This window comes from Epinephelus fuscoguttatus, linkage group LG16, assembly GCF_011397635.1.
Source record: "Epinephelus fuscoguttatus linkage group LG16, E.fuscoguttatus.final_Chr_v1".
Lineage (NCBI taxonomy): Eukaryota > Metazoa > Chordata > Actinopteri > Perciformes > Serranidae > Epinephelus > Epinephelus fuscoguttatus.
This window is the reverse complement of record NC_064767.1, coordinates 21325654-21569446: the sequence shown is the minus strand read 5'-3', so window position 1 is coordinate 21569446 and position 243793 is coordinate 21325654. Positions and strand designations below refer to the sequence as shown.

Below are 243793 nucleotides of genomic sequence, written 5' to 3'. Positions count from 1 at the left end.
ATTGATCATTTGATACTTAAACAGTATTCATACGGCACCTATATCTGCTTTATAATAAAAAAAAGGTATGGAAATATGACTTTTTACAATGTGGGTCCTTTAAAGAAACTAATCAGAATTACAGAACAGTTTATTATCATGTAGGTTTTTACTCAGCTACATTATTGTTATTGAAAAAATATCAGAAGAGGACTCTAATTTGAAAAGACTTGTAATGTTTTGTTTTTGTAATTGTACATCGCTAACAATTTTGTATTTCTTCTAAGTCTGGAGCTCTTGTTCAATTATACAATCTTTGCTTTTAGCTTTTTCTTTTTATGTATGATTGTTGTTATTTAAAAGGGTAGGTAACTTAATAAGCCATTTTTGCCTGCTAACCTCTCCTGCACAGTGTTTTAACTTTTAATCTCTTCATCCTATATTTTGTATGCATGTAGGTGCAACTAAACTAAACTAAGCTAAACTAAACTCACAGGGAGTTTGCCTTGGTGTAATAAACATAAGCCTACAGTATTAATAAAATAAATAATTAAAAAGATAATTAATAAAAATATAGGCAAACAGTCAGGAACACAAATATAGAATAGAAAATTTACAATAAATCTGAGAAAGACAATATAAAAATTCTGTAAAATAAATTTGTACAGTGAAACTGAAAAAGCTTAGCAGTTTTGTGCAGCATGTGCAGGAATACTGAACAGGGGTTGTTCAAACATTCACAGTATATCAAATAACTAAAGTCTGATCAATAAGGAGAAGTTATGAATCAAATTTAATTGCTTTAAACTTTTCTACGACATACATGTATCTAAATATGTTAATTAGTACCAACATCCAGGTCACAAATTATCTGTTCTTAAAGTAATCCCATTGTAAAATATTACATGCCGACTAAACACAGTAACACAAAACATAAATAGCCTACGATGGGTAAAAAACGAACAAACAAAAATCATTACTAAGGCAGAGGAAAAATCAGAATACACTATACATGTAATATTTAGTTTCATCTCATAGTTTTTTCATCCATGGAGCACCTTGTAGCAGACGTACATCACATATAAATATACACAAACACACACCAGCCTGTTTCTCAGAGAACATTTTGATGGCTACAACAAATCTGTGTTGTATCACAATATTCAGCGCCGACTGTATGCTTGGCTTCTGAGGGGAGCAGAGAACCCCATAGTAACATAAATATTTATGTTTTATTAACCTTGCTCGGGTCAAAATGGTCCAAAATGCCAAGAGAGTTCCACGTTGTGGGCCAAAGTCTAATCTAGTCCATCAGTTTTCTGGGGATCCGGCATTCATGGAAGTCTTATTTAAGCTGACTCCTGTATATACAGAGTAAACATCATGAAATCCTCAGTGTATGCTAACAGGGCGAGGGGGCCTTGCATGTCTCAGAATGGATCACTGAGTGTAAACAGTGTAAGGCAGGCCAGGGTAGCAGTTACCTCCACTAAGGAGGCACTGTCACGCAGAAGTGGCCAGACACGGCGCAGTCCCGCCTCAATCACAACACAATTAGATTTTGTCAGAGGAAGTGACGCTCGGCAGTTGTTATCACAAGGTACAGGTTTATGTGAAGCAAAGTTTGTCAAACAAAACCGTTTCTATGGGTCGGCTTGATAAGATCCTGGTCTGGATGTCGGGGAGTTCACGAAGGCCTCGCTGATCGATATCGCTTTGGTCAGTTATTACATACAGGTCTCAGACTCAATTTACTCAACAAACATACTTTTGATTTAAGTTTCAGACTATGAATTATTTAGATTATGTTTTGCCCTACTGTTGAATTTTCATGTGGCTGATCCAAGAACGTTTTAAAGTAACACTGACAACCAATTTCGACCAATCTCCTTGAAGGAGTGCAGCCCAGTTCACGTTCTTTCTGTACATTAGCATGTCTGCTTTAAAAATAAAGCATGTCCGCACATTCATGTAATATTTGTGCATACACGTATGGCCTTCATGATATGATGAATAATATTTTCCTCTTCTCAAGACGTCCGATTAAATGAACCAGGTGTTAACAAGTCTGATTTGATTCTTACGTGTCAACAACGTTGGCGTGTTTGAAGCAAACCACATGCGAGAGGAGCCTGTTCTGAAGTTCATTTCTGAGACCAAACATTTCTGCTACTTACATGAAAGCAAAGAGCCCATTTCCCATGAATGGAACTTAAAACAAAAATGTAATTAAAGGTACATGCTTTGGATCACGGCTCTTGAAGGGCCGGCAGTGTTAATGACTCATTGTTATGAAACGTCAGTACAGTTCAAGCCCCTGTCTCACTTGCTACAGAAGTCAGAGCAGCTCTCACATGCCACGCACGTCTGGGAGAAACTGAACGAGCCCTTTAGTCTAAGGGCACATGAGATCCTTCATGTCCCGTCTATGTGATCCAACCGAGCAGATCCTCGTTGTCTATGCATCAGCAGACACTGAGCCAGGTCTGGCCCAGGTTCAGCCTGTCAGGGCCAAAGCTGAGGTCTGAAGCTTCATGTTTCCCATCAGCTGCTGCCTCATGCAGTGACAAGACAGCACTCTTTCCACTACAAAGACTCGCCCCAGCTGCTTCCACATCTGGGGCCTCGGAGTGTAGCAGTTTGTGAATGTGTGTGTCTGTGTGTGTGTGTGAGTGAGTGAGTGAGTGCGCTAACGATGGTGGCTTTAATACTGCGGTACTTTTGTTTTAGGATGCTGCTGGAATTTGGCAGTTTCTATTTATAGGCTCTTTCTGTAGGAGGGTATATCTGCTTTTCTTTGTGCTCCTGTGAAGACATACATCATATCCTCTTATGTCTTTCTTCTTCTTCTTCTCAAGATGTAACAGGGATCTGCAGACGCACATGGTCTCAAGGAAACCTGCTGGAGTGTAGCTGCATCGCTCAAAGTTAAAGGAATACTTCACCCACAAAAATGTCAGTGTTACCCTGAATTCATTAAGAAAATTTTGCTTTTCTCGCATGTCTTAACGGTGAACGAAGAATCCAAAAACTGAGACTGAATTTAAGTAAAAGGGAGTTGGGTTTAAAAACAACATACATCAAAATATCCAAACATTTATACAACTCATGCAGTACAATTCAAGTCTCATTTATCCAGCCGTACTTCCCAAACACATGCCTCTTCTCTAAAATGTTACCACTTAAAACACTTGTGCATAAACAGTCTCACACACCAACAAGGAGTGCTTGCTTTTGAAATCTGCTGATGGAAAGCACGAGCAGAGTTCAAACGCACTTGCCCATGTGCGCTTATTGTATGCATTTACAGTATTTTAACAGAAAATGCATGTGAATTGAAGAATGTTCACCATTTTTGAAATTATTAATTTATGTTTTTGGATTCTTCGTTCTTCACTGAGACGTGAGAAAAGCAGAGTTTTCCTCACAACTTCAGCATAACACTGGTGAGTAATTGACATACAAATGATCCTTTTTTGCGACTCGGCTGTTAATACAGAAGTAGAACTTCTCTCCAAATACTCTTTTAGTTTACAAGCAACATTTAATTTCGTCTGACCAGTTGACAAACTAAAGTAGGACTGCATTCACATACAGAACAAATACAACTTTGTAGGTATTTATAGGTGTTTATTATCAATGTAAACTTTTTTTTTAAGAAAAAATAATATATAGGCACACTTTACATATTAAAATAATGCTCTCCAAAAGAAATATGAACATCTCTACATTAACTATGAACACATTCAGACGACAAATATTATTTATATTTAACATGTCGGGGCTCCTGCTCCTGCTTATCTTCCACCGTGTGAGTGTAGAAATGTTACCATTGTTCTTATTCACGTCAATACAGAACACATGATGACATTTTTACTCACTCTGTTGTTCAACAATCCAATCTTTAAATAAAATGGTTAAAATATTATAAAACTGAACTAAAATTAATCTCAAACAGGGGTAAACCATCTTAAAAGAAATAAAATACAATAAAAAAAAAACCTGCACCCATGACATTTGCATCTTAAACCAGCCACCCTGTTATTCAGTACAATACAAATTATTTTAAATTTTTCTTTAAAGTCGGGGCATTAGTACCACTAACGTAACTCTTATAAAAGAAATATAAAGACATAGCAAAGTATTTAATTATATAAATTAGGTGTATACTGTATGTAAGTAAACATATCAAGCTTAAATCACTTATTTCCGTCACTCTTCTTTTATGTACAATACATCATCTAATAATATACGACAGTAAATCTGTACAAAATTATGTAAAATATATCATGTATATTTAGTACAAAAAACCCTAGCAGCATAAGAGGATTATAAAATGTAAGATCACACTGAAGATAGTGAGATTAAAAGGATAAAATACACCTGAAAAACTGGTAGTTTATGATTCTGGAAGTGAGAGCAAAATGTAGATTTTGTGTTGATGCAGGCTGCATGTGACGACAGATGTTACAGATGGGTTCACATTGTTCTCCAGGTGCACATCGCTGCAACACAGCTCTAGAGACGCATCCTGGATATCGTACTCTCTGCAAAAACAGCCGTAAGAAATAACAGATTTCCCCTTTAAGCCACTCGATATGGCAAGAGAATAAATGATTAGTTTCAGAGGCAAAACAGACTGGACAGACACATCAGTAGCTTTATCAATAAAACACACACACATACACACGCACACACACAAAGCACGACCTTACGCACGCCACAGCCTTTTCTCTTTGTGGAAAGGATCAAGTCAAACTGAAGTTGACTTGTGTAGGCTTCAGAAATGTTGCCTGTTCAGAGTTTTCTCTCAGTCGGTCAGTGAAAGAGAAGAGAAAAGAAAACTCTTGACAGACACGGAGATAACAAAACTCCAAGAGAAGAAAATACAGCTTAATCAAGTCAGAGAATGTGGACTGATATCGCATAGCTTCATACAAAGCCACAAAACAGTCATACAGGTCCTGTAGCATATGAGGAGTTGTTGGTGAGAAGTGAAAGTGTTCAGTGCAGCCCTTTAAGGTTTCTGGGCAAATATTTCTTTGTTGGACCAGAGAAGACAACAAGAGAAGAGAGAGTTTCTTTCTAGCTTAATTATTACCACTGAAATAATGCTTGAAGTGGCTGTTGTTAAACCAGAGGACTGGTCTGTCTTCAAGCTGAATGTCCACTCTACTGAAGAGACAAAAATGTGAAAGTGGTATTCTGACATCCCTGTGTTCGTAAAAAATGTAAAAGCCACATCGTTGTTAAAGCTTTGAGTCGAGCTGTCAGAGGGTCTGTGGTTTGGTGGACATCTGAGCATCACTCCTGCGGCACAGGGGCGACGGATCAGTGTTATCTTCGGCAGGCGTATGCGTTAATGTTTTTGATGACATAAAAGCCTATGGTCATGGGAGGCATGGCTATTGTCCGTCCAGCCCTCAGTGTCTTAGGCTTAAACTCCGGGAATGTCTCATTGTCCACCATGAGCAGCTTCTCCCCGTTCAGCTGGACGAATCTGCAAAGAGAAGAGGACAGGAGGTAAGGAGGTGTTAATTCTTTACCTGCCTCCTGACACATAAAACTGGTAGGTGTAGAAAAATGAGAAATAAAGACAAGGCAGCTCATGAAGTTTTTAACTCACCAACAAAAGACGGCAAAATACACCCTCAGTCTGAGAGGGTTTGATTCTGTCACTTGTACACTTGGGGGTGCTGTTGTTACAACAATTGCAATATTACAGCTGCATAAGTGAAACCTGCACAGTTGGGAGTCAGCTGCACTAAGATAGTACATTTCAAAGAGTTAGAGCAAAGACAATATTCATCTTATGCAACAATCACTACTCCTGCTCTTTGCAGTACATGTTACAAAGCTACAAAAACCTTCACAGCACTAACAAGAACATCTGAAAAACAGTTCTAAAAAGTGAGAAATTGTTCAAAATATTTTTTGATATAATCTAGTTTGTCATGTTCCATTCAAGCACTACTGGTTCAGACACATGTTGTTATAGTACTTTAATATGACAACCAGATTTCACAGTCTAAAAAAAGTAAATTGGCTTATTGCAAACAGCTAAAAATGTTTTATTTTCCTTTTTGCTCTCGGGGGAGATGATTTACTTTCTTCAAACAGAGGACAGAACGAGCTGCATCACAGCTGTTTATTGCAGAAGTTATTAACAGCTTCATACATTCACTCTTTTTTTTCTATTAGTTAGAGGGACATCATTCTAAAACAGTTATATTGTACATATTTGTTATAGTACTTTTATAATATATATTTTTCATATTTATATATATTTATGTTGTTGTACTTTTATTTCCTCTTAACATGTTTATTGTAAGCACCAAACGCTTACTTGGAAAAAGACTTTATTCTAATTCTGATAATATTCAGTAATAATTTTTCGATGAGAAAACATTTATAATATCAAAGAATATTAAAGAGTAGTTATCACACGTCACATGTCAGTTGTAATTTAAGGTGCACTCTTTTGCAAATGGATTATGGGGTGAATAAGGGTAATCATCACAAAAATATTGCACAATAATTAATATGATTTAAAAAATACAGAATGAAAATATTATAAAACTTCCTGCATAACAGTCAACATGAGGAGAACCTTCAAATTTTTTATTTTTATTTTAAAAATACCTTGTTCGTCTTTACCCTTAAAATGTTTAAGAGTGTTAAAGGTTTATACACCAACAAAGCTAAGGAGTTGCAGTTTCAGGTTGTATATAGGCTCCAGACTAACAACAAGTTTAATCCTTCGCTTTCAAAACACTGCAATAAGTGTAAAATTTCTGAAGCTTCGTATTTCTGCCCCCCTTATTAATGACTTCTGGATCAAAGTGTGTAAAGAAATCGAAATTATTTTTAAGACAAAAATAACTGTTGAACCTTTGTTTTGCATTCTTGGGACACAGTCAGTAGCTCTGAACCTTAGCCCCTCTTCAATATTTAGTGTAAAGAGGTGTGCTCTTCTTCAGTGGATTTCAGATATTGTTCGTACAGTTTCATATTGGATCCGGAGCACCATGGAACTTACACCTTTAGAAGGACCGGCCATTCAAGTTTATTCACATTTGGGACCCTTTTCTGGACTATACTGTAGAAATGACAGGGCCCGGGCCCTGAGGAGTGGGCTGTATGGACTAGCATGGACTGAGGTCTTGAAACACATCTCCATGTAGGTTTTTGTGTTCAATATGCCACTACCTCTAAAATGTACTCGATTGCCCCTCAGAACTGTAATGCTGTGAACCTTTACTCATTTATTTATTTTCTTTTTTTTTTTCTTTTTGTTTTGTTTTGTTTGTTTTGATTTTTTTCTGTTTGTTTGTTTTTGGTTTGGTCATATAGAACACATTTCCCCCACTTACGAAAAAAAAAAAAATATATATATACATATATTTTTATTTCTATTTTTTTTCCCTGTAACATTTCCTGCACTTTTCCTGCACTTATGGGGGATATATTTTTTTCCACAAATGCAGGAAATGTGTTCTGTGTAAGTTAGGGAATAGGTTGAAAAGGGGAGGCATATGAAGAGACCGAGCCCTTTATTTTGTATTGTTATGATCCTCAACTCAATAAATAAAAAGTGTTAAAGTATGTGTGATATAATAAATCATGTTCTGAAGAGAATAAAGTTTTTATACTGTTTTATCACCTTTAACACAACTTTTCCACCTTGAAGTGCTGCTGTTAGTAGTAACCCTTTTTTATTATATTGTTTTACTGTAAAGTTCTCAAGAATTTAAGGATTAAGGTGAGGACTCTGGATATTTTTATGTGAACCTCAAATTCAATAAAATATCAAATAAAATTATGCTCAATGAGGAGAAGTTATGAATCAAACTGAGTTGCTCAGAGCTCCCTGAACATGCACGGACCTGAATACTTGGCCAACTTAAAAAGTCCCACTACTCAGACACGTTTATAGACATCTGGTGTTGCTAAATTCTTCATAAAAAGTCTCCCTGTGCTCCCTGCGGTAGAGGAAAGCACTTAAGGCCTGAAAAAGGCCCATCGTTAGCTTTCTCTCCTATTAATTGCCTCGCAATCCTGTTCTAACACCTAAAACATCCTCCATCATTACGCTGTTATTGAGGGATCATGCCTGAGCCACCATTAAGGCCGTATGTCGGTATCGTATAACACATGGACACACACACACACACGGTCCTGAATCATTAGACTGTTATTCCAGAATTTAAGGCTTAAGTGTAAGTCAGAATAACAGGCCAGAGGCTTAAAGGAGAGAGGAAGAGACGGAAAGCATAAATTTATATTTTATAGGTCATTTTTAAGCAATATGACTTATATTACCTCGATACATGAAGTGTAATACATCACAGTAAAAAATGTGAACAGAATTGAGAACTAGAATGGCCAAAATATACGATAGGGAATAAAAATTCACTGATAAAACATCTTCTGCAGGCTATAAAAACACACTCAAACAAAAGGCTCAGTCAGTGATTCCTTATAAAACTAGGTTGGCAAGTTTCAGTTTCAGGAAAGCAGTTTATCATGACAATCTGAGTAATGGTGCTTCATTAAAAAATGATAAGGGTTTATTCTTTATTTGCTTTTAATCTTTTTGTATTATTCCTCATGTTGTCCTAAGATATCAACAATCTAAGAAGATTTTGCGTGTCAGCATTCAGCTACAAGTTTTGTGCTGTGTATTCACACAACCTGCCGACTCGGCATGAATTACAGCTCACGTCCAACACCCATTGTTGTCTTAAAATGATTTCACTGCAGCGTGTGAAGCGCTGCTGTTTAACACCCTATTAAGGTTGGAAAAAATAAAATAATTTGAGACCCATAAAGCTGTTTATGAAATTCTTTCTCATCTCAGCGCCTTTCACACCTTTGCAAAAATAATTACTTTTTGAAAACAGCTTCGACCACAGTTTTCATCATTAGAGGAAAAATGCTTTTTAAATCGAAGGGTGAAAGCCAGAGGGGCGTAGGTGACATTTGACTGACTTTACAGGACAGACAAAATAAAAAGTGACCACATTTTGTCCCGAATTTGTTTATTGATTTTATTTTTTTATATTAAATCTCCATAAACATGTGGACGACAATATAATATAAAATGAACAATATTTAGACAATTATTTAAACATATTTTGAAGTAAAAAAAGTGCATCGACGGCCTTTTTGGCCCCAAACAGTTCAATGTGTTCAGTATTAAGTCTTTAAGATTTTGATTGATAACTCTGGATTGGTTTATAATTCACAAGAACCCTTTTGGCAGTAGAGAGATCTACTTATACCCTGGAAATGTCTTGTTTGATCCGCACAAATGAATAAAACTGGACACTGTAAGAAACTCACACTGTTGTTTGGATAGAAAACAATTTTTCAATGCCAGCGTGCATGTGCATATGTGTGTGTATGTGCATGAGAAGGAGAGAAATACTAACTTGGCTCTCAGTCCATCAGTGCCGTAGGGTTGCAGCAGGTACTGATGGACTGTATTGTTCCGTAACGTCCCCGCCAACTTGATTTTCTTCCGCGACCGATGCAGGTTGATGATGTAGATTGTTATGGACCCTCTCACATAGTTATGACTGGTGCCGTGAAGAAGATGACAAACATCGCATTAATTTTTCTTTACTTTGTGAAAAGACAATCAGGGAGAAAAAAGGCTCCTCTCCACATCTGTTAATGGGGATTCATTATATACTACGTTGCCATGCTGAATAAAATTCTCTATAATTAAAGATGACTACAAAGAGAGGAAAGCCTTTGATATTTTATCACATATAGTGAAAGGATCAAACCACAGCCTCTTGATCTAATCTGGATCAAAAGGCTTGCAGAAAAATAATAAAGAAAGATAAAGCATGCTCAAGAATGGAATTCTATTAAGCAGCAAGTTATCATCTATATTTAGTATGAACCATAATAAACCACTTTTCAATTTCAAAGCAGTTATCATCCCTTTAAGGGCTATCTGATGCAAAGATCTGCTTCTTTCGTACAGTGTTCAATATTAAAATGCTGTCACTGCTTAGCCCAGGGTCAGATGAAGGGTGTGAATGCGACGGGCAGCGCTTCTTGAGTTACACAGACAACAGTGTTTGAGTCGCTCTCCTGAGAGCAAAGCACTGGGGACACAACTTGATAGGGATACTGGCCAGAGGTAAATAACTTTGCGAGACAGATAAGACAAACATGATAAAATCTAATAAGGGCCCAGATATGAGGACAAAGACAACACAGCTGTAGTGAATACCACATGTCGGCCTTGGTGTTCAGGGTCAGTGCTGGTAGACATCTCTCCCAGTCGCCACCTCCAAAATCTCATATCTTTAAAACAATCTTGGTTTTTGGTTCAGTGTTTATCTTTGTTCCTTTGGGCTCACGGTGAGACATTTATTTCATCAACCCTGCAAGACTGCCGATATTCAATATATTTACTGGGAGAAATACTGTGTGTATGGGAACGCCGTGAGTCTGGCTCTGGGTTAAACTCTTGGAGCCTCGTCTCTGAGAAACGTGGAGCATGGCTCCGAGTGATAGATCAGATGTTAGATGGAGGTGGAGATAATAACCTCTCAGGCCTTTCAGATGATGAGGTTCTTAGCGATCCAAACCAGGAACATAAACATGTGTTGATGCTGTTTGATGTCAGAGCGTCGCTGGAAAGTGAAAAAAATGCCATGCAAACCGCTAAAAGGGGTAAAAGGGCAGTGAAAGTCAAATGTCTAATCTGCAAAGACTTTTCAAACCACTGACTGCCTGAGCACATTTAGTCTTTGCTGTCTTACACAGTACACTCAAAACACTATGACTACAATGGCTCATCCACTTCAGGGCTGTCTGTGGAAAACCACAAAGTGGCAGAAATAATCGCAACTGAAACTTTGGATTCAGCTTCAGGGCTTCACTGTCTAATCACATGAGTCCATGGCTGATTGGTGCATTGAGTGGAGCTGAGTGGCACTGCATGCCATGGGCATCTCTTTACTCCCAACTTCACCATACATACCATGTGGCTGAGTGAATACACTTGTTGAAAAGTATTTCAAATATTTGCACGCATTGTCATCGGGCCTCGTGTGTGTGTTGGTTATGCAACTCCTGCCCAATTATCGAACCATCTATCTGTGTAGTTTTTCTAAGAGATGCTCCACCTGTAAATGAGCCCCGTCTAGATTAAGGCCGTAAGTCTAGCCTGGTGCTGACAGCCACTGGCCTGGGTTAAATGATAACCTTGAACAGGCCATGGTGGCAGTCTTTATCTCCTCCCGGCACAGACTGCCTTATTGTCCCTCCCCCTCCCCCTCCAATACCCCCCTCCAGCCAATCCGAGATGGGATAAAGGCCCGGCGCACCTTTCAGCGGCTCTTTGACGGCAGAGAGACAGAACCCACACACCTGATAAGTGATACCTGTTAAGTTTTATAGGCTGTGAGCTGTGAATGAGCGGGTGTCTGCGGTCTGCTTATTTATGGGAAGCCAAATGGGCTGGTTGGGGATTTTGTTCTTCCCCACCAGACACTGAGCCTCAGGTGTGTGTGCAGAAGGACACAGGGAGTAGGAAAAGATAAAACCACCGCAGTCTGTTTCCCATCTAAATCTTCAAGGACATTCAAGTATTGCTACACATCACTGAGAGGCCGAGAGGATGTGTGCTTTGTCATCGGTCAGCTTCAAATGAAAAACTAAAAATCAAAGTACTGTACATAATGATGTGCACACTCCCGCTGTGTTAAAGTGCAGGTTACAAACTAATCCAAGGTGGCTCGGCTGTAGCACATACTTGGAGTAGCTGGTACAGTGGGCGTAGATGCGTAGCTTGTCTCGTATGACTCGTCCTGGTTGCGGCTTCCTCTGCAGTCCGGCCACACGCACAGCTAAAACCCTCGGACCAACCAGATGCTTGAAGAGCAGAGAGAACCAGTAATCCTGTAAGAACAACAGCAACACATACGCACACACACAGACACACATTTGGCATTAGTTTGTTGACAGTATGGGTTCATTCTATCTTAATGCTCGACACAGAATTCACCTAATAGTTGTTTTAACATACAATGCAATAGCAGGCAGGTGTGGAATGGAAGTTTTAAAGATCTGATCTGACCGAACATCAAACTCCACCATAGTTAAAGGAACAGTGTGTGGGATATGGTGGCATCTTGCAGCGAGGACTGCAGATTGCAACCAGCTGAAACTTCTCCCGTGTGCCAAGCATGAACTTCAGGTTAGGATTCATTCAGTGTTCATTGTCCAGGAAGTTTTTGAATAATCCACAGAGGCCTCTTCCTCTCCAAAAGAAATGAACCAGTTGATTAAAACTAGTAAAAACACTGAATGAAGCAGTTTCGATTTACAAATCAGTGTTTCTCTGATGCCGTTTGGCTCATCACAGACGAGCCCCTAGCCCAGTAACTGCTAATGTCTGCTAATTACTTAAAATCCAGACACTGGGGGATTTTTTTTTTTTTTTTTTTTACAGAGAGCAGAAGTATCTGGGTCTCTTTTTCTCTAAAACAAAAAGAAAAATACACCGAATAAAGCGGTTTCAGTATCAGTGTTATTCCGATGCTGTTCGTTGTGGAGGGGCTGCTAATCAACACAAAGATGCGAATAGCCATGTGAATGGGCAACTGTAATACATGGCAGTGCAAGATGGTAGACTCTGTGGTAGGGATGGACATTTCACGTGACTTTCATATTTGAGTACTTGCTAACATTATAATAGGGGTGTAAATTGAGCAACAACAGAAAACAAGTGTAATTTAGAATTCATTTATTGGACAACCAGGCCTCAATTAGACTAGTAAACGTAACAAGAAAAATCAGCAAACTTGCTGTTGCTCCTGTTAACGTTACACAGGTTAGACACAGCACTGAAGGACCATCTCTGGAACCGATCTCCTCGAGGTTAGTTCAACTTCTGCCTGGCAAGCAAGAGCTAACACAGCAGCAGCGGTTGACATCCAACACCAAGCTGTTTAAGGGTCCACACAAACTCACACCTACACCATTAAACCCATTAAATAACATTAGGTAACATTAGCCATGTGATGCTAAAAGTTAGCCCCATCAACTATGTGTGTGTGTGTGTAAGATAAGAAAAATAATGATCACATGTGGGTGGGGCCCCGATGAGTACTCTATACTGTATGTTGAATGAATATTGACATCCAAACGAGTACTCGAGTACTCATGCCCATCCCTACTCTTTATTCAGGTGATTGTACACCAAAGAAAACATACGTGTTATATCATATTCCATTTCTGCCAATATATCCCCCTGAATCATACACACTGAACCTTTAAACATGAGGGTAAATCAAACATCAGAATCTTTATTGAAAGAGACCATTTATCACAACAATGTTGGATTCTGGATTCCCATGAAAGAAAATAATCCTAAAATCTCCATTTTGCTTCTTCAGCCATGAAATGCTTTACCAGCTGTGAGACTTAGAAATGTGCCAGCAAAGCAGCTTGTCTGCGACCGGGTGAAAAAAGAGACATATTGCACAAAAATGTCAAGTCCAAATATGTCAGCACTTTGACATTCGACATTTAGTTGGAGCTGATTGCCCCATGTAGCATGTCACATTGTATCCAACAACCGCTGACCCATTTAGAATTGACAGGTCTTAAATATGACATTTTTACAAAATATTATGCTCCATCATGAATTGCTGTTTTGGGTTATCATTGTTGAGTGGTCCACCATACTGTGTCTCACTCTACAGACTACACAGACTCAACACCTCTCCGAGAGACCCAGAACAACATGTGTTCCTCAGGAAGTTCTCATGCAATCCTGCATATGGCAACATTTAAGGGCTTCTTTTTTCCACGGAGGCTTTAACTTAATTTGCTGCCAAGGCATCGAAGAAGCAGAGCACAGTATGGAACTGTATAGTGTTGGCCACAGGCAGAGGGATGGATGGATGAATGTATGGCCAGACCTGTGATCTATGATTATTACATAGTGTATAAAACAAAGAACAGTTATGAGTCTGGAGTTTTATTTGTGCAAGATGGCCGGAGTGATGCTACACTCTTGCTTTGTTTTTAAATTTCAAAACTTGATTAAAAAAAACCCTCAATAAATTCATTCTTTCAACGGGAACTGGTGGGACAGAAAACTAAATTTTTTTTTTTTTTGGCTGGGGGATCACCTGGGGTCCTAAATCCCAGCAGCTCTGACTGTCTGCAAGTTTTCCTGTCTAATTGCCTGTCTGTCTGTCTCCCTATTCTTTCTCTGCATTTATTTTCACCCTGTCTCGTTTGCCCTCAACTCTCCAAACAGACAGATGTCATTTGGTGGAACAACCATCACTTTGAGATCCAATCAAAATACCATATAGACCAACAAACAGAAAGAAAGACAAGCAAGTAAACAAGTAACATGTCAAGGACTCAAGAAAAGTAAAACCATACAGCAATCAAACCTCAGCTGCACAGCTAAGGGAATAAGAGCACAATAACAAGGGGAATAAAAAATACTGTTCAGTGTTCGGCTAAATAGGGCCAATGAGTCAGACTGCCTGGTTGAGACACTTTTAATCCATAAGAATCCAGAGATCAAAGTATGAGGTCATACTGTTACACAGGAAGTTCAAAATTTCAGTGTTTTTAATTTAACTAAATCCATGAAGAAGTCAGAGCAGGCTCTAATTAGGTTTCCCATAAAATAATAAAAAGATAACAGCTGTTAAAAATGAAGACAAAGGCATATCCAGGAAAAGGTAAAAATATGTGTGACATGCAGAGTCATGACGCTTTGCAAGTCAGAGGGTTCAATATGAGCAGAAGGGGCTGTTATGGCCAAGATACACCAAACCGACATCATAGAACGAGTTGCGACGGAAGCTGACTGTTGCATCGCATCATGTTGGCTGTGTCTTAGCCAGAAGCACTGAAACTGCACTGCTCTGCACTGAAAGGCCTGACAGACCGAGCCGAAAGACGGCCGTTGGCCAGTGTTGGGCATCATTAAACCTTTGTCGCCCTAGTCTTTGAGGTATATCCTAAACCATTGACCCTCGTCTGCTTTTTTCCGGCAAATTCAGCATGTTGAATCAGCGTTCCAGATGGCGGAGCCCGTCGGTGAACGAAATCACTCTTAGTGGCAGTTCAGCGAAGTGGACAACAAGAGAAGCGTAAGTGAGAAAAGCAAAAAAACAACTAAAGTCAATAGGCTGTGAGATCTTTGAATATTGAATATTGAAATTATTTTTTTTTAAGCTATTGAGCTCTTTGGTAGAAACGTTTTGTGCTGGTTTGTGTTATTGTTCACTGGCGCAAAGTTAATATGCTTTGTCAGCATTGGATTATATTGTTAATGTGCTAACTGGCTAACTAGCTTTATGATGGTCTTGCGGTTTCCCTTTTCAAATAATGAATACAGACAACCACCCCCTGCTGGTATGAGAAAGTTATTTCCTTTCATGGAGGCACAAAACGTATGTGCTAGTCGGCCGCCAGTTGTAGTCTTTGCAGTGTGTTTATGTGCAATTTTTTGCCAAGACGTACATGACGTAATGCAACGCAACTTGGGCTGCCCCATCTAAGATTTTTCCTTGTCGACCCATAGTCATCATTTAGGGCCATTAGTCGTCTAGTTGCCCACATGTTTACAATATTAATTTAATTATTAAATTATATATTTTGGGTGGGGCAACACAATGGTTTGAGTTGAAGGTGTGAGAAAGAATAGTATCAGTAACATTGTTAACACTGTGCTACATTACAGAGAAATACAAAACCGTACTAATGAACCTTCATTAATATAGGCCTATATTTTATCTACAAGTGCACGTCACACACTGAGTGAGCCGCTTGTTAATGACGCTGTCCGTAAAGCAGTAATGATTATGCTAAGTGGCTAATGGGCATGTAGCTACTTCCATGTTTCAGATGATACGCCATGTTTGTAGTCGACCAATGAAGATGAGTTTACATATCACCTTGGGTTTGTCCTTCACCTTCTCAAAATGATCCCACACTTTGGATTTCCTGCCCGACATGTTATTAACTAGCCTGTGGAATTACCACAGGTGCCAGCCCTGGAAATATACATGACTCCTGTCTGACTGCTGAGCATGGACACTTCCTATGTCTGTCCTTTAGAAATTAAATTACCACATGGTCCAGTCATATAGGTTTTGTTTATTTATTTTGACAGACGCAGCTCCTAATAGAGTTTCATGTTTGTTTGGATTTTTTTTCTGCAACTAAGCAACCAATGAAATCTTGCCAACTAATGACCTTTCTCGTCGACTAACATTTAGTCCACTATTAGAGGGCAGCCCTAGACGCAACAGACAGCTGTTGTTGCCTGTAGTTCTTTGATGTTGTTTTGGTGTCTGGGCCTTAACACACCTACACCACAAAGACAACAGCCAACAGACAACTAGCACATATGTTCTGCGCGCCTTTGTAAGAGGGCTCTCCGTACCAGCAGGCGGCTATAGTCTGTATTCGTCATTCAAAATGGGAAACTGGAAGACCGACAGGACGTACACAAGACGCTATTTAGCCAGTTAGCACATTAACAACACGAAAGAACAAAGGATATTTACCGTGCACTAGCAAACAATAACATAATAATAATTACAAACGAGAGCTCAATGGTTAAAAAAAAAAAAAAAACTTCCCTCATATAACTGCTTTGTTTGGATCTCACTTGCTCTTGACTTCTGCTTCTTTTCTTGTGCACTGAGCTGAACTGCCAATCAGAATGATTTCATTCACCAAAGGGCTCCGTCAACTCTGAAACCAATATGCTGAATTGGCCAAAAAAGTCGTCAAAGGCTGACTACTGCCAAGGGTGCGGGACACAGCTCCAAAACTGGGGTGACAGACGCTCAGTGATGGCCGACCATCAGCTTGGTGTATTAGGGCCCTTTGAGACAGGCTAAACTGTGAGAGCAGCGTAGTGCCTCATCACTCTTCTCTGTGTGTGAGATGTAGGTGGGGGCTAGACAGCTGTATGTATTCGCCTGAAATATTTTCTGTCTTCAGAGCATTTGAAGGACAACCTATTCAGACAGGAACAATATGCCTTTTCCTGCTGCCAGACACTGAATACTGACATCTCTGTTTCTCAAAGAATTCATTTTACTTTGCTTTAGTTTGGGAGTTCACAACCCAGGAGACAACAGAGAGGATGATTGGGACAGGAGAGGAGGTAAGAAAAGGGATAACTCTGGAAAAAAGTGAAGTGGTTGAATCATTCAGTGGGCGGAGGGGTTTTAACTGGATTCTACCAATGGGGGAGTCGTCCTGTAGGGGAAGGGTCCAGGTCATAAATTTCCCATGCATTGGACAGGTTGGCCTGGCAGTGAATTCTCTCAGCAGGTAGGCTGTTGCAGCCTTCAGACATCCAGCCATGTTAAAAGCATTGTTATCCTAGCGGGAGACGGTCATTCCCAGAAAAATAATGGAAACGAAGCGGGAAAGAAAAATGAAGCCATTTCGATTTTTAATATCCTATAGATGAAGTGAGGCAGAAGAAAGTGCATGCCGGCTCGAGGCAACTAATGAGGGATTCAGTGAGAAATTATTGTTAGATAAGTTCATGAGCCCAACCGTTTAGTTCATGAGCCCAGTAACATTAGCTGTTAAAATGGTATTTTGGGACTGCCAATACGCCTTTCTGGCAGCTATTTCTGACCAAAGCAAGAATAAAAGAAGCTTGAATAATAACAAATGTTTGATTTCATCATCCAGTTTTCCTTTATTGCTGAAACAATGATTTACTGTGCACACCCTTAATGTACGCCTCTAGCCCCTGCTCTGCCTCAGCTTAATATAAATCCCTTTTTACGAACTTAATAAATCTTTTTTATGAACTTGGCTCATGATAGAATTTTATCACTTCTTCACACTTCTAATTTTTTCCCCAGCAAAATGAGATCAGTTTAATTCTAAGTCAAGACTTCAAAGTCCCCGTTTTAAGAGTAGTAAATTAGCAAGACAATTAGCAAAAATGCAAACATCTCACATCCAACTTCGAGTACAAGGAAGGAACATAAGTTTGAGTTATGTGTTTTTAAACAGGTAAAGCACTGCACTGTGGCCATTCCTTCCTTATCATTAAAAAAATGTCCAACTGGTCTGGTCTGTCCCCCTCCTGCTGCTGTGTTAAGACAAATGAGTATGTCTATTATGTCTACAAGTATCTCAGTTGGTGAGATGTATGTGTTAAGTCTGTTTATTGGTGGCTTTGTGATGTGATGCAATGCCTTTGTGATTATACTGCTAACCAGTGTCCCCACATGGACAATTAAAGTATTTAACTCTATCATTACGACCTGTTAAGTATGTCTCCTACACATCTGTGTTGTTAAAATTCTTGTCCCTTCATAGGCAGATCATTAGGGATGAAACAGTTTCCGGGGTTACGATAAACCGCGGTTAAATTCCGAACATTGAGTCTTACCAGTGCAAATTTTAACTATCAGTAAAACCATGTGAGGTTACACTGCTTTTAAAAACACAAGGTAAATAATGTCCAGCATCATGGATAGATTACTGAACAGGCCTACCAGTTACAGGCGCAAAATGTCACTCGAAGAGACACGTAAAACCAGGAAGAAGTACCGGTTTTAGGTGTTATTTTAGTTTTTATGGATTATTATTTTTGTTTAGGATAAAACTTGAGATAATTTCAAGTGAGCATCAGTACTTGTTGGACATTTCAGGACACTTTTTTCATCTCTACTGATCATCAACCATCTCAGATGATTAATTCAGCGTTGAGGACTGAACTTGTATTTCTGTCCCTGCATGATTCAGACCAAACCACGGAGGGACTCGGGATTGGGCAGTTCCATTTCACACAGTGTTGCAGGCTATTTTACTAACATGCCTGTGCATCAGCATCTCAGGTTGCAGATCTCTCAGCAGCTGACTGTCCCGCACAGAGAAGCACACAGTTGTGATGGGGGTTGAGCGGAGCAGTGACACTGTCCTGAGCTACTGACAAAGAGCTAAAGTTACATGGCATTTCGCCCCCGCGTCTAAGCACTCATCACCACTAAACGCCTTTCATCTCGCCTAATAGCTCCCACGGGAAAGAGCGAGAGGTGCCATCGAGGCACTGGGTCTGGTACAGGAAAGGTCCAGAGCGAAACAGGACTGCTCAGGTCAGATCCTTGTTATTACAATAAGGAAGGGTGAAAAGAGAAGCATTAGCCATTCTAATATTAGCTGAACTGACACTGAAAGACTCACGGGTAAAGGGTTAAAGTTCTGGTCCACGAGGTGTGTGTACCCGTAGTCAAAGAATGAGTGACGCAAGACAACATCAATCCCCTGCACAGCAGCCATACCCAGCGCGTTCACCCACCTGGAACACATATGAACACACAGAAAGGACACAATTGGAATGATTTTGACTGTGATACACATTGCAAAAAAAAAAAAAAAGGGGGGAATAAATACTTTTTCTTAACAAATATAAAGTCGTCTTGCGCAGCTGGCTTAGTTCATTATCATCAAAAGATCCTATCTACAAAACACACCACAACGGTTTCTCGAGCAGCTACAGTATGGTAACGGTACTTACAGGAAGCCAGCAGCGTATGTGTCAGAGAGATTACTGATGCCTCCTGCCCACGCCGGCCCCAGTCCACCCAACCACACCTTCTTACCAGGAGTGTGTGTGTTCACAACCTGCAACGAGTGATAGACACACAGGTCAGGGTTCTTACATATTACCCATTAAAAATTCTATATTCTTCCACACTTCACAATAGATTTTTCAAACTATATTTGGCATCTGGGTACAAATAGCTACATGTTTGTCATGTAAATAAATGGTTTTTAAAATCCAACTGTTAACATGTATGTGCATTCTGACTTTGTATGTTATTAGGTTGTCACATCATTAGCAGAAGTTTGTGGCCAGCTGCTGTAGCTCATTCAAATGAATTATTCTTATTCAATTATTATTCAGCTGTGCTATATTTTCCTTTCTTGAATGTATATATTAATTAAACATACAAAGCACATAACTGTACATATTATTATGTTAACTCCAATTCTATTGCTGTTTATTCTTCTGATGTATATACTGTAGTTAATTTGTCATACTCACAGCCTCAGCACAGTGACGACATATATTTTACTTTATTTCAATTTTTTAATTTTATATCTTGAGTAACTAGTGTTAAACATGGTAGCATAATTTTATTTTTAATTTTTACTATTTTATCTTGATGCACATTTCATTTCTACTTCATTTTATTTTATTGCTATATATTTACACACTTCATTTCATACTCTTATTCTTACATCTTATAAATCTCTTTTCTTTACATCAGAGCAGCTAAAACAAATAATTATTTCCCCTCAGGGATCACTGAAGTATTTCTGCTTCTGATTCTGATTGACACCAAATCCAGACGAGTTCATCTCTGCCCAAAGAGGAAGTAAAGTTACCAATGCTACCTATACTCATATTATGTTCCCCCTAGCATACTGAATAAATATTAGATTGTTTTTTTCCTCTTCTACACAGAAAAAACTAAAATTTGTTGAAAAAAGTTACTATATTTAATTTAACTGTGCAGCCTCGTTTATTCACTGCATCCATGGTAACAATGAACATGGCCATAATGGTATGGTTTCCTTATGCAGAAAATATAGTCCATTTACTTTTCTGATAACTACATCACTTCAAAACTCAAAACTGTTCAGACAGCGTCATGATGGATACAATGATTTTACCCTGAGTGCTCAATGTTGTGGTTTTACACATGTGGCTCTGTCATCACAAAAACCAGCCAAGGGCTGATGCATGACTTGGCAAACTCAAATAAAGTGCAAATATAACTTAAAATGAGTTATTTCTTCATATCCTCCCTTGAGGCGGTCTGAACGACCCGAGATGTGACCTCTGAAATATACACCAGACATTAAGTAAATTTGTATCTACAGTACAGATCTAAAACTGATTCATGGTATGCATCGGGCAGCTGCTTCAGAAATGATGTTATGATTATATACAGTCTAATTTACATACATTACATACATGATACAAAGATTATTCATGGCAGAGGTTAAATTCGGGACGTTTAGGGAAACGTAAGTACCTTGGTGACTTTATTGATTTGCTCTGTCAGTGTGTCCAGCAGACGAGTTTTTAGGAAGTCCTCCACTTTGTTCACTCTGCCGTCCATGTAATAACTGCAATGGAAATACACAGAAAATGCTGTGAGAGAAATATTCTTTCCCATCTATTGATCTATCCACTGATCCATGCATCCATCCAAGTTAATTCAAATTCAAAACTATATTTTATGATGTTATTATATCCTTCACACTGATGTAGATTCCCCATTACCATTACTACGGCTCCATGTGGACTGCAGGTTTAAAATCCAGACCCCTATGTATGATTTTCATTGGTCTCAGTAATGTAGCACACAATATTTGTTTCACTACAACAGCTACGATGAACAGGAACTGACATATTCAGTAATACGCATGTCTACTAACAATCCAGTTCTATGTGGGATTGCATAAAAGAGGAATTGGAAGCAGTGAGATTTCAAACTGAACAATACGGACAGCAATGTGTGTGTGAGAGATGAAGACACATAGCGGTAATGAGAGATGATGTTAAGAGAGCATGATGAGAAAAGAATTTATTGGTAGTTAGAGCCAAAGTCCTGAGGAACATCACCCTGTGGGCAGAGAGTAAACCTCTCTGAGATCTCCTTCAGAAGGCCAAGAGAGGAAAACAAGAGAGCAGCAACCCCACAGTTCACGAGTTGCATGAGTCTTAAAACTTCAACACCACAAGAGGGCCAGTGTGGGGAAAAAAAAAGAGAGAGCCAGGGGAAGAGGGTCATATTTCAGAGAGATTAAAAAAAAAAAAACCCTCAGAATTTTCAAGATTAAAAGTCATAAATTTTCGTGAAAAAACAAAACAAAAAAAACAACAACAAATGAATATTCTCTGAGATTATGAAGTCGTAAATTTGCGGTGAACAAAAAAGAAATAAGACTGTGGTGTCAACAAGAGCCAAAAGTCTTAATCCAAGCTGTCTTTGATTGCACATGGGAGAAATCTGCCTTCAAGGCTTTCTGCCAAAAATGTCAAGTAAGGTAAAGAGCGTCAAAGTCCATGTAGGGATGAAGCTGTGGTGGATGAAGGGTTAAACAGAGCACTTTCACCCAGGACACTAGGGATCGTGTCACACATGAGTCAGCACTGGCTTATTTTAGACTTAGCTGACTTATTATTTTCAGTTTTTAGGATGTATAAGGCTGCTGAAGGCTCAAGCCTGAGCAGGTTAGCTAAATAGTTCCCCCTTTTTTTTTTTTTCAGCTTTTGTCTTCATAAGACTAGACAGACTTGGGTGTGAAGGGGAGGGGGATGACATTCAGCAAAGGACCACAGGCTGGAATTGCACCAACTGCCTCTGCGGCAAGGACAACATGGCATGGGATGCCTGCTCCAACCACTGAGCCACAGGGCGCCCAAGGCCTGCTCACTTTAACGTCACACTCAATGTTGCTAGGACGCCCAGGAAGGACGTCCAGCTGATGGCCAGGCAACATCCAAAACGTTAGTCTGGACAATCAGCCCAGAAGGTTGATCCAACTTTGTAAAGGGAAACGATTTGGTTCCTTGACAAAAACAAAACAAAACAGAGAGACAAAATAATTCTCCCAATTTTCATTTTGTAAATTTGTGACTTTAATCTCAGACAATTTGAGGGGTTTTTTGCTGCAAATTTATGACTTTATGGTCCAGAGATTTTGTTGTTGTTGTAAATTTACCAGTTTATTTTCAGAGAATATCCAAGTTTCTCCTTAATTTTGACTTAAATCTCAGAAATTCTGATTTTTTTTCCCCTTGCAAATTAATGACTTTATAATCTCAATAATTTGCTTGTAAATTTGTATGTTTTTTCTCGTACTAGTTTAATCTCAGAGAATACCTAAGTATTTTTCTCATAAATGTTCAATTTTAATCTCAAAAACTCTGAGTTTTACCCCCCTGTCCTGGCTCCATATTTATTTAATTTTTACCTTCAATGACCCTAATAAGCCGTCGTGTAAAACTACACATGACAGCCAATTAATCAGTCAGTCAGGGCATTATATATTCTCTTAGGTGAAACTGCTTATGCTAAATTGCCAAGTGATGGTTAATCCAGATCTTACGGGCTCTTACAGAGGGAACATTATCACTCCGCATGCTACTCAGACATTTTTCAACCTCTTGTTCAAAGAAAATGAAAAAGTAATTCCTCACTTGCTTTTGTGGGTAATATTATACAGCACCGTGACAAAATAAAACAACAAGTCACAATGCAGAAACTGTTAATTAGAGATTTATAAAATCTGCGAGTCAATGCACAACAGATCACTTGTCTATTTCCTCTAAAGCAACAAATGTTATTAATCAAATACCAGATCAGATCAGTTCAGTTCAGTCCTGCTTAAAGCTGCAAATGTTTTGTTCCAATTTGGCTCATTATTTTTTTTTTCCAAAACCAGAGAAAATGGGCAATTTACAAATAAGGTAAACGAGTTGCTTAGGTAACATGAGTCAGCAGTGCATTTCTTAATCAAAAGTTCAACAAACTAAACAGGACGATGCCAAGAAAGAATTGACTGTATTGTGAATAACATGGCCAGAAGACATGAGGATGATATGATCATAACAACAGCAGGCCTCTACTGAACCTGTTTTGAAAGGTCTAACGTGTCAACAAGACTGCTGAGAACAGAGCTGAGTTTTATTCATGTGGGGTGAAGCACTGTTGCAATCTGAGCTTAACCTTGTTGAAAATTTCATCACAGTGTTGGAAAACTCCCAAGCTCCCGGCCTCAAACTGTAAACAACGCATGGATTAAGTCATAGCTTTACACAAATTATTTGGTTATCCTGTCATCTTTCCAGAGAGCTCACAATAATTCTTCGGTCCAGATCCCAGGGAATGAAATTCCAGCTCATATATGGACAGAGAATAAAAAACAGAACAAGTTATTAAAGCTAAATCTTGCACTACAAATCAGCACTACAGGAAATTTTGGCTAGGTAGAAAGGAAAGTTTTGCTTTCTTTGCTTAAGTTTGGTGGTTCATTAGAGCAGAAACCACATGAAGAAAGAAGTTTTTATTTCTTTCTTTATTTAACCAGACAATTCATTAGGAACAAATTATTAGTCCCATAACAGCCTTGCAAAAGGCAAGGCCTCTTAAATTAAAGGGAGTAGGGGCTAAAAAGAAAAGTCAGGAGTTTAAAGACAGCAGCAGACATCCAAACATTTCCAAAACACCCGCTACTTAATACAAACACAGCAAACAGTATGTGACAATAAACAGGCAACATAAAGAAAACAGTTTTAGTATTTTGAGCGGGACGGAGTGGATCACAGCGTAGTATTCATACCACTGTCTCAAGTCTAAGAACCAAGAATTTTTCCCTTTGTTCATCCAAAATTTTGGTATCATACTTCGGCTGCCAGACTGACCAGAATTCAATTAAATGCAAAAATGAACAACACTGTGTCCGAATGTTTTCCGTCAAAAGACCCATTTGGTCAGCTTGTTTTACACAGCTCTCGCTGTGCCTGCACCGCATCAAAGACAGCTCACTAACTAAACTATCTAGCACAACAGACATACAGTGCAGACTGCAGAACAAATATGTGATCAGATGGCAGACAGAAGCAGAGATGACAGAGAATCAATACACAAAATGGAAAAGTACATTAACTGAAACTTAAAGACCTATATTTTAAGTTTTATCAGAGTATATCTATGGTTTAAAGTACTAACAAAAGTACTGAAGAATAATGGTTCCTCTCACGTTAATGCTGCTTCAGTTAATGATCACAGAGAACTTATTAGTTGTTTGGTTGTTGCAGTCTCGTGTAGGGATGATAATTGAGAACTGGTTCCAGGTGGGAATTGGTTCCAAATTGTCTGATCCATCTAAATCGAATGCCACATGCGCCACTTTCGCCCCTCTCCAGTGGCTCCCTCTTAGCCTGGAAATCCATGAGTAATGAAAATGGCCCAACTCGAGGGGCGGCAGCAAGCATGCATTTGAAAATATCACTGCACGCAATTGGATAACACTACGACCAATCAGAACAATACACGGGGTGACGTATACGCTTAGCTACCAGCGGAGCTAACTGGTAGATTAGACTCTTGCCGTATCCGGTCGACAAAACAGCAAAAACGTCCTTCTTGCAAAGGAAAGGTTTGAGCGCCGTCCTCTGTTCCTCTTTTAGAGAAAAAGCCAAGTCTAGCTCGTTAATTGTAGCGGCCAAAGCCGTTTCAAACAAATGGTGTTTATCCGTAGCCATCTTGCAATGTTTACTGACTGATTCCGGACTTTGTCGCCACAGCGCTGCGGTTATCTGTTTAGCTCGCCTCTGGCCTGCTTATATCAGATACACCGATGTGATTGGTGCAACTCGGTTTCATGGGCATAGGTAATGAGCATCATTACTGATTGCCAGAGTGACTCGCTGAGCAAATTCAAATTGTGCTCTCGCAAGAACTCTGGATTTCCAGGGTAGCTCCCTCTAGCTTTGTCCAAAAATTGAGTACAGCGTTAATTCAGGCAGGACATGATGTCAAGCTCAGCTCACATCCCAGCTACATCAGCTGATCTCAAACCCCTTGATGAAAGTGAGTCAGCTGATAGATCACATGATTCCTCTCTATGCAACTAATTGGCGTATCCCATTCAGGACACCCTATTTAAACTGCTCTGGCCTGCCTTCTGTTGCTGTTGACTTTGCAAACCACCTCCACCCCAGCTCCCCCTTTTCATGCTACGTCTGACTTACCACTGTCATTTCTAATTGTCACTGATGCTGCTCTGTTCTGTTCCCGGGGGTCTTTGCTGCTGCTCTGTCTGCCTTGGGCTTGAAAATAAGGCTGCAACCAGTCCCATTCCTTGCAACAGAGGCATTCCTCTTCTGTGGGCACTGGGGCACAGCATTCACAGGTAGACCACCAATCTCCAGAGCTACTCAGCCTTGCAGCAGCCATTCGTCCTCTACCTGTTGCGCCTCTCTCTCTCTCTCTCTCTCCTCCTCCGTTCTTCAATTTCACGAAGCTCTTCGTCAGTGTATTCTTCCAGCTGTTGCTTCTTGTTTAGGCACTCTATGAGATCGCTGCTTGTTCTCGCGGTATTTCGGCCGCGCTTTGGAAAGCAGTGCTAGATGATAAACAAACATGGCAGCACACCGGTAAGGTAAGACAACACGTTTACATGTCGTTTTCTATATGTTCTCTGACATTTATCCTAATGATATGAGGCGGTCTTTGTGGGAAAAAAAAGCTTGTTTAGTGGACTAACTTTGCACTTGAAGGGATGCCCGTTCTCTTACGTTTTAACAGGTCTGACGCTACTAATGCACCCCGGCTGTATCTAGGCTAACGGCTAACATGCTAACTATTATTTTTCGTCATGAGTCACTTGAAACAAATTTAGGACGATAGGAGACAGGTTGAAATAAACCGAAATTTCCCTTTAAGAAGTTACATTCTCCAACTGTTAAACTGTATAGCCAATACACCAAATAGGAAACCAAACCTCAACAGCATAAGCTAGTCTTGAGTCTACCTAGCTAGGCTAGCAATGGATTCCAAATCCAAAAAAGGAAATGTATTGGAGGAAAATAGAGTATTTAATGCAATGATTCCTAACTGGTCCAGCCACGGGGTCCAGATTTCTCCCTAGTGACCAGTTCAACGTCCACAGTTTAATACATTAGAGTCATACTTGCATTTGGCGATGTTGTTGAGCTACTTTGCTGTCTATGTGCAGTAGCTGTCCAGTGGTCACTCATTTTACAGCAGGAAACAGCACATCAAAATAAAAACTCTGTGCTGGAAATTTACCTTACTTCAAAATAAAGTGTGTTTTTACAAAACTTGACACTTTCCACATTCCAAATGAACCCATAACCCATTTTTTGACCGCAACCCACCAGTTGGGAACCACTGTAATAGGGTGTGGACAGGTTTGTTTGTTTTTATTGCCAATGCTGCAAAAATAAAGTAATCATAAAGAGCCCACTGCAGAGTAGCCACCTTGTGGTAAAACATATTAAGGAATGCTCATTTAGTCCTATTAATATATTAATAGGTCTAAATGAGCATTCCTTAATATGTTGATAGGCTAATTTACACTTAATGGGCTGTGTTACCTTCATATAAGACTCAAATATATTTTGCGGCTCCAGACAACTTTCTTTTTTTTCTTTTTTTAATTACTTTTAGGTCTCTTTTGATAGTTAAGGTTGCCAGTCCCTGGTCTACACTGATAGAGACTCGCCACAAGAAGGAGTCAAAGAAGAAAGAAAGAAAGAAAGAAAGAAAGAAAGAAAGAAACGGTTTAAAGCGTGGCTTCATCTCCCAAAGAAAGATGGTAACAGTGCTGCTTGTCATGTCTGTAAAAGATCATTTCAAGTATGGCTGGAAGCACCAGCAATACACTGAAACATCTTTCTATGCAACTTTGGCTTTACTTCCAGGAATGCCATGTATTTGACACTCGACACGCAACTGCCACAGCTTCCCAACTGAGCAGCAAGTCTGTTACTAAGGGTAAATATATCCTGTTATAATAACATTAGCGCCATGTGGGCAGGCTTTGCAGATTTTTTCCTTGACTATAAAAACAAAATGAAAACAACAAATATTCTCTCATTTCATCCACAGTGTTCAGACTCAGAGGTAATAAAACTGTTGTGTCGAGGCTGAAAACATGTGTAGGCCTACTTTTTTCCCCCTACATAGAGAATTGTTTACGAATCAATAAGTGAACTGAAAAAGAATCGGACTGGCGAGCACCATAGCATGTCACGGATAGCATTAAGGAAGTGTAGCCAGAGATTTGGGGTGAGCAGAGGGGTCGCACAGTAAGGAGATGATGTGTTCCCTGATGTGGACCAGCAGGTTATCGTCTGATCAGTCATCATTACGTAACAGCTGAAGGATATGTAGCCTCCCTCAGGAATGCCATCGGTGAATTTACAAGCCCTCTGTGATTTTCAAACTAGAAAGGAGAAGATTGCAAATCTCTAACATCTCTTTTTTGTTTCCCCCGTCAGCAGTAAAAACCAGCACACCCTGCTCTCTGGCATGTAGGACCACCAATAAATCAGTATAATGTGTCAAAATACGACAGTGAAGCTGCAAGAGTAAAACTGATGAACATATATGTTTTTGACCAAAGTAAAAACTGCTTTCAGACCACAGTGCTTAGTGCAAGAAGTGCTCTTGGTACAGGAACGGTCATTAAAGCGTAACTTTCATCACTTCATTATTAAAACAAGTTTAGCGGGGGGGTTTTGCTTGCTCGTTTCACACTCAGATGTTCACACCACTAATACCCCACTGCTGGAACAATTAGGGCTCACATTAATGGCTTAGCTTGGGGGCATCTAAACAGCAAATCGTAAAATTTGTCTTGTTCGCTTCTCTTGCTCATATTTTCACAGCGAGATCTGGCAGCCATTTGGTCACACACTTTTGACTGGCTGAATTCTCTCACCATGAAGCAGCCCCTGTTGGGTAAGGCAGAGCGTGTTCACTGTGGTTAAGGTTAGAGGGTGTTATAGTTGGGTGTTTGATTAAATAACCCTAAATTGCATAAAAACATATTTTCTCACTTAGGCCTCCTTCTAATGATATCCAATCATTCAGACAGTACTGGTTTTATTGCCCAGACTCGAGATGCTCATATGTGAGATTTTTGCCAACACCCCAATACAACAGAGGTGAAGGTAAATTTGTTTGTGGTGCTGACAGCCCTGAAATAAGATTAAGCTAGTAGTTCTGTGGGGCTGAACTTTAGTTAGGCACAGTGGTGCTGCTGTGAGTTAAATGCTAACATCTCATTAACAATGCCAACATGCTGATGTTTCTGCAAGCAGCATTTATCATGCCCATCATCTTAGTGAAGCATGCTAGCATGCGAACATTTGCTTATTAGCACTACAGTGCATCTGGGGCTGCTGGAAAAGTCATTAGTTTTACAGATATTTGGTTGTAAACCAAAATGAAAAATAATGAAAAAAATGAAAATCTGACCCACTGATGGCGCTATAAATTACAGCAGAAAAAAATGTAAAAGATAAGCAAAGTTATCATGATTCTTACTGAACATCTGCAGCAATACATCCAATGGCTGTCGAGAGAGCCCAGTCTCATTCCAAAGTAGCTTGGGCAGTGACTTACGGCATCAGAAACTAATGACAAAAGCCGTCCTTCGGTGAAAGACATACAACTTTAAAATGTTGTATTTTGTATAAATCCTAAATATCTCCTGAACCCCAAATCTTCTTTAAAAAATTGTCAAAATTACACCTTTTGTCACAGCCAGAAATTGTAAAAACAGAAATTATCGTTGGTGTTTGTAAATTTTGGACGGTCCTTGAACACATCAACTTTTCACGTTTAATCAGCAAATGGAACGGCCTATGTTTTTAAAATCTAATAATGACTGTCATGCCAAGTTACTGATATTATATGTTAGAGTTTATCTGGGAAAACTATCATTATATGCATATGTTGCTAATACTGTCTACATGCATGCTGTAAAGTGTGTTTATGTGTGATGCATAGACTCAGTAAATTTTGTTGGTTTTTTTGTGGTAAGACCAATGATGAGTGGCACCCATATTCTGCTGAAGCACACGCAGCCTGTGTGAAGATACAATTTTCAAGAAGGATTTGCATTTTGCAGAAGAAATGAGCTGTTTTTGGTGATAACTCTCGCTGCCTCTACCCTATCTGCTCAATGCATTGGCTCCATTTGGTGTGAATTTAAAAACATAAGGTTAATTATGGTGGATGTCCTGGCTACTCTGAATAATTCATTGACCTCAACAGCTTTGACCGAAACTATAAAAACTGTCTGACTGCGTGTTCTGTGGATTATCCAGAGTAACAGGGACACTGTGTCTCGAAACAGATGTAACTGCTGAAGTCTTTTTTCAAACAGAGCCCTTTATCTTAAAACCAAAGCAAAATAAAACCAAACCAGTCTACACATATCAGTGGAGTTAGGAGAGGAAATGTTATTTCATCATTTGGGTGATTTAAGTCTTTAACTTATGTAAAAAAAAAATATATATATATCTGGGTCAGGGTTAAAGTGCTGTGAAAAGACTACAGAAAAAAACTGTGCATACAGACAATCGGCCAAACATTTTTGGAACAAATAGGCAGATTTCTTCTATAAGAAAAAGACAGATGAAAGAAGATACAGAGAGACTACATATACTAATCATGTTTTGTTGGGGAATCCAAAAATGCATCCGACCACGCTCGACTCAAAACAACTTCAGCCAGCTGCAGTGGAGTAAAACCTGTGTCGGAGACGTGTTAATGAGTGGTCTCCACTTTTATACGTTTGGCTTCTTTTGTAGAGGTCAGAGTTGCTGTCACGCAGACTGGTTAGACTGGAATCTGGATCTCTAGTGTAAAACGGGCTAATTGACAGAGGGAATGAGCCAGAGCATATGGTTTGATTTTAACAGTGTGGGTGGTGTTTTCCTAAGCCTTACTGACAGCCCTGCCTCCTTCCGTTTCTTCTAATTTCTCCTAATTAGACCTGACCTTCACCTGGATGACCACTGGCTCAGTCGCACAGGGCTCGTTTGAGGTTACAGTGGGTATGTCTCTGTGTACAAGTCGAACATATGTGTAAAGAAACACAGATTAAACGTGGGGGGAAAAGATCAAACCATTGATATGTCTGTATGCATTCCTACAGGATGTGCAATAGACAAATGGCAGGTGTTACTAATTTAACACACACACACTCTCTCAGGCTCTTTTCCTGTTGTTCCACTTACAGGATAAACACAGCTCTCCACATTATGCATCAGTCTCTCTCAGTAACAGTGTCAATACTGGTTATCACTGGCTACTGCACACCGGAATGTGTCAAATGTGCTGTGCAACAACACAACATGGCCTGTGCTCACAGATTTATGGTTAGTTAAATGAGTGGTGTACAGTTTTAGAGGACAGCAGATTAACTCTGTGGTTTTCTATGGACAAAATAATAAAATAGAAAAAAAGGGTAAAATACCTACTGTTGCCACGTAACTGCATCTACGACAGAGCCAGCATTCTTCATGAACCTGAAAGTCAGAAAAACAGAGATGTCTTGACCTGATAGGCACTTTTTCATCAAACATGAGCATGATTCTTTACAGAAAAGTTATGGGCATTAATATTACAATAACATTTTATCCACCAACTCTACTGCTGAGACCCAGGGACATGGAAATATTGCAAGACCCGTTTAGAAAGGCAGGCAGACAATACAGTTTGTATATCCTTGTTTCACCCCAGATTATGTGGAAAGCAAAAGTGAATTTACAACAATGTCCTTTTTAAAAAAGAGTTGAGGTTCTGACAACAGTTATATAAACGTCCAGAATTGAATTTAAAATCCTACTGTTAACTTATAAAGCTCTAAATGGTCAGGCTCCGTCATATCTTAGAGAGCTCATAGTGCCATATTATCCCACCAGAACTCTGCGCTCTGAGAATGCAGGGTTACTCGTGGTCCCTAAAGTCTCCAAAAGTAGATCAGGAGCCAGAGCCTTTAGCTATCAGGCTCCTCTCCTGTGGAATCATCTTCCTCTTGCAGTCTGGGAGCAGGCACCGTCTCCACAATTAAGAGTAGACTTAAGACTTTCCTCTTAGATAAAGCTTATAGTTAGAGCCGGCTTAGGCTTGCCTTGTACCAGCCCCTAGTTAGGCTTCTATAATACACCGGTCTCTCTCTCTCTCTGTCTCTCTCTCTTTCAACATATTGAGTATGAGTACATGCACACCTCTTATGCTTGTGGGTGTGGTTAGGCAGTAAGAAAATAGTTCCTACATGAAACCGCTCACAACAAGGTCTTTGAATTATCTTGAGTTAACTGGGTCATAATTTCTGGAAGGAGCTACTGCTGTTCAGTTTTCCAAATGTATTTTCGACGCCAAGGCCACACTGCCAACGAAGTGCTGCAAACTCCAGCGCACCGAAATTCTTGCGCGAGCCAGAGCATTTCCAGAAACATCAGACACGCATTTCTCCACGCTGGTCAACAAGCGCTTATGATCCCAACTGCGGTCTCCGTCACATTTGGGGCTGTTTTTCCATCATGGGTAAGTAAATAACCTCATAAAATTACACGCCATGTTTTCCTAACAACTGTACATGTATGTCGAGTTCTTAGTAATGAGTATATGTATATATACACACACACACACACACATATATATATGCATTGCATTTGTCAAACGGGGTGTTTTATTTTGAAATTGTTTTATTCTGAAAATTGACCGGATGCTGTTGACGCTCCTTTGTTTGACTTCCTGCCCGGCTTGACACATTTGCTCGCAGCTCGCACAGAAAATAGTCCAGACGCCGAAATGATCGCTGCAGGGCCGGCCGTGGAGCTGCGTGGATGACACAATCGGTTAACGTGGCCGCCGAAAGGAAACTGGCTTCGCTTCGAGGCTATTCGCAGTGCTTCCGCGGGCGGTGTGGCCCAGGCGTTAGGCATTTTTAACACCACAAGTTGAGTGCCATCTAGTTCCATTATATAGGAAAGAAAGCACATCTCTACGACTGATATCTCCAACACTCTGCAACTCAAACCACAACAATCTAGATTGATATTTAGGAGAAAAACATGTAGTTTTTATTTTGAGGTGAACTGTTCCTTTAATCTACTCCACACTAAGTGTTGTAGATAACATGGTAAAACTGCAAACTACAAAAATTAGAGACAGAAATCAGTTTAACGTCCTGCTAGTTTTGTAAAACAGTAAACAGCAGTTAAAGTGTTTTCACTGCTCCTGCAGCCTCTGCAGATTGCTTTCAGTTAGTTAAATACAAGCTCCTGTACACAATTACCAACTCCGCACATACACAGTCCCTCCCCCTGTCTCCCCTCCACCTCCTGAGCTTGTGCATCTCTGTGTATGTGTGTGTGTGTGTGTGTTTCCTGGTCTACCTGACCCAAATCTCTCCATATTTGGGGCTAACAGCTTGTCAGACATACCCAAATGTGTGTGCCTCTAAACTTTCACCGCTCGGCTTGTTTAGTCTGTCCGGCTCTGATATTTGGACTGTTGAGCAGCTCAGTGTCTAATTCATCTTATTTCCTGAGAGCACTAGAGTGGTTGGGCTGTCAAACACAAGAGCCACCCCCTCGTAACAGTGTCAAACACACAAGAAGCACCCCGTCGTTAAATGTGTCACCCATGACCTGCGGATACTCCGGCTCTCTCCTCTTCATCCTCTCACTCCTCCTCCTCTTCTCACCACTCATCTTCTACATCCTCCCTTTCCCGTGAGTCCACTGCCCATCAATCAGTCTGAACCAAACACTACACACACCTTTTATTTCTGAGTAAATTTGAACTGTGAGTACTCAGTGAGATAAACAGCAGTCCCTAATGGTTTCACTGATGTAAGTAGCTCAAGTGCATAGAGGAGGGAGACCCATATCAAATTATTCTTTCTCCTGTGTCTTCCAACTACCTGTCAAAATGTGTGTGGTTGCAGAGAGGAGCTGGAGACAGATTCAAGCTGAGATATACTGAGACATTAAACTGTTCCTGTGTATTTATATCTGCACATGCACCTGCATAGGCACACACAATTTTAGTGCACAAAGGTTTAACTTAATGAACTCTTCTGGCTCAAAGGAATGCTGTTCCCTGTTTATTTATTCAATGCCGATTTAAGCCAGGGCTATACAATCCACCTCCAACACTTCTAACTATCTTGTAATCTGTGTATCTGGCAACAGACAAGTACAGCTTTGATTAAAGCTTCCTGTCAGCCACACAGAACAGAAAATGTAATGTTGATGGTTACCATCTCTAACTCAATAGTCATGTCAAGTATAGCAGTGTTTGTTTTGTATTTTTCACCCATGGCTATGCTCAAACCTATTAGACCTTATGGACAAAATATTAGCAATATTGTTATGTATGTATGCAAAGCTTTCATTAAATTATTACACACTGAACATCCGCACGAGGCAATCGATCTTTACATTGACTTGTATGGTAATGCCCACTACAGTATGTAGTATTTAACTCAATGTTAAATAACACACTATAATGTAGTTGTAAGCAGATATGACATTTTTGAAATATTTCTTAATGTAAAATATTTTTCAACAACTATAATTGTCCTATTAAAATATATTTCATATTATTAAAACTCTGTTTTACTGTGTTGTCATTCGTTATCTGTTCAGACCCCAGCTTTATCCAGGGGAGTTATTGTTGTTGACAAACACATGAATAAGTGCTTATAAATGCTATATTACATACTAAATGCTGGTTATAAAGCATTTATTACATATTTTATGCTGCTTATAAATGCCAAAGTTGGGAGTTAAAGTTGGTAACTTTCATACAAAGTAGATTTTTGCCATATTTGCTGAAACTGCCACTGTATTCACACAGCAGTAAATGAGACATATAATCTGTGGGGAAAAAAACCTATTCCTCTGCCCACTGTATAACCTTGTAGTGCCTCTAATGGCCTTACTATACACAAACAAAAACAGCCAATCAGAGCCAAGAACTCTCAAAAACAGCTGTCAGTCACTGGTCATGAACTTTGGTCAAACTGTCAAACTAAGCAGCACTGATCAAATATGAATCACTATTATGTTACTGCACTGCTTATTTGTCACCTCACATGTTTTCAGACACATATTTTAGTGTACTGTTTAGCTGTAAAATGAGAAAGTGTGTGACCTAGCTGCCACATTGGAAACAGATGAGCTGAAACAAAATACTGCCCACTGGCCAAACCAAAAACATTCTATTTTTACAGCTAAACAGTACGCTTAAAAATGTTTCTGAAAATATTTGAGGTGAGAAATAGGCAATGAAGTAACACAATCTTGATTTGTATTTGAGCAGCGCTGCCTAGTTTGACAGTCTGACTGCAGTTCGTGAGTAGTGACTGACATGATTGACAGCTGTATTAGAGACACCACAGCTCTGATTGGTTGTTTTGGGCGCACTGCGATCAATTCTAGCGGACGCAAAAGGCAGTGAAAGAAGGAAGGGACATCATATTTTTCACAGATTATCTGTCTCATGTACTTCTTTCAGAATATGGTTATTTTCATAAAAATTACCAGCTGTAGCTTTTTAAGTGTTACCAGATTTTATGATAAAATCATAAATTCTTGATAGCACTGAGGTATTCTCTAATTCAGAAAAAGAAAACCTCTCTCCTAAGGTCACGCTTTATTTGGATTTTCCAACACTGACAGAGTTGTGTATATCCATTTATGTTTGATTTCCAGTCTGTGTTTGTTGTACGGGGCCACTGATGCATCCATTTCCTTTGGTTTGTTTCCATTTCAACAGACAGAAATGCTCAAAAGGGCTTAACTTATTCGAAAGTGATGAATATGTTTTTAAGAGATGATGTCATCTATTTGGTCAACAGAGCTGAGGAGGCATTTTTTGCCTAAAGAGTTTTAACATATGAAGACAGGCAGTAACATCCAAAAGCAGCCTGCATACCTACATTCAGTGTTGGACACTCAATTAACACTTGGCAACTCGCACCAAAACAGTCTACACCAAGAAATAGTTAGTTGGTATTCACATTGACCTGAATAGAGTCTGTTGCCCAGAAGATAATGTTTTAACCTGAAAATGTATGTGTATGCCTTTAAAGAAGGTAAACTGTGATGTATTACTGACTTGTAGGTCACTACTACTGTAGCACAATACAGAGCTGCACATATGTTTTCGTTTGTTAGTTTGATTGGTTGGGTTCGTTTTTTGCAGTAAAGGTATGACTACAAAGTATGACACTACAATCTGAGGAGGGGACAGGCTGCAGTTGAGCGAGGGCTGTTAGATAAGATTCAGACCGAAGCTTGTGGAGCTTCTGGGTAAAACCAGCAGGTGGGACATTGTGCCGTCACGTTATCAATCAGATGACACTTTATTTAGGTTGACACGGTATAACTGGAGCTGAGACGCTAGAACTGCAGAGTGGAAATCCATAAACACTGAACACTTTTGCAGTGTGTGTGTGTATGTGTGCGCGCGTTAAACACAGTAAAGCTCAGTAAAAGTCACAAACCGCTGCAGCATAACTTTCCACCACCTTCCCCCTTTTTTCCCTAACAAGGACAGGAATCCTGCCCAATCAATGTTTTATTGCTGACTCACCCATCCAGCAGCTGGATGGCATTCTTCCGGGGTCGTCCTGCATTGGGGCCGTAGAGGTGAGCTCGGTGGTAGTAGCGCACAGACTGCAGCAGGGTCCTCAGCTTGGTGTAGTCCTGAGCCAACTGGGTGCTGTTGACCGCGCGACCCACCATGCTGCGGTAGGCATTAGGCTCTGGGAAGAGGAGATGCAGTACACTGAGCCAGAGAGATAGAGTTTATACAAGCAACAGTGGGGAGGTGGAGGGGAATATTGTTGTTGTTGTAGTCTGATCTTGCTCTCCTAGAGAGTATCCAACAGCCAGTAGAAAAAGGGATAATTGGGCAATTCGCAGTAATACAGACAGATGGACTCAGTGTCAGGCGAATGGTCCAGGCGCACAGGGTGGCCTTGCAGACTCAGTAAAACAAGGAGAGCGAGGGAGCTACTTTCCCCAAATGGAGGGAAACAAAACTTTTGCAGGGCTGCCGCTCTTTAACTACCCTACTAAAGACCATTTGAATTTTATCGGCAGCAGGTTGTGTAGAGCTCTAAAATAAAACTTTCAGCATGTCTGTTTTGAGTAGCTGTGTCTGGGCTGCATTCCTGAAAACTATAATGAGGATATTACGAGCAAATTTTAAAGGATCACCTTTTCATTTAATTTGCTCTGTGCCTGCAGTGTCTGCGTGATTTGCTTGAAATGATCACTTTTGCTACGGTTCAAGTCCTCAAATGGTTCAATCAATGGAGCTTCCATGGTACTTTTAGGCTTAGGATAAAATTAAAGTTTCCACTGTGAGCTTTATTGCAGATGAAATGAAATGAAAATATGAAGTGATGTGCAGCAGGGAAACACAGGGCTCTGTGTGCAGTGCAGCACCCCAGGAACACAGATGGTTAGGATGACATGAGGACTAGCAGTTCCTCTCATCCCTGAATGAACCCTCGCCTTAACCCTTAATCTGCTGGGCTCTCACTGACAGCTCAGGGCATCAATAACGTCTCTATCAAAGCAGTTGTATTCAGGAAATGTTTAATGAACAAAATGTGCTTTCTCATAGCACAGTTTTAGTGGAGAAAAAACTCCTTATTGGACCAACCCTTCATTAAAAGTTTTCACTTGTCTTTCACTGAAATGATGTTGCTTTTGTTAGAGCTTGTATTCATTCGACGTTTCTGAATCTAAGGGTTTCCAGTAAGCTGCAGGAACAAAGACCACCATGACAGAACTTCATTTTTATTACAGACTGTAGTCTATCATGTAATCTAATACGTGGTGTGTGTTGTACTGACCGTTGCCCAGCTCCCAGGAGATGTTGTACTTCTTTCCAGCACCGTACTTGAGGAGGCTCAGGGTGGAGGAGGTGTTCCAGGAGTTGTCTGGGTTTCTGTGCAGCGAGTTGAGCCCCAGGATCAGGTGCAGACCCGCACAGTCGGCAAAGTTGTACAGTTTGTCTAAAGACCTGGCTGGGAGAAACCCACAAAGCAGTTGTAACTTTGATTCTTTTCATGCACCTGGAATCACATGCCCACATGACGGAGACCATGTGGAACTCATTGATCTGCTGATTTGCATGTTAGCTCTACAACCTACAGTATGAATGCATACATATGTGGCGCTCCCGGTTCCTTATCTACCTATATTTGCAGCTATGTCCGGTTTAACCTACACCTCACAACGCCTGCAGCAAGCTCACTACATCATTAAAGATCCATTACACCCCAGCGACCACTTCCTCAACCTCTTGCTGCCTGGCAGGAGATGCGGGAATATTGCAGCTCAAACTTCAGGGATGAAAAACAGCTTCTTTCCCTGAGCTGTGGTACAATAAACAATACAGCTTTTACCTTTATCCCACTGATTCCCAACTGGTCCAGCCATGGGGTCAAGATTTCTCCTTAGTCATTTGTTCAAGGTCCACACAGTTCAATGTATTCAGCGTCATACTTGTTTGGCCACGTCATAGAGCTAGTTGGCTTTCTCTGTCATATAGCTTTACGTTGGTCGCTCACTCTACAGCAGGGAACGGCACTTCAAAGTAAAGGCTCTGTGCCACAAATTCACAGTACATCCTGGTAGAATTGATCATGTTGCTGTAACTGTTTGTATTTATTAATGTTTTAATTAATATTTATCCACCCCTTTTTTGTTTTAATTGATGACTCTTTGCTTTATATGTCTTCTTTTACTCTTATTTTGCTACAAGCCCTGTGCACTAGAAGAGCTCTGTAATGTCATTATCTTGAAATAATAACAAATAAAGCTCTATCTATCCATCTTGTTGTTGTGTAACTGAAGAGAATATAAACAGATGTGGTAAATGGAGGCTCTCAATTTTAAGTAACAATTAAAACTCATATTTTTACTGTTATTGTGATGTTGTGCACATTAACAGAAATCAAATGTACTGTCATAGGAACAATTTGGCCATCACGCAACTGGTCTGGCTAAAAACAAGGGGGATATTGTGTTATAAAGCACTCTACAGGTTCTCAATGCTGAGAACAAGTAAAAAATGTCGATCACCCAATGAAAGCAAAATGTCATTTGAAAAACATTGGTTTTCTCCTTTTAAACAAACACGCTCCTTCTCATGTGACTCTTCAAAAAAGGGTGGCCTCTTCTCTAGTCTTCAACCTCAGTAAATTGTAACATACACAATTAGCAAAAGGAGATTACGTTTCTCAGCAGTAATGTGTATTGACTTTGTGTTTGTGCATGTGAGTCCAATTTATGCACATGACAACAGAGTTTTTGTCTTTAACAACATCCAGTGAGAATCCAGAAAGACTGATTTTCCCATCATGGACTCCTGTGGTGATGCGCTCCTCAAAGCAGCGAGCACAGGATCGTTCTGTTCCCGTGCAGCTGAATACTCACTCACATTTATGTCTGCTGTCTCCATCAAATCACGGTTCTCACTGGGCAGTAAAGTAGACAGCCTCACCACAGATGCTGGCATATGGTGAGAGTGCCAAAAGTGTTTGTTTACATTTTAACGTGCGACTGCAGGCTGCTCTTGGATACCTCAAGCTCAAGCGTTTTTGAAATTTAATCTGTTTGGAGTCATTCCATTAACGTAAATATTACCCTGACATCCGACCCTTGCTTCCCAGGTTCAACAGGAAACACATGACGACTGTGTACCCGTCTGGTTCTGACTAGAGTTTGCCCTCAACTGTGGGTTTGGTACCAGCCGACCTTGCCAACTGATCGCTCCAGCTCATGTGGAATGAAGACAAAAGCAGTGGGGAGCATGTGAGGTGATTCTTTTGGATACATATCGAGCTGTTATATTCATGTGAAAGGTGTGAGGTTCTCTTATATTATAATATTTAATAAATGAATGTGAGAGATACAAACGTCTGGCTTTAAGTCAGAGTCAAAATACGCTGGAACACTAAACAATGCTTATTAAGTCACGCTCCAGTGCAAATGTGGTTTTTTATTCAGCATTTACTGTAAGCCTTTACTTCCAATAGAGCAGTGGTTATGTATAATCCACAGAGCAAATAGAGAGAAGAGAAAGATCGCTTGTTGCACCTGGCATTCATTGGTTTTTGAGCAGCGGCAGGACAAAGCCTGGAAACAAAAAAAAACCCATACTAGCAGTAACAATGGTTTTATTCCACACAGCACTCTTCGACAGCGTATGTCTCCTGAGTAGACTGTCTGTTCTCCATCTCATTAATAACCACCAATAACGTTATTATCATAATTGCTATTATCATAACTCCTTCCCTCTGTGGTTAAATCAGAGTGGTGTCTGTTTGCAGGAGCAGATTTGAGGGCAACAGGACAGAGAAAGTAACGCCAGATGTGGCTGTCAAGATGAGTGATTCCAGGCCTTTCCTCACCTGAGATCTGAGCAGAAGGCAACCAGCCTCGCTCCGAGACACAGCTAGCAGCCGTGCACACACATCATAAAGGCATCATGAGATGCCCCAAGCTGCTAAAAATATTGTTTCTCCGCTGGCAGGTCTAAGAGCAGCATGTACTATCAAATAAATGTCCACGTGTTTATGTGTCAGTTTGGTTCTTGGGGAATTTTACTATTGATTCCACTTAAGCAGCGGCAGACGTACTCACAGCTGGCTTTCTTCTTTCTGATGATGAAGTCAGAGGTAGTTCTTCTAAGTGGGCAGTGGATAAGAAAGTAAATCATTCCATTTTTTTGGTTTTGCTTCTCTTTGTCATATTATATTAGTAAACTGAATATCTTAGACAAAACAACACATTTGAAGACGTCTCTTTGAGCTCTCTGAGCTGGTACATACTTAAGCTACAGTTAGCCATGAATTGTCTCAGTCAGGGTAAACAGGACAAACCAAACTTTTAATGGTGGTTAATCCTCAGTTGGCCAGGTCCTGTTTCGCCTGCACACACTAACAACAGCTACTCGCCCAAGGAGGAAGTATAACATTACTGGTCGGCATAGCCCGGCTCTCATTTATTGCCTGACAAAAGCGGAGGATCATATGCTTTCATCCAAAGAGAAAAAGATGCCGGGTAGATTCACCCTCCTGGTGTCAGGAAATCTGCAGATCACGAAGGCCAAACATGAAGGGGCTCCTATGCAGACACTAGAAAGCCCTGAAGCTACAAATCTGTGATCTCAGTCAGACGAAAGTAATGACATTACGAAGACATTGTGAATGTGTGTGTGCATGCACATGCACACATACTGCATTTTGTGTGTGTGTGTGTGTGTGTGTGTTGTTGTTGCGATCACATCTGTGTAGTACTCAAGGGAAGAAACGGCAGGATTTAATGAAATATTGTGGTAAATGGTGAATTTAGGGTAAAATAGCAGCACTTATTGTTATTGGACAATTACTCTGCCAAATGGGAACAATACAAATCATCGACTGTTTCACAAACACAGACGTAGACAATCAATCAAGCCAACATGAAAATGCCTTAACTTCTGTTATTAGTATCAAGCCAGAAATAAATGATGCTCATCCAACTGACATTGAATAATTTCCGAGTCAACATCATTATTCAGTTTGCTGTTTCTTTTTAAGAGTGACAGTTTCTAACAGTGTGTTGTAATACTTTTTAAAGTGGGTCTCAAAATTCTCAATTACACACAACACAATGAAAGCCTGTCTAAGAGGTCAGACTTTACTGTACTCACTCAGCTACAAACTTCTCTTTTATCCTACAAACAGTCCAGCCAGAAATAAGCAGAACTAACCCAGAAAACAGTGCGTGCATGCATGTGTGTGTATGTGCCTGTGTGTGTTTGCGTGCCTTTGTGTATTTGTGTGCAGCGGAAAGAGTGGGGTCTGGATATTGTCAAGCTGTCTATCTGATAGAAAAGCCAGTTCTGTGAAGCAGAGAGGCCGGCAGCATCAGTCAGTGTTATGCCTCATTTCTGCAGCTCTGCATATTCCCTCAAATGCTGAGGTACACGTAGGTCTATGTACACTGGCCCACTCACACAAACACTGTTTGCTGGTTTATATACCACCCACATGAACCAGACTCCCATCTGAAGTTTCCAATGAAATAGTACTTTCCTTTGTAGCTGCACCTTTAGGAAGTTACTGTAGGCTGACAAGACAGGTGTATCTTTACATAGTCTCACATGGCCAAACCTACTGTCACAGGGCTGGGTCATTGCAAGAGAAAGATCTGGGAGCATTATCAGTCAGCTAGGGAAAAATGCTCTGGTGTGTTTGTGTTTCTTTAAATCAATCACAGTCATCTTGGACAGTTCTACGCCTGTAATGCATCGACCGTGGCCTTGCAAAACAGTGTTGGGGATTAACTTGTTTTGGTGGAACACATGAGGAGGCGAGCACTGTCATCAAAATAGCTAATTCTCTGAGAATGCCACAAAGAAACTGTAACAGACGTATGTCAATGTGATTCAACTTTTACTGATAAAAAAGAAAAACATAATTTGATAATTGGTGCCTTGTAGGTGAGGCTTGACTATATCTGGCTTTGGAGGAGCTCACTCAACCGGTTCAAACCACAGTCAATTGGGCGTGGTGGCTTAAGTAGAGTAGGCGTACCCATGTATGAGAGCAATGTCTTTGCTGCAGCAGCCACAGGTTTGATTCCAGCCTGAGGCCCTTTGCTGCGTGTCATCCCCCATCTTCGCCTTTCATGCCTACACTGTCCTATCTGGTAAAGGCAGCTTTACCGTGGTCGTTGACAAGTTTTTTTTCCCCAGTCAGGAACACTTTAGTCAAAGAAAACTTTATTTCCATCTGCGGTATTATATTTGGCAGTATGGCTCTGTTTTGGGGCCTCTCTGCCTTTCCTCGGGCCTATGTAGAAAGCCTCTTCCAGAACACACCTCTCTGCCCTTCCACGTGCAAACAAGAAAAAGCCTGAGGCAGAGGGGACAAACCTTCCTGCCCTTCCATGCGCCTACATTAAAAGCCTAAGGCAGAGAGAGCAGCAGCAAAAAAAGAAAAAACATGGGAACATAACAGAGCAGCACCAATGACAAACATAAATGACATTGATAAGTCAGACACAACATGAAAAGGAGGAGCTGGAGTGGAGGCAGGTTGCAAAGGAAGCAGCGGAGGAAGCAACAACCGTAGGCAGACCAGAGCAGTTTAAATAGGGCACCCTGAATGAGATTCGCCAATTCGCTGCATAGAAAGGAATCGTGTGACCTATCAGCTGACTCCCTTAATCAATCAGCTGATGTAGCTGGGGGTGTGAGCTGAGCTTGACATCATGTCCTGCCTGAACTAACACTATGCTCAATTTGTTGAAGATCTTTAAAAAAATTCACCATAAGAACAAAGCAGGCATGTTTTTTTTCCACGCTCCAAGTCTTCGTTAAAACTTACCATTTTCAGAGTGTAGGTTTTTTAGCTCCGATTACTGTTTTCTGTAGCAAAGGGGATTTAAAAAATGGTAACATGCAGATAGCAGAAGGGAGGGAAAATGCCGCCCCAAACAGTGAGCCATTGGCAACCTAATAGCAACAGTCTACATCTGCTGAGTCATACTAATCTTTGCATGACAGTCTCTCCTGGTACTGCTGTAAACTGTGCTCTGTTTTACTTTTAAGCTGCAGTTTATTCATAATACACTGATTATCCTCATTAAAGAAAGATCTGCAAAGTGTTGTTACTCATGAGACAGACCTGCTTTTAGGACCTGGAAAGTGTTCAGATTGCAAAACGGTTTCACTTAACAAAGTTATTAAAAGCAGGTTGAGAGGAGGAAGACACGTTTTAAAATGTTAGTGATGGTAAACCACAAACATAAACCCTGTGCCCTTCACGTTTAATGCTGTGTTATGAATCAACTGCCAACTACATTGGTCCACTAACATTTCCCATGTTGACATTTATTTTCGCAGTGTTGCCAGGAAAAGGGAGGTAGGGCCAAAAATGTAAAAATCTGAAGCAATTTTTTTTTTGTAAGGGATTATTTTTCGCGTCACTGTAAAAAAGGGGTTCTCAAAGTCTTCTACTTGATCTACCGTGGCGTAGATTGCACCTCATTGCTTAAATTGTAAAATATAAGGGTTTTGAATTCAAGATTTTCCATTTCAAATTTTAAATAGAGGAATTTTTTTTAAAGAGGAACACATTTAAATCTACATTTATAAAATACATATTTAATTTTGCTAGTAAGTTCTAAACTCAGGAAAGGGAATAAGTCAGGTTTAGTCATCTTAAACAAGGTTCATCTGAAAGCACAAGTTACATTCATAACTTACGCGGCATCCATTCAAGCCTGCTTTGTAAAATATTCCTCTGTGTACAGAGAGGAAAATGAACGCAGCCTACAGCTGTGCATCTGCATCTCCTACACTTCCTCCCTCAAATACAAATTCAGGTGATTTGTGAAAACAATTCTTGTCATCAACGTTAAAGTCTCAGTTCTGAAATGCTGATTTATTCCTACATTCCCCATCATTTTCGCCTCCCAAGAGAAAATAGGGAGCACAGCAAAAAAGCTTTGTTTTCTGTCTCTGGTTTCATGTAATGCAGAAAAATAATGACTTGCTGCCAGACGCAGCTTAATGCCACAGCAAATGTCAATTTGGATGTTTAGTCCTATCAAAATCAGCCTGGAACCTACAAGTACACACACACAAACACACAAACACACACACACACACACACACACACACTTGAGACTTGAGCTGAGTTCTGGCTTGCTTTAAAAGCCAAATCAAAACCGAATCCTCAAGAGGCATGTGCAGACAGGGGAGAAGGCTGTTTAGAGAAATTAATTCTGAGCCTTTTTTCCTGTTTATGAATACAATATGTTTTTCCATATCTAAAGATGCACATGTTGCTCTCCAAAGCTCTTCAAATGCACTATAAGCATGTCCGCGCTGCTAATGAACATGATCTCAAAACATTCCTCAGAAAAGACTGGTGAGACAATGACTTTGGATTTTTGATAGTAATTTCATTCTTTGTGGATTTCTGCATTGATTGTGAGTCAAAAAGACATGTGCATGAAATTACACCATTACACTGTTCCCATATGTAAGAGCATAGATGCTTGTAATTTTCTCTGTCAGCTGTAGCAACTCACATTACGTCGGCTTGAAGTGGGCAGTGAAACACAAGCATTACATTTGCATTGTGACCTCAGTGGGGAAAGCATGGTGTAAATGGCTACTCTCAGACTGTCCATCTAAGTGCTGGGGGCCATTGTTGATGACAGTATTTCAGGTTTTTCCAGATGGTCTGAGGAGTAATTTCACATTTATTCCTTAACACACACCACGTGCACACATGCAGTCGCGGACAAACAGCATTACCACTCATGAAAAATTTGGGAGTAAACTGCTTAAATATCTGGGAAAACCAAAAGTGTGGCGCAGTTATCATCAGCTCCTCCATCATGGCTTCAGTCTATTTTCACCGCCAGTTCCTTCGATTCGTCTAGCAACTCTCTGCCTTCTGTTTCTCATTGGCCCAGTTACTCCACTAGCCAGATCCTCTGTGGCTGCAGAAAAAGACACTGCGACTGAAGCAAGGTCATCTCAAGACTGACGTTTCCAATTTGCAATTTTTGAAAAAGATCGCCAAAAGTTTAAGAACTGTTATCGACGCAGCTTGATCAGTCATCCGTATCGGTCAAAGCCAGACCAGTATCCTGTTACGGTCGCTGTATCGAAAGCTATTAAATGCGGTGTTTGCTATGTTCGCATGGCGTATCTGCGACTTATCCTGACGTTAACTTGACACTGCATGTTAGGGTTGCACAGAGGGAGAAATGTGGTTCCAATATATTGTGAGCCTGTGCTGCTCCGCCAGCGTGTTGCACAGAACCCAACGCCTCCATGTTTACACACACACATCTCCGCATGGACTCTTCTTTCATACAGGATGGCTCCACTCCAGCGAAACCATTCAGGTCAAACCACTTTTGTATTTTTGAAGAATGCAAGATATGTGGTGGGCACCTGTTTTCAATTCTGTCAGTAGAGGGGGACCGATGTATGTGTGCGCGCACGTGCGTGTGTATGGAAACAAATGTGTGTGTGTGAGAGAGAGATTACCTCAATCTGTGAATTTGCTGTGACTAGACTTGCGTGTGGCCCTCTTCTGTGCACCCAGTGTACGGAGATGCAGAGCAAGTCGACAGAGCTGGTGAGTAAGATGAGTGGTATGTTAACATACACTGGTCTCTATGTAAAGTACATCCACTCTCTGCTGCTCTGTGTGTATGTGCATGAGCACTTCCGCCTAGGCAACAGACGGCCGCAGACAACAAATCAAAGACAGAGAAGTGGACAAAATAACATCAACTGCTTTTCATTGGCTTTGAGCCATGTAACTCAAACCACTTGTTAGGGGAACGGGGTGTGAGGGAAATGCGTATGGGGTGTGAGTGGTTTTCACATCTGTTTGGCAATGGTCACTGTCTATCACTCCCTAATGAGAAAAGTACGCTTTTAGATACTAATGACCTCACTGTGTTTGGCTTGTAAAGCAACAAAGGTGTGTGGAAGTATTTGTTTCCCAGGGGAGAAACATCACCATGTCTGTCTGTTCTCTTTGTTTGTACTGTGCGACTACCTACAAACCACAACCAAACACGTCCAGAGGAGAAGGAATTTCACCGTGAGCAAAAAGCTGTTTATGAATCATCCTGTTATTATAAACTGACAGGTTGTTTAGTAACTCGTGAATCTAACTGAAGGTCCATCTCTGTCTAAAGCAAACAAATCTCTGTCAAAGTGATTCTGAAAGTTACTCATCTTATTACTGAAATGAAATTTGGGGAAAAAGATCTTTTAAGATGCATCAGATGCTTGTTTAGCATCCAAACCTCTGAATGGGTGGACCTGTTTACATGTTTGATTGACAGCTGAGCTGGCAGGGCTGTTTAGACAAAATGTAAACAAGCTTGTGTAACTGTAGCTTAAAAGCCAAGGACAGACAACATTTTGTTAGCAGTGGTGCTGAAGAATAAGGACAACAACATTTAACATCTGAAGCATTCAAATCAACATTCGAATGCTGTGCAGTCCTTTTTTCTTTCATTTTTTGCATGTCTGTTCATTCTGTTTAAATCCAGTACTAATGCACATTTGCAGAAAAAGATCAGGCTACACTAATATTATCAGTATTATACTATTTGTGGAATTAATTTCCAGTGTTGGCTGCGAAGGATTGTTTCCGAATCGTGCCATCCAAACATGCAGTAGGTATCATATTAATTTGCTGTGAGTTGTAAATTCATGACTACTGAGCAGAGTTGAGCAAAAAGACATCCTCACTCCAACCCCGTCACATATCGACGTTTGGTCATCGACTTTCCACGTCAAGGTACGATGTGCAAGGTACCCTGGGTGCGTCGGTGAAGTTCTGCCTGTTACATGCATTGTCTTTTCAAAATATACTTCTGTTTTAACAGGAAATTTACTGTTTTCGTGAGGTCTGTTTCACAATAAACGCACTACGTTGATACAACACCGTGAACTGACATTTTTTTTCCCTTTAAATACAAATGCACAAAGTTGGGTTTAGGAAAGGTTTGGCTTTACAATCTTACAGAAAGCGAAACCCAATCTCCCAGATGAAAGTCGGTGTTTGTTGGACCCATCCACCACCACTCCCACCAACCCTACTCAGCCACCTACTTACACCACTGGGCACCATTAAACTAAAACTACGACCAGCCACGTATCATGCTGACGTGAAAGGACAGCTTTTCCATCCGTGTCTGACACCAGGGGTCACTGAGCAAGCGCCAGATTTTGACAACTTCAGAGTGACCGGGTTGGAAGATAACGTTATCTCAGAGTCTGACTGGGGAAAAGCCTCTCTTCCTCCAGGCAGCTGCCTCCGTCTCACTCAGACTCACCCTGGGTCTGCAGCTGCCTGTACAGAGAGCAGCGTGAAAGCGAGGGCCACTCACTCAGCAGCACTCAACATCTGGTGACCGAAACATTCCCAGAAGTCAGCTGAGACTGAAGGGAAAAAAGACTGTTCAAGTAGAAGATTCTCTGTCAACTGAGGCATCTTGGACTGATAATTCAAACCCATGACCTTCAGACGGCAGCCCCACCAAATTTGCTGAATAAAGATGTAATCATTTCCAAAATTCACAACATGTATCAATCTAACAAAATATTCTGCTTCCATATTTCTTGGTGTTGAGCCATTTAAAAAACATTTTCACTGCAGTCAAAAAACTGTTCACTCTCCCACTTGCTACACACACAACGTGAGGCACACAGCTGTGTTAATAGAGCGGTCTAACAGCACCATGAATTACATTTATAGTTGATTAAAAAAAAAAAAGACTGCCTGATGAATCACTTAAGATTTTGTTAGGAGTTTTATTAGCACCATGATGTCATAAAATATGGTGACAGACAATCAAAGCTTCATTTGAGAAACTCAATAAAAAGCTTCGAATGTTAAAACAATGGCATGCGGTAAAGCCCTAAAAGCTGCACTCATCAATACTCTGCAACATGAACAGAGCCCTCATCAGGACGAAACCACAAATAATGATCACCAACTCTGCAGTTCCTCTCAGTTGTTCAAGCTTTGTGGCAGCTTTTAGCTCATCATCTTTAGTCAAATTCTACGGCGTCATTTTTTAAGCATATTTTTGGTTGAACCTCAACGTAATTATGGAAAGAATTTAGTAATATACAAATGTACTTTCTAGAAGACAGGGTTGAAAGAGAGTCAAGCTCTTCATAAGGAAATATATTGCAGGGCACACAATACAAAACTCCCTGAAGTGCAGCAGATGGAGTTTAAACGATATATCTTTATTAGCTGTGTTTGCAGCATCTCTTTGAACACTTAAAATGTGATTAGTGCTTAAGACATGAATGCTGTTTTGTTTTTAAGGTAAAGCCTTTAAAGATAGGGATGTAAGAGCCACACCTGACATTTTTACTACCAGGGATTAGTAAGACTGTCACCCCCAGAGAGGGCGGCTGTAAAGCCTCCACCTCTTATCCAGTTAGCCATCTCATCACACACCTCTGCTGATGCTGTAATTGAGCTCTGATTGCTCTGTAATTGCAGAGAAACAAGACTCCCCCGGGCAGACCGAGTGAAACAAGAGGGAGCGTAGCCCAAGGCTTTACTGCCCCTGAACCATCAAAGAGTTTGGACATAAAACAATGTCTGCAGCCCTTCCCACGAAACACCTGCTTAGGCTGCAAACACAGTGCAGATCCCTGATTACTCATCTGAAGGAAGGACATTGTTAAGCTCTTAACAAATGCCTCTTTTAACATCTTAAAATTCATCATGTTCAAAAAACGTACGACCAACAAACCAAGCAAACAAAACATTTGTTTATGGGCTATTTAGGACATCTGCTACATTCCCAGCTCAGGATCTTTGATCCCAGGCTGTGTGATGGATGAGGGTTATGAAGACCAGATCCCGAGCAGGGTAGCAAAGCAAACACACGGTATCCCAGACTCCCTTTCAGTGCTAGAATAATCACCATAATCACAGCAATCATCTTCCACTCTTAAACTATATCCACACACATTACTTATGCTTCAAACTGGAGGTTCTGTCTTCAGATAAACCAGCAACGCCAGATTAAACAGTTACAGAGTCACCCGCCTGCATTACGACAGTTCTATATCTAATTACACAGTTATAATATCAGATAAAAGTTACAAAAGGTTTTGAGAATGCTACTATGTAATGTAGTGACCACACCTACTATGTAAGCTATTGGCTATTTTGTAATTTAAATATAATGACTGATAATGAATCCAATTAAATTTAATTGAATGAATGATGGAACGACATTTCACAAGTTTATGCAATAATTTCACAGTTATTCTTTGATAATACCTGTGACCAAACATCTGCCAATGACTTTAAGCCAAGGACATCTTTTCTATACATGGTCCCTTAACATGTGTGCCAGAATTTCATATTCTACTTTCTTAATGTGTGACACAGTTATCAGTGGTGGGAAGGTTACTTCTGAAATGTATTAGCTTCAGATTACTATTATATCTTGTATAAATGTAATAAGTAATGTAATTACTTCAATTATTTTACCAGAATAATGTAACATTTGTCACTGACAGCGCTTACATTAACTAGCCTGCAGATGTTTCTTCAGCTTTGACATCAAGCATTTTAATGCTGACGTTTTCTCCACTAGGAAATAAGCTTTACACTGTACAGTGATGTTCGAGCCTTTTCTGATTTCAGAAGAGAATTTTTTGTTGAATTTTCTGCACTAAAGGCGTTCTTGTACAACGACACGGCCAACCCCCCAAGAGGCTGTACAACCTTTTTTTAAAAAAGAGAACCAAAATCAAAAGTATTGCTCAAAATGTGAGGACATGTTGCCAGCACTATGTAAAACATCCTACCCTCGATGGTACTGCATTTAAATATGTCCCAGCAGCACTATAAAGGTATTTTTGGAAGTATTTACAAATCAGAAGTTGTATCACTAAGTGCCAATTCATTCACGATAAGAACCCAGTATTAGATGTTTTGGCTTACCTGGTATAGCACACAGGGCAGCTATATTCTACAAAATCTTTAATGGGTTACCAAAATATATTTGCAAAAACCTAAGGATCATATGGCAGAATGAATGTGGGTGTGAATTAGACAATGAGGGATGGTTAGAAATACTATGAAATACTGGGAAATATATAAAGGAGGTGAGGAGGAAATTTACTCAGTAAATTAATTTATAGGTTTTAGTTTACTCCTTCTAAGCTGTACAGGATGGGTCTACTGACTGATAATTTTTGTTGGAAATGTCATAAGGACACAGGAACATTTCTAGATGCAATCTGGGAATGTAAACTGGTTAACCTATTTTGTTAAAAAGTTGTGCATCACATAGGGTTGCACACGACGGTACCTAAATCGCCAAGCTATGCCTTCTGGGGGACCAAACAGAATTGCCGAATGTATCAAAATATGACCTTGTTGTGATAAATGTAGGGGTCATCACAGCTGCTCGAGTGGTCCTCAGATTCCCGAAGAGTGCATCACCTCCAGATTTTGAAAAATGGAAGGAATCTATGTTAGAAATTGATACAAACACATTAGGGTCAGCAATGAAGTTGAAAGCTTTAAGAGGTCATGCTTTTTCGTGTGTAATATGTCTGTTGAACTGTAATGATGTGGTGTTTAGTTGTGCTGCTGTGGTTGCTAAATTACTATTGTGGGTATAAGAATGTGTAACTTCAAGGTGCCCATGGGTATGGTGAGTTCCAATAACAGCACTGTTAAAAAATTGTCCCAGCAGTTTTGTTGATCTGCCTACCCTGAAATATGCCGAAAGAAGGTATTCCTTCGCAGCAAATAGATGCAAATAATAAAAGGAATAGTTAAATTCTACATATAACCTTTTTACCAAAAGGTATATATATATATGGATATAGTCTAGTAGGAAGGGGGGGTCCCCATGGTCACGGTGGATTTCTAAATGAAACCTATATTTTTGGAATCGTGAAGGTCTGTAGATAATGAATTTTGATGTTCCCATCGCGAAAAAAGGTAGTCCTCGGAATTCCGTAAATCTTTACAGGAGAATTCATATCAAATGGAGGATAAACCATGAACATAAACTACAGATCACCTGTAAATCATTTTAATAAATTAATCTATCATAATTAAAACAACTGGAGACTGAGAACAAACTGATATATGGGTCTGATCACTTTTTTAATGAATTGACATCATTCCAGACAGGATGTAAGTGTGTCTGTGACTTCCTGTATGGACTGAAGGCTGCTGGAAACTATAGGAAACTGTCCAACTTCACCGCAGCTTTTTGTCACCGCCCCCTGCTGCGGCCGCCTGCTCTCGTCTATTTTTCAGGCGAGGCGCAGTTCATCTCGAACAAGCCTATTGTCTATGGTCTATGGATCAAGGCGAGCGCTTCTTCCAACGTGCTCAAAAACGTAGGTGCTGACTGACCGAAGAGGAGTCCTGTGTATCTGCGCTCGATTGCTCTTCCTTCATCCTTAAACTACCCGGATGTCTGTCACAGTAAATTGAAATTTAATTTTGAGAACTGAATGTGAATTGTGAGAACTGAATGTGAAGATATATAGAAATAAATTCAATTTCAAATTATACTATTCAGATTCAGTTTTTCAATGCAATGATTCAAATTAACAATACAATTTCAAATTATGTGATTCAATTTCAGTTTTTCAATGCAATTATTCAAGTTTAGAAATTCAAATTCAAATATAAATGATTCAAATTCAATTTCTGGTGGCACATATTTCAGCCTATACAATATGGTTAAAGTGGGACAATGGGCAAACTGGGACAGTTAAGCTTAATCATATTTATCTTTACACATGTATACTTATATTACTAAAAATCATCATTGAGCTCATCATAGGTAAGTATGAGATTAAAAAACATTGGTTCTGTGTCAATGACATCACTTCTGGGGGCGTGGCTCACCATATTCAACCCCCTCTGCAGTGAACCAAGATGGTAAGTAAAATGGCATAGCGTTTTGAGGTGAAAGATGTTAGTGTTGTAGAAATAAGAAAACTGGTGGATAGTTTGTAATTGTGATATATTTTGTTAAGGGGTGTAATGGTGATTCATAATTTTCAAAAATCACATCCATGTGAATCTTACTCTTTTTTTTTAAATGCCATTTTGTTGCTGTCCCACTTTAACAATATGCTATTGTTAAAGTGGGACAATGTGTTATTGGCAAACTGGGACAACCATTCAAGTCAATATAAAGGTGGAAATAAGTTTCCTTTTTATTCATCCCTCATAAATTTAGTTATCTAGCTAGCTAGATATATCAACAAACTACTTAAATTGCACAAATTAAGGTAGCTTGTAATGAAAATAATAATCGTGATGCTTATGCTAGCTAGCTCGCAAGCTCTTGCCCTGCCACCCCACACGTTTTGCATACTCCTGTTTAAACTGATCTAAAACAAAAACTATAGTAGCTAGGACATTCATTTTTGTGTGGGTGAAAGCTAAGACTTATGTCTTTTACATTATTATGTTGCACACTTAGAGTACCAGTGATGATATTAATGATGTTGTGTCCCAGTTAACCAATATATGGTGTCCCACTTTACCAAAAGCGCCTGGAAATTTTGGTTGTGGGTCAGTGTGTTTTTGGTGAAGGGTCATCCATCCTGTGTTTAATGTTTCTTTGTTTTTTTTTCTTCTACGTAGTATAGTAGAGATCACAAGCAATTTAGAATGGTATGATATGATGGGCTAAGACACTTGGTTCATAACTAGAAATTATGTTGAAGGTAAATTTTCAGAAAGTGTCCCAATTTACCCATATTCACCCTACTATTTGGACTAAATACATAAAAACTACTTCAGTCATGAAGAGAACACCATAATCAATTTGTAAAATAAAAAATTACATTAAAAAAGTTGGTTCATTTATATATGTATGACGTATGATTCAAGAGTTATGGTTATCCCTCATTTTGACCTGTCTATCACAAATTATACATAGTTCTAACAGTCTCCCAGACTTTATTTTTTAGTTACAGCAACATGTAACCAATCAAATGAAAACTTAGAGTGCTGGGCAGTTTTCTATACCTATTAAAAAGCTGATGTTTCTAACCAAATACCGACAAATTGGGAAGATTTCCTATAGGTCATAGCTTTTTTCATATTTTTTCTGCTAAATTTTGCAAAGAAAAGCCAATTACACATAGACATACATTTTAAATCATTAAAATAACCATTTTAATTGCTTTCTCATGCTTAATTTATGCAAAAAAAGATGGTTTATTTGTCTCTGTACAATATATGGTTCAAAAGTTGTGGATACATTTGATTTTTAATTTTTTCCATATATTCCGATTGACGGAATTCGAAATTCTGCCGGAATTCCGAGGACTACCCTTTTTCGCGATGGGAACATCAAAATTCATTATCTACAGACCTTCACGATTCCAAAAATATAGGTTTCATTTAGAAATCCACTGCGACCATGGGGACCCCCCCTTCCTACTAGACTAATATAACCTTTTTATAATCACCAACATTTTGATTAGTAACTGTAATTTAATGAGATTTTTTTTACACTAACAGATAACAATTGCATTTATTTCGGAATTTAATTACATAACTCCATTACATGTAACTAGTTACTCCCCACCAGCTTGTAGTTCACATATTTCCGAAACATCTGCATGTAATAAATCCTCGTGAAAGGCTTGAACTGTCGATGCAAAGCCTCTAATTTAGCACAGTTTTCGGATGATCAAAGACCAATTTTCAAGGCTGTAAATTAGAGAACTTTCACCTTAATTGATGCTATTACTTCATTATTACAGCAGCAAAATAATGATTTAGTGGTATAGCAATGCAGCTTGTGTAAAAAGAAACTAAAGAATCACTGCATCAATCCTCTCCAAACTGCTGGCCAGTGCAGGTCAAACACTACAGGGGGCACCTGCCTCAGCCAGCCGGACAGTCTCTCCTCTCATAACTCTTCACTTTTAAGTCCCAGTTGAGTTTCTACAGCAACTCGTTATGATAAAACTGGGATTTGTCCCAGCACTGTGATGGATATTCCTGCCAGATGTTTATGGAGAAAGATAATGGGACTTTTTTCCACCATTCACCTTAGCAAATATGTCCCAAATGTCTCAAGACTGTCTTCTCATCAGTCTCAGGCTCCTGCTGAGTTTCCTCGATGCGGTCTGCTGAACACATAAAGCTGCATTATTGGAATCTGAGCCCATTTCCACATTTGAAAACTTTTTTTTTCTTTCTCACATTTGTACTTTCCATCTCCACTAAGACGTGTTGGCAGACGTTTGCACGCAAGTACGATTTTGATTTGTTTTATTATTGTGTTTTAGTCAATTAGTCTGTTTAGATGTTTGATGTTTGGAAAAATGACATTCTGCTTTAATGCTTTAACACTTGCGGTGGTGCTTTCAACTGAAGCAAAAACCATATTGCAGGCTAAAGGGGTTTGGAAGCAATCCCACACTGATTTTTTTTTTCCGTTTTACAAATAAATACCAATTCATTTACACCCACTGTGGGAAACCCAGAAATTACACAGACCTGTCAAATCATTACTGCAATTCATCATTACAGCATTACATCATTCATCTAAATAAACACATTTAGTGTTTATTTGTCTCATTGATTAGTTTGCACAATTTAGAGAGTACTGACAACATGAACACCCAATACAAAAAAGCAAAACAACAAAACAAACCTTCTCAAAATTTCTAAACAATAATATTAATGCAGTGATTTGATATTAGATTACACCATTTTTTCAAGTCTCTGTCATAGATTAGTTTATCATTACAAAATAATCTACTCTGACAATGTCTAACAACAGTGAAGGTCATTAAAATGCAAGAGGCAGAAGTGGCAGAGACAGAGACGGGACTATGCCATTGTTTTGCAAGTCTTTGCACCTCAGTTCCAAGCCAAGACTGACAGGTCCCAAGTCAAGTCCCAAGTCCTGGTTTCGATACCTAAAGAAGTCATAATGCGCTCTTTACTAAATGTGATGCAATTTTAACATCAGATTTACAACCTATTAAATTCACAAACATCTTGCTTTGATTTTAGAAATTTGTATTTATTTGTCAAAACAAGTTTGTTGGAAGTTGTTGTGTCTCTTTTTCCACCCACATGTTTTGCGTTCTGCAATTTGTTTGTGGTTGAGCACTGCATAGGTTTTGTACATGAACAAAAATATCTATGGTGACATTTTTTTTCCAACTGGTGCTCAGAAATGTTACATTATTTCTTCATGGCTCTCTCCTCTGCATTTTGATTGGATGCTGTCTGATTGGTTCAAACAAAGTGTATCTGGAGTACTGAGTGTCAGCTTGCTGGAAATAGCATTTATGATAGTTAATTCAGGAAATGAGGGGAAATGAATTGATTCATGACACACTTTTGGAATATCATACTTTTTAATTTTTGGGCTTGGGAGAAGATATCAAGTTTTTTCAAGTCAAAAAACTCAAGTTCAAGTGAAGTCACGAATCACTGGTGTTAAAGTCCAAATCAACCCAAGTGTGACTCAAGTCCAAGTCATATGAGCCACACAAGTTACAAAAAAAAAAAAAAAGAATGTAATGATGTGGTTCTGTCGTTTGGATCAATCTGCATAGAGGATGGTGAGATAACACATATAGATACTGTATGTATTTTCTTATTTCAAACATCTCCTCAGGATGTTTGTGGTTATATGATACAAAATACCACTTATATATACTAATATATTAACAAAGCCTCTGTTAAAATTTGCTCTGTAGTTTGTAGAAAAATGAGCTGGTGCTGAAAATGGAGCACAACAATTATCCAACTAAAGCAAAATCCACAGACTAGAGGTGTCACATGGACTTTTAGCAAGTTAGTAAAATGAGTAAATAAAAATTATTGCAGGTGACACCAGAAATATGTGCAAGTCAGTTTATACAGAATAAGTTATATTTTAAAGGGTTTGAGGTCAGCACAGAGAAACTGCTTCACATCTGGTAAAAGTAAGATGTTTAGGTTACATCTGGAGGATTTCAAAAATGTTTCATGTTGGAAGGATAAGAACCTCAGCAGAGGTTTTAGAAGATGAAAAGACAAAGTGTCCTGTAATATCTTGAACGCTGTTAAACACAGGAGACGGCTGTATTTTGTTTGCCCACAGAACATTTGATTCGCCTGAATCCAGCATATTTTTTAATCTTTTTTATATTACTGATGCTCTCTGGGTTATGTTATCATTTTTAAATAAATGTGTATGAAGACTCTGAATTAGACAGCACTATAGTAACTTGATACTGAAGTCAACCTTGACAAATATAAGTCTAAAAGAAATAAACTATTTTTGACATTAAACAATGCATTCTGATTCACTCTTACTTTCAAATGTGTAACTTGTAAAATGTAATATAATATATGCAAGAGCATGTTGAAGACTTTTATAAACTTTTGCCCGTGTGTGCCAGCTGCAAACGATCTCTCCTATTTTTAAACTTCTGTTTGAATTATTCCTGAAAGCTGCACAGAAGAAGAAGATTACCGTGAATCTATTGACCACAGGATCACCTGCAGCATCATTTTAGTGTTGAGTTGCTAATGTTGCTGTGAATGTGTTCCCATGTCTTTTCTGGACCTGTGGTGAAGGATTTTGAAGGCAGTGGAGTTCACCAAGGAGAGAACAAGTGATAGTGAGCCAGGCTATTAGCGTAGCGAGTGGGGCATGCTGGCTGCATCAGACCCCGGGTTTCCTACTCTGCCAGGGGAAGGACCAGGCCAGGCAAAGCCAAGCAAAGCCAAACATCTGCTCCTGGTTAGAGGTGTTGGCTCCTGCCATTCAAAGCAGAGGTTCAAAACCTCAGGGAAAGGTTTCACTTGGCCTCCCTTCGCCTGGGCCACTGCAAGCAGTCCTGTATGCTCCCTCAGGGAATGCAGGTCTGAGGAAAATACCAAAAAATTCAATTCTACTTTTCCTTTCCGTGCTTCACTCCTCTGACCGAGGCAAATTTCATTACACACTTATGGACTCATAAAATTCCTTCAATAACACAGCGCTGTGTCCTGCACAACCGAGTTTCGGAGTAAAAGGGCTTGGAGGGCAACCAGAGCCTCAGCGCATGAGACCCAGTCATGACTGTAGTCCAGTTTCTTTCTTCGTCCTTTCTATAGTTCTTTACGACACATAAACAGCCGCATACTACAGTTAGGACATAAAATAAATATATTTTAAATGTGTTGCACTGCTTAAGTGATGAAAGCCCATAAAATACTTTACATATTTTCCCCTGTCATCTTGTGACCATACATCAGCTGGGATCTAATAAAATCTCCAAATAAAAACCCAAGGCACCAATTACTGGATACTTAAGCCAATTAACAAAAACAGAAACAAAGAGAAACTTTGGCAAACGAGAAAGAAAACAATTTGGTCACACATCTAACATTAAGCTTCCATTACCTCTCTAATGAGCCAATAAACTTTTCGGAGGTGACTGATCTTCAGATGTAGCCAAACCGCTATCTGTTGTTGGTCTCAGTAAAAGTAGGTTACCATCCTAACAGCCAAACCCAAACTGGCTTCCATATGTGTCCGGCCAAGTTTCGAGCATACTCTTTAAGATTTACAAACAAACAAACGCCCTGCTCCGACAGAGATGTGGGTTCTGACTTAAAGACCTTTTCAAAGCCCTGTCTGACCAAGAAAACACACAGCCTATCATGCTTCTCTCACTTCACACAAACAAGTGTAAATAAAAAGCCGCACAGTAATCCATTACCACCTAAAACTGTTCAGTAACCAGTATATTTCACAACAAACGGAAAAGTAAAACGTGTTGAGGAGATAATTCTGCCATGACGTTGGTTTCCCTTTAAGATTTTACATTTCAGCTGTTTCTTGGAACTATTATGTATGTTGTTTGGATACGAGGGTTGTTTGTTATTTGGCTGTTTGTTCGACAAAGTCTGCACTGAATCATCGTTTTGGAAGGTAGCTGAGCACCTGGAGTGTTGGAGTTTCTAAAAAACATGATATCAGGTCCTTGCCTGGATTTGTTTACTGATGCATAAGAGATTTGATGTTAGTGGTGAGCAATAAAGACAGGTCATGAGCTGATAAAGCAAACATGTAATCAGAATCAGTATCTCCCCGTTTGCATTATTTCAGACTCTTATGCAGCTTTTCTCACCAGTCAGCTATGTGCGTCCGCTACAGCTGTGCATGATGTTGCATATTCATGTTGCATAACACGAATTTGAAAGAATAAATGTGTTGATCTGTTCAATTTGCAAACTGCCACATGGTAATTTCTCCACTGCATGAATAATGCATGTTGATCATGATCTCTCTGAATGCAGAAGCACTTCATGATGAGCAGCTGCTAAATTTAGAACTCCGGTGCAATTATTTACACCGAACCAATGCGGTTCTTGAACACATGATCACCCAGTGGCAACAAAGAAGCCCTGCAGGTGTGTCAGGAGATGTTGCTTCGCAATTTATTCCCATAGTGAGGCACAAATTTTCGTTATAATGGAGGGAGAACGTGCTTTTCCTTTGTCTGCGCTTAAATGCAGCTTTGGTGAAGAGCAAACTCAGGCATCACTAAGTCTACTTTTTACTATCTGTCATCCATCTATTCTCACCTCATTAAAATTCTGTCTGAATTTACCATCTCATAAATATTATTTAGGAGTGTTTCAAAACCCATAAGGACAAAAACATCTCTTGGTAAGTAATGTGTCTCATGCTCATGAATATCTTTTTTTTTTTCCTTACTTTTGGTTGTATCAACCAGATGTTTTCAGAGCTCTACAGACACCATCCTACATTGGGAAGTACTTTCTTCCCAAATCCCTCTGAGGCACAGACACCCTCTCATTTCCAGACTCTCAAAAACTTTGTTTCACCCACATCGGCTCAACGTAGCAGTGCACGCTTCAGCCAGCCTGTGATCGCCTTAGCCCATGCTCTGAGTGCACATTTAAACTTTGTATGATAACCTGCCTGCACCTTCGTAAGAATGCAGAACAAATATCCTAATTATTTAGGTTTGGTGGAAATGTTAAATTTGGACTGAGAGGCAAAGTGTAGGCCAGTTTTATTTTTGGAGCTTTTTTTTTTTTTTTTTTTTTTAATTTAACTGGGCTGAATAATATACACTACAAGTATGAAGGCATACAGAATATACTGTTTGTGTTTTCCTATAATTTGTATATGTGGCCTCAGATGTGCATTAGAAATTTATAGTCTGCCTTGTAAGCCTGTTTGGGCTATTTGAGAATTCATCAGCAGTTAGGTAAGTCCATACAATAATCTGTAGGGAAGTCTAGTTGCAGATGCAGCCATGCCAGCAGTAGGAGGAGCAAAAATCTAAGTGTATCTTCATAAACAGATGATCAAAAAACTGAAAAATCATCTCTGTTTGAAGTTATATTAAGGTATGAGCGTTCAGTTCTGGGGTTAGGTTACCTTTAGTTTATCCACAAAATGCTGAGACGACCCAGTGCAGGCTGACGAGACAGGCAAATAACACTGTGACGCAGGGCGTAAGGCATCACCTCTGGGTGAAATACCAAGTTTTCAGGGAGTCCCTTCTTGTTTCATGTGAGGGTCAGAGGTCAGTCACAGCCAGGAGCCACGCCTCTGGAGCAGGTAGAGCTTTAGTCTTTTTCCTCAACGCTTCAACAAGGAAGGACATGTTTTCTCAATTATTGTTCTTTTTTGATTTTACATGGAGAACAATATAACAGTTATTTAAGTATACATAAAATCAGATTGTACATTTGATATACATGAAACCAAAAATTGTTATTCTAGTCACATTTAGGAATATGCGCTTTTCATATAATAAATAATATGAAACACTGTTCTGTTTACCATCTGTTGGTGTCAGAGGTGACCCAAAATGAATGCAAATTTCAAAGTTAGTGGCTTGTTAAAGGTCTTTGGAAACACCCCTTTTTATTAAAGATGTTTTCTTAAGAGAACTCTGAAGATGTTATTTGTGCTCTGAGGCTATTGAGGCATCTAACAAGTGTGAAGCAACTGAACCCTGAGCACTTACAGCTTTGCTCAAGCTTGAAGGCACAGTTTTACACCAAAGGAGTCGACTGGGATGGGTCTACACTCTCTGAGCTGGGATGGTAAAAAGATTGGTTCAGAGAAAAACTGAAAGCAGTCTTTGTTGGTCTCATATGAGGAAAAATGTTTTACTCATACGTGTTGTTCTTTTTTGTCTTTGCTCTTTCACGCCTCCTCTTGTTCCCCATCTGTCTGTTGCTGTTATTTAATTTCTCAGTCCTTCCATTCCCTTTTCCCTTCCCTCCGTCTCCTCTCTCTTAATCTGACTTTGTTCCCTCTCGCTCTTGTTTTCCCATTTCAAGGGCTGAGAGCTGCAGTGTGAATCTCCAGCTCAGCAGGACACCGCGGAGTGATAGATGGCCCATGACAAGGTCCAACACAATCCAACAAGCCATATGCTCGGAGTGAAAAAAAAACTAGAAGAATTAAACAGGATTCACAAGTGCCCTGAAGAGAAACATGCCAAACTCTTATGCAAGCAACATTTTCTGGAGTTTATAGGAATATACTGGAGGCTTTGACAATGAGATTGATGTCCCCGATGCAAAGAAAAGAAAGAAACAATCTGTTTGATGAAAACATATATTTCAAACTATGACAGAAAACTTAAGCGAAGCTACCATGTTGGATTTGAATTAATGAGCAACAGATCATGTTTTAAAAAGAGGCAGCATGAAAATAATACAACTCTATCATGTTAAGCTTGGGAGCTGGTTTGAACGACATTACGTCTCTTACTGAACAAATTTGCAGTTGCAAGTGAGTATTATGTAAATGCAATCTCCAGGAAACTGGCTTACATGGAAAGCATTAGGAGTCCTGAGAAAAAATCTCTCCAAGTGAATCTTACACAAATTTTTTACACATGTTTACCAATGCATTTTCAAAGCTCTTCCATAACTTTATTTCAGTACTTTAAAATGGATCGACCTATATAGCGATGCACCTAAACACACTGCCCAGGTATTTGCATATAAGCAAACTGCTGGTGCTTGCTAATGTAACTCATTCATTTGACATTCTTGTCACTACTAGCTGCGCAATTATACCCATTGCTAACAGACCAGCACATATGGACACTTTGCAAAACGTCAAGGCCAGGCACCTTTGTGGGGACTAGAAAACCCAACAAAGTTGTACGCAGTTATGTCTTGTTAAATAAATGTCTGTTTTATGGACCTTTCTAATAATTATTTTGCAACCTTGCCTGAAACTGACCTCACGTAATGCCTTAATAAATGAAGGATGATTGCTGTCATGTGCCTTCAGTCTTCCATCTATCCAAGTGGCTCAATAACCTAAAACAGTCATTGCATATTTCATGTATAGATGTCAGATGTATACTGAATGTACACCAGGTATCGTTAGGCTAAGTGTTGTCTGTAAATACTCAACCTTTTAATTACCAATTGTTTGATCTATAGGCTGAAATTTAGTGGGAGATGACAGTCATCATACTATACTGTATAACTGCAGCAGCCTTCCACTTAAGCTAACGTTAGCTATCCATCAGTAACTATCACCAGCAACATTTAGCCATTTACCACACTAACAGTCAATATTCACGAATCTTATGTGTCTCAAATCTCACTCTGAAAGCCTGGGTTAACTGGCTACACAACAGCTTTGCAGTAGTTTGTCCTCTGATATAACACCACTTTTCTTTCCTCCAAAATGAGGCGCAGCTTTGGCGATGACACAATACTAGTCTGTTCTATGTGTACCACGTGATACTATTGACGTTTCAGTGGTCATATTTTTGGGACTTTTATGAACATATTTAAAAAAAACAAGTCAAACAAAACATTATGTTAATTCCAAACTTTTCCAGAAATGTTATAACCGTGGTGACCATTCTTACATTTATTCAGAGGAAAGGAACTTTCCTTGAACATGCACATCCACACACTCATGCAAAAACGCTGCAAATAATTGTGTGATGCTAATGAGTGTGTTAAATTCCAGTGTAAGTAGTTGAAAGACAAAAACATTAGCGTAACACCTCCCTGAACAGTGGAAACAGTTTCCTAGACCCTTACTAGCCTCTATTTCCAGTACAAACTTTACACACAATGAATACATATGGACAGGCAGGCGCACACGCACGCACGCACACACACACACACACACACACACACACACACACACACAGGACAATCTCATAAATAACGGATGACAGCCTGAGAGTCAAATTAGGGAAATAAAATGTGTCTCGCTGGTAATGAAGGAGGCATGTTTCCCCTCAGGATAACAACTTCATCTGGACCCTTACACCCACACACACACACACCCACAACCACACACACACTCAAAAGGTACCAGCATTCCTGCTTCAGATCCATCCCTTTGGTACGAACTAGCTCAGAGCAGTCAAGAACACCGTGCCATGATTTGAAATTTGACACAAAACGTATGTTTTCTAGAGTTCTGAGGAAAAATGTGGAGGTTGGATGTCATGCCAAACAATCATAGGGGAGGAAGGACTGCTTTCAAACATTTCCCATGCATCAGGCTATTAAAATGACATTCGTTTGCAGGTTGCTGGCACTTGTCTCGGGGCATATTGCAAACACATGGAATTACATGTTATGTCCATCCATGATTTAAACACTCTAGGTATTCTTTCTATCAAGGAATAACAGACACTTATGGATCTGTGCGGGCCATGTGGAAAGAGTGAAGAAAAAAGCAGACAGTATGGCAATCAAGCGCGTGTCCTGCTGAGCTTACATCACTGCTGAACTGTAAACTGACAGGTAGGACTGACAAAAAAAAATGCATGTAATAACTTCAGCCAAACACACATAAAATATAAGGTGACGTGATTTACTGTATTCACACTCTGACAGAGCTCCTTTGACTGAAAATACAACTTCTACTACTGGCCTGAGTTGCATTATAAAAAGGCTCCATGTGTGAAACTGTGGTGTGCCGCAGGGCTTAATCCTGGGTCCAAAACTTTTTGCAGAGTATGGACACGAGTAATGTAATCATGCAAGGTATTTAAAGAATGATTCTTATTCGAGATATACGTAAAGGCTAACTCTAAACACAACTGTGCTAAAAAGAGGCACGTGGTTGCCAAGAGGACGATTGCAGCAAACTCGACCACTAAAAACCACAGATGTATGACACTGAAACTTCACTGCAGGGAAGTTTAGTTGTTGGTATGGTTTCAATTAAAACATAACACAAATGAGCATGTCTCCCTTCATTCAGACTGATGTCAGTAGATATGATGTAATTGAAGTCAATTAATGCACAAAACTGCTCAGCTGTAATTGATTATGTCCTCCATGACCTAATTTAAAATTTACCAACTATGTTTGTATTTTAAGAATCTACTTGTTCTCTACTTAAAGGAACAGTATAAAAGATTTAGGGGATTTAGTGGCATCCAGGGTTTCAACAGTAAGAGATTTTCACAGTAGGATAACTGTCTTAAAAAATATCACAGTTTCATTGTATCACAGTATTACAGAACTTACATCATTATCAGTCAGAATGACCTTTAAAGGAATGAAAATGGAAGGGTTATTTTGGGTTGAACAAACTTTTAATTACCATAACTGAAACTTTTTTGTTAATGGAAGTATGTGTAAAAAGTCTCCCCTTTGAAAAAAATTAAAATAAAAGGGACAATATCTGTCCACTTACAAGTCTTTTTCAGTAACGCAGAACAAATGTACACAGTATGATAGCCGCCAACTTTTATATCACGGTATACCTTAAAACCGGCATATCACTGCAACCCTTGTGGCATCGAGCAGTGAGGACTGCCGATAGCAACCAGCTGAAACTTCTCCTGGTTAGAATTCCTTCAGTATTCATTGTTCCGAAGGTTTATACTGAGAGTAAAATTATCTGCAGAGGTCTCCTCCTCTCTCAAACAAATTAAACAGTCAATTAAAACCAGTTCAAACACTGGATAAAGCAGCTTCACGTTACAAATCAGTGTTTCTTCTATACTGTTTGGCACATTGCAGATAGGCCATTAGCCTAGCACCTGCTAATGTGTGCTCACCTTTTTTTCTAATATCTTAATATATGCTAACATAACATATGCTATGCTGAATTATCTGCAGAGGTTACCTCCTCTCCAAAACAAATGGACCTGGTGATTTAAACCAGTAAGAAACACAGAATAAAGCAGTTTCACATAACAAATCAGTAGTGTTTCTCTGATGCTGTCAGGTAGGGATGCACCAAAATGATGATTTGTGGCCGAAGCCGAAGCCGAATAATATTAAACGCTTGGCCGAATACCGAGTACTGAATACTGAATATCTTTGTTTAGTTTTTCATTAGTTTTTGCAGATGAACCCCCTCCAGATTAGTCTTGTCACGGTACCAAAACTGGATCCCACTGTATGATACCAATGAAAATATCACGGTTCTGAGTAGTATCATGACACCACAGCGAAAATGAGGCAGATGTGCCTTTTGTCATTTATGAAAACATAAATCACTTTTCTATTATAGGCTACATCAATGATATTTCAATGGAATAAATTACTTATTGACTTATTCATGCTTCAAAAACAGCATCAATGAGTGATGAACATGGGGGGATCAAAATAAAATAAAATAAATAAATAAAATAAGAATCAACCAGCCCCCCTCCTCCCCTGCATAAGTAAAGAACAGTCCCTAAAGTGCGGTGAGGTTTGTGGGCCGTCAACGGCTCATTTCTCCTCTGACACATCACATACCTGTGTTCGGCTGGCTCGGCTGTTCAGGTACTTCTGGGCAGTCCACACGCCAAGAAGAGGATATTATTGGAGCCGACTTCTCCGCGCCGGTAAGCAGATGGCGGCCGTATTTGACAGGAATACATTACTGTCTGTGTCTGTGACCCCCGTTCAACCCACAATCAGTGGGATTCGCCTTTCGTTTCTGCTGCTGGTTGAAATCTGTAGGCTGCTCGCACAGCGTGCTGAATGATTTAAGCCTATTTTGCTTGCTCAAAGCTATTTTTAGTCGCAAATGCGAGTGCGGTGACGGATGGATCGCCACACTGCCAACATTTTAATCCACCCGTCACGGCAAGCTGTTTGATTGCGTTATCAAAACCGCAATGCTATTATTCAGCCTTGCTTTTAACTTATTCCACCAAATACCGAATGTGTGGGGTTTTTTTTGCAATATTCGGCCGAATATATTCGGTTACCGAATATTCGGTGCATCCCTACTGTCAGGCATATCAGAGAAGGGGTGTTAGCCTAGCACATCCTAATGTGTTCTCACCTTTTTTCTCTGATAAGTTAAAATCCACACAGTTAGGAGGTTTTTACCAGGAGCTGAATCATCTCCAGAGGTCTCTTTCTTCCCCGAACAAACAAACAGACAGAGTGATTTAAACCAGCAACAACACTAAATAAAGCAGTCTCACATTTAAAAATTCAGTGTTTTTCCAACAGCTTGTCATGGTGGGGCTTCTAACTACAGTGGCTAACATGAAAAATGTTAATGGCTCTCTCTAGAGGCAGTGTTTGATTTGTCTGTTATGGGTCATTGGAGAAACAACCGCGGTGCAACGTGGCGAGTTCCGTAGACAATATAAATGGCTCATTCTAAACTAAAACTAACTAACTAAAACACAACAACTCTTCATTTCAGGTGATTATACACCAAAGGAAACATTACATTCCATTTCTGCCAATATATCCCCCTAAATCCTGCACACTGGACCTTTAGGCGTTGGTTTTGTTCAGTACCTGCCAGGTGGGCTTGGCTGTAATATCTGATCTCAGGCAGACATTGTTTTTAGGATTCCACTAACATGCCAAGAATTCACTTTGCTGTGCCTGGCTCATGCCAGCAGCATTTTTTGGCAATTTCCACGGCACTCCTTGGTCGTCTCGTCATCATTTCACCCAATGCCACAAATAATTTGCCATGAAACCCTAAAATCAAACTGAGCAGAGTCCAAAGTCAATTTGCATGGAAAGCTTAGCTCATTCAAAGGTCATTTACATTTCAGCGTGGTGTTTTCAGGGATTCCTTTATAGGCTTGTCTTAGTCTTAGTTCAATTTGCTACTATGCCATTTGTATTAGCAATCTCTATTCATATCTGACTACAGATCATTAGCATATCTCATCCTACTGTGTCTCATGCTCCCTTTTTCTTTGCTAATTATTAATAAAGAGTTGAAAGAGTAAAATGTCATAAAAATGGTCATTATTATTATTTTTTTTTTTACAAAAGCACTGACTTAATCCATACAAAACTGTTCAATTCAATTTGTTTTGCTTATAGAAGCACAGAAAATTTAAAGAGTGGCAAAACTGAAAAAAGACAAAACGCTTAATTACTAATTTGTGAGGTGAGAGATCAGCACAAAACAAACATCTCTCTTCAAAACAAACATTCATTAATATATGGTAAACATGCCCTCTAGAAAAAAAGGTTATTAGTTTTACTTCACCTAACTGTGTGGACAGGTCAGAAACAGAAAACCTCTGTTGAATAACTCAGTTTGGAATCACTGTTCGAGATCAATGTATGTATCTGATGATGTTCCAAAGCTTAATGTATTTGTATAAAACCCGTGGGTGTTCTGCTCACAGCAAATTTATGAGTTTCGACTCCCCTCAGTTGTTGGCAGTCAAGCCCAGCAGGTTTCCAGGTCCCTTTCTTTAAATAGCGCAGTAAAGCAAACAGTCGGGCAATCCGTAATGTGTAAAAACATACACATAACCTTTAATGTTCTTTGTTTTACCACTTCACTCTCCAAAATCTACAATGACTGCTCATATCCAATAATATCATTATGGATATCAACAAATCAAAGCAGATTAAATTCATTCTCTCTCGTGATGGCAACTGGCTGTACTGCGGTGTTACAGTGTGAAACTTGGCAGGAGAAACTCTCATAAATCTGCATTCAGCAGTGAGCTGGAGATGGATCGGGTACTGAGGCAGCTGCAAAACCAAAAACTGAATCCATCACAATTCACACCTTGTGTGTGCGCACACTCACTGAGGGGATTTGAAACAAAGGAGATAAGGCAGATGTTGGAGAAATAATTCTTCGTCTTCCTTACCGTAGAGGTTTGATCATGAGATTAAGGAAAGAGTGGATAAAGGGCTGAGAGGAGTCATATGGCAGAACTAATATGAAGGATGGTGCATGTTTCCCACTGTTGCAAGAAAATATGTTTTGATTTTCAAATGAGTAAAAACAGAAAGTTATAACTAGAGGCCCTCTGACTATAGACAGCTGTGCCAGTTTGTTTTGATGAAAACATATTCGAGCCATTCACAGATGTTCGCTAAAATCCCCTTTCTGTGCCTGCTCCTCATGTTTGTCTTCCCAGATTTTTAACCTTCTGCCGTCTCTATGTCCTGTTTAGTGACTCATAATAGCTTTTGTCAGAGACATGAATTCCCTTTTGTCCTCTCTCCATTATTCCATTACAGAGAGAGTTTTGCTCATTAAAATTCTGATGAGCCAAAGCAATGAGAAAATATAGAAATGTGTGCTCTTTAGTTACACCAGTTTTACGTCAAGCACACATACTGTAGTTTTCACAAGGTAGAGGGTGGTATCTAGAGGAGCCCAATAGGTATTATCCATCCTACAAAGCAGCTAATTAGGATGCTACAAACCACATGCAGAAAATCACTGTGTTAATGTTAAACTTGGCATCTGTGTCCTATTTTAATTTTTACATACTCATTTTTTTATTTTTAAGTCCTGGTAGGATCAGAGAAAGGTCGAGACATGCTCAGCAGTGCAAAGCCTGTGTCCAGTGACAACGTCCATCAGCAACATTTTTTCAGCTCTTGCTTCATACAACATCTGGGCATGGCAACCTAGGTGTGGTTAACAGAGGTGCACCATCAAGAAAAGCAAATCAGGCAAACATTTGGAGCCCCCCAAGAAGCTGTGAAAAAGGGGCCCCTTTTGGTTACTCATATTGGCACATTTTCCAATGACAACTATAAAACCCCTTAAACCTTGCATAAACACTATACAGCGCATCGCCTATGGGGCGCCTTGCGAGAGTGAGAGAAAGAGCTTATGTGTGACGGTGTCTGGCACTGGCTTTCAAGCATTAGGATAAAACTGAACCAACTGTATTAATGAGTGTGTTCCTTATGCATTTGATGATAAACTCATTTGGAGGCAAGGCTGAAAAACAATGCAGCAACTTAAGTATGTAGGCATGTGCCTCTTAAGCCTCTCGGTACAATCCATGAATATACTTTCAATTAATATATCTAATAAGACTTTCAATGCAATTTATCAATCGCCTTCTTTCAATGCATGCAGTTTGCTATCTAACACAGTGCCGACTACAGCTGAAATTAAACTATTATCTAATACATTTATTGTGAACTGTTGCTTTGCAAATCAACAAATAGGACTCACTTAAAGGGCCAGTGTGTCATATTTGGCATGGTTTATTGTCAAATCTGAATCTGAATATTCTACCCATTAATATGTTTATATAAGTGTATAATCGCTATAAAATAAAATTTGTTTGGTTTTCGTAGCCTTATAATTATGCTTATATATACATACATATATATATATATATACATATATATATATGTATATATATATATATATATATATATATATAGCAAGGGCCTTGCTTTAAAGAGCCATGTATGTACGGCAGCCCGAGCGGACAATCCAGCCAGCCAGAGAACGCGTTTCGCGAGTATAAATAAACCAACTAAGACAGCGGAAGGAACGAAGGAGGAGGAGGAAACAGCAGAGTGTGTTAGTAGTTCGTCGATACAGAGTAGTGAAAAGTTTTTTTAGTTATAAAGTTTGTGAATGGACCACACTTACCACGCAACCGGAGAGAATGAACCCGAAGCGTCATGTGCGAGGAAAAGAAGACGGTGCTTTTCCTCCTGATGATATATCTCCCCAACAATAGTAGCACCGAATCCCATTCTGTGCAGCAAAATGGGAGCGGAGGATTCAGCCTCTCTTCTCGACCGCTCAGGATCCAACACATGGAGTTCCTCATCTGTATGCTCCGGCTCAAACAGGTATAGCTCTGGATCTGTGTCCGCCATAAGAAACTCTTCAAAATCGCGTTCAGAGTCGTCCATTGCAGCTACTATAGTCCTGAGATATTGCTAGGCTAAATAAACAGCTGAGTTTTGTTTACAGGCTACGCTGTCAGTCAGTGTGTGGGCTGGAGATTGGTGGAGCAGAGAGGGGAGGGCTGCCCCGCTGGGTACTGTTAGCGAGTATGTGTGTATGAAGTGTGTGCGTTACGCCAGAAGAGTCAGAGTTTAGGACGGAATCTTTTACGTGCTACCCCCTGGAGTGTTACCGGAGTTTTTGGAGTGCTCAAATAAACGGGCCTTTTTCCCGAACGCTACTCTGGTCTCCTGCGCGTGAGGGATTCATTACAATATCGTAACATGGTTTACACTTCTACATAAATATTCACCTCATCGCTAGATAGACCTACTCCTGAAAAACTTGTGTCTGCGGAAGGTTTTAGAATTTGACCACTGATGCCACTGTTTTCCATGGTTTTCAACCCATTTTACACACTGGCCCTTTAACATTTGGGTTACTATTAAGAAAAAATGGGGGCATATATACATTGCCACTGCATGAGCCAAGTGCACTCTAGTTTTGTTTTCACCCTTGTGCTATCCAGAGCATTCATAACGCAGTTCGAACACTGAAGTACTCGGCGGACTCAGAGCAGCACACCTCCTAGAGTGGGGGAGTGACAGCCGATATATCGGTTGGCTTGTTGGTTAATTTGTTCGACCTTCCACTTTCAGAGAAGAACAGTTAAAACAGAAACAAAGTGCATATTGGCTCTCTAAGTAACAACTGAATGACCTGCTCTGTCCATGCCAATTGCTCCATCTCCAAAAATGCAGTAAAATTTAAAAGAAGTGGTGGGGCATCGGTATGGAAACGTAAAATCACACTGTCACAATATTTTTCTTGCCACTTGCCTGGTGTTACTCAAACATAATATAATTCCTGCTAGCCAGCATACGTGGAGGGAGACGGAGCGTGTGGAGAAAATGAAGAAACGTTCGTGCCGGTAAACAAAGCGTCACGCATCAACGCATATTAGAGCGATATTACGTCAACAATTAGCCTACAGAAAACACATTAACTGTTGCACTGTTACATTACATGGAAAGTTAACCACAGAAGATTACTGTAAAAATTATTTTTACATAAAATTCCATGACCTTTCCTAAACTTTCAATGACTTTTACTGATTTCATGACTTTTCCAGGCCTGAAAAATGAGATTGTGAGATGAATTTTCCAGTGTGTTTTCCTCAGAGTGTGGGAACCCTGGGCTGCAACGACCAGAGTGGAGAGTATGGAGTTAAACTTAGCGTTGCAGTGTGTGTACTGTTTAAACTATTTGTCAGTGAATACAAAAGCCAGGTTCCTGTGTCTTACTTGTCACCTGCTGATAAAAGTGAAGGGGGTTAGCCCAGTAATTGTGTTAACAGTGAATAAAAAGGCAAAAGTTAATTGCAGGTCTGCGACAAAATGCAAACTCCAGCCGCCTGTATGAAGGTCAAGGCGCCCTCACACCCACCCACCATCCACTATGAGCTGCAGATTCGTCCAACACCTCCTGTCAATGCCAGAATGTGCATCCTGGAGGTCAGCACATTTGGGGTTAAAGTTTAGATAAACTAAATTGGTGGAAAATCGTGAAAGTGTGTAACACTCTGCACTCTGACTCGTGCAGCTGCTCAGGAGCTCGTAGCCATTACCGCAGTTGGAAATAATGGCCTTGCTCTGTTGCACTTGCACATTTGTTGTGAAAGCAGGGTTACATTAGTATTGCTTCACACTTTTCTGTTTTGTCATTCTTCTCATGTTTCCTTTCAGTGGAGCCCTGCAGCTCTCAGTGAGAGGCTTCTGGCTGTGACTGCTGCTCCTCTGTGGCAGTTCAAAGGCAGAGGCACAGGTATTAGTGTCTGATGTACTCTCAGCAATGTTTACTTAAACCTAACAACTGATTACACACTGTAAACATTTGTGTCATTTGATACTACACACGTGAGATCAGACTGAGAAGGAGAGAAAGAGGAGAGTTGAAATCATGATGTCAGTCTGCATACCATCCGCCTGATCATGACACCAACTTCTGGCTCAGCGAACATTACAATAATGCTCATTAATGCGATGCGTCCAACCAAAACTTGGGATGTTTTAAAAGTATGACATCATGGATCAAGTGGTGTCAAACCAGCCTGCTGGGCCTCTTTGTTAGCTTTGTTAAGTCTCATTGCAACACACAGCTATAATGGCTACTCTGTGCTCCAGTTTCTGCAAGGAAACCATTCATTTAAAGAACTGCTACATTTAATCTCACATGCATAATTCATTTTCATTTCCTCTCCATAAACCTGGCACTGGCCCATGCTGAACTCCTGCTCATCTTCAATCTAGGTTAGCTCCTTCCTAAAAAATATGTCCTACTTAGCCCCGCCATCCAGATGGCCCCTTTTCCCAATTTTCCTCTCCCACACTGACGTCCAGGAGCCGCCTCAGTCCAGAAACAAAAAATAACTGACCCAACAGCAACAGTCCAGTTAAAAATCCCACATAAATCCTTCCAACTAGAGCAAACTCATCAGTAGAGCTGCAACTATTAGTCAGTTAATTCATTTTGATAATTGATTAATAATTTCAGTCATTTTTCAAGCAAAAAATGTAGACATCTGCTGGTTTCTCCTTCTTAAGTGGGAAATTGCTGCTTTTATATGTCATTTATGATTGTAAATAAAGAGTCTTTGGGTTTTGGTTGGACAAAAGAAGCATTTTGAAGACATCACCTTGGACCCTGGGAAATTGTGAGGAACATTTTTTTTCCACAATTGTTTGACATTTAATCCAATAAATGCGAAAACAATCGGCACATTAATCAATACTGAAAATAATAGTTAATTGCAGCCCAACCTGACTATTTTTTTATTATTATTATTACGAGCTATTCCTTTTCTCCTTACTGACTTTTTTTCTTTTTTAAATATCATGACTTATTTTGTTTTTCCTTATTGTACATCTGTGAAGGAACGCCACATGTTAGATGTGATGTGCATACGTACATATTTCGGCTTTTGTCTACCATATAAACATTGTGTAGGCATGACGATACAACTTTTTTCTGTTAGTGCAACAATTATCACTTAAGTCTTTTGCTCCGATTGATTTAAGTCATGTATCCTTCTCAGTTCTGCACATTATTTCCTCTCTCTTGAAAATCAACGAAAGAATTTAAAGAGATACTTCCAATGCTGTCTCACAAGCAGCTGCAGACCTTAAAACTGAAAACATCCTGTGTTTGACCTTTTCTTCTTCAGTTTTTCTGTTTTGGGAAAACTTTCTTCTCGTCCGTGTTCTCAAATATTGATTGTCCGGCTTTAGACTACAAGAATAATACAATATAGGAATTCCTAAATTGAGTTGTGTTTATCCTTTGAGCCTTAAACACACGGACGAGGCCTTTGAGGTCACAAGCTGAGCGGACTGACTGCCTCATTCTCTGAAGTGTCAAATAAACATCAGACTTTCACATGAAGTCACAATATACACAGCTACACTAACAGTAAACATGAGAGGGAGAAAATGAGGGAGAGGTATTAAGTTGTGGAGAAGAGGGAAGAGAGAATTAAAGAAGTGATGCCTGATGGAGGGATATACTCCTGCAGAGAGAGACACGAGATGACCCTGACCCTGACCTTGTCTGAGCTTGGGGTATTTTCTCGACTTAGTTCCTCTGCTGAATGTGTGTGTGTGTGTGTGTGTGTGTGTGTGTGTGTGTGTGTGTGTGTGTGTGAGCTTTAGCTTGGAGTGGCCCCATTATTGATAGCTCTAACAAGCCTAGGTCAAAGGTCAGACAGTGGTGAGTGGAAAAGGATGGAGCGAGACTGTTATGGGTCCCTTAAACACCTACTGCCGTCTCACACACACACACACACACACACACACACACACACACACACACACACACACACAATGAATCCTGGCTGATTGTTACCAGACCGTATTTAAACACATCCCGAATGCTTCTGTACCCCTGTTACTCTCCACACCACCACACCACAGATTCTAGTTTACACAACATGCTTAACAGTTCAACTGAGTTAAGTAAGACCATAATAAGACCATAACGCAACCATGTTCACACTCTCAGGACTTTTCCAGCGTCATCAGTGCTTATTCTGGTGGCTTATTTCCCCACTAAAGCAGTCATTGTATGTTAATTCCACTAGAGACCACATTTTGTACCAGAAAAAGAAAACAGCTGCTCTATCCTCCCAAACAATCTTTGAGAAATATCCTTCAGACTTTTGAAGAACATTTCCCAGGGGGCAAACTTGCAGCTTGTGTCTGTGCTCGAAAGAATGAGTGTTTCTATGAGAACACTTCACAGTAAATCAGCTTTAGGTAAATAAAGTCCTTCTGCCTGGCTTCGACCGCCCTCTCTCCCTGGCTTCGACCGCCCTCTCTCCCAGCCAACCAATCTGGTAACGACTATGGCACCTGCTAAAAAACAGCAAGGCGCCGCTCTCTGTGTCTCAACACCACTTCTACACCTTAATAGGAACCATTACACTGAGAGTGCATGTTTTAAAAGATTCCATATGGTCCTAATCAATCAGTAAAATGATGCAAAAATGTCAAGTGCTTGGGATGAAATAACATTCAGTGGTGATTTATCATTACAATAAGTTTTACTGCATCAATAATGTCAACTATATTTCATCATATTCCCACCTGTGAAATCAGTTTAAATATCAACACTCAAATTTTAGAAATTCATCTTTAGTCAGCACCTAGCAGAATAAGTTAAAAGAAGCTATGCATATTTTATCATCAGTAAATCATGGCCATCTTTATTTACTTGACTAAATAGGCCTCCAGGCTGCAGCTGAGCAGAGAGCGCAAGTGGTAACATCCTCTTGGTGACAGGAAGCAGCAGGGTTTATGGGAAATGTGGTCCTAATTTTGGGATACATTGGAGCAATACCACATGTGTGAGACAGAGGCTAGTTGTCTCAACCATGGTTTTATAAGTTTACAGTTACAAGAATTTAGGCAATAATGATAATTACTATAAAACTAGATCTTGTCTGGGACTTTTGTTATTGTTGTATTGTACGGCAGTTTCTGTCTTTTGTCAATGTGATAGTCCAGTAGGGCTGGGCAATGTGGAGAAAATCAAATATTATACTTGTAATCATCAGTAATGTGGGTAAAATGACTAAAGCCCGGTTTGCTACCGAGCAGTATGGCATGATACAGTTCAGTTCGGTATGCATTTTTTCCGTTTCCACAGTAAAAAGTTGTGGCTGGTACCAATCAAACCGTTCCGTACCGTCCCCATTTTTGGTCACCCCTCTGCTGGGGTACCTAGCACACAGATCCGGTACTAAAAGGTGGAGCTGTGAACACTGCAGTCTGTTGATTGGCCAATAGCGGACAGTCACTCTGCTCAGGGCTGAGTTGTGGCTGGTTTTGTAACCTCTGTTCACACTGTGGCAAGTCTTAAATACATTAGTAAACTATAACTATAAAATGAAAGGATGTTTTACTGCCTCTTGAAGCAGCTGTAGTCTGAGAAAAAAAAAGCTTAATTCATTGGACAGACTGCCGCCAACATTTAAGGTGGAACATTGCATGAGCTGACGACAACATACCTTAAATTTCAATGTGACAACTTTGACCATTACTTTAGTTTTTATTGTCTCTCTTAGATGACACAAAATTTAAGTAATGAGTGGATCTTTAAGTGTTTAAAAATATTTCGACCGAGTTATGTGAACTTCATATATTCTAATCCTCACTCGGAGAAAAAGAAAAAAGCATTGCAGAGCATCATTCCTATGGGCTTCAGCTGGCTATGTTTGCCTGAGAAGGACTAAATGCACAAACCCGCTATTTTTAAATTTACCATCGAGACAGACTCTCACTGCAGCCTGTTTTATTTTGCCCTGAAAATGTCATCATGTAGCCTCATTCTGTGGATGATAAATGAGGTGCAGTCTTCCATCGGTGTCAACAGAGATGGGGAAATACAATGAGTGCTGGACGGAGCAGTGATGGACAACAATCCCGCCCACATCTTCCAAGGGTACTGTTTGCGGAGGAAACGTTAAATGGACCTAAGGTCGAGGTACCATGTATGAAGAGATACTCTTGCTTCCAAAGGTGTCATACCAAAAGTGTTTGGCTTATATGGGTAAAGGCAAATAATAGATCAGAACAGTCTGATAAGTTACTTTACTTTACATCACTTTACTGTAACGCAGCCTTTAAAACCAGGAAAAGACAATACTTACGATATAATGATATCCAAAATCTAACAAGATATCAAGTCTCATATCACAATAATGATATAATATTGATATACTGCCCAGCCTTATAGTCACGTGATATTATTTTCTGTACTTTTTGACTGTTCCTGCTTAATGAATGGCCTCTCTGGCCAACATATCCACATTGCTAGTGCTTTTATTCATACGCGATACCAAAAATATCATCACATAATCACTATCAGCATGCTTAACCAAAAATATGCTTGACTGATTAAAACTGCAAAGTCAAACATAAACATTTGAAAATGCTTGACCTACACGAAACATCCTTAAGTTCCTGTGGCAACAACATTAAACACTGCAAGGAGAGATGCACCGAATATTCGGTAACCGAATATATTCGGCCGAATATTGCAAAAAAAACCACACATTCGGTATTCGGTGGAATAAGTTAAAAGCAAGGCCGAATAATAGCGTTGTGTTTTGATAACGCAATCAAACAGCGTGCCGTGACGCGTGGAGTAAAATGTCGGCAGTGTGGCGATCCATCCGTCACCGCACTCACATTTGCGACTAAAAATAGTTTTGAGCGAGCAAAATAGGCTTAAATAATTTAGCACGCTGTGCGAGCAGCCTACAGATTTCAACCAGCAGCAGAAACGAAAGGCGAATCCCACCGATTGTGGGTTGAACGGGGGTCACAGACACAGACAGTAATGTATTCCTGTCAAATACGGCCGCCATCGGCTTACCGGCGACGGATAAGTCAGCTCCAATAATATCCTCTTCTTGGCATGTGGACTGCCCAGTAGTACCTGAACGGCCGAGCCAGCCGAACACAGGTATGTGACGTGTCAGAGGAGAAACAAGCCGTTCACGGTCCACATACCTCACCGCAATTTAGGGACTGTTCTTTACTTATGAAGGGGAGGAGGGGGGCTGGTTGATTCTTATTTTATTTATTTATTTTATTTTATTTTGATCCCCCCCTATGTTCATCACTCATTGATGCTGTTTTTGAAGCATGAATAAGTCAATAAGTAATTTATTCCATTGAAATATCATTGATGTAGCCTATAATAGAAAAGTGATTTATGTTTTCATAAATGACAAAAGGCACATCTGCCTCATTTTCGCTGTGGTATCGTGATACTACTCAGAACCGTGATATTTTCATTGGTATCGTACAGTGGGATCCAATTTGGTACCGTGACAAGACTAATCTGGAGGGGGTTCATCTGCAAAAACTAATGAAAAACTAAACAAAGATATTCAGTATTCGGTACTCGGTATTCGGCCAAGCGTTTAATATTATTTGGCTTTGGCCACAAATTTTCATTTCGGTGCATCCCTAACTGCAAGCTCCATGTGCCATTTAGCACAGTTGTAACACTACAAAATTAATAGTAGGGTGCTACTCTACGTGACTCCTGACCTGCACCTCCCCTCACACGAGCAGGTCCAAAATCTTCCTCTATGTATTTTCCTACATTGATAAATGCAACAGGACCATGTTTTGACTGTTGCACATGAGAGTGTGTGAAAATACGCAGCTGATAAATGTTGGTCCACATCTATCACGCTTACGGCAACACCCAGCGAGGTCTCCAAGCGAGACCTTCTGCAAACATGGAAAACACACCACAGCCTGTGTGTGTAACTACCAAACATATTCATGACACATCCAACCGGGTTCTCTTGAGGTAGAGTCGGATTCTTTGTTTTTCATAAATTTATCAATGTCTTTTCAAAATATTTTATATTTCTTTGGATCAGCAGTGAACATGGGGTTGTGTACATTACACTAACATTTAAAGGCTTTCTCAGTCTGACTTTTCCTCCCATGTAGCACATAGATAATGTACTGTCTTTGATTGGACTGCCGGTTAACTCCCAAGTCCACAATTATTTTTCCAGGTGCTCTTTGGCTGTCTGTTTTGGAATATCCTGCCCACCCACTATCTTTTCAAGATACAAAAGAGGATACAAAGTATGTACGTGTCCGTATGAAGAGGCAACAGAGCAGTGAAGACTTACATTAGCATTAGGGGTTGAACTTTTATACTTTTTGATGTCCTTATATTTATTTTCTAGCTTCAAAGCATTTTCTCTCTCACCTTAACCAACCAAATTCTACTTTCCAGCTCTTTAAAACCACACACAGTGTTAACTGATCATTCCTGACCCTGACTCCGTCTTTACATGCACTACCATGATCCCAAAAACTGCAGTAATTTTAACAGACAAATCCCTCATTCACTCCTTTCTGCTGCAGTTCCCAGTCAATCACAATAACAGATAAGAAATGCAGCCCACCCAAAATCAGGACTCCAGAGTTCCTTCTGCGGTCAGGTTGAGTTAACTGTAACCAGCGAGAACGTCAGAGCTCTGTTTACTAGCCTCTGCCACTGCTCTCCTCTATCCATCCCCACATTCCTCTTTTACAAATTACATTTGTCATTCTGAAAGCTGATGGTTTACATTGGCATGCTTTGAACCTTGTGTGAGTGCACACACACATGATCGTGCATGACCCACAGAGTCCTGACTTTGCTATGTGAGCATGGACAACATGTTTGTCAGGATATGAACACGCATGCACACAAAAGACCTATTTTTGTGTGTGTGATCTCCTACCTGTTATTGTGATGTTGCTGTAGATGTTGGACAGTTGCTCTTTAAGCAGAACGAGCTGTGTGGTGGCGGCCTTCTCCCTCTGCAGCTCCAGCATTATGTCAGGGTGGTTGGCCACTTTACAGCCTTTCTGTTTGTCCAGTGCGATGTCACTACGCACTATATCTGCAAGCAGGCATACACCGAAGAAATTAACGTTACTTTAAAGTTGTTAGTGTCGTGGACTTGACAATTTTATATTCATGTTGCTATTTTCATCAAACAGTAAAACATTTGTTTGTTCAGTTTGATTTAAAATTTGTTTTGTGCTACACGTCATAGGAGCTAGACACTGTACTGAAATGTATGACATTTATAAAATACAGATGGAGATGTGGGCTTTTGCCTTGGTTGTATCATAGGGACCTTTTTTTGTTTGTTTGTTTTTCTATGTAGAATAGGTGACCTGATGATATTAGGTTTGGCACTGTGCTAACGGACTTATGATTTCTTAATGTTTGTGTTTATGTATTTGTCTTTTGTGTTGATGTTCTTACAAAAGAAAAACTTCAATAAAAAATAAATGACAAAAAAAGAGTAGAGTAAAGCTTGGACCACCTCTTGTCAGAACAAAAACAGAAAATCTCTATGGTAATTATAAGGCATATATTTATTTTAAAGTAACACCACTGTATGTTATAGGCTACCAAGCCATATATTATGTTACAAAAACATCCTTAGTGCCCCATACACTAAGATGGCTAAGTATCACCTACACCTAGCTGAAGCTAATACAAATAAATACAATACAAATACATAAGCCTTATGATAAGCCCAAGCTTTGTTGACACTGTTTTAAAGAGGTGTTAATTCAACTTTTACGGCCATTTTGGAGCCTGTATTGTAAGGGTGCAGTGACATAGCCAATTGTGTTATACTGAGAGGTCTTTTTAATATTTTGTCGCCTCCATATAATGAGGGTAAATATTAGAAACACCTCCCTAAAACTATTTTAATAAAAAATTTCACATAACACTTAAGGAGGATTCATTGTAGGTTGGTGGTCGGTTATAAGCGCGCACATTTTATCACAAAATGGCGGCTATGTAAGGTGAATTAACAATGTCACATTAGGAGGAAATATCAATTCTGCATTAAACTGTACTCGGTGCGGAAAAACAGAGACAGACAGGAACAAACGCCTACATATCCTGTTAAAGTCCGTCACAAACAGGCCTACACATTATCAGACGAAGAGAAGTGTCGTGTCTAATCACCGTCTTCGTAGTTCTTCAGGTAGTAGTCGGGCCCCGGGCCTCTGAACTTGGCAAGGTTCTTCTGGTTGTTGAACTGCAGGAAGTCTGTCCGCTTTCCGCCAAAGCGCAGGAAGGCAGGCGACAGGCCCCGCGCCAGGGTCACGAGCCGCTTGGAGCTACGGACACACACACGGGACAAAATGACACTTACATAAGTTATATTACACGCAAAGTCACAACTTAAAATAGTAGGCTATCTATATTTGTGGCTTCAATTTATAGTCACATTCAGATTTAAGAGAAGCAGAAAAGCAGTCTCAGCTCACAGGCCCGTGTCCACCACAAATAAAGACAGCCTAACACTTTAACAGACAGATTACAGGTCATTTATCTTTGCTGTGACTGTTAAAGCACCAAAGGCCCATCGCTACACTTTTTTCTCTTTGACAGCGGGCCCAAAAAAACAGGCAGCAACTTCAACTTCATCCATCATCCTGACGAAAAAACATTACAGCAGGTACAGTGAAGCCCGAGAGGCGAGGGATTAAAACAACACACACGTAGCTAATGTCTGAAAAGTTTTTACTCTGCACTGTTTTAAATTAGAAGTAACAAGGAATTCCCCCAATAATCTGTAGCTGCTACTTTTATTTTCAGCTGTCACTGACCTGTTAAAAACAGTCATTTGCCTTTTTGTGCTTTCTGCATGTGAAACATAATAAATTGCCACTGATATCAAATATAATTGTTAAAATTATAGTTTACTACAAATAAAACAGCATGGAAAAATAGCAGTTTAGTTGTATGTGACATTTAAAAAGTTACAATCCAGCACATGTGACGTTTTAATGTTTACAAAACGATTAAAAGTACATGGAGAACTTTTATTTTGTTGCATATCATTGGATTTTCTATCACAGCCTACGTGGCAGTCGGCATAAGCTCCACACAATAAATTGACGGAAGATGCACCAAGTGGCGGCCGACAGGCCTGCAGAATGCCGGAGACACCGCTGGATGTTATTCAGCCTCATCAACCATTTCTCACACTGTAGTTGATTAAGGTAACTATATTAATTCTGTATGGATTGAATAATAACCAACCAGCTCAGACAAAGTTGTAATGGACTATATGTGACAGAGAGAAATGGTGACTAGGAATGACACCATGTGGACATGTGGAATTGAAAATTAAAAATGTTCCTAAGCATCTATTGTAAAATAATAATACAGTTTTCTTTAATTCTAGGAGGCACAAAGAGTAAAACTTGATGTCCTCACTTTTTTCCAGTATGTTTCCAGTTTATGAAATTCACTGTTTAAAATTATGTAATACTTGGCCTTCTAGATCATCTTCTGTATAGGTCATATTTAGATCTGACGGTGATACAATGTGATTTAGAAGCTGAACTAAATGTGACTAACATGTCCCTTCCAATCCATCACACAATGAGTCTGTAATCTTGTCAGTCAACAGTTTGGATGAGTGATTTGGCCATATTGTGTAATTTAAAAAGTCATTATTCATAATCAAGGTCAAAACATGTGCCAATGGCGCATGTTTGTGCGTCTGTGGTGAAATTTGGACTGTTTTGAGAAACGCACTGAGGTGGAAAGTCACAAAACTGAATGAAAGTTAGTCAAAATTTAGAATGCACTGTAAAAGAATATTGCAACAACATGGGTGGCATTGTGAGCAAGAAGTAAAAGTGGATTTTTAAAATTGTTTTAAGAGAAAATAAACCCTCAACCGCAATAGCTGAAATTAACATTTTGCATTATAGACTAGACGGACACACATTTAACTAATGTTAACTGGCACGCTGCATACTCTATTGTGCACTATAGCAGCAATAAACCCGGAATAAAAAGCCTTTGGACGAGTCGTTCACCCTCTGCAACGCCTTATTAAATTATCTGATATGTTTGGATTCTGCTAGTGTATGAAAATCATTCAGCAATGTGGAGCACCGGATCACTCACTGCCCTGAGTGAGGAGGAAATGTGCTGGCTCGCTCCATGACAAGTCAGACAACGTGGCTGCGTGCGTAATGAATAAAAGAACCACCAAACATTTCAGAGGTGGACACGGATACATACAGATGTTGGTGGTGAGCGCGAAAGCTTCGGGGTACCTGAGAAAGTCCAGCCAACCGTCTTTGATGATCGAGGGGTCCAGCTGCAGGGAAAGGAAGTTGTCGTTGAGGACTCTGATCGGACTGCGTGTGTTGACATCCAGGAGAACCAGCGTCCTCTCCATGAAGCCCGGCCGCTTCCCACCGGCTGCAGACCTCTGATATGTGGAGGAGGAAGAAGAAGAAGAAGAGTAGGAGGAAGAGAGCACCGATTGCACCAACAACGTAACCAAAGATGCCAGCCACAGGGAGGACCATGGGAATACGCACGGGGAGGATTTGGGCATCTTTTTGGTTTGGAGAGCAGGGGGATCGGCGCGCGTAATGAGGCTTGAAGGTGAGAAGAAGAAATAAACAACTTGACAAACTTTGCTGCGGCGAAGTTCGATGGTGGTTCTTTACCTCGGTCTCATCGATCTGGATCTGTCTTCCTGTCTAGTTGTCTCACCCCCTCTGCCCCCCGCCCCTCTGAGTATTTTTGGGAGCTGCTCACAAGAGCGCACGCCCCGAGACTGCCTTCCCGGTTGCGAGAGCCAGAAGCTGGGAGGAGGAGAGGGGGCAGCACCGCCCCTCTAAGGTTCTCTGAGGTACATGGGTACAAACTGCTCCTAATTAGTTCTCTATAGGATTAAGAGGTGGGGACGCATTGTCTTCTAAATACTGAAGAGACAGGAGTGTTGTTCCGATGAAGTTAACACCAATATTTCTCTTAAATCATGTGTGAAATCCAATAATCGAAATATAATTTTGTTGGCAACCAAAGTTAATTCTGCAATTAGGCTTAGTAAAACCAGAATAGTGCTTAGCATTAACAAGCAGCTGTGCACGTGTACATGTTATTAGGTCATTATGATGTTAATGATGAAGACTTTCTGGCTGGAAGAATGAGTAAGCCGCGTTGGCTGACGCACCAACTTTGGCTATTGTGAAGATAACTGTCTATAATTCATGGAAAGATAATTATTCATATGAAGGAAATCATGATTGAGAGTCAAATTTATACAATACTGATATGAAAAAAGTAACTACAGAACATGTTCATGCAATTTAAAGGCTGCGTAAAGGCCTATCCAGGGATGTGGCTGATGTTACACTCGCTGAAGGTCAGATTTTCCCATCATACATTCACTATAATGGCCTAAACTCAAATGCACATCATACTTAAAAGCGACTACTGACGAAAGATCGCATCATATTTACAATGTGCAGACACACTGTAAGTTCATGTTCCAACACAAACCCGATGTTGCGCCTACAGGAGCCTCTGGGCTACCAAGTTCAAGAGAACAAAAGGAGACGTGCTTCAAAAAGAGAAAAGATGCAATCTTGTCAACAGGATATCTCATGCCTAAATTGTTTTGACAAACAACTGATTGGCTGCACATTTTAAGACATTTGGAGATTGCAACAGGGACAGTTTGGCCCCCTCTCAAATACATTCAGAACCAATTTGGGATTTAAGTTTCTACACATGGAACTCACCTATAAACTCTTTATATGACCGATCCAGATGTTTCTGGTGCACTGGTGAGCAAGAAAACACACCAAACAAAGTGCAGCCTATTGTGATTTCTCCAGGGCGCAGCGTTCCAAAGTCTCCTCCGGCGGTCAGTGTAGCAAAAAGTGGTCGTCTGAGGTCACTGCTGTCTAACAGATGAGCAGCAAACTACATGAGAAGAAAATGTACCGAGTAAAGGCCCGATTTAATCTTTTCATCCCGGCCTATAACACCTACTCACGAATACTATAAACCGTAAAATTATCCAAGGTGTTAACGTTTCATGTTTTACGCACGAACGTTCCCATTAAAAGATTCCAGCAGGGTGTTTTTCTCTTGTGTTAATTCTTAAACTAGACGTGAAAAAGCAAGTGAGTCACTTCTGAGTGCCAGATCCACTTTACAAATACAGCTGTGGCACAAAGATGGATCCGGCATGAACAGAATCTGAGACTCATTATGTTTCCTTCTTTATCTGTCCCATGATATACAAATATCAGATGATCTTTTGCGTCATGTTGTCGCTTAGCTGGACGTCACAGTCAACATGTGGTTTCAATAAGTTTTATTATCAATAGAAAGGTTTCTATTGTTCCTAACTAATATATTTATGCATTGCTTGAATTAGCTCTTAAATGTGACACTGCGCTCTGACACATCTGGCGTGTCACTGATAGTAAAAGAAAATTAAAAGATAACGAAACATCAATATTTTAGAATATTTTTTTTAAAAAAAGGAAATTACACGTGGGCCTGCGAGTATGGCGTGGTTTTCTTTTGACTGTTGGAGCTATAATAGTCTTTATATTGTTTTTGCTGTGGATGTTGCACCGGCTGTAGGATGGCCTCTCTTAATGATCGAGAGTTGGATAAAAAGTGAAAAGTTTTTAGCCTAACTTTTGGTTTTGTTTTAAGAGGCTGAGATTAAAACTAAAAAGCAGCACCATGGCTCTGCACGCACTTTGCTGGCTCATATAATTTACTGAATACACAAAGGAAAGATACAAATATATTGGGGGTATAGTTTGAAACGTGTAACTTTACTCCATCGGTTCAGGCAACAGTTTATTTCTGCAGCCAGTTATGAATTAAAATAATTAATCAAACGAAAATCTCCTTATTCGTGTGAAAACAAAATCAGACACCGGTGGTTCTCCGAAAAACAAGCAACATTATATCCCTTAAATTATAAGTTTTGAAGGCTGACTTTGAGCACAAATACGAAAATGACTCAGTTTATGGGGAAACATTATCTTATGTTGACTGTGACCTTCAAAACATTTTGTTTGGGTACACATTATTGCTGTCAGTATTGATTTAATTTCATATTTATTCCGGAATTTGCATTGATTATACATTGAGGACACCCGCGCGTATTTGTTTGTAATTATATTCCAGAATTTTAACACTGTAATAAAAGTAGACTATAAAATGTGGGAAATCCACAAGCTCCCAATTATTGATCGCCTGACAGCAAAGGAAAATGACATGTTCTTATAAGTTTATAATGCGATTATAATAAGTTTAGCCAAACGCACAGGCATATCCTGTTGAGCACTATGTGAGATGTGTGTCCAAAATTAGCCATTGTCTTTGTTTCAGTTTGCCTGGGCCTGCGTGATTCTGTTATTAATCTATCATTATGGATATGTGATATCGAGAAAAGTTCATATTACGACATAAATAATGTAAAAAACGAGGAAAATGCAGCTTCTATCTATTTATTATTTATTTATTATGAAAGAATAAATTCATGTGCGTTTTTACACGGAGATTTTTAAACATTTTTGACAGGCAAATAAATGTACTATTTAGTCCGAAGGTTATATAGACATTTAAATTACATGATAGTTTTCCTTTAGGTTATATTTTTTGCCTTCCGATGAGAGCTGCTGGCAAGCCGAGGGATTGTTTATTTCTTGTGTGGAAAGTCTTTTCCTCCAAATGTTCTGGTGGATGTGTGGCTGATGGAGAGCAGAGAGAGCGTGGAAGTGTTTAAGACTTGGCACGACTCTGTTCTCACCTTCAGTTTCCGACCTCGTAAACCCGACAGGCTGTGACCATCGGGCTGTTGGAGGTTGGAGGAGAGCAGCTGATCAGTGTGCGGTAAACAGCCTGGTGATGGGGATAATGATGACTTATTTTTCTGGATATGAATTCATATTTCATATTGTTAATATTAACATTTCTACTTCATATACAGTGGCCTTACTAACAGGTCGGTCTGTGTGTAGCCTATAATATGATTCAATGGGGTATAAAAGTTTATGTGACAGCCCATTTCAAAGCTGTTGGATCAAAATGCATTCCTCTAAAATGTGTTAAGAGATTGTAACAATTATTGTATTTGTTAAGGGGCATGACTGTTAAAAATAAAACTATAATTTTATGATAAATAAATAAATCCACACATTAAGCTGCCGCGTGTATAGAGCCTGAAGTCTACTAGGTTTAGTGAACAGTGCTTGTCAAACTGGGCTGCAGTGAAACAGGTGATAATGCTGCCATCTAGTGGACAAGTCAAGGCAGCAAAGTATTTATCTAAAAATATTTGTGACTCTTCCACAGATGCTGCCTCACAGATAAAACATGTTGTTCCTTATATATGATCTAAATTACGTTTGTGGTCAGGCGCTAAATTATGTTTTATGTGTATTTTTTTTCCTCAGCATTTATTTATTTGTTTATTTATTGCCTAATAAATGGTTTCTATGGTGAGGGTCATGTTTGATCCCGTGTGTGTCACATTAGTCGTCCATGGCTGGGCATTTCCTGCCTTCTATTTTTAGAAAGTGGCAGAAAGCAAATATGACAGGCTTACGTCACGGTTTGTCATGTATATTTAAGGACTCTGGTGCCCCTCTCCTCTTCCTCCCTCTCTCTCTCCCTCTGTAAGGTACCCATCCTCTTCTTCATGGATATGGCCACCCAGATGCTCCATCCATCCCAACAGCACACCACGTGACCCAGTCCTCCCATGTCCTTCAGTAGTTCATTCAGCATGATGGCTGCGGATGCTGCGGATGCTCTGTGCTGCATCCTGCATCCGCGCCGGCTCTCCCTGCTCTTCCTCACCGTCACCTTCTCCTCTCTGCCGGCCCCGACAGCAGCGCTGCTCGGCGTCCGGCCGGAGGACACCCAGAGCGGGGAGCTGTCCGTGCAGGATGGGATGCTGAGAGCGTTGGAGGGGACCCGCTTCATGCTGAGGGTTTACTACTCCGCATCTCCAGCTACGGAGCAGCATCCCAACATCAGCGGCAGACCTGATGCGGCTCCCGCCGCCCCGTGGATCGCCTTCATAGAGGAGCCAGATGGGGACGGCGGGGACACGGAGAGGCGGCTCCGGTCCACAAGTAATCCGTGCGACGAGGAGAATGCCCGAAGCTCTGACATCGAGCTGCTGGGCTCTTTCAGATCCACCTCAAGTCACAACTCAGTGTTGGTGGAGCTGCTCGCTAAAGACCTCCGCAGAGGGGAGGTGATCAAATACTACTCCATGTGCGCGTTTGATGGAGTGAAATGGGAGCATTTCAGCACCAAAGACTTCTGGTTGGCGGTGGTGGAGAGACCTCCAGAGGCAGACGTTTGGCTCCAGGCGGGTGTCTCGATACTCTTGTTGGGGCTGTCCGCGCTCTGCAGCGGTCTGAACATCAGCATCCTGGCCCTGGACCCCGTTGAGCTGCGGGTCCTGCAGAACAGTGGCACAGAGAAGGAGCAGAAATACGCACGGAAAATAGAGTCAGTGCGTAAACATGGGAACTACATCCTTTGCACCGTGGTGCTGGGCAACGTGCTTACAAACACATGCTTTGTGGTGTGGATGTGCCAGATTTTAGGAATGACTGCACTCTCAACGGCCTCGTGCACCTTTGGGATATTCTTCATAGGCGAGATTTTACCTCACTCCGTGGCGTCCAGGCACAGTCTCGCCATCGCCTCCAAGACCCTCTGCGCCACCCGCCTGCTTATGCTGGTGTTTTTCCCCATCGCCTACCCAGTCTCCAAGATCCTGGACATCATGCTGCACCAGGAGATCAGCAACTTTTACACCAGGGAGAAGTTGGTGGCCATGCTGCGCGTCACAGACCCGTACCACGACCTGGTCAAAGAGGAGCTCAACATCATCCAGGGAGCCCTGGAGCTGAGGACCAAGACGGTGGAGGACGTGCTGACCCCGCTGTCAGACTGCTACATGCTGTCCTCGGACGCCGTGCTGGACTTCTGCACCATGTCGGACGTGATGCAGAGCGGCTTCACACGCATCCCGGTCTACGAGAACGAGAGATCCAACATCGTGGACATCCTGTTTGTCAAAGACTTGGCCTTCGTGGATCCGGATGATTGCACTCCCTTGAAAACAATCACTCAGTTCTACAAGCATCCCATGCACTGCGTGTTCAATGACACCAAGCTGGATGTGATGCTGGAGGAATTCAAGAGAGGTAACCCCACTTTAAAATCAGTTTTCATGAAGCACTCTGCAGGAGGGAGGTGTGTCTTCTGTTTTTACATGTCCAGAACTTATGAGTAAGGAGTGTCTGGTGTGTGAGGCGCCATGTGTGTGTTTTGGAACCGTCTCAAAACTATGCATCCTGCTACCTAGGAGTTAAATCTCTTTTGAAGTGACTGTGATACTTAAAAACTAAATTTCAGTGCAGAAGTCAATGTATACATCAGCCCATTGGCCCACAGTGGGCCTGCCAGTGAAGCCCTTTGATCCCCAGAGCAGTGAGAGCCACATGTGAAATCTGATATAGTGTCACACAGTGAGTCTGGTTCAGCCAGAAGTTAGAGGCTACCACAGACTAGAGTGGGGTTATCTTAAGAATTTATGTAGTAGGAGTCATTTTCCCATGGCAAAAACACTCTGAACTTTATCTGCCCCCCCCCCTTTCCTGCTTGTTTCCTCTTTACTTATCAGACCATGTGTATCAGTTATCGGATCCACGCTTTAATGTGATGTCAAAAAAGAATTTAGCATGAGCGGAGGCATTTACCCTCACTGGGATGGCGGCAGAGGCGATGAACAACATCTCTATCTCCCTCTGAATCACACATCTTTTGTCTGATTAGCATCTCCGCTGATAAGTGCAGTCACAGTATTACAGCACGCCGTCCTTCGTACACATGCAGTGATGCACTACCAAGCAAAAGTGTGTCGCCTCTCCCCAGGGACCCCCTTCAGTCTCAGTGATAACATTGACTGTGATGCTGAATGGATGCCCTGCGGTGTGCAGCTCAAAATGCTCTCCTGATGCTGTCACAAGGTAAAATGGAGACGAATATATGAGATATGAGGAGCTACTGGAGCGGCTGTTATGTAAGGATTTCATTGACACTGGCTTGTGTTGAGGGGGGATTAAGATGTGAATCTGTTCATTGACAAAGAGAGCTCAATAGATGTTGGTTGGAGGCAGCAGTGGACCAATGAGACAGTGAAAAGAGACTGTGGTGACTCTGGCACGGTCATAAATTAGTTTGCCACTTGCAGGTCAGGAGGTCTACAGCTGTATTTCGTTCAGGATTATGAAGGAGCCCTTTGCTCTGACACATATGATCCATGGGCCCCCAACCTGAGCCTGTGTGTTTCCATACTGTGTGTTATTTATAGATAAGCAGGGGTGAAAAGGTAAAATCAGGCTTCACCTTTAGATTGTGTGTGTGCGAACCTAATTATCAGCCCACAGTGACTTTGAAGCTTCTTTCGCTCTGTAGGTCGTTGCCATCCAAACCTGCAGAGCAACCCATGAAAAATTCAGCTGCGACCTTTCCCCTTCCCCTCTCGCCTCCTTCTTACTTTGCTCTAATGGATTAAAGCCTCCCGCTGTTCAGGAAGCCTGGCTGGGAGCTGTGGGGGGACGTCTCACTGAGAGAGGTGATGGGCTGGGGTGAGGTGTGTGTCGGAGGAAAGGATGGAAATGTCAGCAGTAATGAAAGAAATGTAAGGGAAGGCTAAGAACATACTGTGCAGCAGAGAGTATGTACAAAAATCATTCAGACAGGAAGCTATGCCTTTTACTTTTTGCATCTTTGGCGAAAAGGTTTTATCAGCAACACAAGATCTGCTGTAAATCTTTAAATGTATCAGGGGGAGATATTCCCTTAGAGGTGGGAGAAGGACTCAGGTAATGTTCTTTCGTAAAAGTAGCACCACACTATGTAGACTCTACACAAGTGAAAGTACTGCAGTCTAAATCAGGGTTTCAGGGGCGTAGGTGTCGTTTCAGCACGGGGGTGGTACATATCTATCACATTTATTATGCTGATCTGTTCTGTACACACAACATCTAGTGTACGTCCATCCGTCCTGGAAGAGGGATCCCTCCTCAGTTGCTCTTCCTGAGGTTTCTACCACATTTTACCCTGTTAAAGGGGCTTTTGGGGGAGTTTTTCCTTATCTGTGAGGGTCCAAGGACAGAGGGATGTCGTATGCTATAAAACCCTCTGAGGCAAATTGAGATTTGTGATATTGGGCTTTATAAGTAAAACTGAATTGACATATGCCACAAAATTGAGCAACAAACACACTCATTTTTTCTGCACCAATTTGTGTCTTGTCTGCGGTTTATAGCCTAAATGTCTTCAATTTTGTCAAAATAAAAGTCCTCTGCTATTTTCGTGCTTTTACTGGGAGACACAAATGCGCATGTCCCCCCGAAATCCACCCCTAAGGTTATATTGTTATGCAATCCAGTCTTAATTATTAATGCACTAACATGTAAGTGGTACTTTGATTTTGTAGTTGGTTAGGATGAAGCTAATATTAACAGTTCCATGCACCATTGGATAGTTTAATTAAGAACAAAATGCTTCATATTTTATGAGTGGATCATGTATTTTGAATGTAAAATTTTAATCTCAACAGTAAGCAGTAAAAATGGGCGTTACATAAATATGGTGGAATAAAAAGTACAATATTTCTCCCTGAAATGTACCAGTGTAAAGTAGTATAACATTTATTTTAGAATTTTATTTTATTTTATTTTATTTAACCAGAGAAAACCTCTTAAGTTTAAAATCTCATTTTCAAGAGTGTCCTGGCCAAGACAGGCAGCAATATAAGTTACAGACAACATAGAACAAAAGCACAGAATAAAAATATATAGCTCTAAAACAAGCAATGTAAAACACAAAATGATATTACTATAAAGAAAGGCCAAAAAGTTTGTTGACATATGCTATAAGTGAACCATAAAAACTACAAATGATTACAAAGACCAGCTGAGATACACTCTGACATTTTTATAGAGATGACTGTATCCAAACATCCCGCAGCAGTGCTTCAAAATGTCCAGGAACCAATGAGTGCAGCTTAAAGTCCCTCTGCAGAAGATTCCACATATAAAGAGCTGCATACATAAATGCTCGCTCGCTAAACTCAAAAATACAACTCAAAATTTTACGTAAAGGTCCAGTGTGTAGGATTTACGGGGATATAATGGCAAGGATTAAATATAATAAATATGTTTTCTTCAGTGTATAATCACCTGAAAATAAGAATCATTATGTTGTCGTTACCTTAGCATGAGACGTTTATATCTTCATAGGAAGAGGGTCCTCTTCCAACGAGTCTGCCATGTTGCTCCGCCATATTTCTACAGTAGCCCAGAACAGACAAACCAAACAGTGGCTCTAGATCATGTAGATTTGTGTTTTCTCACATCGGCCACTGTAGTTCTCCTAGATGTACATGCTTGGCATACAGGGGAAGTTTCACTGGCTGCAATCTGTAACTTCACTGATATATGCCACTGAATCCTCCACACTAGACCTCTAAGAGCAGTGTTTGAGAAAATGTAGTTACTTCCAACACTGCATATAAATCTACCAAAGAACACACTAATTGACATACAACATCATAGAAGGCAGCCATGATGGTATAAATGTGCGCATAAGTTGTTGTGTCTGCATGTGAAGATAACAGGGAGAAAAAAAATAGTTGCAGAAATATAAACACTGCATTATTTCTGTATTGTTTGGCTGCAGTGTTTGCAGAAAAGTCAGCAAATATGCACATCATGCAGCACAATCATATGCAAACACACAGTATAATGCATTATGAATGTGCAACAACACAGACTGGAGGAGCCTGGGAAACTGGCGGAGCAGAAACATTTGCAAAGGGGACATCCATGGTAGACCCAGTTTTGCCCCGGGCATGTGCGTCTGCGTGTGTGAGTCTGGTGAGTGTGTGCGTGTGTGCCGTTCTGCAAGAGTATTATGTAACATTTGAATGATGTAATGCCGTGCCCGGGCACATCAGCAGCTGATGGCAAATCCACCTCTGACTCACCTGAGCTCTTCAGACAAGCTGACCTGAGCACCGAGTACAAGCTCGTCATCTCAGCCAATCTCACACAGTCGGAGTTTCACGTTGGGAGATGGTGGCTGCTGCTGCCTGTCAGTCAATCAGGATTTTTTTTTTGTCTTGTTGCAGTGGATTAAAGCATTTGATCCATTTTATCCCCTGGCAGTGATCCCCTAAATCGGCCCATCTCATATGAGCCGCTGATTTTGTTCGAAGTAAGGTCGGAGACCGATGGAATCTGTGCTCTGGTGATGTCATAAATTTGGTTAGATAACTTGTTTGACGTAAGACGGACCATGACAGTGATGGTAATGATAACAACAACAACAAAAAACTACATTATATCCATAAAGCATAGTAACAGTGTGTTGTTAATGTGTTCATGAGAATTCGTCCTTCTCTCCCGGTGATGTTCGAGTGCGGTGGCAACTTCAACTTCTTGTCACATTTGTTTCATCAGCTTGTTCCGGAGACGCTGTTGGCGAGCTGTGTCATTGTATCTGGCAGACTTGTCATGTTCAGCCTAACGCTCACTGAGAGGGAGCACTGGGTCTGCTCATGGATGTGTAAAGCGTATATGTGTGTATGTATGTGTGTGTAACAGAGGTGGCAGCAGCATGGGCAGTTTAGTCAGCAGATGCAGGCATCCCCAGACTGATTGCGTAATCTCAGTGTTTACGTAAGCGCCCAAGTCTTCCAAACTGTCAGAGTGTCTACAGACTAATCCCCCAAATGCCCACTTTCTCCTCGTCTGAGTCTGACACACACACACACACATACACACACACACACACACACACACACACACAAGGGCAGTCCTGACATTGGCATAATTTCACATTCAAACTCTCAGATAGATCTCTCCTGTGGCTCCAGTTGGTGTATTAATGCTGATTTTCATCTTGACTGCACAGATCCAGTTGGAGGCTGTTGACTCGTGTTATTTTTATCCGGTGACGTTGCCTCTCAGCCCCATTGCACGGGCAGTTTTTAGCCTGAACTGACACTGTGGAAAACAAACTCACTCCTCTTTTTCTCCCCTGATGACTGCAGGTAAGTCCCACCTGGCTGTGGTGCAGAGGGTGAACAGCGAAGGCGATGGAGACCCCTTCTATGAAGTGATGGGCATCGTCACCCTGGAGGACGTCATAGAAGAGATCATCAAGTCTGAGATTGTGGACGAGACAGACTTGTATAGTACGTACGATGCAGAAACGCACTGATTATGAAACTCTGAGTTTTCAAAGTCACTGTTGCATTAGCTGTGAATCAATGTAATTATATTCCCTGCTCCCACACTGAATAGATTTTCTCTCAGTTTGTCGCAGCAGCTGACAGACTTTATTCAGCTCTGTGGTCCACCACATCGCAGCAAAATGCTCAAATCAACAACATGTACTATACAGCGATGGTACACTGGAATTTCATTTCTTCCACCACCTCCTGTTCTGCCTTTTCATTAAACTATTGATCCCACGTTCCCTCCCCTGCTGCTCCCAGCTCCTTGCTGATGCATAATTAAATAATGTGAATAAATGGCCCAATCTCACAGATAATCACCATAATCCTCTCATCTTTAATTGGCTGGAAAGGCTCTCCACAGACAGGAAGTCAAATGCCAAACTCCCTTCAATTCATATCTAAGCTGGTCTCTTAGTTCCCTCACTGAATTTCACTACTTGCAAAGCACAATGAGGAAACAAGTACAAAAACGCTATGGGCATTTAAGTGTGCTGCAGTTTTAATTACATGCAGAGGGTGTTCATAAACTCTAGTTTTTGTGTGTCTGCATGTGCATAATTACACGTGTGTATGGCACAGGCGAGCTAATCTCTCCAGACTTCAGGCATTTATAGCACACCAGCTGTTCCTGCTGCAGCTATGATGTATTTAATGGAATATAATGCATTTAATGCTCCACGCATCTGCAGAGGATCAGTCAATTTATCAATCAGAGGTGGATAATCTCCTGCTATCTGCAGCTGTGGATAAACATACTAATATACTGTATGTGTGGTGTTTGGTGGCACGCAGCACATAAAGCTGCAGCAACTAATGAGGTCAGCAGCGCCTTAGAGCAGCTTCTAATTCCTTGTAGTGCCAACAAGAATACTGTACTTATGTGGCATATCTCATCAGGTAACCAAATTAGTGACAGATTAACACCTTTCCTTTCCTCAGCTATTAGCAGAGCATTTATGAAATGTGAAATCCGCACTGCACACCATGCAGTTCATGTGATTTGTGATCTGCGTGTGTTCACAGCTGATAATCGGAACAAAAGGCGAGTATCCAACCACGAGAGGAAGCAGCAGGATTTCTCCATCTTTAAAGTGGCAGAAAATGAGCTGAAGGTGAAGATCTCGCCGCAGTTACTGCTCGCAACACATCGCTTCTTGTCGACAGGTAGCATTTTCTTTATACATGTTTGCATCTACTGTGTGCTGCAGTGTTTGTGGGTGCAGAAAGCAAAGTGCTGGATAAAGGACAAGGTAATAGGGCAGGGGACACGGTGTTCTCTCTGACTTTTGTTTTGGTGTGTGTGTGTGTGTGTGTGTGTGTGTGTGTGTGTGTGTGTGTGTGTGTGTCTACATGCATCCATCTAGAGGTGGAGCCTTTTAGGCTGTGTCACCTGTCAGAAAAGATCCTGCTGCGTCTCATCAAACATCCCAGCGTTGTGCAGGAGCTCAAGTTCAACCCCAAGAACAAGCATGCGCCTCAACACTACCTCTTCCAGAGAAGCAAACCTGTGGACTACTTTGTTCTTATTCTGCAGGTAAATTATTGCAAATAACACTAATGACAGTAAACCAGAATGTTGCAGATGAATCCTGAAACCAAGCGATACTCTGTTCTTTGCTCAAGTTGTTATAATTACAGTGTTTGTCTGCATAATTCTGCGTGGGAGGCCATTAGATGAGTAATCAATTCAGTGTGTATGTCACACCACGAGCATGGGGCTAATGCATGTAAATGGCTGTGCTGATGTTGCAGGGCCGGGTGGAGGTAGAGATAGGAAAGGAGGCTCTTCGCTTTGAAAATGGAGCGTTCTCCTATTACGGCATGCCGGCCCTCATCTCACCCCTGCCTGTTGGTAAGTAAGTGCACACATGAAGCATTATAGATCGATATCACAATGAGGGCGATGATGATGACAACGCCGACAGTTTAGCAATAATAATCAGAAAACAAATGCGGTGCCGGTGGCAGACGTGTATGTGCTGTCTAAATCCCACCCAGTGTCTGTACAGCGTCAGCCTGCAAGAGCAGCAGCAGCAGCCGTGGGAAGTAAGTAATTAAAAGAAGTGATTTCAGAGAATTTCCCAGTGGAAGGACATGACCTGCACAGGATTATATGAAATCCAGCTAAGACTGCAGAGCAAGCAGACAGCCTGTCTCTCTCTCTAGCCCCCTCTGTTTCTTGTGGCGGTTGTTTGCATGTTTTGCATGTGTGATGTTCAGGGTGAGCTTAAAGCAAATTGGACCCCATTAAAATATTCGAAAATCCCTTCTTAGGACATTAAAGAATCCAGAATTTTCCCTTAAGCAGCTGCAGAAGTGTCACATCTCAAAAGAGTGGTCTTTTTTTCTTGCTCTCTCTGAGTCATTACTCTCCAACAGCATTTCTTTCTACTCAGCTAGGCAGTACTCGAAACCATGCAGAATATACAGTACAGGCCAAAAGTTTGGACACACCTTCTCATTCAATGCGTTTTCTTTATTTTCATGACTATTTACATTGTAGATTCTCACTGAAGGCATCAAAACTATGAATGAACACGTGGAGTTATGTACTTAACAAAAAAAGGTGAAATAACTGAAAACATGTTTCATATTCTAGTTTCTTCAAAATAGCCACCCTTTGCTCTGATTACTGCTTTGCACACTCTTGGCATTCTCTCCATGAGCTTCAAGAGGTAGTCACCTGAAATGGTTTTCCAACAGTCTTGAAGGAGTTCCCAGAGGTGTTTAGCTCTTGTTGGCCCCTTTGCCTTCACTCTGCGGTCCAGCTCACCCCAAACCATCTCGATTGGGTTCAGGTCCGGTGACTGTGGAGGCCAGGTCATCTGCCGCAGCACTCCATCACTCTCCTTCTTGGTCAAATAGCCCTTACACAGCCTGGAGGTGTGTTTGGGGTCATTGTCCTGTTGGAAAATAAATGATCGTCCAACTAAACGCAAACCGGATGGGATGGCATGTCGCTGCAGGATGCTGTGGTAGCCATGCTGGTTCAGTGTGCCTTCAATTTTGAATAAATCCCCAACAGTGTCACCAACAAACACCCCACACCATCACACCTCCTCCTCCATGCTTCACAGTGGGAACCAGGCATGTGGAATCCATCCGTTCACCTTTTCTGCGTCTCACAAAGACACGGTTGGAACCAAAGATCTCAAATTTGGACTCATCAGACCAAAGCACAGATTTCCACTGGTCTAATGTCCATTCCTTGTGTTTCTTGGCCCAAACAAATCTCTTCTGCTTGTTGCCTCTCCTTAGCAGTGGTTTCCTAGCAGCTATTTGACCATGAAGGCCTGATTCGCGCAGTCTCCTCTTAACAGTTGTTCTAGAGATGGGTCTGCTGCTAGAACTCTGTGTGGCATTCATCTGGTCTCTGATCTGAGCTGCTGTTAACTTGCGATTTCTGAGGCTGGTGACTCGGATGAACTTATCCTCAGAAGCAGAGGTGACTCTTGGTCTTCCTTTCCTGGGTCGGTCCTCATGTGTGCCAGTTTCGTTGTAGCGCTTGATGGTTTTTGCGACTCCACTTGGGGACACATTTAAAGTTTTTGCAATTTTCCGGACTGACTGACCTTCATTTCTTAAAGTAATGATGGCCATTCGTTTTTCTTTAGTTAGCTGATTGGTTCTTGCCATAATATGAATTTTAACAGTTGTCCAATAGGGCTGTCGGCTGTGTATTAACCTGACTTCTGCACAACACAACTGATGGTCCCAACCCCATTGATAAAGCAAGAAATTCCACTAATTAACCCTGATAAGGCACACCTGTGAAGTGGAAACCATTTCAGGTGACTACCTCTTGAAGCTCATGGAGAGAATGCCAAGAGTGTGCAAAGCAGTAATCAGAGCAAAGGGTGGCTATTTTGAAGAAACTAGAATATAAAACATGTTTTCAGTTATTTCACCTTTTTTTGTTAAGTACATAACTCCACATGTGTTCATTCATAGTTTTGATGCCTTCAGTGAGAATCTACAATGTAAATAGTCATGAAAATAAAGAAAATGCATTGAATGAGAAGGTGTGTCCAAACTTTTGGCCTGTACTGTAGGTGAATGGAAAAGACCTAGCCTACATAACAGAGTACTTCTATGTCTAACACCATCAATCGTCTCTTCAAACTATATGCACTGGAGATGTATAATTGCTGCAGAAATCCATGTATTTACCCCTACTCTGTTAGCTTTAAAGGTCCAGATTTTGGGGGATTTAGTGACAGCTAGTGGTGAGGATTGCAAATTGCAACCAGCTGAAACTTCTCCCGGTTTTTCCTTCAGTGTTCATTGTTAAGGAGGTTTTTACTAGGAGCCAAATTATGAGCAGAGGTGCCCTATTCTCCAAAACAAATGGAGCAGCTGATTAAAAGCGGTAAAAGCACTGAATGAAGCAGTTTCATGCTACAAATCATTGTTTCTCTGATGTTGTTCAGCTCCTCTGAGATAGCCGCTAGCCCTGCACTTGCTAGTTTGTGCTCACCTTTCTTCTCTGATAACTTCAGCACCCAGTTGCACAAAACACCTTAAGTTTTCTCCTTAAGTATGACCCTAAAGACTTTATTTTTCCTAAGCTGCAGGACTTACTTGAGGGTGTTGCACAGAATCCCTTAGAAGGATTCCTTAGGACGTCCCTCTCCCCAGCAATCCTTTCCAGCCCTTCCTGAGGGAACCCAAAGCGTTCCCAGGCTAGATGAGATATGTAATCCCTCTATCATGTTCTGGGTCTGCCCCAGGGCCTCCTGCCAGTGGGACATGCCCAAAACACCTCCAATGGGAGGCACCCAGGCTCCAAGAGTTTGGTTCCAGAACCAGTGCTGGGCATGGAGGTGAGCCCAAAGTTATGTCTAGTTGGTACTGTCCACCTCCCTCCACACCAGAGAGGTGACGTTTCACATCCCCAGAGCCAGTCTGCGATGCCAGGGATCAGCACACTTGGGGCCCCGCCCCTTCCTGCTGCCCGGCACACAGTGTCCCAGACCCTGATTTCTGACGCTGCGAGTGGTAGTCCCACAGAGTCTTTTGTGTAATGATTTAACTAACTTCAAGGGATTCCTAAAGTATAAGAGTAACATAAGGAAGAAACCCTAAATACTTAAGTGAACATTTTAAGGAAACCTGAAGGAAAAGACATGTTTTGTGCAACTGATTTTATTTAACAAAGCCTTAACATGGACTTGAAGGGAAATCTTAACTTAAGGTGTTTTGTGCAACCGGCCTAAGATGTTCAGGAGGTTTTTTACCAGGAGCTGAATAGCTGGGAGTTAAATGAAGCAGTTTCACGTTAAAAAAATCAGTGTATTTTGGATGCTGCTAGTTGCTAACTATGGTGGCTGCCACAAAAATGCAAATGGCCCGATCTAGAGTCAGTGTTTGGTTTGTCCATTCTGGGCTACTGTAGAAACATGGTGGTGCAACATGGCGATCTCCCTGGACGAGGAAACTATGTAGATATAACAAGTGGCTCATTCTAAGCTAACAAAAACACAATTCGACACATTCTTACTGTCGGGTGATTAAACACTACAGACAATATACTTATTATATTATATTCCATTTCTGCTAATATATCCCGCTAAATCCGACACACTGGACCTTTAACTGAAAGGAAGTTAGTAAAAGACAAAAGACATTACAAGTTTTCTTCTTCTGTTCTGTTCAGGTGCGAGGTATAGTTCCCGGGGCAGTGGTCTGAACCAATCAGATTCCTTACTGAGTGGAGGCAGTGTGGGTCAGCTCACCACAGGAGGAGGGGCCTACTTACCAGACTACTCAGTCCGTCAGCTCACAGACCTGCAGATCATCAAGGTTATAAACATGAACACCGACAAACACAACACAGAAACATCCTGAAAAAACATAAATTACTGTTATTATAGTCTCAATTAAATGTATAATTTCCTGCACAGTTAAAGTAAAAGAATGGGAGCACAAGCAGGCGACTGCACTTTCAAGCTCCCCCCATTTAATCTTCAAAATTCCTCAAAATTCAAACTCTTCCTCTGCTGCAGCGTTTGCCTTTGATATGTCCTAATCCCTGATTCTGACTGAACACAGACATCCTGTCCCTCGCTCTCCCCTCTGTACACCCCCTTCCCTTTAATCACTGGGGATAATTGAGCTCCATTTCAACCATGAATATTTTAGCCTTCAATGATGGATGCGCCCCCTCGCTTCACCTCTTCTGCCCTTTTTTTCCAATACACTTCATGTCCACATACACTGGGGTTAGACAGGTATAAAGGCAGCCATGCACACACACACACACACACACACACACACACACACACACACACACACACACACACACACACACACACAGAGATCTGATACTCGCTGTTTATGCCCCCACAGATCACCAGGAGCCACTACCAAAACGCCCTAACTGCCACCAGGATGGACAGCTCCCCTCAGACACCGGATGCGGTGGATCCTGATGCTAAGGGGAGGACTCCTGTCCCAGAGGCCCGCTCACACAGCATCGCTCTCCCCCTCACGCACACACACACTCGACTGGGGCTGGCACGCCTTGCACATCTCCATCCCCATGGTGGCCTTCGTAACACCTCCCAGCTCAACGAAAGAAACCGCATCGTTCGTAAGTAGTGTAGATGCTTATGACAACATGCTGACTGTACAAATTGTGTTTACATTACTGTGATGCAAGGCAGTAATCATAATATAGATTGGGGGTGACACTCCTCAATACTGTGCATTTTTCCTATGCGGCCCTCAGTCATACGCTGGTTCCCTAAAAATGGCATTCAGTCATCAAAACTCCCAAGAACCCCTAAATGATTTTCCGTAACCACTTATCCTATTAGGGGTCTTGGGGAGCTGGAGGAGCACCCAGAGGAAACCCATGCTGACACAGGGAGAACATGCAAACCCCACACAGAGGGGCTCCTTCACCCCGCGCTTGAACCCCCGCCCTGGGTTTGAACCCGAAACCCTCTTGCTGTGAGGCGACAATGCTAACCACCTTGCAGCCCTACATATAACCATTTGGACTTCCCATGTCCTTCAGAAGACGGGACATAAAAAATCTTTAGTACCTGACATCACCATCTGCTCCCTCAGTGACACCACCTCTCCTCCACTCCCTCTCAAAAACATCTGTTTATTCCCCTCCTCGGCTTAAAACTGGATTTCCTCCACAAGCTCTTTGCTCAGACACAAAGTTTGTCACGAGCACCACAACATTTCCCCTGCTCTCTTTAAGTTTCAGAGGGGATTCTACTGCTGCACTCACAGTTAGTCTCTACGGATAAAAGCAGCAACAAAGCCCTGAAATGTAAATGATGAGCCAGCTCCATGAGGCTTAATATGAATTTCACAATTCATCGTTGTGGTGGAGACTTCTTTTGAAGAGGAAGAAAGAGGAGGTTCAAAGGACCAAACACACTGATTGGAGTGCTTTGTGAGCTAAGGGCCAAAAACCTGTCTGACAGGAGCAATGCATGATTAATGTAACTGTCCGACTGGTCAGGAGCACCCTGAAAACTGATGATCTGATGACTGGCAGGTGCAATGATAATAAATTCTGTAAATAAAAACCCAAAGTCGTCATACCAACCCTGACACAGAATTTCTTGCTCATATTTATAACATCAGTAAAAAAGGAATCCTATAAATTAAACACTCACAGTGACTCACTCACTGGTGCAAACATCAACCAATCTGTATTGGTTTCAAGGCTTAAAGGATTTCGCACATACCATCTGTCTTATGCTGTGTGCAACACGCCACCCACTTTGTGCATGTTTGCGTTAACGTCACAAAGAAAATCACTGGACAGATGGTTCCGTTGGTGGTCAATAAAAGAGAAGCATCCACGTATATACCGCCAGGTTTTATATTCAGTCACAACGCAGCGGATTCTACCAATTAAATCTCCTCCACTAGTTCAAGCTCATCTTTAGTTGGAATTTAAACCACATACTTTTAACCCACGGTCTTATTCAACTTCTGACTGGACCCTTAAAAACCCACTAACTGTTATAGTTCTCTACCTCCCTCTGCAGGCAGAGCTATAAACCAGCTGCTGCTATGCGGCTATGACTGATTGATCCAATTCTGTCCTCACAGGCAGTAAATCTGACGGACAGAGGAGTCCGAACGATACCGTGTTCCTCCGCATGGATGAGATTCCCTACATCCACGAGGACCGGCCGGAAAGTTATGGAGAGAATGGTGAGTGCTGCAGCATGCGTCCTGACAGGAGGAAACAGGCTCATGAGTCTAACTGACCTTTAGTTTGTTCCTCTGCAGGAGTGCACAATGTCCAGAAAGTTTCATTTTGTTTGTTTGTTTTATAAGAATTATGTACTCAAGATACATCGACTGGGATGATTTAAAGAAGCTGCACTAAGAATCAGTTTTAATTGCATGTCTAACTTGCAAATATACAAAAAATGGTGGTAAACAAGGATTAAAAAAACAAACCAGCGCTCAGTATTTTCCTTTGAAAGTTTTCAGGCAGTGTAATTAAATGACATCAAAGAATTATTAAGCATTTGAAAGAATTAATAACACACTCTTCCTCTAACACATGAACAGTTTAGTCCACATACAATAAACCCCATCTTTTTTAAAGTCAGTACACTCAGGAATGTTGCTGCTACGACTTTACTTGTCAGCTTTTGTTAGAGGAGGGACCAAGTCATTGTTTTGCAAGTCACAAGTAAGTCTCAAGCCTTTGCACTCAAGTCCCGAGTGAAGTCTTTAGTCCTAAACTGTCCTTACAAGTCATAATGTGCAATTAATAGAGTAATAATACATCAAATTTACAAAAATCATAAATGCTTTTTCTATTCTAAAATGTGTAGTTATTTAGTGTGTGGAATGGGTTAGAAACAGAAATGAAAGTGTGTAATACATACATTAGATTAAATAAATGATTTAAACACAAGATGATTAACAAATATAAAACTTAAATAGGAACATTAAAAGGGTACACAAAATCTGTTTGGGATATTTGGGCAGACAATATGCCTATATAATGTATATATACATACACTCAGATTTATATTTTTCTGTATGATTTAAAGGGAGCTGACAAAAACAATGAATGTTAAATTTAAATTTTGTGTTTTACAAGTTGGAAAATGACCAAACTAAACTAAAGTAATACAAGCATCGCCTCTGTACATCGGGGGCCGGCACTATTCACTACGCTACCAACACCCCCATAACTACCTCTTTTCCTCTTTCCAAATTTGACAAAATAGACATTTTATGTAATATGTAATTATGTAATGTATGTTGTTGTGTGTTTTATGTTTTACAGTCAGGTCCATAATTATTTGGACAATGATGCAGTTGTCATCATTTTGGCTCTGTACACCACCACAATGGGTTTTAAATGAAACTGTAAAGGATTTGCAAACAAGTATTAAAACTGACTGTTTAATTGATGATTATGTTAGTTTGTCCAAATACTTATGAGCCCTTAAAGTTGGGGGACTGTGTGAAGAAATGGTTGTCATTCCTACACGGTTCATACTACGTTTTTGAAAAAAGCCTTAAATGAAAGCTGAGAGTCTGCACTTTAAGCAGGTATTCATTGTTTCATTTAAAACCCATTGTGGTGGTGTACAGAGCCAAAATGACGACAACTGTATCATTGTCCAAATAATTATGGACTTGACTGTATGTCTAGGCTAATGTTAACCAATGAAACCCATGTGAGCTTCTCTGGAAATACCGAGTATATTTTCAACACATGCTCACAGTGACTTTAGCTTTCTAGAAAACTCCGAGGCTTTGGTGTTAGTCCGCAGATTTTAGAATTAGTGTAGCAAACTATGGTTGAGAGTGTTTTCACCTTTCTGTATGGTACTGTCACCTAAACAGTACATCCAAGAATACACTCTATATATGGCAAGTAAAATAGTTGGCAAGCCACAAAATGCCTTGACCCGACTCTTTACAGAGAGGATGGGGAAGGAAGCAAGGAGTCTCTTGGCAGATAGCTCCCATCCTCTGTTCAGCCAGTCTGAGCTTGAGCTCTGGGAGGCACTATAGAGTCCCTCTGGCAACTAAAAATATATTTCAGATATTAATACATCATCCCAAGTGCATTCAGTATTCTTAACAAGGTGACTGCTGAGTTTTAAACCATAGACAGACAATGAGCTGATCTCGTGTTTAGTTGTTTTGTAATGATTCTATATGCTTGTCTGCTTTTCATAATGTTTTCTTGTGTGTATGGTGAGCCGAAGACAAATTTCCATCCAAAAATATTCTCTATTCGATTCTATATTGAGTCACATTGCAGAGTTGATGACTCTTCCCTCCCTTACCTTCTCTCTTTCAGACGTGCCTACAGAGTCTCAGCCCTCCACCTCCCCCTTCATCAGCTCTCTGTCTCTGTCCAGCTCGGAGGAGAACATCGGGAAAAAGCTGTTGCGTAAATTGAGTGAGTAAACCATTTGTCACCGACACTGATGCGACAGCACACACCCACACACGCCATTAGATGCGCCCAAACTTCTGGAAACAGTGCCGGGGGTATCTTAGCAACAGGTGATGTGTCGTGTCCCTCGCTGCAACCTACTCCTCCTCAGCAGAGCAGATTCTCCAGATGCAACCATATGACTCATTTACTTGTATTTAATGGTTTGAGGCAGCAGCCCTGATGCTTAGTGCAGCTGATGTTATTCCAGTTAATGGTGATTACAGCAGGGTTAATGAGAAAGGAAAGATAAAACACATGATGTTTTAACCAGTAATGACCTGAATCTCTCCTCCGTTTCTAGGTAACAAGAGGAGGAAAAAGTCTCGCGATGGAGACAAGAGTTTGGAAGAAGGTTCAGAGCAGCCGCCGGTGACGAGCTAGCACAGTGACACCGAGGATGAAGCTTCCTCCTCTGCATCACTCACTGGTTCTCCTTACTAAACAACCACCCCCTCGTAGACTCCCTCCATGCTCCGACACAACTCTCACAGGAGACTGAGCCATCTTACGTGATGTAGCCACCAGTAATACTCAGGTCCCCACTGGCACATGCTGTCCCACCTCTGCCTGACTTCACACCCTTAAAGTGATTGCTGATTATAAGTGGGACAGATCAGACAAAAAACTTGATTGGACAAATCTAAACAACATAGTATTGGATTTATCCAGCCTTACACTGGACTGTACGGAAGTTCTCTTCACGTGTTTTGTCATTAACGGGGCAAATCTTGTCATATAAGCCTTCTAATAGTAGCTTTATACATTCAATCATCTCATTTAAGCCATCCGGACTCTACAAGATCTCTCAATACGGAGCCCTACACTGTCCTTAAATAATATCTGAGCCAGATTTTACTTGATCAAACAACGAATAAAACAATTTTTATTATTTAGTTATTATACGGCAGTTCCCAAATACTGAAAATGTTTGCACAGGGAATTGTCCTAATGTTGCCATAAAGGTGCCACCTACTGCCAACAGACACACTAGCCATCAAGCCAACAAGAGCACAATTTTTACGCCAGATTAAAAGAACACAATTATAAAAGAAAGCCATAAATTAATTTCCAGCTTGAATGACTACTTACTGTAAACACTGACCTCTCGGAAAGCTTAGAGGGGCGCATGCAATTTTGCCTGTGCTTGAAAAACAATTTCTTATCTGATTTTTATATTAAAGTGTCAGAGTTACCTAAAGTAATTTGATGATAGCAATATAAGTCATCTTGCATGTTGTAAATGGCTACCACACACACACACACACACACACACACACACACACACACACACACTCAGTACATGCATCCTTCCCCCTTCCCACACTGAATCTGTCTAGTATGTCTTCCCATTAAAACATTTCCCTCACACTGCATATGTACCTGTATGGACACAATTTTAGTCTTTCTATCCACCTTTTCTCTCGATGTTGTCACCTTTTTAAAAAACATGAGCCTAGAACACGTAGCGGCGATCAACTCCACACCATTAGAAGCCATATAAGCCACTTTTCTGTGTAAAGTTCATCTCACCGAAGCTGCATACACCAATTCAATATAAGCTATGGGTTCGGGGTCTTTGGGTCGCTGGATCCAGGTGGATATTCTGAGTATTCTCAAGGACAGAGTAGTTGCTATTTGCATGTTTGTTTATGCTGCTTTTACTGTAGAAACATCCCCTGTAGAGAGCTGTGTTTTCCCATATGCATGCTTAAGTAAAGGGATGCATGAGTAGGATGATTTGCAGTAACTCCTCCCCGCACAGGCGCAGTGTGCCACTTACTGATATCTAAAGAAAGGGTATGTTTTAGAATGAGCCTGAGGTTTTGAAAAAGTTTAGTTAAAGTGCAATAAATACTGCAGCGAGGCAGTTTTCTTTTTAACTATTGTTACTACAGCACAAAGGGACTTGAGAAAGGGTCAAAGGTCACTGTATCTACCGCAGAGGATATCTGGGGCATTCAATGCTGCTTACTGAAGGAAAAAATTAAGCCATTGTTCTATAAATAATCCGCAATAATGAAACAGTGATTTGATCCTTTTTGAAATGTGTTCGCAGCGGCTCAGGTTGGACTGAGCTGCTCTGCATTGTGAAATCTTGGCAGGTACACCGCTCAACAAGAACAGAGCGCAAGATATGAAAGAGGAAAGCAATATGACGCACACTGACGTCAAGCCACCGCCTCCCGTCAAACACACACTCACACATATGCAGGTGGTGTTTCGGGACACTCAGTGACATAACTCATGCTGCCTGGTAAGGCTATGAAAGTACAAAGGATACTGCGCTGCTAAGCTATTCGCATTGACCCCTCTATGTACACAGAGCATGCAAGGGGAAGTCTTTTGATCTGGCAACTGACTCTCAGTAAGAGGATTTGAGTGAAGAGAGATTTTGCATCTAGTCAACACTGATTTCTATATTTGTGAGGATTGATATATTGTTTAGGATAAAAAAAAGGCAAAGTTTTGTAATGTATTATTCAAATGATTATATAAGCTACCCAAAGATATCAAGAGACAGACCATATGTTCTACACAAGGGATGGTTAAATTATTAATAAATTGACTTAACTATTATTCTTGTCTGCTTTGTCTTGTTTCCACCGTTTATAGATTTAAATTTAAACTGCTTTAAAATGTGCACACAGCATGATCACTCACTTTAAAGTATGTGTACAGATTCCAACATAGGTGACGACATTACAAACATACTATTTATAGTTCTTTATTAGAGTTCATTCATCTTATTAGAAGGTCTGAGGACAGTAAGACTGCTGTATTGGTGTACTGTGCACTGTGATACGATAGCAAACAGTGTTTGGGCCACAGACCTTAGGGTCTTACGTAATAGTGCACCAGTGTTACGGACAGACAGACGCTGTGCAAACTCAACATTCACTTTACAGGTGCCTGACATCACAAAACTCAGCTGTGAGCCAAAAACAGAGATTACTCCGGAGTCACCTGGACGACTGCGAGGAAATTTCGGTGCTGTTTGTGCTCACCGAGTTAAAACTCTCCATAAATACTGATTAAAAGTGAGGTAATTAGTGTCACCGCTCTGGGCAGAAGACAGTAGTATTAATAAATTACATAACTCAAGTTAAAAAATATCTTCCTGAGAACTCTTTTGTTCACATTACATCCAGCAGTTACCATAATACTGCTACTTCATTCGTGATAGACGTGGTAAACGCTTACAATATTTACTATTATTGCTTCGTCTAATCAAAGCTACATTAAGTCAGTTTAGTCAGTGCTGTTAATCATTAATGCTAATTAATACAGGTCAAATAAAATTCAAAATGTGTTGTTATGTAACACTTGGAATGGATGAATCTTAACAGTATGACAAACATTTTTTAGACAGTTGAGTCAGCACTGCTGAGGTAATCGTGACACAGTTGAGACACACACTTACAGAACACTACTGTAAAAAAAAAAAAAAAAAAAAAATCACACTAAGTACACACTATAAGTGAGAGACCATCATGAAGAAAATAGAAGGACAAATTAAAAACATAATTACTTAAAGGAATAATTGCCATTTGTGCGTTCAGACAGAAACAGGTCCAGCTTATCACGAACACTGAAAGGAGGGGGATAAGTTAGCTGAGGGCTGTTTGCATATTTGTGCAAATAAGTGTTTGTTTGTGCCACAAAATCAGCTGGAAACAAACACTTTCTCTGAAATCTGGTGCCTCAGGGCCGGGCAGGAGGAAGTACTGAGAGCTGTGGGTGGTGTAGTCTTCTACTGGACCTTGGTGACGGCCTCATGGATGGACTCGGCCACGTAGTCTATGTTCTTGGTGGTCACACCGCACATGTTGATGCGGCCACTGGCCATTAGGTAGATGTGTTTCTCCTTCACCATGTATTCCACTTGTTTGGCTGCAGGAAACACAGAAGAGTCAGGTTTAATCATTCATTGATTAATGATTAGATACTTTAAGATCCTGTAAAGATATTGAAGTGTATCAGAAATGCTATATTGTGTAGTATTATGAACAAATGCTAAAACTGCTAAACTTCTAAAGTAGTGCACAGTGAATTTGTTGCTTATCTGAGATGTGTGAAAGCAGATACATCCTGGATTTGTTTGGTAACTTTATGTTGGTTTTCGATCACAACAAATGACCTTTGCAGTGATTTTATTGTTGCAGACAAATTTCCTTAGTTTTTACTCTTAGCTCAAGCAAATATGGAAGTTCAATGACATGAGCTTTGTCAACAACCAATACGTGCACTTTCTCCAGTACCAAACAGGACGCAGCAAACCACGTACACATGAAGAACATGAAGGGGACACAGGGGAGGCACAATAACGTAAACAAGTCTCGGTTCTCTTAAACTATGGAAAAGGAGGAGAAATGAGTGGAGCTTTGGAGTGTGAGTTCATCGACGAGTATCTGATCCACCAACCAGCACTTGTTATTGTTGCAGAATTGACAAGAATACAGTCAACATATGACACCTTTTATCTTGTGTCTCTGAAGTTATGTGTCTTGTGGACGTGTAAAGATTTGTTATGTCGTATTTCTTAAAGGGAGTTTGGTGTAATATTTTCCACCAGAAGCAGGATGGGAAATAATTGTGAAAGGAATCTAGTTGTAGTCTTGCAAATAGTGACCCTGCAAGATCCTCAGTCTTTGCAAAGTCTTAACATGGGTGAATAAAAACTCACATTGCCTTTGGATGTGAGAGGGTGTCAGACTTTAGTCCTTCAAAAGTCTTTTCAAAGACTTCTAGTATACAGTAAGCATTAGGTGTCTTCACACCTTTTTCACTTTTGAAACTGAAATGAAGTTTAACCACTTAGCAAACACAGTGTGAAACAATGCACCAATCATGAAAGAATATAGTGATGTTGCACAGTTACTTGGAGTCTGACTGAAACTGGACTATCCGTGGCTCGACTAGCACACCTAGAGAATTCGATTGAAAATTGTACTATTGCTGCATGTATCCACTTAGTCCGACTGGAGTCAGACTTGGTGTTCTGCGCATGCACCACTTTTCTTTCGCGGGCTTTCACCTGGAAGAAGAGGGAGATGACGTAGCAGCAGTGCAATACATAGCAGTGCAGTAACTCCCAGAAAAACAAACAAACACAATGGCAACCGACTAACTTCCTGATGGTCATGTGTAAATAAATGAACAATAGTGTAAATAGTTGTTTTAATTTTATGTGTTTTTACAGTTTGCACTTTTACAGAAACGTCTTTCCAAAAGAGGCACAATGGAGGTTGAGTTTTTTTTTTTTTTTGGTATGTTTTTTTTTGTTTTAAAATGATTTTTATCACAGAAATGTTTACAGTTTGATAAAAGTAAATCTGCCCCATTTGGATTCAACTTTCAGTTGCTTTGTGTGGTCATTTTTAGCCTCGCGTCACCAGGCTCTTCACATGAAGTGAAGAGCCTAGTGTTTATTCACTCTGAATTTTGTCTGGATTCTGGTTCCAGTATAGAGAGCGGATGCGGTATTCACCAAATTCACCAGACTAAAAGTGTTCAGCATAGTAAAACTTTAAATTCTGGTGCACCATCGATTTAGGGTGATGAGGGGTATAAGAAAATCGATTAACTTAATGGCTTGGGGCTTTTCTTGTAAATTATATTCTTTAAATTAAAAGTTTCACCACATTTTTATTAGCTTGGTGCTTTTATTTTTATGGAAAGGTGCATCCATCGAATTCCAGATCCTGTCTCACTCGCCCTGGTTCCGTTTCCTTACCAAAACGGCCATTAACGGCCCCAGACTAGGTCATTTTAGGAATGGAAAATGTACTGAGCTCTGTATCGAGTTGAATTTTCAAAAAAATGCCCAAAACTGTTGCATTTGGATGTACTGAACACCATTAGTGATATACAAATGAAATAAATAGTTTTGTACATGGGAAAAATCAAATGGCACACATGGTGCCAAACTGTGCCAAAATGGCACACATAGAGACCTTGTCTGAACTGTCTGTAGTAAAATCTCTCTAATATTGTACTGCTTCACTTTATCAAAATCAACCTTTGCAGAGTTAATGTTCACATACTGTGCTATGATTTGATAGAGGTTTAGAGCTACAGCTGCATCATTCCAAAGGGATACTCATCCTGAAAATACTTTTTTTTTTTTTTTTTTTTTTTTTTTTTAGGCGAACCTGAAACGTTTTCATTTGTGTTGTGTGCCATCTTCATTTACTCTTCACATGTAACACATATACTGATATTTACATCTTAACAAATCTCACACGTGTTCCCTTTACTATGACACCAAAAGTATTCAAATAGACGTTGTGGTTGTAGAGATATACATATTTCATTATGGGTATGCAATTTTCAAGCAGAGGCCTGTAAAATAGGCTTAGGGCTTAAAAGGTTTAAAAGGCAGCAGAGTGTTTTCCCCCGAGACATACAGTTGAGTTCAGCTTTTTTTTGGTGTAACTGCAGCACCTTGAAGTGCTGAATATATTGGTTTCTATGGGGGGGTGTATGTGTGTGAGAGAAAAGGTTTGCTGTCTGTGTACAGTCTTTGTACTCACGGTTGAGGCCTGTGAAGCTGAACATGCCAATCTGCTCTGTGATGTGGTCCCAAGTGCCTGGTGTCCCCAGAGCCTGGAGCTTAGCTTTCAGCTGAGCTCTCATCAACAACACTCTGTCCGCCATGGTCTTCACATTGTCCTTCCTAAAGTCAAACAAAAATAAAAGAGTAACTCTACACTGGGAAAAAAATACATTGTTTTTACATACATACAGTGCTTTGAGTGTTCTTTTTATGGGGATATTTTGTGCTGACCATTCAGTGAAGAGCTCAGGTGAGTTAAGAGTGATGGCAACAATGCGAGCTCCCTGAGACGGTGGGTTGGACCACGTGGTCCTGACAATCTTCTCCATCTGGGACAGAACTCGTTTCAGGTTGTCTGCATCACGAGCCACAATGGTCAGGTTGCCCACACGCTCATCTGAAAGGAGAAAGAGGCATCAAATATAAATCAATGTTGCAGCTATTCCTTTGTTTTAACCACGGCCTGTGACAGTGACATATTTATACCTACTGTACCTTTCATGGTAACAGCTTTAACTATATGCTATGTTGATTCTCTATATAGTATTTTGTCATGTCTGAAAATAAGACAGGTCCTGAGTAAGATTACAGCAATCTGTTGGGGCTTATCCTTTGTTCTACTATTAAAGTGTCGCCATATAAAGCACTGTGTGATTAAGAACAGTACAAAAAATGCCAGTCTTTATCACTCTCTTGCAAGCAAGTGATGTATGACTCAAGCACCCAAGGGTCACTCACTGTAGAGGCCAAAGTTCTTGGAGAATGACTGGGCGCAGAACATTTCAAAGCCCATGGAAACGAAGTAGCGGACCGCCCAGGCATCTTTATCCAGACTCCCTGAGGCGAATCCCTGATAAGCTGAATCAAAGAACACAAACAGCTTCCTCCTCTGGAAAAGAACGGGATACAAGATCAAACAATCATCACACCGCGATAAATATTAAGTATGCAAAACCATGTCCTGATTAAACTGACAACTGTTAACTGTTAGCAGTGGTAATTCAGACAACAGTACAGACAATGTGTTGTTTTGTGAGTATGTTCGTGTATAATACCATCATTATTTCTGCAATCTGCATCCACTGCTCCTGTGTGGGGTCTGTGCCAGTGGGATTATGGGCACAGGCATGCAGGACAAAGATAGAGCGCTCTGGACAACTCTGTGGGAAACAGAGAGACGAAGCAGTACTGTAAACTCCAAATGAAAATGACTAATGACCAAAATCAAATTGTACCAGAGTCTTTATCGCACACTGCTTACCTCCAGGTCTCCAAGGAAACCATCCAAATCTAGGCCCCTCCTCTCTGCGTCCCAGTACTTGTATGGACGGACATCTTCAAAGCCAGCATTTGCAAATACAGCGTTGTGATTTTCTGAAACAAACAGTAACAAAAAGTCTGATACAGTGGAACACTAGATACAAATATATATGTTGTTTTATAAATGCTTCTGACATAAAAACTTAAAACACTACAACATTTTGAAGTCTATAGTTTACTAAAACAAACCCCTTGCTCAGGTGAGGTTGGGGTTTCATATAAAAGGTAACAACCAGGTGCAAGAACATAAGCAGCAGGCATCCAAGCAACACAGCACCAAAAAAACCACAAGTATAGCGAGACGAAACGCCAAACGAGACTGAATCTGGGGTTAGAAGAGCATGTTTACAAGCATTATGCAATAATCCTGCATGGTATACCTTCAATAAACGATATAAGATTAAAATGTTTATTTAAGTTGACAAGATAACGTTATTCATTTTGTGACTAAGCTTGATTTTTACTGAGTAAAAAAGCTATCACCTGTTGGTAATTCCATATGTTCATTGATAATGTTGGAATGCCCTCTAGTGGACAAAACATATAACAACCACATGCTGATAGTGGCACTGGCAAAGAATAAGTCTGTCGATACAGTGTATAGGTACACAGTAAATATTAATAACAGGCTAAATAATATCTTTAAACTATTTCTTTACAGAGGACTGACCGCTCACGTCTACAGAACTCTCTGTAAAGGATTCAGATACCAAGTCCTTGAATGAGGAGCTACTTTCTATGTTTACCACTCTGTGCTACTTTACTGTTTGTTTGAGTGTATGTGTGGGTTTACCCCAGGTAGGTGCAGACACATAGACGGGTGTTTTGGTGTTGTTGTTTCCATTGTAGAAACGCCTGAGAAATTCTGCACCCATCTTCAGAGCACCTGTGCCTCCCAGACACTGGACAGCCCCCACCTGGCAGTGACAGAAAAGACAGTTAGTTTAAATGCAAATACATTGAAAACTGAAATATAATGTGGTCTTACACTACACTAACCCTGCTCTCCTGGATGGCAGGACTGTCCTCTCCCAGTGCGATCTTAGAGGCAGAGGATCTGAAGTCAGGCAGGCCCAGGATGGGCAGGTACTCATGGTTTAGCCTGTCATCATGCACAATGATCTTTTCCACCTTTTTTACCACGGGCAAAACCCATGGCTGGCCCTCATCTGTCCGGTAGGCTGCAAAGAACAATTTAAGGAGACCAATATTATACAGAGAAGTGAAGGAAAGATTAAAGCCTTGATATATTGCCTCAAATATGACTTTTAAGCAGACTGTCACATTGACCCTGGAAAGATCAGTTAGATACTGTAACACACACATGCACTTTCATCTCTCTGTTGAGTGTTTCAGCCAGCTGACCTCCATGTCACCACCTGATAAGGACCTGAGTATACAATAGCGTTTTTATCTTCAGAACAGAGACCGTCAACTTGCTTTGCAGCTCACTCATAAATTTCAGGCTAAATATTGTCCACAGTGAGTTTTATCTTGTTTTTCATCTACTGGCGTTAAAGATGAGACTATCTGAGAAAATGAATAATCAGTCTTGAGCCAATACAACTAGGTCTGCAAGAAACAATTATTTCATTACTGATTCTTCTTCAGATTGTTTTTAATTATCATCATTTGGTCTATAAAATGCCTAACAGTAAAATGAAGTTTTGTTAAGTTTCTGTAGACCAGGGTTGGAAATTAGCACCAGCCACCAGACAAATGCTGGTGAAATATGCAAGTGGCTGCTAGGTTTGCTTCTCTAACCAGCCAAGTGCCACACCAGCCGTAGTGTCAGGTGGACAAAAAAGTTCATTTCCAACCCTGCTATAGACCCATGTGACGTCTTCAAAAACCCAGAGACACTCAGTATATAACATAAAAGTAAAGCAGCAAATCCTCACCACTGAGAGGCTGGCATGAGTTAATTTCTGTCATTTTTACTTCAACAATAACTTAAGCAAGTAGTGGATTATCAAAATAGTTGCCAATTACTCGACTAATAACTAATGGACTAGTTGTTTGAGCTCTAATTATTTTTTAATATCTAGAAACTGCTTGGCCTACATTTCCCAGCTGCCCACTAGCTAATGACCATCTGCAGCACAGCTTCTTGCAGAGAGAAGGGGATTATAAGGCCTTAGCCTCCTGTACTAATCACAGGACTCAGGCAGCCTCATCCTGCAGTGCCATAACACACTGCCACAACAGAGCTAAGCAATATTTCTCACACTGTTTCTTTGCAATTTAAGCAGCAAGGATTACTACTTTTAATACGATTAACACTCAAAACGGTTATGCAGAGGACTGACATGTGCTAATAGCTTATTTTACCAGGGAAACAGGACCAAGTAATACATATTTAAACTCCTGCCGGGAGCTTGATCTTGCAACATGAGGGGACAGTAATCCAATCGACTCCTTAGTCCACATTCAGTGAGTGGGTTTGTGCAGTTTGTGCGGAGAGTACAAATGATTACACCCTTTGTGCCACATTATTACATAACAGGGATACATTATCTACAAAGCTGCAATCAGTTGGTATGGAGTGACTGAGCAGCAAGTACCATGATCAATCAGCTGTGAATCAATCCTCATGTCAAATGGAGGTTAAATAATGGCATTATGTCACCTGTCACAGCTGTAAAGTTACACCAAATAAGACACCTGTTCATGCTAACTAGAAAACGGTGCAGGTGTTACATCGAAATTTGTGACCCGTCAAATTCTAACTAGTCATACTTGTATATAGAGCAAACATACTATATATCAAAATGTGTTAGCCTATTTTAATACTGTATTAGAGGGTCACAAGGTTGGGATAACACATGCCAGTATGTGTGCCACAATTTACATGCTATAAAAGGCAGGATAATTTGGGGAACCTCCTCAACAGGTCACAGAATTCGTCGTAACACCTGCTTCAGTTAAGAATCACCTAGCTAACTAAGCTAACATTAGCTAAAAACGGTTGGTCCCAGTGTATCAGAACCATGGCTAACGGTGTCGTTAGCTACACGGCTGCTGCTCGGACTTAAAGTGAACATCTTACCTCCAACTCCGAGGTTCACCTTCTTGGGAAACTGGTCATTAGTGAAGTCCTGCGTTAGCTTGAAGACAGCTACAGGGGCTGCCTGAGGGACCTCACAAAACACCGACATGGCTGCTGTTAACTGGAGACTGTGGCGACGATGAGCAGGTACCGGGACAGCTAACGGGTGAAAGAGGACGCTCACCTTCAACTTGGATTTGGGAGATGTAAAGTGGGTGTGAGCGGGTTTACCAATAAGAATGTAGATGTATCAGTAAAGCCAATCCCAGCACTGATCCCAGTCAGGTCAAAGTTCAAGACAACACATAGACTGGGGCTGTTGGCCAATGAGAGCCTCTGTAGCGTGACTGACAAATGTCACAACAAATGTGTGGCGGTGAAAGGGGGTGGATCAGGATTTCACTGCAATAACACACTTCACCACAAGGTGGTGCCACAGCCTCGTTAAAGACAGTATCAGGAGCTTCCCAGGCCAGCAGCCCCTGACCACAGCTACTGATAGCATGAGTTTATTCTGCACAGCAATGCCCTCTGTATGAAAGGTAAAATATATCTTGATCAAATGACTCACACACAAAATATCTGCAACACAGCGCCAGCTCTGTGTCAGAGGGCGAGGCCGCACATCCTATCATAAATGTCAATGTGAACCCCAGCCGAACAGACAGCTATTATACTTGGGCCCGACACTGTTTGAGTAAGTGCATGTAAGGATGTGTAAATGAGTGTGTGCAAGCATCTTCATCTGTTCTGTCCTGAGGGCCTCGGCTGAGCTGTGGTGTAAACACGCCAGCTCCTCTGTGCTCTCCCCACAGCTGTCTGCAGGAGCTGAAGAGGTTGATAAATGAGGGCCACTCCAGCCTGCTCGCCCCTACCAGGACCTGACTCTGTTGGAAAGCTTTTTGGCTGTACTGGAGGCAGGACTCAGCCCGTTTTGAGGCCTCAGTGCTGGCTTTCAATGCTTTCTGTCTGGTAAAGAAGGTGCTGCTGCATTGTTTGACCTAGTTTGTATAGTTAAAGTCAGTGCTGGTGGAACACATTAGGACAGTACCGCCTCCTAAAACAAGGGATGTTATAATAAAATAAACACTGGTGCATGCTTATAGATTAAAATACTGAGCAGAATATAAAGTAGTTAAAATCAGATTCACTTCCACCAGCTACAATATTAAAATTATGTTTACAGTGATAATATCTCTCTAGAGGCAAACAACTACTTTTACTGTTGACACTTAAAGTACATCTTGCTCATGACACTAATGAGTTTGTGCTTGCTCTTATACTGTTAGTAAATAAGCTGTTTGATGATCCAACCAAATTAGTGTAGCTAAAGGACAAAAGACTATTTGTCACTCATTGTGATAAACACACTGAGAATTATTCTCATCTGAACGAGAGTTTTGGCATCTTTTAGCTCATTGTTTTGGTTTTACATGGCCCCCTCCTTTACCATCTTGGTCCAATCATAACGCTGTCATTACCTCTCCAGCACCAAACAGATGTCAACGTTACAGTAGTGACTATAATAACCACAGAGGAGCATGGGAGCTATAGAGGCAGATATTTGTTTCTCGTTAGTTGGTGGAGACCCGCAGAGCAAAAAAGAGTGTAAATATTGGATTTGCAGTCGTCACGTTAGCGGATAATACATCTTCAAATGAGTGCTTATCTTGTTGTGTGCTTGCTGGATGTGTAAATAGGCAACTGTTTATAGTGCTACAAGGTGATAATATACTGATGTTGTGTTTACATTTTGTTCCATGGCTCCCATAAAATTAATACTTCTTAAAACTCAGCAATTGTGGGATTCATTGATAGTAAATTAATCATTAATTGAGGCTTTATAGCTCAGTAATACATTATTTATAAGGACAGCTTTTTAAGTTGTGGATGTTAAGTTGTTAATAAACTGATCTTGATCCTGATGCTCTGAAGCTTTGGTACAGAAAACTAGTGGTGTTATTAATGAATTTAAGAGAAAGCTAAAATACAAAACAAGTGATGCTTTTAGAGGATATACACTGGACGGATGTATTTTCACATGTGGTAACCAGGTTTCCTACATCTCGAGTCAAGTTAGATTTAAGACTTTTAAAAACTTTTTAAATGCCACTTGTAATTTAATTTAAGATAAATTTTACAATTACCAGTATTGAAAACAAAAACAAAACACCTGTTACATAGGGTTAGGGACAATTGTTTTACAAATTTATTGTAACATAAAACACGACTTTTTACTTATCCAGGCATGGCAGAGAAGACGAGGGAAGAACAGAACTGGGAAATATCTGGCATTTTTTGGCGGGTATTCCACTGCCTTGATCCTCATCACGCTGAGTTTGAAAAACTTTTTGCATGAAATACACAGAGCCGCATATGCAATGCCTTCTGCTGGTTTCAGCCATGCCATGAAATCTTAGTCAAATAGCTGATTGTCATTGAATATGTACTTCCCCGTGTCGCCCAGGGTACAGTGATAGCTAGCTAGCAGACAGCGGATCTTCTGCTCTGAACATCCCAGCCAAAATAAAATAAAAAAAAATATAAATGATCAAAAAACAGAGATGTTTCCAATCATTTTGAGGTTTTACAATGCAAGAAAAGATTCCTAAAAATCCTTCTTCCTATGTCTTAGCATCTGTTAGACTTTTAATGATTCATTTAAGATATTTTAATACCACTTAAGGCCTCATATTTAGATTAATGAATTCAAAGCCTGTTAAGACTTTCTAATGATCAGCAGGAAGCCGAAAGATTTCCTTAATAATGGCTTATTTCTGATTTATAAACCATGAATAAATGATTTATTAAACAACAATAAAGCATTAGTTACGCCTTATTAAGCGTGCGCTTTACAAAAGTGGTACAATAATCCTAATACCTGTTATCACAGAACACTGAGTTACTATTTCCCCTCCGGTTCAGTCCCAGATGTTACTCACTTTCCCCATATCTGGTGCCACCCCCACTCATCTCCTCGCTTCACTTTGACAGTAGATGTTTTCATTCTTTCCGACCAGGTGAGGGTGTCTCGTATGTTAGCTATCACTGTCAGCCCTGCAATTATGGGATTTGAGCTCCCAGAACAAGGCTCGGGGGCCCAAGGCAGGGTTTGGTGTGTACGCACCGGGGAGGCCCCAGGACCACGGTCTGGGCTGTGATGTGAAGTGTGAGTCAGAGCAAGGAGTGACAGCAGCAGCCTCTGGCAAGACAGTGCCCACAGGGGGAGTGTGTCACATCCAGATCAATGAGTTTGTCAGCCAAACATTCACAGACACTGTCTCTGCATTTCCTTGACATTGATATGTGGAACATTTATTTTGGCATCTCGCAGCGAAATGCAAATATGACAAAAAAAGAGAGGTGCCAACAAGGATTCTTTTATTGCAGTGTTTTCATTTTGCACGCAGGTTATCATTGTTGCTGTAGGACGCTGACACCAAAACACACAAAGGCACACATTCAGGCACAAGACAGTCACATTCCAGCTGTGGTATCACTGAAACACAAACAGGAGCGTGTGCACACACACTCACACTGCAGCACATTCCAAGGGGGACGTTGCAGCGTTGCTCACATGTTGCCATGGCCTCTCCGTCTCTGGGTCAGAGAGCTGTGGTGAGTGACCACCTTTTTAGCTTCCCGCCTTGTTTGTTTTCCAAAGACAGTGTCATCAATTCTCTAACAAGGGACTAGACACAGCAACAACAAAGAGCACAGGACCTCCCTGTTGCTCCCTGTGTAGTCCAGTGACTGATGGAGCATGCATGCAATAACACACATCAGTGCTCTGTGCGTCTGACTACATTCCGACTTGTGTGTACGTCTGTGCAAGTTTATGTGTGCATACATGTCTTAGTGTGCTCCATTTGATATCATGACATGAAATCTGCATTTTTTCCCCCTTGTGCATGCAAACATTTACACAGTCTCTCGCTTAAGTACATCTGGCAATAGACATACTGTGTGTACACTTAAGTGACAGAAATGTACATGGGATTAGTGTATTCAAATGAAATGCTAATCTAACTTTCCAGATAACACAATAATCACTTTGTAAAATGCAAATTTCCAAACATCTTATCACTAATACACCCTCGGCTATTTACTTTTTACAAGTGCAAATACATTAATGCAACAGTCACAACTGCATCGTTCTACAGCTGAAACACATGAAGGGAAAAAGTAAAGCTTTTTCATTTTTGTTTAGACTCACTAAGACAAAGGCCTGAGATGGTTTTTTAAGAGAAATCCTGACTACTGTCTCTACGTGTGCCACTTGCACAGAATAAAGGAATAGTTCAGCTTTGTGTGAAATAGGTTCATTCACTTTCTTGCCTTGAGTCGGATGAGAAGATCCACACCACTCCCATAATATCTGCACAGTCGAGCTATGCAGCCAGCAGCCGGTTAGTTTGCTATGCTTAAACAATGAAAACAGGGAATCAGCTACTATGGCTCTGTGCGAAGGTAACAAAATCCACTTATCAGCACCTCTAAAGCTCTCTAAATGGAGCTTAATGTTTTTTTTAATCCACACAAAAATCAGTGTTTTAAAATAACAAATTGTGGTTTTAATGAGGGTTAAGATGTTAGTCAGTGAGCTTTAAAGATGCTGCTAGGTGGATCTTTGTGCTATGCTAAGCTAAACAGCTACTGGCATGTAGAGATAGCCTTGTATTTATTGTGCAAACATGAGAGTATCAATCTTCTAAGTTTTGGCAAGAAAGCAAATGAATTGGCATATTTCCCAAAATGTCAACCAATTCATTTACAGCCATTTGTTACATTACAGAAAAGAGCAGTAAGGATTATTTATAAAGTCAGTCCAAGAGAACACACCAACAGACCGTTTATCAGGTCAGGACTACCGAAACTTAAAGACAACGAGCACAGAAAAAAAATTCCCTTCAAGCACCAGTTTGCACGGACAACATTAAAACAGATTTGTATTTCAGTGGTGGGTGTTAAACTTTGGAATTCCTTACAGATTGATTTAAAGGGCTGTGTAAATATTTTTTTTCAGTTTAAGAAAATGTAAAAACAAAGAACAATTGGATGGAGTTGCAGAGAAGAAGCTGTTGTCTTGTTGAAGGGGACGTTGTGTATGGCCTCTGATTCTTCTGTTCATTTATTTATTTAGTTTCGTTTCTTTCTGAAGTAACTGTAAGTATTGGTTATTAACTGTAAGTGACAGACCATATATTTCTTATGATTATATGTGTTTTTGAGAGAGGGGCAGGTAAAATAAGGTTGTTTTCTTCTTCCTGCTCCTTTTCGGTCATGAATTTTTTTGATTGTGACTTTGATTGCTGCGTAATTTACATGAACTGAACAAATAAAATGAAAAAAGTAAACAAATTGTAATAATATTGATAATAATGAACTTAAAGCTGGGGTGGGAAGTTTTACTCTGGCGTCACTGAGCAAAAATCCCACAATAACCTTCTGAGCATATTGTAATTCAAGTGACCCAAGTTAAAAGCAGACTTCTGCACCCACTCTCTGTTTTGAGGCTTTCAAAAATCTAGGCCATGATGGGAGACTTTGGCCAATCACAGATCATTTCAGAGAGAGGGCATTCCTGTTGGATGTTCTACCAGCGCAGACATGCGTGGGCGTCCCCTCAATGCAACCCTGATAATTCAATGGCAAAGAATTCTGCAGAGAAAATTGCTATGCCAGAAGTCGTCACAACTGCCTACACTGCAGAGCAAACCAAAAAAAGAAGTCAGACTTATCAAAAGGAGAATCCAAAAGGGACTTTGAGAAACAAAACATGTCAATATCGGCAAATCATTTCAGAAATGAAGAGAAAATGTTGCGCTGGTTGAATTCAAGCTGCTGCCGACCAAAGCTCCAGAGCTGCTGCCTGCTCTCCTCCCGGCGAAGCAGTCCACTGTGGCGGGGAGCGAGGCGGAGGGACCATAGAGTGGCTAATTAACTCTTTGATTAACAGAGAAAGAGAGAGCTGGTCTATGAGGGACTGAGTGAATGCACGCAACTCCACAATGCAATAAGATTAAATAAACGGATGTATGGGAAACACCAGGTTACTGTACTGAGAGGAGAGAGCCTGCACCAGCTTTAATTTCAAACAAACCGTTCATGTATTTGATGTAAGTAAACTTTGATCACCATTTTGACAAGTATAATCATATCTATAAAGGTCTGCTAATATGCTTGTCACTCATTGCTTTTTACTGATATGGCCTTTACCCTATTAGGTTGGGTGGAACCTCAAACACAAGGTCTACAGTGTGCTATTCTAATTGATTGATGTTGTCTTTTCGCCAACTCTGGCTCTCCAGGCCTCAGCTTTATACAAATATGCATGCAAAGAAACAAAGGCGGGAAGTGGAAGACTCATGTCTGAATTTTTACCCCGACCGCTTATTTTCTGTCTGCATATTAAAGCCACAAAATGATCACAGACAAAAACGACCTGACTATGATGATCTCTACTGATGGGATATTTTAATAATCTACGTGAGGAGATCATCATGGGGGCGATTTCATTCTTCCATTCACACAGACTGAAACTGCACTGCTGTTTTTTTTAATACAGTAATTATTTACATAATTGAACTTTACTCATAAGGAGTCTGAGTTTTGCCAAAACAAACTGTCACTTTGATAAAGACACCACCATGGTAGCTGGAGAGACAGTAGCATTTTCTTTCAAGGATGTTTACTGCTGGAAGCCAGGATGTATGCATGCTTTATTTAACGGCAACATTGTCTTTCCCAAGAGAGCCATTACTGCGTGAGCTGGTTACAGAGAATCCCTCCAGTAGCTAGTTGAACTTGACTCAACCTCTCGATATTTTTGATATTTTTTCCAGTGCCAAATAGGACAAAACATACAAGCAGCAAGATGGAACATTCAGGGCCCACACATCCTTTTCAGTTAAACCGACCTCGCTGCAGTGTCTTTATCTACGTGGCCTGCATGGCAGCAGAGAGGATAAGCATATTTAGGTTGCATGTTTCCTCCCTAACTAGATTCCCAACACCGTAGATCACAGACATTACAGCCCTTACATCCCCTTGTTAGCGCTCATATATACAAACACACACCTGCTAGGGCAAGGCTGTCTGGGAGAGAATTACAGCGGGCTAATTTATGAGACCCAAGGGAGGGCAAAGGGCAGGGGACCCAGACTGGCCTGACCTCACTTCCTCCTTTCATGGTTTCCAAGTTAGATCCTCGATACACAGAACAGGGCTTTGGTTCTCAAGCACACCACCCTCTCTCAGTCTGTCAAACAAACGATCTTATTGGGGTATCTTTTTACTAAACTGGTCAACAGAATGAGCCCCAAGGGACTGTTGCAGCATACAAGTTAGTTAGCACCTCCACCTCCACGCCCACCACTATTGGGAAATATTTCAGCCTAGGTGCCAGAAGTGTTGGTACTGTATATTTCTGCAACCCACAGGTATGTTACATCTGTATGTTTCATAGGTATCACATCAACATCTTCAAACTGACGTAGTTCAGATTACATGTATGTAGGCTGAGTTTCTCATCAGGAGGTGATAGTGGATGGCATGACATCTAGGCAAGATGACTGCCAAGGAGCAGACCACTGTTCAAGATCACCGAAGTACATTTGCAGCGACAAATCCAGGTATTTTTTATTAAGGGTTTGGGACATTTCCAGCATATTTGTAGTGACCAAAATCAGGTATTTTTTAACAAGAGTTTGGGACATTTACAGCTGTGTTTGTAGCGACCAAACTGCATATTTTTTAACAAGAGTTTGGGACATCTCCAGTCATGTTTGTAGCGACCAAACATAGTATTTTTAACAGAGTTTGGGACATCTCCAGTCATGTTTTTAGCTACAAAACCACATATGAGAGAGTTTGGGACGTTTCCAGTCATGTTGTAGCTACAAAACCAAATATTTTTTAATAAGAGATATTTTCAGACATTTTCAGCGGTATTGGTAGTGACCAAACCACATATTTCTTAACAAGAGTTCAGGACATTTCCAGTCGTATTGGTAGTGACCTAACTGCCTATTTTCAACTACAGTTTGGGACATTTCCAGCTATGTTTGTAGTGACCAAACTGGGTACTTTTACCAAACGCTGGAGACATTTCCAGCCATGTTAGTAGCTACAAAACCACATACTTCTTAATGAGAGTTTGGGACATTTTCAGCCGTATTGGTAGTGACCAAACTGCATATTTTTAACAAGAGTTTGGGAAATTTCCAGCTATGGAAACCAAACTGGGTACTTTTAACATGAGTTGGAGACATTACCAGCCATGTTAGTTGCTACAAAACCACATATTTTTAAGGAGTGTCCGGCACATTTCCAGCTGTGTTGGTAGCAACCAAACTACATTATTTCTTTAATGAGAGTTTGGGACATTTCAAACCCTGTTCGTAGTAACCAAACTGGGTACTTTTTAATGGGAGTTCAGGCCACTTCCAATAGGGATTGTAGCAACAAAAGTGGGGGTTCTTTAACAGGAGTTCAGGACATTTCCATGTTTGTAGCGGCGTATTGTTAAATCAAAACATTATGCTTTCCTGACCCTGACAAAGTAGTCTCTGTATCTAAACCTAACCAAACATTAACCACAGCACTGACACAACAACAAAAACAATGACATTTAAAATTTTGATGAAAAGAAATTTAAAATTTCAATCAAATTTCAACATATCTGCTACATATGAGACGTAAAAATGTAACATATTCATAATTTGCAGTAACATACAATGCCAACATGTATCCTGGCAACTGGATTGAATATTTGGTGCTTGTGGAGCTGGAGGTAAGTGGGTGAGAACAGGGTTTTGCTAAAAATCTGGCCCCGGGCTCGCCTCTGGCCTCCTCATTTCCTCCAGTTAGAAAGCGCTGTCATCCGTCACTCGGGCCCAGGCAGGGGCACAATAGCACAGTCTAGGTCCTGGCTACTGACACCATCACGTGGGCTGCTGATAAGACTCACCTTCCGGGACCCCAGAGAACTGAGCCGCACAACAGTTTGGTCTTATGCCATTCTTACAGATGACCGTGAAATAAAAGGGAAAAGGAAAGTACATTATGAGCTACAAGAGGCGAGCACACTCTGCGTGTAATTGTGCTTTCTTCTAAATTTTCAAGGTCCTTTAATCTTTATGGCCTCATGACTTCCATATTGCAACACGCTCTCCTAATGCAAGATGCTGGGGGAAAGCTATCACACCCTTTTAGCCAACCCACTCACACACACTCACACACACACACACACAACATGGAAAACAGATCATGCAGCAGACTCACTTGAGCTAATCTATTTTCCCTAATGTAGCAATCTATTGTTGTTATTGGCTTACTGTAAGACAAATGGATAGTCATACTAGTTCCCCATCACACATCCAGGCTGTTATAGTAACACCTGTAAACAACCAGCTCCTTTGTAGAGAGGTGTTAAGTGCTCCTCTACAAAGCTCTGTCAAGTCATAATAACACACAACTTCTTTCAGTACACACACACACACACACACACATGCTACACAAGGCCTGTACAGTGCACCCACAGACGCTGGAGGTGTTGATGCTTTCTTCACGCAGAGTTTACCACTGCGGTAAAACCATCAGATACCAATCGCCTCTTGGCTTTACAGAAGCAGAGACCACAGGGGAAAGATAATTGCAGTCATTACCAACTCATCAAACTTTCATTCTGTGTTTAGGGATCTGCTGTCTTTGGAGAACATTCAGCCCTACATCTCCAAGCGGATCGGTGCTGTGGCCCTGCAACCACTGATAAAACTATACACCTGCCACTCTGCACAAAAGACACTGCTTCGACAGGTTAGCCTGCCAGTGATATGGAGAGCAGGAGAGGGGGCAAGAAGAAACATGTTGAGCACTGCCTGGCAAGCCATCAACTTTAAAGAACTACACCAGAAAGTGAATAGTGAGGAATGATTGAAATTTGACTGCTGCAGAGGTGGAAACCAGATTTTTTTAAATTTAGTTAGTTATTTCTCCTCTTTGTTTGGTGTCCAGCAGTTGAAAGCTGTGCAGTGCTGACCTCTGCTGTGGGCGTGACCTCACCCAGCTTATCACGATGATTCTGAAATGAAGATGATGTATTGGAGAGCCGCATTCAGCGCCCGAGCAGCTCCTTGACACTCTCTGGGAGTCTGGGTTTTGTTACAGGCAGGAAACAGACTCTTCCGCTCCGTAAACACGCTTCTCTGCTTGGCCACTTTTGGGCTGCCGGTGGCACGCGAAGACCGCTGATGATGGTCAGTTGAGGACTCGCTGTGAGGCTGTGCGCGCTGTGCGTGCGCGTTAAGGGATGAAACACTAATTGTGCCATTAGCGCGTAACCTGCGTCTCTGACCCGTGAAGCTCTGATGCACATGAAGGCTGCAGCGGCCTGTGAGCACTGAATTTGCTCTTTATAGCCTCTTTAAAATAACAGTGCGAGACATTTAGATACAGGAGGCTTCTCTCTTATCTATTTAAACACTGTAGATTTCATTGGGTAATATTTTGTAGCTTAACACTTCAACCTCATTTTGTTGTCATTACGCGACAAACATTGATTTCTGTGTTTGGTCTGTTGTCTCTTTGAATCATTGCACTCAATAAACAGGGCTGGGTAAATATTTGGGAAACAATTTGACCAGATTTACAGCCTTTTGGAGTATTTTACAGGCCAATATATTCCACTTAAGCCTGCGTAAATTCCCACTAACTCGCGCGAAATCACCGCTGACATTGTGAAAATCACCGGGGCTTATCCTTAAAAGTAAATCTTGATAAAGATTGTATTTTAGGAAGTTTCAGCAGTTTTCCACGGCGCAAACTCATCCGACCATCCCAAAATCTCCACTTCTTTTCTCCTTTTTTGCGGGAGCGCATTTAAAATATCTAAAACCTTGTGCGCACTGACGCCTCTTCTCTCCGCAGACCCAATCCCTTAACCCTGCTTCTCCACTTAAACGGAGCATTTTAAAAGACATAGATCTCCAGAAGAGGGGAAGACGCTGGTCCTAATCTAAACAGCGCCTTGTTGATGGTGAGCGGATGAGATTATGTCGGCGTGCTCTCCTTTTCTTTCCACACGGTTTAGGAGCAATGGGCCTTCAAACCCTGGCGCCTGCACTTGGCCACAGATAGTAAAGAGGTGTCCCGTTTCAGCCAGCCAGCGTGCCTGCCTTTTGGTACACGGATACAAGACAGATATTTAACATATATTTTTTGGTTAATAAAACAAAAGTTGTTGGGAATACTGGGAGTCTGCTGGCATGAATCTGTGACTCATGTTGCTGGAGTCACACAAATGCAAAGAACATTTTCTGCGTCAAACTAAACGCATAACTTTTAAAAGCATAATTCGTCCTTTTTATTATTCATTTATTTATCAAAGACCTTGAGACACAACACATTTAATTAAAATTATATTGCAGCAACATTTAAGCTTGCCTTTGCTGCACGAGAAACGGATAGTATCAATTCAGCTGTCTTGCAATATTTTACCCAGGCCTTTTTGTTCCAAAAATACTGACCCTATGTCAAGGGAAAACATCATCGTGGCCAAGTCCTTGTGGAAAAAAAATCCTACAACTTTCGCAAATTAAGGAGACATAAATAAAGCACTAAATATTCTCCACATCTCCTTGGGTTGCCAGTTTTATCTCATTTCCCACAGTTGCGGCGGAGTATCTTATCCACGGATTGCCGAGACAGGAAACGAAGATATGCGTAATCTTAAGAGCACCGTGGTGATGATGGGAAGAGCTGTGATGTTGTGGGACAATTTAGCAAAGATAAGAAAATAATAAATGCAATTTGAGTCACCAGTTGAAATGAAAAATGTTGCTGTATTAACATTTTGATTATATAAAATAAAAAAGCTTTTCTGCTGCCTTTTTTTGTTTGGAAGACAAGAAGCGTGTAATAAAAACTTTCTTACCTTTAACATCTTTAACAGTCTGATGAGAGTCGATGGTGTTAATCATTTTTTATAAATTAGGCATATATGTTTTCCTGACACACACCGACACACAGAGAGGCTGGCTCTGTCGGTCCCACCCCCGCTTCAGGACGTCACTGAAAGGGAGAGGACAGCATCTTGGCTGACCCAGCTCTTTCTCTAGATAACTGAATTCAGCCAACCAAACAGGATCGACCTCTCTCTTTCTCTTCCAGCCCTCCAGCCATAGACATACAGCCAAAGGAGAGGGATGTCACAGCTGAACGAAAACCAGTCCTTCTCCGTCTGCATGAAAAACAACCAGTGTGCGACCATTCTTCACGCTTACGCACAGGGTATTTACGTCTTTTACGCGCCGTCCGGAGACAAATTGCTCCAATTTTGGGCCTGTTGACTATTTGTTATCTGTCATCTCTCTGTTGGTGGTAATAATGCTCCCCAGCCCGCTCATAACTTCTTCTACCACGCCTTTCTCCGTGAAGGACATTCTCAAGTTAGAGTTGCAGCAACAATCTCAGCAGCACCAGCTCCAGTTCATCTCCTGCTTCGGTCTCTCCGGTGCGCTGTCACAGCCGGGAGCTTTCCCAAATAAGTCGTTCCGCTCCTATTCACCGCCCTCCTGCATGTTGGCCGGCAGGGACAGCTCAAGTCCCATCAGCTCAGGCCTGTCGGAGAGCGAGGAGAGGATGTCGTATCTCAACACGTTGACGGTTCAGGAGCGGCTGGCGGAGTCCAGTCTGCCGGGGGAGATGTTCGGCAACCCGGCGCAGAGCCACTCTGCGGAGCTCCGGCTGGAGACCGAGCAGGAGGAGCAAGACACCAGTGAGTACAGTGATACTAATGAATATGAATATCCAAAACTGTGTGAGAGTGATGATAATGATAGCTGCCATTTTTATAGGTAATTGTAGCACTGACAGGAGTCAACCAGAACCATGATTTTATTAAACATATGTGCCTACATGTCCTGCAAAAAAACATCACATCTAAACTGACTGTAGACAAGATATGATTTGCTGATTCATGTTTAAATGATCACGAAACGATCACTAAATGGACACAGAGGAGATGTGTCCTCCACTTCGGTGAGTGTTACTAATAATAGAAAATATTTTTTTAAAAAAATCAAGGTGTTTAATTGCCTCGTCTTTATATTATAAGCCACACCTTGTACAATTGTCCCATGCTGTAAGTTCGCTGCCAGTCACTTAGTGGCTGTGCACAAAGCTTGCAGGCATTTAACTGTTGTTTACATCCGCACTGATTAATGTATTCTCAATATTCCATATAAATAAATCAATGTAATAATCCATAAAACAATTTCTAGGATTTTCCTTAATTAACGTGCATTTAATTATCACACAATCGACAAATATTTTTATATTAAATATATTTACCTGCAACTTTAATTTCCAAGATTGAAATTGTTCTTAAGTTCACGGATGCACTGACAAATGTAAATGTAAATGCTTAATCAATTTTTTTCTGAGTAAGTCTTTTAAACCACGTTTTGATTTAATTCCTAATTAAATAAAATTATAAAAAGCTGGTTAAGCAATTTTAAGTAACTTCCAATTTAGTACAATTTCACTTTAAAAAAATAATAAAATATACATATATATATATATAAAAAATACATTAATAAATAAATTAGATACACTAACTAGAGTATTTGATGTGGGTATCAGTGTGATGAGATGTGGAAACTTATGAATGAGATCTGGGAATTATGTAGTGTTGAATTAATAATTTCAAATACTGCATATTTAGCTTTGATGCACACTTAAACGTTTCCTCTCCCCGCAGAGAGCTGCGCTGCGCTGCGGGGTGACTGTGAGGACCTAGACTCAGAGAAGCCCGCCACCAAGCAGCAGAGGACCAGGAGGAAACCCCGCGTGCTCTTCTCCCAGGCTCAGGTGTTCGAGCTGGAGCGGCGCTTCAAGCAGCAGCGCTACCTGTCCGCCCCGGAGAGAGAGCACCTGGCCAGCTCCCTGAAACTCACCTCCACCCAGGTCAAGATCTGGTTCCAGAACAGGAGGTACAAATGCAAGAGGCAGCGGCAGGACAAGACTCTGGAGATGGCGGGTCATCACCATCACCACCACCCACCACCGCCGCCCAGGAGGGTGGCTGTGCCGGTGCTGGTCCGGGACGGGAGGCCTTGTCTCACTGGATCCCAGAACTACAACACCTCTTACACAGTCGGAGCTCCAAACCCGTACAGCTACAGTGGCTACCCGGCCTACAGCTACAACAACTCGGTGTATACTAACACTTACTCCTGTACTTACTCTAGTTTACCTACTCTGCCGCCCAGCAACACCACTGCTAATGCTTTCATGAACATGAATTTGGGAAATCTCAGCGCACAGACGCAAAGCCAGGCGCCCCAAGGACCAGTCGTCACACCCTGTCAGGGAACTCTGCAGGGCATCCGGGCATGGTAGCGCAGTCTTTACGCACGGAGAGACTTCTCTGGGATAGCTGATTGGACTCAAGCATATAGACCTGATCGATTAATGCAAGGAAAACACAATTAAACATTGCAGAAAGTACAGGCCAGTAGGCTGTAACTCAAGGCAGGCCTGTGAGGAAACCCTAACCCACTGACTGACAAACCATATTCAGTATGCGCCCTTTTCTCTGAGCCACAGTGTTTAGTATTAAACCTGCTGTTGGGTGTTTGATTGTCGGATTGAATGTTGCCGATGAACAAAGACTGTGCATCAAGTGCGCAAAATGAATGTGATGTGCGACAAAAATAAAGGGAAACTGTACGGATATTTCCATGCATAAAGCCCATAATAAATTCAGTGTTGGCCTAACAGGCACATTCAATTGGAGCCCTAAAATTTACTGCAAAAAATAACAAAATGGACCATAATTGCTGGATAATGCAATTTTAATAAGTATTATGCTTCTTGTTCTCTTTTAACAGTGTGATTTGTTTTTGGCCAGCAGATTTTGTTCCAAGTAAATTTTGAAAGATAGTCAATGTGAATTGAATAATTTGGGCGTTTTTACATTATGACGAAAATTATCACTGATGAAATTAAATAACAAACATGACACAAGTGCCTGCTGTTGTGTGCTTTGTGTGTGCTTTGTGCGTGTGTGTGTGTGTGTGTGTGTGTGTGTGTGTGAATACAGTACAAATTTATGTAAAAAAAACAAACAAAAAACGTAGGTTTTTAGTCTCAATAGCACGTTTCCAGTCTTGTTTGGAGGCACATGTCTGAACATTCATATGCATTTCTATGGGAAACAAATACATTAATGTCGAGTTGAGTTTATTCTGTAAGCACATTCTATAATTTCTCATCATCTCAAGTCGCTTCTCAAGCCAAGCAAGCTATTTTTTTTCCTGTGAGAAAGCCTGTGGTAGACTTTGGTCTGAGACAAGAACCAGAAACAGAGAGAATTTAGAGGCGAGCTGATGTCCGGTCAGGATTCAGAGATGGACATTAACCAGACAGCCGGCATCCTCAGGACCCACAGAGAGAAGAAACTCACAGACATGATAAATATTGTTGAAAAAATTCTCTTCTTTGTTCATGACACTGGAAGATAAAACACCCCCGTTTTTTTTTTAAGAAAAAAAAAAAAAAGCTAAATATATTTTATTATACTCCAAATAATAATCATAGGTTTAATAGCCGACAAATAATTTTATAATGACTATATTTAATTATATTCATATAATAGTTACCCACATTTCACTCATACACACTCGCCGTTAATTGGAGATGATGGACAGACACCTCCATCTCTCAGCCATGCTCGACCACTACGCAGACACTATTAATGGAGATGAATGGCAACGTAAACAGAGTGTTTGTCTCCTCTGATAGCCTCACTGGCCACTTCCCCTGGCTACCGCACTGCCGGTAGGACATACCTGGTGTCAGCTCTAAGTGCTGCACAGTCACTAGTGTAAATAGAGCTGGCGACAGGACGGCGATGCCTGAGGACGCGGCCTGGTCACGGCTGCTCTGACAGGCTGCTGCGATCGCTATCTCGCGCTTTCCAAAGATAGCAGCTCGGATCATCGCCGCGCTAGGCGTGGAGTTTCCCAAAACAAAGTCTCCAATGGCAACCACTCAAGGAGCTCACAAAGGAAGCAGGGCCCAAATATAGAGAAGGGAAAAGAATGTGTGGAGAAGCTGGAGTAAAGGCTGTGGACCTCCAAGTGCTGTCCAAGCATGGCATCGGATGGTGAAGGAAGCGTTTATCAGGACTACAGCCAATTTATCTCAGTTTTATCTGGTATACTATAACGTTAGAAAACATGCAGTTTTATTTAGATTAATGGTCAAATTCAAACTGAGCCTGGAGTAGCCTAAAGACAGAGGATGTGCCTGTTGTACAGATAAAAATCTCCAAGACAAACCTGTAGTTTTGCTCTGTAAATAAAACTGATTTCACTGTGGAAACCAGTTGATGCATCACAAGCACACATTTAATATTTTTCTTTTGTGTGTAACAGAAAGGCGACTCTTTCTCACACGATCCAAAGCACATAATATATTTTCAGTCATTGCGCTCTGTCTAAATTCATTGGACGCACAGGCAGTGTTTGCGCAAAGTGAATTTGGACGTTGCTGAGTGAGTCAGTGATTTAACTCAGATAATAATCAACACCATTTATTATGGCAAACATACTTCCAAGTAATTTCCCACGTTTTGTTGAATCAAAATGTTACATTCTGTTGTTGTGGTGACGACATCTCGTGGTTTGAACACATGTTAAGTATTGGCGTGCCACAACTTCAAAGTTTCCCATCCGGACATGTTGTGACACCCTGGAGCTGATTTGCGCTCTGTGGCAAACAGATAGATTTCTCTGTTTAGTCAGAGGAAGAAAACAAAACAACACGGGAGGAGGCAGATCACTGCATCTGTCATCGCATCTCCTAAATGAAGGGCAGGCCTGCTGATTGTGTAACGCGCGCGTGTGTGTGAGGGGGGAGAGAGAGAGAGGTGTGTGTGGTTGCCATCTTTTCCTTTTACGCGCTGCTTTGGACACCATGCATCATGACCACACGGCGGCGCTACTCACCTGTTTGAGCTACAAGGCTGGAAGGCTGTTCACTCGAAATCATTCTATCTACTCTGTGATCAGTCGCAGTTATTTTGTGACATTTCAGTTACTAGTTTTGTTTACAAACATTATGGTTTAAGGACATCATGACCTCCAAAAGCTCAGGCACTATAAAAAACGTAAAAACGATAAGAATCCAAATTATTCATAATTTTACGCATAAAACAATTTGTAAAATTCACAATTCTGAAGACTGATATGTTAAATTCTGTCAAAATTAAATAATGGATTGAAGCACTTTTTGCCATTTAATTTGGGAATGGTCCTGTCACAGCACGGTAGAATAAGTGGAAGCTAAAATCAAATCAAAGTTGTATAATTATAATAGTACTTTATATGTAAAGAAAGGCTGCAGCATTTTGAAACTATTTTAAACCACGTTTAAATATACGAATCACTGCGCAGAGCTGCGTTTTACGCACGCTCAGCGAACTTTACGCATCATAATTTCTTACTACAATTTCATATAATTCATATTTTGTAAACACACTGTGGCTGGAACAGCTCCATTTAGCAGGAGTAGTTCACAACATCCACTCTGAGTCGCTAACTCCTGTCCAAAATGACTGATTGAAATGTCCAAGAGAGTCCAATCACTCTCCTTGCCTTCATGCTTTAAAATGCTTCGACAATTTTAGCCATATGAAGCTCACCAAAGTGAAATAGTTTACAAAATCAGTGTCCGCCGTCCTCAAGTTAAGAGCGCAGAGCGCAGCATGGAGCTGGGCGGTGCAGAGGAGGGACCAGTCACACTAAACAGCCTATCAAAGGTTAACTGGAGCTGCTGCTGAGAATGTTGTTAAACACTTGACAGCTCCTGATGTAGGCTGTTCATTAGCAGAGCGGACTTAGATCACCACAATTAAATTAAATTAAAGCAATTAAAGACAGCGGGGAAAAGATCGAATCAGTGAGGACTTCTGCTTTCGAGTGGCTGATCTCTTCATGCCTCCAAATAGATCGCATGCGCGCGTGAGGACAGATCCGTGCTCTTACATTAACCATGACTTTGAGTTTTTCGCCTTTCTCCATCAAAGACATCCTCACCGGACGTGATGCCCGGGAAAAGCCCGGTACCAGGAGGACAGGCGAGCTCTGCGCACAGAGGCGCAACATGTGCACCGGGCATGACACGAGAATCCCTGATCGGTCTCATCACGAGGCGGATGAGAACTGCATCCACTCGGAGAGACTTCCTGCTGATCTCTGTGTGTCTGTTGGGAACCCCCGATCTGATGCGTACATCGAGGAGGCCACAAGAGAGCAAACTGAGCTCAGGGAAGGTGAGCAGCTTTATTCTAGTCCTCTGTAAGGAAATGTAAAGACTCTGTAGTTTTACGCAGAGACATATGACATTAGATTGACAATTTGGCTTGTTCCCTGCATTTAAATTTCATTTGCGCAAATAGGCATCTTGAAATAAGAGATAAAGTCACGCAATTTAAGAAGGAAAAAGAAATAAAATCTTTGTAAACAGGGTGGATTTGTCTCACCTCAGTCTCATCTTTTTGAGATAAAACATTGGTGTGACTCACAACAATCAAATTACATGATGGGATATTTTCATTTTGTGACTACATTTATCATATTTGTTTCCAAATAAAATGACAATTTCTGTAAATAAATCCAAAGATCTCTATAAAAGCGATTTGCCTCAGAGGGATCTGCGTCAGTGACACTGAGGGCCAGCAATGCAATTTAAATGCAATTTAATAGCTCCACAGTGATGAAGTTTTTGCCCCGACATTTTGTTGTCTTAGAAAGGACAGTATTGGAAAATTAAAGCATGACACCAAAAGGCTGTGTTGTAGAATCCGGGAGTTTGTGCTATGTAAAATGTTCGCCTTATTTATTCCATTGTATCTTGTGACTTTCTGACTGTGTGAAAGTGATAGGAGACAGAGGAAAGCCTCATACTGACCAACATCTGCACCTTGTTGATGTCACCTCTCAGTCACCACCTTGATAAACAACACACACTTATTGTCGTCACACATTTCTGTGGTTTGTCCTGCAGAGCAGCACCCAGGCTGTATGGAGCGGAACCAACGGCACACAGAGCTGACTGAGGCAGATGAGGAGAGCTGTCACCCCAGCGGGGAGACTGTCAGCTGCTCCTCCGATGAGCAGCAGTGCAGGCCCGGCACGAAGAGGCGCTCCAGAGCGGCCTTCTCTCACGCGCAGGTCTACGAGCTCGAGCGCCGCTTCAACACGCAGCGTTACCTCTCAGGACCTGAAAGGGCCGATCTGGCGGAAGCTCTGAAACTCACAGAGACCCAGGTGAAAATCTGGTTCCAGAACCGGAGATATAAAACCAAACGGCGGCAGATGGCGGCCGAGCTGGCGGCGCGCGGCTCGCCAAAGAAAGTAGCGGTAAAGGTGCTGGTGAGGGACAATCAGAAGCAGTACCATCAGGGGAATGGAGTACACATCCCAATGACTGTGCCACTGTACCAACAGGCCTGTCAGTACCACCCCTACCTGCACTACTACTGCCAGCCGTGGAGCCTGAGCAGCATGTCCTGTGGAGGGATGCTCTGAAGCCCTCTATTACAAGACTTGGACATGTGTCTCTTCTAACTCAAGGTGTTGGCAGCTTCCTGCAGTGGATCACCCTGTCCTGTCAAACTGACTGAGACTGTGCAGGTTTTGTTTGTTTTATATTAGGGTTATTGTTTTTCTTATAACTAGAAGCCAGTTTGGTATTTTGGCCACCGATTTAGGGTTCGTAGAAGGCAAATGCCTCTCACCATGACAAGGTAAATTTAGAGATACTCTGTAAATTGTTATAATCAAGGAAATTAAAATACTGTTAGCCTGCAGTGAAGATTAGTGTGGGCACATTGGAGACTTTGCAAAGCTCTTTTAAGACTGTCAGTTGCTCAGATTATTATTGTGTGGAAAAAAAGTTTCAAATTTAAGACAGATTTGAGTGTGGTTATTATTCTGTAAAGATTTATAAGAAAAAAAATAATTTAAAGGCTAAATAATGTTGACTACTGCTTTTTCACAATCTTATTTTCAAGACAAATTTGCTAAGGGACTGTACACAAATTCTGAAGGGAGTCAAAAAATGTGGTGAGTTATGTTTTTTTCTGTCTTTTTGCTGAGGGGAAGACGGTCGGACATAACATGACATTTGCCATGTTATGTCCGACCATCTTCCCCATAACTAGGGAAAAGATTGTTTATTTTATTAGCAACCCAATTTCTTTTTTAAAAATTTCAGCACTCCCCTGCAGGATAGTTTTCTTTTTTGTTTGTGTGTTTGATTCCTTTAAAAATCCAAACCAAACAGTTGTAAATTGTTTATAGTGTGCACAGTGGGTCATAAAGGTGTGTTCTGCTATATGCAGAAAACAATTCTGTTGGTGTTTCAGAGATTTATTTTTCTCATCACACTAAATGGTATTTTCACAAAAAGTTCTCTACATCCAGCTTTCTAATTTGTGAAAATTAATATCCCATAGGGTTTGCTTTCTTAATTACTGTGCTATATTTTGAGAGGGTATTTCAGTTGTTTTTTTTTTTTTTTTTGCAGTCAATGGAAGATTCCAAATTAAATATTAACAATGCTGAGGAGGGTGTTGTAATTTTAAAAATTTAATATTCAAGTCCCTGAATATCTCAGTACTGAGAAAATACAAAAAAATAGTTTATGAGGAAAAAATAGGGAGTGCTGCACTGGGGTAAGTCTGTGTAGTGAGTGTAAAAAAATCAGGTGCTCTTCAAGTAAAGATTAAAAACTACGCCTGGCCAGTTCACTCAGCGTAAAAGTCCCACTGCATTTCGAGACTCTCAATTTAAAACGTGTTGGTTCATCCATGTATTAATAAAGGATTTAACTACAGCCAAAGAGCCTCAGATGCATTTTTGGACTGCCTGCCTGGAGTGAGCAGGACAGTCACAGTTTAACAGTGGCGTTTAGTGGGTAATAGATGATATCCTACAATTAAGTACACTTAAAAATTATGCTTTCAATTGGTCCGTTTATACAAATACGTGAACTAAGTACAGTGGGTCTGAAAGAATGCAGCTGCTTTACAAATCATTTACAAATTATTTATAAAATATATGAATGTAAATATATTAAATCAGTGACACGCTCCACAGCAGTGGCTCCTGACTGGCCCATAGGATGATCTATAGTCCGCTTTCTTTGCCTCCTCGATGACTGCCAGCAACAGTCCATAATAAGTGACCAGACACAGCAGAAAGGAATCCTGAATTTATACAAACCTAACAAGAGAAAGCAGCTTATCTTGACATGTGAGACGCATGGCCGCGGCTCTGACATGTTTAGTAGGTATTTTATTTTTTTTATGGGACATCTTTATTGATGATGAAACTCAACGTAACACCTGCAAGAACACACTCTTTATAGAGAGTGTGTCTGTGTGTCAGCATGAAAATATAACTCACTGTATGCTTCAAAATGCAGACAACAGCTAATTTGATGTATTGGTTTCAGAATTATACAAAACTGCTAAATTTTACCAGCTTAACAGGATGGTTTTTAGAGGGAAAATATATTCAATGTCGCTTTTTAAAAGGGATTGTTTTGTATGTGTGTGAAGGGTCCTGCGTAGGCCTACGTCTCTACTGTGTGCTGCATGAGTCAGAGAGGGTCAATAGACCGTGAAGATGTTGCACCATCGAGCCGGGCTGCACAAGACAGCTCACATTAATCATGTCTTACTGAGAAGAGACACTCACCCCAAAGATATCTACACAATGGCCACACTTCATAGGAAATAAAACCCATAATTCTTAATTGAGCTGACGCGTACTTTGGCAGTATGCTGCTGGTACTTGACCGCCAAAACAGTGTGGCATAAATAGAGCCGACAAGCTGGTGAGGAGGGCACACAGAACACACAGTCTGCCTTGTCTGGTGTACTACAGATAAACAGATAAAAGACATTAAGGGGAAAAAGTAGATATATTTGTGTTCAGTGATATCGCTTTGGCACTACAGGGTAAACTGTGTGCTCATGTACAAAATGTCTGCAAGCATTTGCTGACATCAAGTAGCATCATGTCCATGTAAGCCTAGCTAATAATGTTGTTACAATACTGCAACATTAAAGACATTAAAGATCTGTGATGTAAAATAGGTACTTCAACTTCCCTTTTCCATGACAAACTGCTTTGGCAGGGCGGATCACCTTGTGCCACATGCTGGCACCAGCCCAAACCTCATTTATCTCTTATATCAAAACACCACTTCAAGTGATCCTAAGTGGTTGACACAATAGGTTTCTGTGGGGGAGGAATGATACACAACACACTCCTTTTGAGTTTCCGACTGGAAATCACCAGGGCACCATCAAGTCTAATTATTTTCACTTATTTAGGGTGTTGCTATTCAAGGCTCAGACAACTAAGACTATGCAGCAGAAAAAAGTATTGCATCGTGGCTCTGAGGTATGCCATTTTCTATGTGCTCTGATTAGTCGCATTGTGCTGGTGAATGGTTGCTTTAGTCATTGCTGCCAACCGTGACCAGATAAGAATTTTTTTCTTTTCCTGCACACAGTGATGTGATACTCATGTAAATTTCCACAGAGAACAAGTAAGGCCAGTCCAGTAACGGAAAGAAAATGTTGGGGTTGTACATTTCTGCAAACCACATGTACGTCACATTTGTACATTTCATACGTATCATATCAAGCAATTCTGATTACATGTATATGAGCTGACTGTCATCAGGAGGTGGAGGGGATGGTGGATGGTGTGCAGCAGACCATTGCAGACTATTGTTACGGCCCAACAGATGATTAAGTGGTTGTTTTAACAACACATCCAGGTAATTACCACCTAAACGGAGTTATTTCCAGCAAGACATTGGTGGTATTTCCAGCGGTGATTGCTCCATCAAAACTGAGACACCAGCCTCTTTTCTAGCGGCACTTGTGCCACCAAAATGGGTGTTTTTTAGTGAGATATCGCAGCATTTCCAGCTGAAATTTTGCAGCCAAAAAAAGATGTTTTTTTTAGCAAGACATCAGTGACATTTTGGGGTGTTTCGTAAAGAGTAATCGGTGGCATTACCAGTTGCAATTGTGCCACTGTAAATGGGTGTTTTTGGAGAGACATCAGCATCGTTTCTCAGTGTTTATTAAGGTGACATTAGTAGCATTTCCAGCAGAAATTGTGCCAGCAAAACTGAGCATCAGCAGCATTTCTAGCTGCTTTTAGCAAGACATTGTGGCATTTCAAGCAGCAATTATGCCACCACAAGTGGGCGTTTTTAGCGAGACACTGGCAACATTTCTGGATGTTTTGTAACGAGAAATCCGTGATATATCCAGTGATGATTGTGCCACCATAACTGTTTTTTTAGCAAGCCATCAGCGGCATTTCTATATGTTTTTTAAGGTGACATTGGCAGCATTTCCAGCAGCAACAGTGCAACTAAAACTGAGTGTTCTGTAGCATAACACCAGCAGCACTTCTGGGTGCTTTTGAGCAAGTCATTGTGGCATTTCTAGCAGCAATTGTGCCACCAAAATGGGTGTTTTTAGCAAGACATCAGAGGCATTTTTGGATGTTTTATAACGGGAAATCGGTGACATTTCTATTGGTGATTGTCCAACCATAACTGTTTGTTTTTTTAGCAAGCCATCAGCGGCACTTCTAGATGTTTTTAAGGTGACATTGGCAGCAATTCCAGCAGCAACAGTGCCATCAAAACTGAGTGTTTTGTAGCATAACATTAGCAGCATTTTTGGGTGCTTTTTTAGGAAGTCATCTTGGCATTTCCAGCAGCAATTGTGCCACCAAAACTGGGTGTTTATATCGAGGTATTGGTAGCATTTCTGAGTGCTTTTTAGAGAGATATTGTGGTTTTTCCAGCTGCAATTGTGCCACTAATAATGGGTGTTTAGTAGGGGCGGAGGAAATTTCCGAATCTTAGATGCATCGCGATTCAGACGTGGACGAATCTGAATCGATTCACAAACATCCAAATTTCGATTATTTAAATCTGTTAATTAGAGTAATACAGAAGGTACTAAATAATACGGAAGTAAGAAGCGCGGTACGTGTCATCTCCGGGACACTTTGGGATGCGCACCTAGAGCAGACACACCGACACGCGCACAGAGGAAAACAAACATGGCTGACCGCCACCCACCTCGCCGTGAGATCCGAACAGCTCCTTCTAATTCAACAGCTCCTTCTACACCGTTGACGGCGGAAGCGAACTGGACAAGAGTCACATTATATGTAAGCTGTGTCGTGCTAAAATAAAATACTTTGGCAACACAACAAACATGATTCCACCTGACGGAGGAGTCAGGGAGACAGCAGGCTGTTGTTGCTGTGGCGACTGGTGGCGCTACTGACCAGAGAACAATCGAGGAAGCAATTAGAAAGCTGCCACCCTCATCGGAAAAGGCGAAGCGAATTACGAAGGCCATCGCGGCATTTATTGCCAAGGATTTGCGTCCTTCTTCCGTCGTGGAAAATCAGGGATTTCGAGGACTGCTGCATACACTGGAGCCCAGATACACCATCCCATCCCGACGCTATTTCACCGACACTCCACAACCAAACCAAAACAGAAGTCATGGCCTCACTGTTGAAGGCAGGCAGGTAGATCGCAGTTACATGTGATGCGTGGACGTCTGTCGCCACTGAATCATTTGTTACTCTAACTGCACATTTTATCTTGTGATTTAAGATACCTGTTGTTACATTTGGTTCCATACAATGAAGTTATAACTTTCCAGTTTGCACGCATTTCCATTTATATGTTTAATAAAATATAATGGAAATGAATTCAACTGTTTCTTATTACAAATGCACTGTTTTAAAAATTGCAAGTGTTGAATGCTTATTCAGTGAGACAAAAAGAAATGTGTGTTGTGAAAAAGTGCATCAATATACATAAATTAAAGATGCATCAATAATCGTTTTATAATCGAATCGTAGCCCCTGAATTGTAATCGTTTTCGAATCGTGAGGTGCCCAAAGAGTCCCACCCCTAGTGTTTAGAGACGTACAATACTTTCAAAACTTTCAATACATCCGCTACGTAATAAAAATTACACATCCGTGGTTTGCAGAAACATTGCCAACATTTATTCTGGCAATTACATCGAAGAAGGCAAAGACAAATGTAACAAGAGTGACGAAACCCTGAGGTGTTTCTGGTGACTATTTGGACCTAATCCATTATCTTCATTTTGAGGATAACTCTATTTTGTTATAAATTAGGTCACACAGGTTAGAAATCAGGCCAACATTTTTGCCATATAATCTTATTTTTAAACTTTATTTGAAGGTAAAACCAAATGTGAGAACACCTGAAACGTCATAGTAAACACTATTGTGTAGGCACTAGGCAAGTGTGGTTGGTAATGTTTGCAACAGACGGTTTGAGTCATATTTTTACTGTTTGCCTTTCTTTCTTTCTTTCTTTCTTTCTTTCTACTAAATACAATATATGTGTTCAGCCCTGGGATTTGTTTAAAACCTGTGTGATTGTGTGATGGCTTGTGTTTCTTGCACCGTCAGACGTCTTCACTGCATTCCCAGATCTCAGCAATTGTGTGTTGTTCCAGGCAATAGTCCACTGAGCCTTCAAGCGTAACTGCATGTATAAATATGTAATGCTCAAGTATGTAAACACTTTGAGTCGTGCTTTATTAGTGTGCCTCCTCATGAATAGGCTCATAAAACACAGACGGAGAGAGAGAATGAAAGGAGCCAGACAGAAGAACATGTTCCTCTGCCTCTTCGAACAATCATCAGCACCGACTTCCACAGCTTAACAAAACATTAAAGGGCAGATTTAAATAGTACTTATTAATGCCAGTGGAAACGGGTAATATCCTGTTGTCTTTTTGTTGTAGATTTCTCAGCTGGGAGGAATGCGTTAAGGGTGGGGCCGAGTTAAAGTGAGCAACACAGGAATGACAGTCCCCACCTAATCCATGCTTGGCTTGTTTTTAAGATACAGGTCTATAGATAGAAGGTTCTCACAGGGCTCCTGAGCAGCAATTACACATGCATTTCCGATTCACCTATTGTAACAGAATTAGTCTCTGAAGGGTCTTGTTGATTTAAACAATATCATTGTCAGATAACTGCCGCTGGCACAGTGACTGCCATGGGTAATAGGAATGGATTTAGAGCTCACGCAAAAGTGAGTCTGGGAGAGCCTTTCCTCTTATGAATCATTCTGCCGGTTGTTGATTGTACTATCAGAAACAATTATAACAACCGCTAAATATTTTGCTTTGGGAAAATGATGGAGCAGTAATCTATGCTTTGCAGCTCTTAATGCATTGGCCCTCGGCAGACACTGGGGCAGGACTCAGGAAGGAGAAGGGTCATGGTTAATACCTCTGTTTAAAGACAGATCTGCTTCCCTTTGACCTGGTCTCCCTCTCTCTCTTTCATACACACACACACACACACTGCAAACAATCCTACCCAGAGGACTCTTCAGGCTTGTTCCAGAAACTATTAGCAGATAGCATCAGTGCATGTAGGAATGTAAACATTTACAGTAAAGCCATAAGACATCAACTCCCCCTGGGGACGACACATCCATCACACCAGCCGCATCAGTACTCACAAGCCCCCTGGTTTCAAAAGGAATTAGATATCACACCTATGTGCACAGTTTGAACTGATTCTGTACAATCAGCTCACATTGTTCTGTTTGGTAACATCATTACTGAGTGATCATTCTGCAGTGTACCAGTTACCAGAGTGAAATCATTTCATGAAAACTGGTTTACATCTTTTAAACAAACTTGTTAAAAGGCCCAGTGTGTATGATTCAAGGGGATATACTGTCGGAAATTGAATGTAATATAATGTATGTTTTCCTCAGTGTAGAATCATCTGAAATAAAAATTGTTGTGTTTTAATTACCTTAAAATGAGCCATTTACATCTACATAGGGAGCAGGCCCTCGTCAACAGAGTCTGCCATGTTGTTCCACCATGTTTCTAAAGTAGCCCAGAACGGACAAACCACTGACTCTAGATAGAGCCATTCATGTTTTTGTGTTGGCCACTGTAGTTAGCAGCCCATTCACGATGAGCTGAACAGTGTCAAACTGCTTTATTCAGTGGTTTACCGGTTTAAATCACCTGGTCTGTTTGTTTTGGAGAGGAAGTAACCTTTACAATAATTTGGCTCCCATGCAGTAAAAATCTTCTAAATGTCTGGATCTGAAGTTGCAGCAAAAAAAAGTATGCACACACTAGTAGGTGCTGTGCTGTGCTTCATGGTCAGACTGCAATGAGCCAAACAGCACCGGAGAAACACTGATTTCTGCCACTAAATCTTACACACTGCTCCTTTAAGGTAAGTAATAAGGTAATAAGTTTAAGGCTGAACAAGGTGGAGCACCCAGCATTTACTGTGACCCAGTGGTCACAGTTTTGTGCCTGTAAAGAGGTGATCCCAGCTCTGTGTTTGTCAGAGCAGGAGCAGGGGTCATGAGGGGGGATTAGAAAGAAGAGAAAGATGAGCCCACCCAGAACTTAAAAAAAGCACAAGTCTAGTACGTGGTGTGTGTGTGTGTGTGTGTGTGTGTGTGTGTGTGTGTGTTCACTAGAAGCAGATACAGGATATTCAGGACTGAGAGTATGAGTGGAGGTAGATTAAGAAAAAGCAAAAAAATAAGGCTCACGAAGGAGTGGAAAGAAAGACAAAAACTAGAGACTATCTTGCGATGATCCACAACTTATAATGAATTTGAGCTGATAGCCTAAAGTGAGGAGGCAACAGCTCCTTCCCTAATTCGTATTAGGGATGTTCCTGGAGACTGGCGACTAAACGAAAATTTTAAATAAGACTTGACTAGTCTAAAAAAAGGCAAACACTCAGAAAACAGTCAAAATTTAGCATAATTTATTCATAAGTATTTGAAGCACTGTCCCAAAACATATTGTGTGCATTAAGACCCCTTTGAAGCCTCTGATCGCAATTTTCAACAACCATGTCAGATTTTAAATGGCGCTGAAATACAAGACACTTTGCAGCATGCAGTATGAATGTGAACATGAACATTCAGGCTCAACATATTCCATTAACTTCCTGAAGCCTTTACCTTCAACAAAGTTAAGTGGAAGCATATCTTGCGAGGTCATTGTCGTGATGAGCTGCGTTATCTTCTCAGACCGGACAGGATCACAGCATCTAAGGGTGAACGATGTCAAATTGGTCTGAGTGAGGCTAGCATCGTTAGCAACAGCAGCCGTCATTCTGTGCAGGTTAACATCCAAATGCTTGAGTTGAATGTGGTTGCACGTTGATCCAGTCAAGTGACTGATTATATGCCATTTTTTTCCGACACAGCCTACCTGCTTCTTTGTTTGCATTTTCTAGATTGAAGTACTGCCAAAGTGAGAAGGCGTCTCTCCAATTTCCCACCATGTTGTTTTAAAACTCCCGTCTACTTGAGCATTACCGCAGGGAGGGGGGGCTGCTGTCTGATGGCTCCGTAGCCCCCACTAGTGGCGGGCGGCTGCATAACAGTTAAGCATCCTTGTACATGAATGAAACACAAATTGGTTTAACCCACTAATATTCCTGGTGCCGACTAGCGAGGGGGCAGACTATGAAAAATATTTGTCAACACAGGCAGCTCCATCTCCATGTTTTCCTATGTCTGGATATGTATTTGTAGAAACAGCGTCTATCGGTTGAGGTTGACTATGTGTTGAGCTCCTCTGTCCATAGATGGACAGGAAGTCTTCCAACCTGCCAGATTTCCTTCCTCTGACTCCTCTCCACTCTCATGTCTCCCACACACATGCTCAGCCAGACGCACACTCCTCCAGAGCCGACCGGAGGAATCCAAATGTTTTAATTAGCGGTGATAAGCAGAGACAAGGAGGGCATTGAGCGGCTCTGACACACAGAGAGACGACTCCTATCAGCGGGCTGATAAAGGAACTACTCAGGCCCACTTACAGCCTCTCAAGCTTCCCTCCTCCCTCTCCTCTCCCTGGTCTCTCTCCACACCTTAAACGAGGCGGACTCTCATCCCGACTGTGTGAAACAGAGAGTATGCAAAGTTGCTCAAACTTCTGTGAGGCCAGCTTCACATCCCACATCATGACCCCAAGTAAAGCTACCTTCCTCTCACCTGCTTGCAGCCTAAAATGTGTCATATCTGTGCCATGTTCTTGGTCTTTCAAGCCCCACGTTCTGCTCTTTAAGCGGATTAATTTCACAAAGCTACCAGGTTAGGACGGAGACTCAGTGCAAAACACATGTCCTAACCTTGAATCAATGCTCTGTCTCCAGAGCTCTGAAGACACACACACACAAGCCCCAAGTCCATCTGATACACACTGAGGGATACAATGTAAATTGGACAGATCCTCCCTGAAGCTGTTTGCCAGAGAAAAACATTTTTGGACACGTGTTGGTAACAAATTTACAATCTTCACCTGGACTGTCAGCAACTGCAGAGCAAAAATGAAATGGATTCAAATTCGAGGGCACGCAAAGACCCCAGACCTCTGCCAAAGCCAGAGGTACTCTACAATATGCAAATCTGCTAGTGCAACCACCATATACCCCCTGAAAGAAAACACAGACATCAAAATATTGCTGTGCCAAGATGAAGCCTCAGCGTTTCAGCTGTGTATTTATTTTGTATTTCTAAACTGCAGCCAATATCATTGCTTTTTCTCGTGAAGCATAAAGTCTGAACATTTTTCATTTATAGAGTTTGGTGGTGGAGTTTATTGCAAACAATTTATATTTGGAGACAGACTCTAAGAGTAAGAGTAAAATAAGTTGCATGATATGTGTGTATTTACATTCCTAAAGCCACACCTTAGTTTGGGAAATAAGTGGTGTTACAAAGGTACCAGTTCTCCAATGAAACCACCGTGCCTCATTCTGTATAAAGCAACTACATGTGGAGGCCATCCCAGAGGATTATAGGTACCATCTGACTGTGGTCTGTGATATGGAGCCTTTTTTTTTTAAACTATTGAACTCTTATTATCTACTGGATTTTAGATATGGCATTTATTCTGCATGGCCAAATGCCCTATCTTGCTATGGTTACTACAGTAAAAAATAGTTTGTGTATTCACCCTTTGATTGGGATCTGATCTAAATTTTAATAGGTTTTTCCTCATCTGATGCTACACCCTTTCGACAAGTTTCATCCTGCAGACAAACAAACCAAAAACAGAGCCTTGGTGGAAGTAATTAAATGTAGAAAGAAAATATCAGCATTAATAAAAAGAGTGGCTTCAGTTTAGATCACTGCTGATAATGTCTGTCACTCAAGTTATTTCACGTAAGTGTGTAATGAAAACTTGTGAATTGGTGTGACTGCTTTCAGTGAACAAATGAATGGCTCGAGCTTTTAACCCGACCAGTTTGTGCTGACTGGAGCTCCGAGGCATAGCAGTTAAGCTTCTTTGACAGGAAAGGAAGACAGCTTTCTTTTCAAGATCAAGTTCAAAGGGAAGAGGGCCTGTTTCTTCCTCGGTGTCCCTGACTGCACCTGTGTTGCTTCGGCACACACACAAGCACACACGCGGAAGCAATCTTGTCCACACTGCTTCCATGCCACTGACAGACAACTTTGCTCTCAGGCCGTGTGTGTGAACTGCGGGTGTGTCTTTGCGCTTGCACACGTGCTGGGTGTGCACTAAGGGTGTGTGCGTGTGTGCCTCTTAAGTTGCGGTTGCAGCTCTCTAAAGTGTTTGTAAGAAGATTTGATGACCTCGCTCACCTTTTAAAGGAATTTGTCACAACATTTGAGACAGCGAGAAGGCCAGAGGAGAGAAAGTGCTGGACACCTGCAGTCATCTGTAACAATGCTGCGGTTCATCAGACCCTGCCAAAGCTTCACTCCCAAAGGCCCAAGGGATGGTAAGTGTGTGTTTGTGTGTGGGTGTGCGTTCATACGTGTATGTGCCTTTTGCTTTGATCATGAAAGTAGTGGCAGAGGATTGGGGATCCCTCCTTAGGCAACAAAGGCACTTGAAATATTCCCTCTTTATATACACAGTCCAACTTTTGCACAAAGCCTCCCTAACTCTTTTTTGGCTCCCTTTCTTCATTATCACACTTGGCTTTGGCTGCTCATATAAAAAATACCAGCTTCCCTGTCATGGAGCGTTATTTTCCCTCTCGCTCCCCTTCACCATATTCTGGCCCATTAGCAATGGCATTTTACTATAAACACTGGGATTTATCGAGGAGCTTTCTATTCAATGCAAGTCTTGCATGTTATTCTTTTATTGCAGGAGAAGTGAGAAGGATCCTGTTTCTAAGACACACTCACGCTACAGCCACACACAACATCTCAATGTTGTCTTGTGTCCTCTGCAGGCTTCACTTCACATATAAATGCACATAATCAAAACAGCTGTTTCTCTTCTGTTGCAGCTTTCTCCCACAGAGGAATAGCTGTGTGTGTGTGTGTGTGTGTGTGTGTGTGTGTGTGTGTGTGTGAGTATGTGTATTAATGTGTGCGTGTGTGTGTGTGTGTGTGTGTGTGTTGGTGATCATCTCGTATCCTTGGTGGTGGTGGGAAGAATTTCTCCTCCCCAAAAAGTTCTCTTAAGTGATGACAGGAGCTGCATTTTCCCCCGCATCCTAATTCTCCACTGCACGGCACGATGGGAGACATTCAAGCCACAACTGGCACAGTAGGTTGATCATCTTTCTGTTATTTTGGTAGTTTGCCCCTCATCCCAGATTCACATTTCGCTATGCTTCATAAGTCAGTCTGATGGTGCCATATTTGAAGTCATGTTGGCGTGAACAATGTTTAAACAGATCATAAAATCTGACGAGGATCCATTTTTCATTTGTCTTTAAATCTGAAGATAGGAAACATTTTTGAGAAAATCTGAAAAGTGTGCACCATTAGACAAGATTGTACTAGGCAAGGCAGGCAACTGCTCCCAGGCTTGGCTGCACCAGATCATCATAAATTCAGTGCATTAATCTGCACTAACCAAAGTGCAGATTTCACTGACAAAGCTAACGTTAGCTCGCTAACATATGACCTGTTTAGAGTGAAGAGTAAAAGTAGTAATGTCAGACTAAATGATTAAATTTCCTGCTATCCTGTGGTTAGCCTAATCTGACTCATCCAACTTATTCTAAACTGCATGAATTCGGGGGGAAAATGGAGTACACAGTTTTCCATGTATGCTTACATAACTAAAAAAATGTAACACCAAAATTTGCAAAGGATTGACAGTTTAGTTTAATATATCACTAGAGAAACTTCAAAGACTATCCTCCTCAAAAATATAACAGCGTAGGTCGGTTTAACAAGCAGAAATTACAACCCATGATTACGCTTTCTATTAGGTAGTGACCTCTACTGGCCGTAGTAAGTGTTACAGGAGCAAAGGATGAAGTCAGGTGACGCAGTATAAAGAAAAGAAAGTCTGCTTTAGCATGGAAGGGAGGGGAGGAGGGAACTTTGATCCTGGGGACAGGTGTTCATGTCCAGTGTAAAACCAACAGTCAACGTTGAGTTATTTTAACAGCGCAATTTAGTATGTCAAGGTGTGTCATTTATCATCTGTCACATCACATGAGATACGTCATGTTATGTGACCTTAGTCAAATAAAAAGTCACAAACATAGTTCTGGAGCAACTCCATCTCGGTCTTCTCTGTGGCCAGTTTCTCACATTCTAGTTTCAAACTGTGGTAATGGATCTGCAGGAATATAGCCTCCTCCAGAGTGAATCACTAGTTTAAAAGTAGCTAGTAGTTAACAAGAACTTATATAAACACAGTAATAGATTTACAGATTGCTGCAGCAACCCAATCCACACCCACAAGGCCCTCAAGCTCCCAAGTCAACCATGGGGCAGCTAGTTTACAGTAATATGATTTGCCATTCAGTAACATGTACTACTAAAGCCCCATTTCCACCAAACATTTTTGATACGGTACCTTTGGAACCAAAAGTAACCCTTCAGACATAGACCCTAGACCCTAATGTTTCCACCTCAAACAGAACTCTTAAATGTGGGCGGGGTTGTTGTCACTTACTGCTCACCCACAGTGCTTCCTCATAGATGGAGAGACTTCACCTCGTTTATTGTCCACAGAACGAGGTTGTGCACCGATATTTTCAGAACAAAGAGAACAGGCAAAAGTGAGAGTCTTTCTCTCGAGTCTTACACTAGTTTACAAATGTAAAACTTGCCACGGTATGAACAGTGGTTACAAAACCAGCCACAACTCAGCCCTGAGCAGAGTGACTGTCCGCTATTGATCAGTCAATGGACTGCAGTGTTCACAGCTCCACCTTTTAGTACCAGATCTGTGTGCTATAGGTACCCCAACAGAGGGGGGGCCAAAAAGGGCGTATGGAACGGTTTCATTGGTACCATCTACAACTTTTCACAACGGAGACAGAAATAAAACGTACTGAACTGAACCATACTGCTCAGTGAAATGATGATGGTTCCTGCATTTTAACCTTTATCTTGAGGCCCAGTCTTGTGGAGTGTCAAATTTCTGTTTAAGCGCTTTAAATATTCCAATTGATATTATACAGAATGTTTATATTCTTAAATACATGTATGTTTAATCAAATTATAACCAAACTAAGGGGTGCCAGAGACCCACAGCGCATTTTCACTGCAAGGCCCCCTAGCAGGTTAATCTTGCCCTGTGAGGGGGGAAAGCCCACACTTCTCAGAAATACAATTCATATCAGATTGCATAAATCAAATCATGGTCATAATGGAAAAGAAACATGATGAAAACCAGAGATAACATCTAGATTCTGGTTATCTTGTCTGCAGATTGTTGTACAGGATCAGGTTTTACAGAATGCCAGTAAAAGAACAAAATCTAAACAAGCTATATAAAAAAAAAAAAAAAACAGCTAAAAATGTATATCACGTTCCTTTGTTTGCTAAATTTATGCACCATATATTGTTTGCTCTACTCTTACTAAAACCTTTCTGCTTTAGTCTCTGGTCTCTCCTCTTCTCTTGGCTTCTCTCCTCTCCTCCTCCTCTAAAAACCTGCAGTATCTGCCCAGAGTGGGAGAGACTGCAGCAGCCAAAGGGATTACAACAACAGCTCCTTTATCCAGCAGCACCCCCAAGGAGCGTGAGATCACAACCTGTATGTGTCTGCGTGTATCCCAGTGAGTTAGACGAAGAGCCTGTAATCACACCTCATCCATTAGCTGCTGGCCAGAATGGAATAAAGTGGACATTATGGCACAATCCTGTATCACTCTGTAATTCATGCTGAGTGGTCCAGTCATGATTTGGCTAATATATGGAGAGCGATCTGACAAGAGACGCAACAAAAGAGCCATAAATATGTAGAGCGCAAGAGGAGGTGAGCGACTGAGGAAGAGTTGTTGTAGAGGACTCGAGTCCTTTAGACGTTCACATTCCTAAGTACCCTTGGAGTGTGTGTTTGTGTCCAAGTGTGTGTGTGTGTGTGTGTGTGTGTGTGAGAGAGAGAAATACACCCTTCCACAGGTGCTTGCTGTAAGGGGCTTGACCGGAGGCTTGAGTTTCCAAAACATGGGCTTACACCAATACACAAGGGAGTGTATACATGTGTTTCTCCCAGCCCTTCATCAGCTTGTAAGACTCTTTTCCACTAGAAAAGATGTATGCAGTGTGTGTGTGTGTGTGTGTGTGTGTGTGTTACTGTCCAAATAAAGCCATACAAGATGGCCTTGGAACAGCAATAATATTCAGTTGACAAGGGAAACTGTTCCAGGTTTGCTTAGAGGGCAGCAGCAGCCACTGGTCTACACACTCACATATTCACAATATACACACCCACCCACTGGGCAAACACTTCAGAGTAATTTTGACTGACAGTAAAAGTGTTAAGTGTGCCTGTTGGAGAGTATTAACTCAATTTTTCTCTTTGATGTCTGTGTATCTAATTAAATGACCCATTGTTGTGTTTAAAGGGTGTAATTGTTTTGACAAGGTCATGAGTCATCATCGTCATGGTCGATAGTGTTATCATAATGATAGACCTCTGCTAGGAGGCATGGTTGAAGTGGTTTAAAATAATAATCAAACAAGTATTTACATACAGCAGCTCTTCATAGGCAAATTTTTCTCTGACTTCACAGAGAGGGGAGAGAAAAAGGAGAGTAAAATAGAAGCAGAGATGTAATTAATCATGTTACTCCTGAAACAAAATAAAATTGCTTGGTAAAAAAATATATCCTATCCAGCTGATCTGGCCAAGGTACAAACTTTAAGACAAAAAGAAAACTTTTGCAGGAAATAAATGGGAGAAACCGGGTTAAAGAAAGCAGAAAACTATTATTTTTTCATTCATTTTCTCTAACCGCTTATCCTGCTGGGGGTCACAGGTGCGCTAGAACCTATCCCAATTGACATTGGGCAAGAGGCGGGGTACACCCTGGACAGGTCCCCAGATTATCACAGGGCTGACACATAGAGACAGACTACCATTCATGCCCACATTCACACCTACAGGCAATTTAGAGTCACCAATTAACCTAACATGCATGTCTTTGGACCTGTGGGAGGAAACCGGAGTGCCCCTAGAGAAGCAGGGAGAACATGCGAACTCTGCACAAAGTTCAAACCATCCACCCTGGGTTGAACCAGGAACCATCTTGCTGTGAGGCGGCAATACTAACGACTGTACCACTGCTCCGCCACAGACAGAACAGTAAAATGTCACATGGACAATATGAGACAGGAGGGACAGATTGACCTGTTTAACGGGAAATATTTATGACATGGAGAAACTTTTAAAAGGGGCAAAAAGCGAAATCTTTTCACCACTAGGTTTGCTGCTGTGCACTGCCTGCAGACCAAAACAAAATGTGTCATGAGCCACACCTCCCTCTGCCTCTGCTCTCCACCCCACTCGCCTCATCTGTGCAGCCGAGCTCCGCAGCATTTCCACGGACTATTACATCCAGACAGTCCCGGTGTTTCTTCCGCAGGGTCCACTTCACTCAGCTGCCCGATATACCCGCTGCTTCTTCCCACATTAACTTGAATAACAAACCAGGGCTCGGTGCTCCAGTTGGATCCAAACGGAGAGCCGGGGCTAACGTTAGCTGGGAAGCTAGCGGAGGCTAACTGGCTGTGCTGGCAGCTGAGTGAAGTGGAGCCTGAGGAGGAAACACCAATTAGCCCCCGCTAGCTGTGAGGCTAGCTGAGGCTAAGTGGCTGTGCTGGCAGTTGAGTGAAGTGGAGCCTGAGGAGGAAGCACCGGTTAGCCCCGGTTTCACTACAGGCAGATTCACTCGCCACAGGGGCAAAGAAATAAAATCTAAACAGCCAACTTAGTTTGGCTTAGTTTAGCAGTTAGCGATGTCTTTCACTCACTCTCGGTCTCTGCTGTGTTAAGCTATTTCCCTGCTTTCCTGTTAGCGTTAGCACTAGTCGGCTGCCACGCTAACGTCCCTACTCTTCTCCATGAGCTGGAGCCGTGAGCCCGCGAGCCCGCCAGGCTCACGGAGAAGAATAGGGACGTTAGTGTTAGCACTAGTCGGCTGCCACGCTAACGTGCCTACTCTTCTCCATGAGCTGGAGCCGTGAGCCCGCGAGCCCGCCAGGCTCACGGAGAAGAATAGGGACGTTAGTGTTAGCATTAGTCGGCTGCCATGCTAACGTGCCTACTCTTCTCTGTGAGCCTGGCGAGCTCACGGCTCTGGCTCACAGAGAAGAGTAGGGACATTAGCGTTAGCTCCTGGAGTTAGTACTAGAGCTACTACGGCTACTGGAGTAACTTACAGCTATGGAGTGCTTCTACCAACTCTTCTAGTCACTGAGCCTCGCCTCCATCTCAGCAAATATATTACATATATTACAGGTACCATCATCATTGAAGTAGGCAGGGAAATAGCTAAACACAGCCTGCCAGGCAGGCTACATTTTACAATGCTAATTGCAAATGTTAGCTGGGCTGCCGGGCTACTCACCTAACACAACCGTAACACCTGACCCATTGCTGGGACAGAGTCGCTAATAACTCAAGCTCCGGACATTAACCCATGCTACGATTGTAACATTAAATTTAATTGAATCGACATAGGGACATGTGCCTAACGTTACTGTAAGACTAATTAAAACAGACATTTGACTTTATGTTGTACCTGTCCAGGAGAAGAAGAGCTAACTCTGAGTCAAATTGTAGCCCCTTTAGCTCTCGCAGTGCTCTCCACCTTGGAAATGCAAGGCCAATGTTAATCCGAGTTCTGTCCCTTTCTTTATCCGACAACTTCTTTGCCAACAACTGTTGTTTCTTAAGAGGTAATGTCGGATCCTGGCCGTCTTCAGGAGGACGTTCTGCTCTCTGCCATTTCACTTCAAAAATACACACTGCCATTGCTCACTGGCTGTAGCCTTTTATCCACCTTATTTTTCACGGAAACATGGAGGCAAAACAGAACGCAGCCAGCTTCCGTTTTTTTGTGCGACACTTCCGGTCCAGCACTCTTGACCACTGTGTAAATGGGAATCGCATTGTTGAGTTTAGCTCTATATATGTATATCACATTTTTCACATCACTATATCACAGTTTAGTGTAATCTGATGTTTGTAAAGTCTATAAACACAATGATTGAACAAACGTTACTATTTCTGTGTTGTAATTAACATGGTTATCGTATATTAGCTGGGCTAACCGTTAGCTGTTAGCCGTTAGCGTTGTCTGTAATAACTCAATAAACAGTCCGTGAAAAAAATATTTTTTCCAGCGGATGTCTTATTTACAACATGATTGAGCTAACTGGAGTAGTTTCATGTCGTATCTGACAACGGGAGGCTTTTAAGGGATGACGTCCTGATGTTAGCTTTGCTGCTAGTGTTAGCTGTCCCTGTCAGCTGCAGCCACTAATGCTTTCTAAACATCGTGATTTCCCAAAACTGAATAAATACCACACACAGCAACACAAAACTGCTTTGCTAGCTCAATCATGTTGTAACAGCTGGATGATTGATGCGTACATGCTGATTCGGGTGCTATCAGAGCTGATCCGCGTGCTATCAGAGCTGATCCGCGCATCACTATGACTTAATAATCAACTCAGTCAATAAAAACAACCCGTCCTGTCTTAGGAGTGTATGTCACTGACAGAAAGAAAGAAAGAAAGAAAGAAAGAAAGAAAGAAAGAAAGGAAAAAAATAGAAAAGCAGCGTACATATTTATTTCTCACAGTTGCACACACGTTTGGCTGGCATGCAGAAGCACCGTCAGTGTGTCTGTGTATCGAGGGTGCGAGCCGCAGCTTCAGCTGCTCAGGTAGAGGAACGCGAAAAGGATGTTTTTCGCTGATGATTCGGTTCTGCAGGTTCTCTGCTGGTACACTGGAGATGGGGATCAAGCAGTTTGTTTCACTCAGGATAGATTGTGCTTTTTTGGTTCATAGTTTTTGATTAACGTGCGATTTATTCGCGTTTAGAGGGAATAAATTTCCGTTATAATGGAAACGTGGGCACAGTTATCTATATAAAATACACAGACTAGCTAACTAACTAACTGATTGACTGATTGTTTAATCATTTGTCTTTGCACTACAAGCCTTGTGAATAAAATCAGTATTAAATACAGGAAACATTTAAACATGTAAGAGCAGGAAAAGCACAGGTGTTACTAATGACATTACTGATGGCACAGCTCCAATTAAGTGTCCCACCCAACTCATATGAGGGCTGTGGACTTGGCACACTTAGCTGGAGAGCAGCCATTATCAATGTTGTTAATTACATCCGTGTTCTTCTTGCCATGACATGATGACATGCTACAAGAACTAACGACGGCAGGAACAAACAGAAGTGGTGGCATCTGCAGAAAGGCAATGACTGTGTTATCTGCCAAGAGGAAGGACTTTTGTCTTAACGACACTTATTTCATGTACAAAGGGAACTTTACCAACACCAAATGGAACAACTGTGGGAAACAGTACTTTGGTTTAAATGACAATGACCCTGGACAAAGGACTGAATAAACACCTGAAGCACCAGCACCAGCTGTCTTTGAATATCAGACCAAAACCGGCCGCAACATTGACCGGGAACACGTTAAAGTCAGTGAACAAGGCAACAACATCTGGGGTCTCATTTATAAAACAATGCTTAGGATCCATACTAAAAATATAAGTACAGACAAAAGCCAAAAAGTGGCGTGTGCTAAAAAATATTTGACAGTTTCCACAATCAGGCCTTCCACCTCACCATGGGTCAAAGTTTCTCCCATCACGTCCATTTGTACAGATCACAACTTTGGCGTGGGAAGTGGCGTACGTCTCTTTCAGGCCTCATTTTGGGCGTACAATGTTTATAAATGAGACCCCTGGTACCAAAGACTATCCTTGAACAGACATGAGGGATGAGATCTCCCCACATGCGTGACCACCTGTGATCACATGACCAAAATTCCATACACATGACCGCAGATCCCTTTGCTGATGAAGACTGTAACATGAGGCTGAAAACTCCAGAAAAGGGGTGATATGTGGACCTCTGAGCTGTGATTATTTTATCACACATAGGCCACTACTTGTCTACTTGACACCTTTGACAGAGACACACATTTTTTGAATGTCCAGTGACAAGAAGCGTGATTTTTGTTTTCATACAGAGAAGAAAAGAGCAGAGAAGGCCAATATCACAGACTACTAAGAAGAGTATTTTTTTGCCTCTGCATTTCATTCAGACCAGAAATGGATGAATATTATACAGTATGGTACATGCATGTTCTCCACATTATCACTCAAGTGCACACACTGCTATCCCAGATCTACTAAACTGATGGGCCCTCCCCAAAAAAGGGATTACTCCCAGATCATGAGACTTGCCACATTAGGCCCTAACATGCATTCAGCAGCAGGTGAAAGTGTCATAAACTCTGGGAGTACAAAATGACAGCTGAGATAAGTAGCCTAGGCTACCTACCAAACCAACAAAGCCAAAGCCAAAACAACCAGACCAAAACAAACTTTAATAAAACCACATACTTAATGTTTACGACCTCACATGAACTTGTACAAGCATATAATATTAGCTGCTCTAAAGGCAGAGCCAACAAACAGAGACAACCAGCAGTCTCAAGAACACCGCATCATATTTACTATTAATAACCAAAACATTTATTGTCATTAACAGCCACGGCGGGCGTTTACGGAGTATTTTATCTTACCTGGTGGATGGCTTGTGGTGGAGATGCCGCCATTTTAGCAAGGCGCAGGCGGCCTGTGTTGAAGATGAAGATGGAGATGATTCAGTCCGGTGACAGTGAAGCCACGTTCGATCCGGTCTGTTGTCTCTTCGTATTGCGAGATGTTTTTGGAAGTGACATTTCCTATTTTTATTTTGTTTCAGCTGCTCAGTGACATGACACCAGTAGCTCCTACGCCTTTTTATATTAGGCTACTTTTACCGCGTACAACGGCAGTTTCCTTGAATATATTGCTCTGGATATTTCCTTTGACATGTTCATTAAATAATTTAGTAGCTGCCATTTTTTACATAACCGCAAAGTCGAAATATTTCCTCCTAAACACTGATAACCACAGCTGTTCAGCTGACAACACGGAGCTCCCACTTCACACAAACAATTTCAAACTCGAAGGTCAGGGGTTAGCCCCGCCCACACCGCTACTCCAGGCTTTTGATTGGCTAATTACATCTACTGACAACCAATCATGTTCACAATCCTTAAAGATACAGAAGGTATTGTATTGTACTTTTTTAAAATATAATTTTAAGGCACTTGTACTTCATTTTAGTATTTCCATTTTATGTCACTTTATACTCCACTACATTTTTTATAAGATTAGTTACTTTGCAGATTCATATTCTTGATACAAAATATAAATCAACTAATAAGTATATGGATTAAGGCAGTATATTAACTCCACCCTCACCAGCTGCAACATTAAGTGATGTAATGCATCAATAATTATAATCCAATATTATGTCATTTTGAAATTGGCCCATTACCTAATTTGCTTGCACAAGGATATGCAAGATTGTCAACTGCTTGATGGCATCCCTCTGCATCGTCTACATGTCAGTTGGAATTATTTACTCTAAGAGCCTATCACAGTTACACCTGTCAAGTGCACCTCACAGGGCCTGTTGTGTCACGTCTCATGATCTGCAGGTAATATTGTTAAATCAAATAAATATTCAGTTTTGTTTATTTTTTTGGGTCAGCGATAGTATTTTTTTTTTTAAACGCATTTTATTGCTTTTAAACATAGACAATACAAAATACAGAAACAAAATCCCCCACCCCGACCAGTCAGACAGCACATGCAAGTTACAGGTTTATACAGACAAATAAAAGGTGAAAGTAGTCATAATGACAATACAACAATAGTCATGACATACAATACAATAATAATAATGACATAATGAGCGATAGTATTTTTGGGACAGCAGTGTGTGCACTTGATTGATGATTAGGAGAGTATGCATGTTTTATACTGTAGTATAAAAAAATAGTAAAAAAAATAGTAGTGTAGTATAGTATTCCCTTCTACTTTTGATGTTTTAAGTAGGCTATATTTTAATGCCAATAGTTTTGAATGCAGGACTTTTAGTCATAACTTAGTCATTTTTACTTAAGTAAACAATCTGCTTGCACCACTGTGTGGGGACAAAATCCACACACACACACACACACACACACACACACACACACACACACACACACACACACACACGTGCATGCATGCTTACACAAACAGAGTGAGAAAGAGAGGGCTAAATGACCAGACTAAATAGTTTACTCCTCTCAGACTGCTGAGATCTGGAGCAGACAGGCTCAGTCCCAGTCTCTCCCACACACAGACACACAGACAGGGAAATACATGCAGAGATAGCACAGCAGACAAGATTCACACTTGAGTGACATATAACATCCAGTTTCTACAGTTTCTGTATCACAGCAGTTCACAGTAGGTACTTAATACCTTTCCTTCTCATGTAAAGCCTGTCAGTCAGTCTCTCATGAGTTTCATTCGAGACTCAGTAGACAAGCTCTGGCTGGCTGAGAATCAGTAGAGGAAAGAGAGAGCCACACAAACACACCATTCTAACAGCGTATGACTGAGACAGGCCACACATACTGTACACATGCATGCATAGATAGTTGGAGAGAGACAGAGACGGTTCATTAACACTCCCTGTTTGAACAGGTGTCTCCCTGACAAGCATGGGTGTGAATATGTGTCTGTGTGTGTATAGAGGCTGAGGTGGTGGAGCTGTCACTCCTCACCACAATTTGTAGGAGTGTTGAACTTGCTTCTTTGGAACTGACGTGTCCACAGATTCTAACTGAAGGATTTTGCTGTTATCTGTTTCATTTTTTCACCGATAGAGCGATAACGTGAACATGTCATGACTGTCTACAGTGACTGTATATGATTCACTATTATTCCAAGCCAGGGAGTTTGAAGGGGCAGTTCACCCCAAAATCCAAAATACATATTTTTCATCTTACATAGTGCTATTTATCAATCTAGATAGTTTTGGTGTGAGTTGCTGAGTGTTGGAGATATCAGCCGTAGAGATGTCTGCCTTCTCTCCAATGCAATGGAGTTACATGGCACTTGGCTTGGTGTTCAAAGTGCCAAAAAATACATTTAAAAAAAACTCTTTCCAGAAATCATGAGTGTACTCCTACTGCACAATACCACTTGCAGAAGAAGAAGGCAGACAGCTCTACAGCAGATATCTCCAACACTCTGCAACTCACACCAAAACAATCAAGACTTATAAATCTACAGATAAGGGGAAAAATATGTATTTTTGATTTTGGGTGAACTGTCCCTTTAAGAGCAGGCAAATCTTTTCATGATCTGAACAGCAATTTACCATGCAAATAATAATAATTGCTGGTTAATGAGTTTACAGACTCTACCTGGTGCAATCACCTGACACTATTAAATGCAGTTGGTTTATATTAAACATAATTGCAGGAGTCTTGTTATATAATGTAATTTTGTACACAGTTCAAAATAATAATTAAAAAACATTTAACATGCTTTTGTTCACATGTAAGATTAAATATTTTAGCATGTTATTCCAAACTTTATATCCTTCCAAAGATTATACTTTCAAACAGATGCATTTCTAACTGCACGGATTGCTCACATTCAGTGGGAATGCATGTTTCCAGGACCCTCTGCAGAAGTGTCAGTGAGCTCCACTGCTTCAAAATGAGAATTCCAGTGTCTCAAAGCTCCTCTTTCCACTGGAGAAAGATGAGCATGATCACAAGTCCTAAAGGCATAGAGGCCTGATAGCCTGATAGCTAGTCATTCTGTTATAGCAGAATGACAAGAAAGTAAAGGACTTTGTTTGAATTGTATTTTCAAAGCTATACACTATCAACATTACTCTACATTTGTGCTAATATAGTTTTAAGGATTTTTATGTCAGGCTTGTTGCCTCTTCGTTGTCTTTTTAGCCACTAATATACATTTGCAACATCCAATCTACCTCTCAGGACCATACCAACAACAAATTTTGCTTTCTAAAGTCATCAAAGTTTACATGATCCCGCATCATTTGTTGAATTCCAAAGCTTTACCATCCCAGCTGTTTGTACGCACGCTGTGTGTCCACAAGTTCAAATTGTGTTTTCAGTCTTGAGGGTCAAAGTTGAAATCTGCACCTGTGCTCAAGACTAAACAACTGTACCTGCCTCAAACTAAAAATAAATACCTGAAAACACAAACTCACCGTGTGTTTCTGGCAGTACAGATGTGACTTCGGGCACTGCCTCCTTTTCATCCATCCCATTCTTTGGTTTCTATTCACCAGCAAAACAAAGACGTAAGATCTTGTATACCCACCCAGATTATCATGACAATATGGACTTACTGTATTTGTAATGACCGGTAAATAGGCAAGAACAGTCTAAGTCATCTTCACGTAGCAAAGTATTCAGAAACATTTAAAGAAATCATAACAGCTCCCATCATTTACGAGCAGCAAGGAGAGCCCCACTGCTCAGTCTTTATTCAACGAGTGCAATTCAGTGTCGGAAACAATCAGACATCAATCGATGAGAATGACAGCTTCCATTTATGTGTACTCAATGGGCGTACAGATACATCTTGTGGGATACTGATCTCCTTCTGGGCAAGTACAACGTACACAACCTTTGCCATCAAGCACGGATATTAAAACTCAGTAGTTCACAAGCTGAAAACAGGCTGATAGCTACAGTTAATGCACAGATATGTCTTAATGCTGCCCTGGTCTGCTCTGCCAAACACCTACACAAGGCATTAATGGTGAGTATTTGGATGATCCAAGGGTGAATTAAACGCATGAACAGGTGAAAACAAAAGAGAATGTTTGAAGTAATGTATTTGCTGGAAATAAAAAAAATATAATTTAAGGAATCTAGATTATTAAAAATAAATTAAACACACTCTTCAGATACCCCAGAGAGACTGGATATTTGTATTTTCTGTTAAGAGAAAAAAATATAGAAGTCAGTAGCAAAAAAAAAAGGGAAACCCAAATCTGGTCTATGGTCTTTTTGGTAACCAGTGAAACCATAAAATACTGCTGGACTCCATTTTAAATTACACAGTTCGACTAATCAGATGAAGTTAAAGTGCATCAAAGAGATAGACTTTAACTTTTGCTGTCAACTTTTACTTGCAATGTTGAAAGGGCTCCATTACATTTCGACAAAGGGTATCTGGGTACTGATTCATGCAGAAAATTAATGTGCGTAAGGGTCAGTTTGCTTTTGATTCCAAACAGCTAAGACACTTTTAAATTGGACCAAATCAATAAGAAATTTTGATAAGGAACTGAATGCCTGTGTAGCCAAAACTTGAGAGTGAATTTCTCTTGTCTAGGGTTACTGTGGGATTTTTTTTTTTAAAGTGTATTTAAATATTCAGACAGGGGGGCCAGATAAGGAGTCAGTTATAATTTCCATTCGCAAACCCAAGAATTGGATTAGTGAAAATAAAAATCTGGTCCTAGGACAGCAAAGCCCATGGAACTAAGAGAGAGTTAACAAAGTAACACTACTGCCCTCTGCTGACTACCTTTCCAACTCAAAACGTGTGCGTTCATGACATTTTTCCTCAGCTTAGACAAACGTAGTGGTCACTAGAATGACTTAAAAAAATCCTCAAAATTAACGTAAGTTCTATAACACTGTGAAAATGCTTTCTTCTAGAGGGGAGAAAAAAACCTAACTCAAACCAAACCTAGTCTTGAAATAGTGTCGCTGAATTATAGCTATGAAGAGGTCTTTCTGATCTGCTATGTCTGTAAGGGATGGGACAATTGAGGGGTACTTTAGTCAGATTCTATGTGCGTACTGATTTTAGCGTGTCCTCACTGGGAGGGCAGAACAATATTAGAGGAGATATCTAAATCTCAGCCTCCATGTGCTGTGTTCTCCTCTTGTCATGCTGGTGCTTGGTGAGTCCATATTTAAAGAACTCATAGACTGACCAGCTGATGGCTGTAGAGGGCATCTGGTAGATGACCCTCGCCTGGACTCCCTTGAAGAAGCCCTTCAGGCCGCCCAGCCTGTAAACTGTCCGGAAGGCGTGGGCCAGGCCTGTGATGTGTCTGTGGGCTCCTTGGCCTTGGCCCTGGCCAGGGCCTTGGCCAGAAGGCAGGGAGCTGAGGGCTAGAGACTCCTGGGTGTTGAGCAGGGTCTTACAGACGTCCAGAGGCGTGGTGGCTGCAGCCGCAATGGCTCCGGCCAAAGCTCCGGACAACATGTGGGACGAGGGATTGTACTGTCTGTGGGGGTTGAGCAGCTCCTGGAGGTACTCATAGGTCATGAAGTGGAGCGCTTGGAAGGGCACGTTCATGGTGAGCTGGGTGGTGTAGCTGCGGTAAAATGCAGCAGGGCCCTCGTTATGCCACACGGCGCGTACACAGTCCATCACGCCGCGGTAGGGCGAGTTATACATCTGCATGCGCTGCTTCACAACTGAGGAAACATGGGTGGACGTATTGATGGAGTAGACAGCCAAGAAGTCAAAGGTCCGCGTGCGAAGATGGCAAAGACAGAAAAGAGAAAAAAAAGGAATTAGTGAGCTATTACTTACTGTAAATCTGTTCTTAAAGCACACAAAGTTTCAATAAACACACACAAGGATGTAGTGTGTCACTCTAATAGAGTTTGCTCAGACAGCTGCATCCCATCCAACAGCTGCATACGAGGACCAGTGTCCTTCTACTAACATGTCTGGGCAGGTGGACTGGAGGCAGCTGTGGAAGTCAGTCTGTGAGACAACACGGTTAAGGCCAACATGTGAAGATGGTTGGCCCAGGCGTGGCACCTGTATGTTTCTTCACTGAAGTATCTACATGGCAAACTTTTGTTTTGAGAACATAAATGTCTTAATCCTGTGGTTAAAGGCAAAAGGAAATGCAAAGTCAGATGTTTCCTTACCTTCAGCTGGGTTCATGACTGCATCGTGAAGCAGAGTGGCCACACACCCAGCTGTTCCTAAAACAAATACACCTTGGAAATTACTACGCATTGACAAAATCATAAAGAAAACAGAAGGAAAGCAGAGGAGACGACAGCAAAGAGGCATAGAAATGAGAGGGAAAAATCATTTTCATTTGCAACAGTAAGAATCCTTTTTGATCATGTCTCAGCCTTCACTGCCTGATCCTAAAAGTTGCAGATGTCATGCTCAAAACAATACATATCTTCATAGCAGAATTGGTGCATATTCAGCAAACTGCACAGGTTTACACTAGAGATCACCACTGACTGAATTCAGGCAGCCAAACCTGAGCAAAGAGAGACACCTAGTGGACAAAGCAGTCCATTGCTCTTCTGAGAAATTCAAACTGAAACTCAAAAGCTTAAAAAGACAGGACAAAGAGAGGAGAGAGAGCAGAGGAGATGGGAGAAAGAGGACTTACCCAGCCTCCCACTAAACTGGAAAAGAGGGAAGAAAGAGAGAGTAGGGAGAACAGGGAATAAGGCAATGGTTGACATTCAGAGTAAGGCTTTCAAATTGAGTCTATGGGTTAAATCTGTTTCTATTTTGTAGCCAGCCAAACTGTTAAACTTTCCTAGAAGCCAGCAACAGATCAACAGCTGACCTTGGGACTTCCCTACAACCTACTAGTGTAGCTATGAGAGGGCCCTATCCCATTTGATGGCCTGCTGAGGATTTTTAGGAACTGGTCAGGCCATGTCTGCGCTAAACATGGACTGGGCTGAGTCAGCAGCTTCATAGAGCTCACACTGATGGTGCTTGGCATTAGGGTTGGAGTTGGACAAGTCCTACGTATCAATCTATCTTATCATGATCTCAAAGTTAAGGTAGCCATACATGATGTGTACATCTACGGTACATGCCACTGTGAATGTGTGTATGTGCATGTTTTATGGTACCATTAGCCAAATGACTGTTAGCCCCTGGGTGAATGACATCACTTAGAGTCTTTTTGAGTTTCTCATAGCTGGCAAAATACAGGGCATGGGCAGGTCCCGCCCCAACCGCTGTCGCATTCAGCCCCCTCATCGGCCGCCAGACTCCCTCCGTGGCTACAATTCGGCGAAGAGCGTCCATGACGTTCCTGTAACGGGCTGCAGGGTCGGGCTGGAGGCTCTGCATGCGTGTCTGGAAAAGACGGAAAGGTAGAATGCAGCAAAGTTTGAAGTCAACAGTGTGTGCTCCCTCCCCACCCACAGGGGGTAGGTACTAAGTTTGGTAATATCTTAAACATAGGTGTAAGTTTCAGGGAGGGAGCAGGGGACACGTTGTCCTCAATATTTAGAACATGTGCTTTTGTGCCCTCACCCAATAAAACATGAAGGCAGCGGAGGGCTTTTATTTTGACAAAATTAAAGATATTTACACCATATTTTGATGCATAAAGGTGAAAATCAGCACAGAAAGATTCCCCAGAATGCAGGAAATTGAGTGTTTAATGCTCAAAAATGTTTCATGTTTGATATGTGTGCCCCCTCATGTTAAAAAAAAAAGAAGACCTACACTTTTGACCTTAAACTAATTAGACCAGGCGTTAATATAAAAATAGCATGTAATGCATAATTTGATCTTACGATCTGCAAAGAATAATAAGAGTTCTGAATAGACTGCAGTGTGAAGAAGGGGTCAAATGAGGGAAATGAGGTTTTCGACATTGTGTGTTGTGTACATGCATAATTGAATAGAAGGAAGTACTGCGTTACGAGCTCCAAGGTCACAAGGGGACATAAGCTGACTTCCTGTAAGCCTCTTTTCCCCACTGACCCTGAAGCACACCTTTCGCTCTTCCTCTGAACACACACACATGCACACTGAGATAAGTAACACTATAGAAACATTCTCCAAAGAAGTGCCGGGGATCCGTGTTCAGTCACCTGCTATCTGGCATGAGAGAGGGTTGCCTGGGGTCGCACTGGATGAGTGCGTCTGCTCTGAGGAACAAGCAGTGGCACAATCTCTGAATACCAAACTTCCAGCTGAATGGACAAACTTACACCCCACTGTGTGTGTGCATGTAGTGCTCTAGCTTAGCATAAACATGGCCTCATGTCTCTATATACTACAGCTGTGGAATGCAGAGCCCAAAGAGAGGCAGCTAATAGTGGTACAAGAATATGCATCAGGTTACTTCATCCAGATCTCTTTGCACAATAGTAAAAAGAGACTGAAATTTAAATACTCACTTCCTTTGTACAACCGCAGGCATGAATGTCTTGTGAATGTAACAGCTATGATGAGAGTTTGTTTAACTATGGTATGTTTGCAAATGGAGAAAGCAATGACCTTTGTGCTGAATGCAAACACTACATCCGCCCTTCTTTAAAGCACACAATGAGGGATTCTTGATTTCTATCAATTCATTTGAAACTCCAGTCGTGTGCGCTGTGCAGTGTACACTCTGTCAGATGTACAAATGCAACACGCTCTTTTAAATCCACAACTAATTACTGGGATTTAAGATACATTGAGGCAAATGACAGGCTATTCTAAACTATAATTACACAACAATCTCTTGAGTGAGAAGCTTATCATGCAGGAGGAAGAGTCTTTATTTAAAGTAGGGGGAATCCTCTAAATAAAAAAAAGGAAATCATTGGATGCAGCTCAAATTTTGCTCAGTTTCCTGTGTAAATGTGCAGCTGTTTATGTGCAGCAGGCTTCATTTTGCTGAGTCACTATGCCCCTAATCTTCCACGACTTGAGATGCAATAGCAGTGTGGTGTAGCAGTGTGTACTAGTGGAGGCTCTGTAAACATTACTTTTGTTCAAACTCAGGGTTGGACAGGATGTGACGGAGATGGACTACAGGTGGGAGAGACATGAATGAAGCATGTCAGCTTTTCAGTCTGACATGGACAGCTGACTATGAGCTGGCTGCTGCTTGTCTCATGTCTCTGACCCTGTGCCAGTGTCATAACACGCTCACTGCAGCGTGGCTCCATCTTGCTGACCTCTCGGGGCAACAGGTCATACCTCTATAGCCATGTTAAAAAGTAATGTGTAACAAATAAGACCACATGATAAGAACTGTAGTAGTGAAGTGGCATGACTCACATGTGATCAACAGAACTTTGTAAAGAATTAGTTAGGGTGTGTGAGGACCAAGCTGTGTGTTAGGAGAGAAGCAACAGATGCTCTACTGTGACCTGGAGGGGCCAAATGGTCTCAAACTGCAGTGTAATTAATGTCTGTGTGTCTTGCAATAACAGTGGCAGACGGTGTTTAAGTTACTAAAAACAACATTCAACCAGCAGCTTGTTTTTGTGCAGAGAGTGTGTAGTTTTGGTCTCCAGGAAGCTGGTATTAAGTTGCTCCTCTCATTAGCTAACCCTATAAGTGGTTAAGTTGCTAACATATAACACACCCATCACCTACGTACTGTTAGTTCAGTTGTGGCTTTGGCAGCAGATTGGTTTGATGATGTTTTTGTAGTTTTACGCAATGTGACCAAATGGACCCCACTGTTTGACCCTGCTAACGGTTGTCATAACTAGCCAGCGGCTAACGTCACTGGCGGTTAGTTTATATTAGCATGCTAACAGGTTAGCTAGCAGGGGATGTGCAATGCTACTGAGCCGACTGACCTTGTCCTCACAGCCGCCAGCACTGCAGTGTGTTTAGGTTAGCGAGCTAATGCTAACAAACATGTTGACTACAAGAATAGCACACACAATACAAACGAGGCTCATTAAAGAAAACGTCTGTGGTCAGCTGGTTAGCCGCTGAGCTATGCTACCTTGACACAGTCGATGGGGAACATGAGGCAGTGCTCCATGATCCCGGCCACAGCTCCAGCCAACATGTGGGTGCTAGTGGAGGCTCCCTGTGGCAAACCCTCATAGTCTGGTTCAGAGTCCTCTGTCTGTGCATCCTGTGCAGTGCGGATAAAATCAACAGTCTGTAGCTCCGTTTCCCCTCCGATCCGGGGTGTCAGGCTCCCCACGATACTTTCCGAAACTCCCCAGAATCTGCCCCCCAGCCATCGAACTTCTGCCCCGGCAGATGCACCAGCAACCCCGGGATCATTGCCTGTGCTCTCCGCTGTCATCCGACGCCTCCTCACAAATCCATCAGCTTCCATGAGAAACCAGGTTAAATGCTGAGTGTTTGGGCGCGCAGACAGAAGCGTCTTGTGGCTGAATTCAGTCCCTAAAGTTTTGCATTCCCGGGGGCTGGTTTCACAGCTCCGTGCCTCTTACACCATCCCCTCCACGCCGTTACACTTCCCAGCCAGGGGCGAGCAAGGGAGGCCGCGGCGGACAAATACACAGCGAGCACCACCACAGGCCGCGATGAGGAAATGATCTCTGATTGGCTGCTATGGCCGAGTCCTACTCAGGCTATTCGCTGATACCCATGCCACTCATGAATGCATATTGGCAAAGAGTTCAAATCTGTCATGTGCACGGGCTGCATCTGTGAAAGCTATCACACGGGTCACTGCAGGTCAACTGCAACCAGGAGCAGAGGCCAACACTTCTTGCATACATTCAATATCAGTTTAATCTGCTCACACTTGAGCTGTCACTTGGTACTGCTTTTTTAGTCCATTCACAGTGTTGTGAATCGTTTACCGGTTGCATATGTCCAAATCTTGCATTAAATGGAGACTAGAGAAACCCAAACTGAACACATCAGCATGTTTAACTTACTATTTAGTTTTGTGAGTGCCCACACAAAGTTGTTTGATACATATTACTTATACACTGTTGATCTTTGCCAGTTTGAAAAGTCACAGCCTCTCAATCTGTTGTGTAATCCATTAATTATTCAACTGATTTATGTTTAGATAGTCAGCTATGGGCAAAATCAAGCTACGTCAACAGTTAAATAACAGGTGTGTTGGTCTTTTATGTAAATTCCTGCCTGTGATTCAGCCCACTCATTTTCACACCAATTATCTCCCTCATTCTGCTTTTCTTGATGACTGATACACAAAGTATTTCAACTGCTTAGCTTATTTGTTTATTTTGGCACCACAAAACTTCATATGTGCAGTATGCACAGGTGTAGAACGTGCATTTCAATCAGGAGAGACAGAAGAATGACGTACAGATCATATTTGATATGAAATATGAGTGTGCAGATTAACAGATGATTTGTGCTGATTAAGATTTAACAGAAGTCGTTTGGTGCTTGGACACCAGAGGGAGATATTTTGTGTTTGAGGAACATGTGAGCAGCAGCAGGACAAATCTCCCCTTGGAGTCCAGACACTGGTGGTGGTGGAGGTGGCTGATGACTCCGAGACTGCTGACTGCTGAGGCCGAAGAGGCTGATGAATCCGTAAAGGCCAGGTTGTGATGGGGAGGTGGAGGGCGCGCACAACTGCAGCAAGAAAGAACCATATTTACAATGAGGAGCAGTAAGATGATAGGCTGACAGAGAAGGTGTGTCACTGTGCTGTTGGCTGATTGCGAATCGGCTGAAAGCAGCTGATGACTCAGTTGACAGACCCAGACGATGACAGCTAAACATAGTGAATGAGCATGTGCTAAGAGTGAATGGCAGGGTGTAAAGGAAAACTTACAGCACAAGCATGAAAAGTATTGTCTTCCTGACTGAACTTTTACTAGAGGTTCATTTCCCCACTCCAATAAAGACGAAACAATAGCAGTGGACTTTTAATTTGAATTAAATTGATACAAAAGGGCAAAAATAGAGTGCTGCAGCCAGGATCATGTTTTTTCATAGGCTTATCCCAGATGTTAGCATCGCCCTGGTTTCCTTGACAAAAAGCCGATTGGACTTTTTCATTGGATTTTGGATTACTGCAGGAAGTAAGTGGCAAACAAAAGTTTATGATACTTACACATTTTGTTCAGCAAGATCATCTTTACAACTGAATAAGACTTTTATGATTTTTGATGCATAATGTTATCACCAGAAGTAAGAAGCTAACATTAGGCTATAAACCAACTACACTGCAGTTGTAATCATGGAGTATCTACTGACCTATTTGATGTCATAGAATAAAATGTGAAAATGTCCTAAGGCATGCAACCAAAAATTCACTGAAAAAGCCACTGACTTCAAGACGTGGGAACCAGAAGTGTAAAAATGCTAACTAATTTCCGGATTTTAGGACTCAGTCCTGCAGTGCTCTATTGGTGCATAGAAATTCACCAGAAGGAAATGAAGTGTTGGATGCTCAAAGTTTTATGTCAGAGGACTCCAAACCCCCCATTTCATATGTGTCGCCCAATGTTGAAACAAAATGTACGCCCTAAGCTGTACAATAATATCGGCCTATAGAACCAATTTGGTCAGAATAAGGAAAATAAACATGCAAGTTATTGAGCTAATACCACAATGTATTTTATTTACTGTACGTTTTATTAAATTATAATATTTTCTGAAGTCTTATAGATCCTATTAACTTGGTAAATTATAATAAACAGAATTTATGTGTAACTTATGTCACATTGAGTGAAAAAAAACCCAATAATATTAAATCCAAGAACAGGGTGTCTACAGGTATCAGACAGTTAAATTTAATGCTTTTTAAGACCCATTAAAGACACCTTTTAACCATATCTAAGACAGATTTTTAGACAAATCATTTACTTAAGCACTGCAGGCAAGTAGTAGGCTATACATGGTCTTGCGCAGAGGGAAGTGTTATGTAGTCATTAAAAGTGGGTTAACTCAGTCTACATTTTGGACTTTTACACAGAAAGGCTTCACCCATTTTCACATGAAGAAATTAAAATAAAATAATTGTAGCAGTTATGACCTCACAAATTCAAATTTAAGACGTCTTAATAACTTTTAAGGCCTTATAGTTGTAACACTGAAGTCAAGACAAATTAATACATTTTAAGGACCCTGAAGAAAATATGTTAAGACTGCTTGTTTTGTGTTGCACAAATCCAAAACCCAAAGATATTCAATTTATAATCACACAAAAAGAGAGAAAATATCTCAAGAAGCCAGAACCAGCAAAGGTTTAAATTTTTGCCCAAAAAACTTATATCCTTTTTCCATTGGCACTCTTGGCTGTGCTGAGTGAAGTCATGCCGCACCGATTTTTGTTTCCATTGCCAATTTAGGCACTTTCCTCAGACACTTAGGTTTTTTTCCTCCATGGTAACACCATTTTTAATCAGCTATTTGACTATACCTTATATGTAATAATTCTGAATGCTGTCAGAGAGATGTCTCCAGGCCCAACATCTTCTGCCTGAAGGAGAAAGAAGCAGTTTTTTTCCCTCCAGAAAATTAGGTAATTGTGTTTTGGTGCGGCACTGTTATGACATAATTGAATTTTCTCCTTTATTGCCTGGGAGAGCCTTCGAGGGCTGTAGTGTTGAATTTCTGCCGACAAAGGGGAATGAAGTGTTAATTTCTGCTTACAAGAACAAAATCTCCTGCTTCTGATCTAGTTATGGTTGATTGGCGATTGTCCGCAGACGTTCCTTAAAGGAAAACCAAGCAGACAGCCTATCAGGATCATCTCTCTTCCCTGGAACTAATGCTCCTCTAATACACCAAGGGAGAGGCATGTTAGGTCTAGCGGGAAACTCTAGATCACTGTAACACCTCATTTCATTCCCTCCACCAAGAGAGTGCACAATCTATACAAGCCTCAGGAATTATTTTACACTGTCTAAGCAAAACATAGTCAAAACTCCACATTATGTGGACAGGATGAGACGATAACTTGATTCTGTTCTGCTGTGTTTGGTTGTTTTTGTGCCAATTAACACCCTTCCTTCCTCAGATCCCAGTAGGCAGTCTCTTCCTCTTGCTCTGTCTACTCCCTGGACTGCTGCTCAGGCCCACAGATGATCTATGGCCTCTTATCTTATTAATGCATGCTAAGTGATCCACTAGGCCAATATGACATCTTCAACAGCAGCACTAAGAAACCGTTCTTTGTTAAGAGCTCATCTTAAAACTCTTAAGGTGGACCCTTACTGTGAGATGATTTGAACCCAACACTATGCCTGACGAGAAAGGATGTCTTGAACTGCAATTTTCTTTAACGATTGTAGGCTATATATATTTTTCATATATTATGTATGGTAAAGATGTGTAAAAACAAACACCTTTCACAAACAGGTCAGATGTGCTCAGTGGAGCAAATGCTGTTTTTTTTTTTTTACCTTGTTCACAGTGTATTCTGACATCTTGTGGAATTTTTATACTCCCCAGACCTGGACAGAGTCTGGAGATTACAGTAATACAGTCATCAAGGTTTTTGTTCAGAAAATGATTGCCCACCTCAAATCGTAACACACACGCACACAAAATAAAAATATAATGTAACATGAATAAATCAGATTTAACTAAAATTACTGCAACTTTAAAGTTGTAAATTTGTGTTCATGGAAAACCATAAACTGGACTGGAGCTGGATTAAGTAGAACAACTACGCCACCAAGTGGACATCTGGATATGACAGACATACAGTGGATGTAAAGATGTATGGATGTGTAGACAGATAGATTCAAGGAACTGCTCAGTGCAACTCACCAAGTCTTCTTATTGGCTCTTATTGTTACTTTGTCCTGCTTTCCTGCCATAAAATACAAGTTCTTAATTACACAAGAAAATATTTCAAACTTAATTTATGTGTTGATATTTTTTAACAAGTATTTATTAAATTTAATTGATTAATTAATGCACTTATTTTACTGGCTATGTATACGTGTATGGAGTAACCTACAGACAAGTAGAACAACAACATAATGATAACACTGTAATCAAACAAATGTAAAACCTTGCAGTGGGAGAAAGGGGAAGAAAGTGGAAATTAGCTGATTAATTTGAACAGCAAACATCAGGGGAATAAGTCAGGCATGAACGGACAAGTCTCCTCTATAAGTCTCCTCTGCCAAATCTAGCGAGTTGCCGCCTCATCCAATGAGCTCCAAAGTTCCTTATCAGCTTTAAAATTGCCATTGCATCCATACCTCAACTACACATACTATACTCACTTATGCCCTAAATACGATAATGAGCCCCCATCCACTTCCAGACCTCGAGTCCAGACCAGTTTCATAGATGGGTCGCGGTCCTAGCTCCAACAGGAAGCCCGGGATCTACTTTACGCAGCTGCAGGATACAAAGGGGCGGGACTGACTGAGGTGGACTCCTGTGTCAAACTTGTGCTATGTCTGCAGCGGTGTGGACTGATCGGGGACGGAGGGCTGTGACTGTAGTGGGGACAGCGACGAGATCCAGTCACACAGCTTTAAAATCCCAGTATGACGCAGTGGTCATCGGAGGAGGTGAGAGGTCCGGACTGTTGGTGCAATAAACTCAGGAGCTGTGCTACAGTTTATTAATAACAGCATGCGTCACACTTTGCAACATTGATACGTTTCAGCTAAGTTTGCAAAAGTAATCAATACGAATTTTTATCTCACTTGTTAAAAGTAGGGGTTTGGCTTTGTCTCTTCGTATGTATTTATTTATTTGCAAGATCACAGTTTCATCTGAATTGTTGAAATTCAGCTGGCTGCAAAGAGAATGCTACTGGAGAGCAGATTGCACAAAGTGCCCAACAACAATTTTATTGGAATTTAAATGTGAAAAACTGTCAATGAAGTTAATCTTTAATATTTTAAATAGCTTAATCTTTGTTGGGAATTTACTTTTTTATTTTAAATCTGTCTGTGGCCTCTGGCTGGGATACAATCCTGGTTCAACTCAGGTCATAAAGGGTCGGTTCACCAAAATTTAACCAGGTAAAAAAAGCGCATCTCCTTAGTTGTATCTCAGACACTGTATACTGGAACTGTATTCTAACTAACAAGTAACCCATTTTGGAAACTGTCGACCGCGGGTTCTATGGATTATCCAGAGTAACACACACACCACATATCTGCATGCCCAGATGCCACCACGAAGTGAAGAAACACACACACACACTGCTTTGTAATTTTTAACGTTTAAAAGTTTATAATTTATTGAGCTGTGTTAATGAGTGTTGTATCAAGTCATGCTTAAAAGAAATGTACTTTACTTTGTCCTTGTTAGTAACAGTTTTCTCATGTGCAGGTTTCCACTTCTCCAGGTGCTCCTATGTGCGTAGTTTATTAAGACCTCACATACACACAGACTTGGAACTTAAGGTAAACATAGCAAAGTCAAAAAATGTATGAATTCAACTCTTTTTTTAGCAGGTTTTGTTTGCTATTCTTAGCTGTCATGCTGCTGTGCTTGCTATCGCTGTGGCTGGAGGCATTATGTCTTTAGGTTGTCCATCTGTCCCATTTTTGTGAACATGATATCTGCTGCACCTTGAGGGAATGTCTTCAGAATTTGGCACAAATGTTTAGTTGGACTCAACAATGAACTGATTAGATTTTGGTGGTCGAAGGTCAAGGCTACTGTGACCTAACAAAACATTTTTTGGCCATAACTCAAGAATTCATATGCTAATTATGACAACAATTAGCCCAAATGTCTCATAGGATAAAATAATAAAGTGATGTTGGTGAAGCATCCATGCTTTCACAGACATGGATTTAAACTGTAAGTTCAACTTGACTTGTTCACAGACACATACAACCGCAAAGTGGCAATTCTACTTTTTGTGCAAATATCTATAGAAACATGGGCTGAAGGTGTATATGAGGGACCCCAATTCTTTCACCCCCATGTTGGAGGAGGGGGTGGGAGGTGCCCCACCAAGGTTTCTCACCCTGGGCTCAGATATGGCCATGAATCAGATGGAGATTGGCAAGTTCTCACAGAAGGATGCTCAGGTGATTTGAGCAGCATTATAGCCGAAGTAAATGGTTGACTGTATTGTGCAGATGTATTCAAGCTCTTAGTAGGACAGTAGGATAAACTGAGAAAAGGTCTTCACTCTCACGTATTCTGTCTTTTTTCCCATACAATCCCACATCCCTCATCTTCACTCATTCTTTGACATGTCCACAGGTGTTTCCAGACTATGTTGCACACCTTGATAAACTAGCAGGAGCTATCCACCCTCTCCTGGACGCTGCTCCTGTAGACATCCCAGGTGTTACTGCTGGATCACTGAGGAAGAGGCTGGCCGCAGCTAAAACACTGATGCCTATTGTCAAATGCGGTGCGTTGGTGGATGGGTACTTGAGAAAGAAATGTTTATGTTTTCAAAATAACAAATTATTCATTATGTTGTCATTTTGTTTTCAGCAGGAAGAGTCATGATGTCATGTGTTTGAATTTAAAGATCTGAAACTGGGCAGAAACATTCCAGACTTTTATGAGATTATAACCACACTAATAATGAAGGTTTGTTTCAGCTTACAGTAAGTCAGGCATAAATTGCTATAATTAATCATGTATTATTTGTATCATTACTAACTCGTGATTTGTATCATAGATCCTCAATCGATGGTTTGAGTCAGAGCCACTGAGAGCAACTCTGGCTACTGATGCTGTGATAGGAGCCATGACCAGTCCAAGTAATCCTGGTAGTGGGTGAGACACATTTTTGGACACCCTGTGGCACACACACACACTACAGGTTTAACTGCACTGAATTAAACACCAACCTTGTCTTTCAGGTATGTGCTCTTGCACCATGTGATGGGAGAGTTGGAGAAGGAGAAGGGAGCATGGGGTTATGTGGAGGGAGGCATAGGAGGCGTGTCTCGCGCTATTGCTAACTCTGCTCGATCCTACGGTGTAGACATTTTCACTGAGAAGGTAATATGGTTTGGACTGATTATGTTTGTGATGCAGTTTGTTTTGTGGAAATGACATTCTAGCATCTGTATTTTGGTCTTTGTGCATGTACAACGTGTGTCCTTGGCAGGATGTAGGACAGGTCCTGGTCGGTTCAGATGGTGCTGCCAAGGGAGGGGTGCTAAAGGACGGCACAGAGATCCACAGTAAAGTTGTTTTATCAAACGCTACCCCATATGTTACCTTCAAGAACCTCACGCCACAGGTAATATAGAGACATAAACACCACATGTAACCATGGCAACAGACAATATGATTTATTCTGACTTCCTGTTTTCATTGTAGGCTGCTCTTTCTCCAGAGTTCATCAAAGCTGTAGATCAGATAGACTACACCTCCCCTGTCACCAAGATCAATGGTAAATCTCTTCTGTTTCTGTCCTGCTTGAAGTTGAAGTGATAAGTTATAAGGGGATATAGACGTGGCAGTGAAGCACAAACAGATGTAGTGTATCAGGAGGGATCAGTACTTATTCCCCCATTATTGAATACTGTTTGTTATAGTGTAAGATTAGGTCACTGCTTCAGCTCTTGGTACTCTAAACACAAGTTTCAAAGTTTGGGGTATTATAAAACAGTGTAAAGCTAAGAACTAAGAAGATGTTTAGAGTTGTTCCTGTGTGGTGCCATTTGTAGCTGCTGCTTGTTAATTACAGTAGAGCCTGAGCTGTAGGGCTTTATTACTCTGGAAGTCTTTACTCCCAACTGATCCTTTACAGTGCATCGCCTCTTAGACTCAACAATAGTCTCTGTTATGTAGAATTTCTTTTAACAGTCTTAGCTTAAGGTGAAGGAACTGAGCGGTGTTAGGCTCAACTTATGATTGTTGCCCTATTTATTTTTGCCCTTGTTATTTTAGTAGTCAGAAAACAGAAACTTAAGCACACACTTTAACATAATCTCAGAGCAAATGCTGATTCCATGTCATTTTCTTTGTTGTGACCTGTATTTTCACAGTGGCAGTGGACAAGCTACCAAACTTCCTAGCGTCTCCCACACCAGATAATAAACCTGGACCCCACCATCAGTGCTCCATTCATCTCAACTGTGAAAGCATGGAGGTGCTGGAGACTGCATACAAAGAGGCCATGAATGGACGTCCCTCAGCAAGGTACATACTATGTCTTCACACTCCAAGTAAACACCTAAGCATTTTTTTCTGTGTACTCATATAAGATTCAACAGATAACATTCAGAAACCAAATCATCGTGACCCTACGTGCAAGATGCAAGGCGTATACTGCACCATACAAAATCCTTATAATGCCTACATCATAAAGCTATGACATTATATGCCTTATAATTGTTTTTTCTATCATTGTACACTTTCTTCTGGCAACTGGGCTGTTTCTCCACACATTTATCCCAACATGATTCAACAACAGACTTGGTTAGATTGTTCACATATCCACATCTTGTCGATATCACTGAGCCTTGAATGAGAAGTATTCTGTCCCCGTAACATGAGGTCTAGCTCCAACAGTGTGTCTGTTAAAAACTTTTTCATCAACGATTCACCCACCGCTCTTGTTTCATCATGCCTCTCTGTTCCTGTAGACCCATGGTGGAGATGCACGTCCCCTCTGTGTTGGATCCTACTGTGGCTCCCCCTGGCTGCCACGTGGTGTCACTGTTCACCCAGTTCACCCCATTCCACATAGACGGCAAAGAGTGGACGGACCAGGACAGGGAGGCCTACGCAGACACAGGTTCAACACACAAAACAATCCAAGAGTTATAACATGCTGTGCTTAAAGCTTAAATTTAAAAATGTATTGAAAAGAAAATGTTTATTCCAAATTGAGACACCCACATTTTTAAGCCACAATCTGTCCTTTATGGATGCTGAAAGTCCAAAATGGATCAACTGTGTTTAAAGGAATCCTGATTAATTTGTTTCCATGTGTTTGTCTGTCTCCTCAGCATTTGACTGGGTGGAGCAATATGCCCCTGGGTTTAAACAGTCGGTGGTGGGGAGGGACATCCTGACTCCACCTGACCTGGAGAGGATCTTTGGGCTCACTGGAGGGGTACACACACTGTACACATTGTAGAGCTGAGCAGCAATTTGAATATTGATCCACAGCTGATTTGCTTGACACAATAAACAGTTCACTGGATGAGGAAGTATTTTGCAATTCTGTAGTGTTCACCATCAGAGGGACAGCCCTGTTGTACAAGCAGTTAATGGTTACAGACAGTTTTACCACAACCCGTGAGTGAGAATCAAAGTTCACATCAGCTGTGGAAAGTGACACTAACTCACCGTTTACAGTGTATGAATGTATTATAGAAATGGCAGGCTGCTTTTATCATATTATTAAATTGTTTTACAAATATGTTGGTTTTGTCTTTACAGAATGTCTTCCATGGATCAGTGTTGCTGGATCAGCTCTACCTAGCACGACCTTTACCCTCGCTGTCAGACTACCGTTCACCAATCAATCTCATCCAGGTAAGAAGAGCTCAGAACCGCTGGATGAAATCTTATCCTTGCTGCTGATGATAAAAGAAATGATGTCACTAGATGATGTTGGGTAGCTTAGTAAACTGTCAATGATTTCCCAGAACAAAACAAAACGGACTAATTCTTGGCCATTTCATACGTTTAATGTTTCTTAGGTGGTGGTGTGATGGGTTCTCCTGGCTGGAACGCAGCACTCATCGTCATGGCTGACATGAAACGTCGCTGAAATGTGACAGCATCAGCGTGTGGTCTGCTTGTCAGCGTGCAATATCTCTTTTGTCTCCGTCAGTCACTCCTGTTATCAAACACTCGAGCAATACTGCCGCACTAAATCCTATTGCGACATCACTTATGAAGTCATCGAACTGAGGCAGCAGAAAATCACTGATACCAGAACATCATTAATGTTGATGACAGTTGCTTTTTTTAGAATAACTGACATGTTTTAATGAGACAACTTTGTATGAATAGATGTAAATAAATTCAAGCAAATAAGTTTTCTATACTTTTAAACAATGTATAATTATTGAAGAAAACATTTAATACACTTTAACTGCCTGACAGAGAATAGCAGACCTGTCTAGTGCTCTTATCAAGACTTGAGAGATTTGGTCTGGAGTATACTGGAGCACATGGACTTGAAGCAACAAACTTTATATTGATTTTATACAAGTTATTTATTATTGTTATGTATATTTTGATACAGATTAATGGATGTGGTTACTGATGAATTGTCATTAATAGACATCTCTTAAGTCTCTCCTGATATGCTCATTGATTAATGTTGTGTTTCATGTTGTGTGGGACTGATGGGACATTTTAAAATATCAGGGCAGAAATCTGATTTTCACAGCGGATATTTTGACTTGTCATGGTAAGAAAACTCAGGTGTTAGTAATAAAATTAATGATGGCTCTGTAAGTATCAGGACCCTGAAAGTGAAGCAGATAAATGGAATCCAGCCATCATTAATTTTACACCTGGGCATCTACATAATACAGCAATTAAATTAGTCTTAGAATAAGGTCCATGTTAGTGACTATTTAATTGAATGTGGCCTAATGAGTTTTCTACAAGTTCAGTCCGGTGACAAATAAACATTATTTTGATATTTCTGTTACTGATCAGGTTAGTTCAAGGACCAAAATTATTTTGCATAAGCAACCAAACTGGATTTCCTCTGGACTCTTTCAGCTTGAATCTTCATTGTTACCCTGATCTTTAGAATATAGTTTATATGTTTAGTGTAGTTTGTTGAAAAATTTGTAACACAAGGTCCATGGATTAGATTTCTTCCAGAGCCTTCAACACAAGATCTGACTGAGGCCTCCAGAAGAAATCTTGTCAGTGGACTTTGAGTTAAGATGTTTTTGTCAAACCTTGCATACAAATTGTAATAAGTGTACTGAAGTACTTTCGAGATTTACATATTTTCTTTATTCATACATTTGTGTTACTTGTATTAAAAAATGGTAGCATCACATGTTTCCAGTTTGACCTGATTTTTATGTTACTCTAACTGTAATAAATTATGGTATCTTAACAAGTGGTGTATTAAGTAGCAGAGGTGTGGACTTGAGTCACAAATTTTATGACTTTAGACTTGACCAAATTAAAAAGATTTGCAACTTGACTTGGACTTTAACACCACTTACTTGTGACATCACTCAGTCTTGAGCCTTTTAACTTGGAAAATACTTGATATGTTTCTCAGAGCCCAAAGATTAAAAGTATGTTATTTAAAAAGTATCATAAATCACTTGATTTCCTGAACATTTTCTCAACCAACATTAACTCTGTTAATTCCATGCAAGTTGGCACGTGATTCCCCAGATGATCCGCTTTGTTTGAACCAGTCTGACAGCATCCACTCAAGTTGCAGCAGAGAATCATGAAGAGTTAACTTTACGTTACTAAGTGCCAGTTGAAAAAAACATATACCATACCACAAATAAATGCAAATTTTGAAAAACATTCATGATTTAATATAACTGTGTTAAAATGGCATTACAAGTACATGTTGAGGAGCCTAATACCCTGTGTCCTCATATGAGGGCATCACATATGCACACGTGCTATTGCTTGACCTTATACTTCATTCTTCTGAACTTAGACCTGTTGTCCTTGTTCGTGGACACTTTTCTTGTGCCATCTAGTGGTAGTAAGAGCACAATACACTAATCCATGTAAAAACAAGATGGCAGCCATCTCTGCCAAGTCAGTCTGCAGCTGATCCCGACACAACAGTTGGCAAGGTCCCAAACCTGATCACATTTTATTGTTGAAACTTGTTTACTGATGATGAATAAGTTTGCAGTTTGATATGGCAACAAAACTGACAATTTTTAGCGACAGTAACAAGCTAAGACTTAATCATCTTTCATTTGAGGACTCTGGGACTTCATTACCGTTGACAGTGTTTAGTTTTTTATACTTAATCGGGTCCTACTGATCCCAAATAGCTTGGAGAAATTGGAAATGCATATCGAACAAAAGTTCAGGTCTCAGGAGGATATGACATGTTTAAGACTTGGGGCTTAACTTGAGACTTGTCAGTCTTGACTCAGAATTTGAGCGCCAAGACTTGACACTTACTTGTGACTTGCAAAACAATGACTTAAATTACAAAATAAATGTAACTGTAATCAGTTACAGTTAAGAAAAGCTATATAATTAAATTACATTTATTAAACAAAATGTTGACAATTAAAAAGGCGCATACTATTCTCCTCAGTAAAAAGCTTAGAGTATAATATTCAGTCCACGTCTCAATCACGCACAGCCTACTACACTCACTACCACAAACACGCGCACATGCGCGCGCGCGCGCACACACACACACACACACCCGTGAGTCCCAGTCCACTCCCCTCCCCTCCAAGCCTACCGATGAGTGTGGGTCTTCGCTCCAACAGGAAACCCGGATCTACTTTACGCAGCTGCAGGATACAAAGGGGCGGGACTGACTGAGGTGGACTCCTGGCTCAAACTTGTGCTATGGCTGCAGCGGTGTGGACTGATCGGGGACGGAGGGCTGTGACTGTAGTGGGGACAGTGACGAGATCCAGTCACACAGCTTTAAAATCCCAGTATGACGCAGTGGTCATCGGAGGAGGTGAGAGGTCCGGACTGTTGGTGCAATAAGTGCAACAAAACCCAGCTGTGCGTCAACAACAGCATGCGCCACACTCTGCAGCATTGATACATTTCAGCTAAGTTTGCAAAAGTAATCAATAATAATTTCTGTCTTATTGTTTAAATTTCCTTTACCAGCCTGCAGAAGATGTTCGGCTCTGTGCATTTAAGTGTTTTACAGCATCATTGTTTCATCTGAATTCAACTTTGGACCCATTAAACTTGACTGTAAAAAGTTTAGGAGAGCAGATTGCATGAAGTGCCCAACAACAATATTAATTGGCACTTAATTGGAACAACTGTCAATAGAGTGATTTCAAGTACTTTCTAAGGGGCATTTGCATTTTATAAAATCTGTCTGACATGTTATATTTCATTGCAGGACACAATGGACTGGTGGCAGTGAGTTAATGCATGTTTCCCAACACCTATAATATGTTGTAATACATGATATGGTTTAGCAACAGGGTAAAGGTGATGTGTCTTTGGTGTGTGTGTGTGTGTGTGTGTGTGTGTGTGTGTGTGTGTGTGTGTAGGCTGCCTATCTTCAGAAGGGAGGACTGAAGACAGCAGTGCTGGAGCGCAGACATGTGCTGGGAGGAGCAGCTGTTTCAGAGGAACTCTTCCCTGGTAGGTTGGCCTCTGGCTGGGATACAATCCTGGTTCAACTCAGATCATAAATTTAACCAGGAGAAAAAGTGACCTGAGTTGTATCTCAGTGTTCAATGTTTTGTCCTTGTTAGAGTAACAGTACTCTTTGCTTGCAGGTTTCCACTTCTCCAGGTGCTCCTATTTGCTCAGTTTATTAAGACCCCACATATACGCAGACTTGGAACTTAAGGTAACATAGCAAAGAGGTAAAATAGTTGAGCTCATTTAGAAAAGCAAGCTGAAAGTGTTTACCAGTCTTTAATATTGTGCAAATATCTATAGAAACATGGGCTGAAGGTGTATATGAGGGACCCCCATGCTTTCACCCCCATGTTGGAGGAGGGGGTGGGAGGTGCCCCGCCAAGGTCTCTCACCCTGGGCTCAGATATGGCCATGAATCAGAGGGAGATCGGCAAGTTCTCACAGAAGGATGCTCAGGTGATTTAAGCAGCATTATAGCCGAAGTAAATGGTTTACTGTATTGTGCAGATGTATTCAAGCTCTTATCACAGGAGTATAAACTGAAAAAGTTATTCGCGGTCTCTCTTGATCTTTTATTCTCCAGCAGTATTAAGTTATTCTGTCTTTCTCCCCATCCTTTGACATGTCCACAGGTGTTTCCAGACTATGTTGCACATCTTGATAAACTAGCAGGAGCTATCCACCCTCTCCTGGACGCTGCTCCTGTAGACATCCCAGGTGTTACTGCTGGATCACTGAGGAAGAGGCTGGCTGCAGCTAAAACACTGATGCCTATTGTCAAATGCGGTGCGTTGGTGGATTTAGACATAAACTTTTTATTTTCAGAATAACAATTTATTCACCATGTGCTAATTTATTTTTCTGGAGTAAAAGAGTCATGATGTCATGTTTTGTAATTTAAAGGTCTGAAACTGGGCAGAAACATTCCAGACTTTTATGAGATTATAACTGCACCAATAATGAAGGTTTGTCATACTATGTTTGGCATTTTTTGTTGTAACTGTTGTTTTGTTTTGACTGCATGGTGGCTAACTGGTGATTTGTATCATAGATCCTCAATCGATGGTTTGAGTCAGAGCCACTGAGAGCAACTCTGGCTACTGATGCTGTGATAGGAGCCATGACCAGTCCAAGTAATCCTGGTAGTGGGTGAGACACATTTTTACTACTAATTATTACTAACACCCTGTGTTACCTTGAATTCATGACGAAAATTTTGAGAATCTTTGAAAAGGTAGAAGATTCTTGATTAATTGAAGTCATAGGGGGCTGCATTTAACAACAGCAAAACTATATAAAAACATCTGTTTGCAAACTCCCATACAACTATTGCCACATAATTCAAGTCTCATTTATTCAAGTGTATGCTCAGTGCATCCCAAACACATACATTTTTGCTGACATCTAAATATTTAAAACACTTCCACATAAATAGTCTCAAGCAAGGACGAGTATGATTAATGATTGCTGTGGAGGCCTGCTAGACAATGTTTTCTTCTTACATTCAGCATGACACGGGGTGAGTAACTGATGTACAAATGATCATTTTGGGGCCGAAATATTCCTTTAACTGCAATAAAATAAACACAGACTTTGTCTTTCAGGTATGTGCTCTTGCACCATGTGATGGGAGAGTTGGAGAAGGAGAAGGGAGCATGGGGTTATGTGGAGGGAGGCATGGGAGGCGTGTCTCGGGCTATTGCTAACTCTGCTCGATCCTACGGTGTAGACATTTTCACTGAGAAGGTAATATGGTTTGGACTTATTTTGTTTTTGATGCAGTTCTAGCATCTGTATTTTGGTCTTTGTGCATGTACAACGTGTGTCCTTGGCAGGATGTTGGACAGGTCCTGGTCGGTTCAGATGGTGCTGCCAAGGGAGTGGTGCTAAAGGACGGCACAGAGATCCACAGTAAAGTTGTTTTATCAAACGCTACCCCATATGTTACCTTCAAGAACCTCACGCCACAGGTAATATAGAGACATAAATACCACATGTAACCATGGCAACAGACAATATGATTTATTCTGACTTCCTGTTTTCATTGCAGGCTGCTCTTTCTCCAGAGTTCATCAAAGCTGTAGATCAGATAGACTACACCTCCCCTGTCACCAAGATCAACGGTAAATCTCTTCTGTTTTTGTCCTGCTTGAACTTACGCAAGATTGATGAGCTGGTAGTTGTTGTGTTTTGACTGCAGAAAATAAATCATTGTATCCAAAGGTGCTGACTGTCAAAGTAATATAAAATGTTGCCACCCTGGAGTACTTTTTCTGTTTAAGTCTGCCTCAGAGTATGATCATATTTACAGTCAGAACAAGCCTTAAAAGAAACAGCCACAGGGCGCACTGTCCTGTCTTTGTGCAAGTATTGTTCCTCTAGCCACATATTTACAGTGTCTAGATGAAACCCTGCACTCTTTACATAGACTACTGGTCTGTTTTCTGTGTTGAACCACAACCTACACACTTTACATGCTGCAAAAAAACTATAAGTTGTAAGACAATAGAGATGTGACAATAAGGCACAGACAGATGTAGTGTATCAGGAGGGATCAGCACTTATTCCCCCATTATTTAATACTGTTTGTTATTGCAGTGTAAGATTAGGTCACTGCTTGGTACTCTAAACACAAGTTTTAAAGTCGTTTGGAGTTGTTCCTGTGTGGTGCCATTTGTAGCTCCTGCTTGTTAATTACAGTAGAGCCTGAGCTGTAGGGCTTTATTACTCTGGAAGTCTTTACTCCCAACTGATCCTTTACAGTGCATCGCCTCTTAGACTCAACAATAGTCTCTGTTTTGTAGAATTTATTTTAACAGTCTTGGCTTTATGGTGAAAGAAAACAGAAACTTAAGCACACACCTTAACATAATGTCAGATCAAACGCTGATTCCATGTCATTTTCTTTGTTGTGACCTGTGTTTTTTACAGTGGCAGTGGACAAGCTACCTAACTTCCTAGCATCTCCCACACCAGATAATAAACCTGGACCCCACCATCAGTGCTCCATTCATCTCAACTGTGAAAGCGTGGAGGTGCTAGAGACTGCATACAAAGAGGCCATGAATGGACGTCCCTCAGCAAAGTACATATATGTTCACACTCCAAGTGAACACACTCATTTACTCACACTGATGCAGAAGAGGTCTGTGGTTAGGTTTAGACAACAAAACAACTTGAATAGGATTACGAAAAGATTGTGGTCAACTACAATGTTTTCCCAACCCTAACCAAGTATCTTTGTCCCCTAAACCTAACCGTGACTAACTAGTGATGAACAACTGAAGATACAAAGTGACTGAACATAGATGTACAGTTTCTCATGGGATTTGAACACTAGTGCACCAAGTCAAAGTCCTGTGCTTGTTGGACCTGCCTACCTTCCCTTTCACCAACCTATAGCAGACTTTCCCTCTCCATGCTCTGAGCATTTAATAATGACACGGACAGGTTTACATTGGAGTTAGTTGGAAGCCTAGTGCATTTCATACAGAGGCTAAAAGGCGCATTGGAATAAAACCAGATTGACTTTTTCTTCCGTCAGCAACCAAATCATTCCACTGGTTAGCTAAGAAAGCTACTACTGGAGGTTAGGGTTTCGGCTGGTGTAAAATATTAAAAGCTGGTTTAACATTAAGAGCCAGACCAGACCGGTAAACTGAATTGTGAGCATTTGACTCAGCAGCCACTCCCCAGTGGAACATAATGACATTGTGTCCTGATAGAAGACAAGCGTCCAACAATTATCACGTTGCGTTGCATAACATTGGAGCTCTCTGACCACAATGAATACATTAAATATGCACTGCTGTCATGTAATGTAAACAAACCACGTAGGCCTGTCAGCTGTGCACTGCAGATCAGACTGGAGACGTAACCACTTAAAAGATGGGTGAGAAGCCTACTTAATATCTTCCTACGTTTGTAGGCTTACTGCCTAAAATAGACAACATATGTTTTATATGGTGATATTTACTGGAAATGACATACAATATAGCCAAGGGCAAATAGCCGTACTTCCTATTAGCGATGGTAATTTAGCTGACCAGAAACTTTCAGCTCTCTGACGAAATCTCTCAAACCAGCTGTGGTGAAATAAGGATGCATTGTGTAGATAATTCCTCAATTAAATTTCATGAATCAGCTGTTCTTCATCCACAGGTTAGCCTATAAATAGAAACAGGTCGTACGACCAAAGGTTAGCTCCAGGTGTGACCTCTAGCTCACCTTGTAGAGTGTGCACCCCGTGTAGGCTGAGTCCTTTGCAGCAGCCTGGGGTTGATTCCGACCTGCCGCCCTGTGCTGCATGTCATTCTCTCTCTCTCCGGCCTTTGCTGTCAGTCTACAGCTGTTCTATCAATAAAGGAAAAACCTCAAAAAAAATATTCTAAAAATAAACACTGCATCCCTTACAGCCAGTTTGGATTCCTCCTTTGTTGCCTTAAAATCCAAAAAGTTGTCATAGTGCTGCAGTTTTAGCTTTCTTGAGAGAGTCCCGCATGGCTTCTCTCCTCACCCCAAAAAACACCTTAAGTTTCTTATAAACAAACACAGCACATGCAGCTCTGTCCCTCCCATCTGTACAATAATTTGATCTCCTTCATGATGCTGGTGCTTCGCCCACGGTTTGTTTGACACTGCTGTCTTGTTGTTGAACAAATACAATAGTATGTGCATCATGTTGTCATATTGCTGATTACTAATGCAATACAAGTTGGATTTAGTAACGTGACACCATGAGCACAGGTTGCTGATGTAGGCTACTTTTTTAATTTGCCAGACGTTGTTAAAAAGACAAATGTCAGTTTGGCCAGTTTGCATTGGATCAAACTGTGTAACACTGAGCCTTGAATGAATAGGCTTCTGTCCGCACAATATGAGGTCAACCCCCGCGAATGTATCTGTAAATTCCTTCAATCCTTACATTCTTTTATCTCGACTCATCCACGCTTCACTCCCGTACCATTTTGTCCCATCATGCTTCTCTGTTCCTGTAGACCCATGCTGGAGATGACCATCCCCTCTGTGTTGGATCCTACTCTGGCTCCCCCTGGGTGCCACGTGGTGTCACTGTTCACCCAGTTCACCCCATTCCACATAGACGGCAAAGAGTGGACGGACCAGGACAGGGAGGCCTACGCAGACACAGGTTCAACACACAAAACGATCCAAGAGTTATAACATGCTGTGCTTAAAGCTTAAATTTAAAAATGTATTGAAAACAAAATGTTTATTCCAAATTGAGACACCCACATTTTAAAGCCATGATTTGTCCTTTTTAAATGCTGAAAGTCCAAAATGGATCAACAGGAATCCTGATTAATCCGTTTCCATGTGTTTGTCTGTCTCCTCAGCATTTGACTGGGTGGAGCAATACGCCCCTGGGTTTAAACAGTCGGTGGTGGGGAGGGACATCCTGACTCCACCTGACCTGGAGAGGATCTTTGGGCTCACTGGAGGGGTACACACACTGTACACATTGTAGAGCTGAGCAGCAATTTGAATATTGATCCACAGCTGATTTGCTTGACACAATAAACAGTTCACTGGATGAGGAAGTATTTTGCAATTCTGTAGTTTTCACCATCAGAGGGACAGCCCTGTTGTACAAGCAGTTAATGGTTACAGACAGTTTTACCACAACCTGTGAGTGAGAATCAAAGTTCACATCAGCTGTGGAAAGTGACACTAACTCAGTGTTTACGGCATACGACTGTATGTGGAAGTCATTCAACAAATGGCAGGCTACTTTTATCATGATAATGTTATATGTTATATCAGGAAGCAAAAAGAAAAGTAAACATGTTGGTCTCATTTGTACAGAATATCTTCCATGGATCAATGTCGCTGGATCAGCTCTACCTAGCACGACCTTTGCCCTTGCTGTCAGACTACCGTTCACCAATCAAAGGGCTGTATATGTGTGGCAGCGGCGCTCATCCAGGTTTGCCTTTAATGCTGAACCCTCAACTGAATATTCAACTGTAAATGTGGCTGTGTGTTGTGCACAGTGTAGTACAAGTACAGTCATGAATGTGATGTTGTCTGGTGTAAGAAGAGCACAGAACCTTTGGATGAAATCACTGCTGATGATAAAAGAAATGACGTCATTTGATGATGTCAGGTAGCTGAGTAAACTGTCAATGATTTCCCAGAACAAAACAATAGTGACTCATTCTTGCTCATTTAATACATGTAATGTTTTTTAGGTGGTGGTGTGATGGGCTCTCCTGGCTGGAACGCAGCGCTCACTGTCATGGCTGACATGAAACGTCGCTGAAACGTGACAGCATCAGCGTGTGGTCTGCTCATCAGTGTTCGACCTCTCTTTTGTCTCACTTGTGTAAATTTGACTGGTCTGAGAAATGTATTTCAACATTCACTCCAACCATCTGTCTGATCAGTTCACTCCATCATATTGTTTGTAACAATATCTGAGAAGGAAAATGTTGATTTAATCATACAGCTGACATGGGATGAAAGAGCTAAGGAGAGCCTTAGCTTCTGTTTTATTTATAGACCGTCCATGCAAAAAGTCCGCCAGTCAGTCACTCCTGTTATCAAACACTAGTGCAATACTGCCGCACTAAATCCTGTCACTTATGAAGTCATCGAACTGAGCCAGCAGAAAATCACTGATACCAAAAAAACATTAATGTTGAAGACAGTTGCATTTTTAGAATAACTGCTGTCATAATGAACTGTTAATTTAATAGTGAAAATAAAGCACAATGGGACATTTTATAACTTTGTATGAATAAATTTACATGAATTCAAGCATATGTTTCATTTGTTTGAGTAAAAATTGAGGAAAATATTTAACAAGCTTCAGCTGCCTCACAAGGATCAGCAGGCTTTTCAGAGTAGGGCAATCTTGTTTCAGAAAGTATACAGGAGCACCAAACTTGAGGCAACGAACTTGATTATAGAACAAAAGTTTCAACACCAAGTGCATCTTCATCAGTCAAGCAGCTCTCTTAAATAACCTCCCTTAATAAGAAAGTTGTTCGGCACAGGTTCCCTTGTGTTTCTCAGATTCTGAGGGGTTGTAAAAAATTCCACCATCACCTACAGGTGGAGACGGGATTAATAGATTGCTATAGAGAGAAGCTTTCTGAATCACTGAACACCGTTGAACCATCAGGACTTAACGAGGAGCTAAGACTAACTTGTTTTTAAAGCATTACTTTAAACTAACTTTTTTTTAATATATAAAGCCATATGGCTATAGAGGCTATTTGCTATTATTACTGATATATTATGATGTGTTGTTACAGTCTGTGGGGAGGCTGTAATGTCATGAATCTCTTATATGTGTCCTTTTTTAAAAAAAAATGTGATTATCTAGAACACATATGCAGCCCACTCTTCCAATTTATGCTATAGGTCTTCCTTTTCAGGGGACTGGCATTTAAGATATTGACTGGTTTCATTTATATCAGTTTGATCAAAGTTTTTCATTATTGTTATTAGGGATGCAAGATAATACTGGGACGTCATCTGTACTGGCTGATATTGGCTTTAAACCAACATCCACTCCAACATCATCCATTCAAGTTGCAGAGGAGAGCCGGGAAGAATTGACATTACATTACTGAGCACCAGTTGAAAGACATGATACCAAAGATAATTTTGTTTGCGTACAAAAACTAAGCACAGCATGCCAAACATGCGGTTTGAAAATTACAGAAGAAGATGCAACAACTTCCAACATACTTGTTTTAACAGATGAATACAAATTTCAAAAAGCATTCAGGATTTTTGGTAAATTTATTGTTGTTAAAATGGCATTACGTTTTGTGAAGAGCACATGACGACTTGTTTAGGACTTGGGACATAAGTTGGGACTTGTCAATACTGACTGCGGACTTGAGTACAAAGACTTGAGACTAAGATTACTGGTATTTTGCAAAACAATGACTCGGTCCCACCTCCGTTCTGTAATAGCCTAGAGTAACCAGCTACATGTAATTAAATTATAAATTAAATGTAATTATAACCTGTTACAACTGCTGAGATAAACTATGTAATAAAATTACAGTAGAATATAACATTCCTCCTGTTGCTTGCATCATTTTGCCATGCAGGAATGTGTTCTTTTGGCATAACCTATTTCTGGACATTTTTCATCTTTATTGCCCAATTTAAAATATTTGTTGGAAAAGTAATCAAAAAGAAATCACATGTAATATGTTACATTACTTTGATAAAGTGATTAAAATAGTTACATTACTTGGGGTTAGATGGAGATTATGAAGATTGCCCCCTTAAGAAAAAGTCAATTGCTATAAAATTTAAAAAAAAATATATAGATGTGATTTCAGCATGTGCAGGATGATGACACATGAACCAACAAACCAACAAAGGAGCAGTGACTGCTGGAGTGTGACAGCAAAGTTTCTATGGACACCTTATATAAATACATAATCACTATTTTCCAGTGACAAAAAAATAGATGAGTTTACCCTAAAATGGTATTAGTGGGAAAAAAATCAGATTAATTGTCACCATTTACTACAGCCCATACAGGCCCACTGGTTAGAAGAGGAAATGAGTGGGTGGGGGCATTTTACCACTGGGCCATTACCTCATTTTACCAAATTATATTTTCAAAAGGGTAACTAGTAATCTGTACACTATTTCATTTCATAAGTAATCTTGCCAACACTACTTATATCATATCATTGCATGACAACAAACTGTGCATCAAATTAATTGTGGTCATTATTTTTATTCATATTATTTTAAATCTTAATGAACGATAGGAAGCATATATTTAAGTGTCATTTTTTGTTAGTAGCCCACTGACTCATTCATTCACTCACTCACTCACTCACTCACTGTGATAAGATCTGATCTGTTCAATAATCAATAATGGCGTCCTGTCCCTTTAAGACGCCGCTCAGGGTGGACCCAACGTCGGCGTTTGACGCTCAGGAAGTGGACTCAACCACCAAAGATTCCCGCAGATTCGATATCGATTGTCCCAATGTTTCAAACGTGTTCACCCTGACCCTAAACATGTGTTAAAATACTTTTTATGGGATATCCGAGACGATAATGCTGGATGGTCGCACTGATGAAATTCACCAGGGACATATGCAGGCTGTTGGGACTTGGCAGCGGTAAGAAAACGTCCCACTTTTTCAAAACTTTCTAAAACTCAACCACAAGTTAAATTGATCCCGTAGGCGATAAGGAAACGCGTGTGACACCGAAACCGTGGACACTATCCAACACGGGGTGTGTTAAAGCGTGTATATGTGGCAGTATTTCGCCGTTGTCTCCACCGTGAAGTTCAAACTGGGTTCTTGGTCAGACAATGAAGGTTCCCCTCTTGCCAGTGTTACACCCTTTGCTTGCACCACTTCCAACTTTGCGCAGTCGGTGCCATAAAGTTGTTGTGATAAAACGCACTTCCACAGACTTTTACATCCAGGATGCTAACAATAACACCCTTACAATACTTTCAGTGCCCTATATAGCAGGAGAAGTGGGTAAGGAGCCCAAACTAGCACAGATTAGAGACACATTACCCGGTACATGTTGGTATGATAACAATGCATCAGATAGGTGGTAGGAGCTGTGCAGCCCAGAGCTGGCGCAGCTGTACATTTAGATGAGCATCAAGTTAAGAGTCATTAAATATGTCATGTGCCAGCACTTTGTTCCTCTTCTTGCTTCTCCGTGTGTGTTTAGTTTCCTTGTAGCTGCAGAGCAGGTTCGTTTACTGACTTGACTGCATCAGAGGCTGCTCAGCAACAGTTGGTGTTGATGATGATCAACATGATTGCATAATGTGTGTCTACACTGTTCCTAAAGTCACATTCCCAGATTATATCCCACATAACTCACATCAGAGAGCAGACTGACTATTTTGGTTGTTCAATGAGACTTTGCTCCATCCACATGCACTCTGTTATAAAAGCTGTAAAACTGTTGTGTAAATGTCTTTAGCCAGATTACAAAATCACTTAAACTGCTGACACCTGATTCACTACTGATTATTTCAAACGATAAGGTCATGTTCTCCTTTTATTTCTCCCTTTCTCTGTGATGCCGTGCAAAGAAAGAAAAAGCTCAGCCTGTGAAACTGATTTCTAGGTTAAAAATCCCGTCCATGATGATACACTGTTATTTTACATTCCTGCGGAAAGAGCTCACCTTTCATCTCAACGCTAATTTAAGCAGTCTCCTTGACGGCGAGAGACAGAGACGCTTTTGTTGCTTTTGTCCACTGATCTTGGATCATTTATTTGTAAGGAGGACATTACTTTATACTTAAGATTTATCAAAAAGCCTGATTCAGGAGTTTTAGGAGTGGTTGTTTTTTTGACATTTGAGTAGTGAGCCAGACATGGACAGCTGAAATTCCTTCCGCTTTCTAGGTACGTTTAGAGACACTAGCTCCTCATGATGGTGGGATGGTAGAGTCTTTACTGAAGGCAGTGAAACTTGTGCTGGAATGGTTTAGGCATCGACTAGCGCTGTCTAAAGTGTTGACCAGAGCCACAGTGCCCTATAAAATACCCATGCAGAGACAGAATGAGGAAGTCTAGTAGCTGCTTGTCATCTTTTTCCCACAAGAAATGCAGCGTGTTTAAAGAGCAAAGCTGCACTGAGGAGCTGGAGAGCTGCGATCACTCTCATCAATGCCTCCCGAGTCACAGCATGAGTCACAGACCAAGTATGAATTTGTCACTGCTCTGGAAATCTTTTCTGAACGAATGGAAATCCGACACCACGCACAATCCTGCGTGCTCCAGTGTTTTTGCTGTCTTTTGTCTTTTCATTTGTCTGCTTCCACTGGGCCTAAATCAGCTGCAGGTTTCTGGTTTGATCTGATCTGTGCCTCCCCAACACACACACACACACACACACACACACACACACACACAGATCCCACCTTCAGGGCAGTGGTTGTTTTCAATGTCATTTCCAACCAAGCGTCTAAGAAAAGATACCGTGTTCTCAAACATCCATGCTGGAGGCAGCTGTGTGTTGCATGTTGGGCTTGTGGCAGTGGAAAACTCAGAGCAAACAGCCCTCTCATAAGACCGAGAAGAAACAACTTGGATCAACAACTGTGCATTATTGTCTCCTGTTGAGCTTTTCTGGCTCTTTTTTTTATAAGAAAGCATTACATCACCTTTCCTTACTCCACCCAGCGTCATTAAATGTTTTGCATTTTGTTATCAAAGGTCATTGTGGTTAGACTTGGATGGGAATGAGGAAGGAGGAACATATTTACTTGGCATCCAGACAACCAGTATTTCTTTTGGTTTTCAGTTTAGGACGACTGAGCTGCTTGTAGACGTGCGTTATTATTCAGGCGTGTATAGCTGATGGCTACCTCGCTACACAGTACTATCTAACAGTTCACGATGTCCATACTTGCTGTGCGGACTGCACGCTGTATCATTTTGAGAACCAGAGCCATTTTCTTGATTAGAGCTGTGCTGGTTCCCACAAAATGAAGACAGTGTGTGTTTCCCAACAGGCCCTCCTGTCCAGCAGCAGGAGGAGCAGATGGACTGTGGCGCTGCAACCCCTGATCCAAGTGATGCCACTTTGTCACAGGTAAACAAATGGTGTCACACTGACAGGGCACTGTAAGGCCTGCGAGGGTGAAGGTGCAATGTGCAGCATTCAACTGTGTGTGTTTGTTTAGGATGCATTAAATGGAGAAGAGGATCTGAGTGAGGAGGAGAAGGTCAGGCGGAGGGCAGAGCGACGCAAAGCCAAGAGGAAGGTGAGCACAGATCACTCCTACGCTCTTACACTCCTTAAAGATCCTCCTTGCAGTTATATACATGAAGTCTGTCATGCTATGAATGATGGGTAAAGTTGTGCATTTTGCTGTGTCTGTTTCAGCGCCGTCGAAAACGTAAGAAGCAGGAGCAGGTCAAGCAAAATGAGAATGCTGAACGGGTAATTACCACATTATTCCTTCAAGGTATGCACTCTACATTTGCCTTTACTGCGACTAACAGGATGTTCATATGGTTGTTCACATTAGGATGATGAAGACGAGGACGGCGGTGCCGAGTCTGAACTGGATGAGAGTGAGTCAGAGGCAGAAGTTGGTGCTGAGGAGGAGAAACAAGGAGTACAAAAGGAGGAGAAAAAAGAGGCAAAGTCAGCTGCCTCACAGGTCTCCACTCCAGTCATGACTTCTTCGGGAATCAAAGGACAACAGAAGAGCCACACCAGATCTGCTGAGGAGGTAGGGTCACTATACTGGAGTTGGATGCATGTATGAATCTTCTGTCTCAAGAGTTGCAGGTTTTAGTGTAACTTTTACATCTCTAGTCCAAGTCAATGAATCGTTTTGGGGTAGTATCTGTAGGCCTGGATGGCACATGGCTGAACACCAGTGTCTTACTTTCTGTGTTTCACAGGAGCCAGAGTGGGACGTGAGCAGTGCCTTCTTTGCTAATGCTGCTAGCCATATCAAACCCAAAGGATCGGGTCGCAAGTCCAAAGAAAACAAGGAGAACGAGGCCAGGAGAGAGGTGAATGAATGCTGATACATAATGTAAGATGAGGAGTTAGAGCAAGAGCCCCTGTCATAACTGTGCACTGTTTTTCTTGTGGCAGCACTCGTGTGCAGCGGTAATAAAACGACTCAGTATGGATTTTTCAGGCCAAGGTTCTGCAGTGATCATTCTGGGGACCTTCCATCACAAGTCACTGGTCCTCACTATTTTTAAAGTATATTACAAGGCCGAGAGAGAGGTGGATGAATGCTATCACATAATGTAAGATGAGGAGGTACAGTAAGAGCTAATGTCATAGCTGTACACCAGAGTCCTGCATCAGGTCGGGTGGTATTTGTCTTAATAATATTATGTCTAGGTTTCTAGGTTCGATTTTGGGTGGGAAAAAAGAGAATGCGGGTCAGATTGCAGGTGTCAGGAGATAGATATATTAAAATAAATATAATTAAATTTAACATTTTCCTCCTTTGGCTGCTGACTTTGTGTGTCGGCTCAGTCTATCAGGTGCGTTAATAACAGGGACGTTAACTGTGGCGATGTGCTGCTCAATATTTTAAGGACAAGCAAAAAATATTCACTTAATTTGCATTTCCTGAATTAGCTTCATTTCAGAATATAAAATCTTTGTTTAAGGTGTATAAAATGTCCCCAGATGATCACTTTAAACACGCTGCCAAACTGAAACATTTGAACAGCACGTGGTTATTAAAGGATTTGCAGTTTTGAGTTGGAAGTACGTCATGTGTTGGTGGTTCGGGTAGGGTAACTAATGTGTGGGTTGGGGTATTGCATGTCGCAGGTCTTGAAAGTCAGACTCATGCAGGACTCTGCTGTGCACTATTTTTCTTGTGGCAGCAGTGTGTTTCTCTGGCAGTTCCAAAGTCTGATATGTGTGAAAAGTGGACTCTGGACCATGCAAGTCTTTACAACAGTTGTTATTATGTGTACGTGTTAAATCAGCTGTAGGATGAAGCTTAGACATTGGTCATTTATGTCTTGAATTAGGCTAATGAATTGCTTTAGCTCTTACAGCAGCCTATATCGGCATCCGTTAATGACAAAAAAAAAGTAGATGCATGAAACAAAAACACTAAACTAGCTGCGAGAAAATCCTAAAAGCTGTTTTATTGTTTCTTATATATATATATATATATATATATATGCACATGTTCATTCTAGATAAGTAAATGTATGTAAGCCTGTTTTATGCATCTGATTTGAAAAGGCAAATCAAATCAGAGCCATTCCTGTTGAACATTCAGAACTTATTAGGTAAATTTCCACAACTGTGAACATGAACATATTAAAATATTTTTCTTACAGACAAATGGAACTGACACCATGACCAAGAAAAGTGCGTCACTGACAGGTAAGGCATTGTTTCTGCATAGCAGGGTACACAACCAACCTTTTGATAGGTTATTCATTGGAAAAGATACAAAACCGTCAAGGAAATTATTGATTACACATTCCTTTGTGCAAGCATGTCAGCATGCAGCGCTGCGGTCAGTCGAGGTCTCGGGCCGCTGACTCACCAGAGAATAATTTACAAGCATTTTTTCCTTTTCTTGCAGAAAAAGGCATAAAGCTGGTGCAAGAGGGGCAGTACGCACAAGCTGTCAGCATGTTTACAGAAGCCATCAGATGTGATCCAAAGGATTATAGGTATACCGTTTGTGTTCATGGCTAGTTTGTCACAAAGGGAGTATGTACATTTTAGATAATGTTCCTTTAACATTAAATTACGTCCCGCAGGTTCTTTGGGAATCGTTCGTATTGCTATTACTGTTTGGAGCAGTACCCTCAGGCCCTGGCCGATGCTGAACGCTCCATTCAGATGGCCCCAGACTGGCCCAAAGGACACTTCCGCAAGGGCAGTGCTCTCATGGGCATGAAGGTGGGTGCTTGGGCGTAGCATGTAAGTAAAGAAGCATGTGCTGCACATACTCTGATCTAATGCACGTGTATGAGTGTGTCAGCACGTGCTGGCATAGTTTATGTATTACTTCATTTGTGTGGATGTGTAGGGGTGTGTTAATGTATCGTAGATGTGTATATGTTATGGTATTTATATGGGGGAATAACATAGTGAGTCTAGTTTGGTGGCCAGAGGGAGGTTTAGACATGGTTATGTGACCCCCAGATATGTATGTGTGCATCATGTTGAATGTTGTTATACTTTATTTGTCTCAATGAAGAAAAAATGTGCCATAGTGTGATAAGATTACCAGCTTACTAAGATTACTGTCTTTACTAATTTTCTGTTGGTCTTTGTGTTCAGCGGTACAGTGAGGCGGAGAAGGCCATGGAGCAGGTGCTGAAACTCGACAAAGACTGTGAGGAGGCCGTCAATGACCTTTTTAATTGCAAAGTGCTGCAGTTAATGGTAAATGCACCTGCAAACACGTCAGTAAAAGTGTTTCCTGTAAGCTTGGTAGCTATGAGTGAAAATAACTAGAGCTTCCTCTGAGATTTCCTCTTTAGAAGCAACATTTTCTTCTTGATTGAAATAGTCACCTTCATTTAAAACTGAATTCCTTTCATTATATTTTCATGATTGGTTATTCACTTTGTTCTATCCTATCCTCAGGAGCTTGGTGTTGAAGAAGTGCAAAGTGTCCTACTGCTGGAGAAATTTACAACTGTACAGGCTGTTCTGGCATCTTGTTCTGATGCTGCCAGGGGTAAGATCACATGCACATGTTTTATAGAAAGGAGCTGCATTTTCTACATGTTAAAACCCTGCAGGCATTTCTTCTATTGATGAAGCTCTTTTTGTTTTGCAGCTGGCAGCCAAGACTCATCCGTTGTGCAGCCAGGGTAGGTGACAGTTTTCGTCTAATCAAAGCTAGGGGTCAGTTTTTCCTTTTAGAGGTTGTAACACCTTCAAGTTTCAACAAATCATGTATCTGACCTGTGGTTTTATTAATGTCAGTAACATTCCTTCTCGTTGTCTTTCTTTCAGAAGCCCTTGCCCATCTCTGTGGGTGGGAAATGTGACCACTGAGCTAACTGAGAAACACCTATGGGACCTTTTTAAAATGTATGACCATAGTTCAGTACAGTATTTGATACTAACCTAATTCATGACTTGGAATCACTTTATATAAGTACAACGTCTTATTCCTTATTTAATCAGTTGAAAGACATTTGAGCAAACACTTGAGAGTGGACCTTTTTAAACAGAAACACATCCATTTAATATATAACCTAGGTGGCTATTGACTTGTCTGTTGTTTGCTTTGCATTGTAGGTATGGTGAGATCGAGAGTATCCGTGTTCTGCATGAGAGATTCTGTGCCTTTGTCAACTTCAAGAATGCAAACATGGCAGCCCGTGCCATGGAGAAACTAAATGTGAGCACCTATTTGGTTGCTCTCTTTCAATCTTGTTCTTTAAACCTGTCTTTAAAGGTAGTTATGGACTAAAAGTTGCTATGTGCTTCTTCTCACAGGGTTATTGTATTGAGAACACACGTTTAGTGGTGCGCTATCCTGACCGTCGCACTCAGAGGGTCCTTCCCATTCCACTTAAGACCTGTCTCCCTGTCACGCAGCAGGCAGGCGCAGCTGCTGGGTAAGACGTCAGCTTTCTCAGTAACTGAAATCACACAATAAGACTACAGTTTGAACCGCTTTTATAATTAAAGTTCTTTGTTTGTGTCTTTTGTCTCTATGTCATTTTCCTCTCTGCCCAGACCTCGACGACGTGGCCCAGTGAACGGAGACGAGTGTTACTTCTGGAGAACCACCGGCTGCCATTTTGGGGACAAATGTCGCTACAAACACATTCCTGATCAGAAAGGCAAGGACAGGAAGCCCTGGCAGCCTTGAACTCAGTTTACTCTCTGCCTCAGTAGTGTGCGGGAAACCGTGATGCACAGACTGAGCCACAGGAGCTGGTACTTACTGGACCAGGTTCTCTGGGCTTAAAATATTCACTGTAGCAGAATGGACCAGTATAGTCAAAGGATCAGAGCCAGCGCTCAAAGGCTCGAAGGCAGGGATGGTCACACATGTGTCACAAAGGACTGGGAGTGTGACGGTTGTTATTTCAACTAAAGACTGTACTCAATGATATTGCTCGATGGTACAATGTTAACCAGACAGGAGCAACAGAATGACCTGGTGTAGCCTTTGTTTCTAATGAAAACCTTCACATTCGCAGCCCGTCGTGGCACATGGTGACCTATTCCAGCTCTAAGGGATACAGTACAACCTAACCTCACAGGCATACAACATAAGGAGGAAGTGAAACTGCTTTGGCCCACAATGGAAAAAAGTAATGGCTCTGTCATGCCCAGCAGTAATGAAAGGACTCTGGATTTTTCAGGCCAAGGTTCTTCGGTGATGAACCTGGGGACCTTCCTTCTTTAGAAACATCACAAATCAAATGTTCCTCCCTATTTTTAAAGTACAAGTACTCAGCAAACACTTTAAAGAAATGCTTCACTCCCAAAATGACCGTTGGTGTATCAGCTGCTCATGGCATGTTACCTTGAACTCGAGAAGAAGACTTTGCTTTACTCGCATGCGTCCACAGTATTTGAAGACCACATGGGGACCGCGTCTAACGAAACACAACACATCTGTCATCTCTGTATCAAAACATCTGTTTATGAACTCTTACATAACTAGTGCAGCATAATCCAATTCTCATTTATCCAGTTGTCTGCTCAGTACTTACCAAACAGAGGGCACTTTCCGATGGGGAACTGAGCTCAAAGTGAAACTCTATCTATGCTCTCATCAAAGCCAGACTCCACTGACAAAAACAGTGATTTTGAGCATATACACAAATGAGCATACGACTGGATAAATGAGACTTGGATTATACTGCATAAGTCTTGTGACAGCATGTGAACTGATATTTTGATACAGTTTGCTGTTGTTAAACGTGGTCCCTGATGATTTTCCATTCATCGTGGAAGGATGGAGGAAAAGTTATCTTAATATTCAAGGTAACACACAGTGAGTAATCGCTATACAAATGGTCATTTTGCGGGTGAAGTATTCTCTTAACTTGCAGTTTGTGAACCTGATTTTTTTTAATCCATAGCCCACAGCTGTTGACATCAGTCTGCGGTTTAGTCTGGGGCTCCGTTTCCCTCTCTTTGTTCCTTTTCCAGTATCAGCGCATTGTCCACGAAACCAAAGACTTGCCAACAGATACACTTGACATTTCAGTACCTCCCCTATGCAGAAGAGGTTTCTTTTAGCCAATAAGCTACAGAGACCCAGAGAGGTGCCTTTATACTGTGCTATGTAACCTTAGTTACGATCATCATCAATGGGTAAATACAAATAAGAACCCCCAAATTTGGCTCGAGGGATTTCAGATTGTATCTGTTAATGCCTGGATTAGGTGTATTTCACGCTATCTGATGGCTGCCCTGTTGTTAAAAGAGTAAATACACACATTGCATTCAGTTGTCATGACAAGTTATGGTAGGGCGTGGAAGAATTAATAGAAACACCTGACAGTTTTATGCAATCCAGAAGAATAAATACCTTTATGAAGGCTGTAGTGTTCATTTTTTAGTGATACTGTATCAGAGAGGTATTATTTCAACTCAACTGTAGGCCATAGTTTTTGGTTTTGTTTAATTGGATTGCATGAAATGTCAGGTGTGAAGTTTTTCATTCTCCAGACTTGCTTTTTTGGGGACTACAGGAGAGCTAGTTGAGCCTCTGGTCTGTGCCCAGTGCAAATGAATAACCCTTAGACGTTTTTATCTCAGCATTAGATACACCTTTGCATAGTACACATCACAGTGCTTTATGTCTATGCAAAAGAAAAGTGCCGACTTGATTGTTAGCTCTGTGTCCAACACACACGCACACGCACACACACCCAGCACTTCTGGCAGAAGTAGCATAGGTCGTTAATGTGTGTGCCATGGTGATGTCATTGATAAACACTTAGATTGTACAGGACAGTGCCTTACAAAACATCATGTTCAGTCATGTGCACACATTCATGGCCACATGTGAAACATAATCCACTCACAGAGATTTTAAATCTTTAAAAGCAGTGTTTTTGACCTTAGGGCGTCCATTTCAGTATTTCAGCGAACCAAAGACTGCTTCATCTGACGGCTCTGCACTGAACACAGCCTTGTTCTTTCATGACTTTCAACACTAGACAGCATTTAAAACCCATTAGCATGTTTCTGTATTATCCACTAGATAACAATTACAGCTACCACACCTGGTTTAAGTCCACACTACATTCACTAGTAAACTACGCACAGCATTGTGAGAGTATTTATTTTCCTATTTATACTGATTTTTTTCTATTTCTCTTTTTTACAACAGAACTTGAGAGCTGATTACAGCTTCCCATTTACTGGTCTTGTAGTATTTCTCTAAGTTCCCTCTTCTGTTTCTTTCTGGCTTTAAGAGGCAAGCATTATAAAGAACCTTTGGGTGCAAACACGGTCACATGCTGCACTTCTGCTTTTCTCGTATTTACTTTCTGTCTTGTGGCTAAAACTTGTGAAAAAGGAATTGGACACCAAACCGTAAGATGACTGCACATGTTGATTAAACAAACTTGGTCGTTTCTTCTGTGACTGGTGCTGTTAATTATGGTTGCACAGTGCATTTAGTTTTGCAGACTAATAAAATGCTTTGGATGATACCATGGCATACTTTGATGTCATCTTGTGGATATTTCAAACTTGGACAAAAGATTTCCCTGGTTTTAATTTTTGCTATTTGGTATGTTTTTAGTATTTTTTTTTAATTTTTTTTTTTTTACTTTGTTTCAAACTATTTCAGGAAAATGCATTTTTAATTATGATGTACACTTTGATAACCAGAGCACTGCAATCCTGTTAATCTTCCAAATATTTTGTATTATCGTTACTGCACTGCAAAAAAGAGTCTTTTATATTTAATAAATGTATTTGAACCACCTATTTCTGAGTCTCTGCATGGGTAATACACAAACTGGGGAAGAAATGTCAGATGAATGCAGTTATTCTGCTAATAATTTTCTGGCAATGTGTGTTGTTCCTGCCTTCCACAAGGCGGCAATGTTGCACATAAAAGGTTTGCACTGAACTATGTCACCAACTTAATCAGCCTATGCAATGCATAGACATTCATCTTTTTTTGATCTCTAGGAACCGCAACGTTTCTCTAAGTCATTCCTGATGCTCACAACCCCGAAGAAGTAAATCAAAGCAGGTCTGGGTAGTGTGGGGGGAATATGGTAACCCTGTCATCACTAGTAAAGACACTTGTGTGGCCAGCATGAAAGATGCATTAGGGAATCTGTAACCACCCAGACCAGTGGGAGATGGAGACATGACTAACACTGCTGAGAACTTGTGGGAAAAGCGACCATTATCCCACAAGTGACATCTTGAATAGAGAGTCACTGAAGCCTGCTGCCACCTGTGAATGCATGTGAAGTCCATGCGAGTGTAAGAGTGCACGATGCTGCAAAATTAAAGGGGCACTCCACAGATTTTCACATGACAGTTAGTCAAAGAAAGCCTGCGTTACAGACGAGAGGTGTAGGGTTTGAAAGAAGTGTGCCTCTACACAGGAGGCAGAGGCGGTGTTAGGGGTGTCAGTTTTGGTTAATTGTGCATACAATAGCCCAGCACCTACAACTTAACTTATTGGTTAATGTTTAAGACAAACATGCAAAATGACAGGAAATACAAGAGGCCTTTCCTTTCAGTTCAGTGCTCCATTAACTCAGTGAACTTTAGCTTCACATTTTAAAGTGTTTAGCCTACTGTTTTCCATTTAGAAGTGGTGCTTTATTGGTTTGTATTGTAAATGTCTTGCCTTATGTTTTATTTTAAGTTGGCTTTGCTTATAGACAGCCACTAAGCTGTGTTGACATGTGGAAACTGAGTGCTCACTGCCCACCCTCTGGCCTCCACTGGTTAGCTAGCCTCGACCACTCTGTACTGCACTGTACACAACTCGAATTGGGGGGGGGCTCATGAGCAGTGCCACTTATTCGTAATTATTGCTGGTAATGGTGACGCTGGTGCTGTGGAAACATGGTGGCCACTCCCCAGTCTCTTCCTGAATAAGCGGCTTCATTTTGAGCTGCAAAACTAATTTAATAGTGCTACCTATGTTAGCACCATGCTAAGAGAGCGAATGGTGCTAACAGAGCCAACAGTGATGACATAGAAAGGGGGTTAAGGACTCAAAATTGAGCTCAGGGAGACCGGAGGGTGGCCGCCATGTTTCCACAGCACATTGTTGGGTTGGGACAGTGTTACTGGCAGCTATTGCCAAATGAGCACTGCTGCTTGCTACCTCCCACCAGAGCCGGGTGATGCACAGTGTAGTAAACTCAGTAGTAAAATTAATCTATTGACCAACATGAGTAACAGGTCAAAAATAATCTTGGCAGTTAACTGATTAATGGTTAACCGTAGAGATCCGTAGGTGGTGTAATGAAATATTGCATTGAAATGAGTTGCATTATAGCGTGTTTCTGGAGCTTGATTCATAAGAGGGGGCTAAAATCAGGATATGGAGGCCTCTGCAGCTTTGATTTTATTTTATTTTTTTTTATTTTGAATTAAATTCCCTTGACTCTGTAAAAGTGCAGTCCTTTAAAATTGCATATATGCGCTTTAAAAAGGGAAAACTATAACTGCTAAGGATTTTTTAGCCCTTATCAGATTTAAATGGGGGCTAGCATGCTAACACTAAATTTAAGTCCAATTTTCTAAAAAATTTTACCTCATAGACAAATTTTTGCACACCTTACGATTATGGCAAAGATGGCCTTTGACACAAGATCTAATGAAATCTATGTACAGCTCTCTGCACTATAACCTGCACAGCATATCCTCCATCCAGTATGTGCCTACATGCTCGCAGTAAAAGCATTATGAAAGCCTAGAGAGACGGCAGTGGGGGTGAGCATGAGGAGGTGGTGTCGTTTGAAAAGGCACTTGTTTATTGTTGGAGAGCATGTATTTATTTCATGCCTCCACAGATTGTGGGTAAGGGCAGAGCCGGCTCGGTCGGCGTAATTAGAGAGGTGGAGGGAGAGAGAGAGAGCGTTCTGCCACAGAGAGCTGCTTCGCTCAGATACTCTTACCCTGTGAGCCCTCCGAGAGCCCTGTAATGCACTCTCACTGGCACATACACACACCCACTGAGCTGTTAAGTACTGGCACACAGGCAGGGACACCTGTCTGGTCTAGTTTAATTAGTCTGATATGCAACAGTGCCGCACAAGTTATAATAGAAGAATGTTAAACACAGCAATACTTATATTTTTAACCTGAACACCCTCCTTTTCCTTTCTGTTTTTTTCTTTTACATCTCTCTTTCCTTTCCCTGCCGGCCTTGGAGATCCCTCTGATTTGGCCCTGCTAATAGGGGGTCTGCTCTTCCTGTTCTAGGTTTACCAGCCAGGGAGGGACCACCATCCTGCCACCCAGTCACACCATCACTTGCACACACAAACATCTCAATTACAGCTTCAAAGTTTACACGTGCGCACACAAATGCACACATAATGTAACGTATGATTTTTTTTTCACCCTGTTGGTGCTCTGCATATGAGGAAGTGTTTTTTACGGTCTTGGTTGATGTTTCAGTTCCTACCTCCCCTGTCATGATTGTAATTCTTCATGTCTATGAATAAACTTTGGTTCCTGAAAAAGGTGCCCGCTGAGGTTTACTTAAAACCTGGAATACAGTTTATCAACACAACAGCCCGAGGCCCAAAATTTCCATGTGGCTAAATTCATCCCAAATCCTCCCAAAATGACTCAAAAAATAAATAAACAAGTGTCAAACATGCAGAAAGGCCTTCGTCTGGATATGGAGGGAGCCTGAATTGGACCCGAGCACTGAAGTGACCCTGGCAGGACTTTTCCCTTCAGTTTTATGATCTGGATCTACACTCATGAGTCAAATCCTTATGCTCTCTCTGCCATGATGATAGGTTAGACTATAGTAACACACTCCTGGGCAGGGGTGGTATGGCATATTCTCATCAGTCACGTGCACCACGGCTACGGTGAGGCTAGGCCTATTTTAGAGCCGGTGGTTTGCGGCCATCTCAACAAGGAAATATCTACCCTGTGGTATAGGGAGCTTCTTTGAGACACTTGGGGCTTGATGTTTGAAACTATTCTGGAACCAGAGTCCTTCCTGTTGGTTACATTTACACACACGTACACCCAAAGGTTTTGTAACGCTCTGCTCGTGCAATTGTGTAAAGCTTCCTCAGCCTATCAGGGAGGGTCAAAGTGAAGAGGCCCAATCAGAGAGAAACACTTGATTTGATTATGAAAATGAGTTTACAAAATAACCCATTGTGAAACAGGCGTTGCTGCTTGAGATACATTTCTGAAATATTCACCATCAGATTTTTTATCTGTCTGGAACGTCTTTGATCTCAAGCATTCACCCACACTCACATAAATGTCAGCAAAGACAGAATAAGTTAAAATGACAAATTGTCATCATCACTACTTTGATGTTTTTAGATTTCATATGCAGACAATTCGGTTACAATCCAATAAATCAGCTTTGCGTTTGAGCATCTGACTGACTTCTATATGGGAGAAAGATACCAAGAGGGAAAGAGAGAGCAGGAGGAGGGAGGGAGGGAGGGATATAGGGAGAAGGAGGGCAGAAGGGAGGATTGACTGAGGAGAGCATTTAGTAGGCACACTCCTTCACTCAGTCACTCTCCCCTAGCCTGTGACGTCCACCACTGCAAACATTTGCTGCCTGCCAGGTGAGTGAACTTTCACCTTACTTTCTCCTTTTACATTTTTTCTTAGTAAAGAATATTGATTTATTTCCACTTGTTTTGTAAGTTATATTTATTTACTGTTTTATTTTAGTACATTAGCATCTGAGTGCAAGTGTAACAGGTGTTTTAAGGGATGAGATGCTTCTCTCATCTCTTGATTCTTTACTTTAACTAGATAACTAGATACATTTTAAAAGTCAGCATGGTTGTTATACTGCCAAAGTTACAACATTTAAAGGAAATATTTGTTTTTAATTTTGCTCCTACTCTGAATAATTAAGCAGTAAAAAGAGATATAGATGATTTACACAGTAAAAGATGTTTTTTCCACTATGATTTATGAGTCCAGTCTGAAAAGTCTGTTTGTTTGTTGTTGGTTTGTCCCTTTGTAATTTTACCGTCACAGTCAGAAAAACAGATTTTGTGTATTTTGTGCTCAGTGTTGTTCTGTGGCGTGCAGTGATTTAATGCTTTTCAGTGTCTGTCTCCACCACTGCGTTCTTGTTTGGCTGTGACACTTGTTAACCTCCAGTTAAAACCTGCCCCGTGTTTTTTGTCTGGTTAGTTAGCCCTGGGGGATGTTTATTCACGTGAGTTGCAATACAAAAGTGAGGCTGGTGTATCTTTAATTATATGCCTATGTTTGACATGAGTGAAAAGTATTCATTTTATGCGTTTTGGCTTGGATTGCATCACTGCGAAAATTGATGCTGCAGCAGTGACTTAAATCAAATGTGGGACTACAAAGCAAGTTTTATTTCTGTGACTGTGAGCAGCATCATTCATTTCATGGCTGTATTCTGCCATTGAGGAGACTACCTGAACTATTTTGTCCAGAGGATGTCACCGTTGGTCCGTTTAATAACCAGACTGGCTGCTTGTGTTAAAGGGAATTACACACAGTTGTAGAAGTTTAAGGGTGTAGCTTAAAGAGATGATAGATGTTTCTCATTACAGTGAAATTAGCCTGTGGCTTTAGACTGACTGCTTAACTGACAACACAGTTAAATGACTCCACTGCTCAGTTTAATAAATGAATAAAATAAGTTGTTGAATAAAGTAAATAATATCGTGTTTCAACCTTCAGCCTACCTGCAGACCCCCTCCTCTCTGTCACGATGACCCGCACCCTCTGCTTGAGCTCCCTCCTCCTCCTCCTGCTGTCCCTCTCCTGCCCCGCACGCGCTGAACCCCGCCGGACCACGTCCTCTCAGCGCAGGGCGCCGCGCGCACCAGCCGTCAAGGTGCGTTTGGCGAGCAACTACGCGCGAGAGCCGCACGAAGGGCGCGTGGAGGTGCTGCACAACAACACGTGGGGGACCGTCTGCGACGATGAAGTGGACATCAAGCTGGCCAACGTGGTGTGCCGAGAGCTGGGCTTCCAGAGCGGTGTGACGTGGGCACACAGCGCCAAGTATGGAGAAGGAGTGGGTGAGAGCACTTCCTGTGACAAATTACAATTAAGCCACATGATAATTTTACTGAGGAATGGTCAAATGCCTCCATTTTGTCATAGGCCAGAGCCATGGGTGGATTATGAGACAGTAGGCCCCTGGGCACAGATAAGCAAAGGGCCCCACCACCTCTCCTACAGAGGAGCAAGACACAGACTTTGTGGTGGTTTTGTGTCTCTTTGTAGTTGTTAAACATCTTCTTGTGGTCATTTTGTGTCTCTCTGTAATTTTGTGCCTTTTTTGCAGTTTTGCGTCTCTGTAGTCATTTTGAGTCTCTTCCTGATCGGTAGTGTTAATATACATTTGACATTTTGCAAGTTAAGGCTAGGAGCCCCCTGACACTATGGGTCCCAGGGCCTGTGCCTGGAAAGCCAATATAAGTCCCGTTTTCACCAAACACTTTCGGTATAGCACCTTTTAAACCAAAAGTAACTCCTCAGACATGGTATGTAGACTCTGGGTCCGCGTGGCATTTCCACCACAAACAGTACCCTTAAATGTGGGTGGCTCGGGGATTTAGTGTTGCCGGAGCCCACAGGAGTGATGCTTCATGACGCTTTTTTTCTCCGAGTGAGGATTGGGATATACGCCGTCCTGGTAGAAATTAATATCTATCTATCTATCTATCTATCTATCTATCTATCTATATATGTATATGTATATATATATATATATATATATGCTTGAAGATCCACTCACTACTAAAAATGTATGTCATATAAAACTAATGTAATGATCAAAGTTGTCACGGTGAAATTTAAGGTGTGTTGATGGATTTACGTCGTCAGCTCATGCATTGAGTAACATTACAAGTTAATGTTCCACCTTAAAAGTCACCAGCAGTCGGCCCAGTGAATTAAGTTATTTTTTTCTCCAACTCCAGCTGCTGCTAGAGGCAAACATCCTTTCATTTTACAGTTATAGTTTACTAATAAAACTCTCCACAATATGAACGGTGGTTACATGAGCTTCAAAACCTGCCATAACAGCCCTGAGCAGAGTGACCGCCCCCTCTTGACCAATAGACTGCAGTGTTCACAGCTCCACTTTTTAGTACCAGATCTGTGTGCTAGGTACCCCAACAGAGGGGGGACCAAAAATGGGGACAATACAGAACGGTTCCATTGGTACCATCCACAACTTTTCACAGTGGAAACAGGAAAAAAGCGTACCGAACTGAACTATACTGCACTGTACCGCTCGGTGGAAACAGGGCTTTTGTGGTAATTTTGAGTCTCTTCCTGGTCAGTATGTGTTAATTTGACATTTTGCAAGTGAAGGCTAGGGGGCCCCCTGACACTTTTGGCCCCTGTGCTTGTGCCTGTTCGGCCCATTTATGAATCCATCCATGGCCAAAGCCGAAATGACTGGATGTGAGTGATAAAACAAGCTATGATAGGCTTTGACATTTTGACGTGTCATAGCAGGAAAACCACGGGTGTAATTAATGACAGGCTATTAATAAGGGCTACAGTCCATTTAGCTTTACTAGTTCAGAGCCCTGCCACTGTGCATGCTGGCTCACTGACAAGACTTACTGACCCTCTTAATTGGAACAGAGCCATCATTAATGGTATTAATTACACCTGTGCTTTTCCTGCCGTGACAAGTCTAAATGTCCGCTCCAAAAAAGGGCCCATTACATTATCACTGTCAATTATTAGATTTAAGACATCTTAGACTCAATGGCAGGCGGCCATATTGGACCATTTTATTGCAACCTGTCTCCTCCAAAACATCCATGCTACACTGTGCTTCCCCCACAACGCACTTAATGTATGGCTTCATGAAAAGACCACCAATTAAGAGATCCAAAATAACATCATAAAGTGACAAAGATAACTTGTTGTGGGATTGGAGTCTACATCTCGTTAAGGTCGCCTGGCAGGCTGGCAGAGCAGATATGTGGGCCAAAAAAGGACATTTGTTTGAGAATAATGACAGCATTTGCTTGCCAGAGTTGTGCAACACTTGCTGTGGTTTATGGACATTCTTTACTGCTGCTTTTAAATCCAAATTAAAGAGAAGGTTGAGTGGATTCAAGGAGCAGGATCTACAGCACCCTGCCTTGTAAAATACTGTGTATCTACCGCTAAACACGCCGCTAAGGTGCAACCCTAAATCAGCGTGCCAGTAAAAGTCAAGTGTTAGGTGTTTAGGAACGGATTCGGGCCCTTGTGTAGATGCAGTGCTCAATCTGTCTATTGGACAATCAATGAAAGTCACAATGAATGAAGTCATGAATTGTTTATCCTTTCACAGGCCCGATATGGATGGATAACGTACGCTGTGACGGCACAGAGAAGTCCTTGAAGGACTGCAAACACAACGGTTGGGGCGTGAATGACTGTAAACACTCTGAAGATTTGGGGGTGGTGTGCACTGTTGAGCGCAGGCAGGATCTCACAGCCAGTCGAGGTTACACCACTGCCTTCAGGCCCAGTGGCAGCACCGCGCCTCAATGGCAGGGCCAAGTGGCGACCCGCAGGCACCCAGGATATGGCTATTATGGAAACGGACATCAAGACATCCCCAGGTTCCAAAGACACCACCAGGTACAGCAGTTTACTTCTGATACATGTCTATGTTACTCTTAGAAACACACTTAACAGTAGATGTGATATGTGTCCTCCCGAAGGGTCACAGTAAGGTGCAAATCGAGGAGGTCCGTCTTCGTCCCATCCTCATGGCCACCAAGAGGAAGAGCCTGATCACAGAAGGTGTGGTGGAAGTGAGGCATGCAGGGAGATGGCGGCAGGTTTGTGACCTGGGCTGGAGTCTCAACAGCAGCCGAGTTGTGTGCGGGATGCTTGGCTTTCCGGAGGCTACTCAGCACAATGTCAAAACATACAAGTGAGTATGAATCTTTCCTGCTAGCTGCACCGAGAGCAACACATTTCACCTTTATGAGCTCATGTTATTAGATTGAATTACACTGGGCTGTTGACTGTAGTTCAGCAGGGCAACATGCTACGCCATTCATTCCACTGTTAAGAGAATAAAAACTCATCCTGAAGAATAAAAACACAGCAGTGGCATCCCGTTTAGAGCCACTTTGAGTAAAGGCTTTTTGTTGGGCTTATCTTCCTCCCCCAGCCACTCCTGCCCTGTGTCCCCCTTTACTCCCCCCTCTCTTCCTCAGCCTCAGGATGATGATAAAGGAATCCCTGTCCCCTCTCTGCTGCCCTTTCTCTACACCTCTCTCTAGGCAAATCACCTCAGCTCACCTCATTGCCTCTTTCTCACTCCCTCTCCCTGATGCTATCTGCAGCCTGCAGCTCTCAGACAAACAGCCCCACTTTAACTTTTAGATTCCCATGCTGAGGTGTAATATCACTGCTGATTGTGCTTTAACCGTCCCATCGATACCATGTGTGGGACAGAGGCGGCTATTGGAGAGCGGGATGAGGGTCTTTGTGAGGCGACTTGTCTTATTGGCAGGGCAGCCTCTGCAGGCCCCAGTCAGCCATACATCTTTTATACTTTTACAAACCACTTCAACAGCGTATGTGACATGCTGCCAGTGTGTGTGTGTGTGTGTGTGTGTGTGTGTGTGTGTGTGTACTAGTGCTGGGTATCATTTGACATTTTCTAATACAGTTGCCAACACCACTTTATTCTGGGCACCAATACAAAACAATACTTTTTTCAAAATGTTAGTTCAGGGAACACAGAGATATGTTCAGTGTGTATTTAAAAACAAAAGCTAAACTTCTTTATCAGTGTTTAATTTTGTCTCTTAAGGTAAAGAAACCGAAAGAGAAGTTTCCTAACTTCCTAAAAATATGATTAATATCAGGAAGTAACTTATCAAATAATAATTAAACGACAATGACCAAGCCTTTAATCCTCACTTTTGGTACTTTTGGCACATTTCAGTATTCATTGCTACAGACACATATCAGTTGCTGTTTAAAGGAATAGTGCTTCATTTTGGAAAATAATATTTGCTTTCTTGCCATAAATTAAATGAGAAAATGCTCCTTGGTAAATGTATAACTGAAGCTAGCAACTGTTAGCTTAGCTTAGCATAAAGACTGGAAAGAGGCGGAAACAGCAAGTCTGGCTCTGTCCAAATGTAATAAAATCTACTAACCTGTTATATTGTGGTCGTTTAATGCTTGACATTTGGTAAAAAGGGGTTGGTAAAAGGATTTTTTAAAAACTTTTTGACAGCGCTAGGCTAGCTGTTTCTTCCTGTTTCCAGTTTTTATGCTAAGCTAAGCTAACTTCCTGCTTCTTCCAGTTCCAGCTACATATTTAACTGACAGATATGAGAGTGGTATCAATCTTGTCAAACTATTCCTTTTTTAAAGTGTTCGATACCCAGCCCCAGCATGTGCCGTACATGTGCATACTCTCAGCACGATACATATGCTTGAATGCACTGGGCCTCACTCACCAATATCGCTCTATTTTTTTTCTTAAATATGTTCGTGAGAAAAGTCACATGAAAAGTCTACATCACATTCACAACATGTTGTTAAACCGCTGAATTGTTTGCACCTGTGTTCTTATTATGACACACCCTATTGTCCTCATTGACATCAGTCGACAGCAAACCCTGTTGATCATAATTAGCATAGGTAAACGCCCTGCAAATCCCCATAAAAGGGCATGTGCCTGCAGGGCCGTGTGCACACAGGGAGACTGAAGAAGTCTGACCACAAACTGCAAATTTTATGCACTGCAGTAGCACAGCTGTCAGGAATATGGGCAGAGACGTGCGCCACTGTGCTCTCCAAGCTGTGTGTATGTGTGTTTAGAGAGACTTATAGAATTATTAGAAGGCACGGACCCCATTAAATAACTTATGTTAATGAAGAGTGTAGTATTTATTTTAAAAGGCCATGATACTTTTTGTTAAATGATCAAAAAATGGTTGGTGAATTAGGCCCATTGTGTTCAGGTGTCTCCTTCTGCTCCTTTGACACTGATCTACATTTCCTCTCCTGCTGAAAAGAAAGCACTGACAGCGGTTTTTGGGGAACGTTCTGCTCTTAAACCGCAGGAGGACCACACATCAGCTATTGCTATTATAAGAATGAATAGTGTCTGACCATTCGCAGTCCTCAGTAGAAGGGGACCCAGTTGGAAATGGTTCCTGGAGAGCTGCCGGCTCTAGGTGATTCACAGTTTAGCTATTCCTTCCCTCTCTTGGCTGGGGTTATTCTGACTCAACTGGCGACAGACCACAACATCTGCTCTATGCTGCAGGTGCTAGATTCCTCTTTCTACTGAAAGGATGTTGAGAGGGTAACTAATTTGTTTTATAGACTTTTTCCAACTTTTTATTGACTTTACAAACATTCCCTATTGGAGCACTCTTACTCACTGGAGGTATTTCTGCATTGCCCTTGAATTAAGCCATCTCCGCTGAACTCTGTTATTGGGAACACAGTGACGCTATAACTGGATTGTATTGCTGGGAGGAGGGCATCATCAGGCATCATATCTTCAGTAATAAAAGGTCCCCTGAATGAGCTGTCGTCAAACAGCCCGGCCTGACTCTGTACACGATCTGTACAGGATCATTTATTAGAGCACGGCTTCCCCGCATTGCAGGTGTGATGCTTTTCATGGCTCTCTTCGATTTTCTATCGCAGCACAGATTTGCCACTTAATGTAAAGAACGGGAGATGAGAAGTACAGGTTATAGTTGAGTGAGGAATTAGATGGGTAGATTTGTAAAGGCTGCAACATAAGAGACTTGGCTGCGCACCAAGAAGAGAGATATGACAGAGGAGGACAGGGCTGCTGTAGCTTGAAGGGCTTGGACTGAAGCCTGCAGGGAATCTGCTCGCTGGCTGTTTCAGGATGTTGTTTTTAAATCTCCCTCTGAGGTCAAGGAAGAGAAATTTAAACAACAGCACACTGTAGGCTCTTTTAGTCTTCGACCTAAGCCACCGCAAAGTGGATAATACTGCTTATCCAACATATCTGCTTCTAAATGTACAGTGAAACATTTGGGCAAGCGTATGCTATTATGTTGATTTTTTTTTTTTATTGTGCCTGTAAATTAGAAGGCTCTGGCATGGAAGTGGTCGTGACTTGATACATCTTGGTGTGCCTGTCCTGGGTATGACCTGGTGTTTTGCTGCTATACTGGTCTGAACCACGATGATGTGTTTGTTTCCAAATCTGTACCTGTTTTTTATCTGCACAGATGCGTATTTGTTCTCTCGCAGTACATGTTTTTGACTTCAAACTGGTTCAAGGTGTACAAACGCCTCAACGTCTTAGCTGCCAGTGCAAAGTTATTCTAGTGATTGGGTTTCAGGATAAAACCTTGTCTTTCTTATTGTATTGGGATGTTTATACACAATCAAAAGCTGCAAACAGAAGAATACTTAAAATACAGGTAATGCTGTTTCAGCCTTTACTTATGTGTAATTGTAAGGATCGCACTCTGACTGAAATTGCCACCGTAATTATAATTACTGTGCAAAATGTGAGCAGAGTCACACAGAAACAATAGAGTACAAAACAATATGATGTTAAGTTTTCATGTAACATGTTCCACTTCAACGGTTGCCAGAAAAGCCTCAGATTGCATCGCATGGTTCGACCAAATTTAGCCGGCAACACCCCCCGTTACTCCACCTCGCTCAGTCCATTCTTAGAAATCCTGGACCATGCCATGTCTCTGGGCTCCCTGTGTCTCTTGGATGAGACTCTGAAGATGCTGTAATTACAGGTTGGTCAGGACCAAGGCTCTCCGGGGTTTCTGCTGAGAGTGAAAAAAAAACACCCCCCAATTATAGCTGTTAGTGTGAGAGAGAGTAAGACATAGAGGAGGAGGAAGAGAGTAACAAGAGAAAGAGGAGATGGAGAGAGAGTACAGGAGCAGCCAGTCGGACCAGCCAGATTTTCGCTTGCTCGTGTGAAATATGTCCAATTACAGCTGCAGTTTGCAGCGCGGCCCGCTGCGTCAGCAGCTGTCTGTCTTCCTCTGTCACCATAGTGATTTGGGGACTTAGCCGGCATTTTATTTTTAATTATGTTTCAGCTGAAATTTCCTTTAGATGAGGGTATCATTTTCAGGCTCGTGTGTGACATTTTTGAGTGACCGAGTCTGGCTTTCCTGTCTGATGTCTGTGTGATCTTCCTCAATGACCTTCTCTTTAATTTATTTCACCCTCTTTTAATTTCTGTACGCATGCCGACGGCTATTTTTGTCAACAGACTGGCAGCCGGCTTTTAAGACTGAGTTGAAGCATAGTGATTTTTATAAGCTCACTCTGGTCTGCATGGAAATATTTGATGTGCAAATTCTTTTTCATGCATACTTAAATTAAATCTTCTATAGCAGTGGTTCCCAACCGGTCCATCCACAGGGTGCAGATTTCTCTTCAGTCTTTTGTTCAAGGTCTTCACAGTTTAATACATTCAGTGCATAGACTGTATGTAGAGATGAATGTCGTGTCTGCACTTACCCCTACTGTTAGAGAGGAAGCTAAAACATCACTGATACAGCTGCTGCCATCTAGCTTTGGTGACGTCATTCAGAGCTGGAGTCTGCGCTGTAGCGATCTCAGCGGTATCAAATTTCCCATCCATACGCCTGTCCGACCAATTGCAAGCAGCACCACTGAATGCGAGCCCATCGATTGGCTCATACAGTTGTCAGTCATGTTGTAAAATTAGTATTAATAGCATTAAATAACTAATTAAAAACAAACTTATCAGAAAAACAAATACTTGAACATACAGCAGCATGAGAAAACTATCTTAAATTACAGAAACCATGTCTGGGAAAAATTTATTTGACACGTACTTTGAGTTTTAGTTTGGTCCATGTCCCATCCACTATGCTGCAGCCAGCCACTAGGGGGCGATCCACATGTTTCAGCTTCAGTTTTGGTGAGCTGTCAAATCGTCCATCTTTATATATAGTTTATGCATACTTGCATTTAGCCATGTTGTAAATCTGCTGGAAATACACTGTACTTAAAAATAAAGTGTGTTTTTTAACAAACTTGACACATTTGGGAGTCACTTGCAGTCCACCCAGAATGGACCCAATGACCCACCTTTGGACCGCGATCCACCAGTTGCAAATGGTAAATGTAAACCAAAGTTTAATGCTAATATCTATTAGTAAAAAAATAAATATGTATTATACATATTTAGTATTTATAGTACAGGGTAGTGTTTTTCAGGTTTTTACTAGTTTTCAAAGAATTTACTTACAAGATTTTTTTTAAGGAGCAGATTAAAGGGACAGTTCACCCCAAATTCAAAAATACATATTTTTCCTCTCACCTGTAGTGTCGTTTATCAGTTTAGACTGTTTTGGTGTAAGCTGCCAAGTGTTGGAGATATCGGCTGTAGAGATGTCTGCTTTCTCTCAAGTATAATGGAACTCAATGTCACTCAGCTTGTGGTGCTCAAAGTCGAGCCAAAAAAATTGTTTGAAAACCTCAACAGCAATGTCTCTTTCCAGAAATCATGAGCCAATAACTCAGGATAATCCACAGACTTAGTTGTCAGTGGTGTCATGTTTGAGCAATTTTCTTCTTCTATTTCTTAACAGACTTCACCCAACTGTATCACTGCGCAGAAGGAAGTGTGCATCTACTCATGGATGGGATGCAAGATGTAAACATTGATGGTGTAATGTTAGCTAGCTCAGTAGTGCTTTTTGAGCTAGCAGTAGATGCATTCTTCCTTCTGTGTAGTGATGCAGCTGATGGGTGTAGTTCAGTCGCAAGAAAATGGTTCCTACATAAAGCTTTTTGTTATGTGGATTATCTTGAGTAACTGGATCATGATTTCTGGAAAGAGACGTTGCTATTGAGGTTTTCAAATGTATTTTTTTTGTCACTTTGAGCACCACAAGCTGAGTGCCCTCTTGTTCAATTATGTTTGAGAGAAGGCAAGACGTCTCTATGGCTGATATCTCCAACACTCTGAAACTCACACCAAAACAATCCAGACTTGTAAACAGTGCTACAGGTAAGATTTCAGGGGTGAACTGTCATTTTAATTTCAAAGACTATGCTCAAACTCAGCGTTATACTCTTATAAAATGAGACCAGGAAGTGGTGTTGCCTGCTGCAAGAGGATACTGTAAAGTACAGTTTAAAGTAAACAAGCTTTCCTCAGCTCAACAGTTGTCCTAAATGATTTGTGTCTGTGGTTCAAATGCTATTTTTTCAATCTAATTTGCACCCTGATTTTTGTTTAATTGTTTTTTAACAGATATTTCAAGTATTTTCAAATGAAAAAAAAGATGTAGTGATTTAGTTTTTAACAGTAAAACCAGAAGACAGAGAAATAAAGCCAGTGAGCAGTGTGAGGGTGATGAAACCTAAACAGTGGTGTAATGCTTGTCTTTTAACAGGCGGGTGGGACTCCCTATCATTAGCTACTGTTCTCTTGGCTCCACAACAAGTGCTGGATACACTGTTTGCATTCTCAAGCAAGGCTGATGAAGGTGGAAAACAGAGTAATACTGAGGCTGTCTGTTCATTGCGTCAGCACTCGTTACAATTACATACATTGAGATGGAATTGGTTCATAACTAACAGAAAGACCTCACTGTTAATGATTTTATTTTTATATATTAAAAAAAGTGAAATATGCGTTTTATTTTTCATGAATGAAGTTCAGCATTAGCAGACAGTGCTGTAACTCAGTCAAATGAAAGACCTGAAGGCTGAAGGTATCATTTATAGCCTGTGTGTGTAGTAGTCCTGTTGGTTTTCGAAGAGGGGAAAATGGTTAGCTGATTGGTCTGTGGTGAGGTCACAAACAAGTCACAGACATGTTTGCCTCATGGGAAACTGTGTGTGCATGTGTGTGCCTGCTCCTCACTGTCTATCCCTGATGAGATGTTACTGCAGCAGAGCCACATGGTAGACACATTTAAGATATTTTACAAGTGCAGTTCAAGACACTGTAAAGACTAAGTGTTAAATCCTATGCAATGTGTCAGTCGCAATTTACAGCAGGTCTCGTGAGCTCACGCTCGGCTTTATTTAGAGCCCCGCGTGTGATTTAAAATGAGGGGAACTTTCCGCCTCATCAAGTCAAATGTTTGATATAGCGTTGAAAGGTAGCGAGCAATTTAAGCTGTTGAAATTTCATTTACAGATGTTCATAATTTAAGTTCCTCAGGGCTGCATTTGTGCTTCAAATGAGGCTGAGAAATGATCTCAAGTCAATTTGAAGAGTGTTGTTCAAAAATAGTGTCTGTAATTTGCAAAACTGTTCACTAAATGATTGCTGAAATGTAAGTACTCACATTTTTTACCTTCCTTACCAAATGCTAATATTTTTGATGAGAGGTCTCTTCTGACTACTTACAGCATCAGGAAACAGGTTGTTATGTGATTTTGGAAAGTGTTCAGTCAGCACTGCATGACTTCACACAACCGTCAACATAACATCATGTCAACGACAATGCGTCTCTTGATTCCAGCATCCTCAGTTTGTTTTTAAGGTTGTTTTTTTTTTTGCTTCACCGTTACGGGAATGTCTCGAGTTCATGTCAGATATTCAAATATTTATCTACCTGTGCTTTCATACAAATATCCTCAGACATGTTTGTTTCTTTAAAGGGGCATGCCACTGAAACCAGCAGGAGAGATTTTTAATGGAGGTTTTTTTTACTGTGTTAGTCACCACAAAAACATGAAAACCCTTTTAGCCTCCCACGCTTGTGATGCCATGCTGATATACAGCTCTGCAGAGATTAAACATGAAAAGATGTACGTGCTTTGCTGTTCAATGCATTTTAATGGGAACTGTGCCTCACCAGTTCATTATGATGAATTCTAGGTGTAAGTTTTTGCCTTTGACAGCCCAGTAAGCAGTATAGGCTATGGACAGTGGGTGAACAAAATGGCAGCTGTGGCTCCACTGATCACTTGTGAGGCACTGACACCTTGCATCAAGGCTGCCGTTAGGATGTTAGTGTGAATGGGTAAATGACCCTTTGTGATGGATGCTGTGGATAAATGTGCTTTTTAAATGCAGCTATTTTCATTATATATAGCGATGTTGGACTCTAAATTACCTAATGCATTATGAACTTTAACTTTTTGGCACATAGCCTCACCAGAATATCTGTGATGTGCCAATGTTGGCTGATAATGGGCCTTTTAAAATACCAGTCAGGCCGTAGCGTGCGTATCTTTGAGTGTTCTGGTGCAATTGATGTGGATGTGTGTGTGCACTTTGCAGTGGTTTGAGGATGTTCTGGCATGGTCTGTGTGGCATGTCTGCTCTGCGTGTCTGCCAAGAGAACAGAAGGCTTTCCTCTCCACCGCTCTCCCGAGTCCGCCAGCCTACTTGGTGCATAAATCTCTATTTGGTTCTGGCAAATTCTCAGACGTGCAGCGCTGCGTACTGCCAGAGTTTTTGTTTGTATATCGTGCTTGGTCAAACCCTGTTTTCCCAGAAATGTTGTACATCACTGATGTTGAATGTCATGAGCATTTGGACGGCGTGTGGCTTTGGAGGTTAACAACATGGTTTAAAATATCTCGTGTTTTTTATTTTTTATGTTTTATCCTTTTATAGTTTTTACATCCTGTAGTTGTGTACAGATCCATATTATATTGCAAGAAGGAATGCTGAAGTCTTATATTCAAAGGGTCTATGTTAGTTTAAAGGGCAAGCGCATTTTTATTTAATGTAGAGGTTGGTTATTTAAATAAACTGTACCCTGCAGCTGTAACAGAGAGTACTGTTGCCTTGTCACTTAGGAACATATGATGTACTGACCACTTACTACAAACATAAACACAGTAAATATCAAGCAGCCCACATTCCAAATGGAAATATGTGCTACTGAACCTTTAAAGCAACAAAGAGACAGGAAGTGAGGTTGCTCAGAGAGAACAGAACATTGTATTCCTCCTTGAACAATGCAAGTCATCGCCATGAATGTAACTTCACACTCACCACAAAGCCGCACGCATTGCTGGTTTTATATACAGAGGCTATATAAGGAGCTGTATGAGTCATCTTCTTTGATAAGGTCAGTGTTTGAGCTGTAACTATTTAAGTCATCCCCAAGTACCCCTGTAAGACTACTTTTTTAGTAATAAGCAAGCCGGTGTGTGTGTGTGTGTGTGTGTGTGTGTGTGTGTTTGTGACGCTACTCGCTGTGGCAGAAAACCCTCCTGTGTGGCCAGGTTACATATAAAACAAACAGCAGATGCTACAGTATATCCTACAGTCACTAGCTCTTTGCATGAGAAATTGGTGACCCAGGTCATCTCACAGGGTGACGTGTGTGTGAGTGTGTGCGTGTGTGTGTGTGTGTGTTGGTAACCTCAGCAAATACACAGACTTGAGAGAACTAACATCTGTTCTTTGGTTCTGTTACAGGAAAATTTGGGATACCAAGGTTGCAGATCCTTCAACAAGGTAATAAAAAGACAATGATGGTTCCTTCGCTATATTTGTCCTCACTCATTTTGGGAGACCTAACAAGCTGAACTTTAGTTTGGATCTTTTGAAGTGGGGTTGCATGAGGTAGTTGTCCTTAGTCACTGTATTACGCATGTTGGTCGGTATGCCCCCTGTTTGGAGAAGCAGACAAAACTACCACCACAAAAGCTAAGCAGTGTACTGCTGTGGACAGAAGCGGTGGCAAAACATATTTTAGCCACTGAAAAAAATAGTAACAGTTCAAATAGACAGTATATTAACAACATTTCCATTCCTTTAATTTGACACAGATGGGCCTTTCCAATGGGGAGGCCAGTATTTTATGGTAAATTAATATACTGTGAGTAGTTCACAGTAACTTTAGCTCACTGAACATGTTATTGTCTGACCAACACTTTTAAATGCCAAAGTCATGTAATAATACAAACAGACTAATTGGTTGAGGCAGAGGTAGACCAGCAGCTCCCATGTTCAGCTATATTAAATTAATGTTTTTTTCAATGTAGTCTGGCTTTTAAGAAAGCAATGTAACAGCTTCAGTTCCCCGCCAGAACTCACTGACTTGCTTACGGTAAAGTGGTGAAAATATTCTTAATATATCGTACACTTAAAATGATAAAGACTTTTCTGAAGTGAGACTTTTTTAGGTGGCTAAAAAATGTATTGCTGCTGCTCCCACCCACAGCAGTACATTGCTTAGCTTCCGTGGCAGTACTCCTGTCTGCTTCTCCACATTTACATCTACTATATGTGAAACACTGACTTTGGATGAGTACCTCACACAACCCCACTTTAAAAGATATGAACTATCCATTTAAAGGCCCTGACAACCTATTTTCTCAGTCAGCCTCTGACTATGAGTGATGGAGTCCTCCATAATCACAACAATTAACACAAACCCTCAACAAACAGTAATTAAGGTTGTTTTTCAGATTTAAAATCAAGTTGTCAGGAGTTTAACAAATATATAACTAAAAACTTTCTTTTCTTTCTAGACTGAGCCTCATGGCAAAGAAGAAGGGATTCTGGGTAGAGAAAGTTCACTGTCTGGGCAGTGAGAACAGCCTGTCAGAGTGCATTGCTCAGCTGTCAATCCCCCGCAGTCCCTCTCCCTGTAAGAACGGGAGACATGCAGTCGTCAAGTGTGTGCCAGGACCTCAGTTTGCTCGCATCTCCTCAGGCAGACCCCAGGCCCCCTATCCAGCTGTGGTAAGATTAATACAGTTACGCCTACACCAGCACAATCAAGCAGTGTTTATGAACTGCACGTAATTATAAGATGAGTTATATTCCCATTGCTGCCCTGTACAGCCTGTGCGTCTGAAGGCTGGCCCCAGGCTGGGCGAGGGCCGTGTGGAGGTGCTCCGAGACGGAAAATGGGGGACCATCGTGGACCACATGTGGGATAGAACTGCAGCCAGTGTGGTGTGCAGAGAACTGGGCTTTGGTACTGCCAAGGATGCCCTGCATGGAGCCTTCATGGGTCAAGGTGAGAGAGAGAACAGCTGCTTTCACGCAGCTCAGGCTGGAAATTCTGGAGAACTCCCACATTTAATCTAGTTGTTTTGAGCCTGCAATTTAGATGTTTGAATGTGTTTATCATGCGTCATGGTGTTCCAGGGAAGACAAGGAGACTTTTCCAGCCTTTTGCTTATCTTAGATGCCGCACCCGTCTGCCCTCACTGATCAGATAATGCACAGGCATGTGTGTCTGTCTGTCTGTGTGTGTATATGTTACCTCATGAATCTGCAAATGTGTTGATTGCAGTATCTCCAGCTGTGATTAAATAAGTTCTGTGCCAGGGCTACCAGCTGCCCAAACAGCATGCATACACGCACACACACACACACACACACACTGACACACTAAATGTAATACTATAAGCCACGGAGGTTTATGTTGGCATTTGGTAACTAAAGCCACAGACACAATCTTGCTTGCTTCAAGCAAGCTTTTGATTCACTCTCTGAGAACTGTGGTCTTTTCCTTCGATTTCAAATTTCCAGCTTTGGTGATGCACAGATTCAGTCGCAATCCAGCTGCGCCAGTGGTGTCCCCACCCTTACGAGATATGAGAAAGGCTTCCCCGTGCCTCAGGCTAGGGTGTAGTCTCTAATCATGCTGATGGAGATGAAATGTGGGATGACAGTCTGCTGGTTTTGCTGTTCAGTTGATCATACATGGGTTATTTTTGTACGTGTTGGATTACTTTCTTTTACCTTTTCACCTCTTAAATTGGGTGATGTCATTTTTGCTACCTTTCTTTTTGATGAGTCTAACAGAACTACAGTCTGGGGTAGCTGGCTTCTCTGAGGATACTTATACTGCAGCAGGCTTCACACCCCTTGTCGTCTGGTTTCAATCACCAGTTTTAGTCGTTGGGACAGATTTCAGGTTCATCATGGTTCCAGCAGTCTGAGGCAGAGGTGTTTAATTGTCAGGAGGGGCCAAAAAGCTTCCAATTTTCTACCTAAAATAGGTTTTCCCTGATCTAACAACCACAAAGCTACATTTGTGTATGTTCAAGTGCAAGCATGTGCATGGTGCTTCGTGTATGTAATGAAACCTGTCTCAGAATTATAACATTAAGATGTGGCTCTGGTTTGACAAATGGTAGGTTCACTGTGTGTTTTACCTCATATTACTCCTGTCTCGCTCCTGGAAATGCAGGTTTCCTACACCATGTTTCCTGAGTTGGTGATTAATTCACTCGCACTGTATTTTTGCCTTGTTTTCGTGGCGGCTAACAAAGAGGAAGTGTTTTCTTGACCTTGAATTGACTGTCTATCTGTGTGGTATTTTGGTGCTCAGTGCAGAGCGCACGGTGCACAGGTAGGAGGAGAGGTGCAAAGAGGTGGGCAAAGCAAGTTGTTGGTGTTTTGGTGGAAAATATGTCATGGAGAACAGGAGAATAGACATTTATTTCTGTCACTCAGCTGCCAGTTTGGTGATTTTGTCAACAACAGCAAACTATATACTTGGTGCGTATGTGCAAAAATTACGCAATAATGCCAAAAAAACATGAATAAACTATTCTAATTAAAGACTCTCCAGTCATTAGATCACTTTGCATTCATCTACAAATTAATATGAGTATTGGAAATTACTTAATACTGTATGAAAGCTTCTCTTTCAGTTCATTAAATCCCTGTAGCCAGCTGAGGACATCAAGCAACAAACATCAAGCAACAAACAGCAACATCCAATTTGAGCAGTGCTGCACCGAGTGCGGTGCCATTACGTGCAGCTTCCACTGTGTTTACCTTGATTAAATTACATGCAAGTGACACCGGACTGCTATAGAATAACCACACACACCTCTACACACATGTGGTTGGTATAATTACCAGAGCTCGTGAATCCTGCACGTCACAGTCTCCTTTACAACTTTTAAAGAATGCTACAACGTGAAATTTTCCGAGTTACGACTGAAAGACCCTTGGACTGATGCGACCATTTAAACAGCTTCACCAAACTTTTTTTTTTTTTATTATGTGCTTCTATCATTGTACTAATTAATTGTTATAAAAAACCCACATCATCTACCTCTGGCTGCAGATTTGTGGTGCTGCGTGTTCACATCACAGCACGCTGCACCTTCAGACAGCAATATAATTTCCTGGAGAAGCATTCTTCCATTTGTTGAGCTATTGTCATCGTGCATCACCATGATTTGCTCAGCTGTTTCAGAGCAACAAGACCAGATATGAATGGCTGAGATTGTACTTAATGATCACCACTCCCTCTGATCTATGTTTGCCCTTACCCAGCCAGTTTACACTTTGCCCTGCTGCATGTACATGAACCAAATTAGCAGGTCTTTGCACCCAAGACCTACTGCTTTGATTTTCTCATAGTGCCTGCTGGCCTTTAAACACACTTCACATACATATACCTCCATATTGTCTTTTTTCTCAGACACCCACACACTCTTCCTTTTCGTCTGTCTCTGTCTTACACCTACATACACACTGCTACTGCAGGACGATTGGACTTAAAAGTCCTTTCACAGCTTCCTTTCTATAACATGCAGCCTGGTAGATGTTTTACTGTGACATATAATTTTCCATGTGCTGGAAGGCCACATAAACACAGAGCCATATGTCGTTGGAAAAGGCCTAAATTAGACTCTTTGATAGAACAAAACCTCACTGAGAAAGACTTCCTGAAAGACTGAATTCTGTAAAATGTAGTTTTGTACAAATGTTTAAATTCACGGTAAAACGATTACATCTAAAAAAGTAAGTAAATAAGTGAGTAGGATGATAGTACATTCTTCACATCATGATGTAGTACACTAAGGTACGCTTAATCTCTGCAGCACGTGACCAAAAAATTTCATATCAAAAGTTTCCGTCTGTGGCAACAAGACCCCACAGGAGTGTGCTGAATTACTCCTGATGATCAAACGTGATAATGTGATAAAGGTTGTGGGCGACAGGTAGACAGTCTGCCAGTCGACATTCTGGCTTGATTGTGGTTTCACTTATCAGATTTGTTGAAACACTTGCTCACACATAAGCACTTAGCTCCAGCATACAGGTGGTATCCCTCTCTGGTGAAGTTGTCATCTTAAAACTTGTTTGCCAGCTTGGAAAAGCTGTTGACAGAGGAAAAGGAAACATTATTTTGCTGCTGGTTGGCTTCTGCCATCTAAAAACCCACAGGCTGGCACATCTATTTACAAACTTACATGCTTTTAGCACTTGGCTACAAAACAGATCGAACCAATGACAGAAAGTTTTTGTTAGAGGCATAGAAAGAGACGTTCCATGGAAAGAAAAACTACACACACTACATTAATGTGCCTAAAACAGAGCATAATTTCAGAGAGGAAAAGAACAGGGTTTCCCTCGCAACCACTAACCAACTATTTATGCTATTCTCAACAAGAATGTGACTGATGTTACTCTATTTCCATTCCCCAGAGTCAATTTTCTAATCTGTCCAAATGATCTGTGGCATCTGCCAATTCTAATTACATGGTAATCAAGCTCAACCTGTTTCTTGTAAATACTAAATTTAAGCTACCGCATTTACATTATGTCTGAATGTTGCCTTTAGAGCTGCATCTGCTGTCAATCTTTGACATGTTATGTTTTAGTGGGTTGGATCATTTGTGACACTGATTTCGGGGAGAATGAAAGTGAAGAATATTTTCTGTTCAGACTCCATCTGCTAACTCTCTAACGCCCATCATCATTACATTTATCATCACCATCATTGAGTTAAATTACAGGGACAATGTTTCCATTTCCCTTTTTGACCAACATTGTTATTTTACTGTGTAATTTTGCCACTGAACTACGTATACATATAGAGTACTGTATGGGAGTAAAACACCCTGACTGCCTGTGTGTGTATGTGTGCACATAAAGTGTGTGTGGCCAGTTTCTTGGAATTTATTTTCAGGTTTTTGTGGAAATCCCAAACTGTGTGAAATCCACAAACTGCACCCCAAGGTTTAAACAGAGCGTGTCACTGTGCATTTTGAGGATCCCTTGGCTGGGTCCTGTGTTTGTCCTGATAAGTTAAACAGTGGGAGTTAGGATCTAGTTTGTGGCCTTTACCATGCCGATAGAGGCGGAAGTGGTTTCGATGTGATCTTTTTCATACATACACATGGTGACCAGTATGGGAGCAGGGCTACAATCTACCAAAACCAACACAGAGACAGATTGGGTTAGGCTGCAATCTGGTCTCTACCATTTCGGTCATCCTTCTCCTCGCCCTTCTTTTTTTGGTTTTTCTCTCTTTCCCCCGCTTTCTGTGGTTTTGGTTGTGTTTATTTCAATGCTGCAAGTTTGCAGTTTGCCCTTTGTTTTAAGAAAACACTGAAGCCATAGTTTGTTCTATGTGTTTTCACATACTGCCACCCGTTTGCTTTCACCAAATCTTAAGCGTTTTTCCACCATCTTGTATGTTGTTTGGAGATTATCTGGTTTTAAACAACAAATGAAAGTCTTTTGTTTTGTTGCCACAGATTTGGCCTCGTTTGCTCACCCAGGGTGGCGGACTACACACAATGTTGTTTTTGTTGTGCCTAAAGCAACAGAATGGTGGTAATGGGGTGTGACAGATCCCTAAAGTAGATGTTGGTGGTGCTGCTTGACAGATAGGAGCTTTTTATTGTTGGTTTGATGCTAAAATAGAGAAAGCACATTCATGTGAAAGGAATAGAAGGCCTTGCATGAGAGTGTGCTGTTTTGCTTGATAAAATCTGCTAATGCCTTTGTGACTATGTTGGGTGGCCCCGAAAAAGTGCACACAAAATATAATGCCCATGCCTCTTTCTATTTAGCCTCTTAATTTTTGTCAGCATGGTTTCTAAATCTACCTCATCTTCTCCTCCCTCTTCAGGCACAGGACCGATCCATATGAACAGTGTACAGTGTATGGGGACAGAGCGCTCCATCCTAGACTGCTACTACCAGGAAGTTCCATTGTGGACGTTCAAACACAGCCAGGACGCCTCAGTACGCTGTAATGTCCCTAAAACCGGCATAGAGAACACGGTATGAAAACTGACAGAAGACTTACGCTTATCAGCTCTCACTGATAACACAGCTAATCCCTTCAATCTGATGGATTCTCAGGTGCGGCTTGTTGGAGGTAGAGTCCCGTCAGAAGGCCGTGTGGAAGTGTTGATGGAGGTTGGGGGTCGTAAGCGCTGGGGCTCTGTCTGTAGTGAGAACTGGGGCATCAACGAGGCCATGGTGTTATGCAGACAGCTCGGCCTGGGCTTTGCAGCCAGCGCTCATCAGGTAACAACCTCCCTGACCAAAGTTACATTCATAACTGACAAGGTGATGATAGCAAGCCTGTCACTTTGATCTCTGATTGTAGGGCCACCCCTTAATCTTAAAACTTTTCTCAAAGTCTGATCATCAGTGTCTTAAATGATGGGCATGATGTCACAAACAATGACACACTCCCATCTCTAAACCAATTAGTGTAATTTTGAAAATGTCAGACTGGAGTGTTCAGAGGCATCATTCCTTCAAGATTTGTCAAAATCCCATCAGCAGTGTCTTGAGTTATTGATGAAAGAACAAACAAACAGATGTTTAAACAAATGAACTCATGGAGGCTAATCCATAGTCACAGCCCCTGTATTCACTGTGGTGGACAATGAGCTATGATGCTGCTCTTTGATAGAAAACCTGACAAGCTTTCTATGCCCTCTGACCCCACCCCCTTGCCCTTCCTTTGACAGGAGACCTGGTACTGGCCAGGTGACTCATCTGCAGGTGATGTGATTCTTAGTGGAACTCACTGTGTGGGCACAGAGCTTTCAATTCAACAGTGTCGCCGCAACAACCATGTTCATTGTCCTCGAGGAGGCGGAACTAAGGCTGCTGGGGTCAGCTGTTCAGACAGTAAGTCGATCCGTCTTCCTCTAGTCGCCCATCTTCTCCTCTGCTTCTAAATCTGGTTGAATTCTAACGTAATCTTTCACGTCTGACCTGCTTCAGCGGCACCTGACCTCGTTTTGGATTCCCAGCTGGTCCAGGAGACAGCCTACCTGGAGGACCGACCGCTCCACTTGCTGACCTGCGCCAACGAGGAGAACTGTCTGTCCTCGTCTGCTGCCAGGATGAACTGGCCTTATGGACACAGACGCCTGCTGCGCTTCTCCTCCCGCATCATGAACCTGGGTCGATCTGACTTTAGACCCAAAGCAACAAGAGAGAGTTGGACATGGCACCAGTGTCACAGGTAGAGCATCCCTGACGACTGAATAGAGGTGTTGCAGTACTTAGGGTGTTGCAATGGAAAGAACTATTTAAACACTTACTATATGTGAGATGTTGTGGTTGAGCTTGTGGTAACTTTAAGTGTTTTTTGAGAAAGCTGTGGTCTTGAGTGTCCTGGATACAGGTGAGCTGTGGTTTGTAGAGGCAGACGAAAATATTCTGACAAACACCTGTTCCTCGTACAAAATTGCCTGTACGTGCATAAATGACACAGATCCTTCAATGCTGAGCAATTTGAGATATATTTAATTTAATTGCATTCAATTGCTACCAGCAGAGAAAACATGCTGACGTGATCTGTGTGCCAGGGCCCATATGGTTTGACAGGGGGGCTGCAGGTTGCGTGCAACATAGGCATTAAACACAAGAGCCCTTTGTCTGTCACTGAGCCTCAGCAGCATTCTGTCCATGAGTTGTAAATAGATTAAATATTGCCCGCAGGTCTACTCTTAACAAATTAACTCTGCTGCTAAGTTTGCCCCGCTCAGTCAGCGAGTTAGTTTTGTCAGATGACGAGAGCACTTTCAGGCAAGTCATCATGAGAGAAGAAGGAGTCATTTGAGGCCCACAGTATTGGCTGTGTGTCATGTGTCCCAGTAAGTTACGGGTGGCCTCAAACAGTGTTGTCATCTCTCCAGATTCATTAGCCACCCTGCAGCATGTGTCTGTGGAAATGATGGCTGAACCAGTTACCACAGGTCTGGCATTATACAAAGCACAGGGTAGCCAATGCACGGTCAGGTCCGTTTCAGTTTGTTACAACAACACATCAGCGCTATGCATGTGTGTTTCAAAGCCCTCCATTCACTCAGAATGAGTAAACAGCTCAACCAAGCTGGCGCTTAAACAAGCTTCTGTGAGAGGTGTTACGGTGACACCCCACGCTCATGTTCAAGCAGTGAGGTCATTAGGCTACAAGCCATAGGGAGCTAGTGTTCATCTAGCGTAAATGCACACACTCATAGATGTACAGAAACACACACGTACGCACTCTCACCTGGACTTTCCCTCCTGTCCTCCCAGGCACTACCACAGTATCGAGGTGTTCACACATTACGACCTGCTGACTCTGAATGGCACGAAGGTTGCCGAGGGACACAAGGCCAGTTTCTGTCTGGAGGACACGTACTGCCCCGACGGTAATGTTCACCACTATTCATGAGCCCCAGTAAAATACTCTTTCCCATTAGTGACAGGAAATTAATATCAATATTTCAGCTACAGCTATTTGGATTTTTACTTTGTGGTTAATGTGTTAGATCACTGCTGTTGTTGTTCGTTCACTCTCCATTTACTTGTTATATCATGGATGAAATGGCTCAGATGAAAAAGGAGCGTTCATATGTAGTCTGACGCAATTCAGGAAGCTAAAGGCTCTTAAAAATACCAGGGAGTGCCGAGCATTAAATGAGCTTTGATGCTGTGATTGATAATGTTGGTGGTGTGTGTGTATGTGTGCTAGGACTCCAGAAGCGCTTCTCCTGCTATAACATGGGTGATCAGGGTATCTCTGTGGGCTGTTGGGATACGTATCGCCACGATATCGACTGTCAGTGGGTTGATGTGACGGATGTTCGGCCAGGAGACTACATCTTTCAGGTCAGAAGTCATTTTATCTTTCTCACTGCTCCCCATTTGCAGTTTGGGTACATTTCAATTTTTTTTTTCATGTCACAAAAATCAAACACCATTAACTTTGTGTTTAAAGGAATAGTTCAGCATTATGGAAAGTATGATCATTTTGCTCTCTTGCAAAGAGTTAGATGAGAAGATCTATGCCACTCACGTATCTGTATGGTAAATATGAAGAGTGTTAGCTTAGCCAGTTAGCCTAGCTTAGCACTACAAACAACTTAACACTGGTTGCTCGCCAACATTATGGGTGAGACAATACTCCAACTGCACCCAGCCAAGAAAGAGTCCGACACATCATCTCCCATAAAACCATGACTTGATGTCTTACACTTGTGTATTTGTACAGATTAAACAAACAAAACATAATGTGCTAATTGGTAAGCTTTAGATGGTTAATTGGTAAATGGACTGCACTTGTATAGCACTTTTCTAGTCTTCCAACCACTCAAGGAGCTTTTACACTACATGTCACAGTCACACACAGTCACGCACTGGTGGCTAAGGCAACCATACATGGTGCCACCTGCTACTCAGTGACCATTCACACACTCTCACACACTGATTTGGGAGCAATTTGGGGTTCAGAATCATGCCCAAGGACATTTCAATATGGGGACTGGAGGAGCTGGGGATGGAACCACCGATCTTCCAATTGGTGGTACGACCCACTCTACCTGGTGCTGGTTTGAATTTTGTAACCTTTGAACAGAGGCAGGCTAGCTGTTCCCTCTGTTTCCAGTTTAAGCTAAGCTAACTGACTGCTGGCTGTAGCTTTATGTAGTGTACGGGTACGAAAGCAGTATTAATCTTGTCATCTAACTCTACAAACATCAGAACTGAATGTACAAGCTATACATATTTTCCCAAGTGTTTATCTATTCTTCTAAAGAAAAACTTAACCCCCCAAATGACCATTTCTTTCCAACAGTTTTTTTTGTTTGTTTTGTTTGTTTTTGTTTGTTTTTGCATGCCTCCAATGAATGAAGAATTCAAAAACTGAAAATTCTTGATAAATTAAAGTAATTGTTGAACCACAGCAAAACTGTATCTAGACATTGCTTGTTGCTCACATATGTCCTCTTAAAAGCCAGACTCCATTGACAAAAAGTGTCATTTTACCTTGCTGAACACTGGAGCTGCTGGTTTACCACTGCCTCGATCAGTTCATTTTTTTGTGTGTTATTGTGTGACTGGTGAGTCTGAGCTAAACATTTAAAACATCAAAGTCACACAATAACACAAACAAACTAAGTGATCGAGGCAGCGGTAGACCAGCAGCTCTCATGTTCAGCGAGGTAAAATTACAGTTTTTGTTAATGGAGTCTGGCTTTGAAGGAAGCATATATTAGTTTCACTTTCAGTTCAGTTGCCCATTGGAAAGGACTCTCTGTTTGAGAAGTAAGCATACAACTGAATAAACGAGACTTGGATTATATTGCACACGTTATGTAAGTGCATGTAAACGGATGTTTTGATATAGTTTGGGTGTTGTTAAACCTGGACCTCTTTGACTTCAATTCATCAAGAATTTTGTCAGTTTTTGGATTCTTCGTTCACCTGAGGTATGTGTGTAAGTGAGTAATTACTCACTTACACACATACCTCAGGTGAACATGTAAGTGAGTAATTGGAATACAGTTTTGGGGGGGTGAAGTATTCCTTTCAGGTCGGAGATTTAGTTAATGAGAAAGGGGTTCACAGGATCTTAAGGTGGACTTCCTTATGATTCTTTCGGGTTTCCGTCTATTTCAGTAATACCTCTCGACCTCCCTCATTACAGTCATCACCTCTCCACTCCTCTGTCTGTCATTACATTGACCCAGGTCAATCAGTCGACTCATTGTGGCTGCTAGACTAAAACACATCAAGGGCTCCGTCTGCCATTATCGTCCATTTCCAGTTCAGACTACTGATCCCACCATGTACGCAGCAGTCCTCAGATCTCATGCTGCCAATTACCTCCCAGCTGCGGTGGATTGGTTACAGTGTAACTCAATGTCTGATAATTACTGCTGTCACCCAGTTTGTCTGAGAGGTCACTCTCAATCTTTGTAATTACACTTCTCTGCTCCCTATTGAAGATGGATTTATTTAATTTACTCGCAATAGATGTGACAGACATATATATAAACGCATGTGCTGACTGGATGTATTTTAAGCATGTGGCGTGGGGCGTAATTATAAAGCCGTACATTGCTACAGTACAATGTGGAGGCGGAAAGAAGGAAGGAATGATAGAGGACAGAAATGGAGTTCAGATAAATGGGAGAAAGAAAATGGAAGAACTACTGAAGGTGAAAAGGTCAGGGCCAATTGGGGAGAAAAAGCACTTAAGGGGACAAAATTTAACTGAGAAGAACAAGAGAGAGAGAAGGGAAGACAGAAGCAGCCGAGCAGCAAGTTCGTTTTTCACCAAGGCTGCAGAATTGGAAAAATACAAGCATCTTTTACAGCAGCTCTCCGTCTCTCCGCTGTGTTCTTTCATTTATCTAGTAAAGTGCAGATGATGCCTGACTTTCCCGATGCTGGGATTTACAGAAAGATCCAGCAGGCCTACCCTTGAACCACCCACTGCTAATGAAACACACCAATTACCCAAATTAACTATTGCCTCCCTTTAGTCAAACAGCAGCTCGTCCCCTCTTCCATTAGGAACGGCTAATTTGCCTCCAAGGAATTCCTCCTGCCCTGTTTTTATTTTTATTGCCACTTTCTCACTGAGCAACACATTCTGCCACTGAAGCGGCCCTCTTCAGAAGCCCCATACACTCCGGTCCAACACTGTAATTTACCCCAGAAAAATTAAGAGACAGCTTTTGTGCATTCACAAAGTTTTTTAAAGTTTTCTGCCTTTTTTAGTGTAGTTTGCCTTCTTTCCCCCTGTAGCTGTTTGGAACATGTACTTAAAGTGGGTGTAGCAGTTTGCAGAGCAGCTATTAGAGTAAATGGCTTCTCAGTATTATCACCAGACCAGATTAAGAGAAAGGTTGTATCAGCAGTTATGGAGCTGCTCTGCAAATGACAGACTATTAGTATGGCAGCGCTCACAGTGAGGTTGATTTCAGACATATAAACATGCTTATGCATAAATACTCCGTTGCAACAGACTTCAATTTCAGGCTAATTCAGTGCTTATTCTTGCATACCTATGTTGGTGTGACAAGCAGTTCTCTCTGGGGACTACACTGTGGCATAACCACATTCCATCAACTTCAGCTGTAAAGTTGCGTAACCTCTTACGCAGCTAATTATCATGTTTCGTGTGGGCTGGAGTGTCTTTGTTACATGTTCTCATACAAGTTATAAAGTATTTTACGATTAGCTTTACTTGAAGATCTACCAGAGTGTTTTGTGCTTTGCATAAACACATGGTAAAAGTAAGTGTTTTCACCGCTGCATGTTTTTCAGAACATACGCTCAGCTGTAGGCTATAACGTGAACATCATTCAACTTTAGGTCCACAAGAAAGTATTTATCTTTCCAAATAGGAATACAGTATGGAAAAGTCATCCAGCTTTTTATAGATGAGAAAGGGATTGACTATAAAAACAATACCAGCCATGAGTGCTGTTTAATAACAGGCCCTCTAACAATTTTACATCCAACTGCTCTTTATTTCAAATGGCTTTCTCAGTGTGTAGTGAGAGGAGACTCGCTCCTTGTTTGACCACGTGCCGGGCCGGCTGGAGATATACTATTAGATGAAACTGAGAACAGCAAAGTGATAAATTTTCCCTGTTTTCTAGTAAATGTTCGTCCCAATGATGAAATATGCAGCTGCGAGTCGTAAGATCAAAACATTGTGATATTGAATCGGTGCTTACGTTAACAGAGGCTGTATGTGATTGTGTCATTTCACAGGTGGAGGTTAACCCCTCGATGGACATGGCTGAGTCTGACTTTATGAACAATGTCATGAGATGTCGGTGCAAATATGACGGCCACAGAGCTTACATGTATGGATGTCATGCGGGTAAGGAAAGAAAATCCCTTCATCTTAATTTCTCCCCTCCTCTGTCACTAGGGCTGGGTATTGCTACTCAGTGTCTTTAAGGTATTGACTGAAATAACCCACAACTTTGTATTATTAAAATGTCCCTAGGCAATCAACACCTATGTTTGATCTCCCCACAATGGACAGTGGGTTCGCACGAGCTAATGCAGCAGCAGCGGCTAACATGCCACACAAGTTCTTTAATGGTCCCAACAAACTTACACCAAAACCAAAATGACTCTGTTGTTACACCTATTAATAACCGTTAGGTAACGTTAGCAGAATGATGCTAACAGTTAGCCCTGTCACTGTGTGTGGACGGGTGGACTCCCACAACTATCCCTGGCTCAGAGCTCAATGCTTGACAGTTCAGTGAGCTGAGATGCCACCCAAATGTTCGAAAGTATGGCTATGTTACACATCACTCTCATCATATTATGGGTATCGAATAAGTACTCTATCGGCATTGGCATCACTTTAACGATACGATACCTAGCCCACTCCATCAATGATTGTTACGCTCTTTCCTCCTTTATAGGTGACGCATACAGCGCAGAGATCGAGGACCTGTTTGAACACCAGAGGCAAATCACCAACAACTTTGTGTAGCCCATCCCAGGGCCCAGCGCGAAGGCCTTCCAGTGGGGCCCAGAGACTACTCAGGGTGGGCTGAGGTCGATGGCCCCAGGCCCTTGGGACCTTAGGACCCACAATAACAGACAACACACAAAATGGCGCCTGTTCACCTCCTTGGCAGATGTGGATAAAACACTCACAAGCACATCATATCACAGCAGCGACCATTGCAGAGACTTCATTGACAACAAGAGTGGAACAGGTGCCAGACGGCTCAACATGTTTTTAACTCTAGTTAAGTAAGAAGATATTGGATATGGATTCAAACTATACTGAATTTTGTGAATGTGGACGACTAGTAACTTAAGGTAGTTATTCAAAAACGTATACGCATGAAAGTAATGTCGCTATAACTAATCTGTCACTAAGACAATGAGGAAGCTGTCGGGAAATCTCACTCCCAAAATAGAAGATATGGAAAAATGAGAAAAATAATAATATTGTGAATTTGTGTAATTTCTGTTGCAAATGGTTGGATTAATGCACATGCAGCAAAAAGTACTATAATTTGCTCTGTTGGCATTATTTTACCCAGATTCTTTACTTGTTGAATTTTGTAACTGTTGAGCTTTTACATTACTTCAATATTGGTGCTCTCTAACAATACTGTATGTCATTATATTAACCTCACTACGTTTCAGGTGAACAGTGTTGTACAATGCATTTTGGTTTTATTTTACAGTTAATGAGGTATTTTATCATTGCTTTGGTTTTAACAAAATCATTGTTTTATAAAAGTGTAGTCGTGCTACAGCGTTTTGCTTCTCATCTAGAATAGGTAAGAAGAGGTCAAATGATTTTTATGGAACAAAGCACTTTATCTTTTATACATCAGTATTCCAGTTTTGTCCATTTTTTTTAAAATCAGCCACCAATTTGACTTTTTAAGATGTATATCTAAAAACAGTTTGGACACATTTGAAATGAAATCAATGTGTTTTCTTTATATTCAATGACTATTTACATTGTAGATTCTCACTGAAGGCATCAAAACTATGAATGAACACATGCTCAGTAAAGAGTTATGTACTTAACAAAAAGGTGAAATAACTGAAAACATGTTTTATATTCTAGTTTCTTCAAAATAGCCACCCTTTGCTCTGATTACTGCTTTGCACACTCTTGGCATTCTCTCCATGAGCTTCAAGAGGTAGTCACCTGAAATGGTTTTCCAACAGTCTTGAAGGAGTTCCCAGAGGTGTTTAGCACTTGTTGGCCCCTTTGCCTTCACTCTGCGGTCCAGCTCACCCCAAACCATCTCGATTGGGCAGTTCAGGTCCGGTGACTGTGGAGGCCAGGTCATCTGCCGCAGCACTCCATCACTCTCCTTCTTGGTCAAATAGCCCTTACACAGCCTGGAGGTGTGTTTGGGGTCATTGTCCTGTTGAAAAATAAATGATCGTCCAACTAAACGTAAACCGGATGGGATGGCATGTCGCTGCAGGATGCTGTGGTAGCCATGCTGGTTCAGTGTGCCTTCAATTTTGAATAAATCCCCAACAGTGTCACCAGCAAAACACCCCCACACCATCACACCTCCTCCTCCATGCTTCACAGTGGGAACCAGCCATGTGGAATCCATCCGTTCACCTTCTCTCACAAAGACACGTTGGAACCAAAGATCTCAAATTTGGACTCATCAGACCAAAGCACAGATTTCCACTGGTCTAATGTCCATTCCTTGTGTTTCTTGGCCCAAACAAATCTCTTCTGCTTGTTGCCTCTCCTTAGCAGTGGTTTCCTAGCAGCTATTTGACCATGAAGGCCTGATTCGCGCAGTCTCCTCTTAACAGTTGTTCTAGAGATGGGTCTGCTGCTAGAACTCTGTGTGGCATTCATCTGGTCTCTGATCTGAGCTGCTGTTAACTTGCCATTTCTGAGGCTGGTGACTCGGATGAACTTATCCTCAGAAGCAGAGGTGACTCTTGGTCTTCCTTTCCTGGGTTGGTCCTCATGTGTGCCAGTTTCGTTGTAGCGCTTGATGGTTTTTGCGACTCCACTTGGGGACACATTTAAAGTTTTTGCAATTTTCCGGACTGACTGACCTTCATTTCTTAAAGTAATGATGGCCACTCGTTTTCTTTAGTTAGCTGATTGGTTCTTGCCATAATATGAATTTTAACAGTTGTCCAATAGGGCTGTCGGCTGTGTATTAACCTGACTTCTGCACAACACAACTGATGGTCCCAACCCCATTGATAAAGCAAGAAATTCCACTAATTAACCCTGATAAGGCACACCTGTGAAGTGGAAACCATTTCAGGTGACTACCTCTTGAAGCTCATGGAGAGAATGCCAAGAGTGTGCAAAGCAGTAATCAGAGCAAAGGGTGGCTATTTTGAAGAAACTAGAATATAAAACATGTTTTCAGTTATTTCACCTTTTTTGTTAAGTACATAACTCCACATGTGTTCATTCATAGTTTTGATGCCTTCAGTGAGAATCTACAATGTAAATAGTCATGAAAATAAAGAAAACGCATTGAATGAGAAGGTGTGTCCAAACTTTTGGCCTGTACTGTATATCTAAAAACACTTTATTGTGTTTTACATTTGAGAAAGTGAAATATAAGGTTTGTGTTTAGTTTTCATATTCAATGTACTATTTATGCTGTAACTTTATTTATTCATGGTTTTCACACATACACAGCATGCTCAGTAAAGAGTTTGTTAGCTAGCGCTTAATTAACAATACTGATTTTTTTTCTGACGTTATTAACCAGGAAGGAAAAACTGATTTCATACAGGGCATAATATTAGATCGTTCCCATGATACAGAAGAATAATTGTTGATTTATTTTTGTTATTAAAACAACTGTAACTGTACAGTTTTTCTCCTCCAGCCTCTGCGATGGGAGGGAGAAACCACAGTATTGTGGCAGGCAGGCAGGCTGGGTTTTGAGAGCGTATAAAAAGCCTTTTAATTACGTCTGTTTGGGTTAGACTTAAGGTTACAGTTAAGGTTAGGGCTACAGCGTGTGCTTTATAAAGAAACACCATGGAATTGTAACTTAGGGAATCACAGGGAGAGCGGGAATCCATCTTTACACAAGCTACGAGTCCGACTCTGAGTGATTCAGTGAGACAGTGATTTAAAGAAAGACTGAGGAAGTGAGACAGAAAGAGAAAGGGGGATGAAGTTCGGAGAAAGACTTATGCAGACATACAGTTTTTACTAGCAGAGCTGCCTTTTTGTAGGCAGCCATACAGAGACCACAAGCTGGCTTTTTCAGCTCCCCAACAAGAACAACATGTTTGTCTGGGAGAGAAAATAAACTCCTCAATTCACGCTTTGACACAGTAAACAGTGGCCTTATTTTTACTAAAGCCGGGCCTGCTCAAATATACTGTATCTCTCTTTACACTTGCTTCGCTAGCGTTTTAGCTCCACACCAAACAGTGATGCAACTCCTTGTGCTTTACAACATGGAACTTGTGTTAATCATGTTGTGTTACCCCATTAATGTGTTTGATGTGTTTGGCTTAATGTCTTAGTGGTTAAACCTGTTAAGCCGTGTTTTTTTCTAATGGCCAGTTTCCAGGACACGCTGTGGAAAGGACAAGTCACTCATAAAGACAACTGCAGACTGAATTAATTTCTTTAGCACATTGTTTCCCTCCTCGCAGGGATTTAATGATTTTGACCCCACAAAGAGGGTTCAGAAAAAACGAGTAGCTGTTTAGGAAAACTTTTTTGCCCCATTACTAAAAACTGAGGGAGATATAAATGTTAGCAGACATGAAAACTTCAATGAGTGTTTACTGATACGCTTTTCTGTTTGTTTGTGCTTGTGTACAGTTGCTATTGACATATTATGGTCTGTTCTGTGTTATTTAAAATTATATGCCATTCCATATTCTAAGTGGGTTCATATTCGCCACTCTCATATTACTGTATTGTACCCATGCTATAGGCGTAGCACTGGGACATTGTTTTCCATGGCCAGTTGTGTTTTACTTTTTGTCTATAAAGCCGAGAGTGTGAGCTACATGGTGCTTATCTACAATCATATTCATAGAAAGCTGTGCTCTCAGGGACTTTAACCTCATCTAAAGAGAAAAAAAAAATGTTTCAAGTGATGTGATTAGGGTTGCTTTTAGCTGTGATGCATACACTCATAAAAAAAGTACCCACATGTTTATTTTACAGGTAGAAATTGAAGTAATTAAGGTGATAAGCTTTGTTACGTGTTTTCCTCAAAGAAAGTTAGGATGACTGTGGATAGACACTGGCTGAATCAGAGGCAAATTTCAGTTCAAGACCAAATCGCAATCCATTCATTCATCATTACTGTGAATCAATAAAACTTCATCACATACTAAGCTGTCCTCCGCTTCCTGCCTCCTTCTTGCTGCTAATACATGACGCTGCAGAATGTTGTTGATGAGAAAGTGGCTCGATTTTTTTGTTCTGAATCAAGACGACAGTAGATTCTATATAATATGTTGTATTTTCACTCCACCTGCTCTGATACATGGGAGTCATTTGCGGGAAGATCTGATCTGTCCAAACTGATGCACTCTGGGCGCTTAATTTTTATGCACTTAAGGGCTGGTGGAATACTGGAACTTTATTTTACAAGGTTTCCCCTAAAATGCCTAGGCGGCCCAAAGACAACCCTTTCAAGCTGTTAGATTTTCAGTGACTTAATCCTTTGCAAACACTGCCCCTCATGGGAACCGAGAAATCGCCTAACTATTTCAGTAACAAAAATACACAAATGTGTCCAGGAATTAATGACTAAATTCAAGCATATCAACTCGGGGAGAAGCGGGGTGGAGTAATCAGCTATGTCTGGAAAGGAAATTTACTCTTAACAAAAGTTTGATTTGATCACAGCTGACAAGTCCACCCAGAAAGAAAACAGCGCAGCTGTGAAGTGGTCACTCACTGGGATGAAACAGCTGCTGTGCAAACAGGAAAGGAATACTTGAAAGCACCTGGCTGCACAGAGTGTACTCACACACGTTCAGCATCCTTTCATGCACTTTCAGCATACTGTATTCCTATAAACACACATGGAAGTGCACACACACTGTGAGCAAGTAGGGTGGACTTCACAGATTATCCGAACTAATATTGGGTCTTAAAGTCTTTTATTTAGTCTGACTTTTTTACCAGAGAAAATGCAAGTTAGAGATAAAGCCACTTGGTCTTTGCAGTTTGTCTTGTTCTGTGGAAACATGTCACTACCTTGGAAAGAGCTCAAATTATCTCATCACACTTGCAGACACTAGTATCTAGTGTCTGGGACTGGCTTTTAGAGAATGTGATTTTGTAAGATTACATCTCCAGCGCAGCGTGGACATCCAAAGTGAAACCCAAGCGAACCGAATCGCTCAGTCAAGATGAATCAGGACAGAAGAAAGAAAGCAATCTGGGGTTTAACAAAAAAGAGTTGAGGACATATGACCAAACTCTCACTCATAAACCCTCGGCTATGCAGTTCTCATTTTATCCTCACAGGCCCACTTCCTGTTTGCTGCACGTGTTTTTATTTGGGAGGCCCCCTTTGCCACCCCACCCTGACCTGATGGGGACCACAGTCGGCTCCACAATGGAGACTGTGTGCGCTCCCTGAATGACAGACCTGTCCATACAAGCTACAAGGAACCCCCTCCACCCCTTCACACACACACACACACACACACACACACACACACACACACACACACACACACACACACACACACAAACACACACACAACTGGAGTGCATGACAGGTTTTGCCATCATCTTTTTTGGAAGCGGTGTTCCATGGTTTTATACGGCAGACAGACATGACGAGGGATTTTTGTGATCAAACTTCAGATTACTGAGCAGGAATGTCTCTGCTGAAAGCCACATGGCTGCTTTCACAATAGGAACTGTTGTGCTGCCTTCATGATGACGTGCTTTTTATCAAGTTCAGGGTGTTGAGCTGCCGCTGTGTAATCTAAGAAACTGATGAGAGGGCTCATTAGTGTTTTCTCCCACTTAGAATTGATTGTTATTTTGCATGTTAACAGTATGTGAGCGTGTCTCCATGTGCTCATGGATCATAAGCAGACCACCTGATATGTGAGCCCTAACTCATCACCTGGGATTGTTAATATTTGCAGATAAGGAGAGGCTTTCCTGAATAATGAATGCATTTGCATAATTGTCCCATCCTGTTGAGTGAAAAACACATTATGAGACACATTCAATTTCCATGTCAGGCCCATTGAGAGCGTAAATGAACAGTCAGTGAGATATAATGACTTACAGAAACAAAGACGGCGCTTACAAATTAGTACAATGCCTTTTCATAGGTGCTTGTAAAATGTTATCTTCTTCTTTATGTGCTTACTGTATTGCTTGAGCATTGGAGTGAATGTGTGTGTGTGTGTGTGTGTGTGTGTGTGTGTGCGCGCGCGCTTGTGCACGTACTTACCCCCCACCACCCCGATCCTCTCCTCTCTAGTATGAGATTTATTGCAAAACAGCCCTGTGAGAGAGTACACATGCTCTGCCCAGTCTCTGTACTGCACCCTGACAATTACTGCTATATATACCGCTCCAAATGAGAGCCATGAACCGGCGTGATTATAGGGTGGAGCAGGAGCAAAGAGGGAGAGAGAGGGGGGGAACAAAAAAGTGAGGCGAGCTGAGAGAGAGAGAGAGAGAGGGAGAGGAGAAGGGCGACAGGCAATACAAGTGGAAGTGACTGAAGTCTGCTGTAAATTGTATTGTGCACTTTTCATAAATCACAGCGTGTGTGACACACTACGCTTTAGTCTGAATGGCTTCCTTTTTGAAATAGTGAAGTGGGAGAGATGAGATTAAAGGGATGGGAAGCATGCAGGGAATGAGCAGCATCCTCCTCGACTTTGAAGATGATGACCTCTGTCTGCATACTTCTCCTCGATAAATTACACAGGGGCGCTTCACACGTCAGATTACTGTATGTGGCACAAGTTACAATAACGTTTGATAAAGAAGTGCTGCCCTCTTCTGGAAGTGAGGGAAACCAAATAAATCAGGTATGAATGAAAACTTGAAACTGAAAAAAAAAAGTGACAAGAGCAGCATTTCCTCACTAAGAGTTTAGATTTCTTATGTCCTGTGTAAACTGTCCACAGTGCAAACTGAGATAAGAAAGCAAATTGATTCCGGGAAGCCTGAGAAGAAAATAGACATAAAAGAGGAGAAAAATGGGTCTCATGCAGAGACATTTGTCTTAAATTTCTCTCTTTCTTAATTGTCTGTTAATAGAAAAAGTAAGAGAAATCGACTCCTGATGCACCAAAAACTCTTAAGCATCCAAATCTGCTCTTACAATTAGCACAGGTAACGTCCTCTAAAGACTATATGAGGGCAGGTGATGTGCTGTGTGCAAATACTCCGACATGTGCCCAAGAACTGGAGAGATGCCACCAAAAAAAGGCTGCAAGAAGAATAAGTTTGGCAGTAGTGAAATCAACCTACTGTTAAATTAACTTAAACAAAGTAAATGTGGGTTTCCAGAGTGTCAGAACTTGTGTCAAAATGAGCAAAAATCTTAATTTGTAAAGTAACAAGAGACTTAAGTCATCAAATATATGTTGAGGTGTAAAAAGTACAGTATTTCATTCTAGAGTGGAGTACAAATAGAGAGTGGCATGAGATTAATTTACTCAAGTAAAGTAAAAGTTATGAATTCTCAGTTATTATTATGTTATGAATATATAAAACTTAAGTTTCCTTGCACTGGACAAATATGTGGGATGAAAACAATCTCTTATATCGGTAAAAGTGCTCTCAACCACCCATACATTTTTCTCTTAAAAATAAGAAAACATTGGTGATTCCCAGAAATCATTGGCTACTAACAAAACATGACAAATCCTGGATACAAACAAAATAAAAGGAAATTTGTTTGTGTAACGCTTCCTGCACTGAGGCCCAATATGTGACATAAACGTGAAGAAGCTTCCACAGGCTACAAACACTCAGTCGCTTTACTTCTTCTCCATTTATCTATCTCTTATTTTGCCATTGGCTGTCCAACACTGAGCCTGTCACATCAGCTGACAGGCTGCTGTCAGTCATGGGGCTGCCCTGACCGTGCGGTCACCTCCGCCCGGCTGTCTGGTGACATCAGGCAGCATAAAAAGCCGCATCTCAAGAAAGATTGATAACACAGGAAGTGATGTCACAGCGAAAATCCCCACATATGATGTATAGAAGTGCTGGGTGTAATAGATGCAGGTTGTCGCAGAGCTTAGGCCCCGGTGATGAGCCATTCACTAAATAGATCAGCCTACCTAATGGGGTCATGAGACTGTGGGAAAAGTGGTGAACTGGGATGTGTTGAGTAGAGAATTGGCTGTTCTTTCAATCCCCCCCCACCCCTCCATGAGCAGAAACCATCCCTGTGGGGGGAAAAGCAGCAGGATCACATTACCCATGGACCAGTTTTCATCGTACAGAAACCCACGCTCTGCCTCACTCCAGCGGCTCGCATAATTGGAAGCATCTTGGCATGAAGATAGAGTCAAGGTGGCATATCAATGGGCGCGTACTCCAAGGGCATGCAGATAAGAAAAGGCTGCTTCTCTTAACAGGTCGTGTCCATGATAGGGTCACTGGCCCTCCCTAAAAAGACAGCAGGCTGGGTGTTGACTCACATACAAATAGCTATAGCTGATCAGTGGTGTGGAGCCTTGTTGTACAATTCACTCCCAGTGGCACTCATCCCTAACGCCAACAAGAAACTGTTTTGTTCCCAAGCCTTGTCTCATTATGTATGCATGTATGGCAGCAGAGAATTCCTGCAGCTCAGGATAGAGAAACCAAGCCATGATTGTTTTACAGTGGCTTCATGCAACATGGCTGAAAATCAATTCTCATGAACAGTGATTTGCTCTGAAAGTTTGCTGCTTTTTGCTCTTGTGTGAACATGCTGTAAGACATTGATATGTCCAGTGTCACCAGGGTTTTTGTAATCAATATCACAATGTCAAGTGTCACTGATTTAGAGTTGGACTCTATAAAATGTGGGGACTTGCAGTGGACAGATGAAAAAATTGTTGAAATCAATGCAGCAGATATTAAGATATCCTTACTGGTGGATAAAAAAAACCGAAAACACATTTCCCACAATGCAATCTCTATTGACAGATTTTTGATATGTATGCACAATCTATGGGCAACAGACTATTGCAGGGCTAACACAAAGAGACAGACAACCATTCAAACCATGCCCAATTTAGAGTCACCAGTTAACCCGATGTGCATGTCTTTGGACTGTGGGAGGAAGCTGGAGTACCTAGAGAAAACCCATGCTGGCATAGGGAGAACATGCAAGCTCCTCGTGGGGGAGCCGACTCCATTGTGGAGCCGACTGTGGTCCCCATTGGGTCAGGGTGGGGTGGCAAAGGGGGCCTCCCAAATAAAAACACGTGCGGCAAACAGGAAGTGGGCCTGTGAGGATAAAATGAGAACTGCATAGCTGAGGGTTTATGAGTGAGAGTTTGGTCATATGTCCTCAACTCTTTTTTGTTAAACCTCAGATTGCTTTCTTTCTTCTGTTCCCCCACCCTGGGTTCGAACCAGCAACCCACTTGCTGTGAAGTGACAATGCTAACCAGTGCACCACTGTGCCGCCCCAGTATTGACCAATCACGTTTAAATGGCAGGTAAACAGACTGTGTGGAGAGGTGGAACGCACTGGCCAAAAAGCAATCTTGGAACTCATCAGCTATTGTCTGATGAGGATGTAACTTTACATTAGCTGTATTAAAATGTGTCTGCATTCATATTTAGATATATGTGTTTACAGAGTAGCTGAAATGACTGGCTTAGATATCCACAAGCAACACTACATCCCCCCCAGAGTTAACCCTAACCCTAACCCCTAAAAAGCCCTGTTACCACTCCAGAAACTTTCGCAGGGGATCAAGAATCTTTGGACGAACTCAGGTCCTTTTAATGAATCTAAATTTCGTTCCTGGATTATCGTTTGTTCTTGACAAAAAGTCTGTGCTTGGATGGTAGTACTCTCCAAAAGTTCAGCAATTTTCTGGATGAAACTTGCAACATAAATATCGTTAATTGGTCAGGAACACTAGCGTTACCAGTAGTTCATTGTGCTGTGAACAACAGTAATCAGACTGGAGCTGAAGAAGAGATTTCATGATAGATGTATGAACAACGAGGTCAAGGCTTTGTTGGGCACTTTTGTTGAGGATGACATCCAGAAGAAATTTGTTTGCTTGAAAGCCACTAAAGAAGATATTATCTAGCATGATTGACAAGAGAGAGTGTCTATAAGCAAAAGCTTGTACAATATCCAATAACTGTATTCCACAGTTCTGCATTACATCCAATAAAACTTACCAAACATAAATCTATACCTGCAGAAACAGATTGTTACATGTTAATGACAATGTCTTTGATATTCCATACATTAATTCAGTGCTGCAAAGTACTTCTCATATGGCCGTAATAAAAACGGTCAGTTCCTCTTTCTCCCGCCTACTAGTTCTGCCTCTGCTAAGCATCCTCCATCGCCCCACTGCTTCCCGTCCTGCAACACTATCCACTCCGCTCTACGCCTCTCCAGAAGCGGGACTTCTCCGCCTCTGCACAAATAAAACCGTGTGCCAAGCCGCATTAACTCTGCATCCTTATCGCCTTTCTGACTTGAGACATTTTATGAGCGGGAGCCTTCAGCCCCTTCAGACTCCAACAACAAGAAGAGGCATGCTTTATGCACTGCTGCATCACCGCCACCACTGTTTACTGGACACTATTATCATTTAACTGCATGTACACTACGAAAGGTCACATTTTGGACTTCAATTTATCACATCTCATTATGTGATGTATTTATAACGTAGCTTTAAAGCTGTTCCTGAGCTGGGGGTTAGGTGGAACTGAGCAAAGTTGTGGTGGAGTTACATATAAAAACAGTCGTGTGTACACACCTAGTTGAGGCCGAAGACCTGCTGTGGCCTCTGCTGCCGGCCTAAACCAGCTCTCTGGGTTCTCTTAAAGTTTCTGCCCACGCAAACAGTGACCGCACTGGCCCCCGTCATCTCTGAAATAGGCGTTTATGCTTACTGAGGAGAAAATGACTCAATAGAGTGCCGGGAATGTGTGCATATTTCCACAGGTATCCTATAAAAAGTGTCAAATAATGGGAAAGTATCTAATTTTAAATGGAGGAAAAAACAGTGGTATGTTGTGCATTGGTCAACATGCTCCACCAGGACTAATTCATTTCATGCTTCTACAACTTAAATGTTTGGTCTGATAATTTCCGCTCTTAGTATGCATCCACTGTTGCCTGGATCAACTTGTATTCATTTCAGCAACATCGCTCCAGCTTGCACTCCACAACAGCATTAGTATATGCAAAACCTCATAATCATGCCATGGCTTTGGCCTCTTGTGGTTTCTACGGCAGTGACTTAATTCTGCTTCACTAATCATAATAATTATAGATATTACAGTATCCTTGGTAATTACTGTAGAGCACTGGCTCCTATCTTTTAATGGATGCTTAAACAAACAGATTTCAGATAAGTTTGGGAAGAAAACTAATCTATGGCCTCTGAGGGGAGATCAATCAGGTGAAGGGGTTGGAGTTGGGAGGGTGTAATAGTGTGGCGTTCGGTAATTAATACAGAATGCAGTAAGAGATGGAACCTGGCTCTTCCTTCTTTTTTTCTTTTTTTTTCAATTTGCGTCCCTTTCATCCCTACATCCCTCCTTCTCTCCGTGCCTTTGCCACATTATTTATCTCCGCTGTCACACCATTGTTGTGATTATGGATGTCATGCAGCCGTAAAGCGCTCCACGATCAATAGGCCTGAAATTAAACCAAAAAATGAATTTCCGCAGTGTCGGCCACATGCACTCCTGAGCAGGAATTACCTTGCAGGAGAATGGCCGATTATCCCACTGAGGAGACAGCGACAGAAGCACAGGAGGAGGGATGGTGCTTGACTGCGGCTGGCAGCAATGGCAGTAACTGCGAGGACAGTTTTACTGCCTTTTTTTTTTTTTTTTTTTTTTTACAGCAGACCACAGAACACATGGTACATGTGTTGAAACTTTGCGTAAACAAGCCCTAAAACACCAATTTAAATTCAACAAAAGATCTGGATTCTCGTAGTGGGATTAGTTGACCTCATGTGACCATAGATCGCTATCCAATATTCCACATTACGGCTTGAAAAGGTTGAGAGGTTTTGTGTAGTACTTACTCTTTATGTCTGCAATGTAACAAGTCGAGGTTGTTCATGATGACACAGGCCAACTGAGGAGATGATGTAGTCATTTCTTTCAGGGTGTAATCAATACACTATTAGGCATGATGAGATGAAAAAGTGCTCATTACTTGTATCATCGAGTCGTTTGGAGAAGCCTGCAGATTGGGGGACTTTGGTCAAATGGCTAGACCTCCAGTGATGAAAAGCACAACACAGTGATTAAATAAAAATGTGAAGTTTAGGAGAAAGCTCATGAGAACCCTAGAGGGAAGAGTGGAGCATGTACGTTGGAAGAATGTCAGATTATGGTCAGTCTTATAGACGGTTGCAGTCTCTTAACCTGCAGCTTTCTTTGTTTTCAGACGGTCACTGTACCAACTTTACTCTCTGTCTCATGCTGTCCACACCATGCATTTGCAATTTATCCTCAGCACCTGACACAGAGCCTCAGAGAGAAGTCAAGGATGTCAGGGGAAGTGTTTTCATGCTTCTAAAATCCCTTGTAACTCTCTTAAACCAGCCTTCCTTCCAGCATCTTCACCTCTGCAAATCCCTCCACCGGAGATGGACGCATCCTTTTGTTTCTCACTCATTTCCCTTGTCCCTCATTTAGAATCGATTTGCTATTAATGCCTGAGCATCACGGAGGGAGGGTGACAGGGGGTCGAGGTGGCTGTAGCTGCTTGACAGGCTTCTTCATCTCCGAACAGGAAGTTTGGTTTACATCAGCCGTGGGGCGGGAACTGTCATCAGGAGACCTCAGGGCTAATGGGCTGGATTTATGCGGTCCTCTCCTCCTCTCGGCGTGGACCAAGTTGGGAGAAGCTTAAGTCACTGATCTGAGGTCTTTTCGGTGTTTCATTCCACGGGTTTGTGATTAAGGTTTGGAGTCGGAAAGCTGATGCAAGAGCTATGCTCTGGAGAAATTAAAAAATTACGATTTGTTCCTGCGTGAAATCTGATCTTAAATCCAGGCAGGGTTATGACTTTAATGAATTTATATAACAAGTGCTTCACCTAAAGTAATTTCTTTCCTTTCCCCTAACTTGGCACGTCAAGACAAATTTCATTCATCACCTCTCCGTGGAGCCAGGGTGCTGGGCAATAACCACAGTTTGGTTTTCAAATCAATTTGACAAATCCTCTGAGAATTGTAAAACAGTCTTAGAGCAAATAATGGCCTGACACTCTGCATTAGCACAAAAGATGTGACTCGAGACTGACGCCTGACCGTGTAGCTTCTGGGTTTACAAAGAAAACATGTTCTTGTGGTGAGATGTCAATAAAGGTTAGCATTTTGAACACACAAAGGACAGCTAAACCTGGGAGCAAAGTGTATTATAGCTGAATGCAGTCACCAGCTTTATCTAAAAGTGATGAAAACGCTGTGTGACTTGTGCCCTGGTTTCACAGTTGGACTCAAAATATTGAATGAACTGTCTGCATCAGCTCAAACATGACAAGATGCAGACGACCAATCGACAGTATTCATCCTTTATATTCATGACTTCCTGCTGTATCATTCCTTTTCTGTTGCTTTCTATTCCCATTCTCTCCTCCTCACTCAGTCTCTTTCCCATCCTCATGAGCATCGCAGTGACTGAACTCATTCTCAACTATTTATTTGCTTTATTTCCTGAGATCAGCTATAAAGAACAAACACTATTAAGCCAGCCAATCAATAAGGGACATCAGCGCTCTTATCCCCCTCCTCTTTCTCTCCCACCGCAAAATAGATTTATATCTTCTGCCTGAGCAACATAAATCACATATTCATACATTAAATTAAAAATGTGATTGATAGCAACGCAGAGAGTGTGTACCAAACCTCATGATGTAAAAAAACAAATATTAGTTGGGGACTGCGGAGGGTGAAGAGAAAACAAACACTGTTTTTCAAGTGTAATTCTTCACAGTCTTGTGAAGACGTCCGAGCTCAGGAGATGAGTTGTTGCGTTAGGAAAAAGGAAAAGTGACACTCGGTGAAACTGTGGCTACAGAAGCAGATCATGGAAATAATTATCAGCATCTAAACTCAAAAATGAAC

At 41.3% G+C, this 243793-nt stretch overlaps 9 protein-coding genes, 1 long non-coding RNA gene and 1 pseudogene across 12 annotated transcripts; 7 read left to right on the top strand and 4 right to left on the bottom strand.

Annotated features, from left to right (window-relative positions):
* Positions 1–3876: 3876 nt before the first annotated feature.
* On the bottom strand, positions 3877–82071 carry hpse2 (heparanase 2). The gene is made up of 12 exons (XM_049600869.1): positions 81508–82071; positions 79394–79548; positions 78141–78302; positions 37471–37644; positions 36198–36369; positions 31067–31114; positions 21069–21162; positions 19541–19647; positions 19207–19321; positions 11759–11904; positions 9414–9560; positions 3877–5479 (listed from the first exon to the last, which is right to left on the bottom strand). Exons 1-12 carry the CDS (start codon positions 81792–81794, stop codon positions 5317–5319), a joined length of 1770 nt encoding a protein of 589 aa, XP_049456826.1. The 5' UTR covers positions 81795–82071; the 3' UTR covers positions 3877–5316.
* A 3910-nt stretch (positions 82072–85981) lies between these two features.
* On the top strand, positions 85982–105544 carry LOC125903745 (metal transporter CNNM1). The gene is made up of 10 exons (XM_049600868.1): positions 85982–87447; positions 92367–92510; positions 93579–93719; positions 93920–94089; positions 94308–94407; positions 98212–98357; positions 98904–99147; positions 100638–100742; positions 102868–102969; positions 103310–105544. Exons 1-10 carry the CDS (start codon positions 85983–85985, stop codon positions 103387–103389), a joined length of 2697 nt encoding a protein of 898 aa, XP_049456825.1. The 5' UTR covers position 85982; the 3' UTR covers positions 103390–105544.
* Positions 105545–105717: 173 nt separating this feature from the next.
* Positions 105718–114140, bottom strand: got1 (glutamic-oxaloacetic transaminase 1, soluble). The gene is made up of 9 exons (XM_049600909.1): positions 113934–114140; positions 111884–112065; positions 111678–111801; positions 110826–110938; positions 110620–110724; positions 110303–110453; positions 109796–109961; positions 109542–109684; positions 105718–106899 (listed from the first exon to the last, which is right to left on the bottom strand). The coding sequence occupies exons 1-9, from the start codon at positions 114040–114042 to the stop codon at positions 106760–106762; spliced, it is 1233 nt and encodes a 410-aa protein (XP_049456866.1). The 5' UTR covers positions 114043–114140; the 3' UTR covers positions 105718–106759.
* Positions 114141–126021: 11881 nt separating this feature from the next.
* Positions 126022–128948, top strand: nkx2.3 (NK2 homeobox 3). The gene is made up of 2 exons (XM_049600890.1): positions 126022–126711; positions 127696–128948. The coding sequence occupies exons 1-2, from the start codon at positions 126321–126323 to the stop codon at positions 128334–128336; spliced, it is 1032 nt and encodes a 343-aa protein (XP_049456847.1). The 5' UTR covers positions 126022–126320; the 3' UTR covers positions 128337–128948.
* Positions 128949–131787: 2839 nt separating this feature from the next.
* nkx3.3 (NK3 homeobox 3) lies at positions 131788–134846 on the top strand. Its single transcript, XM_049600891.1, has 2 exons — positions 131788–132273; positions 133008–134846. The coding sequence occupies exons 1-2, from the start codon at positions 131994–131996 to the stop codon at positions 133529–133531; spliced, it is 804 nt and encodes a 267-aa protein (XP_049456848.1). The 5' UTR covers positions 131788–131993; the 3' UTR covers positions 133532–134846.
* Positions 134847–157928: 23082 nt separating this feature from the next.
* slc25a28 (solute carrier family 25 member 28) lies at positions 157929–164736 on the bottom strand. The gene is made up of 4 exons (XM_049601346.1): positions 164194–164736; positions 161357–161585; positions 160394–160450; positions 157929–159928 (listed from the first exon to the last, which is right to left on the bottom strand). Exons 1-4 carry the CDS (start codon positions 164536–164538, stop codon positions 159354–159356), a joined length of 1206 nt encoding a protein of 401 aa, XP_049457303.1. The 5' UTR covers positions 164539–164736; the 3' UTR covers positions 157929–159353.
* A 7-nt stretch (positions 164737–164743) lies between these two features.
* Positions 164744–169544, bottom strand: LOC125904088 (uncharacterized). The gene is made up of 3 exons (XR_007451393.1): positions 169400–169544; positions 168936–168978; positions 164744–165785 (listed from the first exon to the last, which is right to left on the bottom strand). It is a non-coding gene; the product is annotated as an uncharacterized LOC125904088 (long non-coding RNA).
* An 11-nt stretch (positions 169545–169555) lies between these two features.
* Positions 169556–175925, top strand: LOC125904084 (pyridine nucleotide-disulfide oxidoreductase domain-containing protein 2-like; annotated as a pseudogene).
* A 1641-nt stretch (positions 175926–177566) lies between these two features.
* Positions 177567–186404, top strand: pyroxd2 (pyridine nucleotide-disulphide oxidoreductase domain 2). 2 transcript variants are annotated; one of them, XM_049601342.1, is made up of 16 exons: positions 177567–177729; positions 178132–178151; positions 178286–178379; positions 178517–178590; positions 178683–178838; positions 179015–179168; positions 179286–179347; positions 179434–179531; positions 179987–180128; positions 180218–180352; positions 180433–180505; positions 181314–181467; positions 183380–183531; positions 183737–183843; positions 184206–184326; positions 184592–186403. In XM_049601342.1, the coding sequence occupies exons 1-16, from the start codon at positions 177612–177614 to the stop codon at positions 184660–184662; spliced, it is 1731 nt and encodes a 576-aa protein (XP_049457299.1). In that variant the 5' UTR covers positions 177567–177611; the 3' UTR covers positions 184663–186403. The 2 variants fall into 2 exon arrangements, with proteins under 2 accessions (XP_049457299.1, XP_049457300.1); XM_049601343.1 differs by having other exon boundaries at positions 177710–177840; positions 184592–186404.
* An 892-nt stretch (positions 186405–187296) lies between these two features.
* zgc:123010 (uncharacterized protein LOC641500 homolog) lies at positions 187297–197804 on the top strand. 2 transcript variants are annotated; one of them, XM_049601345.1, is made up of 16 exons: positions 187297–187507; positions 189883–189962; positions 190054–190134; positions 190257–190313; positions 190402–190608; positions 190784–190897; positions 192206–192251; positions 192457–192547; positions 192638–192779; positions 193164–193268; positions 193473–193566; positions 193669–193702; positions 193851–193925; positions 194136–194238; positions 194337–194458; positions 194580–197804. In XM_049601345.1, exons 1-16 carry the CDS (start codon positions 187450–187452, stop codon positions 194713–194715), a joined length of 1545 nt encoding a protein of 514 aa, XP_049457302.1. In that variant the 5' UTR covers positions 187297–187449; the 3' UTR covers positions 194716–197804. The 2 variants fall into 2 exon arrangements, with proteins under 2 accessions (XP_049457302.1, XP_049457301.1); XM_049601344.1 differs by having other exon boundaries at positions 187298–187507; positions 193848–193925.
* A 3772-nt stretch (positions 197805–201576) lies between these two features.
* Positions 201577–230429, top strand: loxl4 (lysyl oxidase-like 4). Its single transcript, XM_049601341.1, has 15 exons — positions 201577–201625; positions 202731–203074; positions 205360–205652; positions 205736–205950; positions 215440–215478; positions 216498–216711; positions 216814–216991; positions 221864–222018; positions 222100–222267; positions 222720–222882; positions 222979–223222; positions 224284–224399; positions 224723–224859; positions 228757–228868; positions 229428–230429. The coding sequence occupies exons 2-15, from the start codon at positions 202762–202764 to the stop codon at positions 229496–229498; spliced, it is 2418 nt and encodes an 805-aa protein (XP_049457298.1). The 5' UTR covers positions 201577–201625; positions 202731–202761; the 3' UTR covers positions 229499–230429.
* Positions 230430–243793: the final 13364 nt, after the last annotated feature.

What these genes read in the sequence shown, in the direction of transcription:
- zgc:123010 (XM_049601344.1), top strand. Translation starts at nt 187,450, where the DNA reads ATGGTCGCACTGATGAAATTCACCAGGGACATATGCAGGCTGTTGGGA. An exon ending in TCATCCGTTGTGCAGCCAGG is followed by an intron (nt 193,703 to 193,847) that starts GTAGGTGACAGT and finishes TCTTTCTTTCAG; the next exon opens with AAGCCCTTGCCCATCTCTGT. An exon ending in GTGCCATGGAGAAACTAAAT is followed by an intron (nt 194,239 to 194,336) that starts GTGAGCACCTAT and finishes TTCTTCTCACAG; the next exon opens with GGTTATTGTATTGAGAACAC.
- nkx3.3 (XM_049600891.1), top strand. Translation starts at nt 131,994, where the DNA reads ATGACTTTGAGTTTTTCGCCTTTCTCCATCAAAGACATCCTCACCGGA. An exon ending in GCAAACTGAGCTCAGGGAAG is followed by an intron (nt 132,274 to 133,007) that starts GTGAGCAGCTTT and finishes TTTGTCCTGCAG; the next exon opens with AGCAGCACCCAGGCTGTATG.
- loxl4 (XM_049601341.1), top strand. Translation starts at nt 202,762, where the DNA reads ATGACCCGCACCCTCTGCTTGAGCTCCCTCCTCCTCCTCCTGCTGTCC. An exon ending in GGTTCCAAAGACACCACCAG is followed by an intron (nt 205,653 to 205,735) that starts GTACAGCAGTTT and finishes GTCCTCCCGAAG; the next exon opens with GGTCACAGTAAGGTGCAAAT. An exon ending in TTGCAGCCAGCGCTCATCAG is followed by an intron (nt 222,268 to 222,719) that starts GTAACAACCTCC and finishes TTCCTTTGACAG; the next exon opens with GAGACCTGGTACTGGCCAGG.
- pyroxd2 (XM_049601342.1), top strand. Translation starts at nt 177,612, where the DNA reads ATGGCTGCAGCGGTGTGGACTGATCGGGGACGGAGGGCTGTGACTGTA. An exon ending in TAGACATTTTCACTGAGAAG is followed by an intron (nt 180,129 to 180,217) that starts GTAATATGGTTT and finishes TGTCCTTGGCAG; the next exon opens with GATGTTGGACAGGTCCTGGT. An exon ending in GGAGGCCTACGCAGACACAG is followed by an intron (nt 183,532 to 183,736) that starts GTTCAACACACA and finishes CTGTCTCCTCAG; the next exon opens with CATTTGACTGGGTGGAGCAA.
- LOC125903745 (XM_049600868.1), top strand. Translation starts at nt 85,983, where the DNA reads ATGTCCTTCAGTAGTTCATTCAGCATGATGGCTGCGGATGCTGCGGAT. An exon ending in GGACGAGACAGACTTGTATA is followed by an intron (nt 92,511 to 93,578) that starts GTACGTACGATG and finishes GTGTGTTCACAG; the next exon opens with CTGATAATCGGAACAAAAGG. An exon ending in CGAAAGAAACCGCATCGTTC is followed by an intron (nt 99,148 to 100,637) that starts GTAAGTAGTGTA and finishes CTGTCCTCACAG; the next exon opens with GCAGTAAATCTGACGGACAG.
- hpse2 (XM_049600869.1), bottom strand. Translation starts at nt 81,794, where the DNA reads ATGCCCAAATCCTCCCCGTGCGTATTCCCATGGTCCTCCCTGTGGCTG. An exon ending in GCCATCCAGCTGCTGGATGG is followed by an intron (nt 31,115 to 36,197) that starts GTGAGTCAGCAA and finishes TCTGACTTTCAG; the next exon opens with GTTCATGAAGAATGCTGGCT. An exon ending in AAATCAATAAAGTCACCAAG is followed by an intron (nt 19,648 to 21,068) that starts GTACTTACGTTT and finishes CACTCGTTGCAG; the next exon opens with GTTGTGAACACACACACTCC.
- slc25a28 (XM_049601346.1), bottom strand. Translation starts at nt 164,538, where the DNA reads ATGGAAGCTGATGGATTTGTGAGGAGGCGTCGGATGACAGCGGAGAGC. An exon ending in TCCCCATCGACTGTGTCAAG is followed by an intron (nt 161,586 to 164,193) that starts GTAGCATAGCTC and finishes CGTCTTTTCCAG; the next exon opens with ACACGCATGCAGAGCCTCCA. An exon ending in AGTCATGAACCCAGCTGAAG is followed by an intron (nt 159,929 to 160,393) that starts GTAAGGAAACAT and finishes ATGTTTCCTCAG; the next exon opens with TTGTGAAGCAGCGCATGCAG.
- nkx2.3 (XM_049600890.1), top strand. Translation starts at nt 126,321, where the DNA reads ATGCTCCCCAGCCCGCTCATAACTTCTTCTACCACGCCTTTCTCCGTG. An exon ending in GCAGGAGGAGCAAGACACCA is followed by an intron (nt 126,712 to 127,695) that starts GTGAGTACAGTG and finishes CTCTCCCCGCAG; the next exon opens with AGAGCTGCGCTGCGCTGCGG.
- got1 (XM_049600909.1), bottom strand. Translation starts at nt 114,042, where the DNA reads ATGTCGGTGTTTTGTGAGGTCCCTCAGGCAGCCCCTGTAGCTGTCTTC. An exon ending in CTGCCATCCAGGAGAGCAGG is followed by an intron (nt 111,802 to 111,883) that starts GTTAGTGTAGTG and finishes TGTCACTGCCAG; the next exon opens with GTGGGGGCTGTCCAGTGTCT. An exon ending in CAAGAACTTTGGCCTCTACA is followed by an intron (nt 109,962 to 110,302) that starts GTGAGTGACCCT and finishes TTCTCCTTTCAG; the next exon opens with ATGAGCGTGTGGGCAACCTG.